This window comes from Balaenoptera physalus, assembly GCF_965194825.1.
Source record: "Balaenoptera physalus genome assembly, chromosome: 17".
Taxonomy (NCBI): domain Eukaryota; kingdom Metazoa; phylum Chordata; class Mammalia; order Artiodactyla; family Balaenopteridae; genus Balaenoptera; species Balaenoptera physalus.
In genome coordinates, this window is record NC_138895.1 from 3988268 (window position 1) to 4207233 (window position 218966).

The 218966-nt window shown below is 41.3% G+C and overlaps 2 protein-coding genes and 2 long non-coding RNA genes across 8 annotated transcripts; 2 read left to right on the plus strand and 2 right to left on the minus strand.

Moving 5' to 3' along the window:
* The first annotated feature begins 21819 nt into the window (after positions 1 to 21819).
* On the plus strand, positions 21820 to 27088 carry SOX17 (SRY-box transcription factor 17). The gene is made up of 2 exons (XM_082433038.1): positions 21820 to 25206; positions 25793 to 27088. Exons 1-2 carry the CDS (start codon positions 24900 to 24902, stop codon positions 26725 to 26727), a joined length of 1242 nt encoding a protein of 413 aa, XP_082289164.1. The 5' UTR covers positions 21820 to 24899; the 3' UTR covers positions 26728 to 27088.
* A 1020-nt stretch (positions 27089 to 28108) lies between these two features.
* On the plus strand, positions 28109 to 211924 carry RP1 (RP1 axonemal microtubule associated). 5 transcript variants are annotated; one of them, XM_082432986.1, is made up of 8 exons: positions 35385 to 35474; positions 109862 to 110014; positions 148036 to 148671; positions 149347 to 149521; positions 180915 to 181075; positions 188291 to 188377; positions 199004 to 199082; positions 211820 to 211924. In XM_082432986.1, the coding sequence occupies exons 2-8, from the start codon at positions 109895 to 109897 to the stop codon at positions 211834 to 211836; spliced, it is 1275 nt and encodes a 424-aa protein (XP_082289112.1). In that variant the 5' UTR covers positions 35385 to 35474; positions 109862 to 109894; the 3' UTR covers positions 211837 to 211924. The 5 variants fall into 5 exon arrangements, with proteins under 5 accessions (XP_082289111.1, XP_082289110.1, XP_082289112.1 ...); XM_082432985.1 differs by lacking the exons at positions 35385 to 35474; positions 180915 to 181075; positions 188291 to 188377; positions 199004 to 199082; positions 211820 to 211924 and adding exons at positions 28109 to 30042; positions 154277 to 160248; XM_082432984.1 differs by lacking the exons at positions 35385 to 35474; positions 180915 to 181075; positions 188291 to 188377; positions 199004 to 199082; positions 211820 to 211924 and adding exons at positions 34489 to 34627; positions 154277 to 160248.
* On the minus strand, positions 109907 to 129811 carry LOC309646622. Its single transcript, XR_014255479.1, has 2 exons — positions 114331 to 129811; positions 109907 to 113371 (listed from the first exon to the last, which is right to left on the minus strand). It is a non-coding gene; the product is annotated as an uncharacterized lncRNA (long non-coding RNA).
* LOC309646619 lies at positions 149712 to 151723 on the minus strand. The gene is made up of 2 exons (XR_014255476.1): positions 151362 to 151723; positions 149712 to 151328 (listed from the first exon to the last, which is right to left on the minus strand). It is a non-coding gene; the product is annotated as an uncharacterized lncRNA (long non-coding RNA).
* Positions 211925 to 218966: the final 7042 nt, after the last annotated feature.

The following is a 218966-nucleotide window of genomic DNA, read 5'->3' on the forward strand; positions in this document are numbered from 1 at the left end:
GGAGTACGTTGTACTTCAGAAAGACAAAATAAAGAATGCAGGAACTCAACAAGGATGCTGAAAAATAGAGGAAGAGCGTTTTCACTGTTTTAGAGACGTCTCAAAAGTTTCACCTTGTACTAGGTCATCTGCAAAGCTGGATGAATCTAGGACTAAGGTAAGGTCCTAGGACTAAAGACCTGGGAGGATCCTTAGGTACAGCATTTGGTTCAGGACTCTGGAACAATCCTCACATTGTCCTAAGTTTATCCAAAACCAATCAATCTACAGAAGGAGTTGAACATACTCTAGGGATAGGTTGGAGAGTACAGGTTATTTGTTTTGTGCCTTTCTCTTCTATGTTAGACTTCTGTTTCCTAGAGTACGTAAAAATGATTGTTTAAAAAAAAAGTACAATCCCTCAATGTCATGAGGTACCAGAAACAAAAATGAGGTTGATCCAGAAGACTATGTTCAATGTATAATCTGGCTGTAATGTGTAGATTTTTAATGCAAAAAGTCAGTTTTTTTATTATTTCCATTTTTCAATATTAATGTAACAACCATCAACAGGATATGTGTGTGTATAAATAGACACACACATATTTATAATATTTAATCTACCAGTGATCAAATTAACAGCTATTGTAATAATAAAGGCATACACACAAGAGGCTGAATTCTGTTCTTTTCTCCATCATTTGTTTGGTTCTGTAACTGTCTACATGGAGTCAAATTCTTTTCTGCTGTAGCTGCATTTTTTCTTTCAAGACTTAAAGAAATGATGAACAATACCTCCAAAGTTTCCTGGCTACTTCTCGGTAGGTTCCAGAGGGACTGATTGCATCTTTGACCTGAAGAGCTGCCTGAATAGGAGTAAGGAGGACGTTTCTTACTGGATGCTGGGGCAACTCAAATCTGTAAACGTGTCCCTGCGAGGTCACTTTAATTGAAAGCTGCCTTCACTTACTGTCAGATTGAATGTGACTATGAGGAAGAGAGTCCATTTTCTCCCAGTGGTTTTATATTCCCTCTAGAGATGGTTTCTTTTCCGGTGGAAGACTTTATAGTTATTTATATTATAGGCAATGTAAAAATGAGTGTAATACTGACTAAATGTCTAGCGCCACCTATTGGTAGTCAAGTATACATTGAATCTTGGTGATTGACATTCCCTTTAAACAGTAAGTAGAGGTGATTTTGACTCTTTTTTTCCCCAATGTCTATGTCTATATGCATACTTTATGATACCCAGTATATTTAAGTATTGGTGGTAATAATAATTATTATCGAATACTTTAAAGTTATGGTTTGAATTATTCAGTTTCACAATTCTCTTAAAGCAGCACATGCAGTGATGGTCTACTTTGCAATAGTAAAATGAAAAAGGTAGAAAGATTCTGGAGTACAAGGAAGAGGCAAAAACATGACATTTTCACATTAAAAATATATATATATATAATACTTGTCTTGAAATACAGATGATCACTCACAACACAAAGTATCCTAATCATGCACTATTTCTTTTAAAACAGATTTTGGATATCCCACCCTACCTCCCCACCCCGCCCCCGAGATTTAAGAGTTTGAAATAATGGTCATTTAAATCCAATTACTGGGCTTCCCTGGTGGCGCAGTGGTTGAGAATCCGCCTGCCAATGCAGGGGACACGGGTTCGATCCCTGGTCCAGGAAGATCCCACATGCCGCGGAGCAACTAAGCCCGTGTGCCACAACTACTGAGCCTGTGCTCTAGAGCCCGCGAGCCACAACTACTGAAGCCCGCGCGCCTAGAGCCCGTGCTCTGCAACAAGAGAAGCCACCAAAATGAGAAGCCCGCGCACCGCAACGAAGAGCAGCCCCCGCTCGCCGCAACTAGAGAAAGCCCGCGCGCAGCAGCGAAGACCCAACGCAGCCAAAAATAAATAAATAAATTTATTTAAAAAAATAAAAAATAAATTCAGTTACTCATCTGGGCTAAGAATAAATGTGCCACAAATAGTGCCGAGACAACTGGATTTCCACATACAAAAGAATAAATAAAATTGGACTACTTCACACCATAAACAACAATGAACTCAAAACCATTGAACACTTAACAAAATGTGGTCTATACATACAATAAAATATTATTCAGCCTTAAAAAGGGAGGAAATTCTAACGCATGCTACGACACAGATAGACTTTGAGAGCATTATGCTAAGTGATATAAGGCAGTCACAAAAGACAAACATTCTACTCTTAGGAGGTAGTCAGATTCACGGAACAGAAAGTAGAAAGATGGTTGCACCTTTCATCTGGGGGGTGGGCTCTTGTTTAATTGCTATAGAATTTCAGTTTTGAAAGATGAAAAGGGTTCTGGATATTAATTGCACAACAATGCGAGTGTACTGAACTGTATACTTAAAAATAGTTAAAATGGTAAACTTCGTTGTTTTTTTAATCACTAAAAATAAATATAATTCTGAGAAATAGATCAAACATAAATGTAATAGCTAAAATTATAAAATTCATAAAAGAAAACATAGGCATAAATCTTCATGATCTTGCATTAGGAAATAGTTTCTTAGATATGATACAAAAAGCACAAGCAACCAATGGAAAAATAGACAAAAATGGACTTCATCAAAATTGATAATTTTTGTGCTTTCAAGGACTCCACCAAGTGAGTGAAAGACAACCTGGGAGGAAACATTTGTAAATCATATATCTGATAAGAGACCTGGATCTAGAATATACAGAGAATTCTTACAAGTCAATAATAAAAAGACGAGTTAATTTCAAAATGAGCTTGAGTTTGAATAGGACTCTTTCTCCAAGGAAGTTATACGAATCACCAATAAGCACAAGAAAAGATGCTCAATATCATTAGTCATTAGGGAAATTCAAATCAAAACCACAATGAGAATACTTGTTCATACCCACTCTGATGGCCATAATCAAAAAGACTGATAATAACAAGTATTGGTGAGGATGTAGAGAAATTGGAACCCTCACTTTTTTTTGCCGCACCCTGCAGCTCGTGGGATCCTAGTTCCCCAACCAGGGACTGAACCCAGGGCCACAGCAGTGAAAGCACTGAGTCCTAACCACTGGAATTCCCAGAACCCTCACGTATTGCTGGTAGGATTTTAAAATGGGGCAGCCACTTTGGAAAACAGTCTGGTAGTTCCTCAAATGGTTAAACACAAATTTACTGTATGGTTCACCCCAAGAGAACTGAAAACGTGAATCTGTACAAAAACTTGTATACAAATGTTCATAGCAGCATTATTCATAATAGCCCCAAAGTAGAAACAACCTAAATGCCTATCAACCGATGAACGGATAAATCAAATGTGGCATATCCCTTCAATGGAATATTAGCCAGCCAGAGAGAGGAATGAAGTCCTGACAACTGCCGCCACATGGATGAGCCTTGAAAGCATCTTGCCAAGTAAGAGAAGCCAGTCACGAAAGACCACATAGTGTGTGATTCCATTTCTACGAAATGTCCAAAATAGGCAAAACTGCAGACACAGAAAAGTCCATTAGTGATTTCCTGGGGCCCTGGAGGTCTGGAGGGGAAGGGGGAGTGACTGCTAAATGTTTCTTTTCAGGGTGATGAATCTTTTAAAATTGATTATGGTTAAGGTTGCAGATATCTGTGAGTATACAAAAAACCATTGAATTGGACACTTTTAAAGGGGGAATTGTATGACACGTGAAATATACCTCAAAAAGAGCTGTTATTTAAAAAAGAGGGAGTGGATGGGTCAATACTGGATTCAGCATCATTAAACATTGGCTAGTTTAGAAAGAGTAAGATGAGAAAGAGAGATGCTGAACACCCTTAATGGTATTAAGGCATATAAAGTGAACAGAGTTTAGATTTAATGAATGTGAGGTTATACAGTGATTCGTAGTTTGAACTTTATTTTGTTGCAGTAAATAATTCCCACTAAAATTGAAAATAGAAACATTGCTCTTCTCACTCTTTATCTCCCAGACTCATTCTTCGCAACCGACAACGACCGAGCTTAAATCTAGAAACTTTCCCCCCAGCTAAGACTACAGCCCCTCTTCCTGGGATTGTCTTTCATATATGTGAATTTCCTAAAAGCACAAGCTGTTATTTTCATTCAGAATGTTAAAGATACCCCTAGGTAAACTCATTTTAAAAGTCTTGATTTTCACAGCCTTCTTCCACAATAGAAGCTGAAAGAATCCCTAGGGCAAGCCTCTCGAGAACCATCTGGGTGAGAATTTCCTCGGCTGCTTTGGTAAAAATGCAGATTCTTGGACGTTACCTCTAACTTACCACACGCCCAGGTGATTTTTATGCATACTAGAATGTGTAGATTTGGAAATATTCTACTTCCCTACTTCATCAGAGACGTGGGACTTTTGAAATTTTATTGCTGTATGGAGAACTACAGAATCCCAGAATGTGAAAACTGAGAGGCACCCAGGAGCCCTCTTGTGCAACCCTCTCATTTTATGGAAGAAGAAATGAGATGATTAACCCAAAGCCACACTGCCAGGTAGATAGGGGCACAACCGGGACCAGGCAGAGCGTGTTCTGCTGCTAGGGCGGCGTCCTGGATCCGCTGGGGCGGAAGTACTCCACGGAAGTACAGGCTCCCTCCATCCCCCATTAGGTGGGACGCTGAATCTTAGCTCTGAATACAAATAGGAAACTCCAGAGAAAAGAGGACGGAAATCGCATGAGAAAAGGGGTGGGGGTGGTCTCTGTAGAGATAATATTTTAACATTTTCTCTACCATACCTTTTTTACATTCACTCAGTTTAATATTTAGTTTTTAGAAAGCATTTCATGCTGTCTCAATTATTACGTGTGCATGTAAGTGAGAAAGCTTACTTCTGTGTTGGTAGAGTTGACTATTTCCCCTTTTCTAGTTGGGCACTGGTGGCTCCTTAGGAAGGATTTTCTACAAGTTGCGATTCCTCCAGAAAACAATTTCACAAGATGGTTCTCTCCCTCTCCCTCCATCTTTCCTTCCTTCTTCTGCCCTGGAAATTGGCCAGCAAGATTATTTATGGCTCCTGGTTCACATCACACCTTAATAATAAACAGGAGCAGTTTCCCTTTGTTTTCCAATTTCAACAGCACGGTAGTTAAAAATTGGCTGCCATCAGAAAACTCTTTCTCCGAGTCTAATGTGCTGTGCTGTGTGTATACATGATTAACCAGTACAATACGTACAGCAAAGAAACCAGGTGAGAGATTTATTGATTCTGGCTGAAACAAATTGAAAAGTAACCTTGAACACTTTGTGAGTCCGTAATGAGTTCCACACATCAGCCTGGGAAACAGCGTAGCCCGTCCATTTAGTTGATCTAACTTAATAAAGTAATACCAGTGTAAAAAGTAGGTCAAAATGATGACATTCTAAAATTCAAAGTTCTTTTTTTTTTTTTTTTTTGGCTAAGAGAAATGCATTTATTTTAAATGGGATTAATGAATTTGGTAGAAGATGGTATTTTGTTAGATATTTTGAAGGTCCCTCTGCTAACGAATACTTTGTGATTGATTAGTGGGATGAATGAGTGTCTCCAAGTTCAGAGCAGATTCCAAGTAACCTTCAATGACTTGGCTCTTCTACAAAATGTCCCTGCCTCTGATGAGTCAAAATTCAAATTGAGACTGTAAACCAGAACATAGAATTATTTAGTGTCGTTCACATTATAGAACAGAATTCTGTTCTCCGGATATTCACCCCATTTGAATTAAATGTTATCTGACGCTATTAAGAGGCTTTGTTTTCTGAGATTAGGTATAAGCTTTAAAAAAATATCTGAATAATCGGAATAGTATAGAGAGCAATAATTATTAAACCCTCCTCCACCAATTAACATTCTGAAATCAGAAATGGAGAGACTCTGTATATAATAAGCACATGTGATAGCAGATTTCTAACTTAATTTTCAAACACAGATTTTTCACTGTGGATTTTTTTTTTTTTGTTGGTTTGTTTGTTTTGTTTAAGAACCATAAAAGAAACATGTCTTTTCTTGGATATTATATTTTATTCATAATGTTTTTCTGTTTATGGTAGGAATTAACTGGTTCTATAAAAGTAGAGAATTCCATTTTTATGGGAAGAGGAAAAATAGGTTAAAGTGGGTAAAGGTAAGTCATCCACTTGGTTATTGAGAAATCTTGATTCTTTTTAAGGCTGCAGCCCCCCTTTTTTTCCTGGCCAAAAATAAAAGTGACTAAGTTCCCCAAAGTGTGGGGTAATAAAAGAACCAAAAATGAGTAAAATTTTCATTCTGACTACAGTATACTACTCGTTTTGGTAGGAAAAAAACCCACAGATTTCAAAACTGAATAGTAAGCTTTTGGTTTGTTTACCAATAGAAGAACTCTTGTTTTCTCTTCTAACAAGTGTTCCCAAACAGAAAACTTACCACAATCAGTTTTAGAAAAATATTTCTCTTTGAGGCAAGAAGGACAAATACGATGTTTAAACAGCAGCCAGTAAAGACCCTCAGTGTGGAGGAAGGATGCCGACATTCCCCACACCTGAGACGCCTCGCTTCACAATGAAACGGCAGTGTTCTTGCACCCAAGTAGAACCTCTAGAAATTCCGACGTTAGGGCATGTTGCCACGGACACCCATGCTTAAATCTGAAAACACTCTGGTTAGCATAGAGCTCGATTTGTAGAGAAATAATTATTCTCTTTGTCATTTTGAGTCCTCAGGCACCTAAAGAAAGTCTTTTCACCCAGAACATGGTCATGATCTTTTAAAATCCATTTGTAAAATTATTTCACTTCTTATGTAAAAAGATAAAATATTGACTACTGATGAAAATTTCCTCCTACACAAATATTTTTCAAGCTCATTTACCCCCCAACCTTACTTAATATCACTAAACATTAAACAAAAATTTTCTGAAATATGTCATCAAGTCCCAAAATGAACAAGTGAGATTGGGGAAAATCACTAACCAGCACGTATCAGGGAAGGGAAAGAAGGTTGTATGTTAAAATGTCTTGCCACTCCTACAATTACAAGTGTCATTTTCAAAAATTTAATCTTTATTTTATATTGGAGGATAGTTGATTTACAATGTTGTGTTACTTTCAGGTGTACAGCTAAGTGATTCTGTTATACATATACATATATCCATCCTTTTTCAGATTCTTTTCCCATATAGGTTATTACAGAGTATTGAGTAGAGTTCCCTGTGCTGTACAGTAGGTCCTTGTTGATCATCTATTTTACATATAGTAGTGTGACAAGTGTCAATTTTAAGTTGATTAACTTAAGGTAAACTTATCTTTTTTCTCTTTTTAAAGTTCATTGGTGTTCCCACCACAAACCTTAACTGCCATTTAATCTTAGTAAGACTGAAAAGAGAGGGTGAAAACTCATTTTACTCATTCCAGGCAGGAGGGTGGGAGGAGAGGAAGCATTTAGAATTCTGAAGTAGATTTGTAGAATGCTTTAAGGAAGCTCCAAAGTACCAATGAATTCAAGCTTAAAATAGGACATGAAATAAAGTTTAAAAGCAAACTTGTCAGATGATAACATTATCCTATGACTAATCATAAATCAATTAGTTTATGTGCTAAAGCCCTTTTCTGTCAACTACCCTGGGAGAGAAGCTAATCCATTCATTGCCAAGTGGAAATGTGCCTGGGGAGGAAAACCGTCCCGATTGGTGCTGTCTAACTAGGTGCATCTTCCAACCAGTGTTCAATTTCAAATAAAACGTTTAATATCTGAGTCTTTTCCAGATAGTCTCTGACTTCTAATTTTTTAAGTAAGAGCTTTATGGAGATATAATTTACATACTATACAATTCACCCATTTAAAGTGTACAATTCAGTGGTTTTTAGTAAGTTCAGTTGTGCAATCATCACCACAATCAAGTTTATAACATTTTTATCACCCCAAGAAGAAACCCCATTCCAGCTCCTTTATTACTCCCCCCTCCCCAGCCCTAAGCAACTGATAATCTATTTTCTGTCTATGGAGTTGCCTATTCTAGACATTTCATATAAATGGAATCACGCAGGATGTGATCTTTTGTGACTGGCTTCTTCACTCAGCATGATGTGTTTTCAAGGTTTAATGTCTAATTAAAAAAACCAACTTTCATTTGGGAAGAATTTCAAACTTACAGAAGAGTTACTAAAACAAAAATTGTACAAAAAAGGGGGAGGGGAGTGGGGGAGGGATGGATTGGGAGTTTGGGATTCGTGGATGCAAACTATTATCTATAGAATGGATAAACAACAAGGTCCTACTGTAGCACAGGGAACTATATTTAATATGCTGTGATAAGCCATAATGGAAAAGAATATGAAAAATAATATATACGTATAACTGAATCACTTTGCTGTAGAGTAGAAGTTAACACAACAGTGTAAATCAACTATACTTCAGTAAAATAAATTTTTAAAAAATTGCACAGAAAAAGTCCATATATCACTTTTCCATATTCACCTATTGTTAATCAGATGTCTAAAGGCTTTCAGTGTCTGTTACCACAGCAATAAAACCTTTTTTTAAAAAGTTATATTTATTTAATGAATGCTTGTAAATAATTTGGATTGCCATTTTGAACCTTCTTAACATGACTTGAAACCCAGGGGCTAACTGGGTGGTAGACATGTGCTTGATACAGGCCAACCGATTTTTGTATGTGCCCAGCGGTACATGAGATTGTAAGACTTTAGAAACTGAAATGAACTGAAATGAACACACAAGAAACAGGATTTCAGGCGGCCAGGAAGATACCACGCCCCTTCCCACCATTCTTATCAGATTGGACTTACAATCAATCAGCATCTAGTAAGCATCTTATTTTGTGTCCCAAAGTGGTATAAAGCGATATAAAGAGGAAGAAGCCAGGTGGTCAGTTTTCACAAAAATAACCAACTGCAGTATACTGTGGCCTGAACTCTATTAGCAAAATTATGAAAAATAGCTATGGGAAGCATAAATAATTAATTCTTTCTGGGAGGAAGATGCTGTAGGAATCACAGAAGGGGATGTACCTCAAGAAAGCTTTGAGACAATTTTTTTCCTACTGGCCAAAGGCATTAAAGATGGGCCAGCCTACGTCTTTTTATGGAAAAAGTGATAAGATGAAGTTAAGTAGGTCTTTTCCCCTGAAGTTTTATTATTTTACAAATAATCAGGGAGCTAAGAACCTAAGGCAGCTTTTTTAGTTTGTGTTTTAGGAAAAATAGTACTCAGGGTACCCTAAATGTAAACTAGCATACATTACAGCTTTCCTCTATGTTGCAACAATTCTAGTGCACGCCATTTACAGTGTACTACTTTTAATATGTTAACGCAGTGTTTCCCAGCCCTGGAAATGGCCCCAATGTTTCCCAGCCCAGGACCACTAGGATGCTTGTACTACAAATTCCCGGGGCCATCTCCAGGTTGAACAGAATCTCTGTTGAGAGAAGTCTGGGAAACTGTTTGGAACATGTTCCCCTAGGAGTTTATGATGATAAGCTACATTTAGAATACTGTGTTACTATATTCATTATCAAAACTTAGTTTATGGACATGGAAAGTGTTACTGCAAAAATGTGGAATGAAAAGCATGTTGTCCTAAGTCTTCAAGGCAGGCCGAGTGCTCTAGTAACCTAAGGGAATTGAAGGCCTTTCCAGCAGTGCAGGAATCATCAGTGGCTAAAAGGAAGATGATAGAGTGGTGTTTGTGCATGTGTGAAGCCGTGTGGACAGTGTGGAATGGTGGAAAAAGCATAAATTGTGGAATCAAAGGATCCGGTCCTTCCTAGATTTGTGACTCTCGTGAATCATTTCATCTCCCTGAACCTCATTTTCCTCTTGTGAAAAAGAAAAGAAAAGAAAGAAGTTTACAATAGCCAGGAAATGGAAGCAACCTAAATGTCCATCGACGGAGGAACGGATAAAGAAGATGTGGTACATAGATACAATGGAATATTACTCAGCCATGAAAAAGAACGAAATAATGCCATTTGCAGCGACATGGATGGACCTAGAGATTATCATACTGAGTGAAGTAAGTCAGACAGAGAAAGACAAATACCATATGATATTGCTTATATGTGGAATCTAAAAAAATGGTACAAATGAACCTATTTACAAAACAGAAATAGAGCCACAGATGTAGAAAACAAACTTTTGGTTACCAGGGGAAAAAGGGGGGAAGGGATAAATTGGGAGATTGGGATTGACATATACACACTACTACATATAAAATAGATAACTAAAAAGAACTTACTGTATAGAACAGGGAACTCTACTCAATAATCTGTAATGACCTATATAGGAAAAGAATCTAAAAAAGAGTGGATATATGTATATGTATAACTGATTCACTTTGCTGTACAGCAGAAACTAACACAACATTGTAAATCAACTATACGCCAATAAAATTTAAAAAGAAAGAAGTAAGAATATTATAGTAGGGTTATTTTGAAGATTAAATTGAAGTTTGCATATAAAAATACTTTTTGAAGTACTGTATAAATATTAATTATTATGTTATGTAAAACAACAAATCACTTTTCCACATTCATGTCCTTTAAAAAGCAATACCAATTTTTTTTTTTTTAAGGAACCAACATACCACTTTAAATGTACTATGCAAGTCCATTATACCTGAAAATAAATCTACAAAAGAAACAATTTTTCTTTTTGGTGTATTACTCCAGGTTGTAGCAGTTTTCATAGTGTCACAATTTTAGGTCTCCTCCTTACAGAAAGTTCTTGCTCTAAACTTGAAGACATTTGCAGATGCCTGGTTTAGAGAAAACCTACAGATACATGAAACAGTAAAGTAAGAGAATTTGACGATCATTTGAATTCAAGAAAGCTATTTATAAAAAAATTTAAAACTGAGGGAATACCACTAGACAATTCAAGCACCTTTGAGAGCCCAGCTAATTGCAATTTAGAATGGAAAAAATTTTGGAAACAGTATCTGCCTGGAAAATACAAATTCCCATCAATTAATGATTTAAAACCCTCTGTCTGAACCAAGGCCTTAGTATAGTAATAATATATAAGTGATACCAAAAAAGTCAATATTTTATTATATGGAAATATTTTCAATACATGGAAACTTGTGATCACAGCTCTTTGTCGATAGTGATGGGAACAAAAGGAAGATGGGAACTGTGACAGCCAGAATTCCAAGCACACTGGTCAAGTTAGAAGTCAGAATGAGGTGGGGGATGGGGTGAGCAGAATTTGGCCAAAAAGCCTGATCCTGTTACAAGACGAAGGGCGCCCCACAAGTCAGGGAGGGAGCCCGCACCATCTACAGCAACTGCACTCTGCAGCCTGTGTGTTGTCATAGCTGCAAACACTTTAGGTGAAGGACTGCAGCCTTTAGCTTTGGCTTCTGGTACCAGACCCCCCAAACTGACTATTAGAAACTTCAGTTTCTCCATGGGTAAAACAACAACAACATTGTGTATATATATATATAGAGAGAGAGAGAGAGAGAGAGAGAAATTATACTGTATCACAAATATTATATCCCATATATTCTATTATCTACACGATGCGTGGGAGTAGTTACAGCTAATAATACAGCTGGCATCAGAAGAAAGAATTCACATCGGTGACTTAGAAGCAGGTCACCGTAAGGTTACGTGACCCTACGAGGTCCAGCTGCCCGTGCTTTCCTCTTTGCCCCCAGTTCGCTCGCCAGGCTTCCCCTCCTGCCCAGACACTAGCCCCCAGCAGCGAAGCTGAAAGCGTTCATCCCCACTCACCACCGCGGCCGCAGATCTGACTGTCAAGGCAAACAACCCCGTCGTTCAGCAGTGAATAATGTCAATAAACGGCTTATTGTTGAGCTGGTGCTTATCAGTGAGAGAAGTTCTCATCTAATATCGCTTTTATAATCCATTGAGTATCTCCTTTAAAAAAAATAAATAAGGAACTGGGGACCTAAAACGGCTAAGCGAGGAAGGGGCTGCGGGTTTAAGGCCGGTTCTCCCTCGGGGGGTGGGGGGGGCGGTGCTGAGGTCTGCAGCCCGGGGGGGTGTTGGGGCTGGGATGCAGGATGCGGATGCGGTACCCTGCCTGGCGGGAAGCAGCTCGGAACTTTGGGAGCAATGTGAGAATAGGCTGATGTCTGAGGGCCCTCATAATAAAAAGTGTGAGCTTGTATTTTGCATGACTTCGTTATTTTATTTTTCTAGTGATGTTTTAAAAGTTGTATTTTAAAAATATCAGTGGGTGACAGATTGGAAGGAAAGGGAAAACCGGATCCTTCTGCTCGACTGCTTTGAGAAGCCCTGCTTTAGAGAACGGTTCATTTTGATGAGCATTTCAACCATGGAGTCATTTTCTCCGCAGAAAAGTGACCCGGGCGTGATGGGAGGGGGTGGGGAACGGGCGCGGGTACTCAGATCTCCCGCCTGTTTGCGGTGGGCGGTGGGATCTTTCTTAGTCAACCTGCAGGTGGCTGGGCAGAGATGCCTTCCTCCCAGCTCCTGGCTCCAGGTGAGCGAGTGGTCTCATCCCTTCAGCAAACACCTTCAAAGAGCCGGCTGCAGATATGAAGATTGGCCTTCTCCAAACACAGCGAGATTGTGGAGGGGGAGTAGGTGAAAATCATATTCTTAATCACAAACAAACACAATTAACTGGCAACTGGATTAAGATACCTAATCAGACCAAATTATCTAGAGGCTCTTATAACCATCACCCTTCTTTTGAAAGTTCTTAGTTACTCTGGGAGATAATGCTCTGTTAATGAAATATGTGCCCAGAGGGAACATTCCTCTTCTTAAAGTGACAGGATGAGGCTTCAATAAAAGCAATATAAACTCTAAGAGAAAAGAGTGTTCTCCAGAAAAAGACATGACAATGCTCAAAGGCCAACCAGCAGTCAAAGCGTCCACAGTTTTGGTCCCTCTGAGGGCAGGGGGAATCCTCTGATGGGCTGTCTCAGGCCATCTTTCATTCATTCAGCAAATCTTGTTGAGGTCCTATGATGTTCTGGGCACAGGAATCCAGCAGTGCACAGCACAGATAACGTTTCAGGGAGCTAGCATTGCAATGCGGAGAGGGAGAGACAATAAACAGATAGATATACAATATGACACCTGCTAAGAATAGGTGCTTTAGAACATTATAAACCAAGTGGGAGAAGAGACTAAGAGAAGTTTCTGGAGGCAATGGCAGACATTGGCTATTTTAGGTAGGATGGTCTCCCAGAGTAGGTGTCCTCGGACGATGGAGCTAGCCGTAGAAAAATCTGGGGGACCTCGGTTCCATGCAGAGGGAAGAGAACATAGGTTTCAGGAAAGAAAGAGCTTGGCATGTTTTAGAAGCAGCCAGAGGCCAGAATATAGCAGAGGTGGAAGAGAGCAGTGAGAGGTGCGAGTAAAGAGGTAGGAAAGAACCATTGTATGTGGGGTGTATGGGGGCTGTGCGGGCTGCCATAATGGACAGGTATTTACACTTGATTGAATTGGCATTGGTGATTATATGTCATGTACGTGCATTGGAAATGTTCACTATTAAAGTGTACCCAAATCAAAGGCCAGGCAAAAATCGGAAAGTATTTACTAATTATCTTTATAAATATTCTATTATAATTCATTTGTTAAATTGAATAAGTATTGGCAAAATCAAATTAGCAGAGGTCTTTGAACTACTGAAGACTTAAACTGCTCAAGAATTAAAGCTTCAGTCTGAACAACCATCCTGAAACTGAACTGGTATATCAGATATGTTTTGTAAGTCTCACTACATACAATGCCCAAACCAGTTAATACATACACGTATGATTAATGTTTGTTAAAGCATTCATGCTTCAAGTCTTTGCCTAACCAGAGGCTGCCCCTTCTAGCTCTGGGATGTTTTATCATCACCCTTTCCGTAGAAGTGACCCAGTAAGATTTTCCTGTTTTACTTTTGGAAAGGGAGGAAAGCTATGCCAAGGAGAGAGGAGCTTGGTAGGTGCCCTTGGCTGTCCATTGCAGCTGAACTTGGACCTGCTCACTAGCAGGGTTTCAGGAGCTGCCAGGGGTGCATCTCCTGGGCTCTGCAGAGAGAGAGCAGCCATGGAGGGGGCAGTGTTTGGGGGTGCTGAGCCTGACTTGGAGGCTCAGGGGTTGGTTTTCATATTAATACAGTTCCACAGAACTCTCTCTCATGCCGAAGATGAAAATGACTCATGGGAATTCAGTCATGCATAGAAGCAGTGTAAATTAGATTGGCCAACCTCTGAACTTGGGGCAAGTCATGAAATCTGACTTGGTATGCATGATTTTCTTCGTTTAAGATCATGGAGAGTAATGTGTGTGGGTGTGGCTGACAGAGGGGAGAGGCACTATACTTATGAAGTATTTCCTCAAAGCTGCCACAAATTCTATGAACGCTTCTGGAAAATATTATTTAATCCTTATTCCCCTTTCTTCCTTATCGTTTTTAGCAAAAGAAAGCCTACTAGGTCAAACCAGTCTCTAGTTTTGCTCTAGCCATGACTGAAAGCCCAAGAAACACTTTTTGGTACAATCTTGCACTATCAGAAGTGTGGGTGACCCCACCCTAAACAAACAAAAATAGTGCCTTGGGTTTTTTTTGTCTTTAATTGACTCCTGAGGAATTTGCCAGCAAGAAAAGATAGTAAAGAAGGAAATTTTGGTATTATAGTTTATGGTCACATTTTATACTTAAAATAATTTTACAATAAATTTAAATGAGTAATTATTATTTCTTTGCTTTGTTTTTTTTTAAACAATATATTGTTTTTTTTTTAAGTTTAATTTTAATTTATTTATTTATTTATGGCTGTGTTGGGTCTCCGTTTCTGTGCGAGGGCTTTCTCTAGCTGCGACAAGTGGGGGCCACTCTTCATCGCGGTGCACGGGCCTCTCATTATCGCGGCCTCTCGTTGCGGAGCACAGGCTCCAGACGCGCAGGCTCAGTAATTGTGGCTCACGGGCCTAGTTGCTCCGCGGCATGTGGGATCTTCCCAGACCAGGGCTCGAACCCGTGTCCTCTGCATTGGCAGGCAGATTCTCAACCACTGCGCCACCAGGGAAGCCCCTTTGCTTTGTTTTTGAACATGAAAACAGTGGAGCATTGCAGGAGATCTGCACAGAAGTGCTGGTGTGCCCAGAAACCAAGCAAGCAGGTGGGGTAGCTGGGAGACGGATTACAGCCAGCAAATAACAGATATACTGAGAATAGTGGGAGCCGGGTTCCTTACTGTCAGAAAAGGGATTTACAAGTACGGAAAGGAAGCAGGTTAGCAAGAATCCTGAGATGTTGGATTGGAATTGGAGGTATCTTCAATTACCTCATGGTTTTAACAGATATAGAAATAACTATAGATATATGTGTGTACGCACGCACACGTATGCTTATGTTTCCTAGCTCTCTCTGCTGAGAGTATCTAGAAGCGATGATACCCCAGTACCAATGAGAACCCAGATTTTGGTTTCTAAACGCCATCCTTCACTAAAAGATGCTCTTGACTCCTTGGAGAAATGACTGAATCTGGGTTGAGGCAGGAAAAATAAAAGATGAGCCTGGAATATCTTGTTATGCCAAAAACTAAGGAAATAGCCAAAGGATGATAAGGACATATCAAAAGGATACAGGAGCCATGTTGAAAGTTGCCCCACTGGCCAAATCAGTGACAAGCAGACCACCCAAACAAATAATATTAGTTAAGGATGACAAACCACTGAATAAAGAAGGAATCCATGAGCCCATACTAATCTAAAGGGAAGGAAAACTTCCTTATAGTAGAAGGAATACATAAATAGAGAGGAATGATGGGAATACAAAACCACCACTCCTCACCCATGCAAGCAGATGCTAAGGCAGGTGGGTGGAGGTTTGATGAGGATATTAGCATAATATAGAGCATAGCTCTCCCTACAGAAAACATTTATCAATTGGATAGGGAAAAACGGTGGCTTGAAGCTGGAGAAACTGGGCAGATACCAACCTGATCAGGTGGTCAAGGTTAACTCAACAGTGATGATGGGGCTGACAGGTAGCCTCCCTTATCACGCCCCGGGAAGGGCACACCACCATTTCTGTGGTTTTCCTGCCAAGAGTGCAGGAGCCCATACCAGACAGACTGGTCCTGGGACCCCACTGGAACGAAAGCCCCTCACTCTTTAAAATCATAAAGGAACTGTTTCAGATGCAAACCGAAAGAGACATGATATCTAAGGGCAATGTGCGATCTTGGATGGAATGCTGGACCAGAAAGAAACAGTCTTTGTGGGAGCAGCTTGCAAACTTTGAATTGGGCAAGTGGCTCAGCTGGTAGTGATGTGTGGTAGGAATGTTAATTTCCTGACCCGTTTGGTTATGTGATGGCTGGTTAAACGGGAGAGTGTTCTCTGGAGTATTTAGAGCGAGTGAGACACCATGTCACAGCCTGCTCTCAAATGGTTCAGAAAAAGGCTAACGACACACATACAGACATACATACACATGTTTTAATACGTAAGAGATAACATATTATATAGATGTATTACATATTTATGTAGTGTCTACAACATATCGGCATATGTTAATATGTTCTATGATAAATATGATTACGTATTTATATTGTTATATCCATTTACATATTTTTAGAAAAGGAGAGAGCGAAAATGTGGGGAATTTTTTTCTTTTTTTTTAGATTGAGATGGAGCAAAAGTGGTAACATGCTAAGAAATTGGAGAGTCTCCCTGAAGGTGCTAACAGTTCCTTATACTATTCTTGCAACTTCTCTATAAGTTTGAAATTATTTCAAAATAAATGATTTAAAAAGAATGCTGTGTATTTACATAGCTGTATGAGTAACAAGCGCTTTGATATATTAGTGTAATATGTGATATTTCCTGTGTAAGGCATTCCCATGTTTCCAGACTCTCACTAGGATAATTTTACAGAACTTGAAAAGCAGGGATGGGTTATGCAGTTCTTTTCAACCCTAAGATTCCACACATGTCAGGTGAGTTCCAAGGAAATGTTACCTCATAAGAAAGTGTCAGAAAGAATGGGTTGTCTATTTGTCTCCAAATTTCAGTTTTAAATTAACCACTGGGGAAAAAAAGAAAGAAAAAAAAATTAACCACTGAAATAACCTATATGTACTAAAATAATGGTTATTCAGTAAATCTATAGCCTTAGTTCATAAAAACAGAATCTGGTTTGCCCTGGATCAAAGGTGGGACCCTTTGTGCAGTAGTTTTTTTAAAAAGTTTTTGCTCTCAAAACAGCAGCATTCCATTATAACCCAGAGCAGTACAGTCTTCTTTACAATCCCTCTTTCCATTTTATCTCAATTTGCTATTTTTTTTTCTGTACAAAGAATCTTCTCTAAACGCATATACATCCAGACATCTGCAGACACACACACTAGCCCAGTTTCACTGAGCACTTTTACTTTGCAAAACGTCGTGATTATTTATTCTCTTCTTTATCTGGAACAGTTGGGAAGAGATCGGGCATCTTCTTCTTCCTTTTTTGAGAAAACTGAGGGTGAGACAGTTTAAGTGACTGGCAGTTTACCTGGCAGTAAGTTACTGAACAACCAAGACTAGAATTTGGGATATTTTCACAATGAAAGATCGAGGCAAGGTTTGTCCATTTGTGGGTTAGTCTTCCTCTAAACACGAGTCCTGGCCATAGTTATCACGATTGGACTTTGTCTCTATGCCTTTAGGAGAAGAACCTAGCCAGACCCAGGTTAAATGCTCATTGCAAGGTGTCTTTGCATTTCAAAGATCTTTTAATGGAATACCGAACGCTTTACAATTCTATGTATTTGTTTCCTGGCCAGTCTTCACAGAGTTTTAGAAGGTTGACATGCACAAAACAAAGATTTTTATGTCACCACCAAAGTAAAAATGTTGACATTGAAATATAATTAGAAAATGCACAATAGTTTATAGACCTCTGAAAAGCTTTTGCCAGTGTAACAGATAATTTTGATTAAAGCATGATAACATTAGTTATTACTAGTTATCATAGATGTCACAACATTAAAAAAATTCCATTAATTTTTTTCCTCGAAAACATTTGTTTGTTACAATGCATTAACCTTCAGTATCACAGTAGCCTTTTCTTATTTATTCGCCCAATATGTCTTCATATGCTAGCATGCATTAATCTAAATTTTATTTTATTATTAAATACCTGGGTAATGCTTGCTATGTGCCAGGTCCTATTCTAAGCAGTTAATGAGCAATTAACTCGTTTCATCCACATAAAACTCTCTGAGGTCATTGCTATAATTACCCTTCACTTTACAGAGGAGATACAGAGAGGTGCAGCATATGTCCAAGGATGCATAGCTGGTAAGCTGCAGAACTATGATTCGATACCCAGCAGTTTGACTCCCAAATCTGTGCTCATAACTAATATACCGTGCTGTACTGAGCCGCAGACTTACAGGTGCTGAGGAATTATTTGTTGGGTAAATGAATAGATGATTCTCTTGTCTCTTATACTGATTTGAAAACATTAATCAAATTACCCAATTGCTCTGTGTCTCAATTTTCCACTTCATAAAATAGAATTGATAATATTTGCCATCCATTTCTCTCCCAAACAACATTATGAATGGAGGAATTTACTTTACCTAGCTGCTACGTGTATGTTTTTATGCACCCAAAGACTTGGTCAGCGGTACATCTAGAGGAGACCAACAGCATAGATCTTAAACATGTGACAAGACCACACAACTTGGTATAATTAACTACATCTCTTTCAGTCTGAATGAAGCACAGGGGCAGAGCTTCAGAGACCTAAACTTCCTTATATCTGAACTTTATCCCCATATAACTTTGAACTGTTTTCATTTTTTCAGCTGAATTAGAATTTGTAAAAAATAATACTCAAATTAAATGAGATGTCATCTACGGCTTAGATTATGTGATCTAATAACAATACCTAATTATAGATCTTCTAAATGAAAGTGCTTTCTTGTTACAGCCCTGTGTCTCTGCTGCTAAACAAAATTAAGCTGTGACCTGGTTAGGAACCACACTGGAAGTTTCTGTGCCAAGAGTCCTTAATCCATCGCTACCTACCTGCTGGCTTTATTGGGTTCCTACAAACCCCTTCAGGTCCTTCACTGGTTACAGGCATGGCATGGAAAGAAAATCAAAACAAGGCCCACCAGTGTTAACAGCAAGGGCAAACAGGTGGTGCAAGCATCCTGGTCATGTGACCTCAAGCAGGTGACCTATTCTTTCTCAGTTTCAATCTCCTCTTCTGAAAAATGGGGATAATAACAAAAGCTGCCCTGCCTACCACCAGGGCTGTCGTGAAGCTCTGACGAGTTAACGTACATGAAACTGCTTTGTAAACTGTAATCTATGATTACAAACAAATTAATACTAAAGGTTTGGTTTTTGAAAAGTTCCCCAAAGATAGAAATTTATTTATGCATATAGCCACAAGAAAAAAATTCCATGTACATTCTTGGCGTGGACTTCCATGCTGAGTGGGTTCAGAAAAGCCAGAGGACTTGAGTTAAACCTCAGAAGAGGAGAAATTTCAGGTGCTTAGTGCCTGGACACTGAACCTTGGGGAAGGAGAGGATGAGAGAGAATAGGGTAGGTCTGAAGTCTGATGACCGCATGTCTACACAGATGTGTCTTAGATGAGAACAGTCTTTACTGAGGTTTATGGAGATAATTCTTAGCGCCTTGCCTCCAAAGAAGATGACCCCATGACCGGATCAAAGACAACCGTTATAGTATCCCTGAGCATTTATTACATGCCAATGGACTGTGTGTGCTTGAGGAAATAAAGAGGCTGTTAAGGGGTGGGGAAGGATAAATCGGGAGATTGGGAATGACATATACACACTACTGTATATAGAAGAGATAATCAACAAGGACCTACCGTATAGCACAGGGAACTCTACTCAGTACTCTATAATGACCTATACGGGAGAAGAATCTAAAAAAGAGTGTATATATGTATATGTATAACTGATTCAGTTTGCTGTACAGCAGAAACTAACACAACATGTAAATCAACTATATTCCAATAAAATAAATAAATAAATAAATAAAATAAAATAAAGAGGCTGTTAAAGAGTGTTGACAAAGTTGTTGGCAAGGTTAAGAAATGGGCATAGAAGAACATTCAGGTAACAGAGGTCAACCAAACACTGACTGCAGAGGAATCCAGCAAGGATTCCTAATATGTTCTCTCCTGTTTAGAAACCTTGGAAGCCAACTCGGGTACCATTTCAAAATCTGATATGCTTGTGGTTCAAGTTGCACGGAAAGGTGGATAATGAGGGTGTCAGGAGTGGCCTGTCCTATGACCTATTCACTTTGATCATTTCCATGATCACAGAATGCACACCTTGCCCTAACCAACCACCTGGCAAAATCCAGCCCTGCTGACAAGAGAAACTTGGCAAGCCAGAGTTTCCAGGGTAGAAAGGCCACCTATTACAGTACTTCTACTAGAAAAAAATATCTCAAAGCGCTTGGCCTACTGATGTCAGGATCACCTTTACTTGCCAGGAACAAATGATTGCGGTACAGAGGGCCTAGAACCCCCGGCTGGACGTGAATCAATCAGAGAGGAAGGCTAATGGGACCGCGCGGTGCATTCCTCCGACGCAGGGGCCGTGTCTGCTCCCCTCTGGGGGGGGCTGCAAGTGTTCTGCTCACAATGGACATGCTGCTGATAAGACTGCTTAGTTGACGACGCAACTCTACAAGGAAAGCCCTGGCCTCTTCTGGGTGCGAGGAAGGTGGGAAGGGCGGAAGAAGTGGGTGCGCAGAAGCCGCCATTGAAATTCCCTTTAGAGTTGAGAGGCCGAGATGGAGGGGACGAGCAAGCCAGTGTGTGGCTGTAATCTGTCCTGGGGACGAGCTGGGCTGCCTTTCCTTCACCCCCAACGCCCTCTCCCCCCAGAAGTCTGAGGTTCCCTACGTCGGGGAATGAAGGGAAGGAGCCAACACTCCAACCCCGGGACCCGAGCTGGGGCGGGAGGCGGGTGCAGAATATAAGAAACACCCCCGCGGACTACTTTCTGAGCAGGAAAGTGCACCGGGAACAGCGCATTTCCTGCTTCGCCTGTGCAAACCCCAGGCGGGGCCGAGCGGGAACAGGGTTACGGTCGAGGAGTCGCCGGCTGCCGGGGCGGGGTTCGGGGCGGCCTCGAGGGGGTCCGCGGACCAGGGCGAGATGCCGGGGCGGGATGCAGGCGGAGGGCGTGGGAGAGGGCGTGGGAGCAGAACGCACGCCTCCCATCCTCGTGCCGAGCGAGCGTCCCCAAAGACACTCTCGGCCCCGCGGGAGAGGCGGGCGCCCCGAGGGGCAGGGTCGGGCGCCAGATGCGGGGTCCGCGGGGCTCCGACCCTCGGGGGCCTCCCGGGCCGGAGCCGGCGGCCGCGATCTCTCGGGCCCTCCTTCCTCCCCACCTCTCCCATCCCGCCCGCGACTTTGGACCTCGCATCCCGGACCCGCGGGGACGGGGAGGAGACGCGCGAGGTACGCAGAGCCGGCCCGCGGCCCTACCTGGGCGGTGCGGAGCCCCGGGCGCGCTGCGTGCCGCGCGCCGCCTGCCGCTCGGCTCCCGGAGGCCGCCGCGGGCGCGCGACTTACAAACGCAAAGGCCTTATTATTGTTCTCTGTTCCGGGGACACCATTGTCTGTCCGTTGCCGGCGTCGGCGGCGCGCGCTCCCTCCCCGCTCCCGCGCACTAGCTCTCCGGAGCCGACCCGGATCTGCCCCGGTGCCCACGGCCTTCCCCGGCCGCCGGAGTGTCCTTCGTCCGGCTCCCGCTTCCCGAGCATCGAAACACAAAAGCCTGCCGGAAACCCCCGGCCTGTGCCTGGTCACTCAGGGGTCCGAGCCGCGGCTCGCCACCTACCCGGGTTCATTTGTGCGCCCGCCGGCCACGGGCCCCGAGGGGCAACGGGCACGGCTTCGTGCCGCGCTAGTCGCGTCCTCGCCCAGCCCTTGAGCCTCGGGTCCGGCCTGGGGACCGGGCGTGCCATTAGTAGCCAGGAGCCCAGAGATCTCGGTCCGTGCACTGCGGGCGCGCCCGGCCGGCCGCGTGTACACGGCTCTTCCTCGCGCACTTGTTTGCCCCCCTCCCCCCGCGTAAATCTCTCGTGATGAGAAAAGCAAGGCTCGCAGGAAGCCACTCCGGATGTTTGCTGCTTTTCATGTGGCATTTGTGGCTGGCTCTGATAACGTCCCGAGCTCGACTTCCAACACCGCGTTTAGTAAAGGGACCGAAATAGAAGAGTCCACACACTGCGCAGACCGGTCTGCGGCGCCGCCGGCCCCAACGCGCTCCCCCCAAATCTATGACAAGTGAAGGATCAGAAGAGGTTAGATACAGGTAACGGTATGGTATAGACGGGCTTAGTCTTGGAAAGGCGCCACAATTCCTTCCTGTAAATATAAGTAAATTGCTACTTCATAACTCCCAGGGAGGGTGTTATAAGCAGTAGGGGGAGGGGCGCTGAAATCTGTAGCTCCAGCTCCATCCTATGGCTCCTGTGCTCTCACTTGAATTCTCAGTATCTTACCCAAGAAAAATCAGTAGTTAGTCTCCAGGAACAAGTGCAAATAATAATGGGGAAAACTGCCCCCCCCCGTTTTTTTCCCCATCACTTTCTCGACCCTTGTGGCACCTCTCCCTGCAATGAGGTTCCGAGGAGGAACACGAGGACGAAGAAAGTGTACAAGGGTAAATCCGTGCATATACATTTTTTGGACTCACACGTGGATTGTATTTCCTGTACCCTATGTTATTTTTTTATGGAATTAGTCATATAGATTCATCCAGACAGATAAAATATATTCTCGAGCAGAGATTATTTTTGTTTGGTTTTCAATCTCTATTCTAAGAAAACTCCTATTAGTTCATAAAAACATTTGCACTGATAGAAAGTCCTGCTTTGAGATCTCTGAGAAGATATTACTTTGCAGCAAAGTTAGAGAAGATCACCAAGAAAACATCAAGGAGCCAGGCGCTACGTGATAAATTTGTTCTACTTCTATAGTTTCCTTATCAGATAACCAGTTGTAATGCAGTCTTGCTTAATTTTCAAGCCCATATTTTTCTTTTTCAGAAAAATAAACTCTTAAAGGAAAAGTACATAATCAGTTAAATGTGTTTAAGATTATCAATTGCTTCAAAACCACCAATTAAAAATAACACCTCTCTATTATTTCCTTAAGCAGATTACTTTTTAAATTCTTGTCTGAATCTCAGCGGCCCAGGAATTAGAACCACTTTCTGGCCGCTGAAGGTGAGGGAGGGCAGCCAACGTCACAGATCCTCACGGAGTTCAAGCTGGCTTAAAACAAGTGTGCAGAAGTTCTTTGGAGAAATAGCAAAGTCAGAGAAACCGAAGGCCAAGTGTTTTCAAAGTTTCTGTTTCTTTGTTTTTATGAATGCCACTAACAAGCGGACTTGATAGATTACTTGTCGCTGTACTATCACACTAGAAGCTGCAGCACTGACCTCCCAGATCCCGGCTGTAAGCCCTAGTTTTTCATCACCCCTTCACAGTAAACATAGTCTGTTGTAGAGATTGATATATTGGTTTCTTGGCAAAGTTATCTAATTATGCAGGAATGGCTGTGTTCGTTGCTGTAGAAAACAATGCAATACACAAACAAGTACACGAATACAACAGCTTGGCTTAAAGGTTAAGAGCTCCAAGTCTGAGGGCAGACTACTGGAGATGAATTCCACTTGCCTTGATCTCGGGCAAGGTCCTTAACCTCTCCGTGCCTCAGTTTCCTCTCCTGTAAGATATAATAGCCTCTACCTCATAGGGTTATAAGGATAAACTAGTTTGCTGACGTTTGGAGGGATGGTGTGCTGCATATAAGAGCAATATAAGGGCTTGTTTACAAATCCCACTCAAAAGGTTTCTCAGATTGACACAGAAGTTTAACGGTCATTCAGATTTCCATTGCAGTCTAGAGAAACATAGAGGAATCCCCCAGTCATCTGTGAGGGTCACCACCTCAAGCTGACCCTCCGAGCTACGGTTATTTTGCTCCTCAGGAGTTGCTTTCTTTCCTCTAATCGGCAGGCATTTAGATAAATATCACTGCTGTCTTTACCACATTTTAGAAATCAAAACTAAGCCTTGCCTCTTTTACTGAACACATATGAGAAAACTTTGTTAAGTTTACTGTACATTTCACGTACAAATTTTCAAGGGTTGGTTCGCCTTTTTGGATAAAGGTTTTCATTTCTTCGCAATGACGTTTGTAATCTTGTCTTAGAAAGTAGCATTTACCTCGGACATAGCATTTTGAATACAGGACAACAAGCCCGTTGAGTCCTTGGGAAGAGAAAGTATTGTTCAGTTTGAAGACGTCCGTAGGGCTCTCGGAAGAGGGCTAGGCCACCCACCGCTGAGACACCCTCAGCTCCCGGTTTAGTGGATGCTTCGCGTGTTGATCCGAACTGCCCGGGCCAAGAGCTTCTGCGCAGCAGTGCCATCAGCACCCCGGAAAGTTTTTCCTTAGTCCCCCTTCCCGGGTCGGGGAGGACATGGCGCCTAAGCCCGGCTCCAGCCAGTTCTCCCGGGGGCAGGTGTAGCCCTGGGCGCGGGGTCGGGGCGGGGGAGGGGAAAGGGCGGGCGTGGGGTTGAGCTGGGACTTGGGACTTGGGCGGCGAGCTGGGCGTGGGCCTAGCGACGCCGGCCCGGCCCGCCCCCGTCGCTCCATTGGCCACGTCTGTGCAGAAAAGGCCCCGCGGCCTAGGGGCGCCCGCAGTGTCACTGGGCCGGAGGGGACGCTGGCTGCGCCGGGGCTGCGATCTGCCAGGGACGCCGGCGGCGGGGTCGGGCCGGGGGGCGCGAGCGGCCCGCGGGGCATCTCCCTCTCTCGCTCCCCACCCCCTCCCTCCCCCCGGTCGGGGGAGGCGGCGTGTCCGGCGGAGGGTCGCGGGGCGCGGGGCAGGGCTGGAGCGCCATGAGCAGCCCGGATGCGGGGTACGCCAGTGACGAGCAGAGCCAGCCCCGGAGCGCGCTGCCCGCCGTGATGGCCGGGCTGGGCCCTTGCCCCTGGGCCGAGTCGCTGAGTCCCCTCGGGGACATGAAGATGAAGGGCGAGGCGGCGGCGAGCAGCGGGGCGCCGGCCGGGACGGCGGGCCGAGCCAAGGGCGAGTCTCGCATCCGGCGGCCGATGAACGCCTTCATGGTGTGGGCGAAGGACGAACGCAAGCGCCTGGCGCAGCAGAACCCGGACCTGCACAACGCCGAGCTGAGCAAGATGCTGGGTGAGTCCGAGCCCGGGACCCAGAGAGTGCGGGTCGTGCAGCCGCCTGCGTGAGTCTCAGGGGGTGTGGGCCTGGCGCCGGCGGAGGCCGGGGGTGCGCGGCCGCCACGTCCTGCCCTGGGCTCCTCGGTCCCTTCCCGCTTCCCGCTCTCCGAGTCTCCGAACGGCCTTGGGCCTCGGCGCCCGGCTTCCCCGGGTGGCCGGGGCGCGGGTCCAGCGGCTCCGGGAGGCGGCTTCCCCGCGCGTCGGAGTGGCGGCGAGGGCACCCTGCCGCGGAGCTGCCTTGGTCGCGCCCGTCCCCCCGGCTCCTCGCCCGGGTGGGGACGCTCTCGGTTCCTCGGACGGCCGCGAGCGGGTGAGCGGGAAGCCGCTTCCAGGAGGCGACGCGAAGGCACCCGAGGCCTCGCGTCTTCCCCGAGTGCTCGGCCTCCGCAGGCCCAGCGTCCGCCTTCACCTGGACCCCTTCCCCTCCCTCCCCGGGCTGCACAATCCGAGGTCGGAGGCGGGGGCGGTGGGACCGGCTGGGGCCCGGGAGCGGGGCTCCGACCCTGAGCCCGCGCGCCTCTCCACCTCCCGCGCTCCCGCAGGCAAGTCGTGGAAGGCGCTGACGCTGGCGGAGAAGCGGCCCTTCGTGGAGGAGGCCGAGCGGCTGCGCGTGCAGCACATGCAGGACCACCCGAACTACAAGTACCGGCCGCGGCGGCGCAAGCAGGTGAAGCGGCTGAAGCGGGTGGAGGGCGGCTTCCTGCACGGCCTCGCCGAGCCGCCGGCGGCCGCGCTGGGCCCCGAGGGCGGCCGCGTGGCCATGGACGGCCTGGGCCTGCCCTTCCCCGAGCAGGGCTTCCCCGCGGGCCCGCCGCTGCTGCCCCCGCACATGGGCGGCCACTACCGCGACTGCCAGGCTCTGGGCGCGCCCCCGCTCGACGGCTACCCGCTGCCCACGCCCGACACGTCCCCGCTGGACGGCGTGGAGCCCGACCCCGCCTTCTTCGCCGCGCCGCTGCCCGGGGACTGTCCGGCCGCCGGGCCCTACAGCTACGCGCAGGCCGCGGACTATGCGGGGCCCCCGGAGCCGCCCGCCGCCGGGCCCCTGCACGCCCGGCTCGGCCCGGAGCCCGCGGGCCCCGCGATGCCGGGCCTCCTGGCGCCCCCCAGCGCCCTGCACATGTACTACGGCGCGATGGGCTCGCCGGCGGCGGCGGCGGCGGCGGCGGCGGGCGGCGGGCGCGGCTTCCAGATGCCGCCGCAGCCGCCCCCGCCGGGCCCGGGGCAGCCGTCGCCGCCGCCCGAGGCGCTGCCCTGCCGGGACGGCGCGGACCCCGGCCAGCCGGCCGAGCTCCTCGGGGAGGTGGACCGCACGGAATTCGAACAGTACCTGCACTTTGTGTGCAAGCCCGAGATGGGGCTCCCCTACCAGGGACACGACTCCGGCGTGAATCTGGCGGACAGCCACGGGGCCATCTCCTCGGTGGTGTCCGACGCCAGCTCCGCGGTGTATTACTGCAACTACCCCGACGTCTGACGGGCCCCCTCCGACCCAGCCTGCAGGCCAGAAGCACAGTGTTACACACTTCCTGGAGGAGCTAAGGAAATCCTCAGCCTCATGTCGTGTCATGTTGTTTTGAAGTTGCCTTGGCGTATAATTTATGGTAATTTATTTTGTCTGCCACTCGAACACTTGGGGGGAGAAAAATGTGAGGTGGTGTTTGAAGATTGGTTCAGACACTTGTTTCCCACAGTTGCGTTGTCAAAACCCCATTTCCAAGTTCAAGTTCACCAGTTTTCAGTGGGTCCCGGAACAACTCGCTCCGTTTCTCGAAGCTTTTTATTGATCTAAGAAATTTTATCCCGGGTGTGTTTTTTCAGTCTTAAAAGAAATAAATAAATAAAATCTGGAATCCTACTTTTTCACTCTGCTAGCGCCTCTGTCACAGAAGCCAATTTTTGAGATCTCTGTTAAGTATTTAATAGAATTAGCAACATTTTAATGATGACACTAAATATATAGTCACTGTATATTTCTCATTCTCCTGTAGTAGTAGACTTGAATGCCTTGAAGGAGAAGCCCTCAGATGAACATTTGGGCGTCCCAGGTTGTCTTTGCTAGGGGAAAAAAACCTCACAGAACGAGCCTACTGTACATTTCAAGTGATCCTAGTTCCTACAAAGGAATGGTGAATCGTAACACTCTAAATATTTTCCATTTTAGTATATCACTTTCTAAATCAGAGGAGAACATCCAGGTAATTTCGGTTTTCTTGTTGAATCTTGAGATCTGACTAAAGAGGCTTTTGGATTGTCTTTTTTCTTGTCTGTATTTCACCAAGAGTCTTTAAACTCCCTCTCAACACTGAACTCACCAATCATCACACATCTACACCTTGGGAAGTAGTGTTGCTGGGTTAAAAATAATTTGAAGGAGTCACAGGAACTAATCAAACTAAAATGTGCATTGTGACCTCAGCTGTTAATGAAACTTAGTAGCTATCATTTCAATGTGATATTTTTCTATAAACTGCGTACAGGGTCCACTGCAGGTCCTGGCACCAGCAGTTCTTAAGCTTGGGGCGGTGTGGGGGGGGATACAGGGATGATTTGCAGGCAGTGTGCTTTACAAATGCAGCTATAGCTGCAGTCCTAGGGCATCACTATCTTGCCCTTACAGGGAAGAAACTGAGTCACAGGTTGTGAAGCAGGTCAGCCTTGCTCGCTGCTGCAGCGCTAATTGCTGTGGCCCTTCCCATCACACTTTGCGGATGAGACATAAATGGATGGGTACAGACGACCTGTAATGGGCATTTCTTGTGCCAGGTGTTTCGTCAGTGCCATTTTGTACCGAATTTGAGCCTGATCGAGCCTGTGAGATTAGGTGCAATTCTCCCCATTTTCCAAGTGAGGCAAGGAGGCACAGAGCCCTCACCTGCCGTGTACATGGTGAAAGCTTGGTGTTGCAAGTTCTGACAACATACTCGTTCACATTTGTTTTCCTTTGTGCAGGGTGTACCCGTGGGCACTGGGAGAACTTGCATTCTGGTGGTGAGAAACTGTCTCATTCTCCATGCTGATAAATGCTATAGAGAAAAGGAAGGGGTAGGAAGATGGCTTAAAGCATTTATCTTGAGGGTTATCTGAGCTGACGTGGTTGGCTGGATTCTCTTGAAGAATGGCAGGGCGTGTGTTTTTACAAAGGGTTCTGGGGTCCTAGAAATGTTTCGGATGAAGGTTTCAGTGAGGAAAGGTAAGTCTATTTTGTTAGGCGTAACAGAGGTCACCTTAAACATTTGAAATGAAAACGTTCACTCCAGGTTCTGGCTATCCTCCAATCCAGTTTATTTGCCTATGGTACCCTAGCCTTTCCCATTCTTTCTTCCTCTGACCCCAGACAGGTTCTGCTTCCTACATTCCTGGTGGATAAAGTGAGCAGAGGTACCTCACTCGCTCAGGTTCAAGGCTGTGTCGCCAGTTCAGTTCACACCAGGCATTTTAGTGCATACTTGGTTGGCTCAAGGAGACTCAGTTGTATCCTTTGCTGCTGCCTCTCAACAAAGTGAAGAAGATATGGATTTCCCCAGTGGTCCAGTGGTTAAGACTCCGTGCTTCCACTGCAGGGGACACGGGTTCGATATCTGGTCGGGCAAGTTCTGAGTGCTGGTGCAGTGCGGCCAAAAATAAAATAAAATAATTCAGAAGATACACAGGGTAAAGAGGAAAGGAGAAAAAGTGCTTGGGGGAAGAAGTCCTGTGACGTTACATTCTTAACTGCTCACCAGGGACAGGTCAAAGAACGAGGGAAAATAAGCTAAAATTGTTCAGCATTTCCAATGCCTTTAACCCCCAATGGAGGGAAATTAGTCCTCACAATAATTCTTGGAGGCAGAGGCATGTCATCCATCCCTTGTTTTTCCTCAAGCAGAATCAGATGAAGACCTCAGGTACCAGCTAGTGACTGGTTTTTGTTTTACCTTGGAAACAAATACATAAAAGATCCATTGCTTTCCCCCCATCTCTACTTCTGAGATACTTTAGAAGTATGTCAGGAGGTGGAACTCGGGGCAGCTCTCCTGAGTTGTAAGCACTCTTAGTTGTCATGCTTATTTGAATTCGCCTTGGATGATAGTCTACGGAAAGCTAGGAATGCCCTCCCAGGGAGCACACACACACGCACACGTGCAATATTTTAGACATAGTTTTAGGCAATTCATGACTCCTCATAACTCATCCGAAGTTTGTAGAAATCCGAAGCCCTCAGGTTTAGAGGCCCTGATGGAGAAGGTTTGTTGGGAAGCATGGCACTCAAGCGTTGTAGCAAAAAGGTAGTTTCCCTTTATTTGAAAACACAAAGGGACATCTCAAGAATCCTCTCATGTTACTGAGTTGAATCAAGGAACACAGGGTTGCGTCCCTCTCACAAAGGCAACTGTGATGCCCTGCCCAGATGAAGATACGGTCTTTTCCTTTGTGCAGTTGGTGGGTGGTGGCTTATCTCCCTACCTTGGGTTTTTACATCCTTGTATCAACTCCTCCCACACTTAATCTGGGTTGGACTTGCTACTCTAACCCAATAGAATGCAACCGAAGTGAGGCTATGCCGGCAACCAGGACCAACCCTCAGGAAACCTAGGCAGAGTCTCTTTCTTGTACTCCCAAGAGCCCTGAGCTATTGCATAGGAAGTCCAGCTACCAAGGTGGTGAGACCACGTGCAGAGACCACACGGAGAGGAGAGACCACTCGTCTGCCTGCGAAGGGAGGGCTCCCATCTCCTGCGACCATCCTGCCGACTGGAACGCAGGAGAGGCCAGAAGAACAGATGCCCAGACGAGCGCAGGCAATTCACAGGTGGGAGAGATTTAAAAAAAAAAAAAAGATAGTTGTTGTAAACCAGGAAGTACTGGGGAGCTTTGTTAACTTAGCAACAGGTTATTGACATGGGTTTTATCCTTAATGACCCTTTCTTATTTTGAAGTATAGGAATGTGGGCACTGGTGGAAAAAATCAGGAAAAGAGTTTTGGGTCCTGTCAGATATAGCAATAGTTTTAAAGTGAGGGACAGAATGTCAAACTTGACTCAGGTTGGATGATGTGGTGTCACCAGCTGCATAGACTCCTCTCCTCAAGCAGACGTGGATGAAGTGACCACAGGTACCAGCTGGTGACTGATCTTTTAAAAAGATTAAATTTCTCTCAGTTTTTAATGGTTTTCTTTTGGGCGCAAATACATAAAGAATACACTGCTTCCCCCTGCTCCCTCCCACCCCATCTTTACTTTGGAGGTACCTGAGAAGTGTGTCACGAGGCAGGAATCCAACCATTTCATGGGCTGAGATATCCAGATTGGATGCCAGCAGAGAGTCTACACACCTTTGAGGGACCCAGAAAAAGAAGAGGGTATTTTCTTTCCCACCGAGATACTGCCTGATCTCTATTAAAGCTACCAGGGCAGGTCTGATAAGCTACAAATAAACGTGTAAGCTCCTTATACAAGCAGCTATGAGACAATATCCCACTGAAACTATTTCCTTTACCTCTTATTCTTATCTCAGAAGATGACTGCACCTTTAATCTGAATCACACTGCAAAAGACTTCAGCTTCTTCTGTACATTTATGCTGATGTCAGGAAAAGCACATACAAGCAAAAGGAATTCAGAGAAAATGGAGTGGGTGCTAGGAACCAAAAGGTATCATCGCTGTCTGACGTTCTTAAATGTCCCATTTCATTTTGTTTTTAATACTCAGAACTGTGCCGGTCACATAATATATGTTCAACATTCCCTTCCTCCTATTCCCCTTTGATTTGTTTTGACAACACTGGCTGGGCGAGAGAGATTTTGCATCCATTATTTCAGCATAGATTTTTTCTTCCTGCTTACGAGGTGCTTCCTTCTGAATCCCGAATATTCATTCATCTGAGAAAAAGTGGCTTTGGTGTCCCTGACCACCCAGGTGGAGTAGGATGAGGAATGTTCTGCTCCTTCCTCCACAGGATGAACCTGTGGCCTGAAGAACATTCCTTCAGGTCCCCTGACCTGGGATCAAGCTGCATCTCCTTAATTTTTCACTGAAACCCCTACCCCGACCTTCCCTCTAGTGAGAAAGTTGTGTGCTTTCTCCTGAATCATTAGACAGCTTCGTGTGAATCAATTTGCACTGTCCCCCTTACACAAACACTGAACCCTCACCACTGGCAATTCTCCCAGCTTTATTCAAGATTCTGGATGTTAAAAATTCTTAGGGCAGTACAAAATAGTATTTAAATAATAAAACAATACTTCTTAGCAAAATATAAAATTTCTTAGCACTAGTATACGGCAAGTGCTAAAGAAGTTGTTGCTACCTTATTAATAATGTTCTTTAATGTACACGTTCTCTGAAGCTCAGGTCCAAACAACAGTTTGGTTGAATAAAAGAAAAAAAATTTTTTTAAATTTAATTAATTAATTAATTAATTTTGGCTGCGTTGGGTCTTCGTTTCTGTGCGAGGGCTTTCTCTAGTTGCGGCAAGCGGGGGCCACTCTTCATCGCGGTGCGCGGGCCTCTCACTATCTCGGCCTCTCCTGTTGCGGAGCACAGGCTCCAGACGCGCAGGCTCAGTAGTTGTGGCTCACAGGCCCAGTTGCCCCGCGGCATGTGGGATCTTCCCAGACCAGGGCTCGAACCCATGTCCCCTGCATTGGCAGGCAGATTCTCAACCACTGCGCCACCAGGGAAGCCCAAGAAAAAAATTTTTAATCTTATTCTTGCTGAAGACAGTTTAGCTTTGAGGATCTTCTTTCCACTTTAGCCAAAGTCTCGGACGCTTTGTCAGGGTCGAAACCATAACAAGTATTCCCCAAGCTGATGTTGCCCAGAAAGATGATCTGTGAAGTTACACTCTGGGTGGATATTCAGATGAGTATCAATAAGTTGCAGTAGCCTTGCTGTGGACCCAGTTTTCTCCAGGGTCATGGGCAGTGAGTGCCCTCGCACATACCTGATCTCTTGTTAGGCAAGGAAAAGAATGGTTAGCAGTGTTGTGGTTTGTCTGATTGCTGTGGCCACAAGGAGTGCCCCAGGGGCAAGGACTGTCTCTTCACTTCGTGTCACCTGACCTGGCACCCGGTAAGTGCTCAGAAATGGACTGAGTAACTGGCTTGGTACCTCCGTTGAAAACCTCAGTTTTCCGAAGGAACTGGGAGTTCCTGCTTTGTCGCTCTTCTGTTTGAGACAGTCCCCAGTGGCTAGAACGCCTTCCTCTTGAATATGTGTCAGGACAGCAGACTCAACAACACAGAGCATAAGCTACTGGAGCAGAGCAGAGAATGGCTGAATACGCGGTAGTGTTCCAAAAGGAGAAGACTCTGCATTTCGAGTCAGAAGTTCCCCCTGGCTCAGCACCAGATCATTGTGAGTTTGGAAAAGGCACTAATCTTTTCTGGTCTCTGGTCTGCTCATCTGTAAAAAGTAGGGAGAATGATAAAAGCCCTGTCTCCCTCACTGGATCGTTGTAGGGATGAATGGGCTGGTGTTTAAGGATGGCTTCAGGGCCACAGGAAGCGCTCTCTTCTCTCTCCCCTCTCGACCTTTTGATTTTATGGATCTCTGTCTTTCCCAGCAGACTTGGGGGATTTAATTTCGTTATTCCATTGGGAAAGAGAAACAACAGTAACTCGCTTCCCCTGATGCTTTTGCTTAGTGGATGGAGAATTTCCCAGTCTTTTAAGTTTGCCCATATGAGCTGGAAACCTAGACCATCTGTATTTCACTCCAAGCTTTGGGCAGCTCAGCCTCTCTGATTATAAAATGAGAATAGAAATAATTGTCACTTGAAGAAGAGCTTCATATAGAATGCCTCAATTCACATGAACTCCCATTTGGCATGAAAATCTCAAGGTCTTTAAAAAGGGACAGTTCACTGGGACACACTGAGCTCAATGTCAAGTCTGCTAATACTCACCTTTCAGTCCAGCCCTTTTCCCCACCAATCATAGTTTCTCAAGTCCTGAATCACATTTCCATGTCATTTACTTTTTAAGGACTGAACAGGGTTGGAATTCTTGAGGATGAATAAGCAGAATGGAATGGGGGAGGGCCTCACATGAAGAAATAAATTCTGGCTTTCAGCAGTTCCAAGTAATGTTGAAACTTCATACCCTAGACTTTGAATCACTCAGTCTTCAGAAGTTATTTCCCCAGGGCCGTGGTGGAGGGGGTGAAGAGAAGAAAATTCTGACACAGCCATGAAATGAAGAGACAGTTTTATAGTTGTTCCCTACATAGTGGATTCTTCTGCTTATTTTAAGAAATCTGTCTGGATGTTTGAAAACAATACTTGGGATCGTAGGTGCACACACATACACCAAAAATATTAAACTGCAAAGGGAGACTACAGAAGGGAGAAATAAAATAGAAAATCAAGTTCGTTGTTTCAGCAAAAGGATTGTGGGCATGGGAAGTGTATAGTTTTATTTATTCGTTTAAAATAATTTTAAAATTTAAAATGATGTGCATGCTTACCAAAAAAACCACAACAACAACAGCAAAGCAACATTACAGAGGGGCTTGTAATATAAACTAAGAGCTGTGGGAAGATCTCGTCCCTCCCCAGCCCCCGTTCCACGTGTTAGTCAATCCCCCTGCCCCTCTTTTGCTCGAACTGGGCTTTACCTACACTAGTAACTGTTCCTCTGGCGGTTCATTAATTAACATGCCTTTGAGGCTAATTCCATGTTTATCAGTATTAGACACTGACTTCCTGCTATAATAGCCAAGTACGTCCTGCGTTCCTCCATCTACCGAACGTAATGATAGTTACAGCCTTGCTTCCATTTCTTCTATTGATTACCGCTGCCTTCTAAGGTACTGGGATAACACACCTTTTTTCTTGCTTCCTCGCAAAGGCGGGAGGCCTTGACTCCCCACTGTGAAATGTGAGGCTACCGGTGCCCGCATCTTTCCCAGCAGCTCCCCTCTCTCCGGCGGAGGTGGATATTTTGGGATAAATTTTCTGGGTGTGGCGGGGGAAGGGGCAGATGGAATAGTGATGCACGTGTTATTAATGGAACAGCATCCGCTTCACGGCGTTTCAATCAATCCCAATCAGGACTGCGTCCCACCTTGGCTGTGATTTTTAGGTTCAGTCTCTTCTTACACCCATTGGGAAAGAGAAGTAGTGTCCCTAAACCTTTACACAAAGAAAAAATAAGATCGTGTCAAGGGGCAAACCCTAAGCTCGGCGGTCGGTTTCCACGCCCACCTCCACCCTCCGGCGCGCGCGGGTCCAGGTCCCGGGAGGCGGCGGCGAGTCCCTCCCGCGCGGGCGTCTCCGGGCCCAGAAGGCGCTGGAAGCCGAGGGCGCCGCGCTCCCCTCGCCGGGAACCGCGCTCCGGCTGCTACTAATTCAGGCGAGCATGTCAACCAACTCCGCCGTGACTTGCAACTTAGAAGGTAAAAGCTCTTAGGTTTGGTGCGGGTGGAGGAGAGCACGGCCACCCTGGTGACCGGCACAGAAAGACCGCGACGCCGTGCGCTCGCTTCGAGGCGTTTCGCGCCCGTGGCTTTGCGCGCCGGTGCCCGCGCAGCGCCGGTGTGCGCGGCCCGCGGCGACTCTGGCTCGCAGGGTTTGCCTTTTGTATCGTTCAGGAGCGGGCCTGCCGCGCCGGGGGACCTCAGTAGGTCCCAACGTGACGTCCGGGACTGACTCTCCTCCGAGGCGGGGAGGGGATTTGGGTCTCGGCCTGTGACTTTCTGCCGAGGGGAAAAGTAAACCCGTAACCGTCCGCCGCGCCCTAGTGAGCGGTGGCCGCGCGTCGCCGTGCCCGGCGCCCGGGTTCTCGGCCTCGCGGGTGCAGCCGGCGGCGGGAGCAGGGGTGCTCGAAGGGCCACGTCTGTGCGGTAAAGGCCCCCAGGCCCGGGGGCATCCGCGGTGTCACTGGGCCGGCGGGGGCGCTGGCTTCGCCGCGGGCTGGGACCGAGGGCCGGGGTCCGGCCGGGGGGCGCGAGCGGCCCGCGGCGCATTTCCCTCCCCACCCCCTCCCCCCGGTCGGGGGGGGAGGCGGCGTGTCCGGCGGAGGGTCGCGGGGCGCCGGGCAGGGCTGGAGCGCCATGAGCAGCCCGGAAGCGGCGTACGCCAGTGACGAGCAGAGCCAGTCCCGGAGCGCGCTGCCCGCCGTGACCGCCAGGCTGAGCCTCGTCGGGGACGTGAAGGTGAAGCGCTAGGCGGCGGCGGGCGGCGGGACGCCGTCCTGGGGCCTCGGGCCGAGCGGAGGGCGAGTCTCCATCCGGCATCTTCGAGGTGTGGCTAAGGCGGAGCGCGGGCTGCTCGCGCGGGGCCCCGGGCCCGCAGGACACGGAGCTGCGCCGGCCGCCCGGGGAGGCGCCGGGAACGCAGGAGGGAGTGCGAGGAGGGGGCTTCTGCGGGGGGAAGGCCGGGCTCGGAGAAATCCGCGTGGGTTGACCACCGCTTGGGTCCATGGCTCTACCGCTGAGAACTCGCTTGCACCGCGAATTTTACACGTAGGGAAACAACTGGCAGGTGCAGAATCGTCTTGGAGGCGCGAGATGAAATTAGGCCCAAGATCAAACTGTTCACCATCTCCAGGTGTACATGAGAAAGAATACAAAATTTTGCGGTCTTGGGAAAGGTTTTAAAGGCGTCCTCTAATCAGGCAAGGTTCTGTAAAAAAGAAAACTCGAACGCTCTTATTCCAAGTTTTCAAACAGGGAGCTGATTCCTTTATTATTTCAGGGAAGAAATTTAGAGACTTAGATAAAACTGCTGATCATTAACAAAGCTGGAAATGCATTCAACAGTACCTTTCAGAAAAATGTGCAAAGCTTTAAATTTCAAGTGATAACAGGCTTCTGTCTTGAGGTCTTTTTTCGATGCTGAAGTTGGTGTTAGAAAAGCCAGGAGACGTGGCCTCTAGTTGTGAGGAGTTCAAGCTCATTCTGCTTTCAGTCTTTGCAAGTTGAGGGAGAGTTGGCTTTTTTTTTTTTTTTTTTTTAAAGAAGGAATAAAATGGCCAGGCTTTATTTTCGTCTTACCAATGCAAAATCATTTGTCTTCTGCGTAAAGAGCGTCATTAAAAATTTTAATTTCCTCTTTTTTTCATAAAAAAATTTAAGCAGAACATCAAGGGAAAACTAGTGACCGCTTCCCAGTCCTGTTTTCCCTTGCACTCGTTCTCCCTGCGTACACAATCATAAAGACACGTAGGGTTTCCTCTCCCCGCCACCCCCGCTAGTGGGATCACATTTTCCCTACGAGTCTGCAGCTTGGCCTCTTCAGGTTTATATATGCGTGGTGTTCCTGTGCTCCTAGAAGCTGAACCTCCGTTTACCTGGTTGGTGGTCTTCGCTCTTCCGCGGGGTCAGGCCCGCTTGTCCTGTCTCCAGTCCCATGTAAGTTTGTATGTTGGCTAATCCTTTAATGTACAATTACAGTCCTAAGGCTCCCTCACACTCATGCAAAGACTGGGTTTGTGAACATGAACGGAGAGGACCTGCATTTAAAATAGAGCGGACCCGGTGGGAGAGCACATCTCACCCGAGACGAAAGAGGTAGAAACCGTGAGCGTCCCAAGTGCAATCTTTAACAGGACCGGTTCTTTCCGTATCGGATCCCAGGGGTGCTGGAAGCCCGGCGGTGGATAGAAAACCCCGCCGGCGGTCCTCGCTCCTGGTCACCCTCCCTAAGTTGCCCGCCTTTCTGGGGCAGGGGTTGGCCTGCCGGGGGGCTTCGCTGGCCCTTCCGGGACCCTAGTATCTCCGGACTGAGCCCGCGTCCCGAGAAGCCGATTCGGTGGCGGTGGGTGAAATCGGCCGCAGCACACACGGGCTGGCGGAGTCCTGGTGCTCCTGGTCAGGCAAGATGGTTAATATTAACCTCCACACGGTCTTCACGCGGATGATGGAGTGTGCGGGGCGCCGCTTTGCCGGCCTCCCGCCGGTTCGAGGGAGGCCCGCGCTCTGAGGGTCCGGGAGCGACTCGGTCCGCAGCGAGGCGGGCGCGGGCGGAGGGGCGGCCTTCCTGGAGGAGGCGGCGCTGCGCTGGGCCCTGCAGGACCGGCCGGGCGACGGGACCGATCCCCCCGTCCCTGCCAGTCTCTGGGCGCGCCCCCGCTCGACGGCTACCCGCTGCCCACGCCCGACACGTCCCCGCTGGACGGCGTGGAGCCCGACCCCGCCTTCTTCGCCGCGCCGCTGCCCGGGGACCGTCCGGCCGCCGGGCCTCTGCACCCCCGGCGGGGCCCGGAGCCCGCGCGCCCCGCGGTGCCGGGGGTGGGGGGGGGGCCTCCTGGCGCCCCCCAGCGTCCCGCACGCGAACTACGGCGCGATGGGCTCCGGATGCCGTCGCAGCCGCCCCCGCCCGAGGCGCTGCCCTGCGGGACCGCGCGGGCACAGCCCGCAGAATCCCGGCGGAGCGCTCAGCTGCGGTGCTGGCTTGAAGGCCTGGGCTCTGTCCTCGGAGTTCCGTTGCCATCACCGTGAACTTTAACCGTCACAGTCTATGAAACTTTCCTGTCTTTCTCAGCATGAACATGCCGGTAAGAACAACGGTTAACACTGTTACCACCTCAAAGGAGGCGGTGCAGGATGTGCTCTGCTTCAGTGTATGTACAGCACACCGTTCTCCGTTTTCTGTAAATGCACCTTATTCTGACCTGAAAGCGTGATTATTTTTATAAAGTGAAAAATCAATGAACCGGCGTAGAAAGCACTTTTTTCTTCGAAAGTTATCTCATCCCAGTTGGTTTTAAACATTTAACATTTATTGTGTATCTTCTGCATTTCAAATCACTGTTCCTAGACTTCTTGGTTATTGACACCTGTAAATTTGTAAACGAAGCTTAAAAAGATTCTCCGCATATGGAGATTTTATATTCTTCCGCACAATTAAGTTGCGTCTGTGTCAGTCGGGGTCCCCTCAGGAGACAGATGGCATAATTCAAACGCTGAATGGACAAAGATCAAGGAGCAAACAGAGCGTTTCTCTAGGGGACTCCGCGGAGACGCTGGCAGCTTCCTACGCCAGGCAGCAGCTCAGAGCGGCACCCGTCAGCTGTGCCTGGGAAGGGGGAGAGGCAGTTGCCGGAGCCCAGGGTAATGGTAGCCTTAGGGGTCCTGCCAGCCAGCGGCTCTGGCTTGGGGAAGAGGAATGAAGCTGTGCCAGTTAGAGCCCAGCGGGATGGGGCCAGAAAATAGATTCTGGAAAAAAATCCAGTTGCTCTCCTGACTTTCTGATAGTACCTCTCCTTGGCCAGACCTAACTACAGAACTAGAGGACACGGGGCCTGTGGATGCTGCCACGGGGAGGGGTGGGGACCGCGTCTCCTGGGGTAGAAAAAGTCCAGGCTTTCCTAGAATCAGCTCCACAGAAGGGAGTTCAGCACAGCACTTCAGACTAAAGTGGATAAAGCTGACTGCCATACTGTGTGTGTGAAATGTAACAGACGGCAGGAAGGAATCTCAGCTAGCTGCTGCTTTTCTCAACCTCAGGGATCCCGCTCATGATGGGGAGGGAGACACCCGGTGCAGCGCAGGTGAAGCCGTCCCCATGGGGGTAGAGCAGGGCCACCAGAGAACCCACGTTCCAGGTGACAGGACTGAGCCTGAGTGTCCAGGCTCCCGGGAGGGCGTGAGCCAGACCTGTGAACTCTTCAGTTATGTGAGCAGATGCAAGTCGTGTACTGTTTAAACCCCTTGGTGTTGGTTTTCTTCTCACTTGGAACCCAGGGATTCCTAACAGATACCCAGGGGGAAGGCAGGCTGCAGATAGGACGGCCCATTCCTCTGTTTGCCAGAGGGAAGTAGCGAATGTGGGGAGCCCACGGCAGCAGGCAGCAGCGCGTGCCTTGCCTCAGAGCTTGTTAGCAATGCTGAGTCACAGGCCAGGGCAGCGCGTCTGCATCGGGTCTGGTCTAGAGCAGAGCTTCTCAAACGTGAGTGTGCTTGCCTCTCGCTCAGTAAAATGCAAATTCTGACTGAGGAGGGCCGAGACTCTGCATTTCTAACAAATCCCCAGACAAGGCCGACACACCCCACTTGGAGTGTCCGATCCTAGATCCCTTATCCACACTGACATCTTAGGGACCGTTCACGACTTACAACATGCCAAGTTCAGGAACAAACACAGAGTCATCTCAGAAGAGCCACTGGACAGTTCTGGCTCATTTTTGCCTAGTGGCCACATCTGCCCTGCTCTTCACCTCCCCACACAGCCTGCCCCTTCCAACTCGCCGTGGTTATCTTGCTTTTCTCCAAAGTCCTGTAAATGGTCGACTTAGAAGCACAGGTGTGATAGCACTGGGGAACCATGATGCTGGCTGAGAGGAGGCACCAGGGCAATGAACAAGGAGTATCTGGACTGCCAAGGCTGCGAACCTGACGGACTTGAGCTGGCACAGCCCTGGTGCTGAAATCATCCCCCCACCCACTGGGCATTTCCACTGATCTCACCCCAACTTCGTTATTGTTTAACACTTCACGAATCAATTTCTTGTTTGCTTGTTTCTTACTAGATTACAGTCAGGCATTTCCTGTAGTACAACATATGAGAATTCGATACCTTCTAAATCTTCTGCGTCCACTGCCTTCCACAAGCCAGTGATTATCAAAGCGAGCTGCACTGTGCAGTCAGTCTTTCAGAAGGAAGACTGAGGCTTGATCTCCCCCTAAGAGATTCTAACCAAATTGGTTTGGCCTGCAGTCAGGGTGTTTAAAATCTTTAAATCTTTTGAGGTGATTCTGATCATGGCTAGGAAACAGACAAAAATACTGACATCAGAGCTACCCGAGAAGTCAGTTATTTATGTATTTATTTCATTGAATGTTTATTGAGCATCTATTAAATGCCAGGCACCCGACTGTTTCCAAAGATGAACAAAGCTACATTCCCTGTTCTCAAGGAGCTTGTGGTTTTATATGCGGGAAAGGCATGTAGATAAAGAATTGTTAATGTGTGGTCAGTGCAATAAAGTATTGTCGTGGCAGAAAGCAGAGTGATGGACGCTGTGTGAAGGGGCATGGGTTAAAAATAATAATAGCTGACCTGTACTGAGCACTTCCTATGGATGCAGAGGCCCCAGGGAAGAGCTGATGTTTACCTGAGGCCTTGCGGGAAGAGGCGGCCAAGTGGGGAAGGTGGGGAGGGGTGGAGAAGGTATTTCTGAGTGCAGGTTGGGGGAGGTGAGGATGAGAGGGTGAGGAAACTCGGGGAGGTGACTTCTGTTTTCTTTGTAAAATCAGGGTGGAGTCGTGACCTGAGAGGATGGTAGGGGTGCGGCGAAGGGTGGAGCCCTGGATTTGAGAAGAGCAGCTCTGGGCAGAGAGCCTCCGTGCACTGTTGAAGGCCCAGATGAGACGACGTTTCACAGACTGGGCTCCGTCTTCAGGGCTGCGTGCGCAGAGCTCCAGTGTAGACACAGAGAAATGCGACAGGAGAATGCTTTCAAAGCTGGGCTTTTGGAAGCCGTGGGGAAGACAGACGAGACGGCCAGGGAGTGTTGGTCAGGTTTTGGCTGGAAGGTTGAATGGAGACGGATGTGGAGGAAATGAGGTCTGGAGAGAGCTGTTAGGCTTGGGGAAAAAAAAAAAAAGAAAAAAAAGAAAAAAGAAAAAAAAAACCACGAAGGAGAAGCCAGAATGCGAGGGGAATGAGAAGGGACTTCCAAGATGCTATACGATATAGGTCAAGGTGCTGCTCGTGAGCCAGACGGGGCTGCTGGAGCGGGGAGGTGAAGGGCGCCGGGGCTGTGCGGCCAGGGGACCCGGGCCGGACCCCGCGTGGTCACTGGAACCCCGCAGGGGGAGCAGAGGAGCGAGGGCCGTAACCCTCTCAGTGCAGCGTTCCTGAGCCGCCCTGCCAGCCGGTGGGAGTGGATTTAATCATGTCATCCGGGATGTAAAGGAGGGAAGTTAGAACAGAAGGCAAGGAGCTTGCCATTGAAATGCAAAATGGAGCGATGGTGAAACAGGAAAACCCCACTCAGACTGGAACAGACTTAGGAAGAAGTGGCAGAAATTCCTAGTGATAAAAGGAAGTTTTCCACTTCCCTCTGGAAACCTGGGGCTGGATGTTTTTTCTTTTTTTTCAACACTCAGCTTCAACATTTATCAACTCCTGTCCAATCTTGTTACATCTATGCTCCCCTTTTTCTTTTTAAAAAATCTTAAATTAAATTTAATTAATTAATTAATTTATTTTTATTTTTATTTTTTTAACATCTTTATTGGAGTATAATTGCTTTACAATGGTGTGTTAGTTTCTGCTTTATAACACAGTGAATCAGTTATACATATACATATGTCCCCATATCTCCTCCCTCTTGTGTCTCCCTCCCACCCTCCCTATCCCACCCCTCTAGGTGGTCACAAAGCACCGAGCTGATCTCCCTGTGCTATGCGGCTGCTTCCCACTAGCGATCGATTTTACATTTGGTAGTGTATATATGTCCATGCCACTCTCTCACTTCGTCCCAGCTTACCCTTCCCCCTCCCCATATCCTCAAGTCCATTCTCTAGTAGGTCTGTGTCTTTATTCCCGTCTTACCACTAGGTTCTTCATGACCTTTTTTTTTTTTTTCCTTAGATTCTGTATATATGTGTTAGCATACTGTATTTGTTTTTCTCTTTCTGACTTACTTCACTCTGTATGACAGACTCTAATAAAAGATCCAGAGTTCAGACATGTTGCCGACAGCAACAAGAGCTCAAGGCCAAGCAAACGAGCGTCCCTTATCAATTTTGTCATCAGTGACGGGTTTACAGATAAGTGTTACGAGCAGTGTCCGGCTTCTGAGAACTTCCTGTTTGAAATAATTGTTCTTGATCACTAGGTGCTAAACTTGAAAAATCACTATTAACAAAACCATTTTGTCCCCCTCCTATCAGCTCCATATTGAGAGCTGCGGCAAATCCTCAGGCTTTGGTTAGGGCTCTGCTCAGCCTGGAAGGTGCCTGACTTCCCACACTTGACCTCCAGAGAGATCCTTTTATTCCTAATATTGAGCAACCCTGCCCAGGTTCCTTGAGACTGTTCTACGGGCACAAGGATGATGCCCTGTGTCAAGATGGGCACTACTGACCTGAGGTCTAAGGGCAGGTTCAGAAAGGTGCTGGCTTCCGCAGAGTTTCCCAGGAGGGAGGAGAGCCCTGCAGGGACATGGAAACGTGGGTTCTCCCCAATCCTTGTGGGATGTGGTTCTCTCCACATCCACTCTCCTCTTGCCCTGGGCAGTGAATCCACATCCACTCTCCTCTTGCCCTGGGCAGTGAACCCACAGCCTCAGTGAAGCCCCAATCCTTCCAGACACTTCCAGAGAAGTGTCACAGTCTCCAAAAATACTGCCCCGGAGACCCTGAGAGGTGCACCCCTGCAGAGACAGACAGCCACCCAAGGACCTTCAAAGCCAGAGGCCACGATCCACTCATCCCCGGACAGGAGGCTCCCCCATCCCCGACCCCCGGCGGCCGGCGCCACGCCTCACCCAGGGGTTCACTGCTAAGGGCTGAGACGTCCAAGGGCCAAAGAAGGGAGCCCTTCCTCTTCCCCAGTGGGCGTGGGCCCCGCATCTGGTGCCACTCACGCCACTCAGGAGAACCCGAAGGCTGTCCCCCGCGGTCCCCTGGGCCGGATCACCGCGTGGGTCGCCCGCCCCTCCACCCCCAGACCCAGTGGGGCGCGCGGCCCCGCTCCTCGCGGGGAGCCTCCGGGCCGCCAGCCTCTGGCATTACTCATCTCGCTTGGCCCGGCTTGAAAGCGTGAACAATCTCTTCCAGGCAGTCCCCGTTCTCACTTCCCTCTGCCCAGAGGGCCCCTCCTCGCGTCTGACCCGTTGGGGTCAACATCCTCTCCGGCCGACCCGCCCTGCTTCCTCCCTGGGGCCGCGCTCCAGCCTGTTTTCTTGGTTCGGGGGCTCCCGGAGAAGTGTTTCCTCTGCCCCCTCCACGAGCACGTCAGACGAGCTGGCTTCAGGGTCTTGGGTTATTGGAGACTTGAAAGCCGAAAGATGGGGGGAACCGTGGGAAGAGACGTTTTGGGAGAGGCTGGGAGCAGAAAAGTCCATCTGGGAAGCCGGGCAAAGGGGGTCCAGAGGAGGGACCAGCCCGAGGCGGAGCGGAGAGGGCTTGTGAGGGGCTCTGAGGAGAGTCAGGGCAAGCTGCTGCCGTGGTGGGCAGGGCCCAGGCAGACAGATGGCTGGCATCCCGGAGAGACCACTGTCACCCAACCACTCAGAACGTCTTTTTCCTCGTCTATAAAACGTGGATAGTAGTGACTACCTACAGAGTCATTGCAAGGGTGAGAGGTATTTGTAGTGTGCTGAGCCGAGTGATGCTGTTAGTAGGACATGTGTTCCTCTGACCTGGTGTATCCTTGCGGGTTGGGGCAGAGCGTCTGCACCAAACCCTGTGGCCCGAGCCTAGAGTGACCAGGTAACTGACCAGTCTTATTTCCCTGGGACATAAACACAGAATAGTTTTGTGTTTCTCTCCAAGTATGGCTTTGATGATGCTCTCTTAAATTCTCCCTGACTTGCTGTTTAATGAATTCTTGGGAAGAGTTTATTATTTCTAGTTACTTTTAGTTGTTAAAATCTAACCCGTTTTACTTATTTGGAGAACGAAGAATGTAAAAGGTCAATTCACTGTAAAGCCTCACACTTAGTTGAAATCTTATCCCTTCCATTCTCCTCCCCGAGGGCTTAAGCAAGGACAGGACCCTATCTCGGTCCTGGAGGAGGGCCCTGGTTGTCTCACAGATACGCCCTCTGGAAGGCCAGCTCCTGCTGTGTGTGTTGGGGCCGGGGGAGTGTGGAGGAAGGAGGGGGAACGGGACAGATGCCTTTGCACTTACCTGGCCACTGTTGGAGTTCTGTCTTTGGTGCTCCTCCGGAAATCATTTACTGGCTTAAAAGCCCCAGCGCGACAGGGTTTGGCTCTCTCGTGGGCCGCAGTGAAGGCACAGAGGCAGGGCCTCCACCCTGCCTCCTTGCCTGAGTGGGAGATGCCTTGTGGCTGGAAGCGTCCACATGCACTCTCCTCTTAACCCCTGCCCTGGGCAGTGAACCCACAGCCTCACCGGGAAGGCAGCTTTCTCTGCGCTGCAGCAGCAAGAGGGCTGAGGCACTCTGCGTGGTGCCCACTTGGCCCAGGGACATTCATGCATCTATGGAGTTCGTGAGATTACCCTGGGCTGCCCCTGCTGCCCCCCTCGCCCTGCCACTTCCTGCTACTTCCCCTGGAATTCTCTTTCCCTCTGTTCAGACAAGATCTCAAGTCTGATTCTAAGCCAGATGTCAAGCCAAGAACCAGAATTTAACTCTCCTTTATTACATCCCTTGCAATCTCTGTGTTCCTTTTAAAAATGTATTTCACTTAACATTGTTTATTATGTGGTAGGTAAGACACTCAAAATTACATAATAAATTGGACACAGGAGATAACAGATACTTGTTCACCACCACTCATCATAAGAAGCAAAACAAGACAGCAAATCTCCTTGCATGAGCACTTTTCAAGCCTATGTTTGGGTAATACTGGACATCGCTTTGTCCAGTTTAAAAATAATAGGAATTCAAAGTGGAACTACAGTATATTTGTACCTTACTTTTGGAAAGATTTATATTTTTTAATGATGCATTTCTATCCTAATATTTATATAGAAAAGCAAGGTTCCCAAATAGCTGAAACAATCTTGAAGAACACTAACAAAGTTGGAGGAATTACATTTCCTGAGTTCAGTTGTCTCTCAGTATCCGTGGGGGATTAGTTCCAGGACTTCCCTCGGATTCCAAAATCTGCAGATGCTCAAGTCGCTTATATAAAATGACATAGTGTTTGTGTATAACCTATGAAATCCTCCCATATATTTTAAATGATCTCTATCTAGATTACTTATAATACTAATATAATGTAAATGTTATGTAAATAGTTATAAATACAAAGTAAATGCTATGTAAATAGTCGCTAGCACATGGCAAATTCAAGTTTTGCTTTTTGGAACTTGCTGGAATTTTTTTCTTTTAATATTTTCGTTCTGTGGTTGGTGGAATCTGTGGGTGTGAAACCCAAGGATACAGAGGGCTGACTGTACAAGACTATAGTCTGGTACTGGCATGAGGATAGACCTATAGATCAATGGAGTAGAATTAAAAGGCCAGAAATAAACCCCTACATCCATTGCCAATTGACTTTTGACAAGAGTGCCAAGCCCATTCAGTGAGGAAAGAATAGTCTCTTCAACAAATGGTGCTGGGACAAGAGGTTATCTACATGCAAAGGAATGAAGTTGAATCCTTACCTCACACTATATACAAAAATTAACTCAAAATGGACCAAAGATCGAAGCAAGAGACCTAAAATTATACAACTCGTAGAAGGAAATATAGGGGTAAAGCTATATGATCTTAGAATAGGCAATGGTTTCTCAGATATGACATCAAAAGAACAAGCAACAAGAAAAAGTAGATGAACTGGACTTTATCAAAATTAAAAACTTTTGTGTATCAAAAGACATTATCCAGAAAGTGAAAAGACAACCTGGGACAAAATATTTGCAAATCACGTACCTGATAATGGTCCAGTATCAAGAATATATAAAGAACTCTTACAATTTAACAATGAAAAGACAAATAAAGCAGTTTAAAAATGGGCAAAAGATTTGAAAAGACAGATTTGAATATCAAAATAGACTTTTTTTTTTCCTTTGGTTCGGTCTTTGTTTGATTTTGGTATCAGAGTAATAATAGTTCCATAGAATAAATTGGGAAGTATTCCCACCTCTTCTGTTTTCTAGAAGACATTGTGTAGAATTGATGTTAATTCTTCATTAATTATTTGGGAGAATTTTCTAGTGAAACCATCTGGACTAGGAAACTTCTTGTTTGTTTAAAATAGTAAACACATTTCTTGTTTAATATTTTCAGACCTCGGTTGACCATGGGCAACAGAAACTGTGGAAAGCAAAACCATGGATAAGAGGAGACTACTGTATTGCTAATTTTTGTTTTCTGTCTTTCTTTGTCAGTCTTGCTGGAAGTTTGTTAATTTTACTGATCTTTTCAAAGAACCGCTCTTTGCTTCATTGATTTTCTTTATTGTTTTTCTGATTTTAATTTCATTGATTTCTTGTTTTTCCCCTGTCAGTAAGGTATTCTTTTTCTCTGGTTTTAATGCTGCTTTCAAAATTTTTTCTTTGTCTTCGTTTACTTTATCTCATCAAATAGGCCCAGGTCCCTGAGACTCTGTTCATTGTATTTTTTTAAATCTATTTTATCTGTTGTTCAGACTGAGTAATTTCTATTTTTCTGTTTTCCTGTCACTGATTCTTTCCTCTATCCTTCATTCTGTGGTTGAACCTTTTTTATTTTTTGTTATTGTATTTTTTGGTTCAAAATTTCTCTTTGGTTTTTCTTTATATTTTCTATTTCTTTGCTGCACGTTTTACTTATTATCTGAGGCTTTATATTTTTTTCATTTGTTTCAAGCATGTTTGTAATTACTCACTGAAAGATCTGCATCATGAGTGTTTTAAAACCTTGGTCAGAGAATTCTAATATCTCTGTCACCTTGGTGTTGGCATCTACTGATTGTCTTTACTTACTCATTGCAGTAGGAGGAAATTGGGAGGATGCGACCAGTGGTTGACCCCAAGCTGGACCAGGGCAATGGGAGGCTCCTCACCCCTCCACCCCACCCCACCCCAACCCCATCCTTGGAATGTATGCTCTGCCCATCATTCCCACCATGGGAGCTGTTTTCAAGGTCACAGCCTTGAGAGAGAGTGCTGTTTTTTTTTTTAAATAAATTTATTTATTTTATTTACCTATGTTTGGCTGCATTGGGTCCCTGTTGCTGTGCGTGGGCTTTCTCTAGTTGCAGTGAGAGGGGGCCACTCTTTGTTGCGTTGTGCGAGCCTCTCTTTCCGGTGGCCTCTCCTGTTGCGGAGCACGGGCTCTAGGCACGCAGGCTTCAGTAGTTGTGGTGCTCAGGCTCAGTAGTTGTGGCTCCTGGGCTCTAGAGCACAGGCTCAGTAGCTTTGGCGCATGGGCTTAGTTGCTCTGCGGCATGTGGGATCTTCCCGGACCAGGGCTCGAACCCGTGTCCCCTGCATTGGCAGGCGGATTCTTAAGCACTGCACCACCAGGGAAGCCTGAGAGCGCTGTTGTTGAGACCGTCTAGGCTGAATACGCAACTGGACCAGTTAAGGCCATGATATAAATTTTGAATATTCTGGCTGGTGGATGCAGAGATGTACTATCTTTCCGGCATCCCAAGACAAGCCTCGAATGCAAGTTCCCTTGCTTATTAAACCTGTCACCTGTCAATCTGGAGCAGTCTGCCTCATTCTTCAGTCTCTCCTTGCCCTCTGTATGGTGGCCAATTTGTGAACCAACATTCAGTTTGAGATCTTCCTAGTTCTTGATATGATGGATGATTTTCAATTGAAACCTGGACATTTTCTATTATATTATGAGGCTGGATTTTATTTAAACCTTCTGTTTCAACTAGCTTTCTTTTATACTGTTCTGGCTGGGAGGAGAAATGGGAACACCCCCTGCTTAGTGCCCAGTGGGGTATAAGTCCACATTCCCCATCCTGCCTCTGTTGACTGAGCGTGGAATCATTGCTGCTGATTGGGGGTGAGAGTTCTGGCTCCCCACGTGGATCCCGCTGACCCTGCAGTGGGGAAGTTGGCTTTGTTACAGCTGGGCAGCTGTGAAAGTCCTGAATCCCCAGTAGGGCTCCTCTGACGTCACTCCAGTGGGAGGGGGTGCCTTGCTACTGCGAGGGGGGGTGGGAGTCCGGGCTCCCTGTGCTGTCTCCACCGACACTGTGGGTAGAGGGCTTGTCCCCAGCTGGTAGGGATGAGAGCTACGGCCTCCAGCAGTAGGGTGTTGGCACTCCTTGTAAGAGCCTTGAGAGATAGGAGCGGAGACTGCCCACGTGGCCTTCGCTTGTGGTATCGTGGTGGGGCGTGTCTTTCGTTTGTTTGTCTTTGTGTTGTTTCACCGGACCACTGTGCTCATTGTCTGAAAGTTGTCTGTCCTGCTAGGCTGCCCCTTTCTTGGCCTTTGGCTGGAGAGAGCAGGTGGTGTTGTTTTGTCTGTGCCTGTTGACACTTCCGTGCTGTTAGCCTCTTCACCTTGAAGTCTGGGGTATATGAGGCAAAAAGAAAACCCGGGGAGCTCACCACCGTTGTTTCTTGGGTCCTCAGGTCTTTGGCCGGTTTGCCTTTTTCTTTCCACCTTTCAGAGTCTTCTTCTGTTTGTCTTATATGTTATGTCCAGGGTTTTGGTTGCTTTGCGGGAGGAATAAGGAAAAGTTTGTCCACGCCAACTTATATGTGCAGAATCATATTAAATTTACTCTTTTACGTCTGGCTGCTTTGCTTGGCCTAACGGTTTTGAGATTCATCCATGTTGTTGCCTATGTCAGTTGTTCTTTCTATTTAATTGCTGAGTAGTTAGTAATCCATTGTTTAGCTGTACCACAATTTGTTTATCCTTTTATCAATTGATAGACCTTGGGGTAATTTGCAGATTTGGCTGTGATGAAGAGACCTGTTGTAAACATAATCATTATGTGGATACACACTTTTGTCTCTCGTGGATAAATACTGTGTGGAATTGTAGGGATTGTATGGTCAGTATATATGCTTAACATTTTAAGAAACTGCCAAATTATTATCAAACATGCTTGTACCACTGTATATTCCTGCCACTAATGAATAATAGCTCTGATTGTGTCAAATCCACTTGAACAGTATATGCTATGGTGTTTTAAAAATTTTAGCCTTCTAATAGGTGTGTAGTGGTATCTTATTGTGATATAATTTGTATTTCTCTGATGGCTAATGATGTTGAGGATTTTTCATGCGCTTACTTGCCATCCATCCATGTATCATTCTTTTTTATGTGTCTATTCTCATCTCTTATATCCTTTTTAATTAGATCGTTTGTTTTCTTCTTATTATTGCGTTGAGAGTATTCTTTTGTATATTCTGGATACAGGTCTTTTGTCAGATATTTATACTGCACATATTTTCTCCTAGTCTGTGGCTTGCATTTCTATTTCTTAATGTGTCTTTTGAAGAAGATACAGTTTTAATTCTGATGATGTCCAATTTATCAAGTTTTTACAGTTTGTTTCCCATGTAATAAATCTTTGCCTAACCAAAGCTCACAAATATTTTTCCCTCTATTTCCTTCTAGAAATTTTATAATTTTAGGTTGTACATTTAGATTTACGATCTATTTTGAGTTAATTTTTATATGTGGATTGAGGTTCACTGTTTTACCTATGAATGTTCCATTGTCCCAGCACTACCGGTCGAAAGAACTATCTTTTCTCCATTTAGGTATACTGGCACCCTTGTTAAAAACAAAACAAAACAAAACAGTTTTTTGACTATACATGTGTGGGTCTATTTCTGGCTTTTTGTTGTATTCAAATTCAAATTATCTATAACGAACCAATACCACACTGTTTTAAATACTGTAGAATTATAGTAAGTGTTGAAATTAGGTGGTATGAGTCCTTCAACTTTGTTCTACTTTATAAAAAAATGTATTATTGCCTACTCTAGGTCTTTTGCTTTTTCCATATAAATTGTAGAATCCAGTTGGTCAATTTCATTGAGATTGAGGTAAATCTATAAATTAATTTGGGGAGAATTGACAATCTACCAATATTGAGCCTTCCAATCTATGAACATATGTCTCCATTTATTTAGGTCTTCTTTGACTTCTCTCATCAGTATTTTGTATTTTTAATCACACATATTTTGTTAGACTTATCCCTAAAATATTTCATGTTTTCTGGTGCTGCTACAAATATTACTATATTATAAATTTCAACTTCTGATTGTTTGCTGCTAGTTTATAGAAATACAGTTGCTTTTAAAAAAATGATCTTGTATCTTGTGACTTTGCTAACTCACTTATTAGTTTTCTTTTTTTCTTGGTAGATTGAGATTTTGTTCATAGACAGTTATGACCTCTGTGAGTACAGAAAGTTTTATTTTTTCTTTTCAAATTTGGATGCCTTTTGTTTCTTTTTCTTGCCTTGTTGCACTGGCTAGGACTTTGTGTACGATATTGGAAAGGAGAAGCACCTAAGAGTCTTTCTTCTTTCTCTGTGACACATCATTGGCAAGTAATCTCCCAAGAGGGTGAATGGACACTTTATGTTTCTGGGATCTGTCTGCTTTAGAGGCAATCAAACAACTCAGTGTGAGAAGGGAGTGGAATGAATCTGGTGGTTTGGGAGCTGTAAATGAGGGTGACTCAACAGTAGTGGTGGCTCTTCACCCTGGAATGGACCTCTAGTGATTAGGGGTCCCTAATGGGTGGACCCTAAACTGTGTCTGGGGCAGCTGGGCTCAGAGGAGAATGGCCATTCTTGTAACTAGGAGGACTGGACGCTTAAATATAGTAAGAAGCTCTTTGAATCAGGTGTGGCTTTGAGGAAATGAAGGCATACAGGGGCAGCATTTACCTTCAGAAGTCCCTGCCAGCCTGTGCCAGGAAATAGGGCAAGCCAGCCTTTGCTTTGGGACAGAGGCAGGACAGATTTGAAGGCAGTCCTGGGTGGCAGAGATATGGTAACCCCAGCAGCGATGGTTTGAGAGACCCAGGGGCTCTTGCCCACTTGGTAGTGGATGTCCAAGGGGTCGCTTCTGGGACTGTGTAAGAGCTGGGAGTTCGTGGATGCTCCAGAAGAGGGTAAGGGGGACTCCTAGTAGGGTGAAATTGTGCTTCTTGTTACACACACATGCGGAGTCAAATCAATTTTAATTTAATTGGAGGAAATGAAATAAATGAAAAGTACTTGAACTCCAAGTGTTCAGCGTTTGTGTATATTGATGACAATGAGTTGAGGTCAGATTATAGAAGCTTTTGAAAATCTGGTGGATGTGTTTGAACTTTAATTCTGTAGGCAAGGCAGAATCAGTAAATGTTTTTGAGGAAGGAAACAACGGATGTGTGAAATATTCCATAAGCAACTATATACTAACAGCACAGTGCCCTCACAGGGGACAAAGCTTAGAGTGTGTATGAAGCTTGGGGGGGTCAAGCAGACAAGCCACCCAGCCTGTTTGGAGTGGAGGAGAAGTTATAAAGCACCGGGAAAGAGAAAGTCCTGAGCAACACTTCTGAAAAAAGAACTTTGCCACAATGAGTTAAAAATTCCAAGATCTGAACGTATATCCACTCTCTTTCTTATCAGACTGAAATGCATTTCAATGGATATTTCTTGGAGTTATCAAGGGAATAGGCTTATTGTTCATGTAGAGGGTGGCAGCACCATTTACCAGGGAGAACTTATTTAAGAGTCTTGGGCTCTTTCCAAGGCATTGTAAAAGTACTTTACAGTGTCTGATTTACTTTAAAGCTCCTTGTTTTTGCAGTTGAGAAGCAAAATGTGTCCTGCACACATCCTATTTAAAACAGAATTTTCTCCTCTGTTAAGCATAGATAAAGAATGCAAGAATATGAATTTCATAGCATGAGTTTACCTTGATATTAGATGAAAATGAGACCTGGTGCTTTTCGGGATCAGTTTCATGGCAGAAGGGGGCACAAATCAAATACACACTTGAATGTGTGATTTGATTATGTCGTGAGTAGTCTAATGAGGGTGGCAGTCAGTTCTTAAGAATATAAAATGAGGGCTTCTCTGGTGGCGCAGTGGTTAAGAATCCGCCTGCCAATGCGGGGGACACGGGTTGGAGCCTGGTCCGGGAAGATCCCACATGCCGCAGAGCAACTAAGCCCGTGCGCCACAACTATGGAGCCCACATGCCACAACTACTGAGCCCATGCACCACAACTACTGAGCCTGCACTCTAGGGCCCGAGCTCCGCAACAAGAGAAGCCACCGCAATGAGAATCCCGTGCACTGCAACGAAGAGTACCCCCCACTCACCACAACTAGAGAAAGCCCGTGCGCAGCAACAAAGACCCAACGCAGCCAAAATAAATAAATAAATAAAATAAATAAATTTATAAAAATATATATATAAAATGAAGGAAAGTCCATGTCTTTTCCTCCTCTTCCTCTTCCATCTTCCTCTTCTTTAGAAGTGCTGCATGTACAAGTATTTATGTATAGCATTATGATACTACTTAGACACGTAGAAACCCTTTTCCCTCTGTCTACCACCCCAGCTCAGGTCTTGTTCTAATTTATAATTTGGTGGAAATTTTAGTTCCATGTAAACAGAAAATCTACCCCAAATTTGCTGAAGTAACAGTGATCTTATTCACTCACATTAACTCAAATGTTTAGCAGTAACACTTGTTTCAGGCATGGCTGGATCTAAGGGTTAAAATAGCCACAAAACCTAGAAGTTTTCATGTGTCTCTTTGTAGTCCTTCCTTCCTGCCTCTCCTCTCATCCCCAAGCCATCAGGAAGAACCTGCTTTCTGTCATTATAGACTAGCCTTTGATTTCTAGAGTTTTATGTAAATGGAATCACACAGTAGACACTATTTTTTGGTCTGGCTTATTTCATTTGGAATAATGATTTTTGAGATTCACACATATATTTGTTTGTATCATTCGTCCATTCTCTTCTTTATTGTTGAGTAGTATTTCATGGAGTGGATAAACCAAAATTCGTTTATCCATTCATCTGTCGTTGGACATTTTCTAGTTTTTGGTTATTACGAATAAAGCTGCTACCAGCATTCTTGTTCAAGTCTTCGTATAGATATATATTTTCTTTTCTGTAGGGTAAATATGTGGGGCTGGAGTGCCCATCTCACACGATTGTATATATTTAACTCTGGAAGAAACTGACAGACTTTTCCAAAATGGCTACAGCCCTTTCAGTTTCTACCAGCAGCAAATGAGAGGTCTAGTTCCTCCACATTCTCACCAACACTCAGTATGTTCAGTTGTTTTGATGTTAGGCATTTTAGTCATTCTAATAGGTATGTACTGGTATCTCATGTTTTTAATTTGGATTTCCCTAGTGGCTAATGATGTTGAATATCTTTTTGTGTACTTGTGTGCCACCTCTATGTGTTCTTCGGTAAAGTATGTTCAAATCTTTCCCCATTTTTGTGATTATTTGCTTTCTTTTTTTGTTTGTTTGTTCTTAGAGTTCTTTATGTAGTCTGTATACAAGCCCTTTCTCAGATATATACTTTGCAAAGATCATCTTGTTTATGGATTATCTTTTTGCTCTCTTAACGGTGTCTTTTTTCAAGAGCAGAGATGTTAAATTTTGAAGAAGTCCAATTTTTCAAAAATTTTTTAATAACAGCTTTATTGAGGTGTAAGTGATGTATCATATAATCCATCCATTTAAACTCTATAATTCAATGGTTTTTAGTTTATTCACAGAGTTGTGCAACCATCACCACAACCAATTTTAGGATATTTTGATCACTTCAGAAAGAAGACCCATGCCATTAGCAATCACTTCCTATTCCCCCCTGAAACTTCCCAGCCTCTGGAAACCATTAACCTACTTTCTCTCTCTATAGATATGCCTGTTCTGGACATTACATACAAATGGCATCATGCAGTATGTGGTCTTTTGTGGTTCGCTTCCTTTACTGAGCATGTTTTCAAGATTCATCCATGCTGAAACATGTATTAGTACTTCATTTCTTTTTATTGCAAAGTAGCATTCCGTCATATACCACATACCTATTTTCTTTCTTTTTTATTGTGTAAAAACATAGTATAAAATTTACCATCTTAATCATTTTTAAGTGTACAGTTCAGTGGTATTAAATAAATTCATGTTGTGCAACCATCACCACCATCCATCCCCAGAACTCTTTTCATTTCATAAAAAATATTTATTTATTTATTTTGTCTGTGCCGGGTCTTAGTTGTGGCATGCATGCGGGATCTTTAGTTGCGGCATGCATGCGGGATCTAGTTCCCCTGACCAGGGATCGAACCTGGGCCCCCTACGTGGGGAGCTCCGAGTCTTACTCCCAGACCACCAGGGAAGTCCCTCTTTTCATCATGTAAATTGAAATTCTATACCTATTAAACACGAACTCCCCCTTCTCCTCTCCCCCCAGTCCCTGACAACCGCCATCGCAATGTCTGTCTTTATGGTTTTGGCTACTCTAAGTACTTCATACAAGTGGAATCATACAGTATTGGTCTTTTTGTCACTGGCTTATTTGACTTAGCATAATGTCCTTAAGTTTTACCCATGTTGTAGCATATTTCAGAATCTCCTTCCTTTTTAAGGTTAAATGATATTCCATAGTATGCATATATCACATTTTGCTTATCTATTTATTGGTGGATGGATACTTGGGTTGCTTCCACATTTTAGCTATTGTGAACAGTGCTGCTATGAACATAGGTTTATAGAAATCTCTCTGAGACCCTGCTTTCAATTTTTTTTTGGATACATACCCAGAGGTGGAATTGCTGGATCATGTGGTAATTCCAGTTTTAATTTTTTGAGGAACAGCCATATTGTTTTCCACAGTGGCTGCACCATTTTACAATCCCACCAACAGTGCAGAAGGGTTCCAGTTTCTCCATATCTGCATCAACACTTCTTATTTTCTGTTCTGTTTTTTTGTTTTTTGATAGTTGCTATCTTAATAGATGTGAAGGGGTATCTTGTTGTTTTGATTTACATTTCCCTAATGATTAGCAATGTTAAGCATCTTTTCATGTGCTTTTTGGTCCTTTGTGTGTCTTCTTTGGAGAAATGTCTATTCAAGTTCTTTGTCCAATTTTCAATTGGGTTGTATTTTTTTTTGTTGTTGAGTTTTAAGATTTCTCTGTATATTCTAGATATTAACCCCTTATCAGACATATGATTTGCAAATATTTTCTTCTGTTCTGTGGGTTGCCTGCTTACTTTGTGGATAGTGTCTTCTGATGCACAAAATTTAAAAATTTTCATGAGGTCCAGTTCGTCAATTTTTTTTTTTTTTTGTTACCTGTGTCTTTGATGTCATATCTAAGAAAGCATTGCCCAGTGCAATGCTGTGAAGCATTTGTCCTTCAAATTTTGTTATCTTCTAAAGGTTTTATTGTTTGAGGTCTTAGCTTTAGGTCCTTGATCCATTTTGAGATAATTTTTGTATATGGTGTGAGGTAAGGGTCCTACTTCATTCTTTTGCATGTGGATATCTAGTTTTCACAGCACCATTTGCTGAAAATATTGTCTTTTCCGCATTGAATGATCTTGGCACCCTTGTCACAAATAATTTGGCCATGTATGTAAGGATTTGTTTATAGGCTCTGTATTCTTTTCCGTTGGTCTGTATGTCTGCCTTTATATCAGTACCACAATGTCTTGTTTACTGTAGCTTTGTAGTAGGTTTTGAAATCAGGAAGTGTGAATCCTCCAGTTTTTTTCCCCAAGATTGTTTTGTCTGTTTGGGCCTTGGGGTTCCTTTAATTCCATATGAATTTTAGGATTGGTTTCACTATTTTTGCAAAAAACGTCATTGAGATTTTGATAGGGAATGTGTTGAACCTATAGATTGTTTTGGGTAGTATTAACATTTTAATACTATTAAGTCTTCCAATCCCTGAACATGAATGTGTTTCCATTTACTTGTGTCTTCTTTAATTTCTTTAAGCAATGTTTTGTAGTTTTCATTGTATATGTCTTTCATCTCCTTGGTTGATTCCTAAGTATTTTATTCTTTTGATGCTACTGTAAATGGAATTTGTTTCTGTAATTGCCTTTTCAGATCATTGTTCATGCATATAAATGCAACTGATTTTTGTGTGTTGACTTTTAAAAAAATTTTTGTTGGAGTATAGATGATTTACAATGTTGTGTTAGTTTCATGTGTACAGCAATGTGAATCAGTTATATGTATACATATATCATATACATATATGCACTCTTTTTAAGATTCTTTTCCCATATAGGTCATTACAGAGTATTGAGTAGAGTTCCCTGTGCTATACTGTAGGTCCTTATTAGTTATCTATTTTATATATAGTAGTGTGTATATGTCAATCCCAATCTCCCAGTTTATTCCCCCCCCCTTCCCCTCTGGTAACCATAAGTTGGTTTTCTACATCTGTGACTCTATTTCTGTTTTGTAAATAAGTTCACTTGCACCATTTTTTTTTAGATTCTACATATAAGTGATATCATATGATATTTGTCTTTCTCTGTCCGACTTACTTCACTCAGTATGACAATCTCTAGTTCCATCCATGTTGCTGCAAATGACATTATTTCATTCTTTTTTTAATGGCTGTGTAATATTCCATTGTATATATGTACCACATCTTCTTCTTTTTTTAAAAAATTTATTTAATTTATTTTTATTTTTGACTGCTTTGGGTCTTCGTTGCTGCACGTGGGCTTTCTCTACTTGTGGTGAGCGGGGGCTACTCTTCATTGCGGTGCATGGGCTTCTCATTGCGGTGGCTTCTCTTGTTGCAGAGCACGGGCTCTAGGTGCATTGGCTTCAGTAGTTGTGGCACATGGGCTCAGTAGCTGTGGCTCGCAGGCTCTAGAGCGCACGCTCAGTAGTTGTGGTGCACGGGCTTAGTTGCTCCGTGGCTTGTGGATCTTCCCAGCCCAGGGCTCAAACCCATGTCCCCTGCCTTGGCAGGTGGATTCTTAACCACTGTGCCACCAGGGAAGTCCTGTACCACATCTTCTTTATCCACTCTTCTGCTGATGGACATTTATGTTGCTTCCATGTCTTGGCTGTAAATAGTGCTGCAATGAACATTGAGGTGCATGTATCTTTTCAAAGTATGGTTTTCTCTGGGTATATGCCCAGGAGTGGGATTGCTGGATCATATGGTAGTTCTCTATTTAGTTTTTTAAGGGACCTGCATACTGTTCTCCATAATCGTTTTACCAATTTACAGTCCCACTAACAGTATAGGAGAGTTCCCTTTTCTCCACACCCTCTCCAGCATTTATTGTTTGTAGACTTTTTGATGATGGCCATTTTGACTGGTGTAAGGTGATACTTCATTGTAGTTTTGATTTGCATTTCTCTAATAATTAGTGATGAGCATATTTTCATGTTCTTTTTGGCCATCTGTATGTCTTCTTTGGAGAAATGTCTATTTGGATCTTCCACCCATTTTTTGATTGGGTTGTTTGTATTTTTGATATTGAGCTGCATGAGCTGTTTGTATATTTTGGAGATGAATCCCTTGTCAGTCACTTCGTTTGCAAATATTTTCTCCCATTCTGTAAGTTGTCTTTTCATTTTGTTTATGGTTTCCTTTGCTGTGCAAAAGCTTTTAAGTTTAATTATGTCCCATTTGTTTATTTTTTGTTTTTATTTTCATTACTCTAGGAGGTTGCTCAAACTTTGTTTCCTGCTACTTTGCTGAATTTGTTTATTAGTTCTAACAGTTTTTTTTTTTTGTGTGTGTGGAGTTTGTAGGGTTTTCTACATATACGATCATGTCACCTGTAAGCAGAGATAATTTTACTTTTTCCTTTCCTATTTGAATGCCTTTGATTACTGTTTCTTTCCTAATTGTTCTGGCTGCAATGTCCAGTACTATGTTGAATGCAAGTGGTGAAAACAGGCGCCCTTGCCTTGCTCCTGATCTTAGAGGAAAAGCTCTCAGTCTTTCACTGTTAAGTATAATGTTTCCTGTGGGTTTTAAACATATGCTTCTTATTATGTTGAGGTAATTTCCTTGTATTCCTATTTTGTTGAGTGTTTTTACCATGAAAGTGTGTTGAATTTTGTCAAATGCTTTATCTGCATCAATTGAGATGACTATGTGGTTCTTTTCCTTTATTTTGTTGATGGGACATATTACACTGATTTTCATTATGTTGAATTGTCCTTGCAGTCCAGAAATAAATCTCACTTGGTCATGATGTTTAATCTTTTTATTATGCTGCTGAATTCTATTTGCTAGTATTTTGTGGATGATTTTTCCATCAGTGTTCATAAGGGATATTGGTCTGTAGTTTTCTTTTCTTGTGGTGTCTTTGTCTGGCTTTCATATCAAAGTTATGCTGGCCTAATGGAACAAGTTAGGAAGTTTTCCCTCTTCAAATTTTTGAAAAATTTGAGAAAGACTGGTACTAGTTCTTCTTTAAATGTTTGGTAAAATTCACCAGCTGTCAGGTCCAGAACTTTTCTTTGTTGGGAAATTTTGATTACTGATTCAATCTCCTGACTAGTTATAGATCTGTTCAGATTTTCTATTTCTTCATCATTTAGTCTTGGTAGGTTTTGTGTTTCTAGGAGCTTGTCCTTTTCATTTAGGTTATCCAATTTTTTGGTGTACTGTTGTTCAGAGTACTCCCATAGAATTCTTTTTATTTCTGTAGAATTGATAGTGATATCTCCAGTTTCATTTCTGATTTTAATATTATGAGTCTCCTGTCTTTTTTTATTAGTCTATCTAGCTAAAGGTTTGTCAATTTTGTTGATCTTTTTCGAGAACCAACCTTTGGTTTCATTTATTTCCTTTCTTGTTTTTCTATTCTGTATTTCATTATCTCTGCTCTAATCTTTATTATTTCCTTCCTTCTGCAAGCTTTGGGTTTAGTTTGTTCCTTTTTTTCTAGTTCCTTAAGTTGTAAAGTTGGGTTGTTGATTTGGGGTATTTCTTGTTTTTTTTTTTTTAATGTAAGCATTCATGGCTTAAATTTTCCCCTTAGCACTGTTTTTGCTGTATCCTATAAGTTTTGTTATGTTGTGTTTTCATTTTCATGTGTCTTGAATCATTTTCTAATTTCTCTTGTAATTTCTTTTTTGATTCATTGGTTGTTTAAAAGAGTATTGTTTAATTTATACAATTTGGTGAATTTTCCAGTTTTACTTTTGTATCGATTTCTAAGTATCCTGCCATGGTCAGATAAGAAACTTTGTATGATATCTATCTTTTAAAATCTCTTGAGGCTTAATTTGTCGTGTAACATATAGTATATCTTGGAAACTGTCCCATGTGCATTTCAGAAGAATGTGTTTGCTGCTGTTTTTGGGTAGAGTGCTCTGTATATATCTGTCAGGTTTAGTTGGGTTTTGTGTTAAGTCCTCTATTTCCTCACTTATTTTCTGTCTGGTTGTTCTATTCATTATTTTAAGTGGGGTACTGAAATTTCTACCTATTGTTGTAGAACTATTGCTGTCTTCAATTCTGTCAGTTTTTGCCTTATCTATTTTGATGGTCTGTCATTAGGTGTGTAATTTTTTTTCATTTTTTAATTTAAGTATAGTTGATGTACAATATTACATGAGCTACAGGTGAACAACATAGTGATTCACAAGTTTTAAAGGTTATACTCCATTTATAGTTACTACTATAAATACTGGCTATATTCCCTGTGTTGTAAAATACATCCTTGTAGCTTATTTTATACATAATAGTTTGTACCTCTTAGTCCCCGACCCCTATACTGCCCCTCCCCACTTCCCTCTCCCCACTGGTAACCACTAATTTGTTTACTGTATCTCTGAGTCTGTTTCCTTTCTGTTAGATTTCCTAGTTTGTTGTATTTTTTAGATTCCACATATAAGTGATATCATACAGTATTTGTCTTTCTCTGTCAGACTTATTTCATTTAACATAAGTCCATCCATGTTGCTACAAATGGCAACATTTCATTCTTTTTTTTTTTTTTTAATGGCCGAGTCGTATTGCATTGTGTGTATGTACCATATCTTCTTTACCCATTCATCTGTTGATGGATACTGAGGTTGATTCCACGTCTTGGCTATTGTAAATAATGCTGCTATGAACATTGGGGTGCATGTATCTTTTTGAATTAGAGTTTTTGTTTTTTTCAGATGTATACCCAGGAGTAGAATTGCTGGATCATAGGGAGGTGTGTAAATGTTTTTAACTCTTATATCTTCTTGCTGTATTGAGCACTTTATTAACATATAATGTTCCTTTTGTCTCTTTTAACATTTTTTGATTTAGTCTATTTTGCCTGATATTAGTATCACCACTCCTGCCCTCCTTTGGTTGCTATTTGCATGGAATGTCTTTGCCATCATTTCACTTTCACCCTGTTTGTGTCTTTGGATCTCAAGTGAATCTCTTGTAGGCAGCAACTAGGGTCATGTGTTTTTATCCATTCTGCCAAGGCTGTCTTTTGATTGGATAGTTTAATCCACTTACATTTAAATTAGTTACTGATAAGGAGGGACTTACTTCTGTCAGTGTGCTATTTGTTTTATATATGCCATATAGCTTTTTTGTTTCTCATTTTCTGCATTACTGTTTTCTTTTGTGTTCACTTATTTTTTTTACAGTGAAATGTTTAAGTTCCTTTCTCATTTCCTTTTGTGTATATTCTATAGCTGTTTTCTTTGTGGTTAACTCTTTAGGATTTACCATCCTAGAGTTATAACACTCTAATTTGAGTTTACGGAAGATTAACTTTAATACCACTCAAAACTCTGCTCCTTTACAGTTCTGTTCCCACCTCTTCAGTTGCTGATATCACAAGGTTTTATCTTTATACACTGTGTGCCCCTGAACATAAACTAATAGTTCTTTAGAATGCATTAGTCTCCTAAATTATGTAGAAAACAAGGTTTGAAATTACAAACCAAGGACTTCCCTGGTGGTGCAGTGGTTAAGAATCCACGTGCCAGTGCAGGGCACATGGGTTCAATCCCTGGTCCAGGAAGATCCCACATGCCACAGAGCAACAAAGCCCACGCACCACAACTACTGAGCCTGCGAGCCACAGCTACTGAGCCTGCAATGAAGAGTAGCTCCCGCTCGCCACAACTAGAGAAAGCCTGTGCTCAGCAACAAAGACCCAACACAGCCAAAAATAAATAAATTAATTAATTAAAAAAAAAAAGAAATTACAAACCAAAGTTACTATGATACTAGCTTTTACAACAATAAATTTTTTCTTTACATGTATTAGTCTCTTAAATCATGTAGAAACAAAAAGCACAGTTATAAACCATTGTTACAATAACACTATCTTTTATAATTGCTCATGCATTCACCTTTATTGAGATCTTTCTCCATGGGGTTTTGAGTTACTGTCTAGTGTCCTTTCATTTCATCCTGCAGGACTCCCTTGAGCATTTTTTGCAGAGCAGGTCTAGTGGTCATCAACTCCTCAACTTTTTGTGTATCTGAGAATATCTTAATTTCTTCCTCACTTTCGAAGAACATTTTTGGTGGATATAGGAGTCTTGGTTGACAGATTTTCCTTCTTGGCCTACTGTCCTCTGGCCTCCAAAGTTTCTGATGAGAAATATACTCATAATTTTATTGAGGATCCTTTGTATGTAATTATTTGCTTCTCTCTTTCTGCTTTCAAGATTTTCTCTTTGTTTTGGCTTTTAAATGTTTGATTAAGTTGAGCTTCTTGGATGTTTGTTTTCATGTCTTTCATCAAATTTGGGAAGTTTTCAGCCATTATTTCCTCAAATATTCTCTCTGCTCCTTTCCGTCTCTCTCTTCTCATCATGGGACTCCCATGATGCATATGTTGGTCTCCTTGATGGTGTCCACACTGGTCCCTGAGGCTGTGTTCACTTTTCTTTAATCTTTTTTCTTTCTGTCCCTCAGCCTTAATAATTTCCATTGTTCTATCTTTAAGTTTACGGTTTTCTTCTTTGCCTGCTCATATCTGCCTTTGAATCCATCTAGTGTATTTTTCTTTTCTGTTATTGTGTTTTTCAGATCCAGAATTTCTTTTTTTTCTTTTGTTTAGCTTTTATATCTTTTTATAGATATTTCCATTTTATTCACACATCATTTTCTTGACTGTTTCCATGTCTTCCTTTGGTTTTTGAGCATCTTTAAAACAGTCATTTCACAGTTTTTGTCTAGTATATCTGCCATTAGGCCTTTTTCAGGGACAGTGTCTGTTGATTTATTTATTTATTTTCCTTTGAATGGGTCATAATTTGCTTGTCTTTGTATGCTTTGTGATTTTTGTTGAACACTAGACATTTTTTTTTTAATTTTTTTTTTTTAATTTTTATTTATTTATTTATTTTTTATTTATTTATGGCTGTGTTGGGTCTTCGTTTCTGTGCGAGGGCTTTCTCCAGTTGTGGCAAGTGGGGACCACTCTTCATCGCGGTGCGCAGGCCGCTCACCATCGCGGCCTCTCTTGTTGCGGAGCACAGGCTCCAGACGTGCAGGCTCAGTAATTGTGGCTCACGGGCCTAGTTGCTCTGCGGCATGTGGGATCTTCCCAGACCAGGGCTCGAACCCGTGTCCCCTGCATTGGCAGGCAGATTCTCAACCACTGCGCCACCAGGGAAGCCCAACACTAGACATTTGAGTAGTGTGGTAGCTCTGGAAATCAGATTTTCCTCATTCCCCAGGGTTTGATTTTTCAAAAAATCAATTAATTAATTATATTAATAATTAATTAATAATCTATTATTAATATTAATTATTATATTAATAATCTTCATTGCTGCACATGGGCTTTCTCTAATTATGACATGCGGGGGATACTCTTCATTGTGGTGTGTGGGCTTCTTGTTGTGGTGGCTTCTTTTGTGCAGAGCATGGGCTCTGGGTGCGCGGACTTCAGTAGTTGTGGCACATGGGCTTAGTTGCTCCATGGCATGTGGGATCTTCCTGGACCAGGGCTCGAACCCATGTCCCCTGTCTTGGCAGGCAGATTCTCAACCACTGCGCCAGCAGGGTAGCCCCCCAGGGTTTGCTTTTTTTAAAATGTATTATTATTTCGTTGTTGTTGTTGTTTTTTGATTGTTATAAGCTGTCTTTGTGCTGAAGATCAGCCTGAGGTGTAAGCTGAATGTCTTCTCAGCTCTTTCCTGAGCCTTTCCTTGGGCATATATGGTCATTTTCTAATTTTTCATGTATACACAGTTGATTTTGAATGTGTTAGTCATTCATGTCTGGCTCACAAAAGGAAAAAGCAAAAAATTAAGGAGGGGAAGGGGCACTGGCATATTAAATCTCCCAGAAGTCATTTCAGCCAGAGGGAGAGGGGTTTGCAACAACCAGGGGAGGTGGAACAACAAAGGTTGCCGGCTTCATTGTCTTACCTCTGTGATCAGAAGGAGCAATCCATGATCTGAGCACAGATCCCCAATATCTGTAGGAAAGAATCCTTTTGTCCACCCTCGCTCCCACAGGCTGTGTGTGAGCTGCTCCAGGAACACATGCACAGCTGTCTGCAATGGAGGAGGGGGATGGGCAGCTAGTACTGTGCCAAGAAGTGAAACTGACTGAAATTAATAGCAATTTACTGTCCAAGTCTTCCCCTGGAAGTAGCAAGCTTTTAATAGATTCCAGAGTTCAAAAATAGTTACATCAGATAGATTTGGCCAGTGTGGTTGTTGTCTAAGTGGGGAGACAGATTCCTGATGCTTTCTACTCTGCAATCTTCCCAGAATCCCCTCCCTCAGTTTTTTTTTTTTGTGGATTGTGCTTTTAGTGTTGTATCTAATAAGTCTTTGACCCAGGTCATGCAGGTTTTCTCTATTATTTTCTTCTAGAAGTTTTATAGTTTTAAGTATTACATTTAGGTGTATGATCCATTTTGTGTTAATTTTTTGTATATGATGTGACGATCATTTTTTTTTTTTTTTGCCTGTGGATATCAAATTGTTTCAGACCATTAGTTGAAAATGCTCTTCTTTCTCCACTGTATTGCCCTTGCGCATTTATCAAAAATCAGCTTTCTGTATATGTGTGAGTTTACTCCCGGATTCTCTATTTGTTCCATTTATCTATTAATAAAAATACCATGCTGTTTTGATTAATGTAGCTTTGTATTAAGTCCTGAAATTAGATTATGTTCATCTTCAAACTTTGTTCTTTTTCAGAAATGTTTAAGCTATTCTAGGTTCTTTGTATTTCCATATGTATTTTAGAATGAGCTGGTGAATTTCTACAAACTAGTCATCTGGGATTTTCATTGGGATTGCATTGAATCTGTGGGTGAATTTGGGGAGAATTGGTAGTTTAACAATATTGAGTCTTCAAGCCATAAACAATACATATCTTCCAATTGATTTAAGTCTTCTTTAATTTCTGTCAGCAATATTTTCTAGTGTTCAGAGTATAGGTCTTTCACATGTTTTATCAGATTTCTCTCCATCATATTTTTGATGCTATTGTAAATAATATCTTTTTAAATTTAAATTTCTTATTTTCCATTGCTAGTATATAAGAATACAATTGATTTTTGTATATTGATCTTGTAACCTGAAATCTTGCTAAACTCACTTATTAGTTCTCTTATCTTTTCTGTAAACTCTGTTAGATTTTCTATATCAATGATTATGTCATCTGTGAATACATAAAATCGTACTTCTTTTTTTCTAATCTGGATGATTTTATTTCTTTTTCTTGCATTATTGCACTGGCTAGAACTTCAGATATCATGTTGAGTGAAAATAGTGAGAGCAAATATTCCTGCCTTGTTTCTTATCTTAAGGGAAAAGCATTCAGACGTTCAACATTAAGAATGATGTTAGCTGTAGGTTTTTTTGTATATGTCCTTCATCAGGTTAATAATGTTCCCTTGTAACCCTAATTTGTGAGATTTTATATTGGGAATGGATACTGAATTTCATCAAATGCCTTTTTTTTTGGTATATGTGAGATGATTATACAGTTTTTCTTTTTTAGTTTGATAATATCATGAATTGATTTTTAAATGTTAAGATAGCCCTGTAGAGCTGGAATAAACCCCACTTGGTCCTAATGTGTGATGCATTTACTGTATTGTTGAATTCAATTTGCTGAAATTTTTGTTTAGAATATTTGCATCTATGTTCATGAGGGATATTCATTTGTAGTTTTCCTTTCTTATAATGTCTTTGATTTTCGTATTGGGTAGATGTGACTTCGTAGACTGAATTGAAAAAAATTCCTTCTTCAATTTTTTGGAGGAGTTTGTTTAGAAGTTGTATTCTTTCTTCTTAAAATTCTTTTGGTAGAACTCACCAGTGAAGCCATTTGATTATATAATTTTCTTTGTGGGAAGGTTTTAAACTATAATTTCAATTTCTATAAAATATTTAGGATATTTAGGTAGTCTGTTCCTTCTTGAGTGAACTTTGGTGATTTGTGTCTTTCAAGAAATTTGTGTATTTCATTTAATTTGTCAGATATATTGGCCTAAAGGTGTTTGTAATATTTCCTTATTATCTTTTTAATAGTATCTATAGTAATAACACCTGTCTCGTTGATATTGGTAATTTATGTTCTCTTTCTCTCTCTTTTTCTGATCAATCTGGCTAGAGGTTTATCAGTTTTATTGACCTTTAAGAACCAGTTTTTGGTTCAATTGCTTTTTTTCCTATTGTTTTCTGTTTTTCTAGTTCATTAGTATCCACTTTTTTCCTTACTGTTTCCTTTTTTCTGCCTACTTTAGGTTCAAGTTATTCTTCTTTTTCTAGCTTCTTAAGGAGGAACTGAGGCTTGGTTTCTGACTTGGAAATTCTCTACTATCTTAGCACTCTGTTGCCTTCAAGTAGAAATGCTGTTCCCGATGTACCTAGTCTGGATGCCCTAACTGCTCTCTTTCCACATCTAGGACTTCAGGTGTTGGAGGAATAAGGCTTTCAGGTTTCTGTGTCTTGGGAAAGAGTATCAGAATTAAACCTCCAGATGATACAGAGTGATGGAGATGCCCACTTAAGGCAAAAGTGGAGATGAAGGAGAACATTCTCCTGTTGCCGATGACCAGAAGCTCCAGTAACCCTGCTTTGCTGCCAGGGAAGAAGCAGGTGGAAAGAAGGGCACCCCTGCCTGTCCCTGGCCAGAGCCAGGCCTCTTTTAGGCATATATTCTCACATTCACATATGTAGCTGTTGGTGGGTATCTCTTTAAACAGACTGATGGTTACAGAAGAGAACTTGAATGAAAAAATATTCGGAAAGCTGCTGCTTGCCAAGTTTTAAAAACAATGAGAGAACCTTGCAGAAAATTTCCAGCATAAGTTCATTGTTCAGATCACCAGCATTTCTGATTCTGAATCTTCAGCTCACGCAGAGGAGGTGATCCCTCCTGAGCCCTGCCTGGGGAGGGCGGCTGGGGTAAGAGTGTGAGCGCGTCAATCAGGAGACCTTTGAGCTTCACTCCAGCCCTCAGACATTTTGCCTCTGGGTCCTAGGAATCACGCTGGGAGTTGTGTCCGCCAGTATCTAACCGTGCTCTGCCTTGAACGGCTGTGAGATAGGAAGGGAGATAGCAGGTAATCTTGTTTTAAGAGCAAGAGGCTAGGAGATTTTTAGGTGTTTCCAGACTTGACTGCTTATTCAAAATACCCGATGAGCTTGTAAAAAAATACAGCTGCTTTAAAAAAAATTTTTTTTATTGGAGTATAGTTGATTTACAATGTTGAAAAAATACAGATGCTTGAGATGTACCCTCCTCCTGATGTTTCCACCTCAGGCCCCAAGCTCCTGAGTCAGACCAGGTATATGTATGTGTGCGTGTGTGCGTGTGCGTGTGTGTGTGTGTGCATGCGCGCGCATATATTTCTACTAGTGGTGTACAACAATCACTTATTATTATTATCGTTACTATCACTACTATCTTTCCGCAGTTCTGGGGGTAGACTGAGCCCAGCTAGGCAGGTCCTGCCCTGGGTCTCTCATGCGGGGCAGTAGGAAGCAGCTGAGGCTGGGGTCATTCTGAAGGCTTCCTTCCTCACATGTCTGGACCGTGGCTCAGGACACCGACAGTCGGCTTCTCCTTGTGGCCGGGAAGGAACCTAACATTTTTACCAACTCCCCAGGGTGATTCTTGATAAGCTAGGCAGTGATTTATGGTTACTTTTGGGAACTACTGGACAACACGACCATTTTAGTCCCTTAAAGTTGTAAAATTCTAGAATTCAAGCCATCGCTTTTCTTTCGACCTAAAGAATATCTTCTAAGAGAACGCAGGTGTTTCTCAAAGCAAAATGTCTTGTTGAGACAAAATTTCCAAATATAGGCTTATCAGAAATTCTAACAAAAAGCTAAGAGAATGCAGTCTGATGGAATTCTGTTTACTCAGTTGGACATGCCTTTACTGAGTCATGCCCATGACAGACACTGTTCTAGAAGAGGGTGTAGCGTTGTACTTATTTCATGGCTGCTAACAAAGGTTACACGTTATCCAGAGTAGTAACACATTGAAGCTGGTTCTGTATTTCCTTGGGACTCCCACTCCTCCTGCTGCCTGTGGGAATTGTGAGTCTGGGGCAGGAGAGGAAGTGAGAGCCTTTATAGCGAGTGGAACTTCCTGTGGGGCTACCTGCTGTGTTTGGCTCTGGACTGACTTGTATATTGGGCTGAGACTAGACATAACTATAAAAGCATCAAGTCTGGGGATGTTTTACTCTCCAACATTGTAGGGTGGGGTCCATATGACCAGTGCCTTCGCAAGTTTGTGTCACCCACCTCACAGGCATCTGCTTCACTGTAACATGACGCTAACTGCTTTTAGCATTTGGGTCCGGTTGATATCCTCACTGGATAGACATTTTGGACCTTTCTAGAAAACTTTTAACTAGTTCCTAATTAACATATCATAAGGCAAAATCTGGTTCTTCTTTGGGTTTTCTGGTCATTTCAAGCATTAAAAAGAAAATTAAGGGAAGCATAGTAGTCAATTGTTACTTCTCATCTCATTAATTTACAAACATAAGTTGATGGCAGATATCATAACCTTTTTTTTTTTTTTTAATTTTTGGCTGTGCCACAAGGCACATGGGATCTTAGTTCCCAGACCAGGGTTTGAACCCACACCCCCTGCTTTGGAAGCACAAGTCTTAAACACTGAACCACCAGGAAAGTCCCTGTCATAACCTTTTTAAAAAAGATGGACAGCTCCCAAATTGATTCTTACTGAAATGAGTTTTTAAAAAGAGAAACTAGAAGCTTCCTTATATTAAATGGAAATAGGCCAACTTAGTAAAACCTAAGTAAGGCCGAGTGATGAATAACAATGTTGTGGTATTTCATGTAAACAAACAACTCTGTTGTTTAATGATTCTCATTTCCTAATTTAGAATTGCCACAATATCTAGGAATTCTCACTTTCTGGTGTAGAATGAGACAATTTTATGGGTTTCCATGATTCAGTTTAAAGCAAAAGGAAATGTGTTATAGACATTTTCCTTGAACATTTTCCTTCTGGGCAGGAAGTGGACAACGTCAACCGAAAACGCGATCATCAGATGGAGGAAAACCTGCCAGGGTGACAAAACATCTACCTCCCCTCTTGATGTGCTTTCTTCTTTAACGTTTCTTACTTAAAACTCAACCAAAGCTCAGTGGCCCTTCAATATCAGGGAGAAAGCGTTCGGACTGCAGCTGAAAGTGATTAGGGAGGGAATTGTGTGCTCGCACCCTAAGCCCTTCTACTGAGATAAGAGCTTCAGGAGCTGCTTTCTCTTCAGAAACAAAAGAGAGTCCCATCTATAGGAGCAAAGGTTAGATAACAGCAAGCTCTGTGGCTCACCTTTGGGTGCCTTTAGGTAAATTTCATCTGAATTTTTCCATCTTTATAATGGAGATAACAATATTGAAATTTCGGGAACACTAACGAGTTAATTTATTGGAAATTTTCTTAAATTCTCAAAAAATACTGTACACATCTAAGACAGCAGTACTCAAACCATCCTAATAAAAAATGCATTTCTGTTTTATTTGATAACAGTCGTATTTGCAAATAATTCTCTATAAATTCGGGTCACTGAAAGCAATGCAATATTGGAGGAGCTCAGTTTGGGTGTTTAGTCTGCATTTCTATGCGTTCTTAATTCTGATTTTTCGTAAGCTTCTTTTTCTTTTGTTGCTAAAAATACAGCTATTCATTAAATAAATAATTATCGATACCTATTATGTGCAGGACTGTGTACAGTTCATTGTGGGGCACACAAAAATGATAAAACACTGTTTCAATCCTCACAGAACTATTCACATTTTCTGGGAACTTTACAGTTTGTATCATTAAACTGACTTGTAGATTGCATAGGTATGCTTCCTGAAATCATTCCTTGTGTCATGAAGAAAACTGATCGTCACTTGTCAACCGAGGTTTTCAGTGTAACAGTTTTCATCAGATGTGTTTCTTAGAAAGGAAGTTCAAAAGGACCAATTCTGTTAGATTGCTGACCTTGACCTCCTGTGGCCAAAAATCCTGTTTCCCTGTGTTTTTAAAGGAAACACGTTTTGAGAAAAGCTCCCAATCCCAGATTCAGTGGTTTTCCTTAAAGAGAGACAACAATGGAATTCTGGGAGAGATCTGACATAAGCGGATTCATCTGACCCCTCTCAGGAGAGAGCAGTGTTTGTTTACTCTGCTCAGAGAGCTATATTTCTATGCATGTGCTATTATTAGAGCCCTTTGAAGTAGAAGAGTCATATGTCACAGGCCTCCTTGTAATTAAAAACTTTAAGGCTGTTTATCTGATGTGTACATAGAGTACATAGGAAAGGAGAAACACCTGTTTGTTGAAAATGGACTCAGAGGAATTAGTGAGCACACATTTGCAAATGTTGATTCTCCGTACAGCGTCACATTTGTTTATCTTACATCATAGGCTGCTGTTTGGATATAGGTGGTTTTAAAGAGGAAAATATGAGTGCATCGGGAAACCAAGAAATGTATATAAAAAATTTGTGTGGTATCTGAAACTGTGTTGGGCTGGAAGGTAACCAGGCCTAATGCCTGCCCTGATTATATATATTGTGAACATCCAATGAGAGAAGCCATATGAAGTTGCTTTCAGGGCATAGCTATTGAAAAACTAAAAGATTTCTTATTTCTCTGGCTCAATCATCACTAATTTATTTTAAAAAATTAATTAATTAATTAATTAATTTTTGGCTGTGTTGGGTCTTCGTTTCTGTGCGAGGGCTTTCTCTAGTTGCGGCAAGCGGGGGCCACTCTTCATCGCGGTGCGCGGGCCTCTCACTATCGCGGCCTCTCTTGTTGCGGAGCACAGGCTCCAGACACGCAGGCTCAGTAACTGTGGCTCACGGGCCTAGTTGCTCCACGGCATGTGGGATCTTCCCAGACCAGGGCTCGAACCCGTGTCCCCTGCATTGGCAGGCAGACTCTCAACCACTGTGCCACCAGGGAAGCCCCCACTAATTTATTTTTAAACTCTTTTAAAAATTCAAAACAGAAAAGCTCAAAATATTTTTTAATTGTTTTAACCTGATCACAGTGTGTCTTAAACTTTTTTGCACATAAATTTATGTCTCATTTTTAAAGGGCCTATGTACTATATCCTTGTGTGAAAGTAAAAATCCATGTCCTGTATTGATGGATATTTAAATAATTTTGTTGAACTACTAAAAAGTCAGAGCCACAGTGAGTATTCATCGTCCATATACATTTATTCATTCTCAAACATCTCTTATTGAAGGTAAAGTGTGTGAAAAGAAAGGAAAGATTTACTCAAGATGATATGCTGTTGAAGATGGGGGCTAATTATGTTTGTAGTTATGGAATAAAATTTTGTATCAGGCAATAAGAAAGTTAACTGTAAGGGTAAATACATTTCAGAATGTTAAAGACAATCTGTCTTAACATCTGCCTCTAGGAAGATGGAGTAGACAGCTTTTTCCCCATTCCTCTTGCTAACTAAAAGCACCAGACATTTTATATAACAAATATTAGAAGACTCTGAAAGATGGAGAACAAAAGGTAGACTGGCTAAGGACCTTGGGACCTAGGTTTTACTTTGTTTCTTGTATCCCAGATCAGGCATCAGAGAAACTGGCAACCTGGAAATACCAATGGACTCAGACTAAAAAAACCTCAAGAAAAGTCTGCCATCTCTACACAAAGGACCAAGACAAGGGCACCCTAGCAAGAAAACTGTTAGATAATATCTGCTCTACTGCAACCAAACACCACAGAAAAAATTGTCGTCTCATCTCCCCTCCGTCCCCCCCATTGCCCTGCTAGCAGAAGCCTAGACTTCCATCCTTGCCATGATGTAACAAGGTACCCCACCCACTGATGTGGCTTTAGTGAGGGCTGAGTGGGGTGTTGGGACTTTTACACCCCACCCCCACTCCCCTGCAGTGTCAGTGGAGACAGCATGGGGTGACTGGATTTCCACCTCCCTCTCCTGTTGGTGTGGTGTCAGAGGAAGCCAGGTGAGAGTCCGGGGTTTCACTACTGCTAAGTGGTAATGAGCCCACCATCCACAGTTTGGATGCACACCAAGTGGGGAGCTGGCCTGAAGAGCCTTCCCCCCAGGTGTCAACAGAAGAGAAATAGAAAACTTGGTATTAATGAGTGGCACCTTCCTTCCTCCACCAGAATGGTGTCAGAAGAGACCTGCTAAAACATAAGGTTTAAATATGATCCAGACTCTATAAAATAATACCCAAAATGTCCAAAGTTCAACTAACTATCACTAATTATAGCAAGAACCAGGGAAGTCTCAACTAGAATAGAAAAGGCAATCAAGGAAAGCCAAAAATGAGATGATACACATATGAGATTTATCTAACAAAATTTTTAAAGCAGCCATAATAAATACGTTTCAATAAGCAATTGCAAAGATACTTGAAACAAATGAAAAAAAAAAGTCTCAGCAAAGAAATAAGAAATCTCTGAAAAGAAAGAGAAGATATAAAAGAGAACCAAATGGAAATTCTGGAACTGAGAAATATAATAACCAAACAATGAAAAAACAACCAACCAACCAAATAAACAAACCAACAAAGCAACAGCAGAATAGGGAATACAGGTGGAGGAATATATGAACTTGAAGACAGAACGATAGAAATTATTTAATCTGAATAAAAAATAGAATGCTAAAACAATTAATAGGGCTTCAGTGGCATGTGGGACTATAATAAAGATCTATTATTCATGTCATCAAAGTCCCAAAGGGAGAGGAGAAACCAGGTGGGGTTGAAAAGTATTCAAAGAAATAATAGCTGAAAAGTCCCCAAATTTGGCAAGAGACCTAAACCTACAGATTAGAGGAGCTGAGAAATCCATAAACAGGATAAATTGAAATATTTCTGTGCCAAGACATATCCTAGTCAAAATTCTGAAAACTAAAGACAGAAAACTTGAAAGCAGGCAGAGAGAAATGTTGCATTACCTACAGGGCAATAACAATCCAAATGACAGTGGATTTCTCATGAGAAATGATGGAGGCCAAAAAGTGTCACAGCATTGCCAAGAGCTGAAAGAAAAGAACCACTAACCCAGAATTCTATCTCCAGTGAAAATATCCTTTAGAAATGAAGGAAAGGATACAGAGAAAACCACTGCACCCCAGACTGGAGAGACAGACAGATGAATACAGAGCATTATGGCTTCTTGGAGCAGAGACTTCAGTGCTAGGGAAGGAAAACCTGAAATGTAATTGGCAAATTGCAGGAGGCTCTATGTGATGACTCCGAGAGTTAAAAACTCCAAGGAGACCCACGATTTTGTGAGATTTACCTCCAGGAGCTTGATTCCCATAGTATCAAAGAAAAATCCCCTTGTGCTTCCAGCAGAGGAAGGGAAAGAGGAACCATTCTGAAATACACCAGATCACTCTGATTTCTTTCCAAGACCTGCCCTCAGGGGAAACTAGTTAACTAGAGCCTAACCAGATGAGATATTATCAGAGGCTAACTGACTGGGGGAGGAGATATACCCAACTGCAGCCTACTCTAGCCATCCTGTCCCGCCTAAGGGGGGAGAAAAAAATGAGAAACTCTTGTGAGGTTTATGGTCCAGAGGCATAGGCTCACTAAAAAACTGAAACCTAATCATAAAACTATAGAACACTTCTCTTCTTCCCACACCTCACCACCACATTACTAAAGGTCTATTTACAGCAGTTACTTTCATCCAGTACATCATCGAGCTATCAAGAAAAAATTACAAGACATATTAGAAGGCAAAAATATGAACAAAGAACAAGGGCAACAAATAGAAACAGTGACAAGTATGGTGGATATTAATCCAACTATATCAATATATGACTTGAACGTCAGTGGTGTAAATGCACTAATTAAAGGACAGATTATCAGAATGGATCAACTATATGTTGTCTACAACTATGTGTTGTCCTCAAGAAACCCTTTTTAAATATAAAAACAAACATAGATTAAAAGCAAATGAATGGAGAAAAATATACCATGCTGACACCAATCAAAAGAAAGCAGGAGTGCTATATTAATTTCAGTCAGAGTGTAGACTTCAAAGTGAGGAAAGTTATCAGGGATAAAGAAGGGCATTTATAATGATGAAGGTGTCAGTTCTCTAAGAAGACATAACAAGCCTTAACGTGTATGCACATAACAACAGTGTCAAACTATGTGAGACAAAACCAAATAGAATTGCAAAAAGAAATAGATGAATTCACTATCAGAGTTGACGATTTCAATACCCTTCTATTAGAAATGGACAGATCCAGCAGGCAGAAAATCAGTAAGGACATAGTTGAATTCAACAACACTATCAATCAACTAAATATAATTGACACCTATAGACTACCTCATCCAGCAACAGCCAACTATACATTCTTAAGTTCACATGGAACATTCACCAAGGTAGATGATATTCTGGGCAATAAAACACAGCTTCTCAAATTTAAAAGAATAAAAATCATGCAAAATCTTCCCTCAGAAGGAATTAAACTAGAAATCAATAACAGAAAGATAACTGGAAGGTCCCCAAATATGTGGAGATTAAAAAGCACACTTCTAAATAACATGTGTGTCAAAGAAGAGATATCAAGAGAAATTTAAAAAATATTTTGAACCAAATGAAAATAAAACCACAACTTATCAAAATTTGTGGGATGCAGCAAAAGCAGTGCTTACAGGGAAATTTATAGCACTGAATGAATATATTAGAAAAAAAGAGAAATCTAAAATCAATCATCTAAACTTCCATTTTAAGAAACTAGAAAAGAAGGGCAAATTAAATCCAAAGTAAGCAGAAGAAAAGAAATAAGACTTAGAGCAGAAATCAAGGAAATTTAAAACAAAATCAATAGAGATAATCAATGAAACTAAAAACTGGTTCTTTGAAAAGATTGATAAAATTGATAAGCCTCTAGCCAGGCTAATTACGGGAAAAAAAGAACACAAATTACTAGTATCAGAAATGAAATAGGGGGACATAACTACAGATCCCGTGGAAATTAAAGGATGATGAAGGAAAAAACTATGTACAACTCTATGTCCACAAATTTGATAATTTAGATGAAATGAACAAATTTCTTGAAAGACAAAATCTGCCAAAATCCACACAAGAAGAAATACATAATCTGAATAGGACTATATCTGTTAGATAAATTTAAAAATTTAAACAATAATTAATAACCATTCAAAACAGCACCAGGCCCAAATGGGGTTTGTTGGTGAATTTTACACCAGACACTTAACAAAGAAGTTATACCAGTTCTCCACACTCTCTTTCAAAGGATAGAAGCAGAGGAAATACTTTCTAACTCATTCTATGAGGTCGGCATTACTCTAATACCAAAACCAGACAAAGACATTGCAAGAAAAGAAAACTACAGACCAGTATTTCTGATGGACATAGATACAAAAATCTTCAGCAAAATACTAGCAGATCTAATCCAACAATCTATAAAAAGATTTATACACCATGACCAAGTGGAATTTAATCAGGTATGCAAGTCTGGTTCAGCATTCAAAAATCAATTAATGTAATCCATTACATCAATAGGCTAAAAATGAAAAATTACATGATCATAGCAATAGATGCAAAAAAAGATTTGACGAAATCCAGTGCTCATTCATGTTAAAAAAATCTCAGTTAACTAGGAATAAAGGGTAATTTCCACTTGATAAAAGAGTATCTACAAAAAACCTACAGCTAACATCATACTTGCTGGTGAAAAATTTAAAGGCTTCCCACTAAGATCAAGGAAAGTACAAAGCAAGGAAGTCTCCTCTCACCACTCCTTTTAAACATCGTACTAGAAATCTTTGCTAATGCAATTAGTCAAGAGAAGGAAATAAAACATATACAAATTGGAAGGAAGAAATGAAACTGTCTTGGTTTGCAGATGACATGGTAATCTATGTAAAAAACCTGAATTAGCAAAAACAACTCAAAAAACAACAAAACAAAACAAAACAAAACAAAACAAAACTCCTGAAACTAGTAATCAATTATAGCAAGGTTGCTGGGTATAAGATTAATATATAAAAGTCAATTGCATTCCTTCATCAAGGAATAAGTGGAAATTGAAGTTAAAAACACAAAACCATTTATTTACTTTAGCACACCAAAAAATAAAATAGCTATAAATCTAACAAAATATGTACAAGACCTATATGAGGAAAACTATAAAACTCTAATGAAAGACATTAAAGAATAACTAAATAAATGGAGAGATATTCCTTGTGCATGGATTGGGAAACTCAATATTATATTGTCAGGATGTCAGTTTTTCCCAACTTGATCAACAGATTTAATGCAATCCCACTCAAAATTCCAGCAAGTCACTTTGTGGATATTAACAAATTGATTCAAAGTTTATTTGGTTGTTTAGTTTTTCCCTTATTATTTACCTATCCAAACTTCTAAAGGTGGTTAAGCCCCTGCCTAACTAGATCCTAGCACATGAGCCCTGAATGAATACATTGTAGGAATTTGATACATTTCTGAATAGAAAGTGAATATAGTGATAAATAGTTGGCACTTTCTAAAGAAGAATTTAAGTTCTTAGAGAGCAGGGATGACTTTAATAAATTGATACATATTTATTGAATGTCTTCTTTAAGCTCACAATTATGATGATGTGAGGAATAAAAAGATGCTAATATATAGTTGAAAGTTAAGATGGGGAGGAAAAAGTATTACATATAAAGCACTGATAAAGAACTCAAGGAAATATACAGTGAATCTTCCTATTATATGATATTGTATGGATTTTGTATGCTTTTGTATAATATGTGTTTAAGAAATTGCTTGTAACAATTGACACAGCATTTTTTCTAACATAAAAACAGAATCATCTTCCAAATCATATGCTAGGTTATGATATGACTGTTGGGAAGTGGCATTGTTCAATATGATCAGCATTATTATTTATATTTGAGAAAAGAAAATTTATCTTCTTATTGTTGAGCTTTTAGGTCACATAGAACATTAAATCTCATGAAATATTTAAAAAATTGGACTCAGAATCGGTATGCACCTTATTTTTTATACTATCTTTTTGTAGTGGTCGTATAATATTACACAATGTTGCTATCCCATTAATTTATTAAACCATTTCTCAGTTCCTGACTCATAGGTGGTTTCTAGTTGTTGAGTTAAATTTTTATATTATTCCAGTTAAATATGACTATTTAAATATAGCACAACTAGGTAGAGTTTATGGAAGAAATATAAGATGGTTCATCACTAGAAAATGTATTAAGTTTATTCATTATTTAAAAAATTTAAGGGGAAAAATCATGATTATATCAGTAGATGACAAAAGAAAAGTGAATAGTCAAATTTAGAAGCCAATTCTAATTCCTTTTTGAAAAAAGGTTTAAGAAAAATAGGAACCAAGGAAAATTACCTTGGAAAGAAAGAAACAACTTATTAGTTGCAGATGATATAACAAATTTCCTAAAAGTCCAATAGATTCAACAGAAATTGTTAACCTATTAAGAGAATTAATAAGGTGGCTATATGTAAGACAAAATACAAAATAAATATTACTTTCCTTTTTATTAGCGTTGAACAATTAGAAACTGAAATGAGAAATTTATATTCAAGATACTATCAAAATTAGCCACTAAAACACCTAAGAAGTATTTAATAAGAGAATTATATATTTTTATTAAAGGAAATAAAATAGGACTAAAATAAGTAGACATATCATAATTCCTCATGGAAAGACCAGTAGCATATAGATGCTGCTTCTCCTCAAATCAGTGTACAACTATAATGCAAATCTGACTAGGATCCCAAGGAATTATTTTGCGAAATAAAACAAGTTGATTCTAAAATTTATTTGGAAGAAAAAGTGTTTGAAAAAGAAGAATCATGAGGAGGAATTTGCTTTCTAAAATATTAAAATATATAATTATTTACATCAAAATAGTTGGGTCATCATACAAAAGCAGATAACTATATCAGGGGCACATTAAAGCGAATGCAATAGACACATTTGCATATGTGGGTTTAATGTTATGATAATGAAGGTATTTTGAAGAAAATAAAGTTACTCCCCCATTGCACACTTATAAAAATTGTAGATGAATTGAGCATCGAACTGTAGAAGAAAAACTATATTGCTATGTTAAGGTAACTATGTTTAGCAGCAAAAATATCTTAAGATCACAGTAGCCTAACATAGGAGAGCATCTTGATTGTGCAAAATCTGAAGTGAGTTTGGAATTCTCCAGGGCACCCCTTCGGGTATTGATATTGAGGCTGTTTCCATCTTCTGTGCAATTTGGAATATGTGGTTTTGAGCTGTGCTACTGAAGGAGAAGAGAGAGCTGGAGGGTCAGACAGGGGTACCCATGGTCAGGGGTAGAAATGACAAAGACTGTGTCAGTCGCTTCTGTCCACATCCTGTTGGCTGAACTAGTCATATACCTAAAACCTAATTCTAAAATGTGCTGGAGCCCATGGAGATTTAGTCAGGATTAAATGTGTACATCAAAAAAGTATTATAGTCAAATTTAGATACACATTTTTATAACCTCAGGGTTGGGAGAACATTTCTTACGATTGTCTGGAAAAGCAAAAACAATAAGAAAAAAATAGATTTGACTACAAAAGAGTTTTAAGGCATTAAACAGTGAAGGATACCAAAAAAAAAAAAAACTTAAAAGGAAGCGACAGATTGAGAGAAGATATTTGACACATACATAAATGGCAAAACATTAAAAATTCCTACTGTGCAGTTTTTATAAAGAAAAAATGACAAACAAACCAATTAGAGAAGATAGCAAAGGATATTAAAAATTTAAAAATGCAGATGGTCAGTCATATATGTACAAGGAAGTACATTGCAATATTCTTGGTAAAGGCATGAAAACTGAAAATAATTTAATTTTCAGTTGGAGTCTGACTGAATTGCATATGGTGTACCTATACAGCAGAATACCATGCAGTCATTAAAAGAGAACAGGATAGGGGCTTCCCTGGTGGCGCAGTGGTTGAGAATCTGCCTGCTAATGCAGGGGACATGGGTTTGAGCCCTGGTCTGGGAAGATCCCACATGCCGTGGAGCAACTAGGCCCGTGAGCCACAACCACTGAGCCTGCGCATCTGGAGCCTGTGCCCCACAACAAGAGAGGCCGCGATAGTGAGAGGCCCGCGCACCGCGATGAAGAGTGGCCCCCGCTTGCCGCAACCAGAGAAAGCCCTCCCACGAAACAAAGACCCAACACAGCCAAAATAAATAAATAAATAAATAAATAATCCTTCCCTCTACTTTAAAAAAAAAAAAAAGAGAACAGGATAGATCTCTACACTGATATGAACAGATGCCCTTGTTTTACAAGGGGAAAAAAAGAGATGTAGATCACTATGGGCAATATGATTATAATTTGGGGAAAAATTAAAATTAATTGAAAATATTAATAATATAGATAGATGATTGATAAATAATATAGATAGATAAATTAATAATACAATATAATATGACAAAAGAATATGGGAAGAATATGGACAAAACTATCAACATTTTTTTTTGAAAAGCAAAGGAGGGGATATTCACTCTAATTCATACAGTTTTCTAAGTGGTAACTTTGATCTTTTTGAGTTTTTCTGTATTGTTTAAATAAAAACCCATCAATAATATTAATTAATTCATTCATTTATTCCTCCACTCATGTACCTGTCCATCCATCTATCCATCATCTACCCATAATTCCATTCATTTGTTTTATCGTAACCAACCAGCAGTTAATAAGGACCAATTTTCAGACATCGTGTTCGCCGTGCACATTGCAGTTAACACTGGGTTGAGCTCAGCTTGGAATAAAGAGGATGCCCAAATGTTGTTTCCTCTTTCTTGTTGACCATTGATTTAAAAACAAACCAACAAAACAAGAAGAGTCTGGCCCTGGGCTTCTTGAGCGCACCATCTGGCGTAGCTTCCCTCGCTTCTAACCTTTGTCTGCCCTGTGGATGACAGATTAGTGGGGAACATCCTTTATAGTAGGAAATGGAGGTCAATAAAATTTGCACCAGGCTTTCCAATTTAGTATCATCCCAGTCAGGACATCCCAAAATAAAATTTGTTTCAAAAATAGATCTAGGAGGAGAAAAAGTCAGGATTGAAAACAAACAATTAATCCTCTTATGTCATTGATTCTGTGAGAAAGCCAGATTTAAAAAAAAAAATCAGTTTCTTGTTCAGGTGCAATGATTTTGCTGGTCGAAAAAAAGCAAAAGAACAAAAATAGTGCAGAGAGTCCAGTGTGGTAAACGATCCTATAGAACAAAACAGGAAGTTGTTTAATGGAAGAGAGTAACTGACCTAAGAGCCTGAGATGTGAATGGCCCCTTGGATGCAAAGGTTTTTGCATTTCCAAAGTGTTGTAGTGATGCTTTATTGATCAGCACCGAATTGTACACCATGTGCTCTTTTGTGGCGATCCGCTGGCTTATCAAACAGGTGAAGAGGTGGAGTATCCACTATGTTGAATTATAAAGCGCTCCAGCTGTTACGTAGGAGAGGGAAACACATCAGTCCCTGTTCTAATACATGTATTCAGTACTTCTGCATATACATATTTTTGTGAGTGCATGCATGTGTGTGTGCGATTTTGTACTGTAGGGGTATTGTTTTAAACTGAAGTGTAGTTGATTTACAATGTCGTGTTAGTCTCAGGTATACAGCAAAGTGATTCAGCCATATAAATATATATACATACATATATATATATATATGTATGTATATATATATATATAACTTTTTCAGATTCTTTTCCCTTATAGGTTATTACAAAATATTAAGTATAGTCCCCTGTGCTATACAGTAGGTCCTTGTTGTTTATCTATTTTATATATAGTAGTGTGTATATGTTAATCCCAAACTCTTAATTTATCCCTCCCTGCCCTTTCCCCTTTTGGTAACCATAAGTTTGTTTTCTATATCTGTGGGTTTATTTCTGTTTTGTAAATAAGTTCATTTGTATCACTTTTTTTTTTTTTTTTTAGATTCCGCATATAAGGGATATCATATGGTATTTGTCTTTCTCTGTCTGGCTTACTTCACTTGGTATGATAATCTCTAGGTCCATCCATGTTGCTGCAAATGGCAGTATTTCATTCTTTTTATGGCTGAGTAATATTCTATTGTATATATATACCACATCTTCTTTATCCATTCCTCTGTTGATGGGCATCTAGGTTGCTTCTGTCTTGACTACTGTAAATAGAGCTGCAATGCACACTTCTGTCTTGAGTATTGTAAATAGAGCTGCAATGCACACTTCTGTCTTGACTATTGTAAATAGAGCTGCAATGCACACTTCTGTCTTGACTATTGTAAATAGAGCTGCAATGCACAATTACAGTATGCTGCACTGCATACTGTAGGGATCTTAATTGGTTTTATGTGCAATTGGACAGACATCCCAAACCAACTTGATTTTTTTTCCTTGTTATAATCTTAAAAAGAATAGCTTCATTATAGAAATAAATATATTTTCCTATTTTTTCAAACTGTTGGGGAATGTACGTTCAAAAGGTATAGGCTTGAAAGGGAGAAAAATATTTCTTCCTAATATTCCATACGGTTGATTCTTCTTATAGTGCTAATCTGGGAAAATATCCACCTAGAGTAGTTTCCTGTCAGAGAGCTTGTCTCAATGCCAAGAAAAACTGTCACTCTTAAAAATTCTCCTCACACAACAAAGAGAATTGGATATTTTAAGTCCATACTCTGATAATTCAGGCAAAACTTCTCCTTAAATGAAGCAAAGGCGAGTCTGTAGGAAGCTGCTAGGAGAGGTTTTATTTTTATCTTCTTTCCCGTTTTCCAGGGGCGCAAAGGAATGCTCCACGAGATTCTGTAACTTGTGCAAGATAGAGCTGGTTAGTAGCAGAGCTGATCTTAAACCAGATAACGCCAACCTCCAAACTCTGGCCAAATGTGCTCTTGAAGTATGATCCAAAAAGCTTATTTATAAGATCTGTCGACCTCTGTCCCCTGTGATCTCAGCTGTCTGGACTGACAGACTCAACTTGAGCTCACGTAGACAGCAGGGAAGTGATTCCAGGATTAAGGAGTTAGGATCCTTGGAAGAGAAGGGTGCTGCTTTGTTTTGTTTTGTTTTGTTAGTTGTTGTTTTCCTGGGGTTGGCCCTTGTCATCACTTTCAAATACACAGAGGCTGTCTTCTCTAAGTTCGTCCCTGAGAAGGACCGTTCTTGCTTTCTACCTTGCTTTTCTGGGGCTGTGGGCAGAGCCTTTGCTGGAGGGGAAGGGGAACGGGCATCCCTGAGGACCTGCCCTGTCCAAGGAGTGAAAACCAAGCAGATGGCAGCTGACACGTACAGGGCACTTTGTAGGAACACTGGCCCCGAGCAGGCTTCCTGAGCTGCAATTTGGGGTCCCTCCCTTGCAAGGCAGCCCAGAGGCGTCTGATGACTTGGCCAAGAACCAGCGGGCTGGTAGCCAAAGGGCAGTAAATCAAAGTGAAAAAGAGGTGATATTTTAAAAGCAAACGACACTTTTGTTTGTTTGTTTTAAAGGGCAGAGAGAAATAAGTTTTTGTAATGGTAAAAGGGTAGAAGATATAAAACAACACTGCTATAGAATAATTCAAAGTTATTTGTTTGTAAAAGCCCTTTCTGGAATGAGTATGCTCTATTTTTATTAAGCAAGATTCTCAACATTTCTCTAGATGAGGATGTGATTTTTACCTGGAAGTTGGTGATCCAGTGTTAATGAGGTTCTTACCACGTTAAATTAAACAGAATACTCTTATTTCATAATGTCCTCGGGGAGGTTAAAATGTTTTCTGTGTAAAATTTCTGGAGCCAAAATCTTTCTTTTTTTTTTTAATCCTAATTCAAGTTATGTTTCTTCTGTCCTTGATGAGTTTTTTCAGTTGGACATTCTAAGGTTGGAAACATGTTTCTAAATACTCACCTCCTGCAGTCCACTGAGGATGGCTCTGTGTCCCAGAGGAAGACTCTTGGGGAAATCAGAACTGGGTCTCAAGAAGCAGCATCACAGGACCGTGGATCTGGGGCTGCATTTCCACAGAACCCAGGCGACACCTAGGCATTCACTTGTTTATTGTGATCATACCTTTAAGAGTTTTTAATTATAAGTATGAAATGTTTCCAGAATATAAAAAATATGTATAAAGAGTAATATCATGAACACGCACTCACCACCCTTTAGTGAAATACGGCATTACACTAATTATAAGGGAAAAATACAAAGTCACCAAAGCATAAATTGAGAGCAGTACATGACACAGTGAAAAGAACACTAGCTTTATTGTTCCTTTAAACTTACCAGTAACCTTTATTGAGCTCCCGCTTGTGCCAGGCATGGAGGTGGCAGAGATGATGAACACCCTTGCTGACCCAGGTGTGATGGGAGACTCATACAGAAAAGAGAAGAAAAACCACAACGTAATACACGCCAGCCAGGGAGGGCTACGGCAGGTAGGCGCTCTGGGAACTAAGGGACCACAAAGAAGGAGAATCTAACTGAGAGCGAAGGTGGGGATGGAGCTGAGAGGTCAGTAAAGGTTTCCCAGGGAAAGTGATCCTTGAGCTGGGTCTGCATGGCGAGGGTTTAGCCAGCACCCAGGAGGAAAGCTGTGTCAGGCAGGGAAGCAGCATCTGCAGGCTCAGAGGAGCGCTCACTGGCACGCAGAGCAACTGCTAATACTTAGGTTGGCTGGAGGGGGCTGTACTAAGAGCTGGAACCGTCAGGGGGGGATTCAGATCGTCCCATCTGCACGTTAGAACAAGCCCTCTGCTCAGAGATAAGGTGGTGGTTCTTACCTGGAAGTGTCCAAGGAGGGCTTCAGAGGTTCTGTGAACCCTTTGAAATTGTATGTAATACGGTAGAAATATGTGAGCGTGTGTGAGTGTGTGTGTGTGTGTGTGTGTGTGTGTGTGTGTGTGTGTGTGCGTGTTTTCCCCTGGGAAGGTCCAGCTCTCTCCTTCCATCTTACAATGTTTCTTAACTCTCAAAGAAGGTAAAGATCTCTACTAGGCTGGAAGAAGGTGGTCCGATTGGAGGGTTATTGTAATAGGTGCGATGACAAGTGATGAAGTCCTGGATTGGGGGGCTGACCCTAGGGCAGAAGGGAGGACAATTTTGGAGATAATTAAGGGACCTATTGACAGGATTTGTTATCTGATTGGATTTGCAGGGGGAGGAGGAGGGCGCAGTCCAGCGCAAGGCCTCTCAGACTTTAAGGGGGTCCCGTACTAGATTCTGCCCAGTAGGTCTGGGGAGGGACCAGAGACCTCGCAGCCACGGCAAGGTCCTTGGTGCTGGCGGCCGTGCCGTGGTCAGGGGCTACCTTGTGAGCAGGAAGGCTCCACGTCCAGGTTTCTCAGCCTCAGCTGTTGACTTCTGGGGCCACACGATTCTTTGTTACGGGGGTGGGGGGGGTACATCCTGTGCATTGCAGGCTGTTTAACAGCATCCCTGGCCTCTGGCCACTGGACGACAGTTTCACCCCCCAGTGGAACAACCCCAAATACCGTGGCATCACTAAATAGGGGGTGTGGGGCACTGCCCCAGGGGTTCACAGCCCTGAGAGGTAAATATTAAAATGCTCTGGGGAGCTTCAGGACTTATCAGTGCCTGGCCTCACCCAGACCGATTGTATTCTAATCTCTGGTGGAGGTGGGGCAGGACACTCAGGCAGCTTTTGGAAAACCTGACATTCAGCCAGCCCTGCAGTTCGAGGCTGTGCACCAGGCCAGGTGCACAGCTGTTCCCTGTGCAGGGGGCGGCAGGTGGAGGGAGGGGTGAAGATAAGATTCCAGATTTAAATGCTGATGAGCCTGACATGCCTGGAGGTCATTTAGACGAAGAAGATGCTCACTTTGATTTTCTTGGTCACTGACTAGCTGTGTGTCCTTGGGCCAAATATATTCCCTGGCTTTTATTTTCCTCATCTGTCCACTGTGATAATATCTACTCTGTCTTAAGAGTTGATGAAAAATAAGATACATTAATGGATGTGGAAGAAAGTAAAAGCCATCTCACACTTACACACACACACACACACACACACTCAGTTTAAGATGGATCTTCAGAATTTTATTTGAAAAAAACATGGGACAACATTTTATCATATCAGGGCAAGGAGTAATTTTTGGGGAAAAAGAACAACAAACACAAAAAGCACAAATCATAATTAATAAATTCAAGTAAATTAAAAACTAAAATTTTAGGACATCAAAAGGCACCATCAGCAGAGTTAAAAGACAAACTAAAAACTGGAAAAAATATTTGCATTGCACAAATTGACAAAGCTTTAGTATAAAAAATATGCAAGGGCTTCCCTGGTGGCGCAGTGGTTAAGAATCCGCCTGCCAATGCAGGGGACATGGGTTCGAGCCCTGGTCCTGGAAGATCCCACATGCTGCGGAGCAGCTAAGCCCGTGCTCCACAACTGCGGAGCCTGGGCTCTAGAGCCCGAGAGCCACAACTACTGAAGCCCACGCACCACAACTACTGAAGCCCGCGCGCCTAGAGCCCGTGCTCTGCAACAAGAGAAGCCACCGCAATGAGAAGCCCGCGCACCGCAACCAAGAGTAGCCCCCACTCACTGCAACTAGAGAAAGCCCATGTGCAGTGACGAAGACCCAACACAGCCAAAAATACATAAAATAAAATAAATTAATTAAAAAAACATATAATAAGTTCCTAAAAGTCAAGAAGAGAAAGATAAACAACCCAAGAGAAAATAGGCAGGAGATATAAATAAGAACCAAGGAGAGGGGTGTTGGAATGGCCAATAAACATAATGCAAGAGGCTCCCCCCGCCCCCCTCCAGTTTTTAGGTAAATAAATGCCAGTTGAACGTGCAGTGTGTATTATTTCTCATCCGCCAGATGGGCAAACATTTACTGAATTGTAAGGCAAAAAAAAACTCAGGCTGCTGGTGAGGGTATCAATTGGTACTACTACTTTCTGAGCAATTTGATAATATTTAATAAAATTAAAGATGCCCAATAACCTATAGGTATACTTTTATGAAAATAAATAAACTATAGCTCTAAGTATTAACATAGATAAATACCAAAGGTGATGTTGGGCAAAACGATAAGTTACAGAAGTGTACAGTCTCCTGTTTATTTAAAGTGTAAAAAATACAAAACAGAATTATATTTTATTTACAATTATATGTATTCTTACTTAAAAAAATGCACGCATGGGAATATTTGAAACCAAATTGGGGATATTGGGTCTCTGCAGGGGAGGGAGAGGAATGAGATTGGGAGGGTGACACAGGGTGAGGAGGCTGAATATCTTGCCCCTTCCCACCTCGTCAAACAGCGAGAGAATGGCAGAGCCCGGATTCACCCCGGGCTGTGGTCCAGCCCCTGCACTCTCATGCACTGCATCCCTTTTGCTCTGTGGTACATCCTTATTTTAAGCTCTCATCCCCATATTTAAAAGAAGAACTTTTTCTGGAGGAACTGTTGTGCTCAATCTGTTTACAGTGATTTAATTGAGGGAAATTACTGGCTTTGCCAAATAATCTTTTCACTTGCGTGACTTAATTTTAAAATATTTAAATATTAAAAATATTTCAGGCACAGCATATCAGTACCAGCATATGGTGTAATTGTGACTACTACATTTTTTAAAACTATATTTAATGTATAACATATTGACAAAGATGTAATTCCCTATCACTGAAGGTTAAAGATTCAGTACAATTATGCCGCTTAAGTTTTAAAAAAATCATCCATTTATTCTTTTTTTATACCCAGCTTTTTTTTTTTTCCTACTCTCACAAAATTCTAGTCTAATGAGATTACATTTTATGAGCTTTACAAAAAGTTTTTGTACTGGAGGGAAGAAAGAGGTCCGTAAGTCTTCAGTCTGAGCCCATGATACGGTTTATTGGCCCCTAAAAGTGTTTGAAATGGGAACCAACATTGACATGGAGCTTCACTATCTTGAAAATTTTCTTGAATATGTTCTAGCCCTCGAGACTCTTTGAGGTCAGCAGGTGCGTATCGTTACTCTCAGCAATTTTCAAAGAGACTAAAGCGCAGTGGTTTTAAGTGATTTGCTCTGAGACCCACTGATCTTGTGGGTCAGAATTCCATGTTCAGCCTCCGCTGAATTCAATGGCAGCTTCAGGGGAGATCTCACAGGAGAGCCGCCCGGAGGAGCCCAGTCGACCCACGGAGCTGGGAGATCATGTTACATTGTTGTGTTAAGCCACTAAGTTTGGGGGTATTTGGTTACGCAGAACAAAGATGGCAACCTGGGGTTTGCTGACCACGGAGCGATCTCAGCGGACCAGCGGGGATGGAGTGGAGTGGGGTGCAGAGGGCGAGGGGTACGGTGGGGAGTCGGGGACTGTGGACCCCTCTCTCAGGAGCTTCGCTGCGAAGGGGACAAAGACATGGGGGGAGAGCTGAAGCTGGACTTGGGAAGAATTGAGGGGTTTCACTTCCTTATTAAAGACAGGTAATTCCAGAGCATGTTTGATACGACACAGGAAGAGAACAGCGGACCTAGGCTGTAAATGGAACTCCGAAGTGGAAAGGCACCGGGCCTTCGATGGAGTATTTCGCTGAGAGCAGGAGGTGGAGCGCCCAGGATGGTACAGAAGCACGTGCCTTGCTCTTTGGTGGTTGGAAGGTGAGATCCCCCTGCGTGATGGTCCCTGTTTTCTCCATGACGCAAAGTTAACATCCGATGGGGAAGGGATGTGTATTTTTATAAGAAGTTTGAGCCAAGAGGGACAACAAAAGGAAGGAAAAACTCTCCCTATTTCATTTTTATTGTATGAGTTGCTCAGGCTCCAAAAATACTAGCGGCCATTTTTTTTTTATATCAATCAAAAAATATTAGAATTTGAATCAGAGCGCAAATATATTTTTCTTACACTTTTACTAAGCTAGGTTTCTCAATTTACTGTATTGTTCTTAAGATTCATGTATTTTCAAATTTTTATGTTCAGTGAAAAAAATATGTAAGTACATTCCAAATGATAGTGTTCTGAATTTTTAAAAATGCAGTTTATTAAGAAATGATCACATGGAAGGGCTTGTCGTTTATGTTTAGTAACTAGAATCCCAGCCCCTACCACTCTCCATTTTGGGGAGAGAAGTGAAACCTGTTTTAATGGGGTTTAGAATGAGATTTTCATGAGAGCCAGTGCAGTGTTCATACTTGTCTATGGACACGTTTGAAGTGTGTAAAGGAAATGCCCATGGATAATCAGGCTTTTAAAAAATCATGTGTGTTGGAATACCACCGCTGAGTCAGCTAAGATACGCTAGAGGCCATTACGTGCATCTTAGAGTATTGTTTTCTCCTTTTTTGTGTGGGATTTGAGATGTAGAGTTTTGTTGGATCGCTTGTAAGAGTTGGTCAGAGTATAAAAGTGTCACGGTAAGTAAGAAGATACTCATGAAACAGTACATTCACGTCCTTGCAACTTTCTTTTTCTTTTTTTTGAAGATGTTTGTTAACAGAGATGAGGATTTTAACATGCTTTATTTGGAAGGAGGAAAAACAGAACAAACTAATTTTGGTTTCCATTAGCGCTCATGATGAGGGAGAGTTCTCTGTGTGCAATTCCACACTTCTGGTCCCCAAATAAGCTACTCAGTGACAGGCTGCAGCTGTGTGAGCGGTTAGCCTGGTCCCCTGCGAGCATCCTGTTGTTGTTTTTATGCTTTCAGGGTTATCCACATGGAGGAGGTCTGAGGAAATCAGACTGCACACAAGTGTTCTGAACGGCTTTTACTGCTAGAAGGTCTCAAGGTTCTAAAGCTTATTTTTCTGAGTTAATATTTTTGAGAAAATGGGGTAGGATTCTAGTTTTGACCCTGAATGTGATACTGCAGAAGCCACTTTGTAGAATGAGGGGCTGTGTCTCTTCCACTTCTGTGGTTCCAGCCCTGTATAAATCAAATTCCATATATCACCCAAATACCGGAACTAACTGCCAAAGTTATTCTGCATTTGCCAATCTGACTCACACTAAAATATTAAAACCCAAAAGTTGTTGAGCAAATAAAGTATTTGAAATAAAAGACTGGAACGAAAAGGGGAAGGACATCTTGACCAGATTCATCAGAGGAGCTCTAGGGTTCCACTTTTGAAGGGTATAACAGGGTATAAAATGCTGTCTCATTGGTATTGTCTCAGGTGATCATGAATTAGCAAAATCGAGGAAGGACCCGTGTGTCTGACAGCCTGTGTGCCCAACCGTGGCATCTAATGAGGTTCCTCTTTGAGAGAAGCAAGGGCCATGGAGGCCCAGCTCTCACCAGGCACGTGAGCCAGTTGTTCAGTTTAGATTTTACAGACTCAAAAACCCGAGGAAGATCCTGAGACTTAAATTGTTCCTGTTTTAACATTGCAGTTAGGAGGATTTCCTAGTATGTTGCTTAATTATGCCTCAGTTTTCTCACCTGAAATATTATAATGTTTATAACATAAATATTATAAGGTAGTGGTACCTACTTCATAGGACTATTCTGAAGATTAACTGAATGTGTTTATACTATAGGTAAAGTTTTTAGTATTAATATTATATATTATTATTGATCCCCAGTACTATTTCCTTCCTCTTTGAAATAATGTGTATTATTGCATCATTCTTATATAGGTTTTTGTGTACCTGTAAACAATATGTGCTTTAAAAATTTATGTAATTGTCGTAATACATATTTTTTATAACGTTTTCAGTCTGCAAAATGTTTTTGAGATTTGTTTATATTGATATATGTACATCTAGTTTATTGATTTTCCCTAATGCATGGCACAGAGTTTACTTACCCATTGCCGTATTGATGCACATTTAGACACTTCATTTTTTGAATTCAGGGTACCAATGGTTATCTCTAAGCTGTCTATCTAGAAGTGCATTTGTTGGGTCATAGGAATTGCATATTATCAACCGTAATAGAAATTGCCACATTGCTCTCCAAATTAAAGTCACAATTCCAACAACAATGCCTGTTTGAGAGTTCTATTCTCTCCTCTATCAACATTAGTATTGTGTTTTTGCTTATTTGATAGCTGTGACAAGACAGCCTGTGGTTTTATTTTGCATTTTTCTTATGAATGGAGAAGCCTGGGCATCTTTTCATACTTACTGGCCTCCTGGTGTCTTCTGTGTCTTGCCTCTTTGTCTGCTTTGCCATGTTTCTATTTAGTTGTTTCTCTTCCCCTTTTGATTTGTGGATCTTTATACTCATGAAAGTGTGGTCAATTCTCATTATTCTCATTGTTCTAGAAAGTCACCACGAACATTGAATTAGCAAATACAGAACCATTGCTTCTAGAGGAAATACGGGGTCAGGTTCTTGTGAGCCTTTGGCTGCTACATTTTTGTCAGCAGATCAATACATAACCTTGTTTTATGTGTGTTTTTGTTTAAAGACACCCCATTTATATTGTTGCTTCATTAATATTGAGCTCACAAGCAACAGCCCCATAACTCATGCCTGAACAAAGCTTCTCTAATACATGTATTACATATGTTTTCTCCTTAAGTCACATCACAGTCTTTTTGCACCTAGGACACTAGATAGCACTTCAGCTTGGGAGACATTTAAAGTAATGAATTCACCAACAAAAGTCACAAAAATGAGAAAATATGGCACTAAATAGACTTCAAGAAGGACTCATGTACGGTATGAGTGTTGAAGCAAGAAGGCAGAATGTAGCCTTGTTTGGCCTCCGCTGGGAATGTATGTGTCAGATGAATCAAAATTTTTACTTCTCTGTGCATGGCTGGAATGGCTACGAAAGCACCAAAAGTATGGATTTGCGGGTTACTAATAAATATTAGCAAGCAGGTGAATTCACAAACATGGAATCTTCAAATAGTGAGGATTGACTGTAATTCTTTGTCCATTGTACACAATTCAAATATTTTCTCCCAGTCTGTAATTTGTCTTTTAACAATGTTTATGGTGTCTTTCTTCATACGGAAGATTTTATTTTCACTTTGTCAATTTTACTAATCTTTCTTTTTTATGGTTTATGAGTTTCATCTTGTTTTAAACAACTTTCCCTACCCTGATGTCAGGGATGTATTCTCATATATTATGTTCTAAAAGTTTTCATAGTTTTGCCTTTCCCATTTAGATCTTTATTAGGATTCCTTTGAGTAGAAAATGAGGTAGGAATTGGCTAAACCATTTCCCGAAACGATATATTGAATAAAGCTTTTGATTAGATTTGCAATGCAATTTCCATTATATACCAAGTTCCCGTACATACAACAGTCTGTTTCTAGTCCCTCTATTCTTTTTTTTTTTTTAATTTTTATTTATGTATTTATTTATTTATGGCTGTGTTGGGTCTTCGTTTCTGTGCGAGGGCTTTCTCTAGTTGTGGCAAGTGGGGACCACTCTTCATCGCGGTGCGCGGGCCTCTCACTATCGCAGCCTCTCCTGTTGCGGAGCACAGGCTCCAGACGCGCAGGCTCAGCAGTTGTGGCTCACGGGCCCAGGCGCTCTGCGGCATGTGGGATCTTCCCAGACCAGGGCTCAAACCCGTGTCCCCTGCATTGGCAGGCAGATTCCCAACCACTGCGCCACCAGGGAAGCCCTAGTCCCTCTATTCTTTTCTAAGCTTATTTGTGTATTCTTTCATGAACTCTACACTTTTTAAAATTTATTATAGCTTTATGATACGTCAGTATTTGGTAGGGAATTTTCCTTCTTTCTTCCTTCACTTTACTTTCCAAAATTGCATCTTACTTCTTCAAATGAGTTATTAGAGTTGTCTCTGAAAAATGTGGTTAGTATCATGATTACAATAACATTACATTTATAGATCTATTTTGGGGAAATTATCATTGTTATGATGTTGAGCTTTCATGAACATAGCGTTTTACTTATTTACTTAGGTCTTCTGTAATAGCCTTTAAGAAAGTAACTGTAATTTTTCTTAATACATATCTTATACGTCCTTTTTTAGATTTCTTTATGGGTACCTTGTAGTTTTGGTTGAACTTTGAATGAGATTTTTAAAAGATGGCATTCCTGATAGATTTTTGTAAGAATTTAGTAAATCATGAGCTTTTATTCAGCAATCTTGCTGAAGAACTCATTAGTTCTAATAGTTTGTCTATAGATCCTCTTGGATTTTTATGTAGACAATTATATTGTCTATAAATAAAAATACTTGTGTTTCCTTTTCAGCACTTGGTAATATTTCTTATTCTTGTTTTATTCTGTTGGCTAGTATTTTTACCTTGGTCCAGCTGTGCACCTGCACTGTATCAGCTCTATGTCCTCAAATGATCAGTTGGAACTAAGGTTGTCCCCCACTGATGGTCTGCATTGAGCTTCACTACTACAGAACTCTGGAGGACTCTTTGAGTTCATATCACACGCAAGTTACTTAACTACCTGTGCCTTAGTATCCTGACTGATAAAAAAGGCATAATAATAGTGTCCTCTTGATAAGGCTGTTTTTAAATAAGTTAGTACTTCTAGTACCCTTAGAGCAGGGGAGGCGAGAGTTGTTATTTTGTGGGTATAGTTGCAGTCATGCTATATGAGTTCTAGAATCTGCTGTACAACATGGTACCTGTAGTTAACAATATGGTGTTGTGCATTCAGAATTTGTTAAGAGGGCAATACTCATGTTGTGTTCTTACCGCACATACACACACACACAAAATTAAAAAAAAACACAACAACAAAGGAATACAAGAAAACTGGAAGGTGATGGATGTGTTTATTACCTTGATTGTGGTGATGGTATCATGGTGTTTGCATATGTCCAAACTCATCAAATTTTATTCATAAATATGTGCAGTTCTTTGTATATATATCAATTATATCTCAATACAAAAACAACCAAAATGCCATTATAGCAGCACCTGACACGTATAAAGCTCTCAGTAGATTTTATCCATTAGTACTATTGCAACTGCCACAACATAAAACTGAGATCAGCCGACAAGCTTCCTTTCTCATGCTGTTCCATCTGTTTTTGATATCAAGGTTTATAAACGTCAAAAAAATGAGTTTAGTCTTCATTCTTTTTCTGTTTTCTTCAGTGGGTTAATGTAAAGATAGGAATTATCTATTCCTCAAAGTTTTGGTGAAACTCGCCTTTAAAACTGCTTAGGCCTGGAGATTTTCTGACATTGATGACTCATTCAGTTTCTTTAATGTTTTATGTCTATTCATATTTTCAGTTTCTTTTTGAGTTAATTTTGGCAATTCATATTTTCCACTCCATTTAAATTGTCAGGTTTATTGCCATAAAGTTGTTCGGAGTATTCTTTTATGATGTCTTAAAGTTTTACTGTATCTTTTATGACCTGTTTTTTTCATGGAAAGAGTAAAATCTGTTTTATTGGTTTGTTGCAAAGATTCAGTCTTTGCTTCTATCTATCCCTCTTTTCTTTAATTTCCTCTTAGTTCATCATGTTTCATTATTTATTTCATTTTCCTTTCTTTGGGTTAACTGTGTTCTTTTAGGGACTCCTAGAGTTGTATGCTTAGCTTGTTCATTTCCATTTTTCCTAGTATTTATACTTAAGCATGTACAGTCTCTCTGAATATTGATTTTGTGGTAGCCCACAGAGTATTACATGTATTTAGCTTCAAGTATCACCAAGAATTTTAATACAAGAAGCATTCCCTTCCCACCATCCCCATCCCTATCCCTTGTGGGCTACTAGCTTTCAACTTTTTAAACAGTTTCCTTCGTGTTTATCTCTTTATTTCTAATTAACTTGATGTATTCTCATTACTTGATGCTTCAGTTTATTATCTACTGACCTCCTGCTGTGGAAGATAATAGGTGCTCCCACATCCTTCCTCTCCCTCTGTCCTCCTAGAGAGTCAATGTCACCATTTTACATTAAATCGATACTCAGTGTTTACACTATTGTATGGATATATAAGTATGATTCACAGAAGAGCTATGCAGTATACTGTGATTACATTTCCTGTTTCGCAATCTTTTTCCTCCCTCAAGTTAATAATAGGCTTTTGATTTTTGTTTTCCTTGGTTTTCTACTTTCTTATCCTTCTTTCCTTCCCAAGGTCTCCTCCGTAAGTTTAAATCTCTTCTCACTGGCCACACACATCAGGTATGTGATTGATTTTATCTCTTTCTCAGAGATAACCCTCCTAGAATCCTGTCTGCTTCTTCCAATCTTTACTTCTTGTGCTCTAGGCCTGCTCTGGGGATCCTGTCCAGGGATTTCTTCTCTTCACTGTTATGCCAGGGACCAGTGGCTTGAACACCAGAGAAAGGCAAAGGGGACCTTCTCCAATCTTCTGCCACTGGTCCCCGCATCTGGTTTTCCCCCTCTGTTTATGCTATTGTTTTGATAGAACGCATTCTTCAGCAGCTTCCTGAGAGGGGTGCATATTATTCCTGATCATTTCATGTGATTCTTAAAAGTTTCTGAAATATATGTAATTTTTATCTGTCTCTATTACCTGCCTTGGTGTGGGTCTTTTTCTTTTATTGTCCTGGGAACTTAGTAAGCCCATTCAGTTTGGAAACTCATTTCGTTCAGTAGTAGGGAAATTTCTATAATTATTTCTAGGATAAAACCGTCACTATTTTTTATGTCTTTATGAAAAAACTATTATTCAGATGTTAGCACTCTTGAACGTATCCTCTGTTTTTTCTACGTTTCTTGTCCTTTCTCTCTTATTTTCCATCATCCTATTTGTGTGAGTGTGTGTGTATATATATACATATATATATGTATATATATTTACATATTTAAAAGTATGTATTTATATTTATATAACACGTTTATTTGTGTGTGTGCGTGCGCGCACATGTGTGTGTGTATATGCAAATGTGGTGATGGAAAAAATATATATCACTTTCACCCTCACTTAAATCTAAATATTTAGTAATTTTTCTTATGATTTCTCCTTTGGTCCATGAATTATTTAGAAGTGTGCTTTGTAGTTTCTAAAGAAAAGTATGTGTGTTGGGGGGGCATTGGCAACCTTTTGTTACTGATTTTTATTGTTACTGCATTTTGATCCAACAATGTGGTCAGTATATAATTTAAAAAATATGTATTGAATTTCCTTTTGACTTAATGTGTGTTTATGTTTAACTTTCCTAATATCTCATGTATGCTTGAACCAGAGAAATATTTCCTATTTGCTGGGTGCAATATTTCACATGTACTTCCCTTAGATCAAGCCTATCAGTGGGGAAAACATTTATTAATATTTTGTCATCTTGATCTGCCATTTTCCAAGGAGACTTGGTTTGGTGCTCCCTTAATAGTCCCTGTGTAGCCCCTTCAGTTAATCACTCCTTCTACCTTTGACTCCTGGAAACCACTGATGTGATTTATGGCTGCACCGTTTTGTCAGAATGCCATAATCTTACAGTATGAAGTCTTTCAGGACCGGCTTCTTTCATTTAGAAAAATTTATTTAAGGTTTATCCTTGTTGTTGCATGAGTTGACAGTTTGTCCTTTGTGTCCGAGTAGTGTTCTGGTGTGTGCACATACACAGTTTGTTTATCCAGCCACCTGTTGAAGCACATTTGGGTTGTTTCCAGTTTGGGGATGTGAATAAAGCTGTTAGAAACATTTGCACAGAGGTTTTTAGGGGAACACATGTCTTCAGTTCACTTGGGCAGATACCTAGGAGTGGGATTTCTGGGTCCATGTGGTAAGCATGTATTTAACACTGTAAGAAATTGTTAAACTGTTTTCCAAAAAGGCTGTGTCATTTGTGTTCCCACTAACAGTGAATGAGGGTTCCTGTTGCTCTGCATCTTCACCAGTCTTGCATGGTTAATTTTTAAATTTTAGCCATCCCAGGTATGTAGTGGTCACAGTTTGTGATTTTAATTTAACTCTTTTTTTTTTTTTTGCCTCACCATGCAGCATGCGGGATCTTAGTTCCCTGACCAGGGATCGAACCCAGCCCCTTGGCAGTGAGAGTGCAGAGTCCTAACCACTGGATTGCCAAGGAATTCCCTAATTTAACTTTGTTAATGCATCATTTCATATGCTTATTTGCCATCTGTATATTATCTTTGGAGAAGTATCTTTTCATGTATTTTGCTCATTTTTAAAGGGGGGTTGTTTCTTATTGTTGAGCTTTAAGAGTTCTTTATATATTCTGCATGGATATGAGACTTTTATCAGATATAGGATACATAAATAGTTTTCTCCAAGTCTGTGGCTTGACTTTTCATTCTCTTAACAGTGTCTTTTACAGAGCAAAGGTTTCAAAATTTTTAAGGATACAATTTATCAAATTTTCTATTACGACTCATGTTTTTAGAATCACATCTAAAAACTTGTCACCATACCCAAGTTCACACAGATTTTCTTCTCTGTTTCTTCTAGAACTTTTAAAGTTTTAGATTTAGAATTAGGTCAATGATTTATTCTGGGTTAATTTTTGTACACGGTATGAGGTATGTGTCAAGGTTCTTTTTTAAAAAAATTTTTAATGAAAATATACATATATTTTTAATTGGGGTATAATTGTAAGATTCTTTTTTTTTTTTTTTTTTGACTTTTTTGCACATGGATACTCAGCTGTTCCAGAAACATTTGTTGAAAAGATAAAACTTTCTTCATTGAATTGCCTTTGTACTTTTGCCAAAAGTGAACTGTGTTTGTGTGGGTCTATTTCTGGGCTTTTTATTCTGTTCCATTGTGAAATGCACATACTCTTTCACCAATATCATACTGTCTGGATAACTGTAGCTTTATCATAAAATTTGAAATCAGGTAGAGTGAGTCCTCCAACTTTGTACTTCTTTTTCAGAGTTGTTTTGGCTTTCCTTTTCCCTTTGACATTACATCTAAATTTTAAAATTAACTTGTCTACATTTACAAAAACTTGCTGGAATTTTGATTTGGATTGTACTGAATCTATTTATCAGTTGACAAGATGGATATCTTAAAATACTGAGTCTTTCAATCCATGAACATCGTAGATCTCTTTATTTAGATCTTCTTTCATTTCTTTCATTAGTGTTTGTAATTTTTAGCATAGAGACTCTTTTATTAGATCTACACCTAAGTATTTCATTTTTAGTGCTATTGTAAATGGTATTGTTTTTGGAATTTTAAATTCCAATTGTTTATTGTATATAGGAAGATGACTGACTTTTATATATCGGCCATGTATCCTGTGATCTTGTTAAATTCACTTTTTAGTTCTAAGAGATGATTTTGTAGATTGGGATTTTCTTCAAGACTGTCATGCCATCTGAGAATAGAGGCAGTTTTATTTCTTTCTTTCCTATTTGTATGACTTTTCTTTTTCCTGCCTATTGTAAAAACTTCCAGCAGAAGTTCTAGGCTTCGAACAAGATATTGATATGGAACAAGAGTGGTGAGGGAAGATATCCTGTCTTTGTTCCCATCTTAGAGGGAAAGCATTCTTTTTTTTTTTTTTTTTTTATCATTGAGGTTAGTTGTAGGTTTTATGTAGATATGTAAATGCTTTCCATAAGGTTAAGGAACTTCTTTTCTATTTCTGGGTTGCTGAGAGTTTTTATCACGAATAGATGTTGAATTTTGTCAAATGCTGTTTTTGGAAGCTATCAAGATATCTATATGGTTTTTCTTCTTCAGTCTCTTAATATCATGAATTACATTAATTGATTTTAAAATATGTTGAACAAGCCTTGTATTCCTGGGATGAATCCTGCTTGATTGGCATGTATAATCTTTTTTATATATTTCTGGATTCAATTTTCTGAAGTTTTGTTGAAGAAATTTACATCTAGGTTCACAAAGAATAGTGGTTTGCAATTTTCTTTTCTTGTAATATCTTTGTCTGGTTTTAATATTAGCTTAATTCTGGCCTCATAAAATGACTTAAAAAGTGTTTACTACTCTTTTTTTTTTTTTCTGGAGGAGATTGGGTAGATTTGGCATTATTTTTTTCCCTAAATGATGGTGCAATTCACCAGAAGCCATTTATGCTTGGGGTTTTCTGTGTGGAAAGGTTTTCAATTACAAATTCAATTTCTTTAATAAATATAGTACTGTTCAGACTCTATTTCTTTTTCAGTGAATTTTGGTAGTTTATGTCTTTCAAGGAACTGGTCTATTTCACCTAAGTTGCCAAATTTATAAATCTACAGTTGTTTGTTTTATTCTCCTGTTATCCTTTTAGTGTCCGTGAGGTCAAGAGTGAAGTTCCCTCTTTCATTCCTGGTATTGTTATCTATGTCTTTTCTCTCTTTTTTTTCTTGGTCAGACTCACTAGAGGTTTACCAATTTTATTGATTTTTTTTCGAAGAATCAATCTTTGGTTTCATTGGTTTTCTCTATTATTTTTCTGTTTTTTTAAAAAATTTCTTTAAAAATTTTTTAAATTTTTGGCTGTGTTGAGTCTTCATTGCTGTGCGGGCTTTCTCTGGATGTGGCGAGTGGGGGCTACTCTTCATTGTGGTGCATGGACTTCTCATTGTGGTGGCTTCTCTTGTCGCGGAGCATGGGCTCTAGGCGTGTGGGCTTCAGTAGTTGTGGCGCATGGGCTCAGTAGTTGTGGTGCATGGGCTTAGTTGCTCTGTGGCATGTGGGATCTTCCCCGACCAGAGATCAAACACGTGTCCCCTGCATTGGCAGGTGGATTCTCAACCACTGCGCCACCAGGGAAGTCCCCTGTTTTTCTGTTTTTAGCTTCATCGATTTCTGTCTTCATCATTATTCTTTTATTCCTTCTGCTTGCTTTGGGTTTAATTTACTTTTCTTTTTCTAATTTCTTAAGGTGAAAATTTAGGTCAGATCTTTGTTCTTCCTTCATATAAGCATTTACTGCTATGAATTTCCTCTGAGCACTGTTTTAGCTGCATCTCACAAATTTTGATGTGTTGTGTTTTAATTTTTATTCAGTTCAAAATAATTTTCAATTTTGGTTGAGACTTCCTCTTAGAACCATTTCCCCCCAGTATTTGGGGTTTTGCCCAAATTTGTTTCTGTTATATTCTACTTTTATTTAAACTATCAATGAAGAATATATTGTTTTCTTAAACATTCAATTATCTTTAGAGCAATTAAAGTAAGAAAAAATATTTTATTTTAACTTTGTATTTTCCATTTCTCTTTTTTTGGGGGGAGGTATAGTTGTTTTACAATGTTGTGTTAGTTTCTACTGTACAGCAAAGTGGAGTGGAGTTCCCTGTGCTCTACAGCAGGTTCTTATTAGTTATCTACTTTATACGTAGTAGTGTACGTATGTCAGTCCCAATCTCCCAATTCATCCCACCCCATATGGTCCATTTCTAATACTCTCCATTTCTTTGTGTAGATCCAAGTTTCTGACCTATATTGCATTCCTTCTGACTGAAGAACTTGTTTTTAACATTCCCTGTAGAACTGCCAACCTGCTCCATCTGCTGTCTCCAGGGTCTCCAGGTCTCCCTCAGCGTCCACACTCAGCTTTTAGCACGTTATTACAAGTATCTAGCTGAATCTTCTTATTGGCTCTACGGCCTCTGACAATATCTGCCCCAGGTAAGGAGAAGCATGGGTCCCGTTTCTCACTGCAGGCACTTGCCTCTTTGAAGATTTCCAGTTAGCTATTTGCTCTTGTGACCTTAGTTCTCTAAGGGGGACAAGGAAAGTAATTAATTTGCAGTTTGTCCAGCAGTTTTCTTGTTGTCAGGGTGGGTGTGACTCTCTTTCCAGCTCTCTGGGTCGCCATGCTGAATCTAGAAATCCAAAGAATCATTTTTTGAATTCCTACATTTCATATAGTTTTTTCAAATATTCTTGATTTTTTAGAATGCTGTCCTGCCTTTTGTTATTGCTTATGTTCTTTTGTTAATCCATGCAAGTTTAAATGTACCTTTTTTTAGTGGTGTCTTTCAGGTTTTTCCATTTCCTCTCATTCTTGAGTGCTGATTCTTCCTGTGTCGAGTCTGCCCATCTGTCTTTCACGGTGCTTCCTCATGTAGCTTCAGTGGCGTTTGCGTGCGGAGTTTCGGTCATGTCACTTTGAATTTTGATTTGCTGTCAGCAAGGACTATCCTTTCTATGGAGAATCCATAAGGCCACGTGTTGTGCGCGTTTTCCTGCGGAACAGCTTTTCATTTGTTTTTGCGGGGGTCTCAGGATTTCACTGTCCTGGACCAATCCTCATGTTTAACTCTCGAGTGTGGTTCCTGCTCCCTTTGGGTGGTATACATTCACATCTGCACAGGGTATAGTCCGAGGTTTTGATTTCTTGCAAGTCATTTTTTTAATACAAGGTACCTGGAGACTGAAAGTTTCCTTGCTGCTTCCTGGGACAAGGACACAGAATTTTCTTGTCTGCCTCTCAGGCTGGCCAGCCTTTTGACACATGTGGGTCTTGAGCAGCTGGCTCAGTACCAGTTCCCCCTTTCTTTCTTCTCCAGTCCTCTCCCCGGAATTAAAATCCCAGCTTTCAGGCCAAGTCTGAAATCCTTGTGGGTCTCCATGGCAACAGCGTCTACACTCTGTTCTGGGGCTTCTCTTCGTTTCCGGAGCCCAGGAATTTCTATCCCCCAAGTACACTGTTAAGAGAAAGTGATATGATACCGGACAATTCTATTAGTTTGTTTCTAGAGGGTCCTTCCACTCCTCACCCCCAGCTCCTCCTCCTGTCAGCTCGATCGGCCATGTGGCTAGAAGTGGACTAAGTACAGCTCTCATGTGACTAGAGTTTGGGTGACGCCCCCAAATGCAGTGTGTCTCCCTCCAGTTTCCTTAAGAAAGAGAGATTCAGGTCAAAGCCAATTTGAACCCTCACCCTCCTTAGTTGTATGGATTATAGAATTTAGTGATATCTAATTTCTCTTCTTGACCACTTGAATGATTTGTAAATACGATGGCTACGCACGTTTTTTTTATTGTCCGTATGACAATGAAGCCAAGGCATTTTGCTTTATATTCAGGGAGTTCATATTAGATCTTTAGTTATTTTAATGCACATTTAAGTACTACCCATGCTTACCAAAGTCAACTGACTTGCTACTTAAATTAAGAGGAAATGTATGAAAAAATGTCACTTTCCCAATATCACCGGCAATTCCTATTGGTGATGCTTTTTCAAATTCCCAAATAGTCACCAGTTGAGGAGCATTCTGAATTAAGCATCTCAAATTTCTGCACTTTGCTTTCAAAAAGAATGCTCTCCCCCTCGATGAGGTTCTAGAGATGCCGCCAATGGAAGATGAAATGGAGGAGAGACTTAAGATATTCCTAGATCATTACCTTAAGTTCCCCAGTGAAATAAAAAGAGAAATGTTAAGTGAAAACATTCTCCTTAGTAAGGGATTGCATTTCTTGTTATTTCATTAATTACTAAGGTACTGACTGTATACTTTTTACTTTAATAACTTTCCTCTAGTAAAGGGCAGACCTCCAAAAGGAATTTACTGGCTAAAGTGACCGGTCTTTAATATGTAAGATGTGGTTTATTTCTTTGACCCCTCGAAGCAGTTTCATGGAGCGGTAAGCTACAAGACAAGCATCATAGCCAGCTGGTGTAAGAAGTGGAAACGCTTTGCACGAAGATGCTGTTTTATCAGCCAGTCTTTTTCTCATCTGTAAGGTTAAGGTGCTCTAGTACATTCACTCTAAGTTTGTTTCAAGGCTAAGAAAGAACTATAATCAAAATTCCAGAGGTGTTATGGGGTTGAGATGCTCCAGTTTTGGAGTTTATAAATTGATGGTAGAGAGGATTGTCAGATAAAATGCATCCATTTGGTTCCTGAGAGGAAGTCACACCAGGTCTCCCTCCTGCCTGCTCTTCTTTCAAAGCATCCATCGCAAGAGTTTTAGGAACACGTACAACTACTTATTCACACATCAGCCTCCTTCCAGACAGTGAACCTCTGGGCAGGATTCCGTTCTCACTGTTTTTGAAACATACCACCGCTGTGTGTGTGTAGGCCGTGTAAATGACGACACGGTTTTTCTCATATTTGCCCTTTCAGGTTTTGAGCTCTGAGTTTGGTTTAGGAAACACAGCCATACTCCTGATATTACGATCCCAGGGGACTGCTGCTTCTCATTCTTCTTATTGCAACTTCCAGCTCCCTCTTACCACCTCAGCCCCGACAGGCCCTACCTGTACAGCCTCAGCTGATCCCTACCCCCCAGCTCAGACTGAGACAGGATCATTTAAACTCACATCAAAGACTCATGCCTGATTGTGTGTTTGAAACACGTCCTTGGTCCCAGCTGTCTCATACCCTAGAAGGGAGTAGAAATCTGAGTGGATTGGGGAAGGCAGCATCACGTCACACCTGGAGGAGGTGGGATCCAGGTGTGGGAGAAGCAGGCCAGCGTGACCATGGTGTTAGTGCTGGCGTCGGTCCTGGGGATCACGAGGAAGCCGCCTGGCTAGGGCAGCACTGCATCCTTCTTTATAGACGCCCATATTAAATCCAGGATTCCTTAGAGCTAATTTCCAAATCATGAGCAAAAGGAAAGGGAATTTTCATTTCAGATATAGAACTACGGATGGAAGAAAGTATTATAAAAATTTTGTCTCTTTACCTAGGTAGCTCATTAAAAAATTTTTTTTCTGGGCCATGCAGCGAATGGGTGGTGTTACATTGATTGAATTCACAGTGGTGAACCAAAGGAACAGGGCCAGTCTGATTTACTTTGAGACATTATGAGGAGAAAGGATTCACTGTTCAGATCCAGAGAGCGAGGCAAATACCCTCCAAGCTCGCAGGTGCTGTTACGCCCTATCTGTCCGTCCAGCCTTCCGCCCGTTCAGCATCTCCGCGCTGCAGGTGCACTGACACGTGTGCACCACAAGATGGAGCCCTCACAGCAGCTCATCTCCCAGGGCTTCCTTCCACCCCGTTCACGCTTTGGAAAGCGAAGCAAACAGGGCCGTGAGGAGGCGCACAGGCCTTGAGTGGATTAGAGATTACTCTAGACATTGTTCCTGAGAGCAGATCTGTCCTCGGCCCGATCTCGATCAACGTCCTCGTCAGCGTCTTCCAGGAAGACAAGCTTTAGCAGGAGGGCGGGTGACGCAAAACCAGGGAGGAGCGTGGGGGCCTCTGGACGTATCGTAGAGATTCGGGGGGCTTTTCCGTGGGCTGCCAGTGGACAGGGATGGAGGCCCAAGTTTGCCTTTGATGGAGCCGCAAAAAGAGCTTTGGACAGTGAAAGGGCAGGTCTGGACGAGCGTGTCACGATAGCTGTGACGCCGATAAGTGCACCGTCTCACGCAGTGCTACTCAGCGTGTGGGCCGTGGACCGCCCGCGGGAAGTGGCGTGCTGTCTGTCCTGGATGAGGGCAGGCGCTCCTTCCAGGTGCCAATGAAATTCATCACGAAGTACATTGCTTAGTGGAGCCAAACAGGTAAAACTTACCCGGTGAGGGAAGCAGGGCATCCACCTGCATTCCAGCACCAACTCTTCCTCTTGGGAAGGGCCTGCCTTTGAGCAGCACTGAATTGCAAAGGCTCCTTGGTGTCAGTATTGAGTACTTAGTACTAATGGTGCTAAGTAGGTTAGGCGCATCCTCACCTTTGGATAGAGGCACAGTGGACTTAGGGCCAGTGTCGTGAAAGGTGGACGTTCACATGTTGGACCAAACTGCCTCACTTTGCTCATCTGATGGGTGGTAGCAGTAATATCTAACCCGAAGCGCTGTCATGCTGGAGGTCAGAAGTATAATGCAGGCAAAGTTCATGGCGCGTTTCTCGGCACATGGTACAAATGTGCTTAGTCCCTGCAAGTGAGAATTAGTGTGCTTCTCCTTAATACCTCTTGGAGGAAAATACTGTTGTTTTCCCTGTTTCATAGATGAGGAATTGAGCTGAGTTTCAGTGAAGCTTAACAGCGTCCTGGGGTCATGCAGTTCCTGCGTGTCAGGGCCCAGGCTTAAACCCAGGGATTTTCTGACTCTAGATTCCAAACAGGTGCTTGTTGATCATAGCACACTGCTCGTTCCTGGCTGGACTAGACCAGTGGCTTTTAAATTTTTTGACCAAAGCTCAACTGTAGTCATAACGTAGTACCACCGTCGCCCACCTCCCCCCAGGTACACAGACACATATATAATCTGAAACAAAACTTACGTGAACTAATACTTGCCATTCATAAATGCAATGCACTCTGATATCTTCTAGTCCATTTTATTTCATTTTTAAAGAAAAAGCTGGTGGTGACCTATTGAATTGATTTCCTGGCCCACAGATGGGCTGGAACCCACAAGGTGAAAATGCTGTAATAGCAATTTCTATGAACTCTTCAGTTCTAATTTTCTCTGATTCTCCAAAAAACAAAACAAAACAAAAAACACAAACAAAAGCCTTCAAACCCAATTCCCTTCATCCAGAACAGAAGACCTGAACTTGGGAGCAGTTCACGTGGGAAAGAATAAGGATTTTAGCCAAGGCTGAGTTGCGGAAACACTGAAAAGGTGAGGGCAGAAGGCTTGCCTTCAAGGCCCCCGCAGGAGCCCTGCATTCCCTCTGGGTGCCAGGTTTTAGGAGAAATCAACCACCTGAACACGTTCGGAGAAGGACAGGCAAGGTGGAGCCGGGTCTGAAATTGTTCAAGGAGCCAGGCATGTTTAATCTGATTTTGATGGGAAAGAGTCTCTAAACCATTAAAAAAAAAAAAAAGTATATTATGATAATAGGTCTCTAAGGTAGTTGATTAAGTCTTGGCCCGTCTGATGCATTATGTCACATCAAGCTTATTTTTATTGGGCTTTCAGATTTTGGTGTCTAAACTGAGAATCATGCAAAATGATTGTTACTGCGCTTCCGTCCTGGGAAAGGCAGGCAGGAAACCACCCCTCCCAGGGTAAGTGGAGGAGCTCTCAAGCTCGCCCTTGGCCAGACGTTTGCCCAGCTTCAAAGGGGTTTCAGAGGGCGGGACCGACTGCGGCCCAGGCTGTGCCTTGGAACTCAGACGTTCCTCTCCTGGAGCCTGGCCCGCCCGGCGGGAAAGCCCCCTGTTCCTGATGCTTTGGGCTGGTGGGAAGCTCTAGCTCGGTTGTTTCCCTCCCTCCTGGGCTCCAGCCAGAGAGCCGATTCCCCGTGAGTCAGGAAAGGAGGGAGTGAGAGGCTGAGCCGTCCCTCCCCGGGTTTCACGGGGCCTCGGGAACGCCTGGGGCTGGAAATCCCCCTGGAAGGTGCCTCCAACAATAGAGGTTTGCGCTGTGTGGCCCGGTAGGGCGTTCTGCTGGAACAAGCAGCAGCAGGTTTGTTGGTACTTTGTTAGATTCAGGAAGGAAAGGGGAGAGGGGAGTCGAGAATGACTCAAAGGCTATGTGGTTGGGAAACCTCGGAGCAAAATCAGGCCACCAGAACACAGTGGGAAATCTGAAGTGGTACAGACCCGGGGCGGGGGGAGAGGATGCAAGTTTGGACGGTACTTCGTTTGTGGCTTAGAGTCGGAGCTGTGTCCGTGAAAGTCTGTGTTCATGAAAGCGGGAGGGGTTAAAGTACTCTGTAGATCTTGCTGCCCAACTGTTTACCGTCCAATGTTAAATCCTGGTCCTTGGGGCGAAACGTGGTCATAGTTAAGGGTGAAGTGGGTCTTAGGGATGTTGGAGTTGGGCTGTTGTCCTGGATGGCATTCATCTGCTGGCATCCTGGATTGAGTTCCACTTTTAGGATATAATTAACACATGCATTTTTGGTGGTTCTTTCAGTAGACTTAAAATGAACGGGTTAACGAGGTGCTGTCTGAAAACGGCTGTCTTCATTTTATTCTGCTCTCAGGTGGGGAGAGACCGGTGGCCTCCCGAGGCCCTGCACCCCATCTAGCTGATGGAGATGAAGGGAGGGGCTGCTGAAGCAGAGGAAGTTGTGCGCATGCGCGCCTCGGGGCGGTGTCGGGAGGGACGAACTGATGGAGCGCGACGCTGACAAAAGCATCACTTGTCACCTATCGGGCATGCCCTATGCACCGAGCAGTGTTCTAAGCACTGTATATGATGGTCTCATTTGATTTCAACAACCCAATTAAATGATTACTATTAATGCCCTCCTTTTATAGTTAAAGAAACTAAAGCACAGAGAGGCTAGCGGATTCGCCCAAGGTTGCAGAGCTGGGATGGCCTGACCACCAAGCGGCACCGTGAACACGTCCCAGGCAGGTGCTGTCCTCACCTGGCTTGATAAACCGGCAGAAGGCAGGAGAGTCAGAAGCTGGAGAGACTGTTTTCTAGGGGGGGACAGGTCTTGCTTCGAGTGCCCGGGGGGTAAGTTGTGATCCAACATCAGGGAAAGACACACGCTTCTCTCATTTTCCAAAGGCCATGGGGAAGTCAAGGCTTTGGGTGCTTCCACGGGGAGGGCCATGGCCCTCTGAGAAGCTCCACACCCCGGAGCGCCGGCAGCCCTGCGGTCGAGCTGCCCTCAGGCGCTCATGTACAGTGGATTTCTGCAGAGAAGCGGGGTGGACCATTCCGGGGGACGGCAGAGGAGGGCACTTAGGAACTGGCCAAGGACCAAGGTTCTGCAGCAGCTCAAGGGACACCACCCAAGCTAGCCGAGCTCAGGAAAATGCAAACTACTTGTTCCCACGGGCAGGTGAGGTCCGGAGATGTGCTGAAGGCGTGAGGAGCCTCCACTCTAGAAACAAATCTTTATTCAGTTTCTTTCTGTCAGTTCCCAGAACCTGTTCAAAGCACAAAGGAGGGGACATTTTCTATCAGGAAGATAAGCTCACCTCAGTTGTCAAGGGTTTTTGGAGGGACAGGAACTGTTTGGAGTCTGCTTCTCAGCCAGGCTTGTGTCCCCAGACTCAAGGGCACATAACAGATGCTCAACCAGTGCCCCCAGCCTGAGCATTTCACACGCGAGAGGAACAGGCCGTGTCCGGTTTTTAGTGGACAAATGTAGGGCTTTTCCTTGAAGCTGTTTAGATGCTACATGAGGAAATGCAAATAGGAAACATCTGACAGTAAAACAACAAGCAATTATTACATAAAGATGAAAAATTCAGTCCCTGGAATAGAACAGCACATAGAGAGATGAGACACAAAACTTAAAGCCATGAGAAGGAGAAGAGAAGCAATGGCGCCTTCAGATACTGCGGAGAAATGGCCTTGGGAGAGAATTTAGGTTTTACAGTCTTCACCCCAAATTCCAGTGACCCCTCTTGCTCTGACCCTCTGTCTGTCATTTTTCAGTCTGCAGCCCGTCGGTAATGGTGATGCCGCCACTGCCTGGACCGTGAGGGGCCTCGTACCCTCAGTGCCAGGGCTGCAGCGCGGCTGGACCACCAGGAGGGTGGGCAGGGGGCAGCACGTTTTTGGTGTCTGCGTGGTTCCTTTGCTTGGCAGGTTGGAGTACAGACTAGAATGTTTTCCGTTTACTTTGCTTGTTGCCTCCTTCTTTGTTGTGAGTTGCCCTTGAGATTCTGACTTCACTGTCTGTTGAAGTTGCTGATTTTTTAGTCACAAGTTATGCGTTATGTAAGAGTACGTGGAAGCATTTTACTGGGAACTCTTTCAAATAGTCACTAAACGACTAATTCTAATTCAGGGAAGATCTAGTGGGCCTGCCCTACTAATGATTGATACTTTGCTGGGAGCTTTCGATTATATTGTTCAAGAATCAGAAAAAAAATTCCTGCAGGGAGGGATTATTAGCCCCATTTGAAAACTGAAGTTTAGAGAAATTAGTTGTCTAATCCTTTTACTGAAAGAGACAAATGGTCCACATATGTGATTTCTTTAATAAGCTACAAAATAGATAAATAGATGAATAAATCCATAAATACAAATATGTTCAGTACCTAACACTGATTAAAAATATTCTTCATGGGGCTTCCATGGTGGTGCAGTGGTTGAGAATCTGCCTGCCAATGCAGGGGACACAGGTTCGAGCCCTGGTCTGGGAAGATCCCACATGCCACGGAGCAACTAGGCCCGTGAGCCACAATTACTGAGCCTGCGCGTCTGGAGCCTCTGCTCCGCAACAAGAGAGGCCGCGATAGTGAGAGGCCCGTGCACCGCGATGAAGAGTGGCCCCCGCTCGCCGCAACTAGAGAAAGCCCTCGCACAGAAACGAAGACCCAACACAGCCAAAAATAAATAAATAAATTAATTAATTAAAAAAAAATATTCTTCAGAACATCTCTGGAAAATAGGTCAGAAATAGTGTTTCATTCTATATCTTGTGGTACATTTCGGACAAGGTGGAAATTAAATTGTTTGCACACCTGCATATCAATGGAAAAACTGAACACTTGGAGATTACATTCTTACAAATAAATTAGTAATATTGTTTCAGCAGCACTAAAGGCTCCAAGGAGAATAAAACAGAGTGACCTGCTGCGCAGTGACTGGGGTAAGGTGAGCTGACATTACAGGGTGGCCTCAGAAGGGCTCTTAGCAGAGACATCAGAGCTGAGACCCAGCTGGGGAGGAGGAAAGAGCCCTGTGTGTGACTGGGGAACAGCACCGGGGCATGCAGAGCCTTTATGGGGTCAGGACTGGGCAGGGAGCGGGCTGGGCAAGGAGGGGATGAGAAGACTTAGCACCATTTGAAACAGTGTTACTTGTGAAATTACTTGTGAATTGTCTACCATCCTCTAAGATGTAAACTCCAAATGGCCAGGGACTCATCTGTTTACTCTTGTTTCCTGTTCTAATCTAGCACTGGCACGGCGTCTGGTACATAGTAGGTAGGCAGTAATATTACTCAGTGAAAGAAAAAAAATGCTACTGTAGTCAAGTCTATCCAACCCAGGTTCTTACTTTGCAGACGTCTTAGATACTCAGCAGAGGTGAAGCTACTTCCAGCAGGATGGGACCTGCCCTGGGTTTAGGCTGGTCAGCCTCTGATTCTCCACTGCACCATCCTGCCCGCTGCTGCTTAACGTATAAAAAAAAAAAAAAAAAAAAGGGGCTTCCCTTGTGGCACAGTGGTTGAGAATCTGCCTGCCAATGCAGGGGACACGGGTTCGAGCCCGGGTCTGGGAAGATCCCACATGCCGCGGAGCAACTAGGCCCGTGAGCCACAACTACTGAGCCTGCGCGTCTGGAGCCTGTGCTCCGCAACAAGAGAGGCCGCGATAATGAGAGGCCCGCGCACCGCGATGAAGAGTGGCTTCCACTTGCCACAACTAGAGAAAGCCCTCGCACAGAAACGAAGACCCAACACAGCCAAAAATAAATAAATTTATTTATTTAAAAAAAAACTAAAAAAACAACGGTCAGTGTTTCTAAAGGCACAGGTTCTTCTGGACAGAATTTCTCACTCTCCGGAATTAACATTCTAAGTTACATTCGAAGGAACTTTGTTTCTTGTGTGTTCCACTTACAAAAATGATATTTTCTGTTTCAAGGAGGAAAGCAAACAGACTGTGCCTTTTCTCTGCGCATTAGAACAAATATGAGACCACAACGCAATAGCAAAACACCCCGAATAAGCCACTTATAAAGTGGGTAAAGGATTTGAACAGACATTTCTCTGAAGAAGAGATACAAATGGGCAACAGGGATATGAAGTGGTGCTCAGCACCATGAATTATCAGGGAAATGCAAATCGAGACTACAACAAGCTGTCACCTCACACGCGTTAGGATGGCTATTATTTTTTAAAAAGTGTAGGTGAGGTTGTGGAGAAGTGCAACCCTTGTACACTGTTGGTGTTAAATTAAAATGGTGTCGCTGCTATGGAGAATTGTATGGAAATTCCTCAAAAAGTTAAAACTAGAACTACTGTATGATCCAGCAATCCCACGTCTGGGTATTTATCCAAAAGAACTGAAATCAGATCTCAAAGAGATATCTGCCCTCCCATGCTCATGGCAGCTCTTTACACAATAGCCAAGATATGGCAGTATCCCAGGCGTCCACTGACAGAGGAATGCATAAAGGACGTGAAGTCCATACACATGTGAAAAAAGAAGAAAATCCTGCCATTTGCAGCAACATGGATGAACCTGGAGGATGTTATGCTAAGTGAAACAAGCCAGTTACAGAAGGACAAATACTGCATGATTCTACTTACATGAGGAATCTAAAATGGTCAAACTCATAAAAGCAGAGAGTACAAGAGTGGTGGCCAGGGGGTGAGGGAGGGGAAGGGAGAGCTCTTCAATGGTTGGAAGGTGTCAGCTCTACTGGATGAGTGAGTTCTAGAATCTGCCGTACAACATGGTGCCTGCACTTTACAGTGTGGCGTGCACTTCAAAACGTGTTAGGAGGGTCAGTCTCATGGTGAGTATTTTTACCATAAAAACAAACAAACAACAAACAAACAAGAAACAAAGGGACACAAGGAAACTCTGGGAGGTGATGGGTCAGTCTGTTCCCTCGATTGTGGTGACGGTGTCATGGCTGTTGTGCAGATGTTCATACTCATCACATTGTACACATCAGATATGTGCAGCTCCTTGTGTATCAGTTACGCCTCAATAAAGCTGTTAAAAAAACATAAAACAGTACGAGACTTCAACCAGGGGTTCTGGTGACGGAAATGAAGGTAGTGAAGATGACAAGGGATTTATCACCCTCTGGGGCCCCTACCTCCCTGGGCTACTGGCAGCGCTCAGAGCTCCTCTCTGCCTGGGCTGAAGACATACTTACATGGGTGTTGAGAGAGTGACAAGTGAAGCTAATGCTTGCATATTAATAGTCTAGTACAAAAGATTACTGGCTTGTGGACTGTTAGAAGTCAGGGTTTTTGTTTTTTTTTTTTCCCCGCAGGCCCACGTCTTAAATGGAGCAGGCATTTAACAGATGTCGGCTGAGTTGAACCAATCTACTTGTTATGGGGACTTGACTTCCACTTCATGGTGTCGTACTCAACAAAAACATAGTTTTCAAGATAAATATTCAAAACATCAACTTCAAAATAAGGTAAAAAGCTCCCATGTTCACATGCCACATTCTATTTGTATGCCACAGATGATCTATTGAACAAAATGGGTTATTTTGTTGGCCATTTAATAAAGTTTTATTGAAAGTAGATTATTTGGTTGCATGGTATAGGCAACTAGAAAGGAAAAGCAGTTATAGGTGCTGTAGTCTGGATGTTTCTTCATCAGAATAAGGAGAATGTGCTCTCTGATACCTCCTGACTGTCGTGACTCTCGGGCCAGCTCTGGTCTCGGCTAGCGTGCGCCCGTGAGTCACATGCAGTGCTTGCTGTTACTCCAGGTAATCCCGGTGACGATGCAAACGTCATGTTCCCTCCGACCAGCAGGACCAGAGCCAGGTTTACTCCCAGGCGGTGTCCCTGAGCCACAGGCTCCCTAGGATGCCGGGCCCTGGGCTCTGATGCTTCCTTTAAGAAATTCTGGAGGCAACTGAGGAATTTCGTTTTGGAAATTACAGGTAAAATATATGCTTTTTCTCTCCTTGCCCTTATAAAAACAGGAAATGGTAATTAAAATTTTAAGCTTTATAACTGGGTTTTTAAAAGGGAGGATGTCTTAAACTTGTATTGAAATGTGGAAGTTTGCTTAATTGTGTGGAAAGTACGCCAACGATGGTAAAGAAAGCAGGAAAGGCCGGAGCTAAATCATTTTTAGTCTTGGTTGCTGTGGGGAATGAACTTATTTTTCTTGTGGGGAACTTTTGCAGATGTTTCTAAGGAATTCTAGCTTTCAGAGATTGTTTGGACAACTGTTCTCAAGTTCAGGAACCTGTGGGCCGTGCACAGGACTTGGAATCCATCCTCAGGGCCCTCGGGGACCAATGGAGGGTGGTCAGAGGAATAATATGATCAGCCTTAGGTTTTAGAAAGAATAACTGACATTTTTTAAACTATGGAGGCAAACAGGAGAGTGACTTACCGTAGGGCCAGACCAGACGGAGGCCTGACGACCAGTGAGGAGGCCGTGGGGAAGTCTGATGTGGGTTGACTCCTAGGGAGGCGAAGGGCCGGATCGGAGAGCATGGAAAGAATCTTCAGAGCACGAGAAGGAGCAGTGATGCGTGTAGGGACTGGTCTCCAGCAGGAGAAGGCAGAGTTTGACACGACTCTGCAGTTTCTAACCTGGATGACATTAACTTCTCATGTTCTTGCAACTGCAGTTTTTCATGTTCAATGAGTAACACTGAAGCGGCAAACATATTCCTAGTGTGCAGAACAGGTGAGCTGAGAGGAGAAGCTTCCGGGCATCCTGGCGAGAACGTGGGACGTGGAGTGGGGGGCACCCCCTGGGTGTGTACCTGCGGCAGCCTGAGTCTGCTACGGGAATGTTAGCCGCTGTCTTAGAGGTTTTTCTGGCTGTCCAAGTGGAAGTCCGTTGTCATTTCGATTAAGCTCCTAGCTGCTGTGTCTGCTGTGGGGCTGCAAGGAGCATCAGGAATCCACTCCCCACCTCTTCCCCCGCAAGCTCACATTAGATGCGGACACACCAGAGTCTTGGGGTCTTCTGGCCGCAAGAGCGCCGGTGGGAAGCCCCCGTGCTCTCGCTCAGGGCTGAGTTCACTGGACACGCTCCCCAGGGGAGGAGGATGTGGCCGGTGTGGGTTTCCCGTGAGGCAGCAACGTGGTCCAGGGTGCCTGCCCCCGTCCTTCACCCAGGGCGGATCATCTCTTCTCCTCCTCCTGTTTCCCAATCCGTCAGTTGGGAACAATAACGGTAGGGCTGGGGAGGGCACCACGTACGGTGGTCAGTACCTTCTGAGGGCTCAACACGTGAACAAAGATCTCGTTTCTTCTGGTCTGGTAGGTCGACGTCATTCAGGTGGGGAGACCCACAGGGCCAGTGGCACATCTGGTGTCATCGCTATGTGGTGGCATTCAGTGGCTTTATGTGGGGCTAGCGTGGGAGCCTCCGCGTGGGCACGCGGGCTCTAGCACCCTTCCCCCAACGCCCAAGCATCGGGGACGGGGTCACTCCGCATCCTCAGGAGGTGTGATGCAGAGTTTGGATGCTGAGAGACCACAGCGGATTGCGGGGAGCGCCAGGCAGGGAAACTATGTGAGCCCCGTTATCCCAGGAGCTGGGAATCCTCAGAAGAGGGTTTTGTCAAGCTGGCCCCACTGAGCTGAGCAGAAGCTTCTACTCCTGAACTTGTTAATAAATCCCCAACCTCCTTATTTCATCTGGCATATCTGAAATTAATGGCATAACACTTTCACAGGAATATACCATGGAATCTCTTTCTTCCTTTTGGCCAAGCAGAGTTTATATATTTAAAACCTGTGATGTGGGTTCTGAGTGAACTCAGAGCGACTGTTCAAGTTAGTTGCCATCAGCACCGTAGCAACAGGTGTTCAGTGTCTGTTGACATTTACTTTCTTTAGTCTCAGGCAGATTTCATAGCAACATAACACAAAAGCCGAACGGCATCCCTGGAAACTTGTAAGCACAGCGAAGGCCTGGATATACCACAGTGGAAGGATTCCTCAGTACAGGGAAATGCCAGAGAAGTTTGGCAAACATGACTTAACTGGTCAAGCCGTGTAGAAAGGGAACATCGCAGATGGTCAGCTTATAAAAAATAAACTGTGGCTTTTCAGGTGATTAATCGGCAGAGTGTGTAAACACTGGCCATTGGATTATCTTATTCCAGGTTAATCTACATAATCACAAAATAATTTTAGCAATTAGAAAATGGAGAAAAGATCGATGACAAATATCATTGCTAGAACATTCTATGAGGAATGTTGGTGAATGCCATATTCCAATTATTTATATATCCTGATAACATATGAATTAATACCATGGTGTTGTACATACAATAACTATACTCAGATAATGAAAATACACTCAAACATAAATGAAAATAATTTTTGACTTTTTTTGACAAAGTATTTCAAATTTTTATGGCATCTCAGTGACATTAACATAAATATCACTTATCGCAATAAAGTACCGTAGCTACAGAAGGCATATGAGATTGGCTGCCGAAGAATAGATGGTCCCCTAATATACCTAGAGAAAGATGAGATCTTAATAGCTAGTATTAAGTAATTTAAACTGAAGCTTTCTGAAATATCCAAAGCTTCCACAGAAGCTTTCTGAAAAATCACAGTTTTAAATCAAATGATTTAAAACTCAGAGTTTCAAATTTCTTGTCTTAATTACGTTCATCTATGAAACTAATGAATATGGGTATGACATTTTTATGCCCATTAAGAAAATGATGATGGATTGATGATTGCTTTTTATTAAACAATTATTAAAGCTACCTGACATTTCAGAGAAGGCATCTTTGGATATTGAAATGATAACACTTGTCTATGATAAATAAGCCAGTCTCTGAGAGAAAAGAAAGATTTTTAGTAATGTTAGAGCTGGTAAAGTGTCACTATACATTTATAATTGTCATCTAAGATTTCAATATTAATTGATCAGAAAAGCATTTTCATAGCAGGTACTAGACACATGGCATCTTTTTCAACATAGAAGAGAAAAGCAGGGTTTCAAAGGTCTTTGAAGGTCCCCAAGGGATTTCTGTGCAAAGAGCACAGGGCCAGGCAAACATCTCCTATTTCTACAGATTTTGTCCTGGCTGGTGATGCAGGTGCTTGTCAACAGGCCTAACCCTAACCCCAACCCTGACCTAACCCTTTCCGAGGCCCCTGTAGGCTCTAACCCTAATCCTAACCCTAACCCTGACCCTGAACCTGACCCTAACCCTAACCCTAACCCTAAACACTCAAGGTGGCCCAGCAGTAACTGTGGACTCTTTCCCTTAAGTCTGCCCCCTGTTATCTGCCCCCTGGTCTCACCGCTCTGACAAGGAAGGAAACCAAATCCCAAGAAAGAAAGAGGAAAACATAACTGGATTCCCTTTAAGCCCGGGGCAGAAGGGTCAGCCCGGGCGCTGGCTCTGGTTGCTGGGGGGCTTCCTAAGGAGATGGGAGATCGGGAGCAGGCCCAGAGGGGGGCGCTCCCGGGCCTCCCTCACCCTCCGCGCCCCCCGCCCCGGTCACACTGGGAAGCTGGGTCCTGAGATACGCTTGCGTGTTGGGATGGGCCTCTGAGAACCCCCGTGCAGGGGACTGTCTTCGCCCCCGAGTGTCCGTTTCCACGTGTGTGATGCAGAACAAGGACGTCTTCTGTAGGCTTGTTTGATTTTTAAGAGTCAGCACATTTTAAATGCCTTACAAGCATTAGCTGTTGTTGTATCTTTTTTAACAGTTAAATCTTCACGCCATGACCCCAAGGCCCATACATTTGTCCAACGAATGGAAAGAGCAGGAAAGGACTAACCTGTAAGCAGTAATGTTGGCTATTTCATCAGAAATGTGAGCTCACCCCAGGAGGAGCTACCTCAGGTTACGTTGATGAGACAGACTTGATGGCCATGGCTTTTCCTCACAGAAATGGCGACTCTCCTAGAACATTCCAGGCCAGGTCTTCTGTGGGTGGGGCTTGAGGCTTCCATCCTGCCCTGTATTCATGACGTCAGGGCCGGAAGGCACAGGGAACACACAGCGTTCCATGCACAGATGTACAGCAGTGGTCTTCGGCCTCTGGAGGCCTGTTTCTGAATGCAGACTTTTTGGCCAGAAGGATTTCTCTCATTCGGTCATTACGGGGTCTGATGGCCACACTAAAATGGATGTTGCCATTCTGGGGGGACAGAATGGTGAGGGGTGAGGCTGGGCTCTGGAGCCAGGGCCTGGCCTGGGTCTGAGACCCGGACCCATGACTTCCTGGCGCCGCCTGGGGGAGTTTCTCAAGCTCTCCGAGCCGCGGTTTCCTTCCTGGTACAACAGGGAGGGTAGAGGAACTGACCTCGGATGGTCGTCGCGAAGGAAAGGCGTGCCCAGCGAGTGTTAGCCGGGGCCGCGTGTCACGTCACCTTCACGAAACCTTTCTCCACAGCTGCCTTCTGAGGTCAGGTCCGCCCCCAGGGCCCCGGAAGTGGCCATTTAGTGGCGCCAGCAGAGCCTGCAATGACAGGGCCCTAGGACACTAATACAGGTGTCCACCTAACAAGACACTGGGCCCTGAACGAGCCCAAGCAGGCAGGCCTGTCTGGAGCCTGGAGCCCCCCAAGCCCGGCTCTGTGCCCCCGGAGAGCATCCGTGAGGGACCGCGTTCCTGCCAAGCCCGCCGCTACACGTCTTCTGCGGGTGGAGTGGGTGAGCCCCCTCCTGCCCAGACAGAGGCAGCCCTGATCCCCGGGCGGAGTCCCTGCACGCCGCCGATGGACCGCGCGCGGGCTTGGCCTGCTGAGGTTTTAGCTGCTTGCGACGGGCACGTGGTCCTGTGCCCGGCAGCCTTGCCGGCACCTCGCACAGCGAGGGCTCACACTCAGGGCTCTTCTTTCCCTAAGAGGCCCGCCTAGGAGGCCCCGCTCTACAGACATCCTCCGCCACCCGTAGACCCCGTCCGCCGACACACGCACGTCCGCTCCCCTTCCTCCTGGGACGCTGGAGGCCCCCGGCGTCCCCGCCCTGCTGATGCCCAGACGAGCACCCACACGGTGGAGGAATCGCCGCCTCCCGAGCTCCGCAGCTTCCGCCCAGCTCTGCCCGTCCTCAAGGAGCCGGGCCGGGAGCGCAGAGCACGGCCCGCCGCCAGGACTCGGCCGTGGGTACCCGCCTCGCGTCCGTGAGCTCGGCCTGCTCAGGACACGGGGCGCTGGGAGCCGGGGAAGCGAGTTCCGAGGTTCCAAGTGGACGTGGGCCCCGAGCACAGCCCCCCCCCACGGACTCGGTGAGCGCCGCGGACCGAGCCGCGTCTCTGATCTGGTTTCGTGGTCTGTGCGGCGGCGCTAAGGTCCCATCGCAGGCCCTCCCCTCGGCCCTCCCTCCCGGGCAAAGGAAAGCGCACCTTTCAGGCTGTGGAGGATGCAGGAATCCCAAGGAAAGCCCCGCCTCCCCCTCCTCCCCGCGGAAGGACTGGCCAGAGCAGGTGCGGCCCAGATCAAAGCCGCCCACTTTGAGCATCTCCTTTTTAAAATAATTTAAAATTTGTATTGGAGTGCGGTTGATTTATAATGCTGTGTTAATTTCTGCTGTACGGCCAAGTGAATCAGTTATACATATACATGTATCCACTCTTTTTTAGATCCTTTTCCCATGCAGGCCATTACAGAGTACTGAGTAGAGTTCCCTGTGCTCTACAGTGGGTCCTTACCAGTGATCTGTTTTAGATATAGTCGTGTGGATGTGTCAGTTCCAGTCTCCCACTTGGAGCATCTCCTCTTGGTGGCTGCTTGTTCCTTCCTTCCTAAGAGCTGTCTTCATTCAGTTGGCTCCTTTCTCCCTATCTGAGCTGTGACTTTGTGACCTAGGCTGGCCCAGGAGAGCTCTGGTGGTGGCCGGGCAGTAGAAAGGGTCAGCGCTGAGCTCAGAGCCCCTACCATCTCCCCAGACCCTGGGCCTTCCCTCCATGTTCCAAAGTGAAGGGGAAAAGATAAGAGATTACATGCTGAGGAGTTATCTACAAAGGGCTCAAATCAGCAAGTGCTACAAGCCACAGAGACAAAACAACCTTACAGGACCAGGAAAGTGCTGAGGTGCGTGGGACTACCAGAGGAGGGTTCCAAAGCCCGACGGGGTTGGGGATCCTGGCTGAGTCCATGGTGGAGGTGAAGCTCAGGGGCTCCCCTGGTCCCACCCTAGTGTAGGGGGAGGGATTAGAGCCGACCGGTCCCCTTGCAAGTTCTGCCTGGAGCTCTGGGCCCACTCTTTGTCCTGGGTTTTCCCTGATTTTCTTACAGTTGATCTGAAATCCCTGTAGCTCAAAAGGCAATCTGACTTCTGCTTCTCCAAAGACAAATCTCAAGGGAAAAACTCTTCAATATAGGCAATTATTTTGTCTCCTTACATCTAAGTGCCTATTTGACATATTTTGTCAAACTTCCTTTAGTCACAGAATGTAATATTGTTACTCATCAGTTAAGGTCTTTAGACATACAGAGAGATGCCTGCACCTGGCAAAATGAGTAGAGAACTTCCATTATATTCTGGTAAAAGGGGCAACTTAATATGGGCATCAATACCTAAGCAATTTTTTTTTTTTTATAGCCTTAGATCCAAATACCTTTCAGGAAACTACAAAAGGCTTTATTTTTACAGCTTAATTCAAAGCTTATCAAGGTCACAGGCATTTCACTTATTATCAGAGGGCTTCCTGAGGAAAAGTAGAGTAAAAATAGAGGCATGCAGGTGGCACAACTTTACTTTTTAATAGGTGGGAAGGAGAAGGAAGAATATACCTACTGGTTTGAGGTAATTATTTTCAGCGTAATGGTCTTTGAATGCAGTAAGCAGTGGGAAGCAAAATGACCTCACTTTGTAGATTCAGGAAAAAAAATCACTCTTGTGGGAGAGGAATCTATTATAAAGTACTGGATTTGAGAATGTTTCACAAAATTTCAGGGTCCTCTGAAGCATTTCTGTAAAATCTTTAGGAGTAATGTCTGTGGTTGGTGTGATGTATCTGTGATTATTGCATTAGATCAGGCATTGCCGAAACATCCAAACTATTTATTTTACTGTCTGAATGTGTGTATTGGGGGTGGGGGAGGTGGAGGGAGATTTGTTTCAAGCCCAATGCCTGGCACACAGTAATGCTCCTCTCAGATAATTCTGGCTGCACATAACTGAAACATGAAAAATAGATGTAAATATGTTTCTTTCTTATTAAAAAATATGAATCCACAGTGCAGGGCTGATTTGGTGGATCTACAATGCGAGACTGAGGATTCTATCTTTTCACTCTGCTGTGACTGGCTACCATTCCTTTGGACCACTCTGTGGTCCAAGATGGCTGCTGGAGCTCCGGCCATTGAACCACATTCCAGGACAGAAAGGAAGAAGAAGGAAAACGAAAATAGAATCCCTCCATATTTAGGAGTCTTCCTGAAAGAACCATACAACACTACTGCTTCCAACTCTGTAGTTAGACCCGGAAGCAGATGGCTGTGATGGACACTGGCAAATGTGCTTGGCTTAAAGTACTTAAAGGGCTGGAGTATTAAGAAAAAAATGAATGTGAAGAGTATGTGCCTGGCACATACTAAGTACTCAATAAATATTAATGGTAATTATTAATAATGCAAAGAGCAGAGCAGAAATCTTAAAAGTGATGTGGAAACTCCAGTGGCCCACATGCCTTTATTCCTGGGTTGTCTTGAGGGCGGGAAGAGGGCAGCTAGTATCACAGTATTAATCCTCGCAGAGTGTGGTCGTCCTTTTTCAGAAACCAGTTTGATCAGTATTTAATGGTCTGTGTCTCTTTCCTTTCGTATAGTTTGCAGTATTTGTCAAACTGTTCTCAGCGATTTTCAAACAAATAAGCAAACGCACAGAACACGCCTTCTCCCAGAAACCTAACAAGCAAACGTTGTTGAAAAGGAAAACTGACTTTCGGTCTAGATGAAATAGTCCGCGCTTAGTCATCAGTTCTGCCTTTGGCCTGCTATGTTGAAATAGGAAGCAGAAAGGATGCCATTAGGCCCAACAGAAATCCAAATATAACTGAGGTTTGGAAGTGACTCATCAGCGGAGGGTTCCTTTATGACCTGTGCTGCTGCCACTGCTCCAGACATTGCCTCCGCAGCCCCGTGTGGCCTTGACCAGATGTGTCACCAAGAGCCCTCTGTCTCTCCTCTCTGCCCGGGTAGGCGGTCCCCTCCCCTGGACTCACTCTGTGCTGGTCCTGCTGGCACGTGACACCTCCCTCCCCGACCCGCTTTGCTGGGGTGCTGACACCTCGCCCTCATTCCTGTCCCCTCCAGCCCTCCCCTGGCCCACGGACCAGTCCAGTTTCCCCAGGGTGGCCTCTGTGTTTCTGCAGCCTGCACCACACTGGTAATTACTTGCTTAGAGCTGATCTTCCCTGGGAGACGTGAATTCTGGTCCCAGGGACTGTGTCTTCCTGTTCACGGCTGTGTCCCATACCTCGTGTCCCCTCCCATGGCCGTAGAAAGGTTCCAAGGCCAGGCATGGACTCAGGGCCTCTGTACAGTCCACGCCTACACGGAACCTGGGGAGTTTGGGTGGGAGGGCCAGTGAGATCAGTTAGTTCACCCAGCCTTTTTCAGATGAGGCAACGGTACTAGTTTGGTAGGCCTGTCGAACAAAGTACCACAAACTTGGTGGTTTGCACAACAGAAATTTACTGTCTCACAGTTCTGGACACTAGAAGTCCAAGGTCAGTGTCAGTGCGGCTGGTTCCTACTGAGACTGTGAGGGAAGGGTCTGTTCCCTGCTGCTCTCCCAGCTTCTGGGCTTTGCTGGCAGTCTCTGGTATCCTTTGGCTTATAGAAGCATCTTCTGATCTCTGCCTTTATCTTCACATGATGTTCTCCCTGAGGGCCCGCCCTTGTCCACATTTCCCTCTTATAAGGTCACCAGTCATACTGGGTTAGGGCCCACCCTAGCACCTCATTTTAACTTGATCATCCGCAAAGACCCTGCTTCCAAGGAAGGGACCATCCACAGGTACTGGGGGTCAGGACTCAACATCTCTTGGGGGAAAACAATTCAGCCCAGAACGATGACAAAGTTCATCACACATTGTCCTCTCTGTTGAAAGATGATGCTACTTACCCACCATTTTAAAAATCTGGGGGTTGTGTTATTTCCCTAGGTTTAGTCTTATTTGTGTGGTTTTTTTCTTTTTTCTTTTTTTTTTGTGAGCAAGAACCATAAGTCAGAGGAAAGCCTGGGTTATAAATTAAGAGGTTGGTTTGCTCGGGTAATGGAGCTTGTTTGCTAAGTTTGGAAAATTGTCTTCATATGATGCTTTCGTTTTTTTAAAATTAATTAATTAATTTTTTTGGCTGTGTTGGGTCTTCATTGCTGCGTGCGGGCTTTCTCTAGTTGCGTCGAGCAGGGGCTACTCTTCGTTGCGGTGCGCGGGCTTCTCACTGTGGTGGCTTCTCTTGTTGCGGAGCACGGGCTCTAGGCACGTGGGCTTCAGTAGTTGTGACTCGTGGGCTCAGTAGTTGTGGCTCGCGGACTCTGGAGCGCAGGCTCAGTAGTTGTGGTGCACGGGCTTAGTTGCTCCACGGTGTGTGGGATCTTCCCGGACCAGGGCTCGAACCCGTGTCCCCTGCATCCACAGGCTTATTCTTAACCACCGCACCACCAGGGAAGTCCCCATATGGTGCTTTCTACTGACATTAGACCCACTTGGTTCCAAGAAGGGCAGCCACAGGAGTGCCTTTGTTCTCATGGATTGATAAACAATTATTTAGAGAAAGTGACCTTGTCCACAAGTTAATGAAAGTCACCCAACCTTTGAAATTAGGAGTAATTCAAGTTTTGCCCCATATTAGCTGTGTGGCCCTCAGCAAGTCGTTTCATCGTCTGGACATCAGTGCACTGTCTGGGACGTTCTGGCACTGGATCAGGTAACCTCTAAGGACCCCTCTGGCTGGAAGCTTCTGTGGATTATGTGGTTCTTTCAGTGTTGAAAGCAGAAAAGTTCTGTGAGGAATTGGGCTGTGCAAGTATAGAAAGGGATCAATCAAGCGCTTTTCCTATCCATTATTGGCGGTAGACGTGAGCTGGCTCTAGCCTCAGCACAGAGGGAAGAGGCTTGGTCCCTGCCTTCGTCACCTTTTATGTGCTCAGCGTCTATTCCCTGCAAGGGACAGCCCAGCACACGGGACACGTGTCCTCTGCTAGCAGCAGTGCTCCCCACCCGACCCCAGGGGCCACACGCTGGTGGGTTTGTGGTGTCAGAATTCTCAGGGGTTGAATGTGTCATTTTCATCCTCACAATGACCAATTTTTCAAACAGTTATTTCTGTAAGTCTCTGATAACATCTTCAGGAGCCTAATCCGAGTTTTTCCTTGTACAACGGAGCCTTCAGGGTGTAATACGCTCACTCTTGATAATCTTGGCATAAAAACTCCTGCTAATGATGGCATCTTTACTATAAATAGAGGTTTTTAGATGCCCTCTCCCCCTATTGTCCTATCTCTTACAATACTCAATGCATCTTAACCCTTTTTCTTTATTTCGTCATAAAACCGTGACCCTTGATGGTTGGTAGGATAACACAATAGGCCAGATGTCTTAACCATGTTTGGATAAATCAGTCATCACCTTCTTTTTCCAAGAAAAATGAGGCAGAGCAGCTTGAGTGAGGCGTAGACTCTGCTTTCCATTCGGTCTTTCCAAAGCAAACAGAAAAAAGAGGTAACCGTCTGCTAGCTGTGCCGGGTCAGTTGTGAGGAATCAGGTTTAAGGATGTGCAACCATCGTTATTGTGACAAGAGAGGGAGGCCACACTGTCAGTGTTTCGTCTCATTTAAAATTGAGACTGAACATAACCACCTCAGGAGAAAAGAGGATTGATTCATGACCTTAGTTCTAGTTTAAGTTTGAGGGGAATATAGATTTTATATGAAGCTGGGGAGACAGGCTCTCAATACAGTGGCCTTTCCCTCAGATTGAAGAACGCTTAGATTTACATTTAAATAGCACGTGATTTCAGAACTTTACTTTTTACAAAAACATATGATCTATGATGATGAGGCAACGGGTGGATTTGTAGCAATGCACCAGTAGAGTCAGTCATCAAAGCGTCTCGTGTTCTGTGATGTACGTCAGTCACTGGGTTAGGTGTTGACCATGCACGATATCATTCAGAGCAAGACAACCTTAGGACATCAGAACAACTCCAGTTTACAGATGAAGAAAATGTAACATAGAGGGGGTTAAATAATCTCATCTTCGTCCAATTAGGAAATAGTATGCTCAGGATTCCAGCTTGCAGTAGGACCATTTGACTCAAGCCCTGAGCTCTTTCCGAAAACTCTGATGTCCTATTAATAGGGCCTTGATTTGTGTAAATGCTGCTGTCACACAGCTTTCCGGGCGTGAACATCAGATGAGTACAGAGCCCTTGTTCTGACGTGGGTTCCCATGGCATCATTAATCTAAGCCAGGCCAGTCCTGGTGGAGTGAGAAGGAGAAGGATTGGAAATAGGCCGTCAGGGGCAGGCAGGGATGCAGGAAACGCAGTTCCTCAGAGTACTTTTAGGAGGATTCTGAAAATACACACATCATTATGATAAAAGGGAGAATAAAGGTGTCATGAACAATTTATGAAATAATGCCACTGGGGGCCTAAGGAGGGAGAGATCCTGGCGCCAAAGCCGTTCTGAACTCAGATCCACAGATGGCTATTGACGGTGGTGGGCTGTGTCATGGGGCGAGAGGGTAAGGGCAGACCTGTTAGAGGAAGGGGCACGGGGGATGGGCCTGAAGGATGGTCGGGGTTTGGGTAAGAAGAAGCACGTGTGGGAGATGACATTCCAAGCAGAGGGAATGATAAGCAAGAGGCATAAGAATGGGAACCTTTTCTGTACAGAAGCACCGCTTGGGACAAATACTGGGAAAAGCAGCCCTAAGTTCGTAAGACTGGGGCCTGGGAGCATTGCCATCCAGGGATTTCAAACTTGAAGCCCATTCCTAGCTCACTGGGAAGCCTAGGAATGGGCCTCAGTTTGTCTATGATGTTTTATTGACACCTTGAGCATATGCCCATGTTTCGGTTATTTTTGCTACATGATGAACCACTCCAATGCGAGCTAACACACTGACTTAAAACAGCAACAACTTATTGTTCCCCGTGATTCTGCCATCTGGGATTGCTCAGCCAGGAAGTAGAAATTTGCCCCAGAACACCAGCCTGGTGTTTGGGGCCCTGTCGCCTATTTTGAGGCCTCCTTTATGTTTTGTGCCTGCCCTCCTGCTGAGAGTTTGAAATAACAGCCAACCTGTCAAGGGGTTCCCCACCAAAATCCACCTCTGGGGATATTTCCACAATTCACGTAGAAATTCCCGTTGCTGTCAAGCACAGAATTTTTAGAAAAGAGTGGACATGGGACTTTCCTGGCGGTCCAGTGGTTAAGACTCTGCCTTCCACTGCAGGGGGCGCGGGTTCGATCCCTGGCTGGGGAACTAAGATCCCGCACACCACACAGAGTGGCCAAAAAAAAAAAAAAAAAAAGAAAAAAGAGTGGACATCTTGAGGACCAGTTTGATTCTTGTATCTGGAGCTGTCTAATTATGGGCTTTGTCCTAAGGCAACACGCCTCCACTTTTAGATGAATTGAAGTAGCGGATGCACGACTGTGGCTCGGGGATTCTGCAGGATCACATCTTTCATTCCAAAACTCTATTCCACTAGACGATGGTCTTCTGATGACTTGGAATTAAGGGTCCTGAGTTAGTTGTTCCCTAAGGTACCAAAACTATGGAGATGGAGAAAAGCCAGTGAGGCAGTCCGGAAAGAGCAGTGTACTCGACAACTGGAAGCACGGAAAACGTCCAGTTCTGTTGCACCTTGACTGACTGGTGAGAGGGGAGTTCTTTCTCACCCGAGGATGTGGACAGAGAGAAGGAAGACGCCGCTTTCTCAATCACTCTTAGCTGCTTTAGGAAGTTCCCAGCCTATGTGCTATTTGCATGTCCTAAGGAGAAAATGAATGAGCGAGTGTCAACCTCTTACCGCTGATCAGTGCTGGTGAGCTGGCAACAGCTGTTCGCCTAACAAGTCCATCAGCAGCTGCGCAATTGAATGTTCCTGCTTCTCTTGCATCACTTAGTGGCAATCTAATTGACACCGCGCCTCTTCTCATGCTTTAAAGACATTCTTAAAAGGTACAGTAGATACCAGAAAAGTCATTGTCAGCTATGTTAAAAAAAAAAAATGATGCCACATGGGTGACAAGGACAAGATTCTAACTTACAGCTCCCCATTTTTACTAGGGATCAGAGTGTAACTGATCATCTTTGTGATGGATGTGTAACACTTCTGGTCATATCCAAAACTGCAGGGAAAATGGTGGAAGTCTGGAAGTGAAAACACCGGGAAGTGATTTATTTCAGAGCCAGAGCTAATCTCTTTCCACTTTGGGTCCGGAAATTCCTGGGCTTTGCGTCCTTGATAAGACTCCAGGCGGCCGCAGGCCGACAGGGGTGTGGCGGTAAGGCGATCTAGGTGTGGATGGTGTTATCAACAGCCCCAGGTTAAGTGTGACAGACATTTCTGAAAACCTGGCTTGATTCAATTGATCAGAATATGTTTTAGATTTCTTTGCAGTACTGTCATTTCCAGTTGCTCTATCTACTATTCTACAATTTTAAATATGAAATGAAAGCTTCTTTAAATAAGAGAAAGCTATCTGAGAGGATGGGAAAAAACTGCCTATTTTTTGGTGTAAAAAATCTCAGTTATTCATATGTGATTTCCATGTAAGGGAGAAAACGTCACTGTCGTATTAACTAAAATATAAATGCAAGAAATAATGAATCTGCATTCAAAATTTATAGCCCATGTGGTTTTCCTTATATGAAAAAATACTTTTCTCCTTATGCAATGTTGAGAAAAATGTATTATTAAATTCACATTCCCTTCTTACCTGGTATGTACATTATGGAGAAGTCAAGAATGTTATAAATTGCTTATTAATAATTATGGCTAACATGATTTCTTAGTAGGTACTGTGCTACTTTACTGTGCTATTTAATCTCAAAATAATACCGTAAGCCATATACCACGATGACCTCCCCATACTGTAGATGATGAAATGGAGGCTTACACTGTGTCATCACCCAGGTCGCACGGCTGGAAGGTGTACAGGTGAGGCTCAAGTACAGGTGTGCCTGTGTCAAACCATGCCTTTAATCAGTGTACTCCGCCAGCCTTACACACGGTGCCTAGATGACCTCAGACTTGGGTAAATTCCATTGATGAGAAGCTTGGCAGACATTTCCAGAAAGGAGGAGGTGGAAGCATTTTCTAATTATAGAGGGAGGAATGGCTCAGAGTAATCAACTAATTTCTTAAAGAATTTTAGTTGACACAGCTCAGTTGAAATTTTACAAAAGCAATTCTGTATTTCATTTCTTTTTACCTCTGATTTTTGCTGTGGAAGTGAAATATTTTAGAATTTCTAACAAAGGTCCTAGGATGATGTCATACTTCTCAAGTAAAAATATCCTCTATTATGGCTTCACAAAGTGAGCTGCTGCGTTCTTTTGTCCTGTTAATCAGAGGAAGGACTCCAGTTTGCTAAGCACAAGACGCGGTGCTGGAAGCAGGTCACTTCATTTAATTCTCACCCGCGCTGTGTGAGCTGGGTGTGAGTGTGGCCATGTTTCAGCTGAGGAAGCTGTCTCAGGAAGGCTAAGTGCCTTAACAGGAGTTGTACCTACTGCAAACCACAGGGCTGATATTCCAACTCTGCCGCATGCCCTTCTTAGAAATAGATTTATTGTCCCTTGAAAAGCGAGGGAAATCCGATTATTTCCCCATATAAGCAGATTCTTAATTAACCTTCCAATTCTCTGTTTCAGTGCTTCATCTCTGTGGTTGGGTTACAGAGTCAATATGAGTCCCAATTCAAAATCTGCTGCGGCTTCGAAAAGCTGCGTTGTCTGTTGTTTCAAGAACTGCCAATCTAATCAACGTAGCTTTGTCTAGGAAGCTGAAATCAGGGCCCGAAGTGTCCAGATTTCCATTCTGTGTTATCTCAGTAGACACACAGCTGCAAATCTGTAGCTCCAGGCGGGCTCCTTTGATGATTCTCGACATTTCCCTCCAGATGAGAGGGCACACGGAGCAAGCTGCTGATGGGTCTAGTCAGCATGTTTTACGCATAAAGATTCCAGAGGCTGAAACGTAGGCTCAGTTCCGCGGGCCGGAGAGCAGAGAGGTAGCAATGACTCGCCTTCCTGCCAGGCCTGCTCCTGCCCCGTCACTTTGGTTTAACGAAGGTTGGGTGTCAGGGAATTCCAACCCCCCTCCCTTCGTTAAGTCTGGAGCCTTTGGGATCATTGAGTCGACTGCAGGAACGAGTCCTAATATTCCTCGTAGAAGTTCTGGGTCAGGTTCTTTAAAACACCCCGTCCCATTCGTCTGTTCAGCTCCTGAATCAAAGCCCTGGACGGTCCAGGGTCCCTGAAACCTCTGTGGAGTGGTCAGCGGGCTGCAGGCTGAGTATCAGGTACTGCTTCTTCGTCCTGCTCTCTCCCCAGTTAGGGGAGCTGGGCTCTGTCTCTCCCACCCCGTACCCCGGTGTCCCCCGAGTCTCTGCGCGGGGTTCTGCATTCCTGTGAGTTAACGCCAGGCACCAATCTCTTCCTCACTGTCAGCCTGCGAGACTCCCCTCCTTCTCTCCAGAACCCCTAGAGGCAGCTCATCTCCTGGGAAGTGTGGAGCTCTGTTTCCTCCTCATCCTCACATTCTGCCTGGTTCAGGAGATGCCTTCCGATTGGACTTGACCAAGGGCTGACACTCTCTGACCAAGGTGCTGTAGTAACGGCACAGGGCAGCAGAAAAAGCAAGGGTTTGAGCCAGACGGACTTGACCGAGACACTGGTTCCAACCTGCATTGAACTTGCCGTTGGACCCTAAACAAGGGCTCCATTTCCCCCGGGTTGTTGTAACGTCTGAGTCGATGCATATGAAGCCCCCGGTGTGAAACCTGGCGTGTGTTAGCCATCACTACTTGGTAGCGTTGATGATGTCTTTTCAGTGAACTCTTTGGGCAGTTACAAATGTAACTCAGATGTTCTTAAGCCGCCCGGGATCGTTGGCAACACTGGAAACAAAGAGAACTCAAGTTCTCCTGTACCAGCCCAGTGATCTTTAGAGGATGCCTATCTTGCTTTTGATGAAGTTTCACCTTTCTTGGGTATTTTAGAGGTAGATTGACAAGGAAGAGAAAATTGTCCCTTTAGCACTATATCTGGATGTTCAGCCAGGGAAGGCCAAGGGAGCCTTTGGAACTTACTGGAATGTTGGAAATTTAGGCTAAAGGGCTGGAAGTCTTGACAACTTGTGAAGGTCCATTAGACAGCAGGATGATTTTACACACGAAGGGCCTAGAGTCAAGACTTTTGGGTCATCGAGAATTAGACCGACAAACACTCATGAATGAGCTCTGCTGGCCCGGAAATGACCAAGGGCCGGAGGACTTTTTCTGTTTCTAATTTCTGTGAGTCTGTGGAAAGGTCTCTTTCTTTTTTGTATTTTCTAATATATGTATATTTTTTCTTTTAGCCTTCTTGGCACTTTTTTCCCTCACATATATTTATAGATTCTACTTACAAAGCTTAAAATGACAACAAAAATGCCATTTCATACACTAAGTTTAGTCCATTTTAAATCCTGTCTTGCAAATTTCTCCTCCTACAAAGCAAAGCTGTCCCATCCCGTTGCCTTCTGTCTGTTGCTATTTTTGGATTACATTTACAGAAGAGTTCATCCACCTTTGATAAGGAATTTAATACCATTGGCAGGTCCACTTGTGACTTTATCCCGTGACTATAGCTGCAAATTATGGTGCATCTTTCCATTTTAGTTATTCCCTGGGACAGAAAGCCAGTCCAAAGGCAGAAGAATACTTTGTGTTATAAGGACTAGAGAAGGAATTTTACAGAAACAATGTCCCCAGGGTGGACGATGCTTTCAGGATGGCACGTCACGGAGGAGTGCGATTGGTCCTGACGTACGGAAGGGAGTTGGGTGCAAAAGAGCAAAAACGAGGCTGGAGAAGCCAGGGAGAGACCAGGAGGGGACTGAAAGGGGCCCAGAGGAAGCTGAGCGTGGCATCAAGGTCAGAGTCAGGCTCAGAACCTGGGCCAGTGCAGGAAGCAAGTTTTGAAGGTTAGAAGAAGCAGGTGGGCAGGAGTTTAGGAAAGCAGTTGCAGTATTAGGATCTCACCACAGTAGGAAACAGGACCCAAGAAGGAATTGGACAACAGGCTTTGGTAACAGAAAAGGCTTTGGACATGAAACTGACATTTCAGTTTAGCCTGAATTTTTTTTTTTAATTTATTTTATTGAAGTATAGTTGATATACAATGTTGTGTTAATTTCTGCTGTACAGCAAAGTGATTCAGTGATACGTATATCTATATTCTTCTTACATTCTTTTCCATTATGGTTTTTCACAGGGTGTTGAATATAGTTCCCTGTGCTATACGGTAGGACCTTGTTGTTTATCCATCCTATATATACTGGTCCGCATCTGCTAACCCCAGACTCCCAATCCACCCCTTCCCTGCTCCCTTCCCCCTTTAGCCTGAAGTTTTGTAACTGGCACCTTAGGTCAGAAGGTACAGGTGTAGGTAGGTGAGAACATTGGGAGAAATGTCATGGAGGGGGATTTGCAGGAAGAAAGACAGTTGCTTATTTTACAACATCTCCAGATATAGGTCTATCTTGATTTCAGTATCCCTGGATTTTCAGCCTTTATTCAGATACTGGATCTTCTCTCTGGGAAGGAAGATGAAAGGGAATTAAGCAAACCCTGCTGGAATGTCTACCATTTAAAAAGTACTTGGGGACTTCCCTGGTGGCGCAGTGGTTGAGAATCTGCCTGCCAATGCAGGGGACACAGGTTCGAGCCCTGGTCTGGGAAGATCCCACATGCCGCGGAGCAACTGGGCCCGTGAGCCACAACTACTGAGCCTGCGCGTCTGGAGCCTGTGCTCCGCAACAAGAGAGGCCGCGATAGTGAGAGGCCCACGCACCGCGATGAAGTGTGGCCCCCGCTCGCCGCGACTAGAGAAAGCCCTCGCACAGAAACGAAGACCCAACACACCCCCCCCCAAAAAAAAAATTAATTTAAAAAAAAAAAAGTACTTGGCTTGGCACTTTACGTGCGTTCCTCGTCCAACTGTTACCGCAGCCTATGAGATACTTATTTTTACCTGTTTTTCATAGACGGTAAGGTAGGTAAGTTCACCCGAGTGCACACGGGCTGTTAATAGTGGACTTTTTTGGGGGGGCTGTGCTGTGTGGCACGCGGGATCTTAGTTCCCCGAGCAGGGATCGAACCCTCACCCCCTGTGGTGCAAGCATGGAGTCTTAACCACTGGACCGCCAGGGAAGTCCCAGTGGTGGCCTTTAGCCATTGATTCTAAAATCCTGTTCTTTTCACCTTACATGCTGCTTCCTTTCGGTGCCCGGTGGCTCTCAGTAAGTATTACATGCTGTCGACATCCTGTCTCCCTGCATCTCTTTCTTTTTCTCCTACTAATCTCTTAAAATCCACTTTTTTATGATGTTTAAAAATAGGCTTTATTTCTAGAGCAGTTTTATGTCCACAGCATAGCTGAGCAGCAGTACAGAGATTTCCCATTACTGCCCCAGTACCTGCCTATCAAGGCTTCGACCTCTGTTCCTGCTGCAACCAGGGTGGTCTCTCCACAGTGTAAACCCGAGTTCCTCACCACAACAAACCCTGAAACCCTCGCCACGGCCTGGAGCCCTACACGCCTCCGGGCCTGGAGGCCCGGCACCTCCTCCTCCTCTGATGTTATCTTTCTTCACTCTCCACTGGGCTCATATTTTCCAGCCTGTCTGGCCTCATTTCTGTCCCAGGACCTTTGCACGTGCTGTCCCTTCTGTTTGGCATATGTTTCTTCTACACCTTGGAATAGTTTTTTCTCCTTCAGATTTAGTTTCATCTTACACATCCCCTTGTCAGAGAGGATTTCCCCAAGAAATTGAATGATCTTCATCACTTTCTACCAAATTACTCTACTTTATATTTTTCAAATCACTTCTGTACCTGAAATTATCTTATTTACTAATTCTCTTTTTTTTTTTCCTTTTTCTTTCTTGCTGTCTGTAGTTCCATCAGTTAGCTTTTACAGCATTAAAAAAATCACCCCAAACTTAGTGGCTAAAACAAGCATTTATTTATATATATATATATATATATATATATATATATATATATATATATATATATTTTTATTTTTGGCTGCATTGGGTCTTCATTGCTGCGTGCGGGCTTTTTCTAGTTGTGGCGAGCAGGGGCTACTCTTTGTTGTGGTGCACAGGCTTCTCATTGTGGTGGCTTCTCTTGCTGCAGAGCATGGGCTCTAGGCGCACGGGCTTCAGTAGTTGTGGCACACGGGCTCAGTAGTTGTGGCACACGGGCTCAGTAGTTGTGGCACACGGGCTCAGTAGTTGTGGCACACGGGCTCAGTAGTTGTGGCGCACGGGCTCAGTAGTTGTGGCTCACAGGCTCTAGAGCGCAGGCTCAGTAGTTGTGGCTCACGGGATTAGTTGCTCCGCAGCATGTGGGAGGGATCTTCCCAGACCAGGGATCGAACCTGTGTCCCCTGCATTGGCAGGTGGATTCTTAACCACTGCGCCACCAGGGAAGTACCAACAAGCATTTATTTATATATATATATATATTTTTATTTTTGGCTGCATTGGGTCTTCATTGCTGCGTGCGGGCTTTTTCTAGTTGTGGCGAGCAGGGGCTACTCTTTGTTGTGGTGCGCAGGCTTCTCATTGTGGTGGCTTCTCTTGCTGCAGAGCATGGGCTCTAGGCGCATGGGTTTCAGTAGTTGTGGCACACGGGCTCAGTAGTTGTGGCACACGGGATTAGTTGCTCCGCAGCATGTGGGAGGGATTCTCCCAGACCAGGGCTCGAACCCGTGTCCCCTGCATTGGCAGGCGGATTCTTAACCACTGCGCCACCAGGGAAGTCCCAACAAGCATTTATTAAGCTTACAGTTCTTTGGTTGGACTGGGCTCGGATGGGTGGTCTTCTGGGTTAGACTGGGCTTACTTAAGTGTCTGTAGTCAGGTAGGCGGCTCTGTTTCTGAGGGTCAGCTGGCTGTTGGCTGGCGTGACTGGAGCATCTGGGCTAGGTTTCTCGCATCGCCTGGCAGGCCAGCTTGGGCTTATTCCTGTGGATAACAGAGGATTCTCAGGAGAGCTGCGCGTACCCGTTCTCTTGAGGTTTAGTTTTGGTGCTGCCATAATGTCCTTCTGCTTCATTCTCTTGGTCAAAGCAGCCCAAATTCAAGCAGTGAGGAAACAGACACCACCTCTGATGGAGGAGCTACAGATCACATTGTAAAGGGGTGAGCATGTAGGGAAGGAATAAAGGTACTCATTTTTGCAAACAGTCTACCGTAACAGTGTATATTTGCAAATCATTTTAAATTACTCGTATCTGCAACTTCTTTTGAGTTTGGGAGATTACCCACCTTACGAATCTTTGTTGGGCAAAGAGTATTTCTTCCTGTAGGAGCCGAACGAGCTACACATTTTCTGTCTAATTTTTTGCACTAAAGGCATAGGTACTTGTGCAGGTTGGCAGTGAGCAAGGTGAGAAAGCAGGCTCCTTGGGGACCTGATTCTCCAGTTAGGGTGACAGCAAAGGTGACTGTGCTAGGTTGGTCTTTTTTTCTTTTTTTTTCACACACACACACACTGTACTTTATTTTTACAAGAGATAAATCAACTGACACCAAGCATTGTAAATGGATGACCACAAGAAAAGCAACAATGATTGCAATTACCAAAAACGAAACACACTCATACTATGTCATAATATTGACATTCAGTCCAGTAATCCTCCACTGTAACAAGTCCTTTACTTTGCAGTGAAAATTGATTTGTATATTTTTTTTGCCTCTGAGTCCTTGTGGGGTTTTTTTTTTTTATTCAAACAGAAAGTCACAAAAATTACAATCATCCTCATCAGTTCACTCAGTCCCATGTAATTAATTTTTTTTTTTCATCTTGATCTTTTGTTAACACTTTTATGAGTTCATCAGTTTTCCATTAGAGTTCTGGAAGTGCTTATTCATTCAGTTCAGCAGTATAGTCAGTTACCTAGGTTGGTCTTATTTGCAGTACGATTGTGTTCCTGGTGGGAAATTGGCAAGCTTACCAGCCATAGCAGCTTGGGCTCTGTGGCATGCAGGTGATTTCTTCTTCGGGCCGGTATGATGAAAGGTTTTGTATGTTTGTTTCTGAAACCTTAAGTTTGAGCTGTCTTCTTTATACCTCTCAGAGATTCTGTGAGGCATTCAATATTCTTTCAATAGACTCCTTTTGTGTGTGATACCCAGGATCAGATTTAGTTGTTTGCCAGGGAGGGTTCTGTTCCAGAAGTTGGTGTCAGGAATAGGGTTAATTCTTCTTACATAATGAGAAGAGTCAGGAGGTTACCAGATTAGCCCAGCTGCTCACGGAGCCCTCAGGACCACGCCTCTCTTTCTACTTGGCCATCCTCTGTGTGTTAGTGTTTTGTCTTCATATGTGTTGCCTCTTAGCTCCCTGTACTACTTCTACGTTCCAGGCAGGAAGAGGGAAAATGGGGTGGCACCTGCTGTGTCTGTTTCTTTTGTCGAGAAAGCCACAGTTTCAACAAATGCTCCTTCAGATCTTCCCTTACACAGCTTTGGCCTAAACAAGATCACCTAGATTACTGACGCGAGAGACTGGGAAGTATCTGGCTTCTTAACCTCTGGGTGGAAGGTATGAACGGAGAGAGCTTGGGAATGTGTGCTGAGTAAAATGATGACCATTGGCTGCTGCATCATTAGCTTCCCCCTTTAGAAGGGCGGTTCCTGGCAGGTAGGGTTGAACCTCGCTCATTGCTCTCTCTCCCGCGCCTAGAACAGGGCTTGGCAAACACAGGACCTCAAAATTCGTTGACTAACTGGTTTTTAATCTGCTACCAACAGCTGGAGATTCTTTCTTCAAAATCTGTCTTGTATTTTTCTTTCATTACAGAACCCCTATTTTATCCTAGGCCAATTATTAAAGATTTATTGATTAGAGATTTGTTTCCATCCTATATTTCTCTCCCCAGTCTTTTCCACCCTTTGTCTACATTACATTCTGCCACTAGAAGATCATCTTGAATGCCATTTTTGTCTCATCCTTTTCTTTCTCAAAAATCCGTATTAGTTCTGTGGTAGTAAATGCAATCTCTCAGCCTGGGAGGCAACTGCTTGCATTAGCTGTCTGTTACCTCCCCACATCAGCAGCTTACTTGGTAATCACTCCCAAATACGGCTAATCTCACGGCCATCTGGTGTAGGCTGCCATATCCAGAGTATGCAGAGGACAGGCTGCAGGGCTCGCTGGGCCAAGACAGAAGGCTGTAGAGGGAAGCGAGTAAGCGAGACCTGATTTAGGGAAGACCCTCAGCGTTAGGACGGGCTGCCATGCTGCTCTGTTGGAAGGGGTGGGCAGTCGCCATTCACTTTGACCTTGTGTTTAGTCTGCAGTCTCATCGGTGGAAGTTATAGCAGGCAGGGGATCTGATTGGGCTGCAAGGCAAGGGCCATCTCTGTCCAATCAGTGGGGTCCACTGCAGTCTTTTTGCCCCAGAGAAGGGGAGCATGAACCAAGGTCAAGAACAGCAGATTGAAACACAGTCTGGCCCACAGGGAAGGCTGAAGTTCAGGGCCCTGTCTCTGAGCAGGCACTCAGCCATTCTTAATCCTCTAGAGAGGATGAGACCATGGAGGGCCAGGCTGGGGAGGCTGGGTCTGCCCTTTGCTGGACCTCAGTGTGGCAGCCAGACCGAGTCCGGTCAGGCGGGGACTGGTAACCCCACCCGCCTGCCTTCTTTGTACTTAGACAAGTGTTGCACTTTTTGTTAGAAACATATTCTTTGCTGCTGTGCTTAGAGGGAGATTCTGAAAAGCCATGGGGGACAATTCTGATACATCTCAATTTATTTGATGAAAAAAACCTTGAACCATTTTTATAACGAAACATTACAAAATTACAATATAAAATTGTCATGCTGTTTTTCAGGCAAAATTAAAATTTCAGTTTCAAACTTTGATTAAAACTCCAGTCTGTGATTACGAATTTATCCTCCCCTTTCCTTAGAGGTACTAGGGTGGAAAGAACTGAGAAACACAGAATTCGAAGACAAATAAAGGGCCACTAGAGGGCCACTGCTAGTATTATGAAAGTTGTTAATTAAAGATGTACGTTTTTACTTATATGCGGAATCTAAAAAAACAAAAACAAACAAATGAACAAATATAACAAAACAGAAACAGACTCAGAGATACAGAGAACAATCTAGTAGCTGCCAAAGGAGGGAGAGGTGGGGAGAGGGACAAAATAGGTGAAGGTACAAACTACCAGTTATAAGATAAATAAGTCACGGGGATGTAATGTACAGAAAAGAAAATACTGTCAGTATTTTATAATAACTTTACATGGTGTGCAATCCCTAAAAATACTGAATCATTATGTTGTATATCTGAAGTAAGTATGGTAAGTCAACTACACGTCACTAAAAAGTACACGTGCTAAGAATTTAAACTAGAAATCAGAAATTTCCATTTTTAGAATAAATTGAAAAGACCGTGTTTGAGATTTAAAAATATTTTCTTTAACAGGAAGGGAAAACTCCTGATGATAGCATTAGTGGTAAGGATTAGCATGAAACTGCTATTTGGAGAGAATATCCAAATGACTTCCTTTTTAAGGTAAAAATGTCAAGTCAGTTGAAAAGAATTTCAAGGTGTTTTTCTCACTTTTAAAAAATAACCAACATCTATCTTAAAATAAGTAAATCTTTTTGCATAGTGCAGTTTTATTCAGGAACGTCTGTGTCCCCTAAGCAATAAAACATCTTTCCACAGGCAGTTGTTATTTTAAAATAACAACTTAATCTAAACACATGGACCGAATGAAATTTTCCACTTTCATCTCTTGTAGCAAGTTGGAATCTTCGAGCATCTAAATACTTCCCTGTGGCAGCGTACCAAGAACACACCATGGGATATTTACCTAAAATCGCTTTTTTTAAACTGGCTGTTTCCAATCATTGATGTGAAATCCCAAGAACTGCTTATCAGCTGAGAGAGCAAAGTGTAAACTGAGGATCTACTTACCTGATTTTTCTAAGCAGAGGTTTTGCTTTATTGTTCTGTCAAGATATTTAGGAATAAGTTTTTTGGATTGACTTGTCTCTAACCTTAGCTTGGTTATGTACATTTTGATGATAGCTGCATTTTCTGTCACTAATAATGAAGTTATTCCTTTTTTGGTAGAGTAAAATATACCCCTTTACAGTGCTTTGAGCACTCTTGAAGATTTTATGGAAAAGGTGATTTATCCCTGACAGGCAAATTTTTTAGAGCAACAATTTTTTTTCAGTCTTTCATTAGTAAATAGTACTTACCAAATTCTGACCAAGAGATTATAACTCATTAATTTGTCCTGAATTAGAAATAAATATTAGTCACAGAAATGATAAACTTCAAGTTAGTATAGTTTAAGAAATTCTTGAAATATATAGAATTCTGCTTCAATAATACTATTTCTCCATAAGACTGTAATAGGCTTGAACACATTTTAATCAGGATCATTTTGAATTTTAATTTATGGTACATCTAGATCAGTTTCATCTGGTCAGCCAGTGATGGAAATGTGAAATTCCACTGTGAATTTGGGGTCTTTTTGTTATCTCACTATAACTTAGACTATCAAGTCCATCATGGGCTCTGTCCATATCACAACTGTAGATACTGTATAACTGCTAGAGTTTGCTTGTTTCATTACATGAATAATATTCACCACTTTCCCAATTATTTCTCTCAGTGATCCCAAGACACAAATTACAGCCCCTACTTGAATGCCTCTAAAATCTCTCTTCTTCTGATCTCTCACCCAATCTTGAATGTCATATTAAATAACTGCTTTTTGGACATCACTACCTGGATCGTTTCTGTGACCTCAAACGAAGTATGTTAAAAAAAAAACGCAGTGGTTGAGAATCTGCCTGCCAATGCAGGGGACACAGGTTCGAGCCCTGGTCTGGGAAGATCCCACATGCCACGGAGCAACTAAGCCCGTGAGCCATAACTACTGAGCCTGCGCGTCTGGAGCCTGTGCTCCGCAACAAGAGAGGCCGCGATAGTGAGAGGCCCGCGCACCGCGATGAAGAGTGGCCCCCGCTCACTGCAACTAGAGAAAGCCCTTGCGCAGAAACGAAGACCCAACACAGCCAAAAATAAATAATAAATAAATTAAAACCGCATTAAAAAAAAAATGAAATGGAATGGATTTAGACAGTTCCTGACTTAACAGTCTCTCCTCTTACGTAGATTTATTGTTGTTATTGACACTACAGTTTTTTCCAGGCTTGAAAAACTTGAGTTACCCATTTAAAGGAGGATACAGCAAATACTTGTTAAAAATCCAACTCCTGTTGTCATCTTTGTTCTGCCTGCTTCACACAACTTTTGCTGAACTATGCTCTGTACTGGCTTCTTTAGTTACAGTAGATTATTCATTTAAAGGATTAAATAAATTACCTATCTCCTTGCCTTCCACAATCGACCTATTGTTATGTTATTTTGGGTCTACCTCTGAAATTTTTGGAAATAATTTCCTTCCTTTCTATTTCTATTCTCATTACTCTAAGTCAGCCCTCAGGAGCTCTTGATTGAACTATTTTTAGGGCCACCTCCCCAGTTCTGTCACCACAGCCTCCTCCCTCCAAATCATCTGACTTAGCAATGTCAGTGACATGTTGGGTTCTGATGCTGTCATTTCCATGCTCAAAAGTCTTCAGTGCATTTCCATGTTCTACAGAATAGAATCAAAACTCCTTAGCCAGGCATTTAAAAATTTTTATTTTATTCAAGTATAGTTGATTTACAATGTTGTGTTAATTTCTGCTGTACAGCAAAGTGATTCAGTTATACACATATATATACATATATATATACATTCTTTTTCATATTCTTTGATTTATCACAGGATATTGAATAGAGTTCCCTGTGTTATACAGTAAGACCTTGTTGTTTATCCATCCTATATATAATAGTTTGCATCTGCTAATCCCACACTCCCAACCCACCCCTCCCCCACCCTCCCCCTCCCCCTTGGCAACCACGAGTCTGTTCTCTATGTCTGTGAGTCTGTTTCTGTTTCACAGATAAGTTCATTTGTATCATATTTTAGATTACACGTATAAGTGATATCATGTGGTATTTGCCTTTCTCTTTCTGACTTACTTCACTTAGTATGATAATCTCTAGGTCCATCCATGTTGCTGCAGATGGCAGTATTTCATTCTTTTTTATCTTAGCCAGGTGTTTTTGATCCTCCACAGTATGCCCTCAACACACATATAGACTTTAACATTAGATAGAGAACATTACTGAAAAGTGGTTAAGAGGTTTCACTATTTACTAATTATGTGTCCCTTGGTAAAATACTATTCCTTCCTTGATCCTGGTATTCCTAGCTGGAAAACAGGGATAATAATAGTACATACCTCATAGAGTTGTTGTGAGGATTGAATGAAATAATTTAGTTAAAGCATTAAGCATGGTTCCTGGCACAAAGTAAGTAATCAATACACTTTATTATTATTATTACTGTTACTATTATTGTTCTTGTTACTACAGCACTGCTAGATGGGTAGATAAATAGATGCTGTTTATACATGGAATTTGGTATCAGTTCAGTTCTTCTCTATAAATTTTAGAAGCTGGAATGTAAGTCTGCTACAGCACTGGGAATTATGGCTCCCATGTCATTTAGTTCCTGTGTATTTCTCGTTAGCAGTTATTTCCAGACGAAGGCCTATGCCTGTTGTGTTGTATGGAGCACATTAAAAATTGATGTGACTGCTTGCTTTATGGGATTAGTAATAAAACCTAAATGTCCATCAATTGGTGAATGGATAAACAAAATATGGTATATTCGTACACCACACCACCACTCGGCAATAAAAAGAAACAATGTACTGATATATGCTAAAACATAGTTGAGCCTCAAAAACATTATGCTATTGATAAATAAACAAAGCCAGACAGAAAAGACTCCATATTGTATGATTCCATTTATATGAAATGTCCAGAATAGGCAAATCTGCAGAGACAGGAAGTAGATTAGTGGCTGCTTCGGGGTATGGGTGGAAATGAGAAATGACTGCAAATGGGGACAAAGTGTCCTTTTGGGTTGATGGAAAAGTGTGTGTATGGTTCTCTGTCATTTCATCACATGTGTAACCACCCCACAATCAAGACACACAACTGTTCAGTCACCACACCCACCATTCTCCCACACCATCCCTAACCCTGACGACCACCAATCTGTTCTGTAATTTTGTTATTTAAAAAATGTTATATAAACAAAATCATACAGTATGTGAGGCCACTTACCTTCAATCTAAGTATTGATATCTTAGGGCTTAAGTCTGCCATATTATTTTTTATTTTTTGTTCTCTTTGTTCTTTCATTTCCCTGTTTTCTCTTTCACACCTTCCTGTGGGATACGTGAACGGTTTTTAGAGTTTCATTTTGCTTTTTCTATATTGTTTTTGAGCATATCTCTTTGTGTATGTTGGTGGTAGCTCTAGGTATTACACTGTACATACATAATTATCAGTTTACTGATGTAGACATTTTACCAGTTTAAGTGTAGAAAACTTAGCTCCCCTTAACCTCCCCCATTTATATTTGTTTTAATAGTTCCTTTACATACATCGAGAACCATGTAAGACAGTATTATGTTTTTTGCCTCAACTGTCAAACAAATTTTAGAAAATTCCAGAAAAGGCAAGTCTATTGTATTTATTCACATTTATGGTCTTTCTGTTGTTCTTTCTTCCTTCCTGATAGTCCAAGATTCTTCTTTTCATAATTTCCTTTTTATGAGTTAACTTTCTTTATAAATTCTTTCAGAGTAAGTCTGCTTGTGACAAATTCTCTTAGCTTTCCTTCATCTGAGCATGTTTGGGTTACTCTTCGTTCCTCAAGGATATTTTCACTGGGTATAGAACTCTAGTTGACACAGCTCTCATTTTAGTACTTGAAAAATGGTTGTAACTTCCTTCTGGCCTCTGTGGTTTCTGATGAGAAATCTGCTGTCATTCAAATTGTTTTTGTCTTGTACGTAATATGTCATCTCTGGTTGCTTTCAAAATTTTTTCTTTGTCTTTAGTTTTCTGAAGTTTGATTATGATGCATCTTGGTGTGAATTTATTTGAGTTTATTGTCTTTGGGATTCAATCAGCTTCTTGTATCATAGTTTTTCTGTCGCAGGATATAGGAAATTTTCAGCTGTTATTTCTGGGAATATTTTTTTTCAGCCCCACCTACTTTCTCTTTTTCTTCTGCAACTCTTGATGACCCAAATGTTAGCTCTTCTGTTATAGTCCTAGAGGTCCCTGAGGCTCTGTTAATTATAAAAAAATCATTTTTTTCTGTTGTTCAGATTCCAGAGATAAAGAATCCATAAGTTCTGAATTGTGCACCATTCTGAGTAATGTGATGAAATCTCACACCGTCAGCTCCATCCCACCTGAGACATGAATCATCCCGCTGTCCTGTGTGTCCCACCCATTAGTCACTTAGCAGTTGCTTGGTTATCAGGTCGACTGGCATGGTATCACAGTGCTTGTGCTCAGCTGACCCTTATTTTACTTAATAATGGCCCCAAAGCTCAAGAGGAGTGATGCTGCAATTCAGATATGCCAAAGAGAAGGTTCACCAGGAACCACATTGACTGATGCTTTGATCTTGGACTCCCCAGCCTCCAGAACTGTGAGAAATGATGCCTGTTGTTTAAACCATCCACTTCATGGTATTGTTACAGCAGCCTGAACTATGAGAGATGCCTGTTTCAAAGTCCAGGAGATCAGTAGTGTGGGAAATTGTTTCCAAGGTAGAGACCATCGAGGTTTAACATCTAGTAATTTAACTTCATCAGAATGGACCTTACGCAGAGTTCCATGTGGGTTGGATGGGAATGACAAAGGGCATGTTCCATACTAACTGCTCCAAATGATTCTGCTTCCTGAGGAAATCCGAGCCCTTCCCTGGGCTCCTTGGATCTGCCTAGAGAGGTAAATTCTAGCAGTTAAAATGAGGCAGGGTTCTCCAGGCATATATATCTCTATAACACACTACATTAAACCCAAGCAGAGGATCATTCCTTTCGCAGATACTTATCGAGTGTCCGGTGTGTACGAGGCACTGAGCTGTTTCTAGAAATTCTGAGGGAATAAATTAGTTACACTTCTGGTGCTTAATGAGCGTATTGACTAAGAAGCCACCAACGGCAGTGTGGTGACAAGTGTGAGAGAGTATATATTTATACAGATAAGTGAGCACAGTGGAGGCTATCTGTTCAGCAGAGAATGCTTGCGCAGTGGGAAGGCAAGGGTGCAAGAGAGGTTCCTGAGATGAGCTGAGTATTGAAGGAAAGGATGGAAAGGTGGATGATAATGTAGGGCAGGGGGTTAGGGCTAGAGAAGGCATACGGAGTAAAAGATACAATGTGTGCAGAAGTGTGGAACCACATTTAAGAAATGTCAAGTGATTCAAATTGTTGAGTAAGACACATGAGATGAAATTGGAAAAGTAAGCTGGAGTCAGACCACAAACGGTGTGGTACAGTAGGGTGTGGGAGTAGTTACTAAAGGATGTGAGAACAATGGAAGTGTTTTAAAAGAATACTGACATGGCAAAATAATAATTTACATTTATTGAACACATTAGGACATTAGGCACTTTGCCTAACATGTAATATATATTTTAGTCTTCCCAATGAGCCTAGAAGGTGGGTGTTTCCCGCTATTTTACGGCCAGGGAAACAGTCACAGAGAAATTAAGTAAATGGCCTGGAAGGAAGAGACAGGATTTGAACTGAGGTCTGACTTTAGAGCACATATGCTTAACCTCTGTGCACTGGCTCCCCGCGGTCTGGCTCCTTGGTCAGTGGTGACCAGACAGAATGGAACAGAGATCCCCAGGTGATCTGTGTGCATGATCAAGCTTGAGAAGCAGTGGCTTAGACTTCCTACAGTGGCATCTGCCAGAGACAAGGGCATCCCCATGGTGGCAACAGGTGTATTGGTCCCCGTTCCTGACTGGAGTTATGGGAGTGGAACGTGTGTTAGGGGAGATGCTTGGAAAGGGAGGGCCCCTTCATGCTGACTTATATGTATGAAATTTTACTTTTTCTAGAAGTGCCCCAAAGGATTTCCTTTAGTTGAAATTCCTTCGTTGTTGAAATAGAAGGAAATGGATGTGAATTGTTTATCCGACGTGGATTATAGGATTCATTAGTCCTTAGCTATTTAAGAGCAGATTATATCTAACTCCAAACTTTTAAAATTTACACTTCAATTTTGAGCTGGTAATAATGCCATTCATGCCTATTGCTACCCTGTAAACATGCATTTCTTTAATGATGCAATTGCCCTGTCTTTGTGTGATGGTGATGGTTATAAATGGAGGTCTGTATCAAGTTAAACACTACTGTTTCTCTTATCTACTCCCCTCCCTTCCTTCCCTCTGTCTTTCCTTCCTTCACTCAGTGCCTCTCTCTCTCTGCCCTCCCTCCCTTCTTCCCTCCCTCCCTTTCTTACTCGTTTTACTTTTTAATTGGTCATTTGTTACAAAGGCAGCATTTACAAGGCAAACCGTGCAGCTTTATAATCTTTTTCCTTTTGTGATCTGTTTGGAGGCGACGTTTGGCAGCACAAGTGTGAACCTGGTCCTTCTTTCCCAGAGGACCTTGTCTTTGCGGTTCAGAGCTGAGGCGGGAAGCCTGGTAAATCTGATTAGGTGAGGTGTCTTCAAATCAGATTAGGCTATGGGTAGCCATCAGAGGCAGTGTGTGTCATCTGCGGACTGCATGTGTGACAGAGTCCTGAAACATGTTCAAACCCCATGATGATTAAGAGAGCGGTGGGAGAGCTGTGTGTGCAGAAGTGTCACATCACTTCTGGGTGGTGCCTCTCTCATTTGTCCCGTTATGCTGAGTAGCCAAATTGTTACATTTACAGCCATTTTCATATAACTACACTGATACCATAATAAGCAAGAGTGCTTACATTAAAAACAAAGGCTGTTTGTATATTTTGGAGAGTAATCCTTTGTCCGTTGCTTCATTTGCAAATATTTTCTCCCATTCTGAGGGTTGTCTTTTTGTCTTGTTTATGGTTTCCTTTGCTGTGCAAAAGCTTTGAAGTTTAAGTAGGTCCCATTTGGTTATTTTTGTTTTTATTTTCATGACTCTAGGAGGTGGGTCATAAAAGATCTTGCTGTGATTTATGTCAAAGAGTGTTTTTCCTATGTTTTCCTCTAAGAGTTTCATAGTGTCTGGTCTTACATTTAGGTCTTTAATCCATTTTGAGTTTATTTTTGTGTATGGTGTTATGTAGTATTCTTTTTTTTTTTTAATAAAGTTATTTATTTTTGGCTGCGTTGGGTCTTCGTTGCTACGCCCTGGCTTTCTCTAGTTGTGGCGAGTGGGGGCTACTCTTCATTGCTGTGCGCGGGCTTCTCATTGCGGTGGCTTCTCTTGTTGCAGAGCACAGGCTCTGGGCACACGGGCTTCAGTAGTTGTGGCTCATGAGCTCTAGAAAGCAGGCTCAGTAGTTGTGGCACACAGGCTTAGTTGCTCCGTGGCATGTGGGACCTTCTCGGACCAGGGCTCAAACCTGTGTCCCCTGCATTGGCAGGTGGATTCTTAACCACTGCGCCACCAGGGAAGTCCTGTTGGGTAGTATTCTAATTTCATACTTTTACATGTAGATGTCCAGTCTCTTATTGAAGAGACTGTATATTCTTGCCTTTGTCACAGATTAGGTGACCATAGGTACGTGGGTTTATCTCTGAGCTTTCTATCCTGTACCATTGATCTATATTTCTGTTTTTGTGCCAGTACCATACTGTCTTGATAACTGTAGCTTTGTAGTATAGTCTGAAGTGGGGTGTGTGTGTGTGTGTGTGTGTGTGTGTGTGTGTGTGTGTGCGCGCGCGCGCGCGCACACACACAGTGGAATATTACTCAGCAATAAAAAGGAACGAAATTGGGTCATTTGTAGAGATGTGGATGGATCTAGAGTCTGTCATACAGAGTGAAGTAAATCAGAAAGAGAAAAACAAATATATATTAATGGATATATGTGGAATCTAAACAAATGGTACAGATGAACCTATTTTCAGGGCAGGAATAGAAACGCAGATGTAGAGAATGGATGTGTGGACACAGTGGTGGGGAAGGGGAGGGTGGGATGAATTGGGAGATTAGGCTTGACATAAATACACTACCATGTGTAAAATAGATAGCTAGTGGGAACCTGCTGTATAGCACAAGGAGCTCAGCTTGGTGCTCTGTGATGACCTAGATGGGTGAGATTGTGGGGGGGAGGGAGGCCCAAGAGGGAGGGGATATAAGTATACATATAGCTGATTCAGTTCATTGTACAGCAGAAACTAACACAACATTGTAAAGCAATTATACTCCAATTAAAAAAAAAAACCTAGAGTTTTAAAAGTAAAGCAACAAAACAAAACAAAACAAAAGCAAAAGGCTTAGGTCCTTTTCTTTTTAATGACTACCATGAGTAAATACTGACTCAAACTTGCTTATCGAAGAATGACAAAATGTCATTTTTAGCAGCGTAACAACTTTTTCTCTTTAATAAAAATAAATGAGGACTTAAGGCTGTCTGGGAGGGAAATGCTTATGAATTGGCGAAGTATTTTCTCCTGAGAATGATACTAGGTAAACAAGATGCAGTGCAAGGGCAACTAATTAGGAAGATTTCAGAACTGCGGAGCATGCCGGGAACTGGCTTGTTTCTGGCTATGGTCCCCTTAAGGTGAATTCTGTCTGGTGATTAGCATCACCTCGGATTAAATTAATTGGCTGTACTCAATCCCTGAGTGGATGCACTAAGAATAAATCCAAAGACATTAGTTTCCTTGCACGAAACAAGCAGGTTACATATCCGGTAACATTTATGGGAATCATTCAAACAACTTAACCCATCTTTTCCTTTATAAGGGAAGTTGCAAGTTCTGGTAAGTACAAAACTATTTAAAATCTTTATTTTGAAAATAATCTATTTTAGCCAGTTGTACTTTATTTTACATATCTAGCCTACATATTTGTGTTCTGTATGTAACCATTAGAAAAACAATAAACACTGCTAATATTATCTTTACCCAAATATGCAAGAAACCTTCACAATATGCTGATATTAAAGTAGGAGGGAACTTCAGTATCAGGAAATCAAGCAATTCGAGTGTATTAAAACATGGGAAAAGTTTTGTTTTCTTCTGATTATAAAAGCTCTATTAACTCTTTAGAGCAATCTGGGCAACACCTTAAGGAGGAAGCTGCTTGTGCTTCAGCAGTGCTGTGGCTGCCATGTGCTTCTCTTCTGAACCCTCAGCCCCAAGGCCACCCCACAGCGTTATGACCTGTGAGATGAACTACTTTTTCTTGCAGCATCAGATCTCTGAATTGCTATAGAACATTATGAATATACCTCTCTTATGTTTTGTTTTCTACTTCATTTTTCTTTCTGAATTGCTTGAATTCCTACTACATGCTAGAAAAGTAAATTAAAAATATAATTAGGACATGATGCACCTGCATCTTGTGAATCCGTCATCTGTTTTGTCAAGTGAATAGTGGAGAGAAGGTACAGCCCTCTTGGTAGAGGCAACTATTTAGCTCTGAGCAGCACAGATGATTCAGACCAATGAAGGCACGGATCAGCATAACAATGGTTGAACCTAGTGAAACAAAGGGTATTAAAAAAAAATCCGTTTTATGTTAAAAAGCAACGCAAGTATCCATGACAGGTCCGTGGTCTGACTGTAGGCAATGAAGAGCTTGCAGAGAAGTGGGGAAGATATCGACAGCAAGCGTCAGGCCATTAGAAGAAGATTTCAATATAATTTGGGCTGGAGGCAAGAGACTGTTAACTGGGTCCTTCGCTACCTCTAGGGCAGTCAGTGGTGAGGAAAGTAGAGGGCCTGAAGATCCTAGCTTCCTCTTTTCCCTCTGTCCACCTCCACTTCTCCTCCCTCAGCATAACCTGCTGGGAGAAGAATTAGACCACTTTAGGTACTCAGTTTTTTTGCTCCCTACATAGCCCCTAAGTATCCTACCGCATTATCCGATTTCAGAGGGCAAAGAATAAACCTTGTTATCTAAAATGTATGTAAAGAAACGTTAAAAAAATTTCCATCCAAATAATTCCGATTAGTCTTTGAAGCTGATTATGAAAGGTGCACAACTAAGACAGGGTAGCTAAAAGTTGTGGAGGCGGGTAGCTCTGTTTCACGAAAGCGGACGCCCTACTGTCAAGGCTGACTGACCGCGTCGCCGGTCTGCTCGCGTGCAGCAGCAGAAGCGGCGCTAATCCCTGCCTTCTTCCTGGAGGGCATCCCCCCACTCTGTGCCCCTGGCATCGCAGCTGTACACAGCTCTTCCTCTGGAGACCGCCACCTCTCCCCAGCCTCAGCATCTCTCCTTGATGTTTTCCTGGTACCGTGACTCTTCCTCAGTTGTGCTCCTGAATTACTCTGTGACTTTCCCATGGACACCGTAGGACGTACATATGATGATGTCAAGGCAAAGGCTGAAACGCTCCCTCTGGAACGAATCAACTTTGCACTCTGTTCCCCAGTGATGATACGGTGCGCTGTATGCACGGAGATCCTTCTATTCACCCATAATACTGACTCTTCACCGTGCTCAGTGCAATGCCCACCTCACCCTAGGCTCTTAAACCTTACCCACATGTATGCAACATCTCAACACTCTCCAAAACTTCCCCCAGTGACTCCTAGGAGTTCCCAGAGATCCTCTTACATGCAACTAGGACCAGAGGAACTTGCATTTCCATTTTGCTTTTGCTACAGCTTCCTCATCAAGGTGCCTGGCAACTACCCTGCTGCAAGTACTCGTTCTGTAAAAGCTCCTCCACTGCTGGGCATATGGCATCTTCCCAGGATGTGGTAACTTTAGCTTCTTCCCTTCATGCATCAGGTTCAAAACCAATGATCAGGACGGGGCAGCAGTGGGATAGGGACAATGGGGGCCATTTCTTCCCTCCACTTGACCCTATCTTCCATGGTCTCCCTTCTGGTCCCAGCACAAAATCTCCTTTCTCTTATTTTAGCCCAAAATGAAGAAATCAAAATGAACAAAACCCCCAAAACAAAACCCTTAGCATATCAGCTCACATAACTGCGTTCTCAACATGACGACCAGGTCAACAGCTCTCCAAATAGTGAGATCCAGGCAGAAAACTACTGGAATTAAAAGCCTCACTACGCACTTACATATAGATAAATATAATTTCCAAAATTAGGTGAAAAATGTCTCAAACATTATTCATGTAAAATATTTTCAAATAAATACTAAGTAAACCAACCTAAAAAGTAGTTAGAGGCAAATAGTTCTGAAGTCTTTTGTTTAAATACTGAAGGAATTCATCCCTTTCACAGTTGGTGAGGGCCTGGAGATTCAGGGCATGGCACAGTTTATCAGCTGAGGATGAGGGGAGATTGAGGTTTTGCTGACTCCACTGCAAAGCTGGATTCCCCAGCTCCTGATGCGCATGCCTGCTACAGCTGCCTTTAGTGTCGTAAGAATTGTTATCATTACTTTAAACTGCTTGGGAAGAGAGAAGGGGAGACACATCTAATTTCTAGGCTGATCTTTGAATGCAGTTTCCTAAGTTACATATAAATGAGATTTGTAAATCGTATTGTAGATAAATGAAGAGTCTTAGACAACAGCTTGCAAACATTTAAGTAGGTGATTTGGGCCAGATTTATAGCTGATTTATAATGACAGACATGCCTTGTTCATCTCTGTAATACTGATCATATTTATTTAGTTTGTTCAATTTGTCTTCAAGGCTGCAGGGCATTCTTACTCTGTCAAAAGACACCAATAATTACATTGATTTAAAACAACAGAAAATAGCCACACTATGCTACCAATGAAAAACAAGCCCAGCATCAGATAAACCCTCCCACAAGCTGCTCACTTGTCAGTCAGACTCTGGCTTCACTTGGAAAGTGGAAGAGAAAAACCTCAGTGATTGGTGAAAATGGCTCTTAAATTCCCTCCTGAAGTTCTCACTTTAGAACCACTACAGCGAGCAGTAACCAGATTGCACCATTTTAAGCAGCCCATATTAATGTCATTCATTCTAAAAATATTTGTTTAGTGCAGCGTTTCCCAAAGTAAGATTGGTAGTGTGTTAGATAATGTACCTGCATGTTCTACAATCTGTAATGGAAACATCTTACACTACCTTAACATGGCCCTTAGTTAAGGATATATATGATACATTTCTTCTAGAATTTAATGTCAGGAGCCAATTTCCTCTAGATGAGTTCATTTGATTCCATCCAACAGACAATTTGAACTTTATAAACTTTTCCTGTTTTCTCCCTTTTCTTTAACTGCCGGGACACGCAGAACTAAATCGATCAGTTGCAAAACTCTCTTTTCTCGTTGGATGATGGTTTCTGATTTTACATTTTTTAACTGTTCAATAATACCTGCTAATTTTAAAGATTCACAAAATTTGGCAATGTATAAAAAACACAAACATTATCCATAGCTCTGCCATCAGAGATAACCACCATCAACAATGAGCTGTATATACTTCAGACTTTCTTCTTCTAGTATAATAAATATTGTACACATTGGCAATGGCATAGCATGTGTATTCTATAAGCTGCTTTTTCGCTTAGTAATAAATAGGTCATGACCATTTTTCTATGCCAATAAATAAAGCCATGTTCAACGGCTCATAGTTTTCCATGGGTGTATACATCACGATTTATCTACCTAGGCCCTTATTAGTGTCTTTAGGTTGTTTTTAATGTTTCAATGATAAATACCGTTACTTAACTGCTGCTTTTATGTCTTTTTTTTTTTTTTAATTATTTATTTATTTATTTATTTATTTATTTATGACTGTGTTGGGTCTTTGTCTCTGTGTGAGGGCTTTCTCTAGTTGCGGGCAAGTGGGGGCCACTCTTCATCGTGGTGCGCGGGCCTCTCACTGTCGCGGCCTCTCTTGTTGCGGAGCACAGGCTCCAGACGCGCAGGCTCAGTAATTGTGGCTCACGGGCCCAGCTGCTTCACGGCATGTGGGATCCTCCCAGACCAGGGCTCGAACCCGTGTCTCCTGCATTGGCAGGCAGACTCCCAACCACTGCGCCACCAGGGAAGCCCTATGTCTTATTTTAAGCCCCGAAAGTTATCTTTCAAAATAGGTAGGTATAATGAATCAATGAATGAATGAATGAAATTCGAGGAAGAGCTATCGGTAGCTGGCTTTCGCATTAGCACCTATTCTTCACGGTGTGAAGATGAATAATTTTCTTCCCTCTCCAGGTCTCAACCAAAATGAATGAAACTCCTTCCACCAGTTTTTCCATGACTCGTCGGATTTCTTCTGAAGGTCAGGTTCCTTCTCCTCGCCAGCTGGGCGTCACTCAGCCTGTCGTGGCCAAAAGGATCAGCTTCTACAAGAGCGGAGACCCGCAATTTGGCGGCGTCCGGGTGGTGCTGAACCCTCGTTCTTTCAAGACATTGGATGCTCTGCTGGATAACCTGTCGGGGAAGGTGCCCCTACCCTTCGGGGTGAGGAACATCAGCACCCCCCGAGGAAGGCACAGCATCACGCGCCTGGAGGAGCTGGAGGACGGCCAGTCGTACCTGTGCTCACACGGCAGGAAGATGCAGCCGGTGGACCTGGACAAGGCCCGCCGGCGCCCGCGGCCCTGGCTCAGCAGCCGGGCCCTCAGCGCGCACGCGCAGCGCGCACGCGCCGCCGCCGCCGCTCCCGCCGCTCCCGGCATGCTGCGCGCGCCGCGGCGGCTTGTGGTCTTCAGGAATGGCGACCCGAAGACAGGGCGCGCAGTCTTCCTGAGCAGGAGGGTCACGCAGAGCTTCGAGGTCTTTCTGCAGCACCTGACGGAGGTCATGCAGCGCCCGGTGACCAAGCTGTACGCCACGGACGGAAGGAAGGTGAGCGTCGTGAGGGACGTGATGGCGGCCCCGGGGAAGGAAGGCTTTTCCCGCGCCTGTGCGTGTGCGTGTGTGCGTGTGTGCATGCTCCCTGCTCATGGAGGGCGCTGGCTCCCCCCGGTGGCTGTTCTTCGCTTCCAGGTCAATGCAACGAGGCGTGGGCCCCGTGGGCCTTTTTTTTCCTTGCATGCCCAGTTCCCCGAGCCTCGCGTTATAGAATGTGTCGGCACAGAATCTGTCTTGACGCTATTTCTTGAAAAGGCGTGGCCAAGAGTGACATTCTGTTGGGTACAGAAAGCTTTTCCTGTGACCTGCGTGTCACTTTCCCGGTGCTGGCGTGTCTGTCAGGCCCTTTCCCAGCTGGATGCTTGGGTGGGGAGGACAGGGGCAGTGCTGTGTATCCTTTAAAGGTTTCTTTGGTTACGATGGCAGAAGACCGGTCGGGCTGTGCCAGCTGTGGGCTGAAGACGGGCGTTGGTCTAACACCCCCTTCCCCCCTCCCCTTTGGTTCTTCGGTATTTTGTATACGTCATTTGGTGCCCAGCGAGTGGTGAGTGATTATCACTTTAAAACCCAGGAGGCTGTTGAGTTAATCAGTTATAAACCCACCGTATGGAAAGAACAAAACTTCATGCTGTTCATGTCAGGACCATAACTCTGATTTTTTTCCCCTAGGTCCCCAGTCTCCAGGCTGTGATCCTGAGCTCTGGAGCTGTGGTGGCAGCAGGAAGGGAGCCATTTAAACCAGGAAATTATGACATCCAAAAGTACTTGCTTCCTGCTAGAGTACCCGGGATAATCTCTCACCGTGTGTACCCCAAGGGAAATGCTAGGTCACAAAGCAGAAAGAGTAAGTCACTTAAATATATAGCTCTTATTTTTAGCACTGAGTTTTGTTTTTGTTTTTGTTTTTTAACCTCAACAACAACAAAAATTCATCTTAAATGACCAATTTCCTTCATCACAGAAAAGGAGAGGATCAAAACATTCTAAACTGAAATTCGTTATATTTGTAGCTGGAGAGAGTCATAGAGATCATCTGATAATTTTTTTAAAAGATTTTTTTGAAGTCAGTCGATATATCTGTTTAAATTGATGAGGTTTATCTTTTTGTTTGTTTTCTGTTTTTGTTTTTGCATCTTATATCTAGATAAAAGATCGAAGTGCCACCATTTCTTGATTTAGAGAGGAATTCTAAATTCCGTGGAATATGTGTAAGTGACACTCTGGTAGTTGCAGAGTTTTCTCTAAATAATACCATGCAGATCATAGCTGAGCTCAGGTTAGTTGATCAATGTATTTAAAAAAAATCTCTGGAAATTCCCTGGCTGTCCAGTGGCTAGGACTCCACGCTTCCACTGCAGAAAAGAGGGCACGGGTTCGAACCCTGTCCAGGGAACTAAGATCCTGCATGCCGCACTGCGTGGCCAAAACAAAACAAAAAAAAGAAACCTCTAACTACATACATGCTATACTTTCTGAAGTTATTCCAGTAAAAATCACAGGCCCTTAAATCCACTTTTATTTATTAAAAAAAAAAGGTTCATATAGCCAGTTCATGCTGGTTAACAGTACTCTGGGTTGATAGTTCCTTAGGAAATGCCGTCCAATGAGACGTTATCCTTTGGATAGGGGAGGAGGAGTGCCTCTTGACACCCAAGAGTGTGGTGTAAATTCCCTTTTCAGGCAGAGCTAATCTCATTATTCACAGTGCTCAGTATTTTAGCTCCATGCGAACGTGTTGATTGCCATTTACACTTCCTTTTTAATTTTTATTTTATGTAAGCATGGAATGATACACATTTTAAGTGGTGTTAATTCCTTTACTTATTGCTGAACTAGGCAGACTCAACTGTTCCTTACTGTCGTTCTTTAGTTATTTCATGGATATACTAAATAGCCAATTGTTCATGTGTCTGTTTCGTAGGCATCAGCTGCCCAGCATCTTATGTGCAGGGTAGTGCTAGTTCACCTTGGTCATTTCATCAAAATGATTTTATTGTCTTCTGTCTGATGTGGGTTTCTGAGCATGATTTTTAATGGCTTCAGGGAATCTGAGGGCTTTGTTAAGTTTTACTTTAAAAAATGATGAGTGAGACATTTTCATTTATAATTTTGGTGAAAGTATACTAAAAATAAGAGGAAGTATCTCTGGGCTTATACTTTGAAACTAAAGGTATTTAATTGATGGTAAGCATGTGCACATCTGTACAAACTACTAATTTGACTGAGTTTAGAAAGCATGAGTTCCAAGGTTATCTCTAGAGGTACACGTTAAAAAAAATACTTAGATATCTGGGTATTTGACTAGCTCTGTTCTCTTTTGTGGCTGATATTAAATTAAATGCACTGATTATACAAAATGAATGCTAAATTAATAATTATTACTAGATTAACCTAGCCTTTAAAATAAGTTCTAAAAATGTTTTTACTTTCATAATGGTATAGATATCTCACTTTGATATACACAGGTAGGAAAATGAATACCACTGTAAATTATTACTTGCTTATATGAATAGATAAGCAGCACTTGGTTAGACCCCAATTTCAGTACCGGTGAACAGAATAAAACGACAAAACCAAATCCCACAAAAATCTCTTTATTTTTGCTAGAATCCTTAGCAATTTCTACTTTATACTTTCCTTTTTAAAATTGCCTTATTAAACTCGTCTTTCCTTTTTAAAATTGCCTTATTAAACTCGTTAAGATTAAAATTCTGTGAATTTCCTCACTGAAGTAGAGTTATAAGTTCTCTTTTAAAGAGTAGTTTGTAGAAGTGTACCAGATATTACAGTGAACTAATTTGACCAATGAATATATAGAGGTGAGAAACCTATTAACAACATTTTACTATGAAATTTAGAAAATATGGTATTTTTCATACTAATTATTTTTTGTTTTCTTTCTTTGCTGCCTCTTCTATTGGATATTTATAACTTCTCTGTCTTCCACATTATATTTTGATGTGGGGCATCTTTTACTTTTAAAATCTGAAAGTGAGCACACATGTACCTTCAAGCCCAAGGTCTCAAATTTATTCTGTTTCTTCTGACAAAATGCAGAGTAATGATTGCTACTCAGACCATTCTTTTGCTTCTGAAAATTACTTGGCCTTAGAAAAAAATGATTCTCAGAATTTATTGATATATCCTTCTGAAGATGATGTTGAGAAATCGATTATTTTTAATCAAGATGGCACTATGACAGTTGAGATGAAAGTTCGATTCAAGATAAAAGAGGAGGAAACCATAAAATGGACAACCACTGTCTGTAGAGCTGATCTTTCTAATAATGATGAAAAGAGTGAGATAAGCAGTGTCCCAGGAAGAACAGATGATGGATCATCTGGTTTAAAGATTACAGCATGTTCATTGTCTGCAGATGTCTCACCTCTGGAGAAAGGCAATAATCAAGAGGGCAGTTTGGCAGAGAAGATCAACAGTCCAATGAGAGATCAGGATACTGAAACTTGCAATTCTGCTAGTTGGGAGAGTGCTGCTATGGACACAAATGCCACCCAGGGAACTCAGGATCAAGCTAAACATCATTTTTATAGGCCCCCTACACCTGGACCAAGGAGAGTCAGGCAAAAGAAATCTGTGATAGGGAGTGTGACCTTAGTATCTGAAACTGAAGTGCAAGAGAAAATGATTGAGCAGTTTTCCTATAGTGAAGAAAGGAAAGATGGGGAAAACAAATCTGAGTATCACATGTTCACACATTCTTGCAGTAAAATGTCATCAGTATCCAACAGACCGGTACTTGTTCAAGTTGCTAACAATGAGCAGGTAGAGTCATCTTTAGAAAGAAAAAAGGAAAGCAGACTGCTCAAATCAAACACAGTAAGCACTGGTGTTGTAGAAATTACAAGTCAGAAGATGTTAGAGATGTCCCATAATAATGGCTTGCCACAGACTACGTCAGAAAACTCAGTTATGGAGGAAGGTATAGTTGATAGTGTAACAGCAGACAACAAAACTAGTGTCAAGAATTTAAGAACTTACGGTAACACCAATGATAGATCCAGTCCTTTTTTAGCAGATGCAACTCATTCTTCAGGTAACAACTCTGGAACTGACAAAACTATTTCAGACACCCCAGCTTCAGTAGGATCCTCTACTGTCACCACAAGAATTGAAAAACTAATTAGTGAGTTTTCTCAGTGTGGTTTAACAGAACTTCCAGAAAATGAAAAGCAGATTTCATCATCTGTTGCCAGCAAAAAGAAGATGAAATCTCAGCAGCATGTGATAAATTCCAAGCATCAGGGTGGGGAGACTGCAAGGAAAGGAATCCCCAGGAAGAGTAAGAGAATAAACACAAGAGGTAGAATTGCACAGGAAACCATACTGCAAGATTCACGTAGTCCCCTTAAAGGAGAGATACTTTGTGAGAAAGACCTCCATGCAAGTGATATGGTAATTGAATCAAATTATTTTTCTTCCAAAAGTAATAATGCTGTGAATTCCAGGAATCTCCCTAGAAATAAATTAAATACTATTCATAATCCTAAGGTTCAGGGACTTTTAGCCAAAAGAAAATCCAGACCACTAAACAAAGTAAACTTAGGAGGACCTACAAAAAGAGAAATTGGTCAAGGAGAAAAAGTGTTTTCCCATAATGAATTTAGATATTGCAAAAATACTTTTGAAAATCAAAATTTATTTCATATGTTTAACTTTCTTGAGCAGAAACCCAATGCTTTTTGTGGACCACAGGCTCAAGCAGAAAGAGCATCTCGGTATTTGAGAGGAACGTCAAAGAAGAGTTTAGTTCCAAAAGTTAATAGTTCACACATAACTTTAAGAAGCCAGAAAAAACAAAAAGGGGATAGGTTGAAATCAGATACTATTGTAAGTAAACAACATGTCGCAACCAGGGCAAATTCCTTAGCTTCTTTGAAAAAAGCTGTTTTTCCTGAGGCTATTACCCATCATTCAGTTCAAAATTATGTACAGAGATGGTTGCAGAACATAAGTTCAGATTCAGCTTTGCAACCTAGACAGTCAGCTCCAATATGCACAAAGGAAAGGAGTGTGGTAGGTTATAACAACAGTTGTTTTCCAAGAAATAATTCCCACAAAAGTTCTGGAAAAGGAAATAATTTTGTCCTGGAAGGTAATAAACATATAACTGAAAATGCCAGTTTGACACGAGATAATCTAGGGAAAGAGGTCGGTACATCTTTTGACAAAGATAACAGTGAAGAACTTACCAAAGATCTCTATGGGATCCAGGTTGAATCTCTGAAGGATGCTTACTTGCTTTCCATTCATGAATATTGTACTTTGTCACAGTCAGCTATTGATGATGCTAATACTGAAAGTCAGGTATCTGCTGAAAAGTCAGGACAAGAGGTAAGCCTTGTTTACAAAGACATAAACCTAGCTACAAAAGGGCAAAGTGTAGAGGCTGCCATTCAAGTAGATCTTATGGAAGAGGACACTCCAAAACGCCTGTTACCAGGCTGGTTGCTTCGCCAACTGCAAGCTTTAGTTCCTAGTAGTCACAAGACTCAGAGTGGAGCTGTTCAAATGCCAGGTTCACTTGCAGATATTCCCTTTCCTTCTCCGATATATAATTCATCCACTAATGTTCTTCTAGCTTGGCTCCTGGTGCTAAACCTAAAGGGAGGTATGAACAGCTTCTGTCGAGGTGATGCTCACAAGGCTACCAGCGGAACTTCAGAAATACTTGCGTTGTTGGAGGTTCTGAAGCACGTTGCCGTCACAGAGGAAGCGGATGACTTGAAGGCTGCTGTTGCCAGTTTAGTGGAATCAACCACAAATCACTCTGAACTCACTGAGAAAGAACAGGACATGGTTCCAATAGATCCTTCTGCAAATTGTTCTACACCCAACATTCAGATAGTTCCTAAATGCATTGAAAATGAGAAAACACAGAAAATCTCCTCTTTAGACGGAGGCTGTTCTGCCAGTGAGGACAGTGTCTCTGAAGTCTGTGTTTCAGAGGTGACTTGCTCTCCATGTGAGATGTGCACTGTGAATAAGACTTATCCTCCAAAAGAGACTTGGAACCTCAGTGATAATTCTTTCCCCAGTGATGGCTGTACCACGGATCAGACCTCCATGAATAAGGCTTGTCTCCTAGGAGAGGTCTCTTCACTTACTGACACTGTGTCTTCTCATAAGGCTTATGCTTATGATGAAAACTGTGTCTGTGAGATGGCTTGCCCAGTTGATGAGGCCTACATTCCCATCAAAGTCTGCAATACCAGTGACTTTTTAAATTCCAAAGAAAACACATACACTGATAATTTGGAATTGACCGAAGAGTTAGAAAGAGTTGGTGAAGTTCAGAAAGACCTAAATATTTTGGCAGACACTGGGTGTAAACATGGCTTTAGTATATTGGTGTCACACCAAAATGTCAGTAATTTAAGCCATGGTGGCTTTTTCCAAGATGCAACTGAATCAGAACTTCATAGGAAGCATAGTTCTCCAGATGAATTTAAAAATTGTTCATTAAAGAAATTTCAGGATAAAAATGCATATACATCTTTTGATAAGGAAGACTCAAAGACTTCTGAAGAACCAGGCTCAATAACCAACAGCATGACATCAAGTGAAAGAAACATTTCAGAATTGGAATCTTCTGAAGAATTAGAAAACCAGAACACTGATATCTTTACTACAAAGGTAAATTCAGGAGAGCAAGCTACTGAAGAATTGATCCAAAAGGAGTTAGAGGCTAGTACAAATTTGGAATTGATCAAAGTCTCTAGCAGGAACATTACAGAAGAAGAAGGAAGGAATGGTGTCATTTGTGAGACAATCAGTAGGAGGCTGGCAACACCACCATCTTTAGTATTTTGCTATGATTCTAAGCAAAATACTGAAAAGCAGCTCATTGAAGGAGAAACTAAAATGAGAGTAAAAAAGATGGTGGAAAGCATGGAAACTGGAAGTTTTGCAGAGTCTCCCCTTAATTTTAAAAATGACTTCAAAAGGTCAGGGACTTCTGATTGCTCAGATTATAGACAAGACAGTGAGAATGAACAGTCATATAAAACATCCAGTGATGGCCCCAGTGACGGTGGTGAGGAGATGGCCCAAGAGAAAGAATATAATAAAGGATTTGTTAAAAGGACAATAGAAAAACTTTATGGTAAAGCAGAGATTATGAAACCATCTTTTTTTTCTGGGTCTACACACACATCTCAGGTTTGTCCTTATGATTCTATGGAATTTCGGGGTGCTGGGAAAGTAGGTCTTTATGATTCTGAAGGTCAGTCATTTGGCTCTTCTGAACAGGTATCTAGTAATTCAAGTGTGTTGCAGAAATTTCAGGAGGAAAGGCGAGATAAATGTGATTTTAATAATGTGAGGGCCAGTTACCATGGGGAAGACATTGTGGAACATGGTACTGAACAAAATGGTCATAACAGAATTCTCAGAGACATGGAAGAGGGGGTACTGATTGACAAGGGCAAGTGGCTTCTGAAAGAAAATCATTTGCTAAGAGTATCATCTCTCGAAAATTCTGGCATGTATGGCAATGCAGACACCACATCAGTGGATACTCTACTTGATAATAACAGCAATGAGGTACCGTATTCACATTTTGGAAATTTGGCCCCAGGCCCAAACATGGCTGAACTGTCCTCTTCAGAATTGGAGGAACTGACTCAACCTCCTGAACTGAGATGCAGTTATTTTAACATGCCTCATTGTAGCGACTCTGAGCCTTTTCGCGAGGATTTGCTGGATGTTCAAAATAAAACTTGTTCTCAGGAGAGAATACCAAACCACCATGCAGAGGAGAAGGGTAATCATAGGTCAGAGAGAGTATGCACATCTGTCACTCATGTCTTCACATCTGCTGGTAACAAAGTCCATCCTGTCTCTGATGATACTATTAAAAACCAACCATTGCCTGGTAATAATGTAATTAACAGTGCACTTCAGGAAGGTGACTCTTTGGATAAACTCTATAATATTTGTGGTCAACATTGCCCAATACTAACTGTTATTAACCAGCCTGTAAATGAGGAACACCGAGGGTTCGCATATTGCAAAGATTCTGATATTGAAAATTCTTTGAGTGTCCAATTATGGATGAAAATACACCCATGTTTACTACAGTCAAACAAAAACATGTTCAGAGATAAGAACAATAAAGCAAGTAGTAGAAAAGCATTTATTGATGATGCCATTGGCAGTACATTTGATTGGCTTTATTTTAATAGCACATTTGACTTGATGGATAAAAGGAGAAAATTAAAAAGAATTAACTTCTTGGGGTTAGAGGAAGAAAATAATTTAAATAAGTTTCAATCATATTTAAAGAATTTCTTGCACACATTGTTGCTAGTTGTGGGTCATGTGAATACAAATACACAGAACCCCGGAAATCAGACAAGTGAAATCTTTGAAGTAGTTGATGAGAATAACAACGTACTAAATAACAGATTCCAGAACTCAAGAACAAATCTCAACCAAGTAGTAAGAGAAAATAACTATCATTGCTCCTTTGAAATGCTTGGCCAAGACTACCTATTTTGCCAAGTTGAAGCATCCTTAGATATCAGCAACAGAAGCATATTAGAAATATTTTATATTTTTGAAGATGAAAATCTTTTCATTTGGGAAGAGGAAAACTAATTAAATTGAACTGATCTTGAAAGCCGTGATGAATGAGAAGCTCTCTCATTTCAATATCAGCACGGCCTTTCTTCATGAGAAAGATGAAGCACATGGGATGGATGTGGATTAGATAACCTCTAAGAATTTGCCACTTCTTCAAAATGAGCTTACCCTAGAAATCTTGCCACTGGATTATCCAAGTTGACTTTCATCATTTCTGTGTTCTTCATTTTTTTCAGCAATTACAGACTCAGTTTCTATTCTGTTATTTTTGAAGTTTCTCTGTTTTTTTCTTGAACATGTATAATTTCTTGTTTCTGTTATTTTTCTCCTAAGACATCATAAATGCCCTGAGGACAGGAATTATATCCCTCCTTTTTGTTATGTTGTCAGCTTAGTGCAAAATGTGTATTGAAGGTATTGGTGAATTAATGGAATAGACATAGCCTCAGATTACTTCATTTATTAATTTTAACTGCTGATTTGATAAAAGTATGATTGTAAGATCGCAACAACAATCTCATAAGTTTTTTTTTGTGTGTGTGCCAAATGTGTTGAATCTAGTTTCCTCAGAACATCTGTCTAATGTACTTGCAAGCATTTCCATGGGAGAGGATTCACTGTTTTTCCTCATGACTAGAAAAAGATGCTCTACTACTAAGCTGGCTCTCCAGTACTTTGCGTAGAAATTAATGATCTCTTAAACATTAGTAAAATGTCAAGAAATTCAGATAGGTCAGAAAAAAATGGAAAAGTGTAAGGCATGCTCTGTGAAGAAAAATGAAAGGAACTGGAATGATTTAACTTGGAAAAGAAAAGAGAAAGGTGACTTCACCCAGAGTTCTCAAAATTGAAAAAGAACTGCTGTGGAGAGGAACTTGACAGATTTCTTTCTGTGTCCACCTGCATTAATAAAATATTTAATTAGATATAGATAAAAACATGTTGCTTAGAAGGATAAATAAATTTGATTAGACTAAGAACCATAAATTGTCTCTTGAATACTTGTTATTTTTGCCTGGGGCTTAACCAGGGAATCTTTTAAGTTTCCTTGTTCTTCATGACTATTTGATGGTATAGAAACAAGTCTTATAAAACGTGGAAATTTATGTCTCTTGTCTGGAACTGACTCAAAATAGAAAAATTAATGTTTTTGGAGCCACACACGGAGGTGCTAAAATAACATAAATTTGGCGTTGGGGAACTAAAAGTAATTACCTATATAAGGAATACCTTTGGTTTCAGTTCAGCATGAGTCATAAATCCATAAAATATTACGAGTTGCTATTTATTTAACCAGAGGAAGTCTACCTCTACATAGAGTAGGGCTTTTCTACATTGTGATGCACTCTTCTAATTGAAATATGGAAGTTGTAATGTTATGTAAGCTTCTGTAATGAGCAATGAGAAATTTTGGTGAAATAAAAGGGCTAAAACTGTGGAGATATACATGCACTTAGCGTTACTGCACTTTGCAGATACTGCGTTTTTTACAGATTGAAGGTTGGTGGCAACCTTGTGTCGAACAAGTGTGTCAGGCACATTTTTCCAGCATTTCCACATGTTCCCTTTGTGTCTCTGTGTCACATTTAGGTAATTCTTGCATTGTTTCAAACGTTTTCATTATTAATATTTGTTGCTTTGTGATTAGCGATCTTTGATAATACTACTGCAATTTTTTTTGCTTTGTATTTTAAAATTATGGCATGTATATTATTTTTTAAAGATGTAATGCTATTACATCTTAATAGGCTATGGTGTAAACATAACTTTTATGTGTATAGGGAAACAAAAAAATTTGTATGACTTGCTTTATTGTGACATTCACTTTATTGCAGTGGTCTAGAACCGAACCTGCAGTATCTCCCAAGTATGCCTGTGATAGAAAGGGGAGGAGAATTAACACTAAAGTTGTGCTAACTGTATACCAGGGGCTATGGTAATCTTACAGATTTATTATCTGTAACCCTTCCTCATAGAGATGCTGTGAGTTTGGCTTTGTTGCTGCCTTTTTATAGACGAGAGAACCCAGAAGCAGGGAGGTAGAGTACTTTTGTCAGTGGTGCACGGTACATATGTCAGGATTTGAACCCAGTCCCTTTGTGCTTGAAAGTCAATGCTATTTTTACTAATTTTTATTCTTCTCGCGTGAGGAAGAAGGAGTAAGATGTTTTAAAAATTATTAGCACTCTCCCCAGAGCAGAGAGACAAGGAAATTATTTTTCTTTTTAATTTGGAAGGAGTGATATTTAGATGTACCAAGGAGATTGGGGAAATCACTCACAACAACGAGGAGTTTTTAGGAAAATGTGGCATGTAGCATATGGTTTTTAGTAATACTACATCAAATGATGTCCTAGGAGACCCAGACGATATTGGGAAGAAGAAATTGGGAGTGACAGACATGAATGGGTAATACACGACTGTGTAATGTACTTGTCTAAAATGAACATGTTCAGAGGCATTGAATTCTGTCTGAGCTTTGGAACCAGGTCTTACTCATGTTGCTATCCCAGATCGAACGTATTACTTGGGACGTGGTAATAAGCACCTAGTAAATGTGTGTTGAATGGATAAGAAGTGCTTTTGAGCGCTCTTTATTAACTTCGAATCCATACATGTAGAAAGATATGTAAAGATGCTGAAGGATAGAACTAAATTTCTTATATTTTTTGAAGCAATATTCCAATCATCTTTAAAAGAACGTGAAAATGATTTTTTTCTTTTAAACATTCAAAGGATTTTTTTTCCACAAGGCTTACATTAAAAAAAACCTTGAAACGCTGTGACATTTAGAAGACCAAATGAGACATTAGAGGAAATTTAAGAATATTGCCCAGACCTGCCCGCCTTCGAGATAAGTGCTTGCGGCAGAGGAAGGGGCGCTAGCCTGCTGCGTTCAGGGGAATGGCCCCAGGGCGGGCTGATGCAGTTCCTGCTTGCGCCCACCAGATGGCAGCTGTGCCCCGTGCGGCCGGGAGCTCAGGGCCCCTCGGGGGAGGCTTCCCGGGCTCGCGGGAGCACCTACGGCGCCTCAGGCCCAGCGGGACGGGGTGGGGGGCAGTCCGGGGGCTGTTTGCTGCCGCTTCAAAGAGCTGAGGACCCAGTTGTGCAGGCAGCCCCGGGTCTTAAAGCCCGGAGGTATAGAAGTGTTCGCAATGAAGGGAAAGGCACTGTTAGCAAGGAGTCTAAGTCCGCGAGTGGAGGGGCTACGACGGGGAACGCCGGCTGTCAGGAATCCTCGGAGCCGGCGCCAAGGGAAGCCTGGGGACAGTGGGAGCAAAAAGCAGACGGACCCCGACGTCGAGCGGAAGCTCAGGTAGCGAGCTGTTGGCCCGGCGGGTAGGGGTCGCTCTCGCATGAAGCTGTCACCTCTCAGTGATACGCAACCCGTGCCCCATTTTCAAGGTTTAGACTGGGGAGTTGACGCCGTGGTCCAGGCGGGCGGCGCTCGATTTGTCGGCTTCCTCCTCCGTAAAATGGGGCCCCGTGAGGAGCCGCCTCGTGAGACGGCGGAGAGGCTCTGGCGAGAGTGGCTGTGAGGCTCGAGGCCCAGAGCCTGGCCCGGAGCCCCGGCTACGTTTCGCGGCCCCCGGAGGCGGTGCCCCCCGTCCGGCCCCCCTGAAGGCACCTTCCGCCAGGGACTCTCCGTGCGGGACCGAGCGCTTTTCAAGCTGCCGCCTCGGTGCCGGGACCTGGAGCAGCGCCGCGAGAGCAGAGCTGGCTTCTCCCGGGTGTCAGCTCTGCTGTTAAAAGCCAGGCGTGGGGGGGGGGGGGGGCTTGTTGCCCGGGGCGGCTTCCCTGGGCTCGGGAGCTCGACCCGGGCTTGCACGCCTTGCTCCCCGGGGGGACCTCCATGGCTGGGACGTCCCTCACACTTGGGGGTCGCCACACCGGGGCTGGGGGGTGGGTTCTGACTAGACCGCATCTCTGCCCCTCCCACCTGACTTGAAGTGGTCTTTTCTTATTTATACCCTTCGTTGTAGAACACCTGTCCCCCTAGCCTCCAGGGCTTTCTCAGAGATAATCGCGCTGTGTGTAGTTTTAGTCTTGGTGTGTCTGTGCGAGCAGGGGAGCGCAGGGTCCCCTGTGGAACCCCAGTTCCACATCATTTGTATGATATCGGGAACTCTTTTACAGTCACAGTTAAACACAGGACGATTAGACAGTGGAAATTCTCAGTCAAAAAGATAAAGTAATTACGTGAAGAATGATTTGGGCCAGCGGAAAGCTCTCTAGTTTTGTTGTTTTGTGCCTTTCCGTACTTTCGCCCGATTCACCCACTAGTATGCACCAGTGTGCACGCTCAACTCTGTCCTGCGTGTCACAGAACCTACGCTCCCCCTGTCAGCCTTCCAGAGGTTATGGCATAGGATGGCCTTGTGGGGTTCAGGGTGGTGCTCTCTTCCTTCCGGAGGTTCGTAGGGAAGGTAGCGTGATTGGCAGTCCACCGGGCGTAGTTATAATGTAGACCTTGACGGGGGTCAACAGATGGGCTTAAGCTGACTGATACGAAGAATGTGGAATGTCTCGAAGGAACTGACTTAATAACCCTTGAGTGGCCTTGAGCGGGGTGGGAATGGGGTCCATCTACAGTGACTGCCTAATTGCAGGCACTGCAGGCACCGCATGCAGCCGTGCCCGCTGCTTTCTGCCGGGCGAAAGGAACTAGCGCCAGAGGTGGGCCTGCACTGCAGGTGAGCCGGCTCAGAGGTTTTACTTCTTTGGATGACAAACCCTTCCCCTTGCATTTTAATTTTTTAATTAAAATTATACATGTATAAATAGTTTTTAAAAATCAGGTAGAAATACAAGGCTCAAAATAAAAAAATGTAGACCACTTTCCGACCCTTTACGTACATAATTTCCACTCCACAGAGGCATTTACCTTTAAAACTTTTAGCTCTTTCTTCTATTTATGTATGTCTAAGATACTGGTATTTTTTCAGTTTTAGATTTTGTCTGTCTGTTGATATCCTCCACCTCCCACCTTCTACTTCCTGTCTCTGTTCCTCCCAATAATGTTATAATTAAAAAAACAATCACTATTCTGAATTTTTATTTTAATTACCATGCAAATATTATTCCTGAAATGAACCTCTTAGTGTATTCTGACTATATTTCCTTTCTTGAACTATTCTTTGTTTTCCCTGAACTTTAAAACTGACTACTGCTCATTCATTACCAAATCCTTTTCCATGGTGGTAAACCCCTATCATCATAGAAGTGCGTATCAGTTCTTCCATTGGACCATTTTTTTTTTTCCCTTGGGGACATTAGTTGTCTTGGAGACTTTCTTCATAAAGCCCCCTCTCACCTCACCGGACCCCTCCTCATCCAAAGCGGACTGTTTGATCTCCAGGCCTGCCACACAGCCATCAGCTTGAAGCTTTCCTTCAGCAGTATCCTGGGAATCTCGTTTCCTTCTCGGTATTGCATGTCCTGTTTCTGAAACCCATATCTTACTATTAGTTTAGGCCTCAGTTTTGATGGAACGAATTTTCTGATGGTGTATAAGGAAGAATGCATGGAGGAACTTTTCGTGTCTTAGATGTTTGGAACTGCCTTTATTCTATTCTCATGCTTAATTGATAAAAATGATATAGCATTACCTGTTGGAAATAGCATTTTTCATTTGTCTTCTATCTCCTAATCCCAGCGTGAAAAGTGCTAAGCCATTCTCGTTCCTGCTTCTATGTGTGTAACTTCCCCACCCTCCCTTTCCCAAAAGCTTTTAGGACCCTCCATTTATTCTGGTATTCTGAAATGTAACATAGATGCACATTGATTTAGGCATTGTTTTCATTTTTTATACTAAGCATTCAGTACCCATATTCTTCAGTTCTGGAATTTGTTTTATGTTATTTCTTTGATTTCCCCCCCTCCCTTCTGTTTCTTTGTTCTTTCATTTTAGAAATCCTACTATGAATATCCTCTGAAGATGATGAACCTCTGATTTAATCTCTTAATTTTCTTTTGTATTTCCTTTTTAATCATTTAAAAAAATAAACCTTATTCAAATATAATTTACATTCAATAAACCCCTCAATTTCAAGTCTACAATTTAATGGCTTTTGAGATAGGCAGCCATATAACTACCATTATTATTAAGGTATAGCACATGTCCATCACCCCCAAAAGTTCTTTTGTGCCCCTTTGCAGTCAGTCCCCTTCCCCTTTGCCAGGGCCTTGGAAACCACTGATTTGCTTTCTGTTATAGTATTTTTCCTGGAATTTCATGTAAGTATAATCATATGATATGTAATCTTTTTTTAAAAAAACTAATTAATTAATTAATTTTTGGCTGCATTGGGTCTTTGTTGCTGCACGAGGGCTTTCTCTAGTTGCGGCGAGCGGGGGCTACTCTTTGTTGCAGTGTGCAGGCTTCTCACTGCGGTGGCTTCTCTTGTTGCGGAGCACGGGCTGTAGGCGTGCGGGCTTCAGTAGTTGTGGCTTGCGGGCTCCAGAGCACAGGCTCAGTAGTTGTGGCACACAGGCTTAGTTGCTCCGCGGCATGTGGGATCTTCCCGGACCAGGGCTCGAACCCGTGTCCCTTGCATTGGCAGGTGGATTCTTAACCACTGCACCACCAGGGAACCCTGATATGTAATCTTTGATGTCTGCTTCTGTCACTTAGCAAAATGCTTTTGGGATTCATTAATACTGTTGTTTGATTCAACAGTTTGTTTTTCTTCTTTGTTGAATGGTATGCCATTATATGGATATACCACAATTTGTTTATCCATTCACCGATTAAAGGACACTTGAGTTATTTCTGGATTTTGGCAATTATGAATGTAAATTATATAAACATTCATGTACAAGTCTTTTCACAGGACATATGTTTTTATTTCTCCTAGGTAAACACCTAGCAGCGAACTTGCTAGGATGTATGGTAATTGTATATTTAACTCTATCAGAAATTGCCAACGGCTTTCACAAGTAGCTGTACCATTTCACATCCCCACCAGCAATGTATAAGAATTCCAGTTGCTCTGTATTCTTGCTTGCACTTGGTGTTATCATCTTTTAAATTTTAACCATTCTAGTTTGTGTTTAGTGATATCTCTGTGGTTTTAATTTGCATTTCCCAAATAACTATTGATGTTTGCCATTCATATGTCTTTTATGGCACAGTGTCTTTTCAAATCTTATTTTCTGTTGGGTCTTTGCAGTCCAGGAGTGGTAAGAGTTCTTTATACGCTGTGGGTGTAACGTATTCAGATCTATGTTTTGCACATATTTTCTCCCAGTCTGTAGCTTGCTTTTTAATTTTCTTATTGGTGAGACTTTCAGTTAGCAGAAGTTTTAAATTATGGTACAATTCTATTTATTTTCTTTTTATATATTTTCTAAGAGATATGGTTTATATCTTTCAAGTCCTATCTAAGAAATCTCTGCCCAATGATAAGACTTTCTGTTTTCTTGTGGGAGTTTTACAGTTTTAGTTCTTATCTTGGGTCTATTTGACTCATTTAAGGTTATTTTTTGTATATGGTAGTAGGTAAGGGCCAAGGTTCATTTTATTTCATATGAATATCCCATTATTCCATCACCCTTTGTTGAAAAGACTATTCTTTTCCCATTGAAATACTTGGAATTTGGAATTGAAAAGTCTAGACTTTTGTTGAAAATCATTCACCCATGTATGTGTGGGAGTATTTCTGCACTCTCTATTTTATTTCATTGATCTGTGTGTCTATTTGTATGCCAAAACACACTGTCTTGATTACTGTAGCTTCATAATAAGCCTTGAAACCAGGTAGTGCAAAATTTTCCAACTTTGTTCTCTTTCAAAATTGCTCTGTTAGTCTATCTTCTTTTGTTTCCCTCTTCAAGACCTGCTCAACCAGCTGGAGACCAAAGCCCTGAGTGCCTAGCTTGGAGTTCTCCACCACTGCCAAGTACGCAGCCAGGGAAGTAGCCTTGGGCCTGATACTCCGGGTGTAAATAGAAACCATGAAGAGATACGGGAGCCCAGTCAGCTCAGTGCTCAGAGGCAGTGTGCAGACGAGTGCCACAGAGAACCACACACAGCGACCCTGCCCATGTGTCAAGCCGTCCATCATTGTTTTGGACTCTCACGGTGGCGTTTTGCTACTTAGGGGCAGAAAGCTAAAAGAAAGGCTTTTCTGGCAGGACTAGAGAAACATTTCTCTTCCATTAGTTCTATGTCTCCTACTACTCAAGTTATTTATTTTACGGCTACTTCTGATTTCACACAATCAGTCTTCTTCAAACAGTAGTAGCTGCGATGCAACACTCTTTTTGTTGCCTTGCTTGGAATAAGATTTCCAATGGTTTAATCACAAGTATTTGTGGTTTATATTTGGCTAACACCCACCAATATAAATTTCCTTATAGACACCCCTGTCATCCAGCGACATACATAACTATGTCCTGAGGCTGATCCCCTTTCTTCCATGTTTCTTACTGCTATGTGCACGAATTGCAATCATTCAGGTGTGTAGACAGAAACAGGCACTATTTCTCTAACTTCGTACTTCAGGAGATTAACTTTCATTTATGTAAACATTTTATTCTTTGAAATTTATAAAGTTGATAACAGCATTTATACATAATTCTTAAGCGAGTTACTAGCCTTTTTCATTCTTCCCCAACTATTTTTTTTTTCATTATTGCCTTCTACTAGTGAGAGAAATTAAGTACTAAAGAATAATATTTTGTTGGGTAGGGTTGAGTTTAGAAGAGCCACACACCATTGCAATATTTAAGCTTTTCACCCTCCAAGAAGCAGTTTTCCTCCTTTGGGAGTGATATTGCCCTTGCTGCGAAGGCGTGGTCTACTTTATAGAAAAGAGGTAATTCTACAGCAATTACAATGATAATAACTTTCCTTTGTTAAGTGATTTTCATGCACCAGATACTGTACTATGTGCTTAACAAATTTTAATCTTGTATATCTCTCATAAGAACCTGAGTGTATAACTTCTGTTTTCTGAATGAAGAAACTGAGATGGAGAGGTTGTTACCTCATCTAAAACATAGTTTCAAAGTGTGGATCTCAAGGTGGTTCAGCGTGGACCTCAAAGGTTCTCCCGTTCTCTACTCCTCACAATGATACTATACAAATTAACTGAAAAGTCATATACGTGGATCTAAAAAAATGATACAAATGAATTTATTTCCAAAACAGAAACAGACTCACAGATTTAGAGAATGAATTTATGGCTACTGGGGAAGCATGTGGGGGAGGGGTAGATTGGGAGTTTGGGATTGACACCTACACACGGCTATATTAAAACAGATAACCGACAAGGACCTGCTGTACAGAACAGGGAACTCTGCTCAGTACTCTGTAACAACCTAAATGGGAAAATAATTTGAAAAAGAATAGATATATGTACATGTATAATTGAATCACTTTGCTGTATGCCTGAAACTAACACAACATTTTTAATCAACTATATTACAATATAAAATAAAAAAATTTTTAAAGTTGTGTCATTCTGTGGCCAGAGATATACAATTTAGTGTGGGGCTTCTAGGAGTGCTTCTGTCCTAACATGCTGTCTTCTAGGAGTGCTTCTGTCCTTCCTGTTTGGCACTGCTTGTAGGTGACTATATATATATATATATATATATATATATATATATATATATATATATATATATATATATAAAATGTATATATATAAATTATTTGTTTTAATATATTTATATTTATTTATTTATTTTTGGTCTGTGAATTGCTAATAGTTTACTGGGAAGAACACTTGACAAGTGATGATAAGGAACTCTGAAAATATAAAGGATAATTCTATAGAGGCTTTTTATAACCACAAGTTCAAAACATTTTGTTTTGGAAGAATTCAGATGCCATTTTCCTATATCCTGATACTCCAAAAGAGCCCTTCATCTATAATAGACAATTCATTATTTAAAGTTATATCTGTTTTTCCTTATACATATTTGCCTATTTAAGAAGGTAAATGAAATATGGCACATGATAAAAATCAAAAAGAGGAGACAAAAATAAAATGAAAAATCAACCTGCCCCCAGCTCCATCTTCTAAATTCTACTCCAAGATAGTTCCAATTTCCCCCTAAATTTTAAATGCATTTGTTAGCATGTGTAAATGTATCTGTGGATATCCTTTTTACTTACAAACTTGAGAATGTAGTATTCAAATTGTGCCATATTTTGCTTTAGTCATTCTTTTCTTTTCTCTTTTTAACGTCTTTTTTTTTTTTTATAAATTTATTTATTTATTTATTTATTTATTTATTTTTGGCTGTGTTGGGTCTTCGTTTCTGTGCGAGGGCTTTCTCCAGTTGCGGCGAGCGGGGGCCTCTCTTCATCGCGGTGCGTGGGCCTCTCACTGTCGTGGCCTCTCCCGTTGCGGAGCACGAGCTCCAGACGTGCAAGCTCAGTAGTTGTGGCTCACGGGCTTAGTTGCTCCGCGGCATGTGGGATCTTCCCAGACCAGGGCTCGAACCCGTGTCCTCTGCATTGGCAGGCAGACTCCCAACCACTGCGCCACGAGGGAAGCCCCTCTCTTTTTAACGTCTTTATTGGAGTATAATTGCTTTACAATGTTTTGTTAGTTTCTGCTTTATAACAAAGTGAATCAACTATATATACATATATCCCCACATCTCCTCTCTCTTGCATCTCCCTCCCACCCTTCCTATCCCACCCCTCTAGGTGGACACAAAGCACAGAGCTGATCTCCCTGTGCTATGCAACTGCTTCCCACTAGCTATCTGTTTTACATTTGGTAGTGTATATAAGTCCATGCCACTCTCTCACTTCATCCCAGCTTACCCTTACCCCTCCCCGTGTCCTCAAGTCCATTCTCTATGTCTGTGTCTTTATTCCTGTTCTGCCCCTAGGTTCTTCAGAACCATTTAAAAATTTTTTTAGATTCCATATATATGTGTTAGCATACGGTATTTGTTTTTCTCTTTCTGACTTACTTCACTCTGTATGACAGTCTCTAGGTCCATCCACCTCACTACAAATAATGCAATTCCGCTGAGTAATATTCCATTGTATATATGTGCCACATCTTCTTTATCCATTCTTCTGTTGATGGACACTTAGGTTGCTTCCATGTCCTGGCTATTGTAAATAGAGCTGCAGTGAACATTGTGGTACATGACTCGTTTTGAATTATGGTTTTCTCAGGGTATATGCCCAGTAGTGGGATTGCTGGGTCGTATGGTAGTTCAACTTTTAGTTTTTTGAGGAACCTCCATACTGTTCTCCACAGTGGCTGTATCAATTTACATTCCCACCAACAGTGTAAGAGGGTTCCCTTTTCTCCACACCCTCTCCAGCATTTATTGTTTGTAGGTTTTTTGATGATGGCCATTCTGACTGGTGTGAGGTGATACCTCATTGTAGTTTTGATTTCCATTTCTCTAATGATTAGTGATCTTGAGCATCCTTTCATGTGTTTGTTGGCAATCTGTATATCTTCTTTGGACAAATGTCTATTTAGGTCTTCTGCCCAGTTTTGGATTGGGTTTTTTGTTTTTTTGATATTGAGCTGCATGAGCTGCTTGTAAATTTTGGAGGTTAATCTTTGTCAGTTGCTTCATTTGCAAATATTTTCTCCCATTCTGAGGGTTGTCTTTTCATCTTGTTTCTGGTTTCCTTTGCTGTGCAAAAGCTTTTAAGTTTCATTAGGTCCCACTTGTTTATTTTTGTTTTTATTTCCATTTCTCTAGGAGGTGGGTCAAAAAGGATCTTGCTGTGATTTATGTCATGGAGTGTTCTGCCTATGTTTTCCTCTAAGAGTTTTATAGTGTCTGGCCTTACATTTAGGTCTTTAATCCATTTGGAGTTTATTTTCGTGTATGGTGTTAGGGAGTGTTCTAATTTCATTCTTTTACATGTAGCTGTCCAGTTTTCCCAGCACCACTTATTGAAGAGACTGTCTTTTCTCCATTGTATATTCTTTCCTCCTTTATCAAAGATAAGGTGACCATATGTCCATGGGTTTATCTCTGGGCTTTCTATCCTGTTCCATTGATCTATATTTCTGTTTTTGTGCCAGTACCATACTGTCTTGATTACTGTAGCTTTGTACAAAGATAAGGTGACCATATGTCCATGGGTTTATCTCTGGGCTTTCTATCCTGGTCCATTGATCTATATTTCTGTTTTTGTGCCAGTACCGTACTGTCTTGATTACTGTAGCTTTGTAGTATAGTCTGAAGTCAGGGAGCCTGATTCCTCCAGTTCTGTTTTTCTTTCTCAAGATTGCTTTGGCTATTCGGGGTCTTTTGTGTTTCTATACAAATTGTGCAATTTTTTGTTCTAGTTCTGTGAAAAATGCCATTGGTAGTTTGATAGGGATTGCATTGAATCTGTACATTGCTTTGGGTAGTATAGTCATTTTCACAATGTTGATTCTTCCAACCAAGAACATGGTATATCTCTCCATCTGTTTGTATCATCTTTAATTTCTTTCATCAGTGTCTTATACTTTTCTGCATACAGGTCTTTTGTCTCCTTAGGTAGGGTTATTCCTTAGGTAAGTATTTTATTCTTTTTGTTGCAGTGGTAAATGGGAGTGTTTCCTTAATTTCTCTTTCAGATTTTTTCATTGTTAGTGTATAGGAATGCCAGAGATTTCTGTGCATTGTTTTGTATCCTGCAACTTTACCAAATTCATTGATTAGCTCTAGTAGTTTTCTGGTGGCATCTTTAGGATTCTCTATGTGTAGTATCATGTCATCTGCAAACAGTGACAGTTTTACTTCTTCTTTTCTGATTAGGATTCCTTTTATTTCTTTTTCTTCTCTGATTGCTGTGGCTAAAACTTCCAAAACTATGTTGAAGAATAGTGGTGAGAGTGGGCAACCTTGTCTTGTTCCTGATCTTAGTGGAAATGGTTTCAGTTTTTCACCATTGAGGACGATGTTGGCTGTGGGTTTGTCATATATGGCCTTTATTATGTTGAGGTGAGTTCCCTCTATGCCTACTGTCTGGAGGGTTTTTATCATAAATGGGTGTTGAATTTTGTCAAAAGCTTTTTCTGCATCTATTGAGATGATCATATGGTTTTTCTCCTTCAATTGGTTAATATGGTTTATCACATTGATTTGTGTATATTGAAGAATCCTTACATCCCTGGGATAAATCCCACTTGATCACGCTGTATGATCCTTTTAATGTGCTGTTGGATTCTGTTTGCTAGTATTTTGTTGAGGATTTTTGCATCTGTGTTCATCAGTGATATTGGCCTGTGGTTTTCTTTTTCTGTGGCATCTGTGTCTGGTTTTGGTATCAGGGTGGTGGTGGCCTCGTGGAATGCGTTTGGGAGTGGTCCTCCCTCTGCTGTATTTTGGAAGAGTTTGAGAAGGATGGATGTTAGCTCTTCTCTAAATGTTTGATAGAATTGCCTGTGAAGCCATCTGGTCCTGGGCTTTTGTTTGTTGGAAGATTTTTAATCACAGTTTCAATTTCAGTGCTTCTAATTGGTCTGTTTATATTTTCTATTTCTTCCTGGTTCAGTCTCGGAAGGTTGTGCTTTTCTAAGAATTTGTCCATTTCTTCAAGGTTGTCCATTTTATTGACATATAGTTGCTTGTAGTAATCTCTCATGATCCTTTGTATTTCTGCAGTGTCAATTGTTACTTCTTTTTCATTTCTAATTCTATTGATTTGAGTCTTATCACTTTTTTTCTTGATGAGTCTGGCTAATGGTTTATCCATTTTGTTTGTCTTCTCAAAGAACCAGCTTTTAGTTTTATTGATCTTTGCTATCATTTCCTTCATTTCTTTTTCATTTATTTCTGTTCTTATCTTTATGATATCTTTCCTTCTGCTAACTTTGGGGTATTTTTCTCTCATTGCTTTAGGTGTAAGGTTAGGTTGTTTATTTGAGATGTTTCTTGTTTCTTGCGGTAGGATTGTATTGCTATCAATTTCCCTCTTAGAACTGCTTTTGCTGTATCCCATAGGTTTTGGGTCGTCGTGTTTTCACTGTCATTTGTTTCTAGGTATTTTTTTATTTTCTCTTTGATTTCTTCAGTGAACTCTTGGTTATTTAGTAGTGTATTGTTTAGCCTCCGTGTTTGTATTTTTTACAGATTTTTTCTTGTAATTGATCTAGTCTCATAGCGTTGTGGTCGGAAAAGATACTTGATACAATTTCAATTTTCTTAAATTTACGAAGGCTTGACTTGTGACCCAAGATATGATCTATCCTGGAAAATGTTCCATGAGCACTTGAGAAGAAAGTGTAATCTCCTGTTTTAGGCTGGAATGTCCTATAAATGTCAATTAAGTCCATCTTGTTTAATGTGTCATTTAAAGCTTGTGTTTCCTTATTTATTTTCATTTTGGATGATCTTTCACGTTGGTGAAAGTGGGGTGTTAATGTCCCGCACTATTATTATGTTACTGTCAATGTCCCCTTTTATGGCTGTTAGCATTTACCTTATGTATTGAGGTGCTCATCTGTTGGGTGCATAAATATTTACAATTGTATATCTTCTTCTTGTATTGATCCCTTAATCATTATGTAGTGTCCTTCTTTGTCTCTTGTAATAGTCTTTATTTTTAAGTCTATTTTGTCTGATATGAGAATTGGTAGTCCAGCTTTCTTTTGTTTTCCATTTACATGAGTATCTTTTTCCATCCCCTCACTTTCAGTCTGTATGTGTCCCTAGGTCTGAAATGGGTCCCCTGAGGACAACATATATACGGGTCTTGTTTTTGTATCCATTCAGCCCATCTATGTCTTTTGGTTGGAGCATTTAATCCATTTACCTTTAAGGCAGTTATCACTATGTATGTTCCTATTACCATTTTCTTAATTGTTTTGGGTTTGTTATTGGAAGTCTTTTCCTTCTCTTGTGTTTCCTGCCTAGGGAACGTTCCTTTACCCTTTGTTTTAGAGCTAGTTTGGTGGTGCTGAATTCTCTTAACTTCTGCTTGTCTGTAAAGTTTTTAATTTCTCCGTTGAGTCTGAATGAGATCCTTGCTGGGTAGAGTAATCTTGGTTGTAGGTTTTTCCCTTTCATCACTTTAAATATGTCCTGCCAATCCCTTCTGGCTTTCAGAGTTTCTGCTGAAAGATCAGCTGTTAACCTTATGGGGATTCTCTTGTATGTTAGTTGTTGCTTTTCCCTTACTGCTTTTAATATTTTTTCTTTGTATTTAATTTTTGATAGTTTGATTAATATGTGCTTTGGCATGTTTCTCCTTGGTTTTATCCTGTATGGGATTCTCTGCACTTCTTGGACTTGATTGACTTTTTCCTTCCCCATATTAGGGAAGTTTTCAACTATAATCTAATATTTTCTCAGTCCCTTTTTTTTTCTCTTCTTCTTCTGGAACCCCTATAATTAGAATGTTTGTGGGTTTAATGTTGTCCCAGAGGTCTCTGTGATTGTCCTCAATTCTTTTCATTCTTTTTTCTTTATTCTGCTCTATGGTAATCATTTCCACTATTTTATCTTCCAGGTCACTTATCTGTTCTTCTGCCTCAGTTATTCTGCTATTGATTCCTTCTAGAGAATTTTTAATTTCATTTTTTGTGTTGTTCCTCATTGTTTGTTTGCTCTTTAGTTCTTCTAAATCCTTGTTAAATGTTTCTTGTGTTTTCTCCATTCTATTTCCAAGATTTTGGATCATCTCTACTATCATTACTCTGAATTCTTTTTCAGGTAGATTGCCTATTTCCTCTTCATTTGTTTGGTCTGGTGGGTTTTTACCTTGCTCCTTTTTCTGCTGTGTATTCCTCTGTCTTCTCATATTGGTTAACTTACTGTGTTTGGGGTCTCCTTTTTCCAGGCTGCATGTTCGTAGTTCCTGTTGTTTTTGGTGTTTGCCCCCAGTGGGTGATGTTGGTTCAGTGGCTTGTGTAGGCTTCCTGGTGGAGGGGACTGGTACCTGTGTTCTGGTTGGTGGGGCTGGATCTTGTCTTTCTTGTGGGCAGGGCCGTGTCCAGTGGTGTGTTTTGGGGTGTCTGTGAAGTTAGTATGATTTTAGGCAGCCTCTCTGCTAATGGGTGGGGTTGTGTTCCTGTCTTGCTAGTTGTTTGGCATGGGGCATCCAGCACTAGAGATTGCTGGCCGTTGGGTGGAGCTGGGTCTTAGCGCTGAGATGGAGATCTTTGGGAGAGCTCTTGCCAATTGATATTATGTGGGGCTGGGAGGTCTCTGGTGGTCCAGTATCTTGAACTTGGCTCTCCCACCTCAGAGGCTCAGGCCTGACACCCGGCCAGAGCACCAAGACCCTGTTAGCCACATGGCTCAGAAGAAAAGGGAGAAAAAAAAAGAAAGAAAGAAAGAAAGGAAAAAAAAAATAAATAAAATAAAATAAAGTTATTAAAATAGAAGAAAATTATTTAAAATGAAAAGATAACAAAGTAATAAAAAAAAGAAAGAGAGAAAGAAAGAAGATAGCAACCAAACCAAAAAACAAATCCACCAATGATAACAAGCGCTAAAAACTATACTAAAAAAAAAAACCCCCAAAAAACAAATAAAATGGACAGTCTGAACCCTAGGACAAATGGAAAAAGCAAAGCTATACAGACAAAATCACACAAAGAAGCATACACATACACACTCACAAAAAGAGAAAAAGGAGAAAATATATATATATGTAAAAAAAAAAAAAAAGGAAGAGAGGCACCAAATCAATAAACAAATCTACCAATGATAATATGCTCTAAATACTAACATAAGATAAACATAAAACCAGAAACAAATTAGATGCAGAAAGCAAACCCAAGTCTACAGTTCCCAAAGTTCACTGCCTCAATTTTGGGATGATTTGTTTTCTATTCAGGTATTCCACAGATGCAGGGTACATCAAGTTGATTGTGGAGATTTAATCTGGTGCTCCTGAGGCTGCTGGAGAGATTTCCCTTTCTCTTCTTTGTTCGCACAGCTCCTGGGGTTCAGCCTTGAATTTGGCCTGGGCTGTGCATGTAGGTCGCCTGAGGGCATCTGTTCTCGCCCAGACAGGATGAGGTTAAAGGAGCAGCTGATTAGGGGCTCTGGCTCAGTCAGGCCAGGGGGAGGGAGGGGTATGGAATGCGGGGTGAACCTGCGGCGGCAGAGGCTGGTGTGGCGTTGCACCAGCCTGAGGTGTGCCGTGTGTTCTCCCAGGGAAGTTGTCCCTGGATCACGGGACCCTGGCGGTGGCCGGCTGCACAGGCTCCCGGGAAGGGCGGTGTGGATAGTGACCTGTGCTCGCACACAGGCTTCTTGGTGGCTGCAGCAGCAGCCTTAGCGTCTCATGCCCGTCTCTGTTGTCTGTGTTGATAGCTGTGGCTCGTGGCTGTCTCTGGAGCTCGTTTAGGCGGCGCTCTGAATCCCCTCTCCTCACGCACCCTGAAACAATGGTCTCTTGCCTCTTCGGCAGTTCCAGACTCTTTCCCAGACTCCCTCCCAGCTAAGCGTGGTGCACTAGCCCCCTTCAGGCTGTGTTCACGCTGCCAACCCCATTCCTCTCCCTGGGATTCGACCTCCAAAGCCTGAGCCTCAGCTCCCAGCCCCTGCCCGCCCCGGCGGGTGAGCAGACAAGCTTCTCGGGCTGGTGAGTGCTGGTCGGCACCGATCCTCTGTGCGGGGATCTCTCCGCTTTGCCCTCTGCACCCCTGTTGCTGCGCTCTCCTCCGTGGCTCCGAAGCTTCCCCCCTCCGCCACCCGCAGTCTCCGCCCGCGAAGGGGCTCCTAGTGCGTGGAAACCTTTCCTCCTTCACAGCTTCCCAGAGGGGCAGGTTCCATCCCTATTCTTTTGTCTCTGTTTTTTCTTTTTTCTTTTGCCCTCCCCAGGTATGTGGGGAGTTTCTTGCCTTTTGGGAAGTCTGAGGTCTTCTGCCAGCATTCAGTAGGTGTTCTGTAGGAGTTGTTCCACATGTAGATGTAGTTTTGATGTATTTTGGGGAGGCAGGTGATCACGTCTTACTCCTCCACCATCTTCTAGTCATTGTTTTAAAATTGTTGTATTGTGTAGCATTTCATTTTGGCTGTTTCATTATTTCTTTGACTCATTTTGTAGTAAAAGATATATGGCTGTGTCCAAATATTCACTCTTCCAAGGAGTCTTTTGAAAAATGTTCTTATTACACATAGTTTGGTATCTTTGTGAGTATATTTGTACAGTAGATCATAGCAGTAAGACTGTTAGATCAAAGGGTATGTGAATGGTGAATTTTCATAGATATTGACAAATTGCCCTTCAAAAGGGGTACAGGAAACTACATGAGGCCAAACAGTGTGTGAGAAGGCTCACTCTCACAGCACTAGATATTCTAAAACTAAAGATTTTGCCAATCTGATACATGAAAAGCCATGTCTTGTTTTGATTCGCCTTTCTTTAGTTACAAGGAAGTTGAGCATATTTTCTGTTTCTTTGCTACTTGTGTGTGTGTTTTAATGAATTTCTTATTCGTATTCTTGCCCATTTTTCTGTTGTGAAATCCATGTTTAGTTTTGCTTTATTGATTGTACGAGCTGCTTGCAAATGAAAGAAATTAATCCTTTTTCATTTGTGTGGCAGTTTTTTTTTAACCCCAACTTAACCAGTTTAAGTTATGGCTTTTACAAGTTTTTGTTTATCATTGTTTAAAACAGTCAAGTGTATTCAGGTATAACTTATATAAACAAAATGCACGTATTTTAAGTCTACAGTGTGATGAGCTGACAATCAAGTTCACCTGTAGAACTACCACTTCGGTCAAGACATAGAATACTTCTGTCATTCCGAATTGTTTCTTCACGCTTTTTGCAGAAAATTCCACCATCCCTAGCCCTAAGAAAGAACTTATTTGCTTTTTGTTACTGCAGATAAGGTTGCCTTTCCTAGAACTTCTTGTGGCAATCGTAAAGTGTATACTCCTGTGACTAGGATTTTAATCAGCATAAAGCTTGATATTCATCCAAATTTTTCTATGTATCAGTAGTTTGTCTTTTAATTGCTGAGTTGTATTCATTTAGGTAGCACAGTTTGCATATATAGTCACTTTTTGTATTAGTTTCGGAATACTGCTGTAACAATTAACATAGTCAGAATGGCTTGCAAAAAAGGAATTTATTCTGTCGTAGTTCTGGATGCTAGAAGTTGGAATTCTTCAGCTTGCGGCTGCATATTTGCAATCTCTGCTGGCATTCTTCTCTCTGTCTCTGTCTCTGTGTCTCCTCTCTTTTTAAAAGACTAAGCCTGCCCTACTCAAGTGTGACTTCACCTTAACTAATTACATCTTCAACGATCCTGTTTCCAAATAAGGTCACATTCACAGGTACCAGGAGTAAGAACTTGAACATATCTTTTTGGGGACACAGTTTAACTCACAATAGTTCTCCTTTTGGTTCTGGAAATTCATGCCTTTCTTGTATGCCAAATGCATTGATCACATCCCAACATTCCCCAAAGTCTTAATCATGCCAGCATCAACTTACGTCCAAAATATCACTTATCATATAATATCATATAATCATCTCAAAAAGTTTGGAATCCCTTTTTTGATATCTAAATCAGATATGGGTGAGACACTGGGCGTAATCTATCTCAGGCCCCAAATCCTCTCCATCCACAGACCTATGAAACTAGGAAACAAGTTATCTGCTTCCCAATTACAATGGTGGGACAGGCATAGACTAGATATTCCCATTCCAGATGGGAGAAATTAGAAGGAAAAAGGCAGTCACATGTCGCAAGCAAGTCTGAAACCCAGCAGGGCAAATTCCATTAGATTTAAGGGCCTGGAATAATCCTCTGTGGTTTACTGCTTTGTTCTCTGGGCCCTGCTGGGGCAGCAGCCCCCTCCTCATGGCCCCCCAGGGTGGAAGCCCTGCCCCCTCAGCCCACCAGGGCAGTGACTCCACCATCTTTGCCCTCAGAGTCATGCTTCCTTTATTTCATCCCATTTCTTCCCTTTTCATCTGCTGGAATGAAATTCTTGAAAACCTTGCTGGTCTTCAGTGGATGTCACGGGTGTTCACATCATTAGACACAAGAGTTCTCCACGGATCTCTTCCTGGATAACTCCTTCTCTATTCCTGGCTTCTGCTGAGATGGCTGAGTGGATCCTAAGTCACAGGCCCTTGGCTCTGTTTCCAGAACAGGATATCTGGATAGGTTGAGAATTTTCCAGATCATCAAGTGCTGGTTCCTTTTTGCTTAACAATTTCTTCCTCAATTTATCCCTTTCCTCTTGAACTTTTACCATCAGCAGCAAGGAGAAACCAGGGCACACCTTCCACATTGTGACTGGAAATCTCAGGTAAACATGTAAGTTCATCACCTATAAGTACTATTTCCTCCACTGAATAATAGAGCACAATTCAGTCAAGTTCTCTGTCACTTTATAACAAGAATTGCCTTTACTTGAGTTTCTAATAAGAGTGTTTCTCATTTTCATCATTTCCAATAATAAGTTTCTATCATGAATGGGTATTTAATTTTGCCAGCTGCTTTTTTTTTGGTATCTATTGAGGTGATCAGATACATGTTCTCTTATTCTGTTAATGTAATGCATTACACTGATTTTTAAATGTTAAAAAGCTTTGCATTCCTGAGATAAACCTGAAGGTTGTGGTTGACTTGATTTCCTAATATTTTTTGTTAAAATATTTTCATTTATGTTCATGAGGGTTATTTCTCTGTAGTTTTCTTTTTATGCCTTTGTCTGGTTTTAGTATCAGAGTAATGCTCATCTCACATGATGAGTTGGGAACTCTTCCAAAGGATTTGTGTAGGATTGGCATTATTTGTTTCTTAAAGGTTTGGTAGAAAATTCACCATCTGGGACTGTAGTTCTTTGTGAAAATGACTTAACTTTACATTTTAATTATTATTTTTTAAAAGATAAAGGGCTATTGAAATTTTCTAGTTATTTTGTGTATGTTATGGTAATTTGAATCTTTCGTCAAGCTATTTGTCCACTCCCTGCATCCTGTTTTTCTCCAGCCCATTTACTCACCCCTTCAACCCACTCTTTCAAATTGGGGCCTAATAGGGTATGAATATTAACAAGGTTTTTAGAATTTTATCTACTCACCTTCTTTCTCCCATAATGTTGCTGAGGAAGCTGTATTAGGTGCCCTATAAATTCCTGAAATTGTGTCTCACTCTTCTCTTGGCTTCTGTTTTACAAAGATTATAGGACAAGGTTTTGTACCTTCTTTGTTTAATTTCTATTGATTTTTTTTTTGGCCAGTTATTTTTTTTTAATTAAAAAACAATTAGTTTTGCTAACTTTTCTGTGACCTGGGCCCACTTCACCAAAATCCTACCTTAAGAATTTTCTGATATTTCTTCCTTTTTGGTGTGTTGGCCTTCCTACCTCATATAGATTATAGGCTAATGGAGGACCAAGACATCATTCTGTGATTTCCATCTACCCCCCATGACACTGGACACCCAGTAGTGACTCAATGACTTGTTGGCTATCGATTGACTGAAGATATAAACTAAAAGATGAATCTCGGTTCATGATCTTTAGATTCTGCTCCAGTTTTTACAACACTTCCTCCCAAGGTTAAGGTTTTAATGATTTAAAGAGGTAAATGGTTTAAAAACATGTGGTTGGCTTCCCTGGTGGCGCAGTGGTTAAGAATCCACCTGCCAATGCAGGGGACACGGGTTTGAACCCTGGTCCGGGAAGATCCCACATGCCATGGAGCAACTAAGCCCGTGCGCCACAACTACTGAGCCCACGTGCCACAACTACTGAAGCCTGTGCACCTAGAGCCCGTGCTCCTCAACAAGAGAAGCCACCATAATGAGAAGCCCATGTACTGCAATGAAGAGAGACCCCCGTTCACCGCAACTAGAGAAAGCCCATGCGCAGCAACAAAGACCCAACACAGCCAATAATAAATAAATAATAAAAAAAACAGAAAAACAAAACAAAAAAAGAAACGTGGTAAACAGACATCATATTTCATTATTTTCATTTTTATTTCTATTCCTATGCAGTTCATCCTTTTCCATCTTAGTTGTTGGAAAATGCAATTTCTTTCCCTATTGATTTGGTCCTTGTACATTTAGCAAGTATTGATTCTCCCCTGAACTCTTTTGCTGCATTTCTAAGAGAGCAAAAGCTGAAGAGCTTTATTTCATTTTATTCAAACAAGCACTAACATACTAGTTATTCTACATAAAACAGCTAGGATTTTCCCAGCTCTATAGTTTGTAATTGCAATGTAGCTGCTTCTGCTATTGTTAAAGATAGCCTATTCATCTCTTTCAGTTTTTTAAAATGATGTTTTTATTTACTAACTGATTGTCTACCAAGATGATTTGGTAGCCTAACATGGCTTTTTACTATGTGTTGGAAAAATAAAGTAGAATTTCCTGTTTTAAAGTGGATTTTTAAAAATAGACATTCATTTAACATATATTTATTGTACCATGTAAGTAAAATTTAAATCTAGAATTTGATTGCTATTTGAAGGATCAAGATGGGAAATACACTTTAGTTCAAATATGGGAGAGAGAAAATCACAGCCTAAAGAGTAGAATGTTATTTAAGTCCATAGTTCTGAATTTTACTGCATCATATTCTTTCTTCTTTAATATAAGCTTGAGTATGTTACCATAATTTCTCATTACTTCAGTTCTCTTACTGATCAACTCTTGATGTTCACTCCAAAGAAACCTGGCAAAATTAAATTAAAATTGTAGGAAGTAATATCATACCACTATCAATGTGTTACGATGTTTAGTTAATCTCAGTTATGTTCACCAGGAACCATACATTTTCTAGCACTGTTTTTATTTGTTGCTGGATGATACAAAATTTATTTAACATTTGTGGAACTCAGGCTAATTTATCTATTAATTAGGAATACTTAAAACAATAAGTGAAGAAATTGTACCAGATGACTTTTGAATTCCTAACTTATCTGATTCCAAATTTTATGTTTATATAAATTATTACATAATTTTTAATTTTGGAAAAAAAACACCTAAACTCAAAAGATCTTAAAAGGTATAATTCTGAATGCACATATTGGTTTGGCCAAAAAGTTTGTTTGGATTTTTCCATAAGATGTTACAGAAAAACCTGAATGAACTTTCGGGCCAACCCAATATTATATGTCAGAGCTAAGACTATTGGAGATATTTTGTTAAGATGCTGGGAACTTAAGAGAACTTATATAGTGACTCTCTTGTTGTCCAAGCATGATCAACTATGACAACTTTATTAAAGATCTTCTAGAAATATTCTCCCAGTTACACTGTAGGACATAGTCATTTTATTGAGTATTTATTTATTTATTTTTAGAAAGGATATTCTTTTTTTTATAATTTATATTTTTTTAAATTTTATTTTATTTTTAAATTTTATTTATTTTTGGCTGTGTTGGGTCTTCGTTGCTGCACGCGGGCTTTCTCTAGTTGCGGCGAGCGGGGGCTACTCTTCCTTGCAGTGCGTGGGCTTCTCATTGCGGTGGCTTCTCTTGTTGTGGAGCACGGGCTCTAGGCACGCAGGCTTCAGTAGTTGTGGCGCATGGGCTTAGTTTCTCCGCGTCATGTGGGCTCGAACCCGTGTCCCCTGCACTGGCAGGCGGATTCTTAGCCACTGCGCCATCAGGGAAGCCTAAACTCTCCCAGCTTTATGATGACCTGTTCTTCTGAGTCTTCCATTTTTATAAGTTGTTGTAATTCTCTGTGTTATTTGTGCTTCTTATAGGTGGTAAATGGAAAGTTTCTATAATCACCAGTGACTTGCCAAATGTTGGGACAAGCTCACAGATTTATATTATATTTTATGGACATCATAGAAGTTCAGCCCCCATATATCTTTATGGAACAGATGGAGCTCGATTTCATGGCCATGAAGACATATTTACTGTAAGTAATAAAACTGAGTAAAACGTGGTAATATGAGGGAAACAGCTAGTAGGTAGTTTGGAATGACTGCAATCTATGGAATTGAGTGCTTCCTTTTATAACAGTGTGTCCTGTAGAAGATCAATCAAGAGTAATTCATGGCAGTTTTTGCTCAAGTGGATTAAAACACCAGTAAAACTGCAATACAATAAGAGACAACAGCTAGAGAGAAATACTGGATGACCAGCATTTGCTGTTTGTATACTCATGGCTGTCAGGAGCAAGGGCTGTGCCTTCCATCTGAGGCTCTAACAGATAAGCCTGAAAGTCAAGGTCAAAAAGGGAGAAATAAATGATCAAATAAAGGAAGGCAAAGAAGTTGTCATCACGTTATTAGGTCTTGGCTGGACACATTGAGATCAAGATCTAGAGAGAAACAGAGGTAGCAAAGTTGAAGCAGGGGGGACCCGGGTCACATTGTTAAACTAGAGACAGAAAGACTCGCAATCAAAGGCAGGACTTGATGTGAGCCCAGCACCTTGCACTTCAGGTGCTTAACGATGTCCGTGGAACCAACGACTGGAGGTACAGAGGGATTGACTAGAACCGGGTAGAGACAGAGAATAAAGTCACAATCAGAAAAAAGGGTCCTTAAGTATCTTTGATCGTCACAGAAACCCCTTCCATGTGGTCCTGGGTGTTTGATTTACTACAACCTGTGTACTCAGCCCACATACGTCACAGAAGAGGTTGAGCTATCTAGAATGAAACTAATAGTTTAATTTGAACTGTTCTTTCCATACTTTCTATGAGTCAGTATTTGAATAAACTCTTTCTTGTGTCAATGGTCATTAACGAGTAAAAATAAAAAACGAAGATTTTGTTGTTATTTTACATGAGTAAGAAATAGTTTTAGAGGTGCTTGTACCAAAAGAGTCTGAGCTGTTTTTGTTGTTGTTTTACTATTTTATTGTTTCACATTTACTTTTAAATCAAATTATACCTTCACATGGTGTAGGGTTAATCATTAAATTCAAGGTGAATTCTGTAGTAAGATAGGAGCACCTATAACCCCCATTCCCTTTTCCTCTCCCACAGGAAACCATTTTCATAGTTTGATGCTTCTGTTTTTCTTAGCACTGCTACCTGCATTTCAGCTGTTTGTGTTGTCTTGGTCTCTCTTGCTTGACCCTGGGATTGCTACATTTATGTCTTGTTTGTAGAAGTGATGGCGTCATTAACTTTAGTAATTTGTTGCTGATTTTGATCATAGTGTTCATTTATTCTCATGAATTGTTTTATTGTAAGGGTTTTTAAGTAAGCTTTTGTTTTCCCCTTTCCTTTTCTTTTTCCTTACAGTTTCTTTGTATAGATCTTTTCTTTCCTTTTTTATTGTGGTAAAATCTACAAAACAAAACTTACCATTTTAAAATTAACAATCCAGTGGCATATAGTACATTCACAATATTGTTCAATTATCACCGCTACCTAGTTCCGGAACATTTTAGTCACCCCAAAAGGAAACCTCATTATGCCGTCCCTCCCAATTCCCTTTTCCCCAATCCCTAGCAACCTCTAATCTGCTCTTTGTCTTTAAGGATTTGCCAATTCTGGATATTTTATATAAATGGAATCATATAAAATGTGGCCTTTTGTGTCTAGCTTCTTTCACTTAGCATGTTTTCACGGTTCGTCCATGTTGTAGCATGTGTCAATACTTCATTCCTTTTTATGGTTGAATAATATTTCATTGTATGGAAATACCACATTTTGTTTTTCCGTTCATCTATTGATGGTTATTTGTTTTTTTCCTACCCTTTGGCTATTGTGAATAATGCTGACATGAACATTTGTGTGCAAGTAGTATTTTTTGAATCACTTATTTTTGGGGTTTTTTTTTGAGTATATATCTTGGAGTGATATTTCTGGGGTCTTATGTTAATTCTATGTTTAACTTTTTGAGGAACCACCAAACTCTTTTCCACAGTGACTGTACCATTTTACATTTCCACTGGCAATGTATGAGGATTCCAGTTTCTCCACATCTTCACCAACACTTGTCAATTTTCGAAAAAAATTCTAGCCAAACCTCATTGGTATGAAGTGGGGTCTCATTGTCATTTTGATTTACATTTCCCTAATGATTAATGATATTGAGTATCTTTTTATGTGCTTGTTGGCCATTGGTATATCTTCTTTGGACATATATTTATTCAAATCCTTGGCCCATTTTAATTTATTTTTTTCTTTCTCTTTTTTTTAACATATTGATTGGAGTATAGTTGCTTTACAATGGTGTGTTAGTTTCTGCTTTATAACAAAGTGAATCAGCTATACATACACATATATCCCCATATCCCCTCCCTCTTGCGTCTCCCTCCCACCCTCCCTATCCCGCCCCTCTAGATGGTCACAAAGCACCAAGCTGATCTCCCTGTCTTGGCCCATTTTTAAATTGGTTTTTTTTCTTTTTGTTGTTGAGTTGTAAGAGTTCTTTATATATTCTGAATACTAGACCCTTATCAGAAATATGATTTTCTCCCATTCTGTGGGTTTTTTCATCCATTTGATAGTATCTTTGGATGCACGAGAATGTTTAATTTTGATGATGTCCAATTTATCTATTTTTTTTATTCCTTGTGTTTTTGGTGTCATATCTAAGAAACCATTGCTGAATCCAAGGTCATGAAGACTTACCACTTTGTTTTCTTCTATGTTAGTTCTTTGCCTATTTTGAGTTACAGTTTATATATGGTATGAAGTAAAAGTCCAGTTCCATTCTTTTACAGGGACATGCCTAGTTGTCCTCTCTTTGTTTGTTGAAGAGACTATTCTTACTCCTATGAATAACCCTATGCCTTTGTCAAAAATCAACTGGCCATAGATGCATAGGGTTTATTTTTCAATTCTATTCCATTGATCTATGTATATATCTTTATGCCCGTACCCCACAGTTTTCAATACCATAGCTTTGTAGTAAGTTTTGAAATCAAAAATTTTGAATCCTCCAACCTTGTTTTTATTTTTTTCAAGATTGCTTTGGCTATTTCTGGCCCTTTGCAATTCCATATGAATTTTAGGATCAGGTTTTCCATTTCTGCAAAACAGGCCATTGAGATTTTGATTATATGCTGAATCTGTAGATCACTTTGGTAGTATTGATATCTTTTCAACATTAAGCCTTTCAATCCATGAACATGATATCTTTACATTTATTTACTTTCTTTCGGTGATATTTTGCAGTTTTTCTTGTGTAAATCTTGCACCTCCTTGGTTAAGTTTATTCCTAAGAATTTTGTACTTTTTGATGCTATTGTAAATAGAATTGTTGTCTTAATTTCTTTTTCATATTGCTCATTACTAGTTATAGAAATGCAGCAGATTTTTGTGTGTTGTGTTTTGTGTGTTGTGTAACTTTGCTGAATTCATGTTTTAGCTCTAATAGTTTTTTTTTTGTGTGTGGAATCTTTAGGATTTTCTATATATCAGATCATATAGTCTGTGAATAGAGATCGTTTTATTTATTCCTTTGCAATTTGGATGTTTTAAAATTTCTTTCTCTTGCCTAATTGCTATACCTACAACTTCCAGTACAATGTTGACCAGAAGTCATGAAAACTGGCATCCTTATCCTGTTCCTGATTTAGGAGGAAACTTTCAGTCTTTTATCATTAAGTATGATATTACTTGCTGGTTTTTCATAGATGCCCTTTATTATGTTCAGGAAGTTCCCTTCTATTTCTAGTTTGTTGAGTGTTTTTATCATGAAAATGTGTTGGATTTTGTCAAATGCTTTTTTTTTGCATCAATTGAGATGTGTTTTTTTTCCCTCTTCATTCTATTTATGTGGTGCATTACATTGATATTTGTATGTTGAACCACTCTCCATTCCTGGGATAAATCCCAGTTGGTCAGGATGTATAATCCCATTGGTCAGAGTGTATAATCATTTTATTATGCTTCTGGATACAGTTTGCTAGTATTTGTTGAAGATTTTTGCCTCTATATATTTTTCTTTTTTTTATATTAGTGCATTTTATTTTTTTAAACGTTTTTATTGGAGTATAATTGGTTTACAATGGTGTGTTAGTTTCTGCTTTATAACAAAGTGAATCAGTTATGCATATACATATATCCCCATATCTCTTGCCTCTTGCATCTCCTTCCCTCCCACCCTCCCTATCCCACCCTTCTAGCTGGTCACAAAGCACCGAGCTGATCTCCCTGTGCTATGTGACTGCTTCCCACTAGCTATCTATTTTACATTTGGTAGTGTATATATGTCCATATATACACTACCACTCTCTCACTTTGTCCCAGCTTACCCTACCCCCTCCCTGTGTCCTCAAGTCCATTCTCTAGTAGGTCTGCATCTTTATTCCCATCTTGCCCCTAGGTTGTTCATGACCTTTTTTTTTTTTTTTTTTTTTTTAGATTCCATATATATGTGTTAGCATACGGTATTTGTTTTTCTCTTTCTGACTTACTTCACTCTGTACGACAGACTCTAGGTCCATCCACCTCACTACAAATAACTCAATTTCATTTCTTTTTATGGCTGAGTAATATTCCATTGTATATATGTGCCACATCTTCTTTATCCATTCATCTGTCGATGTACACTTAGGTTGCTTCCATGTCCTGGTTATTGTAAATAGAGCTTCAATGAACATTGTGGTACATGACTCTTTTTGAATGATGGTTTTCTCAGGGTATATGCCCAGTAGTGGGATTGCTGGGTCGTATGGTAGTTCAATTTTTAGTTTTTTGAGGAACCTCCATACTGTTCTCCATAGTGGCTGTATCAATTTACATTCCCACCAACAGTGTAAGAGGGTTCCCTTTTCTCCACACCCTCTCCAGCATTTATTGTTTGTAGGTTTTTTGATGATGGCCATTCTGACAGGCGTGAGGTAATACCTCATTGTAGTTTTGATTTCCATTTCTCTAATGATTAGTGATGTTGAACATCCTTTCATGTGTTTGTTGGCAATCTGTATATCTTCTTTGGAGAAATGTCTATTTAGGTCTTCGGCCCTTTTTTGGATTGGGTTGTTTGTGTTTTTGATATTGAGCTGCATGAACTGCTTGTAAATTTTGGAGATTAATCCTTTGTCAGTTGCTTCGTTTGCAAATATTTTCTCCCATTCTGAGGGTTGTCTTTTCGTCTTGTTTATGGTTTCCTTTGCTGTGCAAAAGCTTTTAAGTTTCATTATTGCCTCTATACTTATAAGTGGTTTTGTCTCTAGTTTTGCTTCATTTGCAAATATTTCCTCCCATTCTGAGGGTTGTCTTTTCATCTTGTTTATGGTTTCCTTTGCTGTGCAAAAGCTTTTAAGTTTCATTATTGCCTCTATATTTATAAGTGGTTTTGTCTCTAGTTTTCTTGTCATGTCTTTGTCTGGCTTTGGTATCAGAGTAATGCTGACCTTGTAGAATGCGTTAAGAAGTGTTCCCATCTCCTCTGTTTTTTGGAAGATTTTGAGATGAGTTGGTATTAATTCTTCTTTAAGTATCTGGTAGAATTCACCAGTGAAGCCAACTGTCCGAGATTTTTCTTTGTTGGGAACTTTTTGATTACTGCTTCAGTAACTTGTTACAGGCCTCTTCAGACTTTCTTTTTTTTTGTTTTGTTCGAGTACATTTTGATAGTTTGTGTGATTCTAAAGATTTGTCCATTTCATCTAGGTTATCTAATTTGCTGGCATAAATTGTCCATGATGTTCCTTTATAATCCTTTTTATTTCTGTAAGTTTAGTAGTAATGTCCCTATTTTCATTTATAATTTTAGTAATTTGAGTTTTCTTTTTTTTTTTGCTTAGGCTAGGTAAATGTTTGTCAATTTTGTTGTTTGTTCTTTTCAAAGAATCAGCTTTTGGTTTCATTGATTCTACTGTTTTTCTATTCTCTATTTTATCTCCATTCTAATTTATTATTTCCTTTCTTCTGCTAGCTTTGCATTTAGTTCACTCCTCTTTTTTCTAGTTCCTTAAGTTGTAAAGTTAGGTTATTTATTTGAGAACCTCCGTTTTCTTCCCCCTCTTCCTCCTCTTCCCACTTTCCTTCTACTCGCACCCTCTTCTTCCTTCATTCTCTTCCTCCCTTCTCCTCCCCTTCCTCCTTCTCCCTCTCCTTAGAGTCTCTGGATTTATTGGATCAAAATCTCCAAAGAAGTTTTCTCTCACAGCAAGCTTGCCAGTCTAGTTGATGGACATTCACCTGAAATGGTTTCCTCCTTTTAAGTACATTCATATTTTATGGGTTTACAGCTAAAATTTCCCTGTGACCTCTGCTTTCAGCATATCCACTATGTTTTTGTATGTTTTTTCATTCATCTCAAGGTATTTTTAAATTTCCCTTGCAATTTCTTTGACTCATTTGTTGCTTAAGAGTATGTAGGTTAATTTATATGTATTTGTGGATTTTCCAGTTTTCTTTCTTGTATTTCTAATTTCATTTCATTGTAGTTAGAAAAGATACTCTTTATGATTTCAGTCTTACTCAATTTTCAAAACCTCTTTTTTGACATAACATATAGTCTATCCTGGAGAATGTTCTATGTGCACTTGAGAAAACTATGTATTCTTGCTGTTGTTGAGTGGAGCTTTCTATATAAATTTATTTATTTATTTATTTTTGGCTGTGTTGGGTCTTCGTTTCTGTGCGAGGGCTTTCTCCAGTTGCGGAGAGCGGGGGCCACTCTTCATCGCGGTGCACGGGCCTCTCACTGTCGCGGCCTCTCTTGTTGCGGAGCACAGGCTCCAGACGCGCAGGCTCAGTAGCTGTGGCTCACAGGCCTAGTTGCTCCGTGGCATGTGGGATCTTCCCAGACCAGGGCTCGAACCCGTGTCCCCTGCATTGGCAGGCAGATTCTTAACCACTGCGCCACCAGGGAAGCCCGGCGCTTTCTATAAATGTCTGTTAGATCTAGTTGATGTATAATGTTTTTCAAGTCCTCTATTTCCTTATTGATCTTCTGTTTAGTTGTTCTTTCCATTATTCAAAGTGGGGTATTAAAGTCTCCAACAATTATTGTAGACTATTTCTCCATTCAGTTCTGTCCATTTTTGCTTCATATATTTTGGCACTCTGTCATTAGGTGTATAAATTTTTATAATTCTAAGATCTTGTTGATAGATTGATTACTTTATCAAAATATAATGTCCTAATATAAGGTTTTAAAAAAATGGATTTTGTGAAATTACATTGAAAGAAGTTCTCTTGGTTCCTTTATAGATCACAGTTGGAGACATGGGTACACTCTTTAAGATTCGTATTGGTCATACGAACTCCGGAGTCTCCCCTTCCTGGCACTGTAAAGAGGTAAATACATATCAATACTTCCATCCTTTGCAAGATCCTCATAAATTCTGCTTAAGAATCAAACCTCAAGGGGGCATTTCACACCTATTGCGAGTGGATGGAGTCAAACCTGGACTTTTTAGTCAGTGTATTCCTCAAGGCAGCAGCATCATGTGCCCTTATTAATAATTGTAATCCCTAATTAATTGAGGGAAGCACCTCAACCAAACAATCCTTTTGCCTCTTTGCAAAGAAAAGAAAATACTTGGGAATCTGGATAAACTCACATTGCTTCTTGATATGATTGCAATAATGACGAAAACTTGACTAGGAGGTTGTTACCTGCTTCAGAAGGGCTGTAAAATAGCCCATTCTTGTTGGTGAAATAATTATCTACTAGACTTGAATGCCAGCCCTCAAATTTAGTCTACTCATGCTAAGTGAGATAATGCCCCCTGAGTACTTTTAGGAGCAAAAAGAGGCTTAAATTTTCTACACTGTTCAGAATTTAAAATTTTACTTATTACTGTGATTGCCAATATTGCATGTCTTTAACACTGGATATCATGCAGCTTGTAATCCATTTTTCTGTATGGTGTATTTCCCTCTTTTGTCATTTCAGAATAAATAATCTTTAAACAAGTTCTCAAAATGCAAAGAACACCTAGTCAAACCCCTGATATTCTTGGCAAACTTGTTCTACAGTTTTATAATACATGATAAAATTAATGAAAAATTCATGGAAGATGAGTAATCCCTTAAAAACATATTTTTTCTTTCATTAGCAGAAATATACAGTTGTTAATAATGCCATCTTCCTTACATTAAAGTCACAAAAGATCCTGAAGCAGAATGAATCAATGAAACTCACTTTATGAAAATACAGAATGTAGATGTTAGATTTCAAAATTACTACCTGGCTTCTATATGAAATAATTTTCTCTTTTATGCTATTGATATATAGAGCTTTTGAAGTATAGTATTGAAACTGATATGTAAGTGATCATATATGATAATAATATCTTTTACTTTTTCTCTCCTGGTAAGCTAAACTAATTTATGAAAATTAACACTCATCTCATTTGATAAGTAACCAAGAAGCAATATTATATTCATTATGAAGCTGGGATGCTGAGACAGTGGTTAAGTGATCTGAAGAAATTATATAATATTGCAGAGGAAAGACAAAAAAATCAGGCTGAAAATTCTTGGTGTCTTTCTCTCTATGGCGAGTACTCTGTCATTGCAAGGCCACACGTTTGCCTGAGGTTTACCTCACCTGTCCTTCAGGACCAGTGAAGAGGAGATATTCTTGATCCAAAGACTTATTCTGAGTATATAATGCCCATATATAATCTACCCATTTGGCAAAATTAAGATGCTAGATAATGAGTTTAGAATTTTCTGTTGAATTTTTATAATACAGTTTAGAAGTTTGAAATTTAAAATTTTAAGTAAGCCAACTTGTGCCTATAAGTTGAAGGGATTTGAATTAAAACACTGAGTCTATTATAGCAATAATGATACAACATTTCCACAGTCCATAAAATAATCACATTACTTTTATGAATCTTGATTCTTTTAAGTTTAGTTAAGGAAGATTACAAAATAAAACATTTTGAATGGTGAGTTTTTTGTATTTCTCAAATGATCTGCCTTGGACTGTAATCTAAAAACCAAATCAAATAGTGGTGGCAGCAGGGTCAACCTTGCAAACCAACGGTAAATCTGTGCGGCTCTCAGGGAGCCTTTCTAAAGTGTGATTGCTCCAGAATCACACTTGATGTGAATTTATGAATGCAAATTTCTGGGCCTTACCAAGACCCACAGAGATAGTAAGTTTAAGGATTGAAAATCTACCTTTATAACAACGTGATTTTCTAAACACATTAAAGTTGAAAATCTCTGATTTAAGGCATTTTAAAGACAGTAAGATTAATTTAACAGATAAAACAATACCTCACAGAAGTTTTTAAAAGAATGATAGTACCCTTCTCATGAAAGGCTAGATTTTAGAATCAGAAAACATATTTCTACTTTTCGATGATTTTTGGCATTCATCTGAACCTATCAGAATTTATTAACATCTTTGTTTAAGCCCAGGATGAATGGATTAGATATAATATGGTATAATAGGTACCCAAATAAATAATTATAGCTTGAATTTCATTAATTGCTAAGGACCCAAGGAGGGAACTATATTAATTTGAATCTGTAGTGCATGGAATCTAAGCTCATGCTAGTATTCTAGAAAATCACTTTAAAGTAAAAAGAAATTCATTACTAAGAGGTTGGAACAGGGAAGTAATAGATTTTTTAAAATTGTAAATATCTCTTTCTAGATAGGAAAATATTGATGACACTTAGAAAATTTGGGAGGAAATTGGCATGTCTAGCATTTCAATATGGAGAAATTAGAAATAGAAAAATTTCAAAATAGAGAAAAGAAATGCCATTGTACTTGAGGTGGCAATAAAAGAAGAAATTAACAATTTTCTTGTCAAGTATTCAACGACTTCTACTAAAAAAAAAGGGAAAAGGCCTTAAGTGTCAGGCTTGGACAAAAATTTTTATTTGACTCTTTGACAAAGTATTCTTACATTTTTTATAAGTAATATTGTTGCTGTTATAGACACAATTGTGGGACATGAATGCTGGAAGACAGTTTTATATACCTGTTCAACGATGGTTGGCACGCGATCAAGAGGACAGGGAAGTCTGTTGAGAATTTCCTGTTTTAAACAAAGGGCAGTCCATCCTTCCAGGTAGGGAAGGTCCACTCCAGGCAGCACAAGTAAAACTTGTTTGCCTAAATGCTGAAGGACAGAGAAGTTCAATATGTGTTGAGTAGATGAATAATTGAATGAATGAATGATTAAGGAACTGCTTATTCCTCGCCAATTGCCTCTGCTGGTGTGACAGCTGCATCTAAATATTTTTTAGTTGTTTCACATACTGGCATTCAGGAATATGTTCTTGTCAACAGTTAACCCTGTAGGAATGTCAGCTGAAATGCCTCCTAATCAAAAAAAGAAAAGTAGGGCTTCCCTGGTGGTGCAGTGATTGAGAATCTGCCTGCCAATGCAGGGGACACGGGTTCGAGCCCTGGTCTGGGAAGATCCCACATGCCGCGGAGCAACTGGGCCCGTGAGCCACAATTACTGAGCCTGCGCGTCTGGAGCCTGTGCTCCGCAACAAGAGAGGCCGCGATAATGAGAGGCCCGCGCACCACGATGAAGAGTGGCCCCTGCTTGCCACAACTAGAGAAAGCCCTCGCACAGAAACGAAGACCCAACACAGCCATAAATAAAAAATAAATAAATAAATAAATAAATAAACCCAAAGTTAAAAAAAAAAAAGAAAATTAATTTTTAGAAGGTCATGAGAAAACTGAATGTCCAATGAAGTTATTCCTGGGTTAAAAAATGCAAAATCAGTGTATGCTTTCCTTATCAGGCTCAACCTCAGTTTTGAAAATTTATCTATTTGATTAGGAAATGAAAACAGAACTGCTCAACGACTTCCTAAGCTTTTGGCCAAAAGCAGAAGTGTGTTTAAGACTCGTGTAAATGTGGCTGAGGAATAGGCTGTGCTCAGAGTCAGTCGCTGCTCGTGGCCACGGAGAATTCAGGGCGACTCTGTCCAGAAGAGCTGTTTGCTCTTGTGTCTGCTGGCTTCTGCTTTGGAAGAGAATAGGAGAAGGATATATGAGAATTATTATATGGGCAATTGATAAAAACAGATTTTTCTCCAGTTCACAACATTTTCCATTAAAAATGTGATATCTTAGTTTTCTAAAGAAATAAATACTATGTAAAGATTAAGAAAAGCTCCATAATGTCATAGAATCTAATGTTAGGTTTAGATTTATAATAACTTGTATAACTTAATAGGGACCATGGGCTGCTAAAACATTTGCAGAGACTGATGATTCCTTTGTGGTTTTTAAATAAGGTGTAATAAACTCTTTGTTAAGTTTCTGAAGTTAAATTTTTAACTTTTGAAAAGATATGAATAGTTCCATTTGCTGAAAAGTGAAGGCTAGTGTGAGCACTGTTCTCGTCATTCATAAGCATTTCCCTCAACATTTATGAGTATTTTTCTCAACACTCTTCCTCCTCAGCCCACACATTCACCTGGTAGGAGGCGTTCGCCAGGTGCCCTGTTCTACCTACTGTTAGTAACAGATGCAGAGGTCACTTTTGCTTCTTCATCTCTCATTTTTAAAAGAAAAAAATTTATTTTATATTGGAATATAGTTGATTAACAATGTTGTGTTAGTTTCAGGTGTACAGCAAAGTGATTCAGTTATACACGTACATGTATCTATTCTTTTTCAAATTCTTTTCCCATTTGGGTTATTACAGAATATTGAGCAGAGTTCCCTGTGCTATACAGTAGGTCCTGTGTGTGTATATATATATATATCTATATATATAAATTTTTTTTTAAAATTGTGGTAACAAATACATAACATAAAATTTACTGTCTTAAACATTTTGAAGTGTACCTTTCATTTAAGTATATTCACATTGTTGTGCAGCAGATCTCACAAAGCTGAAATTCTGTTTCTTCTTGTGTGAGCTTCGACACAGTGTGTCTTTCAAGGAGTTGGTCCACTTCATCTAGGTTATCAAATTTGTGGACATAGAGTTTTTCATGGTATTCTTTTATTATCATTTAAATTTTCCTTGGGATCTGTAGTGGTTCTCCTTGTTTCATTTCTGATGTTAGTAATTTGTGTTCTCTCTCTTTTTTTCTTAGTTAGCCTGGCTAGAGGCTTATCAATTTTATTGATCTTTCCAAAGAACCAGCTTTTGGTTTCATTGATTTTTTTCTACTGATTTCCTGTTTTCAATTTTATTTCTGCTCTAAGTCTTATTTCTTTTCTTCTTGCTTACTGTGGATTTAATTTGTTCTTCTTTTTCTAGTTTCCTAAGGTAGAAACTTAGATGATTGGTTTTAGATCTTTTTTATTTTCTAATGTATGTATTCAGTGCTATAACTTTTCTCTAAACACTGTTTTTTCTGCATCCCACACATTTTGCTAGTTGTATTTTCATTTTCATTTAGTTTGAAACATTTAAAAATTTCTCTTGAGATTTCTTCTTTGACCCGTGTGTTATTTAGAAGTGTGTTATTTTATCTCCATACATGATGAGATTTTCCAGTTATCTTTCTGTTACTGATTTCTAGTGTAACTCTGCTGTGGTCTGAGAGCCAACAATGTACGGTTTCTGTTCTTCTGAATTTGTTGAGGTATGTTTTGTGGTCCAGACTGTGTCTATCTTGGTGAACATCCCCTGAGAGCGTGGGAAGAACGTGCATTCTGCTGTTGCTGGACGAAGTAAGCTATTGATGTGTATTATAAACTGTTGATCAGTAGTGTTACTGAGTTTACCTATGTCCTCATTGATTTTCTGCCTACGGGGTCTGTCCATTTCTGAGAGGGGTGTTGAAGCCTTCAGTATGGTAGTGGGTTCATGTATTTCTCCCTGCAGCTCTATCAGTTTTGCCTCATGTAGTTTGATGCTCTGTTAGGCACATACACATTAAGGATTATCATGTCTTCTTGGAGAACTGACCCTTTCTTTATCATGTAATGCCCTCTTTATTCCTGATAACGTTTCCTGTTTCACATCTGCTCTGTCTGAAATTAGTATAACTGCTTCTGCTTTCTTTAGATTAGCGTTAGCAGGGTATATTTTTCTCCATCAATTTACTTTTTTAAAAATTTAAAACATTAAAAAAAATATTTATTTTGGCTGTGCCAGGTCTTAGTTGCAGTACGCGGGATCTTAGTTGCAATATGTGGACTTCTTAGTTGCGACATGCAGACTTCTTAGTTGCAGCATGCAAACTCTTAGTTGCAGCATGCATGCAGGATCTAGTTCCTTGACCAGGGATGGAACCTGGGCCCCCTGCATTGGGAGCTTGGAGTCTTACCCACTCGACCACCAGGGAAGTCCCTCCATCAATTTACTTTTAATCTATGTGTATATTTATTTTTAAACTGGGTTTCTTATAGACAACATATATATGGGTCTTATTTTTTGATCTACTCTGACAATCTCTGACTTTTAATTGGTTCTTTTAGACCATTGATGTTCAAAGTGATAATTGATATAATTGGATTAGTATCTACTGTATTTGCTACTGTTTTCTTTTTGTTGCTCTGATTCTTTATTCCTATTTTTATCTTTTACTCTTTTTCTGTCTTCTGTGGCTTCAAGTGAGCATTCAATTGAGAAAATCATTCTATTTCTCTCCTTTTTTAGCATATCACTTATACTTTTTTCTTTAACTTTACTTAGTGGTTGCCCTAGAGTTTGCCAATATACACTTACAACTGATCCAAGCCCACTTTCAAATTACACTAAATGTCTTCATGAGTAATGTGAATACCTTATAACAAAATAATCTATTCTTTTCCTCTTATCCCTTGTATCATTGCTATAATTCATTTCTCTTATATATAAACAAATGTTATGTATACATACATGTAGATAATTGTGGTATTATTCCCCAATTCTCCTGCTACTGTTTACTTTTCAGAGCCTTCATGTAGCTGCTCCACGCATTCTGTCAAGATTTTACGGCTGTATTTGGTGAGAGAGGCTGAGGGGAGTGTGTTACCCTGTCTTACCCGGACCCGGAGCTTTTGATTAGATATGTGTAAATTTTCTGTCACATCAGTAATGCTTGGCATGTAAAGCTTAATTTTCTTTTGGTGTCAGTGACAGTATATGAAGTGCACGTGGCAACAGGTGAGCTTTGGAATGCTGGAACAGTAGCAAATGGCTACATTTCTATCTGTGGGGAAAAAGGAGATACAGGATCCAGACAACTATTTCAATCAAAGAGCTCCTTCAATTTTTTTTTTTTTTTAGTTGTGGCGCACGGGCTTAGCTGCTCTGTGGCATGTGGGATCTTCCCGGACCAGGGCTCAAACCTATGTCTCCTGCATTGGCAGGCGGATTCTTAACCACTGCGCTAACAGGGAAGTACCCCTTCAATTTTTTAAGAGGACAAGTAAGTGACCAAAAAGTCCTTTGTCTGATTTTTAAAAATTTGTAGTAAAAAAATAAAATAAAATTTGCTGTCTTAACTACAGTTCATCATTGAACAACCCAGGGGTTAGGGGCGCTGACCCTCCACACAGTCAAAAATCCACGTATAACTTACAGTCGGCCCTCCTTATCCAGGGTTCCACATCCGAAGATTTGACCAACTGTGGGTTGTGTAGTACTATAGTATTTAGTATTGAAAAAGATCTATGCATAAGTGCACCCATGCAGTTCAAGCCCATGTTGTTCAAGGGTCAACTGTATTTCTAAGTGCACAGTTCAGTAGTGCTAAGGATATTTACCTTGCTGTGCAACAGACCTCCAGAAATTTTTCACCTTGCAAAACTGAAGCTCTGCACTCATCGAATAACAGCTCCTCGTTCCCCTTTCCCCCATCCCTTAGTAACAACGATTCTACTTGCTGTCTCTCTGAATTTGAATATATAATCAGAATCATACAATGATTGTCTTTTTGTGAACTAGCTTATTTCACTTAGCATAATGTCCTCAAGGTTCATTCATGTTGTAGAATCTAACAAGATTTCCTTCCTTTATAAGTCTGAATAATATTCCATTGTATGTATACACCACATTTTCTTTATTCATTCATCCACTGATGGACATTTTGGTTATTTCAAACTTTTTTGTTTTTTTACTTTTTAATTTTTTTTGGCCACACCAGCACGTCTTGCAGGCTCTTAGTACCCTGCCCAGGGATTGAACCCGGACCCACAGCAGTGGAAGCGCAGAGTCCTAACCACTGGACTGCCAGGGAAGTCCCTCAAACTTTTGACTATTGTGAGTAATGCAGTGGGTGTCCTCTGCATACCACTGAATTGGTATCCTCAGTTCAATTCTTTTGGATATATACTTAGCAGCAGGAATACTGGATCATATGGAAGTTCTATTTTTAATTTTTTTAAGGAAACAGTATACCGTTTTCCATAGCGATTGCACTATTTTACAATCCCACCAACAATGCACAAGGGTTCAAGTTTCTTCACATCCTTGGCGACACTTGTTATTTTCTGGTTTTTGACAGTAACCATCCTAATGGGTGTGAGGTGATATCTCATTGTAGTTTTGATTTGCATTTCTCTAATGTTAAATTAGGTTGACATCGTTTCATATGCTTGTTGGTCACTTGTATATCATCTTTGTAGAAATGTTTATTCAAGTCTTTTGCTATTTTAAAATCAAGTTATTTATTTGTTGTTGAGTTGAAGGAGTTCTTTGTATATTCTGGATATTAATCTCTTGTTACATATATGATTTGCAAATATTTTCTCCAACTCATATAGCTTTGTGTTGCTATTTATTATCCTTTTTATTTTTTTTCAACTTGAAGGACTCCCTATGGCATTTCTTGTAAGGCAGTCTACTGGAAATGAACTCCCTCAGCTTTTGTTTTATCTGGGAAAGTCTTAATTTCACCTTCATTTTTGAAGGACAGTTTCATCTGATATAGAATTCTTAGTTGACAGGTTTTTCTTCCAGCAGTTTGAATATATTATCCCATTGCCTTCTAGCCTGCATGATTTCTGCTCAGGAATCCACTCATAAACTTATAGGAGCTCACTGGCAGATGATGAGTCACTTTTCTCTTGCTGCTTTCAAGATTCTCTCTTTGTCTTTGACTTTTGACAATTCGATTATAATGTGTCTTGGTTTGGGTCTCTTTAGGTTTATCTTAGTTCAGGTTCATTGATCTTGAATTTGTATGTCCATAAAAGCTCTTTGCCCCTTTCTCTCTCTCTCTTCTCCTTCTGTGACTCCTACAATGCATATACTATTCCGTTTGAGGGTATTCCAAAAGTCCCTTAGGTTCTCTTCACTTTTCTTCATTTTGTTTCTTTTTCTTCCCATTTTGATGGAGTCCCCTCTTCATTATGCATTGGACTGGGTGCTGCAGCTCTTATCTGGTGTTCAGAATTTTCACAGAAGTATTCTAGTCCATACACTGTGCTTAAAATGGTGTCTCCATGAGGAATGAGGGCTTGCTTCTCCTTAGTCCACCATCTTGCTGAAGTCATTCCCAATTGTCTGATTTTTACACCTACTTTTATATTGTTAAATGAGGATTACTATATACAGTTGACCCTGAGCAACACAGGAGGTTAGGGACGCTGACCCCCACGCAGTTGAAAATCTGCATATTACTTTACAGTTGACCCTCCACATCCGTGGTTCCGCATCCCTGGATCCAACCAACTGCGCTGATCGTGTAGTGCTGTGGTGCGTGTTTATGGAAAAAAATTCATGTATGAGTGGACCCGTGAAGTCTAAACCTGTGCTGTTCATGGGTTGACCGTATAACCACTTTCATTGTCAAATTTAGAAACTGAATATGTTATTTTTTTTACTATTACTAATATTAATATGTAAGTAATATTTAATTTTTTTTAACTGAGTAAATTATAGAGGGCCCATTGTATTGTAGTTATCTCAGCTTTCTGTGATAATCTGAATAATGTTAAATATGTCAGCATATTTTCATTACGTTTCCTCTTTTTTTCTTAGCATTCTCTACATCAATCATCATAAATATTGTAACTCATGATTTTCTTTGCTAGTATTTTCTATTATTGCATAGGATGTCCTCCTTTTCTAGCAGATCTCTTTCATGATAAAGAGATGGCAGTGTTATCCATTAACCTTTATCAGGCATTGACTGTATTCTTTGTAAATAAATGCTAATGGATTTATCTGTTATTTATATTTTTTATAGTCCACTTATGCAGAGGCAGAGTGATTGCAAAGGAAGGTAGTATGATTACATATCAGAGGAACTGAGCTCTAATACTGGTTCTGTGCCTCACTGTTCTTTATCTGTAGAGTGGATATGTTTTTTTCTCACTGAGTGACTTTTAAGGATAAAATATCGCTATGTGTGAAAATATTTCAAAACATATAAGACACTGAAATGCAAAGCTTATTTTTTGTTTTTGAATTATTTTTCAACCGCTATGCTACATCATGTATTTTCTTGCATTTTAACCTGTATCATTATCGTAGGTTTTATCAAAAGAACTCTGGCTCCTCACTTTTACCCATATTCTGAATACACAAACCATTGGAGCACAAACATGAACAGTTTTGATTGTAGCAGTGCATGGGGACATTGTTCCAGATAAATGTTATAAATTTTCAATAATTTTTGCATCAATATTCTAAAATTACTTTAGAAATGTTATTTTTGCAAATGACCCATAAACATTGCTAAAAAATTCCATTCAGGACAGATAAGAGTTTGTTGAATTCAAATGAGTGGAAACATTTAGTATACTTTATAATTATTACATTTATATTATCATTATTTGAAAACATTTTTGTAGAGAGTCCTCGAATTTATGCTTTTATAATGAAAAACAGGCAAGAAGGAAGAATTAGAAAACTTGTTATTATGTTCTATAAATTAATATTATTGTTTTACCTTTACTTTCTTAATTTAGACAGATTTGTGTATTTACTGAATGAACCTAATCCCTTTCACAATGAATTTTTGCTGTATCTTAATTTATACTCATTAGAAATCAGACTCACAGTCTGGATCTAACTATACTTTTTTGATTTGTTACAGATTGACACCTTCTCCCTAGAAGCCATGCACCTTGAGAATTTGTACAAGATTGTCATAGGCCACGATGGGCTTGGACCAGGTAAGAGTCTTCCATAGGTAGATATTCAAGGTCTGATTCTGCTCTGTTCATGTGAAGCCCTGTGCAAACCTAGAAAATAATTGTGGAAAACTCGTAATGAACTGATCTCTAAGTATTGACTATCTGAAATTAGAATATTGTCCCAAATATTCTTTAGATTTTAAGTGGATGTATTGTTTTTCAAAATTATGTAGGCTTTTTCAAGTGGATGCTCTGCCTAGAAAGCTAGAAAGAATGATGCATAAGAACTGGGGGAATTGGGGATTTATACGCTGTGGCACGTGGCAGTGTTCCAGAACGCTGCTGGTGGACATAGCGGCAGTGTCCTCCGACGGTGACAGTCCGTTAAGTGCTAATGATGGTGCCAGCAGTGGCACCTTCCGGAGACTGTCCTGGCGGCCTTGCTGTGTTTTCTGCTGCCATTTTGTTCATGCTTCTATCTCAGTTTTCCCATCATTTTTGTGAGATGACCAGTATTTTCATTTTCTGCTACTGTATAAGATTGCCATAAGATAAACAAAATCCTTTAACGAAAGTGCATATACCACAAAAAGGATAAAAAAAAAACCCAAAACATGAAACAAGACAATAAGCTCTTTTACTTAAAAGTGTCAACATATACCTTTCAAAATGTTAAGAACAAAGTTCTCATACCAATTTATAGTGGACATGTGTTTAAATAATGAGGAAATTAGCCAGTTGGCAAAGCTGGTTCAAAGGAGGTTACACAAAACTGAAAAATATATACTTATAACCAGTGAAAACAAAAAGAATGATAAATAAGATTGATAAATTAAATTAAAGATATGGCTAATGTCCTAAGATAATAAAAACATAACTTTGAGGTTATTTTCTCTCTTGGGCAAAATTCATTTATATTTTGACCAGACCCAAGTCTTTTGCATCTTATTTTTCTGTCAGTTGACAACTAATTTTACAGAGTTTGGGCTCCGATCCACAGTAAATACTAAGGTAATATTCCATTTCTGCAGGGAGTCAGGCAGGCTTGTAGGACAGTGAATGCTCTGGTACAACAATAAAAGGTTGTGTTAATGTGCCCAACTAACACTTATATGGCAACTAATTCAATTTTGTAAATATATTTGGTGGACCTGCTATGTATCAAGTGCTGTACTGAGTATTTTCTGTGGTAAATATGGAAATAATTTTCTGTTGTTTATAAGCTACCCAGTCTGTGGTATTTTGTTATAACAGCCCAAGCAGATGAAGACAGTATTTTAATTTGACAGATAAATTTCTCATTTTGCCCTACCCCAAATATCCAAATAAAATTGAATTTATGTTACTTCTGAGGATATTCACTGTTGGTGGCACAATGTGAGTATCCCATGGAGTCTGCATTCTCCAGAAGAACAGCTGTAGACCAGCAGCACTGCTACACGCATGTGCAGGTATTCAAAGGTAAATGTGTACAAAGTGAATCAAGAAGTATAGTAAAGGACTAATGTATAACAACTAAGGAGGGCTCATGCCAGGAAACTGAAGGATAGTTCAGTATTAGGAAATCTATTAATAAAATACATCACCTCAGAAGGTTGAAGCAGAAAAATTATTCGTAAGCAGTCAAATAATACCATTATTAAAAATTCTTTGAAAATCTGGAACAGAAAAAATACTTTAAAATTATTTAACTCAAGATGACCACTTAATAAACAATGAAATCCATTAAAATTAGAAATACAATACGGGTTTTTCTCATTATGAGAATAGTCATTCTTTGGAAAGCATTTGTATATATATTTTTTTAAAGTTATAATTTTGGAAAGAAGAACATGAATTTATTGCTTACAGGTGATAGAAATGTCTAGTAAAATGCAAAGAAGATCAACTGAAAAATGGATGAATGAAGAGAATTTATAAAGCGATTAGAATTTAAATCAATATACAATAACTGGAGGCTGTTTTTCTTACATTGAAAATATGAGATATAAAAGATCTTATTCAGAGTAGCAGCAAAAAATTATAAAATATATAATAATTAACATCAACAATAAGAAATACATGCCCATCTGAATTATTAGACTGGCTTTGTCTGAAAGTCATATTGAGAAGTAACAGGAAGTTCTAGCCAAGAAAGTTTGGTTTATAGATTCTATCCCTCTTTCAGATTAAGTGAACCTATTTGTTCTTTAACGATTTATTTACCAATGATCTCAGCTAGCTGTAGATCCAGTCGTTGTTTGCAGTATTCCAACAGCACTGTTTTCTTGTTTTGATTTGTTTTGTGTTTTGGTGAGAGAGGTGAAGATTTTGTGCTTACATATATTTACATATATAGTTTAGGCCCCAGCTGCCTGTGTCTGTGGTGTATTGGCAGTTATAAAACTACAGAATTTTGTTTAACCAAATTGCACCCAGGTCTGTCCATTTGTTTGGGCAAAAACAATCTGCTGCAAGATTTATTTTTACATAAGATAAGCTCTCAGACTATGATGGAGAGAATCTCCTGCAATGGTTTCTTTACAGGAAGACTATCAGTCTCACTCTGGGCACCAAGCTAGGCCTCTATCTATTAATTCAGGACTCCATGTATGTGTGTGTGTATATATACATTCATTTTTTCTCTCTTCACATAGGTACTACATCGTCTTATTAGTGTTGTTCCAAGGCTTTTGGTTGCTATTGTAAATAACCCCTTTTTCCATAATAAAGCTAACATATATACAAATATATAGAAATCTGTAGTTTTTATATGTTTTGTTCATTCAGTATTTATTAAGTGCCTATTATATGTCAGGCACTGGTCTAGATATATATTTATCTTGAATCGTACCACTTTACTCCACTCTAATTAATTTAAAGAGTTTTTTCAGATTTTACAAATATAATAAATTTATCTACTACTTCCCAATAGTTATATCTATTGATTTGGTTTTAAGCACTTTTCCACTGGCAAGAACATCCTTAAGAAAGTGAAATAATGTTGGTAATATTGGCATTCTCATTTTGTGATTAATTTTAATGGGATGTTTTTATTGTTTTTTAAGAGTTGGGTATTTGAAAAGGTGTCAATAAATAATACCATTTTCTTCCGCTCCTGTGTACAGAATCATTTAAGAGATAAGATACAGAACACAGACGAATAGAAATCAAAATCTCAGCTTTATTACTGATGGAATCAAGTGGGGGTACTGGCTCTGTTTGTGAGCCCACAGGACTTGCTAACCGTCCCCTGAATGAGACAAGCTTACCTCCCCAGATGTAGGCAGTGTTGGGCAACCACAGGCTCCCCCAGGGGGGCTGCGCTCACCAGTGACAGAGAACGCTAGAGAAAGGGCCTTCGTGAGGGCGGCTCCCCTGGGATAGAAAGGACACAGCTGGAATACTTAGCTCCGTTCAGTCACCAGCCTAAGGGCTGCACCCTCTTCTCTGGTCTCAGTGGGAGGGAGTGTTGAGCATCGCATGGGGAAAGGAGGGTCCCCCTTATGTTGCTGGTGATGTGGTTAGTGATTTTTACATACTTGTCCCGTACAGTGGTAAGAGAGTAATCTATTTCTAATTTTACTAAGAACCCTATTAAGATGATTGCAAAATGAATGTGAAGACATTTCTCTTTGGCATCTACTGGATTCAATACGTTTTTTCATGTTGGGCTTAGAGTTATGTTACTTGAATAAACACATTTTCTTAAAACTAAATAATATTTCCATTCTTATATTAAACTCTTTACTCATGGTGAATAGCTCCTTAACTCTATAATTTAAATAAGATTTCTAATTTTTTTTGTTTTTCAACAAGTTTTGAACACTTACCTTTTTTTTTTTAATTGAAAGATAGTTGACATACAATGTTATGTTAGTTTCAGGTGTACTACGTAATGATTTGACATTTGCAAACATTATGAAATGATCACCATGAGAAGTCTAGCAAGCATCTGTCCCCACACAAAGTTATTACAATATTATTGACCATACTCCTTATGCTACATTACAAGGCTGACAAGGATATAGTTACATTACATTCTTGTAACTTAATTATTATATAACTGGAGGTTTGTACCACTTAATTTCCTTCACCTATTTTGCCTCCCCCTCTACTCCCTCCCTCTGGTAGCCACCCATTTGTTCTCTGTATCTATGAGTCTGTTTTTATTTTGTTTTGTTTTTTAGATTTAACATGTAAGTGAGATCAGGCAGTATTCGTATTTGTATTTGGGGATCTAATTTAGTGATCTTATCTAAAGAATATTTTTGAGCGCCTACTGTGTCCAGCATTGTTCTGAGAGCTGGTATATAGCTATACACAGAGTAGACAAAAATTCATGCCCCCAAGAAGCTTACATTTCAAGATAAAATGGCATGTAAAGGTATACTGAAAGCTAAAAACCATCAAATATATGATGACATAATCTTTATCATCATAATCATGCAAACTAGTCACCAATGCCCAAATAATATATATTTAATTTTATAATGCATCCATTTATTTTACCTCAAGTCTCTGCGACTTATAGAACGGAAATGGGTTTTTACACTAGGATAATCTATCTTTCTGGGAACAGTTCCTTTGAGTGTTATTTGGGGTGGGGTGGTCTCAGGGGCTTACTGACCAGCATGGGAAGAAGGCATTAGAGATTTTCCATGGAAATTCCACCAAATTGCCAAGCAGCATGTAGATTATTAAGGGTTACTGGCATTCTACCTTTTGACTAATTAAAAACATTTAGCTGAGAGATATTATAGAATGTATTATTAGTAGGTTTCAATGTATAATTGAATAGGAAGAAAAGCTTTAAAAGCAAGAATTACTTGCTAATACTTAAAACGTTTTATAGGTCTCTTTGATGTTATTTTCAACAAAGGAAATGTATGCATTTTCCAAAGTCATGAAATGAGGCATCTTTCTCTGGCTCTTGACAATGGCTCTGTCACTGGAATGGTACGTAGAAATTTTTCTTTCTGCTGTTTGTCAATCGTATTGTATCCATATATAATATAATTTTGCATAAGGCACTTTTGTAAGATTATCAGTTTATATTTTCCTTTGGTTTTTACTTTCACTTTTTTCATTGTTCTGTTTTGCCTCACTAATTTTTGAGAGACTGATACGTAAATGGTCCTAAATTTCAGCAATTAGAATTTCGAAGAGAAAAAGTAGACCACGTCTCTGATAACATTCAAAATTTTAATGAACCTCCTAAGAGAGACAATCTGACTTCTCAGAGGCCCCTTGGGGGACCACATTATTAAGGAGAAAAACAATAATTTCACATAACTATGCTTTGTTAGTCTAGGTTTGAAACGGAGCTTTTAATATATAAGGCTTTTAAAAATGTCTTTAAAAAATACATGCATATTATTTATTTTGAAAAATGAGAAGGCATAGGGTAGCATGCGCTGTTCTAAGTGCTTAATGTGTGTTACAACATCAGCCTTTGTATCTGCCCTTTGGGAGAGTGCATTGCTATCCCTTCCTGACAGGAGGAGCCTGCCTGTGGAAGGACTAGCTGCCCAAGGTCTCAGCTCGTAAGTGCGGAAGCAGGATGAGCCCAGGCCATCTGACTTCAGCTTTCATTCTACGGCTTTCTCGTATGATGTTACATAATCTTCACAGTGCTCTTTTACTCATGCATGTTTGTTAACTTAAGGATAATAATAATTACTGAAAAAGAAAACCCATGTAATTTGTAAGGCTGAAATTAAGGCTAAGTGATTAATCAGTCACATTGCCTTCATGAAAACTTTTCTTTGCTCTGGACTCAGAAAGTTACCCCCTACTGTATTTTGTAGCACATTCTGCTTAGTAAAGGTCCTAGTCAATAAGAGCTTAATAAATATGAATGTAGTGGATATGGGATCTACCCAATTGAATTAAGAGTTCAAAAAATGTTCTGTTACTTTATTTTTCTAAAATCAAATTAAATCTACCTCTAAGCCCCTATCCCGCTAGGTTGGAGAGAGATTCCATCTTATTTATTACGAGGTTCATCTTGTTGCACGCAAGATTTCACCTGGTACGGGGTCTCAGAATAGCTGGTGACGGCTCCCTTAGCTCCAGTCCACAGCTTTTCTACTTCGGCAACTTTCCTAGAACCAGTCTTGTTGGCAGCTTGCCGGGTGAGGGACTGGGTCTGGAATCGTGTCCTCTCAGCCTGTCCTGTGCCTTAACCAGCATGAGGAGCCCCACCCCTTCCCCGATGGGCTTCTCAGCATGAGAAGCTAGGTTCAGGCTTCCCTGTGCACTTTGGAACTGAGGCCGGCAACCATGTGTTGGTGTTTTAAACTCAAGTATCACTTCTTAAAGATTTTTAATAACTTGAAAAACGCAGAGGCATCTATTCTGTTTGCTTTGGGACAGAGCCAAAATGGAGAACCCGGTGAGGTCTGATGGTCATGGTTTGATTGCATGGAATTTGATATTTAGAGCATTAAAGTAGGCGTTCAGTCCATTGCAGAGTGCAGTGCAGAGACGCCCCAGGCCTTTTGCAAATGAGCATGCCACGTCTCAACTGCATGTGATTTGTCCCAAATGGGACAAATGTCCCAAATGGCTGGGGCCATTCCTCTGAGGGGGCACCTGTGTGTGAAGCAGGAGCTGAACAGAGAACACCCTTGTCTCAAAGGGCAGACGGGAAAGGACAGGTCTGCATGAGTCAGAACCCGGCCTTTAACCGCGAGCTCAGTCCGTGCCGCTCCTGCGAGTACAGCTGAGAGGCAGAGCAAGGAGCAGCGGAGCCCGGGGGCTATTAGCACGGGGAGGTAGCACGGATGCCGGTGTTATCGGGACCCGGTTCCTTCTGCTGGGGTCCAGCCCACACCCCACAACACCAGGAGTGGGCCCTGGCCCCCCGGGCTCTCGCAGGCCGGAGCAGCCCGAGTGCTAGGGCGAAGTGGCGGATCAGACCGCAGCTGCTGACCCTCTAGAATGGAAGTGTTTCAGTACTTACAGAACGAGTGGCTCTCCTGACATGTGCAGTTCGCTATCGGTGCCCACACACGGGGAGGTGGCTGCGATCCTTGAGGACGGCACAGGAAATCTTGTCACTTCTTTTTTTTAAAACATCGGTAAAAATCTTCAGCTTAAAGTAAGGTTTTAGAGGTCTCCCTGGCTTATGACGTACTTGAAGGTCAGTTACTTTTGTCCATCTGCCTCCTAAAATCGGAGACTCAAACATTCTATACAGGTCTCTAGCTTTTCGGTATTTCTGTTAAAAATTCAAAGCCTGTATTATGGTTTTCTCAGGGTTTAGAAAAATTGCATTGGAAAGTTATCACTAAAAGATCTGAAATTTTAAAGAGCCTTTCCAGGAAGCCAGAGCCTCCTGAGTACTCTGTAAATCACAGGAAAATGTGCCATAATTCTGGCCAAAGGTGAATTTCCTGATTTTGTAAGAAGATGAGCAAGGAGAGCTAGGAGAGGAGATGGACTCATAGGCTTGGGTGTCTGTTGCCTGGAAAAGGCTGAGCTAGCTTTCTCGTATTTGTATGATACCCTTAACCCCTGAATAATTAGACAAGCAAACAGTAGTAGCGTGTCTTTACCTAAAACTGACCCATGAAAATGATCTAAGGACTCCTTTAGTGTCATTAACAGATTGGCCAGGACTGAAGCATTTCTAGTCTAAATTTAACGCTTTTACCCACCAGGCACAGCCCAGATTGGCCCCTTGGTGTGGCCATGGGACATCGAGGGCAGCGAGGGCTCCCCCTGTGGGTCCCGTGTGGCCGCCTGTTTGGTGCATATGGACCCGCGTCATGGCTGGAGGACTCTCCACCTCCTCATGGCGTCCACCCTTTAAACGACATTGATGTTTCACCTTTACGTTGGTGTTATTAGAAAGAAGACCACAGGCCCCAAACAGAGTCGCTTACGCTAGACCATGTCGCCAAACTGGGACTTAATACCTCACCTAACTGAAGTTTTACCCTCCTCCAGAAATGTAGTCTTAACTGGTCGGTCAGGAATTTTCTGGAATTACCTCCGCTCCAATGAGGTAATCTGTCACGTGGGCCCTCTCCATCCCCAAAGGAAGACGAGGTAACCCACCTAATAAGACCCTTTTGTCCCCAAAGGGAGATGACTTAATCCGAAATCATCTTTTTATTTGTTTGTTTATGACTCCCTTGTCTCGCCTTTAAAAACCTCTCCCTCTCTGCAGCCCTCTGAGGCTCCCCTCTACTTGCTACCTGGGAGGCTGCCTGGGTCATGAATCATTCAGTAAAGCCAATTAGATCTTTAAGATTTACTCAGTAGATTTTTTGTTATTTAACAGCACTTTCGTGGAGAAGGTTCTGCACGGAACTCTCATCATATGTATTTTCCTTCTGCCACTTCCATCATAGTGTTTTCTTTATATTATAACTTGTTTAGTGACTCATTGATATGGTTGTCTAAAATTCTCCACCTGAAATTTTGGTAGTGATACAGACCAGGGTTCTTGGCCTCTGTAATCAATAGAAATTGACTAGAGGCCAAACAAGAGGTTCAGGCAAGGCTTTACTGGGACCCCTGCAGCCGCAGGAGGGAGTGAGAACAAGTAACAGGTTCCCTTGCTTGCTCCCTGAGGGGGGGCAAGCTTGTTTCTTACATGGGGTGAGGGGAGGGGTGTGTCCAGGGGTCAGGCTGGAGGGGTGGCTTAGGTGTTTTGCCCACCGCTTAGGGGGTGTTGTGTGTAGGGGGCATGCACAGGACCCTGCTTTTGCTCCCAACACCCTGCTTTTGCTCCTGGCTCTTCAGATTTGGCAGTTGGGGTTTTGGGGTCTTTTTGTATCTTTTGTCCAGAATTTGCCCCAACTGTGCATGCACGCGGTTATTTTTAGTCCCATATAGTTTCTTTGTATTTTTGTTCCTTGAGGAGAGGTGTGTCCAGGTGCAAGCATTTCAGCACTGCAGCAAAGGGTCCCAGGTTCCAACCTGTCTCAGTAGCAGGTCTTTTTAGTCAAAATGCATGTGCTTTTTTGCTCTTAGGATATAGTACAGATGCATAACAACAGGCATATTATTGTTCACTTTCACTGTATCTGACCAGAAATCCCTGGGCTGGACTGACTTTACTTTTGAAAATAGAATGGTAACAATTATCTTAATTACCCTCATTTGCATAGAGCCTGTGATAAGGCTTGCTTACGATCTCCAAAGGAATTGAAGATGCAGCCCATGTTACTATAACTTAAATACCGAACAGTGCCTGGGTCCTGGTAGCAACTCAACAAATGCTGATTGTATAAATTGAATTGAATAAAAGCACTAATATTTCCAATGTGTCTGCCATTGTATATTTCTTATAGGCAAACACATTTATGTTTAACCAAGCAATGCTGATCCTATAACAAACGTTTCTATTTCTGTTTCCGTAGAATTGTTATGCTGTAGGAATAAGTCACTTTAACAGACTCGGGTGGAGTAGGGATTCAAGTTAGCATGAATGCAAACAGCGTGCGTTCACTAGCAACAACTGTAAGGTTGTTAATTTAAAGGAGAAAAACAAGCCTCAAAACAGCATGGGTGGAACTTGTCACTACACATGAATACAAAGGGAAAAAAGGTGTAGGATTTGTAGGAAAGACAAGCTGAAGGGTGACCAGTATATCAAAGACAGTGCACACGCAGATACACCCTACACTGGTAGGATCCTTGTTTGTGGGCGAGGGTCTAGTTTGCAGAAACTAGGAATGATTCTCTCATCTCAGACCTATCTAATTTTGCCTCTTCACTCAAAATATATTTCTACACATGCAAGTAACTAAAAAGTTAAAGACTATTCATATTTTGACCAAGTTGCTTATGAAACATATAGATGGGCTAGGTATACACAGTGCTGGACCAGTGGGTTGAAAAGTGTAAAATTCAGTGAAAGACATACTTAGTTTCATGCAAATAATGATAAACCATGTTCTTAGTGGGTCTATGTCTCTGTCAATGAAAAAAATTAATCAGTAGTCAATATAAGAAAGAAATAGAAAATAGAAAATACAGTCCGAGCCAAACTGCGGACTGTAGCCCGGGAGACGGCCTCTTGGAGAGCTCTGAGAACTGTTCCAAAGAGGTAAGTGGGGGAGGTCAGTGTGTGTGTGATTTTGGAGGAGGGGGTACGTGCAGTCAAGCATGAACCCCAGCAGAAGTTTGCTGCTAGTCACAAGGAAGAGACATCTTAGTTAATGGTTTTAGTGCTCTTCGAAGTATGGGAAGATGCAAACATCCAGGTTCATAAAACATTTCTGCTGAAAATATCTAACCATCTGAAGGGCTGTTCTGCAGTTTTCCCAGAGCACAGAGTGCCTCATCCTGATCTTCGCCCTGAACTCCTTTCAGGATGTACTGTAGGTCAGTGGCTGCAGTGGCTAATGCCTTGATTCTTGTAGAACTGGATGGTGGGCAACATTCTTTATTTTACAATCCCCTCCCTTTCGGTCTTAATTTTGACCCAGGTTTGGAAGGCATTTAGTGGTTAATTTGTCCCACGGTGCTGGGAACGCTCATTCCCAGGTCAGGTGAGGATTTCGTCGATAAGCCAATCAGTGCTGTTCCTGGATTAGGCCCTGTTAACAGTAACCAAAGGCCTCTCGGCTGCCTGTCCTACTAGTCTGCTATGGTCCGGGAAATGCTTTCCTCTCATTGCTTCCTCCCATAGCTAGACTTAACACGGTTACAATCATTGATCTTATAGAACTATGTATTTGGTTAATTGTTTCAAGTTGCCTAGTCGTCGTTAATTTTGTCTGAGGCTTAGTCACACATTTGGTAATGCAAGAACCAATAATCTCGTAAAATAGGCAAGTAATGTAGCTAATAACATTAATATGGTCATAAGTAAGTATTTAAGCTAAGAACTTAGGTGCAGCCCAGGATCTCCCCAGGTCCTCTGACCGGTCAGTTCTGCACTAATCGCTCTCTTGAAGGGAAATGGTATATTGGCATTTTACATAAAGTTCACCAAAGATGTCTGCACGTACAAAGTGAGTGGTGGGTCATCGTGACCCCTTATAGGATTGAGAAAGAAATGTTATCTTCTAAAGACTTACAAGGCTAGCTCCAGAAGGAGAAAAATTGATCTTTATGGTTGAGCAGGTATTTCTGCCATTGGGGAGGTCTGGTTGATGCATAATGAAGATGCATAACACACACTAGAAGGGAAAGAGAAAGCCAAAGGGCAGAGAAAAAGTTTTATGTTTAAATTTTTCTTGTCTTGCCTTAAAATGTGAATTTTTATTTCATCACCTCTGGAGTGTGAGCTTCACAAGCGCTTCTCAGTTCTGGGATGGCTAGAGGGGGCTGGAGCTGGATAATTCCCTTCCCCTAGTTCAGCTGGGCTCTGATAAAACCTAAAAAGATTAGGCTCGGGGTAACTAGTTTTTCCTATGGGCAGTCCTTGTTAAGAAGAACAGAGTGAAGCCCTGAAGTAGTGGTTAAACCTGAGTGTTCTTACGCTGGGTGTGATAAAGAGTTGAGGAAAGAAGTGAGAGGACAAAGAAGGGTATGAGCTAAATGTGGTGAACTGGGGAATGAGCACCATCTGTCCATCAAAGTCCCTCTGCCTTTGGAGACAGGATGCTCTGGGAGGACACCGCTCACACGAGGGTCTTATGACCTGCTTCGTGGGAAGGTCAGGAAACCCTTCCTGCACCTGCCAGCTTGAAATATTCAATACACCAAGGTGCCATATTTTTGGGTAGTGTGTCCTAAACCCGATCACCTGGAATGGTGAATTTTACAGGGAATAATCCCATTTTTCATTGTCAAAAGGAGAGGAAAAGACATTACATGAAGAAATTATGAGATTAGAAATTAGCAAAACAGAGAACTTTTTTTAGAGCTAACAAAACATTTATTGGTTTCTTCCTTATTCTCCTGAGTTTAGTGCCTTTTCTCTCCCCAAACCTAAGGAATTCACCTTTATCATGCTGGCCTTACATATTATATTATTATTTGTATATGGGGTTGTGTCCTCTGCTTGGCCATGGACAAATCAAAGCCAGAGTTTTATTATATCCATAACAAGAACAAAAGGTAGAAGTTGCTTAATTTATATTTATATTATAAGAGAGAGACGGACAACAGACATTTGGTTCTTAGCTACAAGAAACTCACATTGGAGGGCAGAGATCAGAATGCAGTTATTTTTTACAAATAAAATAATAGATGCTATTGGAAATTTTAATTCATTCTCACAGAACTTATTTTCTAGAACTCTTAAATCTTATAAGAAAACTTTTTAAAGCAAAAGGTGAAAAAAGTGAAATGTTTTCTAATATTAGATTATAAATGCCGTGAAAGTGAGGTGATTTTGGTGATCTGAAGGGCGTGTAGATCACTCCCATAATTTATAATCATCTAATTCTTGAATGCTTTGCTCTACAGTCTTTGAGTAATTTGTGTGAACTCTGTTTACTGGTGAAAATTGGTTTATGTTTAAATGTAAATGGACTTGTAAGAATTGCCCTCTTTTTCATCAATATTTTAGAGTGTTTTCCAAAAGGGAAATCTCACATTTCAGCATCCCCTATTCACTTACAGAGATGGGCAGCTCTGGAGGGAATCAGCACACACTGCACTCAGCTTACATCAAGCTCCTCTGAGATTCGGAGCCCTTTGTCCTCTTTCTCAGCTAATCACATGGTCCCTGTTTCTGGATCTTATGGAACAGAGTGAAGCATCTTCTAGATTTGTCATGAGGACTTGAAAATGAAGCAAAATTATATTCTTGTGAAATGACTGGTTTTAAATTCTGTCCTTCAGTGTTTGCTCATATTTATGAAATAATGTTCTATTGATTGTAGGGTACAGGAGACACTGACTGTCATTTTAAAATTAAGAAGAACTTGGAAAATGCATGTATAAGCCTGGAATCTGCGAAGAGCCCAGGGTTGTTTGTTGGACTTCGGGCAGATAGACAGGCAAAACCAGTTGCGTATACCGAGAACGGGAACGTTTTCTTCTATCCGCAAGTCATCAAATGTACGTTTACCCTGAAATACTTCCGTTTTGGTGTGCTTTGCGATGGTTTGTGTACAGTGTCTGATAATCTTATCATATTTTCCTATTTGTTATTCTAGAAACAGTGAAAAACACCATAATGAAGACCCTTACCTCAAATTCTCAGATATTTAGAGAGTTTTTGCTATATTAAGCTCCTTTATAGTTTTTTAAATTGAGTGTGTGCATTTTTAAAAATTGGGTGTGTGTATGTGCGTGTGCACTTGTGTTTTGTTATTTAAGGATGTCTCCGTATACACTGAGAGGAGATGGGGCTGTTAGAGACATTCTCAACTTCATTGCTATTAATTTTTAATATTCATAGTGTAAAAGGAGATAAAAAGATCAACACTAATGGGATTTGAATTAAAAATAGGATTTGGGACAAAAATCCAAGGATAGGACAGAAATGTGAATATTTTGAAACTGGTTTCTCTCATATTTAAGTTCAGATTATCTAGCAAATTGAAGTAAGGATCTGAGGAATTTATTTAAACAGTTTAAGCTTAGAATACATTTGCCTGAACAAAGCTTAATGAGGTATCTCTATTGTGTTCTTAAATTACCTCAAATCTCAGTTTACTATTTAATTTTTACCTGATTTAGTTCCATGGATTTTGGCTTAATCAAAATCTAGATGATTTTCTTAGTCAGTCTGACTCTTATTTAACTTCTCTTTTCTTAGCAAGGTCTACCTATACTTTATATGGAGACATACAAAATTCTGTAAGTTTTAAAAATATATATCCTATCAGATGGGTGATATATAAATATAATATATATCTTTAGGGTAATATACCTATATCTATATATCTATATCTTTATTTATATTATATATTATGGTATATATTTATATATACAATATCCTATAGAAGATAGTTTAAAATAAGAATATGATAGTTTAAAATAAGAATATAATGAGCTTGATTTAACATGATGGTGTATCTGGCCCTGTTCTTTGTGTTATCGGCATCAATTCCTTCTCAGCCTTTAGTTGCCATATTTAAAATTTTGCAAATTGCTGGGCTAGTACACCTTAACTGACTGCCACCCACACCCACTCCCTCCACCCTCCGTTTCCCACAGGCTGGCACAGAGTGGCACTCCTACTCAACAAAATGGGTTTGCCATCTGTCTCTGGAGCTCTTGAGAGACAGCAGAAAGACCCAGGTTGGAGTAGTCGAGAAAGCAGGGAGAAATAGCTAGCAGGGGGCAGCAACCGCGCTGGAAGAGCATAGAGGGGAAAGAGGACTGACACAGAGGAAGGGGCAGTGGGGAAAAGATGAGGAAGAAGAGACAGCAATAATTTAGAAAAGGAGAAGAGTAGAAGAAAAATAATTTGTGGCAATAAACGAGAGAGAGCATAAAAGGCTGTTTGCCGATTTAGGGTATCAGTACAAACAGAACAAATAGAAACAAAGTCATTCTTTTTTATAGGCTCTACAATTTAGTTCTTTCCCTAGAGCATGGATGATTTGAGTTTTCTTCTCTGTAGACCAGCTGTGTTGTCTTGGTGAAGCCAACTAACATGGGAGAGTTTTGGTTTCTGTGTCTGTGTAACCCAGATCGCAGCAGTAACTTCCCTCTCTCCCCTGGAGAGGTGGTGGGGATCAAAGGAGTAACTGTATATGAAAGTTCTTGTTTCGGTAATAATAGCTAACATTTGTGGGCAGTTATTTTAATGCAGATGCTGCAAAGCATGGGTTATCTCATTTTATGTCACTTTGAGAAGTAGGTATACTATTTTTATTGTGTTTTGAAACTGCACTCTTATTATTTGATAATGTTTTTGAAAAAATAATTGAATATCTCAGTGATGTGAATTAACTTTAAAAGCTTATAGCCCATAGAGCTGGGACTGATTATTTTGATGCTATGTTGATTAAACTGGTTGATAGACATCTGTAATCTGTTTATATAATTGATTTTCTCCCTTTATTATTTTTATTATACAAATAATACATGTAATTTAGTGGAAAGTTTTGAAAATTTGCTCATGTAAAAATCTATCCAGAGATAAAAACTATTTGCATTTTGAGGTATATCTTTTCATGATTTTTTTTCTATGAAGTTATCAACTTTTTTCTATAAATATACTCGAAGTATTTATATTTTTAAACATAAAATTGGGCTGCAGTCTTGTATATGTAAAACAATTTTATCTGCCTTTTTATTTTAAAAATGATTTTCATCAATACACATAGATTTATACCATATTTTCAAATGAGTTTCATTGATGCATTTATTACAAATTATTTAACCAATCCCCCGATGTTGGATATTTTATTGTTTAATTTTTTGTTATTACAAACAATATTGGGATGGTCATTCACATACATACATATTTTTGTAGTAGTCTGAAATTTTTTCTTAGCATAAATTACCAGAAGAGGAATTGTTTGCTCAGTTTAGATACAATAGACCTTTTAGATCTGAATGTCCCATAGCGATACTAGCAGTCTCAGCAATGAGAAGTGGGGCTTTGGCGCTAGTTGTCAGTCCTGTGGCGAATTGCCTAAAGGTTCTCGTTTGTCTTGGCTGTACAGAGAGCTTCCTCTTGTGCTGAGTTTGGACTATTAGGTATCATGCTTAGATCTTACAGGTTATTCTTAGATGCAAATACATGATGGTACTATTTGACAAAACTCATTGAAATTATTATATGTAAATTCTATCTCAATAAAGCTGATTTAAAATTTAAAAAAGATCAATGATCACAGATCACCGTAACAAATATAATGATAATGAAAACGTTTAAAATATTGTGAGAATTACCAAAATGTTTCACAGAGACATGAAGTGAGCAAATGCTCTTGGAAAAATGGCACCAATAGACTTGCTCAATGGAGGGTTGCCACAAACCTTCAATTTGTAAAAAATGCAGTATCTTCAAAGTACAGGAAAGCAAAGTGCAATAAAATGAAGTATGCCTGTGTTTTTTTAGAACAGTTTTAGGTTCTTAGCAAAATCGAGGGGAAGGTACAGAGATTTCCCGTATACCTCCTGCCCCACAAATGCATAGCCTTTCCCATCAACATCCCCCATCAAACGGTACATCTGTTACAAACTGATGAACCTACATTGACACATCATAATCACTCAAAGTCCATAGTTAACGTTAAGGTTCATTCTTGGTGTTGTACATTCTGTGGGTTTGGACATGTATAATGACATGCATCAATCATTATGGTATCTACAGAATATTTTCACTGACATAAGAATCCTCACATTAATTGATTTTTGAATATAGACTCAGCCTTGCATACCTGGGATAAATCCCACTTGATACTGGTGTATTAATATTTTTATAGACTGTTGGATTCAATTTGCTAATATCTTGTTGAGGATTTCTACATTGGTGTTCATCAGAGGTATTGGTCTATAGTTTTATTTTCTTGTGATATCTTTGTCTGGTTTTGGTATTAGGGTAATGCTGGCCTCACAGAATGAGTTATGAAGTATTCCCTCTGCTTTCATCCTCGGAAAGAAATTTTGGATAATTGGAATTGGTATAATTTCTTCCTTAAATGTTTGATAGCATTCTTCAGCGAACCATCTGGGCCTGATGCTTTCTGTTTTAGAAGATTATCAAGTATTGGTTCAGTTTCTTTAACGGATACAGGCCTATTCAAATTGTCTATTTCTTATGTGAACTTCAAAGAATTGTGTTTTTCAAGGAATTGCTCCATTTCATCTAGGTTATCAAATCTGTGGGTATAGAGTTGTTCATTGTATTCCTCTATTATCCTTTTAACGTCCATAGGCTATATAGTGATGCCCCCTCTTTCATTTCTGATGTTAGCAATTTGTGTTTTTTCACTTTTTTCTTAGTTAGCCTGACTAGAGGCTTATCGATTTTATTCATCTTTTCAAAGAGCCAGCTTTTGGTTTCATTGATTTTCTCTATTGACTTTCTGTTCTCAGTCTCCATTGGTTTCTGCTCTACTTCATTACGGTGTGTCTTTTACAACTTAAATAGACTTGATAGGTTCTCGGAAGACAAGAGATACCTCTCATTCCCTCTTTTAATCTTTTTTCTACAAATTACTTAACTTCTCTGTGACTTGGTTTCTTCATCTACAATTTGGTTAGGATTTGGTTTAATTAATTAATTGTGTATTGAGACTTTATAATAAAAGCCATTTATTCCACTACTATTTAGCTGGTGCAGCAAAACTTCTTCATTTGCTCTTTCATAAATTTACATTTACAGTACTATGAACCTTATGTATAGGAGAAAGTGTGAAGAGATCTGACTTCATGTGCTTACTATTGCACCCATGGAGATGGTTCTCAATGGATTATCTGGATATATGGATGATTTGAAAGTTCTGTTCATTCTTACTGTTCCAGATAATAAGCCCATCCTTATAATTCCATATAAGACCACACTGTGCCAGGTATCATTTAAAGATGTTTAATCGATGTAACTTGTGACTTTTCCTTAACTTCAATTTCCTGTTACTTTTTTAGAACATCTAGGTAATAGTGAACATATCTGAGTTTTATAGGTATCATAACAGAGCCTTAAATTATGCACAGTAATTATGCATAATAATCCTTTTGCTCTAATTCCAGCCCAGTTTTATGGTATTAGGCATCCTCTGTATACAAATTGTGAGGCTCTGGGTATTAGTAACATGAAAAAATGCAGCACCAAAGATATGGTTCAGATGTTACATTTTTTATTGCACTAAGAGGAATTTCAGGTTCAAGACTTATGGAAATTTTTATTGAAATATGTTTGGAAAATTCATTTTTGCTTCATGCTAGTCTTCTAAGATCACTCATGTTTCAAAATCTAAATGAAATACTGTTATATACTTGATTCATCTGATATTGAGTATGTATATTATGTTCTTATTTTGGAAAATATGGAAAAATATGTTTTGGATAATAAAATAGACTTCCTGGATTTAAAATACATATGCCATAATAACATGACCCATTGCTGTTTTGTAAGTTTTAGCTGTTTTAATTTTTAAATAGCTGGTATTAAATAAAACAAAAGTTTTTTTTTTTTACTGGTTCACGTTGTAGAATTGCAGCCATTTTGTCTGGTGGATCTTGATACTATTAAGCTTTTGCGTATAATGAGACACTTGCAGAAGTGGATAAATGAATCATTTAATTCCAGCTATATGTGTAATACTGTACATACATTTTGATAGTATTTCCAGCTAGACAATTCTGGTTTTTTGACCTTCATCACAGGTTTTATTTTATGTTATAGTGGATATATTTTCACATTCCTTTATCAACTGTGAAAGTGAGACAAAGGGCATACCGGTAAGAGTTACTCCAATTCAGAGTAGGTTGTGAATCCACTGGAGGGCCATTTGGTACTTGGGTTTTGGACCTCCATCTGTAACCTGCCTGGCCCAAAGGCAGAGCATACAGCCTTCTGCAGAGGACAGGAACCTCCTGAAAGACATTTCCAGAAAAAGTCTTCCAAGCCCTGAATTTCCTTCTATTAAGGCAACTATCGTGTTTATAATAAAATATTGACATTGTTTTTGAGGGTAAGGTAGAATCTTGAGCAGCCAGTGGTGGGGGGTGGTAGAGAGATGAAAGATGCTTATCTCATTTCACAATCTGCTTAGGTTGACCCTGTTGTGCAACCCTTTCTGTGCCTGCCTCTAATTTCTAGATGGTCACATTAATTGTCTTCTTCTCTGTCCTCCCTAGGGACTCTGTGCATGTGTCTATTATAGCACTCATCAGTATATACCAGAGGTCATTGTTTACGTGTTCTCCTTCTGGGCTGCAGCCCCATCAATGTCAAAGCCATGTCTTATGCGTTGATTTATTATTATGCTTATGGCAGTGACTGCAAGAGTTTATCTTGTCTTTGTAAATCCTGGGTTTCTACATTATTTACAAATAACGTAGACACTTAATTATGGGTTCCTTAATTGGACAATAATAAAATGGACCCTAAATTATATTTAGGATCTTTTTTGATTGTTTTCCTCTCCAAGTGTTTGTTTACCCTAAGTTGACATATTTCTAGTTATTTCTGATCTTCCTTGTAATATTTTAAAGTTCCTTTATTAGCATCAATCTCCAGTGTCTATGTCTTGCATTATAAATAAACCATATGGAAAAACTTCTGTTTTATAGGGTTTGATGTTTAAAAGCTTATTATTGTCTGAAATGATATAATACTTGCAGGATATAAATGACAATATGGTCATGGGCAGTCCTTCAGACACTAGTATTGTATGGTCTGTGCCAGCATTCTATATGATTAAGTGCTGCTAATTCCCATTAGCCATACCTATGAGGTTGTTATGCCTTTTCATGCCAACATATATTTTATGAATCATCTTAAATTATTGACTACATTGTGGTATTAAGAAGTAGCTGCTATTATTATGTACAATCAGACATCTATATAGTTTTTTGTCACTGATGAGGCCTCTAAAATCTGACAATCATAGTATGAATTACTACCATTAATAATGACTGTACTATGCCTGATCCTTAAAAATGAAACACAGACAGCTTGAACTTTGAAATCCTAAATACAGATAGCACTCGTGAGCATATACTATGAAATTGGACTCATTATTCAGCTAGGTTGGAGATATCTGTTTTTGAACAAGACACCAAAACAGCTTGCTTCTAAATAAAAGGCAGAAAAATAGCTAATGCTTTCTTCACTTATATGTATACTTCTTTCATTTTCATATTTCAGTAGAGGCACATGAAGTATTGTTTGAATGACATTTTCCCTTCATCAGTTTTCCCTTTTGATGAAGGCAATGTACATTATCAAAGGAATTCCAATTTAGAACCTATAAGAAAAACATCTTGAATAAGTCATCTGAGTCATACTGTGGCGTTAAATTATTGCTTGGATTTACAAAGCAGTGAATAGATTTAATAGGAATACCACTCATGTGCAACCTGCTGCTATAAAAAATCATTTTCTGGTTACTATGTAAT

Bases quoted from the DNA above. Each gene is read 5' to 3' on its own strand.
- SOX17 (XM_082433038.1), top strand. From the start codon at position 24,900: ATGAGCAGCCCGGATGCGGGGTACGCCAGTGACGAGCAGAGCCAGCCC. The intron at 25,207-25,792 runs GTGAGTCCGAGC...GCGCTCCCGCAG, and splicing joins CGAGCTGAGCAAGATGCTGG to GCAAGTCGTGGAAGGCGCTG.
- RP1 (XM_082432987.1), top strand. From the start codon at position 109,895: ATGTCGGCTGAGTTGAACCAATCTACTTGTTATGGGGACTTGACTTCC. The intron at 148,672-149,346 runs GTGAGCGTCGTG...TTTTTCCCCTAG, and splicing joins ACGCCACGGACGGAAGGAAG to GTCCCCAGTCTCCAGGCTGT. The intron at 149,522-151,669 runs GTAAGTCACTTA...AAAATCTGAAAG, and splicing joins TAGGTCACAAAGCAGAAAGA to TGAGCACACATGTACCTTCA.